This window comes from Amia ocellicauda, chromosome 8, assembly GCF_036373705.1.
Source record: "Amia ocellicauda isolate fAmiCal2 chromosome 8, fAmiCal2.hap1, whole genome shotgun sequence".
NCBI classification, from domain to species: Eukaryota; Metazoa; Chordata; class Actinopteri; order Amiiformes; family Amiidae; genus Amia; species Amia ocellicauda.
In genome coordinates, this window is record NC_089857.1 from 18,810,244 (window position 1) to 19,098,601 (window position 288,358).

The 288,358-nt window shown below is 39.7% G+C and overlaps 8 protein-coding genes across 24 annotated transcripts in view; 3 read left to right on the forward strand and 5 right to left on the reverse strand.

Moving 5' to 3' along the window:
• Window positions 1–21,456, reverse strand: part of smad7 (SMAD family member 7) — a 21,729-nt gene extending 273 nt beyond the window's left edge. Inside the window, exons 1-4 of the mRNA XM_066712262.1 lie at window positions 19,959–21,456; window positions 18,853–18,906; window positions 14,363–14,434; window positions 1–688 (exon numbers count right to left, since the gene is read on the reverse strand). The exon at window positions 1–688 is cut by the window's left edge and continues 273 nt beyond it. Coding sequence (XP_066568359.1) covers window positions 150–688; window positions 14,363–14,434; window positions 18,853–18,906; window positions 19,959–20,424 — 1,131 coding nt within the window. The 5' untranslated portion in view covers window positions 20,425–21,456 and the 3' untranslated portion in view covers window positions 1–149. The remainder of the gene's footprint in view (window positions 689–14,362; window positions 14,435–18,852; window positions 18,907–19,958) is intronic.
• Window positions 21,457–27,381: 5,925 nt separating this feature from the next.
• dym (dymeclin) lies at window positions 27,382–148,107 on the reverse strand. 2 transcript variants are annotated; one of them, XM_066710532.1, is made up of 17 exons: window positions 147,875–148,107; window positions 138,570–138,768; window positions 135,501–135,553; window positions 134,688–134,781; window positions 132,372–132,505; window positions 129,916–129,988; window positions 119,500–119,625; window positions 117,685–117,827; window positions 98,482–98,664; window positions 97,318–97,496; window positions 95,648–95,773; window positions 89,169–89,282; window positions 88,685–88,779; window positions 68,128–68,233; window positions 43,598–43,780; window positions 40,943–41,056; window positions 27,382–30,968 (listed from the first exon to the last, which is right to left on the reverse strand). In XM_066710532.1, exons 2-17 carry the CDS (start codon window positions 138,707–138,709, stop codon window positions 30,819–30,821), a joined length of 2,013 nt encoding a protein of 670 aa, XP_066566629.1. In that variant the 5' UTR covers window positions 138,710–138,768; window positions 147,875–148,107; the 3' UTR covers window positions 27,382–30,818. The 2 variants fall into 2 exon arrangements, with proteins under 2 accessions (XP_066566629.1, XP_066566628.1); XM_066710531.1 differs by having other exon boundaries at window positions 138,570–138,771.
• A 5,429-nt stretch (window positions 148,108–153,536) lies between these two features.
• Window positions 153,537–189,588, forward strand: add1 (adducin 1 (alpha)). Of its 15 annotated transcripts, XM_066710539.1 has the most exons (18): window positions 153,537–153,693; window positions 167,346–167,562; window positions 169,555–169,717; window positions 170,083–170,234; window positions 170,594–170,674; window positions 171,546–171,695; window positions 171,971–172,111; window positions 172,734–172,832; window positions 172,950–173,117; window positions 173,377–173,721; window positions 177,647–177,742; window positions 178,513–178,602; window positions 180,535–180,621; window positions 182,644–182,800; window positions 183,526–183,789; window positions 184,747–184,845; window positions 186,362–186,395; window positions 188,810–188,950. In XM_066710539.1, coding segments are annotated over exons 2-18 (2,322 nt in total). In that variant the 5' UTR covers window positions 153,537–153,693; window positions 167,346–167,367; the 3' UTR covers window positions 188,811–188,950. The 15 variants fall into 15 exon arrangements, with proteins under 15 accessions (XP_066566636.1, XP_066566630.1, XP_066566633.1 ...); XM_066710533.1 differs by lacking the exon at window positions 186,362–186,395 and having other exon boundaries at window positions 188,810–189,588; XM_066710536.1 differs by lacking the exon at window positions 186,362–186,395 and having other exon boundaries at window positions 173,377–173,628; window positions 188,810–189,588.
• A 3,068-nt stretch (window positions 189,589–192,656) lies between these two features.
• slc75a1 (solute carrier family 75 member 1) lies at window positions 192,657–203,321 on the reverse strand. The gene is made up of 13 exons (XM_066710549.1): window positions 203,170–203,321; window positions 201,942–202,146; window positions 200,879–200,975; window positions 200,481–200,584; window positions 199,971–200,129; window positions 199,581–199,769; window positions 199,098–199,203; window positions 198,760–198,871; window positions 198,294–198,402; window positions 197,494–197,584; window positions 197,290–197,337; window positions 195,303–195,392; window positions 192,657–195,009 (listed from the first exon to the last, which is right to left on the reverse strand). The coding sequence occupies exons 2-13, from the start codon at window positions 202,092–202,094 to the stop codon at window positions 194,906–194,908; spliced, it is 1,362 nt and encodes a 453-aa protein (XP_066566646.1). The 5' UTR covers window positions 202,095–202,146; window positions 203,170–203,321; the 3' UTR covers window positions 192,657–194,905.
• A 1,428-nt stretch (window positions 203,322–204,749) lies between these two features.
• Window positions 204,750–218,219, forward strand: nop14 (NOP14 nucleolar protein homolog (yeast)). The gene is made up of 19 exons (XM_066710550.1): window positions 204,750–204,904; window positions 205,386–205,577; window positions 206,169–206,303; window positions 207,110–207,251; window positions 207,463–207,608; window positions 207,718–207,849; window positions 208,149–208,271; window positions 208,601–208,732; window positions 208,875–209,202; window positions 210,258–210,388; window positions 210,506–210,591; window positions 210,746–210,881; window positions 211,025–211,126; window positions 211,363–211,516; window positions 212,705–212,864; window positions 213,462–213,609; window positions 214,573–214,691; window positions 215,002–215,157; window positions 215,753–218,219. The coding sequence occupies exons 2-19, from the start codon at window positions 205,386–205,388 to the stop codon at window positions 215,850–215,852; spliced, it is 2,622 nt and encodes an 873-aa protein (XP_066566647.1). The 5' UTR covers window positions 204,750–204,904; the 3' UTR covers window positions 215,853–218,219.
• vimr1 (vimentin-related 1) lies at window positions 217,320–220,686 on the reverse strand. Its single transcript, XM_066710551.1, has 3 exons — window positions 220,116–220,686; window positions 218,419–219,081; window positions 217,320–217,610 (listed from the first exon to the last, which is right to left on the reverse strand). The coding sequence occupies exons 1-3, from the start codon at window positions 220,579–220,581 to the stop codon at window positions 217,531–217,533; spliced, it is 1,209 nt and encodes a 402-aa protein (XP_066566648.1). The 5' UTR covers window positions 220,582–220,686; the 3' UTR covers window positions 217,320–217,530.
• Window positions 220,687–235,649: 14,963 nt separating this feature from the next.
• Window positions 235,650–255,222, reverse strand: LOC136754586 (alpha-synuclein). Of its 2 annotated transcripts, none has more exons than XM_066710553.1 (6): window positions 254,974–255,222; window positions 254,404–254,549; window positions 253,562–253,591; window positions 252,728–252,873; window positions 237,876–237,965; window positions 235,650–236,276 (listed from the first exon to the last, which is right to left on the reverse strand). In XM_066710553.1, the coding sequence occupies exons 2-6, from the start codon at window positions 254,522–254,524 to the stop codon at window positions 236,259–236,261; spliced, it is 405 nt and encodes a 134-aa protein (XP_066566650.1). In that variant the 5' UTR covers window positions 254,525–254,549; window positions 254,974–255,222; the 3' UTR covers window positions 235,650–236,258. The 2 variants fall into 2 exon arrangements, with proteins under 2 accessions (XP_066566650.1, XP_066566649.1); XM_066710552.1 differs by having other exon boundaries at window positions 254,997–255,221.
• Window positions 255,223–274,486: 19,264 nt separating this feature from the next.
• LOC136754587 (multimerin-1) lies at window positions 274,487–287,787 on the forward strand. Its single transcript, XM_066710554.1, has 8 exons — window positions 274,487–275,041; window positions 281,304–281,423; window positions 281,723–281,829; window positions 282,156–282,245; window positions 282,379–282,552; window positions 282,821–284,806; window positions 285,529–285,672; window positions 285,801–287,787. Exons 1-8 carry the CDS (start codon window positions 274,608–274,610, stop codon window positions 286,220–286,222), a joined length of 3,477 nt encoding a protein of 1,158 aa, XP_066566651.1. The 5' UTR covers window positions 274,487–274,607; the 3' UTR covers window positions 286,223–287,787.
• The last annotated feature ends 571 nt before the right edge of the window (window positions 287,788–288,358 follow it).

Here is a 288,358-nt window from a genome sequence, read left to right on the forward strand (position 1 = left end):
ACATAAAATACATTTTCGTTTGTTTTTTCTTTAATTAAATCTTAGTTCTTTATTAAACAAGTCCTTGGGTTTTGTCTGTTTTTAATTTCTTTTTTTTACCCCCCCAAACAAAACGGGGGTTAGTCCTGTTCCACAGAGAAGGGCGACTGCTATCGGTTATTGAAGATGACTTCCAGCCAGCAGGGGCAGCTACTGATGAACTGTCTTGTGTAGCACTGGCCCCAGCCCTTCACAAAGCTGATCTGAACAGTGAAGCCGGTCCATGGCTGCTGAGTGAACTCATGGTCGTTGGGCCTCTGCAAGCTGTAGGCCTTCTCATAGTCGAAAGCCTTGATGGAGAATCCAGGGAACACTTTGTGAACCAGCAACGTCCGGGAGTCTGGATTGTCCAGTGTGGCAGACTTGATGAAGATGGGATAGCAGCTGCGGTTGTACACCCACACCCCGTCCACCTCCTTCGTGAGCTGGATCCCGTAGCCGATCTTGCTACGCACTTTCTGCACCAGCTGGCTCTTATTGTCTGAGTTGAGCTGACCAAGGCAGAAGCCGTTCCCCTGAGGTAGGTCATAGAAGATATCCAGGGAAGGCTCCTGCACCGAGTAGAGGCGGCCCACGCGGGTCTTCTCCTCCCAGTACGCCACCACGCACCAGTGCGCTTGATCCCCGGGCTCCTGCAGAGCTTGAGAATCTGGGGGGGAAACAGAGAGGAGAGGGTGGGTTAATTAAAGGCCCAGAGCAACAAAGATAGGTAAACTCATACAAACGGCACAACAAAAGTGTATCTATAGTAGTGGCTGATCTACGCTGCAAAACACAGACTGTTCCATTGTGACCTTGTTGTACTTCTACACATCTAAAAAAATAGGATATAGTAGTAATTTCTTAATTTTAAAGCTGGGATTTTGCAAGGGAAGCATTGTAAATAAGACTAAAGCGCTCCAAAACATAAAAGCACATTACTGGGGCCATTCACTCCAGATTTACTATTTATTTAACACCAAAATTGTATTTCTACCCGTGTAAGGTGTATTATGGTATTCTGCACGTGTAACCCACATCATGAATGAATGAAGCCCTTTGCTTACTCAGATAGACACTGTTCGCATCCTTAATGCTGCCATCCAAGAAAACGGTACAAGAATTCCTGGAATTCTCTTAAGGAAAGCTGTCCAAGTGACTGGAAAGTGAAAAGCCGTCCACTGTTGTTTACACAAGCATTAATGCTTATCTGCTGTCTGGGCTTTGTATTTTTGTTGCAGGCCAGTTAACAATGTTCTGACGTCAACTGTGCTATAAATCTGTCCCAATCATTGTTTTATAACAGGTCTACAACAGGAAATTATTACAAGTAATAGTTTTAATATTCCGGGGGGGGATGTGTATATTGTGAAGGCAAATGTTATTAAATACTCTCTTTCCCTTGTTGTTAGAGTTCTCTCAGACTGGTAAAAGCACACAACAATACAAATAAGAACAACAACTGCTGCAAAGAATGTGGACTGCATTATGAATTCCTATAACTCTATACAGCCCCAGCCAACAGCAGTTCACTTTCTCTATCCATTAAAAAGGCCCCAATTCAACTACCACTGGCAAATGACAGGAAATAAAAAGCCACATTCTTGGGAACACTGGTGTTATAAAGGGGCAGATGGTGCCCATGCTGAACTCATAGCCTAAGAACACAAAAGAAAAAACAAATGGCTTCCTCACCACTTTACTAGCCCCAAGAAAAAACTAAATGTAAAAAAATACATATAGATCAGGAGACCACCACTAAGATTAAACTGCAAGGATATAGAATTGTACAGGGACATACACGCGCAAGAAGAAAATGCATGTTTGTAAATAAAGTGCAATTATAAATATATATGTATTTATTTAAGTCCAGCCTTGATTTAAAGCTACATTATTTTTGCATCAGGATTACAAGGATCTTGGTAGCTGAAATGTCCTCCCCTTTACTGTGCCTCAAGCTGCTCTCCACTCCTTATCCCTATCCCACTGAAATCTGGCACTGAGTACACCCAGTGAGAGAGAGAGAGGGAGAGAAGGGGGGGAACGGGACCTCTAGACTTTCTCCACTTTTCATTCCTGAACCTTTCTGCTTCGTGAGAAATAAAAACAACAACAATAATAAAACTGAAGAGGAGACTTCACTGACAAACACATACAAATAACAGTTTGTGGTGTTGTTTGAAGTTTGTCATCCAGTCCTGGTTTAGGTTTAAGCTCATACACTGTTACAAAGAGTAAAAAAAACAAAAAGATTTCTGACACAAAATCCCTCAAATTGGCATTTTAGCTTTTTTTTCTCTCTTTTTTCCCATTCTTTCTCTTTCATCTTTATGGGACGCCAAGCATACCCAGTAATTTTCGAGCAGACATCGGCAGAGGGAACTGTTCAGTTATGTTAATTGCGCAGTATCTCTGAAAGGCTCTTAAAGCAACAGCAGCATGTTATTAAGAAAGATGCAGTGTTCGGTAAAGGTGAAAACGGAGCAAGACAACAACAAAAAAACAACCAATGCCTTTTCTTTGATGTCATCCTATAAACTGGTACTATCATATACAGTCACCTCCAAGAGTATTAGCACCCTGGATAAATATAAACAAAAAAGGCTGTACAAAATAAACACACCAGATTTTTGGCTAAAATGTTGTGATACTTGGTTGAGTTCATGATGCTGTTGACCTTAACAGGGACCAGTGGAAGCAAAACAGACCCATAACAAAGACCCGCCGACATATTTAGTGGGGTTCTTTTCTGCATCTTTTTTTGCCCATCTTTATCAAGGGTGTCAATAATTTGGGAGGTGACTGAACATAGGGACGGGAATTATAAATCCTTTCATCAGACTCCATTTTAAGTGTTTTCATGAAAATTGCCGTTTTAGGAACATGAAGTTTATAAACATCACAAGGCTATTTGTACTCGTTTTTGCTCAACCATTTGCTTCAAACGTATTATTCCAAGAACCTCAATTATCAAGCTGTTTCTTGAAGGTCACTGGTGATTCTGAAAACTGCAGGGTGTTATTAGTCCAGTAATCGGTGTTGCTGAGTATGTAAGGTCATTAATTGGTTACCTGTAGAGACCTGTCAAGGCAGCCGATATGAGTTAAGAATTAGTCAGACGATTTAGGAACAGGAGTCTCTCCACTGTACCTTGTGGTTTTAATAATCGCCAACCCCTCTGTCCTAGAATTACAGTGTCGGGCCCCCTGCTAATTTCAAACCCTCATATGACAATTAGGGACGCTGGTGGGGATTGGCAGGAGACACCAATTGTAGGACACCGTCGGTGCACTCTGCTCAAAAGCATTTGCTGTTGACAGTTCCATCTCGTCTCCAAAAGCCATGAACAAGTAGTGTGGCTGGTTGATAATTTAGACGCGTTCGCCGTTGGCAATTCTGACAGCAGCGCCGGAAAACATTCCACAGTAACGGTATTAGATAAGAGTACTCTTGAACAGACAAGGGATAGACACAGAGAGAATTAAAACGAGCTGCAAGAGCGAGCTAGCCTGTGAGGTTTTAAAAGCTGCCTGGGAAAAACATTTCCATTTCTTTAGAGCTCCAACCTTCAAACTTTGTTAATGTATAATATATTTCAGTGAAAACTTGCATTCCCGAGTAAATCCTAGCTATGTGCTGACTCGACACCTCGATGAAACTAGGAGACTGTTTACAATCTGTTCACTTGACATTATTGGCAAACAACAAACCTTGAAAAAGGCACTGTGAACAGAAATAGCTGGTGGCTGCACTGACTGAACATCATTAACACGTTTAGAATGAAACAAGCTCACAAGCACATCATTATAAGACACCCACATTACACAAGATTGACGCAAGAAGTGCAAGATTGTTTTTCTTCAGATCTGTTTACAGTTCCACAGAAAAACAAACTGCCGTCTTTGTAGGGCTGTGCCAGCCTGAATACACTAAAGATCTGTCTGTCCTTCTGTCTGGAGAGCTCTGTTTGCATTGGTGTGCCTTCCCTGTGCTGTAGTGTGCATCTGTTTCTGTACATCAAAGTGTCAGCCATTGATTCACAACCCATCTGCTCCCCCCCCCCCCACCGTCTGTCTGTCCATACACCTTGTAGGTCTGCCTGTGAAATTCCTAGTCTGTGACTTTTTTTGTGTGTCTATTTTTGTCTCTCTCCCTCTGCCTCTCTCACACAGGATGTTTTTGTGTGTGTCTGGTTTGTCTGTCTGTCTCCCTTAATGTGTAACAGGGTTTCTTGTCTCTGGAGGCAGGGAGTGGGCCCTTTCTATCCTGGCCCTAGTGATTAGGCCTCATCAGGCATGCAAATTACAGTGTAGCTCTCAGACTGTGGACCTCATTGCACATTGCTCTCCCTACAATGAGGCTTCAGGCAAGGGTGGGTCGTCCGTCTGCCTGCCAACCCTATCGCACTGTTTAAACTGATTGTGTCTTCGCTGCAAATCAGTGTCTCCTTTCTTTTTAATTGTTATTACTCAAAACATGACTTTGGAAACGATTTAATCTATACGCAAAAGGAATGGAATATAAACATTCACTCTGGCCTTTAACTTACTTCAGAAACCCCCCTACTAGATACTTTGAAATACTTTAATACAAATTAACCCTTTTTTTTTTAGATGAGACAGTCTTATAAATGTATACCATCTAATATTTTCCTGTTCTGCATTTCTGCTTGTTTTGTTGGTACTCCTGGTGACTCTCTGTGGATTATCTAATGTCGTCGGGGTATAATAACGTCAAAATAGATGTAAAAGTAAACTTTCCCTTTACAATGAATGTGAAGAAGTCATTCGGGGCGGACGACTCAGTGCTACTGAGGCTTTCCTGCACAATAATTCCCATCTGAGCTAACACTAATTATCACCTCATCAAAATCGGCTCCAAGAAGTCTTTTCACACGCTATTTCTGCCGGAGCATGAAAAGAAAAGACGGAATCGCAGAGAACGCCTGGATAACAAGATAATGAGTAAGAATTTAACCAACAAATAAATTAGGGTAAACTGGTTTATCGGATATCCAAATGCACCCTTTAAGGATGTTCAGTCGTCCAACAAAAATCGGCAGTGACCGATCCCCTCTTCACCAACACCCTGCCAAACCTGTTTTTCAGGCTAAAATGGCAGGCCAAACTACAAACAATCACCTCAGGAGGCAAGGAGGTCAATTAAAGTGACACTGAAGTCTGACCTGCCTGCGGTTGTACAGTACTGTTCACAACTTTAAACAGACAAGTAAAAAAAACAAGACGTTTCTGTTCATGCGCCTGAAAAATACTGTGTGAATATTCAGAATGGAAATGTTGTCCCTGCAAACAACCGCTCTTAATCAAGGGAAATAAAATGTAAAACAGTCTAGTGCGTCTTGCAAATAAAAAGTACACAACAAATTCCAGAACAAGAGCATCAGCCCCCTCCTCTCCAAGCGTCTTGCCTTTTAATGCCTTTTCTCGTCTAATGTCCGGGGCGGCTTGAGGCTTAACTCTGGGCCTGCTGAGACGGGGGCGGTGTGTGTGTGTGTGTGTGTGTGGGTTGGGGGGGGTTAGAGAGACAGCACAGTGTGCCAGACTGGAGACAGCTAGTAGCCTGAAAAAGTTAATGATTACTACTGTCTGCCTTCATAATCTGATCGTTACTATTCCTGGACACACACACGCACAGACACGGGCACGTTCTCAGCATTGGTGCTCCGTTCTGCCTATACTATCATTCCCTTCATGGAGTCATCCTCTCACACACACAACACACACCGGTCTGGTCCATGCAAATTCCAATGAAGTATAAAAACATTAACTGGACAGGTTTGTATAGACCGATATAGACAGATAGAGCCAGACGGATTATTATACAGATAGATGATTATTGATCATTTTTACAAATCCTTTCCAACAAGGTGGTCTGAATTCTCTGGCCTCGACAAGAATCTTTCCTGTAAACCAAGTAGGCTGTAAATGGCACTCAACTGGAACCAATTTTGAAGGCATGGCTTCTGGCTGAAATTATAGGGGGCAATTGTACACAGTCTAGAGGTCACCCTAATGAAAGATTACAGCGTCGCTACGTACATTAAAGCCCACTGCATTTTACTGATTCCTCAAACACTGCATGAAAAAGCTGCTTAAATGTAGGATTATCCATGTAACTGCAATCTAGACCGTTTTTCTTAGTGCTGTTTGGTTTAGATAGATGCCCTGTCAGTGTAGACTGATGGACTGTGTTTGTCTACATTCTCTGGGACTGGGATTCCACCCGACATACAATAGGATTGGTGCCAATTGTGGAGGTTCTTTGCCTCAGTCAATGCACACTCCACACAGTTTCATATTGAGAGATTGGCATTATCACAGCTTACTCAGCAACACGGCAACATCACACCAAAATGGCAGAAAGCAATGTTCAACTGGGCACAGGTTGGCTAGCAATAAAATTAATGTGAAGTTTTTCAATGCCTGCCAACTTCCCTCCTGCCACAATTCATAACTGCACCCAACTAAGTGCCACTTGGAGCACTGTTAAAAAACGGCGCTGTTTCTCTTTGGAAGCTGTTCCTTGAAATGATTAATAGTCAGGAAAGTTATGCGAGACCCACGTTTCATAAAAGGCACTTCTGATCATGTATATATAAAAAAAGTGTGATTACCATTCTGTCATATTTTCTCTTTCCTGGAGCCCAAACTGACTTTGCCAACATAAGGTCTCGCAATTAGCCAGAGCAAACTCGTTACAATCTAAACAGCATCCCACCCCGTTCTCAGCTGTTTTATCGCACTGCGCGGTGGAGCGGTGAAACTGAAAGAGTGCGTGACTGAACGACTTTGTTTGCGCACTAGTGTAACACTGGGAAATGAAAAAAAAAAAGTCCCCATAGGATGTTGGTGTAGGGGAAGCCAGTTAATAAAGGAAATTGCTAATTAGTCAAGACGCATTACATAAGGGGAGGATTTCAACGTCCACCCCCTTCTCAGCGGACACTCCACACAAACACTAAGCAAGAGGAGCAAAAGGAAAAATATTACACCAGAAAATAAGACCAAAAAAAAAAAAGGCTCACATACTTATTTTCTGGCTTATGCAGATTATAATTGCAAGCTCTTGGATTTCTTTTATTTATGCATTACATTTAAAAATCTAGCTCTTTTTGTTTGTATTCCTCCAGATACAGGGCAGAAAAAAAAATCTATTACTTCCTGCCGCTACCTGCTTCACAAGATATGAAGAGATAAAAACCTCCTCCCTTCTCCCACCTGCTTCTGTTTGCACTGTTTGCACTGAAGCATCAGGGCTTTGGTGTCAGACCGAAGGCAGACACCCCCAGTTTGGTGTGAACTCTTCACTAGCGGCAAAAGCCCCAAACTGTGGATTTCCCAGTTGACTCCACTCTAACCTTTCCTGGAAAAGCCTGGCTAATACTGAACTACTGCCCCAAGAGCTGGGGGCAAACAGAAACGTAGCCTGCAGTCGAACTGGTCCGTTACGTCTACTAAAAAACAACTGCTGCTCTCTCGTATTAGCCCTGGAGTGATCCCCTCCTCTCAGCACTGTGGAACCGTACACAAAGTTACTTTGCAGGTCACTGGCTCTTCCTACCTCACTGTGTTATTATTCAAACACTAAATCATTTTGGCCAGACCCAGCGGCTCAGTCCCTCTTCCAGAGCGATAGAAAAAACAAATACAAGTTTCTAAAAAAGAAAAAAACAGAGCAGCCAGTGATGTCATTCACCGTGTTCACCAGTCCCCACTCCGCCTGTGCCGACCACAGCGGTACAGTACATCTCGAACTGAATAACTGCCTTCATTGTTTATGTCCCGAGAATGTCAGGGATCTCCGTGGGAACCTTTATTAGTAGTTTCAAAACAACACGTTCAGCAAGTTTGGGGCAGCTCTTTTATTTTGGGTATAAAATACTACTATGAGATCAATTAAAATAATCATTATTAATTTGAGTGGTGCCAGTGCTTTGGATTACATTTATTTTTTTATCTCGGCCGCAGAGAATACTGTAATATATAGCAGTGTTAGATTACCAATGCAAATGGAAAGCATTAATTATCAGGTACTGTAACTGACAAAGAGCGATGGGGAATTTAGCTCTGTCAAGGCTGCAGGGAACCCAGGCTCGTTTGATTAAATCTTAATTTCCAGAGGATGACAGGAAGGGCAACAACAGCATGGCTCCTGCAATCTGTTAGGCATTGATTTTTATGCTCCTATGTTGTTTAGATTTTTTTTTTTTTTTTACTTCCCCTCATTTTAATACTCTTCAGTCTAAGATTTCCCAACTGGAAACCTATGCAAATCTGCAACTATAAGGACTGAAATCAAATGAAAGCAACCCTGCACCTACACTATTGTCAGTAAGACCTCAGACCTTTGAGGTCCTCCTCTCTGTAAACTTTGGCTTCCCTTTAACTAAAGAATCTAGCTTCACCCAGGGGAATTGTGGGGGCTATTAATATTGTAAAGGTTCAAGAAACTCATCAAGGGTAGTTATTATATTTCCTGTAGGTTTGCTTCAAGACATATGATCAAAAACCTGAATATTTTCAGACACACAATCCAAAATTAAACTCGGGGCTTATATATGCTCAGCAGTATGTTTTTTTTATTTTCTTTATTTTCTCTCTTTCTTTTGCTGTTTTGCAAATTTCAAGCAACATAATGACACTGGGTGGGGAACAGTAGAAGGCCAAAACCAAAATTAACTCCCAGCCAAAAGCCTCCTTGGCTGCATATTTTGGAAAGGAAGTGGAAAGTAATGAAAGATCCCCACTCAGTCAATTGAGCAACACGGCTGCAATAAAATTAAAGAGAACTGCCTCTGACCCGGCATTTTTTTCCCTTCAAGAAAGAAAAAAGAGAAAAAGAAAGAGGCACTATAACACAGAAAATGAACTTCACTTCTCAAGCCTCGTCTTTTTAGACCGCTGCCCTCTAACTTATACAGTCCTCTTAAGACAGTTTTCCCTTTTGAGGAGGCACACAGCTAGTCTGTTTAGTCCTTTTCCTCAAAGACATGATGTAATTTCCTGTGTTGCCCTTTCCCTTCCCATTAACCTAAATAACCCAAGAGTGTAATGAGGCTGAACTGACATGTTTTTCTTAATATTTTCTTCAACTTTTAAAGGTGAATGGGTGCTGATAGAAACATGGCCCACAAAGGCCAGCTGTCTGGTCCCGTGTACTGTAGCTACCGCACACCCTCACAGACACAGAGTGCCCTTTAAGAGAAATGGGAGCAGGCCTTGTAGTACTGGTAACTTCAAAACAAATAAATAAATAAATAAAATCCAAGACGCATAGAAACCCCACCATGGCACCGCCGTCGCTTCTGAAATTACACGTCGAGAAAACTGTGAGAGAATCTCTAAAGGTTACATGACGAATCTTGTATTAACGCGAGCTCAAGTGGCTCGGAATGGCGGAGCGGCCCCGGAGCCTGGAGCTCACGGTTTAATAATACACCACGGCCTAAATTTAACCCACGGAGGAAGCTACTCTGTGACAGTAGGCAGGCAGCCAGGCCCTGTGTGGGTCATTCAATCCTGCTTGAGAAAGTGGGTACTGGCTGTCAGCGCCGGTTCACGGTATTCTTTTACACAGGCACTCTGGGGTCACTTCGAGTCGGCACCAACAGGCATTCCACCATCGTCTTTGAACCCCCCCAGCCTCCTCTACAAACCCCACCAGCACCACAACCTCACGCTCTCACGAAGAAGATATAACACCATTAAGCCCCCAAATGCCCCTTTAAAACAGACTTTGGGATCACTACCATACTGGAACATCCAGCTGCAAAACCCTAAAACCCTCCTCGATTACAACGTACAGCGAACCACACAGCCGCCTGGTGCGATCATAGTATGTCACCCCCCTCCCCCGCCTCTTTCCGCTCGGCTTTCGGAGAGGACCATTCTCCGTGCTGTAGGTATTTGAATAAATAAGAAAAGGCTTCGAAGTTAAAACATTAGTCTCCTTTACGTGCGGGGCCGTCACTTCCTGAATCATAAAAATGTAGCGATGCAGATCCCTTGGCTTGGTGCACGCGGGAATACGTGCCTAAACATTTACACGCTCCAGTAAATGGAAAAAGATGTGCAGATTTGGAGACGATAGCAGTATGAATCAATGGCAGGCTTGGTATATTGCACGTACAGAAAATAATAATAATAATAATAATATTAATAAAACAAAGCCAAATGAAAACATAAGTGGATTACTCTCCTCTATACTAGGAATGTGACTCATTAAATGTGCACCCAAAGAGCAGCAGAAATAAAAGTATTAAAAATTAAAGATAAATACGATAAAGACGTGAAAACCGGATTGCCAGTGTTTCTGCGAACTCTACACCCAACACCCCGGGTCCCGTCCAGAGCCGTCCATCCCTCGGCCTGCGCGAACCAGCCCACCCTGGCTGAAGAAGAAAGGGCCTGCCAGGAAAGGCCTAGCGCAAAAAGGAGGAACTGGAACACAGTGTCAGAGGCCAAAAGCTACAGGGAGACACTGCCAAGTCGCAGTCTCTATCCACTTCACTAGCCGGGCTGCATTCAGCTCCAGTCAGATGATGTGTGAGGGGAGCTTTAATGCTCCCAGTCTGGCAGGCGGCCTAGTTTGCATTAAAGCCTTTCACTGTCATATTGAGGTTAACTCTTAATAACCTTGCTTTCCAGGACAACGGCGGCAGCGCAGACAGACAGGAGATTCTTAAAGCAGCGCAGAGCAATCCTCTCGCATCGACCAAAAACCTGGTTTCCGTGTTTGCATTCCGGCTACAGCTGAAAAGGGCGGGGGGGAAGTTTAAAAGCTTCACATGTTTGCATTTTTAATTTACCTATTTAATTTGCAACTCTATTAAGGTATTGTTGAACTGGACTACTGTTCAATTTTAACCACCCAAAAAAAAAAAAAGATATCAGTACAATTAGAGACCATTAAGATCAAAGGGGGGAAACTATGTTTTATAAATGTTTGGTTCCAAACATCAATAGGAAGTTATTAAGACTGAAAATATTCACCAATTGAGGCCTGGTTTATTTAACTTGGTATGTGCTTTTTTTTTTTCCCTCTCCAAAGCAATAAAATAAAAAGTTTAAACTGTTGGTTAGTTTATAATTCTGTTCTCATAAATATATATTTCCAGAAATAACAAGACTGAGTATGAATAAAAGACTAATTCATGCATCGAGAAAAACAGTCGACACCAAAAAACAGGTCCAAATCCGTTGTTTTTACCTGTTCATTGAGAAAAAACTATCACTACTCAATAAAAAAACACACCTAAATAAACAAAATAACTACTGGATCAAAACTCCAAATTCTGTTCTTAAAAAGAAGTCGACCAGTTCCCTTTCCTCCTGAGAGACATGAAACAACAGAGCGCCGAGCAGCCGGCCCCTGCCCCCCACCCCTCCTCTAAATACAAAGTCTAGAGCGCAACATAAAAAGGGCAGAGTGAGTGAATTAAAAGGTCAACACGGTGCCTCCAGGAGGAGCCTGTTTCTTTTGTGAGAGCCCCTGAGGGATTAAAGTTTTCTTCCCTTGCCAGAGAAATCAAGACCCTGGCTCCAGGCTCCAGGCCTTCCTCCCTCCCCTCACTGAGCCTCATTCATTACTCAGACGCAGTGTGGCGCGGGCCCAGCCAGGAAGGAAAACAGGGGGGTGTGTGCGTGTTTGGGGGGATGGCAGGCGGGGAGGCAGGGGGGTAGATAGACTCCAGTCTACTATTTCACAGTTTGCACTGGGTCTAAAATGTGTGTTTAGTTAATACTATGGACTTCAGACACTGCCCATTACAGGCAGGGTGTAGCTGAGGAGGGCTGCTTTAGGTTAATGCCCGCAGACTTTGTTTATGCTGCGCTCCGGGCTCCAAAACCAACAGGAGTCGTCTTTTTGACCCACAGTTCTGTGCCGCGTACGACCGATTTTATAGTTTTTTTTTTATTATTTTTATTCAAGAGGTGATTAAAAACAGCATGGTAAAGAACTCAACTTGCCCTTCTCCTTTCATATGGTGAAAAACGTTTTTTTCGCTTTTCTTTTTTGATTTTAAAGAAAAAGCATACGTTTGATCTGTCTATCACCAACATGATCATTTTGAACAAACTATGTTGCACAGACACGCTTATTATGTGTTTGTTTGTTTCTAAACCTCTGCTGTGCTAACATACAAAGCTCCTAAGCATCTTAAAAAAGTTAGAAATACCAGACTGTTAACCCCCCCAGCAAGCCTACCACTACCCCCTCCGGTTAAAAAAAAAAAAAAGGGGTAGCACACACCAACTGCCATAAAAAACTTTAAAGTCCAGTAATGAGAAACATCTGTAATATGAACACAGAGCGAAAGAGTGAGCGATAGAGAGGGAATGAAAAAGAGAGAGAACGAGACAGGGCCTTGCTGGGTTGATTTGCTAGGCAAGCCACTTTTGCTTCAACAACATCTCATCATAAACACCTTCTTATCAACTCCCTCTAAAACGGCACACGGAGGATAAGACCAGACCAATGAAATGAGCGCTCAGGCGCTTTAGCCTCCAGGATACAAAACAAATACATATTATATATATATCATCCCCAATAAAACTAGTTGCCATCAGTCAGGTAATTTAGCACCTTTTTTCTGTTTATTCATCCCTTGCCATGCTTTGTGATTATGAGCCGAGCTACTCCCCGAGTCAGGGCCCTTGGGCAGTCACTCCTACGAGAAATGTGATTTCCTGTACCCCCGCCTCCCGCCTCCCGCCTCCCCCTCCTAACAGCCCAGACGGTTGAGATGTTATCAGTAACAGAAAACTTTCAGAAATCTCTCTTTTAATAGCCCCGGCTTCCTCCGCGCGTTTCTTGTGGTATCCTGAGGAACTCGGACCCCACCTCCCTGATATTTTGCAGCCTAACCTCTGAAATCTTTCCACAATATCCCCATCAATGTTACGCAACTTCTGCAGCCATGAAAACGTGCATCTGATTGCCTTTAAAAAATAAAATACAAATATCGGAATCCCATACGACTTCCAGATCTGTAGACACATGCCAGTATCCGGTGTCTTTTACATATTAGCAGGTATTTGAGGATTCTGACTACAATCCCCAAATTGCACATGCATTACAAAAAACATATATATATTATCAACTGTTTGCTAATGGGGTGTCCTGACCTCACACCCAGACATTACAGATCGGGAATGTGGCAGCGCTCTCTTTGGGTTTGACTAATTTGTTAGCTAATGATTATCACCGTGTATTTTTTTATTTCTTGTATACTGAATAGAAAAGCAACCAGCCACTACGAATAGGGACATAATAATAAGCTGAAAAAACATGAAACTCCCAAAAAACACCCAAAAAATACTTGTACATGGTGTAAATACAGCACTTGGTTTCCATTTTGTTTACAAAGCACATTCTTCTGAAGTTTTATGAATGGTTCCTCCTTGGAAAATGTCAGTCTATCTCCAATGACTACCAATGGTGCACAGTAAAGTGAAGGCAAACAAACAAAACCCAGGACCCACCCTAGCTGTCTGGGTGGGGGCTTTATTCCTTTGGTGGCGTAAAAAGCAAGACAATGGGGATCATCAGTAAGCTGTCTAAGACACTTCAGGTAAATGAACCAGAAGCTTTTTATTTGGGGCCCATTAGAGAAAACTAGCCCACATATCAGAACACAAACCAGTAAACACTGTTCTGTTTTGGGCACAACTCTGGATGTTAAAAACCTTTAAGGCTTCCATTACAGGAGGAAAAAAAAAACAGTAAGAAAAGCCAAGAAACTAAATGGTGTAATACATTTCCTTCAACAACTGAACCATATGTTCCAACTATTTTCCCTTCGCACTAGAGATGCAGGCAGCTTTGATGTTTTTAGCGAACACTTTCCTTATCGCGTTTCAAAGCTCAGTCGTACTTTCTGGGGACAACATCTAAAATATGCATCACAATTAAGCTGGTCAAACTCATAACGTGCACCAACCCACTGTTTTGCCTCCTTTAAGAGATTCATTATTCTATTTAAACTGCACTTAATGCATGGAGATCCAAACTAACCCCTGTTTGTATTCACAGTATCCCTTATGGTTTCCCTTGCAAACTTGAATTTTGCTTTCACAAGCTTTTTTCAAGACAACATTTGACTGCATTTGTTTTGCTCAACTTAATTAATCAAAATAGGCTGCATACAAAACACTCCACACACGAGAGCTCATGTTCTTAGCCCCCTGGGGTGTTTATGAAGAGTTCTACAATAAAACATTGCCTTTTTATGAAACACAGATCCTGACAACTCAAAGCAAAACGCCTTGAGAAAGACAATCCCTAAGTGCTGATTGTTTAATCCAATAGAAGCTTGGCTTACCTGAAAACCCCCCAGGGGCTAAAAAGTTAGTTCCCCCAGTTTCAGTGGAGGAAGGCACAGAATCTGGAGAATCTGTAGACAGGGAGACAGAAAAGTAACATCATTTAAGCAGCTGTGTGGCCATTAATCACTGCATGAAATCAATGCTTCATGAAGATGCTGAACTCTAAGTTAATTCAGCGTAACCTCTATCCTGAAAGGTAGAACCACACAGATAGTTTAACCCTTACTAGGCTGTTGTAGGCAGTGCTACTTCATCTTATTCTGACTATTTAAGTGTACTTTTAAAACCACAGACAGCTATTCACATTTGATTTAATTATTGTCTGATATTGAGACAATCACGTTAAAGGCGCCCATGTATGATTCATTCGAATCATTTCAACACTGAATACAACTGGGAAGCGAATTACCTGGAGGCAGGATTGATGTTTCAATTCACTTTACCAAACCATGGCTGTATCACTTATGGTGAGTTTTTTACATTAACATAGAGGTTTACTGAACTACTCCATCCATCCTCTCTTAAATACATCTAAGTGTTTGGGTATCCCATGTTCTCTTTGTTTTCTTACTGCAAGAGAAAAATCTGATTCTTAAGACTCTGGAAATATATGTTTTGAGGGTCTAACTTACTGCCTTGAGTATTCAGCCCAAGCAATTTACAATCTCCCCGACACAATGGTGGCTCTTAACTATATTATAGGTAGAGGCCATGATACCCACAAGTGTAACCCTTGCCACCTACACAACTTGTCTTCTGGATTGTATCCAAGAGCAGAGTAAATAATCTGGAGTGGCAACACAAAGCATTCAATATTTTCTCCCCTGAACCCCCTGAATTTCAGACACTCACACACAGTTTGTTTTCTTTCAAAATACAAGTGGAATCTAAACACACAAAGAACGAAAAGAAGCTGAAAAGGAATCTTGTGGAGCTTATCGGCACAGCATGTAACCCATAATAGGAATATACAGTTTAACAGGATATACTTAATCAAACCAAAAACAATGAAGGAGACGGGAAATGGCCTCAGTCCTGTAAACTGTATACAGTACATTTTCTTAATGGCATTCTAGTGAACTGGGGAAATACACTAACTCGCTAACTCTCTCTCTCTCTCTCTCTCTCTCTCTCTCTCTCTCTCTCTCACCCTGTACTCTAATAACCCGAAAATGGAAACTGGGAAAATGTATTCAAAATAAATAGTATAACCAGTCTGTGAAATTGTACTTTTTTTAACAATTTGCCCAAAAGGAAAACTAAAATTCTGCAGAAATCCCGCACACTATTCTTTTAACAAAAAAATATTTGATTGGTAGTTCAGAACTGAAAGATTAAAGATTACAGTCTTATTACAGTGCTTTCCAGGGTAGTATTTTACATTTCTGAGACTAACAGCTGGGTCAGCAGTACCTGTGCTGCCGAGTGGTTGGCTTAACTAGATGCGTGGTCATGTTAGGTTCACTTTGATTGGAGTCCAGGGTCTAGAGCTGCTTTTCTAGGCTGGATTAGTGACCACAATGTGACTCTGCAATGTGTTCCTGAGCCAGGAAGCCCAAGAAAACATGCTGGCTTTGATATGGACCTTCTTCAGCTTTACAGGCAGATAGACACATATTTCCATATTTTAGCTGCCCCCCCACACCCCAACCCCATGTCTATTGTGCGTACATCCTCAGTAAGAACTCAGTTCAGTAAGCACAGGCGAAATCTTAATTTGCACAAGTGGCTAATGTCAGTGGGCTATCAGTAATGTCTGGCATTTAACAGATGCTGCAGCAGAACAGTCTGCTAAGCTTATACATCATTTCAACCTCTTATCTCCTGGGACCAGCTCAAAAACACTGTTTGTAACATTTCTTGACACCTCAACTCAAATGGATTTAATTCCCCTGCGTTTTTTTGTACACTGCATGTGAGTATTAGACAATATACACTCCCAAGTCAAACAGTGAAGAAACTAATGCCAAAGTTAAATGCATTAAAGGAAGTCAGATAGGGAAAATTCCACAAAAAAGTAACATCTTGTTCCTTATAATCCACTCACCCAATTTTCAGTTTCAGAAATCGAATTAATGCCCATATAATTAAATTACCCATAATATATATATATATATATATATATATATATATATATATATAGGGTTATAATAGAAGTGTATCCCAAGTGTTTTTGTTGTCGTCAAGGTTAAATATAGACTATTTGCCCCTAGTTGTCTGATAAGGAACATAATCGTAGAAAAGGAACATTTATTCGGATTATTTCACCTGCACTGACCTTTCAGACTCCTTGGTTAGACTTTATTTGGATATCCATTGAATAAGTACTGGATTCTGAAAGTTGTCATGAAAGCATTGTGTCGCTTCACGGTGGAGTGCTGAATGATACATTAACGGTACAGCCGTGAACAAGCTGCAGGATGGTTGTCTTTGGACCTCATCCAACCCACTTTTCCATTTCCAGCATCAACAAAATACCTCAAGCACCAAACAACATTCTGACCGAACTGCAGAGACCTGTCCTGATAAGGACTCCAGAAAAGCTGAGGCCGCTGTTCAAACTTGGTCTTAAAAAAAGACCCCTGCAAGGAACGGTTTTACAAGCATTCCTTAATGACCTAGAACCCCCCTTACTACAGAATGCACGCTAAAATGGGGGAAATGGAGAGGGATTCTTCTTGCACGCAATGCGTTTATTTTTTAAGTGTCCAATGTTCTTTACCAACACAGATTATAATGCATATTAATGCAACTAGTTCACAGAGGTTATTACCAATGTTTAACAGGCCTGGATTTGGCAGCTTTTCAATGGCCCTTGGGGAACCTAAAAGCTCAAGTGATGTTGCTATGACATCTGTAACGCAAGGCAAAAATGAAAGACATCTTAATGAGTTCCCCTTTCCCTCCACGCTTCATTGTCCCGCTAATAACTTTTTCTGCTTTCTCTTCAGCAGCAGCTAGAGAAGCCCTTCTCTGGAGTTGCACAGATGTTGGTATTAATCACTTCCTCGCAGCTGATCTGGTAGGAAATTTTCCTTTCTAAGTGCATTTATTTCATTTGCAGGCCTTTTTTGTTTACCAATGCTCAGCCGCGCGCTGTATGGGCCGGCACGTGCTAATTAATCCACATCACTCACTGGGAGCGCCGGAGACACAGCAGAGTCAGCCGAGCTTGACGGAAGTGTAGTAAACAGTTAATGGAGCCCCATGAGCATCCTCAAAGGAAACCGTTTCCCAAAATATGTCTTCTTATGCAGGCAGAGAGGCTATGCTGTCTCCATTCACAACGTATAAAAGGACCCTATGAGAATTTAGAAACTATGGTAGAATCTGGCTTAAAGGAAGGAAAAAAGTAACACTTAGTAAAGTAGCAGCAACTCAGAGAAATACGGGCTTATAAAACTTGTACTTTATTCATCTGTTCGTGTAGCACTGAAGACGAATTAAAAAAATCTCAATCGAATTTGCCATTAGACTTTTTGGTCACAGTGCTAATGCCTGCAAGGGAAATGGCAGAACTAAAAACCATGCAACACATTTTTTTTTAAATACACAGCACAAGGTAATGTTCCAGGTAAAACATTATGAATACAGACAAGACAAGAATCGGAAATCAGAAAGCAACATTTCTCAGTTCCTCTCAGCCCTCTGAAATACATCTTACCATTTACTTATTTGGTACAAGTGTGTATTTAGACATGAAGACTAACCACCACTTTTAAATACAGCAACTTAGCGGCATCAAAGCACTGTGGAGGCAACTAACCCTACAGCGCGAACTTCCCCGTCTCTGTAATTGGAAAAGATAATTCCTCCAGATACGATGCGGCTCCAAAAATCCTGCCTTTCCCCTCTGTAATCCACATTTCCGATTTCCTCTAAAGCACCCCTCCACACGTATATCCACCCCTCCTCCCACTCTTGCCCCCAACTCGCTGGGCTCCGGTGCCAGGGCTGTTTATCTGGCCTGCCAGGTCACCCGCCAGCCAAAAGTTTGTGCAGACAACCACTACAGAGCCGGTGCCAGCCTGGAATGGTGCTCGGTCTTGGCGGCGGTCCATTCTATTACAGGGGCCTGGCATGTGAAAGAGCATTCTCATTGCCCTGCTGTAAATCAAAACATCTGATGGAGGATCTTGATTTGGGCAAGAGTCAAGATTCTCCAACCTCCCTCGAACCCTCTTATATTCATTAGACAAGCCATGGAGATACATGATTGTCACGTAAAAGGACCATTCAAGACCACAGCTGCTTGAAATAAATCACTAAATAATGAAATAGATGTGCTTTGCTGTATAATTGTCATTATTATTATAAATATATTAAAACACACACAAGCAGTACACATACAAATAACAAACAGTAATGATAATATTTTTAAAACACGGTTGGTTAAAATGAAATGTTTTTTAACACAAGAAATACACACATTATTATTATTACTAATTATCTACACAAGCAAAAAAAAAAAGCCCATGAAACTTACCAGGTGGTTTAAGAAAGTCCATTGGGTATCTGGAGTAAGGAGGAGGGGGAGACTCTGAAATGCAAAGCGCAAGAGAGAGAAAAGACAGAGCCATGAGAAAGGGGGAGATAGAAACTTATGATAACAGTGGCATTCTTGTGGAAAACTGTTTGTCTTAGCTGTGAGGGCTGGAGGCAGGGCAGCGAGGCGGCGATTGCCTTGATATTCAGCAGTCAGATAAACAAAGGGGGCCGCCTGGCGCCAGTCTCCCTGCTATCTGCGACTCGGGCTGGGCGATACGGGCCTCTCTTGGCTCCACGGGAAAGGGCTCAAGTCTCTGGCAACTACCAACTTGATCCAGACTGTCCGATAATCCCTGCGCCACCTCGCATATTTAACATGATAAAAATGCGGCTGAATTCCTTGGAGAACACACTGAAGTTCCCCAGTAGCACCTAGAGACAGTAACTTTCACCGCATTTGTGCCAAAATGCGCCTGTTTTAGCTGATAATGTGGCATCAACCTTTTCCCCAGTTTCCTATGCAAGAGCATGGGAATAATTTAGGGATTATCAGCAGGCAATAACCCCATTAGATAAACATACAGAAAAAGGCAACATTGTTACACAGCAACGTCTTATTTGTATACTGGGTCTTTTTTGCCATTTTGTAGCTGTACTACAATAAGCATGCTTAAAGACAAAATTAAACACTCATGTAAGGAGAAAAGGGCGCTGTAAAACTTGATACAAGGACCATTGTGTTTCTGTGAACAGTGCAACACAGTTGCATGCATACACAAACATATAATTATTATTCATAGGTATATAAATAATTAACATTACATCAACGGCAGTTTTGTGGAATCAAATATTTGTATGCACAGTTTAAGACTTTTAAAATGACTGAATTCAAAGAAATGCATTTGAAAGTTCAATCTTCACATTTTAACTGCTTTTTGGTAAAAAAAAAAAAAAAACTTGTGTCGCTGCACTTAACTTGAGTATCCAATTCAACTGGATATTGCTGCCTTATACTAGCCATGCATTCTCGATTGCCTTCAATTTGCCACAAACACACTTAGCACACAATAACACTTTAATGTATCTTTTTAAACGCCAACATACCTAGTTCACAAAGCCTGCTCATGTGGTGAGGATTGCAGCAGACAAGCTCCGGGTTCATTTTCCCATAAGATTCACAGCAAGAGAGCCTCTTTAATTCCGAGGAATGCCTGAGATCCGGCCACCTGAACACCTTGTAGAGCAGCAAGGGGAGCGAGTACGTGTGCTGACCCAGTTTGGAGTCCACTTTGCCGGGGAGGAGAAGACAGGGACTCCTCGCACCCCCTTTCGACTCCACCGCCTGCAAAAGCGCCTCTAATTGTTTCTCTTTGATTTTCTTCAGTATCGAATGGGTCAGTGCCTTCAATTCAGCCTCCGTCCCGGGGTGAGATTTGGAAACCTTAGCCGATGTCCCCATGCAGCAGCCCCCGGTGCCATGCGTGCGAGTATCCGCCTCCCCGTCGCCCTCCACGGGCGCACGACTCCGCCAGAGTCGCCGGACGAGCCCCGATCGTTTGGTCCTGAACATGCGGGACGACAAGAGGGTTTCCCGGCTAAAAAACGAGCATGATGTCCGCAAATCATGAAGAATCCGGGATCCGAGTCCAGGCAACGACAAGCAGCCTGAAATAATCGTACGGAGAATGTGGGAATGGGAGCAGCAGAGGCAATCTGTAGCAAACGCCAGTCTCCTGCTAATTTGACACACAATCCCGCACAAATGTCAAATGCGTTTCGACCGACGAGTGGACGTGTCGCCCCTTGCCGGGAGCGCGATGTGAGCGCTGCCCAGACACACAGCAGCACCTCGGTGTAGTTTCGCTGAGAGAAATATCCAATTCAAATAACGCGTAAAACACAATCCAACGCAGCGTCGCCAAAACACACAAGAATAGCAGCACAAACCGAGCACCTCGGACTCTGCGCTATTGGCAGTGTGGGAATAGCGCACACACGCTACATTAACACTGTTCTTCAAAATGCCAATATGAAACAGTACGTGCACGACAGCGCACGGTGCTCAATGACAGACCATTTATTACGCAAAGTAGCAGATGCAAAAAGCAACACATCCATTCAAAGTCGAGCGCGTCCTGGTTTTCTTAAAGATTTAATCCACACAATCCTTGATCCGATTGCTGAAGAGCAGAGGCGGGCTGCTGTCTCCGCATAGATTATATCCGTCTGGCTGGTTTGTTTGGGTTTGTTTTCTTCTTATTCTCCTTTTTCTTAAGAAACCAGAAGTTTTCTCTCTCTCTCTCTCTTGCCCAAGATCCCAACTCTAGCAAATCCGCGGGTGCCCTGGTGCAGTGGCAGGCGAAATGTGCGGCATGCCAGCGGAGATAGTGTTGCCAATCCCGTGCAAGACCCTCGGATTGCGCCCCTGTCTGGAGAGAGAGCCCGTCTCTGGCGTGCTGCCCTTCTCTTCGCGTCCTCTTTCGGGAGAAGCAGGAGACCCCCAAGTTGTAAGTCTCCTCCACAGTAGGGGATGCTGATCGTCGGGAGAGAGGTCTGAAAGTGACGTGAAGTGCCCAAGTGCCCTTGCCTCCCTCTCTCTCTCTCTCTCTCTCTCTCTCTCTCTCTCTCTCTCCAGTGCGCAATGGCGCGCCCCGTCACGTGGGTGTCTAGACACCCTGTCGCTTTAAAAAAAAAAGTGATTGTGTTGCGCAAACAAGAGATCAAGTAACTTAAAGCTGGAGAAATCGGTCTGGGAAGGAGGAAAAAACGTTACATAGTCCCAAACTTGTAGAAAAAAAGCGAGAGAAAAGTCGTGACAAGGAAGGGGAAGTTGCTTTTTATGTGTGACAGCCTGTGTGTTTTAGGATAACTGAGATAGCAAAGGGATTTTAGGGGCTGGGGGGGGGGGGGGGGTGTGTTGAAGGTATGATTATATAACTAAATATATTTTGGTTATTATAAAGATAATTTAATATATGATATAAATATTGTATATCCAACATAGCTTATATGTCAGTCATACGTCATTATTTATTAATGTATTAATTAACGTGTTGTCTGTTTTTCCCCTTTGAAAAATAAAAATCTATAATTGAAGGTATAAGGCATTAAAGTACCTCTGTCTCTAATGGGCCATAAACTATATTTACTCAAGTCTCCCGAGTGTTAGTCATCTCGTCACCCAGAGTCGGTCAATTGAAATAGTTTAAAAACTATTACTAATGTATGATTTTAAGTCTTAAATACATTAATTATACCAATATTAATATCAATAAATAAAACGTCCTTGTCAGGAGGAGTTGGGATTTTTGCATCCATTCTACTTTTTATAAAACATAATCATAATATCACTCTATACAACGACCCTGTTTAAAATGATATTTGCTTCGACATGTATGTACTGCCTCCTTCTGGTTATCACTCTTGCTATATACTTCCAAAGAATGTATAATGTGTATAAAATGCACATTTGCACTCTTATGCATTCCGTGCAAATCAGCTCCCAGTCTATCTAGTCCAGATTGTTTTATTTGGCTTTTGTGTTTTGCTTGCGGTTTGCTTTTATTTTCCTTACGGTGTCGGTACACGTGTATATATGTCTCCCTGGCCGCACACTGCTGTTGCATGTATTGATTGCTGCTGTCCTGTTTCCCAGCCTTGCTCCTCACGTCTGCACATCCCAGGCTGCGGCTGTGTGCCGGAGAGGAGCTGCTTGTGCTTTGTGCTGTGACAGACAGTTGGAGCCGGCGTCCATTAACCTAATTGTTTCACTAACAGCACCAGGGTGAGAGACAAAACAAAGACAGCAGAAGATAAATAGAGGCCGGCTGGGGAACAGCGCTTCCTTGGCCATTAGCGCACACGTTTACCAACCGGGCTGAACTGCGGCTAAACTTTGGCAACTGCACGTCACTGAAGTCTGTAATATGAATGCGTTCATACTGACACATCCAACAAAGGGCATTTTGTTTGCGTTTTATACTAGTCTATATACAGGAAAGGGATATTGACTCATTAGCTTCTCATATAAAGAATGCGTTACTGCCCTATAGACCGAATATCTTCGACATGGTTCAACACATTTTCTATCCATCCCCATTTTGCATCACCTTCACCAGCAATAAAACGAAAACAAATTTGGATTGTGGTGTGCATTTTTATAAACCAATTAACGAATGCATCGACTGATTCAAGATCTGTAATACCACGTTTGATATATGATTGGTATATAGTAGCAGGTAATGACCCACTAGCGTACATGTGTGTTGCAAATGTAGTTCTGTGGCGCTTGCATATACACACTGACTGCAGACTGTCTTGGAGGATACTATCATTTACTCCTCGCACACCGAGGCAGGCTCCAGATGATGATGCTCGCCATTTAAACTAGAATTATTGTCTAGACCAGCAGTTGAACAAGTAACCAATAATTGTAGTGGCGCACTATAATATTTCACAGTAATATGTAGTCTCTAGCTACAGTATTGGCTCAGCAAGGACTCGACTGTATTTCTTCACAGCCGTGTGTCCATGATGCATGCATTTATATGCATAACATCAGAATCACGTCTCAAGAAAGATATTGCAACGCTTCTTTATTTATTTTAATATCAACAACTGGAAGCAGGGCTGAGAATAAGTTAACCTCTTTAAAGTGCAGCTACAGCCTGTGTGCAACTTCATCCCCGAGTTGCGCGTATCCCTTTGTGCAGACTGACCCACAAAGCAGCGGCTGGCCCTTTAAGCGGCTCCGGCGGACAGGGCTGTGTGTGCGCTGAGCATGCCGATGTAATTGTGTCCTAGACAGGAGGGGAGGCGCAGTATGTTAATATGGGTGCCAGTCAGCGTCGCTGCAGGGCAGAGGGATGGATGATAATGATGATGGGAGATGTGTGTTTGGGAGGCGCCGCCAGTCAATGGCTCCGTCCCATTGTTCGCAGGTTCCCCACTGGCGCCGCCAACCTGCAGCTCTTAAGGTAGTCTGGAAGCGATCAGTGTGACGTCAGAGCAGCGACCACCCCGGGGAAACAAACGTGTCTGGCATGAGCCTCCTACTGGAGCAGCGACCAGCCTTGTGCTTATGATGATCAGAACCACCTTAGGATATGATTGGATGTAAATGCACATGCTCTTAGTGGCACAGTTAACATTTCCCTTCACTGTTTGTGAGATGTAAAGTAAAATCCAGCAGCAGTAAAACAACTGCATGTATATAGTTCCCAACCAAGATCACACAGGCTTGTCTATGCCAGAAGAAAACCCCAAACACATTCAGATTAAGTGTGTGTTTTTGTTTTATTATATTGCTGTATTTTCATCATTAGATTTAACATAAAATGGGATTTGGACCTGTGTGACAGTGTAAATGCGTAATAAATGATCCCGAATGCACAGTGGGGCACTGATGTGTCACCTTTACCCACTTCACAACCTTGTCATTTAAGGCAAACAATAGACAGCTCTTCCCCGGTGACACACCAGAACAGCTTGAAGTCGCTCTACAGTGGGCAGCGCTGTTGCTGTTCGCTCGCTCTATTCATGACGTTTCTGGCAGCCCACACTGGGAGTGTACCCTTGAAGTGATATAAAAAGGAGTTTAAAGCTGTCTAGCATTTCAAGAGTATTTCTTCTTGTTTCACAACACATTTGGCATGAAACCACATCCTCAATAGTAAAGTGAACACAAACTATTAGAAATAAGGAAAGTATTTTTACCCCCAGGGGTAAGATATTACCCCACACCTGAATGCGATAGGTTTCACTCTTACCACACCAATGATCAGCTTTATTTCCAGACATTTTGTAATGTAGCAAAGGTGACGCCCCACACACCTCCCTCTTTGTATTAATGTATCTATATTAATGGTCTTGTAAATTAATTCCTGGACATATATGTCACAACACCGTAGATAAGCTTTCAATACCTCACCTTGTTTTCTCAGAGTGGCCCTAGGTAATAAAAGCATAAATAAATAAATTCAGTCATTTATTACGAAACAGAACTCAGGCAATAAGTAATGACCATATTTTAAAAAAACTTACAAGCACTACACAACCATTGAAGATATGGTCTCTCTTATTCTTTGAAATTAAATCTATTTTGTTTTCGCCTACCCAAATGCCAGAAAATAATAACTTTTATGACAAAAAGAACCAAAGGAAGCAGTACTTATTTTTTCAATGATATTTTATATGTTTATTTAGTTGTTTGTGTTTGTTTACCAGTCAATTCAGAATGGAGTTGGCAATAAGTAGAGATGCTATGCTTGTCTCAATAGCACTGCGACTCTAGCACTGCGAAGGAATTGTCTGCGGAGTTGTTCTTGGATGTGAAGCAAAGGCCTCGTGGGCTGCATTCTTATTGGTCAAGAGCGATTGTCACATTTGAGCAACGCTGGCAGATGATAAGTCGTCCTGAGGGACAGGCTGGGGGCGCATATGGTGATGAGGGAACAGATTAGTACTGGGGACTAGAAAGCGTGAGAGAGACGGCACTAAAAGAGTGTTGGTGCTAAAAGGACGGCTTCGGTGCCAAGTCTGCATATATGTATTGACGTGTGCGTAATACTGTATGTGTGTAGTGTGTACACAGTATGTCCCATGTGCACGCAAGTTTAATTTTATATGAACTGCACAGTTAAGAACAAGAAATAAACATGCCATACACAATATGCTGTTTACTATAAACCAGCCAGTCTATCACCATCAGTGCAGTTGGATTTAAAAGGAGGTAATTCCACCGTTCTCAGGAGTCATTTTAAACATCCTCTTGCTCTGTCATTACATTTTATTGGCAAAGGTTTCCAGCGTGAAATAAATACATAAAACTGAGCGAAGAGGAACTGAATTTTCCTTTTCTCTCTCGTACAAAAACAACCTGAAGCAATCACCTCTGTGTTTTACGTTCGGTTTAGTTTTTTCCAACCTGGAACATACCAGAGGTGCTTCCATTATATATTCCCCGAAGGAATCAGACACAGAGGTACCAGTTCAAGTCTAGCAGACACTTAATAGGGTTATGTGGTTAATTTGGAAACTGTAATGAATCACTCAATAGGCTGCTCATTGACAGGGGTGGTCATCAGGAAAACAGGCAGCCTATCAGTGGCCTAAGCCAGTTGGAGTTCAAATGATGGCAAATATTCTTATAATTGTCCGCAAGACAGTCTGTGCCCTGAATTAAAATACACACCGGGCAGGGTACAACTGAGGACAGAGGAGATGGCGTAGTGATAAATTAATTAAAATGCGCTCAGGAATGCATAAAGTGCCTGAAGTAAAATAAACGGACAACTGTGACACGAGACTGTTGATATGTTGTATTTAGGAACCCATGAGACCTATAAGGATAAGTAACTCTGTAAATAAATAAACAAATAAATAAAAGACAGAGTTGTGGTCAGAGCAAATTTAGTGTAAAGGAAGATATACATCAAATGTGCACATGAGCCTTTTAACAGGAAAGCAACAGAATAAATATACGAAAATAGCACACTACATTATATATACAGAAGTTTATATAAATTATACAATATGCACTACAACATACAGATGCATACGCCTCAAAAACGGTGCCGTACTGACTCTCCAGCTCAGTCGTAGTGCACATAAATGGAAAACTGTCAGTACAGCTAACTATTGAGACAGAGCTGTTTGAAATCGTATGGCTCATCAGGCACAAAGTGAACTAATTTTCAGCCCTGATAATATATTGCATCTTATTTCGGTTGGTTATTATAGTGCCACACATCTCGAAACGCAACTGATTTAATAACCTAATTCAATCTCGGAATGGAATCTTTAAACTATCGGGCTTGATTGGCCATTCTGATACTTTAAAATTAATAAAAAGTAATTTGTTTTTAACTTCACATTTGTGTTGATAACGCCAACATGCTTTCAGTCAGTGTGGACACAGTTACAGCCTCGATGGTGATGCTTAGAAAGATTTACGACAATGGAAGCTGAACTCTGCACCCCTGTTTTACAACGTTAGCCTGAGAATAATAAAGTCATATAAGTCTGACATAACATGTTCGGACAGGAATCAAACCTTAAAATTGTTTTTCTTCTTGCTTAATCTTTAAACCCCACACTGAGCATTGCTGAAGGCCACATTTAGCACCGACAAGATTTTGGGATTCATGGTCACCAGCTCTCTCCGGTGTTTGGAAGGTGAAGGATTTGGTCAAAATAAAATGAACACCTGCCCAATTCTGCCTTTCCTGTGCTGGATTTGCTGCTGCTCTCTTGTGCACTTTTCATAGTTCAATCTTTCATTATTTCTAAACAATCCAAGTAGTCTCTGTGTGCATTTCCTTCCTACATGTCAGAGCACTTTTACATCCTCCTGTAACACACCCTCTTAAATTGTCTGTATGTAGTGTAATTTGCGATGAACCCAGGCCCTCTATAGTTCTCTAGGGAAGTTCCAATCGCATTTCTGGACAGATTTTCTGGGAGGACAGTAATATTTTAAGTATCTGGAACTGAACTACCACAGAGATAAATGATCAGATACCCCACAAACTTGACTATGTGTTTATTTATTTTCTGAAAAAAATCAGAATTTCAAATTCAAGGGAGAAATACATTCAATGAAGTATATAGAAAGCCACGCAAGCAGGTAAAAATCCAAATACATTTTCTCCAAAAACATATCAAGCGATTATCATACATCTTTATTATACAGGTTGTATCTCAAAACTGTAAGACCATGTTAGAGTGTATGTCACATACTCGTAATGCATAATGCCCAAACCGGGTCTAACATCTATACCTTATGCATACAGGTCTGTTAAAATAATAAAAAGGGTTTCACTGTATTTGAATAAATAAGGACAAAACAAAACAAAGAATGCATTCACTTTTTTTTTTTTTTTTCGTCAGTTAAAGACATTTTGAAAGGCAAGCATTTAAACTAACACAAAAAGCAAACCAAGTTCTGAGGTGCGTTGAAGGTGCTCAGGTGACTATCAACACAAGACATCTACACTTCAACTGTCAGCAAAGCAGTTTTAAAGCCATGGCAGCCATTGCATTTGTCTTTGAAATGCAATGAAGCTTTGGCGAGGCCAGTTTTCTTTTTATATTTTTTAATGTATGCATGTATGTATGTATTGCAGCACTGTACGCTTTGCTTTTTGAGTACTAACATACTCAACAGGACCAGCCGAGAAACCCTGGCAAACCCAACCCAACAACTAGAACACAAAGGGGCTGCAACATCATTTCATGGTTAAAGTCACCTCAGTAACTTGCAAACCAGCTCCAATGATGAAGAGACCCTGCCTGCCATCAGTGCTTGTTTTTGTCTTTTTACATGCCCTGCTAACAAATGGAGCCAGAGGTGTGTAAAGTGCAAGTGGCGGTCCTTGTGAAAACCAGCACATCTTGTCAGGGGTGGGGATGGGTTGGCAGCTCAGACTGTTGGTGCAACACGTCAACTGAGCAGGCCTTTAATGAGTCCGGCAGGTGCTGAACCCTGCCTGGCTGAGTTCAGGAGTTCAGAGTCTACACTGAGCAGCAGCGTGAACAGTGTGACTACAAGGTGAGATCAGAAGGGGCTCAATGACAGCCACTCCTCCCTGCGAACCCATACAGCGGACAGGGGGACGGAAGCCCAATCTGTCATTCCAAACAGGGCGGGGAAAACGATAGACCAAAACGCGACGCGGGAGACTGAATCAAAAAGACACGACTCAAATAAAGGACTGGGCTGCGGGGAAAAGATATCATGCATGTTGACATCAGCAAAAGACATGTTTCCATGTTTGGAGGGGTGCAATCGCTTCCTGAAAGCGGGTGAACGTCAGAAACAAAATGCGCATCTTACAACCAAAATGTCAACTGGCCCATCTTGCTCACCACAAACAATATGCAATTTGGTTATTTTTTCTATACACCATTTTTTGTTTTGGAGAACAGATTCACATGGTTTTCTGTTGAATCTGCTAAACGGAGCTGAAACATGCTTGCTGAGGAGGATCCAAACAAATTAGCTCCAAATAAACTGTGGAGGACTCCCGCTATTTGCTGCACTTTGCAAAATATGAGCTCTATAAGTTAGCGTTGTCCTTGAAACTTAAGATCAGGGAATCTTGTCCCTGTGTTACTGTTCATACAGGAATTTTTAAACTGTAGTGAATATAGAATAAAGATTCAAAGAAGATTGTGATAAATAACTCTCCCATTAGCTCAATATCTACCTTTTTTAATTATTCATTTTATTTCCTTATATATTGGAATGAGAGCCACACTACAGGGTGGAAAAGCAGAGGTTTCGGAGTCCCTTACAACAAATACACTGGTATTTTCATTTCCAATTTAGTTACCCGAGAGTGAAGTAACATTCAACATTTTTTTTTGTAGCCCAGCTGCAGGGACTGTCCATTTTAATAACGTTCATTTTTTTTAAGCAGCATTGAGCTACACAGAATAAATTAAAGATATAAAGAAATATCCCTGAACTGAAAGTCTTCCAATCAAAAATATCTGCTAACAATGCACTTCTCAATCGTCCAGGAAAGAGAAATCCTTCCCTATAGTGTAACAGTGAATGTCTTCTCATCACATTGATGCCGGTAACAAGAACAACCCCTTCACAGCACCCCCAACAAGCCACCCAGTTAGCTAAGGCAATAGCTTTCTTTTATGATACAGTGTATTATAGAAAATAAATGCAGTACAGCCATCATGTTCATTTGATGCAAAATAGTGTAAAAGAAGATCACAAAACAAAAACATCACATTGGTTTCAATAACATATCCCCCCACCCCAAACCCAGAATGTCTCCATGAAATATGTGACAATGTAACAAACAAGCTCTCCAGAATTGTCTCGACAATAATACATGCATTTTTTTTCCTCACCTGTTTTGTGATATTTTAAAGTCTAATGTACTGGTGAACATTTGTCAAAGGCTCGTTATATTTATGCCGTTATGTTTCCCATTTCTGCCTCAAATGACTTAAAAGGAACTTATATTTTCCTAACGACTATTTGCCTTCAATGTAAGTTACAAAACATACTGAAGACTACAATGACATGCTGAACGGGCAAGACATTCATTTTCAGGATCGATTTGCCTTATAAAAATGTATCAGACATATATAATGGCATTTTTCAACTACTAATAATGATCATGAGGGGATTAACTCATTGTATAAATAGTTACTAGTTATCCGTTAACACACTTTTCCCTTCTAGATGGTTTGTCTAGAGGCATCGTAAATATTTTTTTATTGCGTGTGCACAAATCTTAGAGTTAAAAATAAAAGATGAAAACTAAATGGAAGAGTCAAATAGGTCAAAAATGGAAAAGAGAACAAAGACGTCACTTGGAGCTCTGTGAAATGAGCACCACCACATTAATAGGATAGGATGAATTTCAAAAAGATTTTATTCAGGACTAATCGCTTTGCCTCATTTCCTGACTCTCCAAATTACTGTCAGCTCTTCAGAAGTCACAAACAAACAGAACAGAAATGTTATTCTCCTTGCTTTGCACATCGCAGTCATCTCCGTTTGCGTTTCGGAAGAATGAACAGTTTTCGGAAGGTGGCGGGAAAGAGCAGAACGAAAATAAACGAAACCGAAACAAATGATTCAGTTAACTTTTCAGAGGTAATTGAAACACACCCAGCGCATTGTACGCAGCTGCTTGTTTGGTAACTGATTACAGACAACAGTTGGGAAGACACACTTTCCTTTGCTTAGCGTGCTCGAATTTAAATGTTATGCATCCTTTGATTTCGACTGCACGAGCACGGGGTGGACTCTATCTGTACAAACAGAAACGAAAGCCTCATGCAATGCGCTTCTCAGAAGAGTAAGAAGGCCAGAGGACTTCCTTTCCTGCTGCTGTGGGGTCGGGGAGCGTGCGGCCATTCGCTCACATACATACACGGACACACGCAAACAACACACGCACACACACAAACACAAACACGCACCCACGCGGCTCAGCCTGAGTCCATGCTGAAAAGCTCGATGCCTTGCGGGGCCCAGTAGAGGCCCACCCCAGAGTTGAAGACCAACGACCAAACGTAGGGTATAAAGAACTCTTCCGGCTGATCCTCCTCCACGTACTTGAATTTGAGTTCCGGAAATTTCTGCACAAGACAAAGAAAGGAAACAAAACAAACAATCAGTGAGTGATGAAGCACGCATCATTGCAGAGCTTTTCAGGAACAGTAAACTGAAATTCTTACGTAAGGAGTTCGTGGTTTGTTCGATATTGTCGGACCGTTTCGCAAATATATCCTCCCATTTGTGTTCATTATTTTAATTGGGTGGGTTAGTGCTTTAGAATGGGACATTAGTTCAAGTAGAAAAAATAGACAATCACAAAAAAACTACTAAAAATAAAATCTATAATCTGAAAACCATGAATTGACAAGAAAAAGCTGCTGCTATAGTTTTTTTGTTGTTTTTTTGTGATTGTCTACTTCTCTACAATGGGATTGACGTAATCCTGCATGGGGCACATCCCGTCTCTTCACAGGGGGAGATAAAGCACAGATATGATGTTTGATCTGACTTTATCTCCACACCTTCCAACATGACTGTATGGCTCCACACTGGATATATTATATCATCCCTGGTGTCTCTCTCTGGTGTGAGTCTTGCCCCACACACATACAAAATCTGAATATCTTTAGGATCATCTTGGATGAGGAGTGTCTTGTTGTTGGTTGTGTCACTAATCTAACAAGCTAATCATCTCCATAAGAACGGCTTCACTTCTGCAGCTGTCTATTTTATATATATTACACATAATTATCCAGAGTATAAAGTAAAACAAATGTATTTCTACCTTGTTGGACAGAATTTTCAATAATACTTAAGGAATCATGTTAAGATCACAGTATATAACACATAAAACACAATACAATGGTCCTTTTACTGCATTGTCATTAGTTAAATGTTTAGTTTTCTTGTCTGATCTTAGGAAAGATGCACTTTGACTGAATTTTACAGGATTTCACTGGCATCACATCATGACCTGTCAACCACCCTAATCTGACATCTACTGTGCCACATTTGTGATGGAGGAAACAGTGCAAACACAATAAAAACAAAACAACAATCTTTTAAAATTGCTAGACAATCTAGTGGTATCTGCATCTTAATATTCTGCATTAATTAATTTTGCTCCGCTCTCACAAGAAACTGCTCTGGGACACAGGAAGGAAAGGAAAAGGCTTTTACCACGCAAAAGCAAATGCTCGAATGTTCTTTACTTAGAGAGGAACGAGACGGCTGTCTGAGAGCTGCCTCCAATATGTCACCATGCTGGCACTGTCTCGCAGGACAGACATACTTCAATGATTACTGGAGGAGATAAAACACAACCCTGTCTATTATTTATCAGAGTGGCTACAGCCAGCAATATCCTGCTACAGCCCGGCAGGATCAGAACAACAAGGCTAGAGATGTGAAGTCTTTCTCCGTCCATGAATAATGGAGCAATATCTTATCATATTTCCACAGTTCAGGGTCAGGTGTTTGCTTTTGTTGGGCCAACAGACCCACATCCACCTGATCTGGTTTCACAACTTTCATTAATCGCAGCGAACATTTCAGTCGGGTTTGAAATGGACTTCACATCACATTCCTTTTAATTAGACAGAAATGTATTTGTACATGAAACACTGAACTGCTACAAGAAGAAAATCACTGAAACACACATATGCATATACATATTATAAGTAGATAGTCTTTGGAGTGAAGAACATTCCATTGCTGGGGTCACGGAGAAGTCACAGAAACCCAAGATGAGATTTTTGTCCCCCTTGTAGCTCACCTATTTATGTCAGGTGAACAAGAAACACAATCAAAACAGGACTTGAGCTCAATCGAGTGGAATATAAATGGATTTGTAAGTTTCTGTTCTGACTTCAGCACCACAACAAATCTCTCCCCAGTCCCTACACCTGTCATCGGCCTCTTACAAAGGAAGTGACCCACTGTCAAAAGAATGGCACTTCTACAGCTTTGCCCTAAGTGACCTAAAAATAATCCAGTCCAACAGATGTTTTAGAAAGCAAACCACACCTGTAGTTTAATTGCATGAAACCAAGTCATGTTTTACTGTCCTAAACCACAGTCAACAGTGCTAGGCAACATACATAAGACAAGGCTTCTGATTTGTACCATGTATGTATGTATGTATGTATGTATGTATGTGTATATGTATGAACACACACACACACACATGCATGCATAAATGCAGTGCAGTTCAAATCTAAACCCTTTTCTCATGTATAAGCCCCGTGCTGCTGAGGATCTCTTTCACATGTGAATTCCTACCACTTCAACTTATTGGCATACACCGAGCACAGACAAAGCACTTCATTTTTATGTTTTTATTTGATCTACACCTCCTCCAGCAGCCAGGTGCAAACAAGAGCAAAACCATAGCCAACCTATACAGCCAACCTATTACTCACAGTTGCTCCCCAGAGGTCTGTGCCCGTGACTTGCCCTACAATTACACATGGTGGGCCTCAGTCCAAGGCAGCCCTACGCAGACGAGCAGACTAACTGTGCGCAGCTTCCCAGAGGAATGCTTTATGTGCAAAGAGCTTGGCCTGATAGTTACTCTCAGGACTCGTCGTTTTTACTCTGCCTTTAAAGGAAGTTTGCTCAGACAGACAGGGTGGAATGCTTGCCGAAGATAAAAACAAAAAAAACAGAAGAAATGCTGCCAGTAACAGATAGCATCTCCCTCGCAAGCCCTGTCTACATGGAAATTAAGTGTTTTTCAAACCGCTCTGAGGTCTGTCCCCTGCTTAGCAAGATACACTGATTGATACATATATACATATAATAACGACCGTCCGTTAGGCAGTACTTAACAAAACACAATCACAAGAAACACGCAAGGTCCCTGTGAACAGATACCTTGATTGGACAAATTATACATCACAATGGCTGGCAAGTCCGGTGCAGAACAGCAGAGAATGACTGTGGGTGGGGGTGTACTACACGTCAATGAACAGCAAATAAGTAAATAAACATCGACTAACTCTGCTTGACATTCGTCCGATTTTACCTTGGAAGACTTGTTTGCTGCACCAGAGCATTTTTACCCATTTTGGGACTGTTCAGGACAGGGTTACACTCTAATATAATAAGATTAACGACAGTTCAGAGAAAAAGGTTATTCAGATTTCGAAAGAGGAAACCATTGTCTGAGAGATGACCACATATTTATGAAGCGAACACAAACACTGAGTTTATCAAGCAACACAGCAAAGCAATCCCAGCTGTACTGCGTTTCTAGAAAAAGGACATGGTCTTGGGCTACGGTTAAGCCTGTGATAGGACTTCTGTTACTGACATCTTTTTCTTTTCACCCCCTCTCCTTTTTTTGTGGCAAATTAACAAAGCGGAAGGACAAAATATCCCTGCAGCAGTGTTTGTCATGAAGTTAGTCTTGCACACGTTATCTTTTCCTTTTCCCTCAACAGACATTAAAAAAAACAAACAAAAAGAAACATAACAAAAAAAAGCACTAACAATAACACTAGGCAGAGCAACAGAGACAGACATACTGTCCCCAACCATTAACTGTGAGATCAGATGATCGGCCAGCCAATGTTATCAGCTCGAAGTTTGGACACACTGACTAGAAACACTGGCTCCTTGGAAAGGATGCTGGAGCCCTGTGATCTTTGTGTATTGTGATGCGACCCCATACCCAGCCCTGCCTGCATCTCAATCTCTATTACCCAGAGCACACAAAGCACCGAGTCTTTCCTGTCTCAAGACTGACTGTGCCTAACAGTCACTTAATCTCTGCCCCGACCGTGCCCTGTATGCATTTCGTAAAAGGAGGGAAATACAAGAGTGCTGGCCTTCATTAGTCTTTGATAAGTATCTCAGATATCTAGGAGGGTCTCTTTGAGGATGTTTTCCTTTTGGTCATGATTTAAAAGACATAAAGGAAGTCCGAATATTGTCCTGTGAAGCATCAAAATAAACAAAGAATGATGCCATGTCCTCAATCACCCTCTGGTTAGTGAATTACAGCCCTCATTTCAGTCTAGACTTCATGTTTTAGATGATTGAAGAAGCTTGCAACAGACCCAATCCCGAGTCTGTATATGTATCTCACAGTTATACAGTGAATCTGTTAATTGATTAAGGAATTAATTATGTCACTTAGGTGTTGACTTCTGTGGAAGGCAGTTTTATGTTTGCTGTAGGGGAGTTCTTATCCATTTCTCAAAGGTGATATTCCCACAGCGACAATCCCCTGCTTACCTATCAGCTATAAAACGCACTGGTTTGAAAGCTCCTCTGAATGCACTGCCTAGTATGTCTCAAGAATATATGGTTTCTGTTTTAAAAGTGTACTTCGAGTGTATTATAAGACTACACAACCGCCCAAGGCAAAGTTCTGAAAGACTTTTCCTTCACCTTGGTTCTGTCCACTGTGGGATGACATTTGTTGTCCATTCCCCTGCCTCCAGGTGTGTATGTGTGTGTATGTGTGTGTGTGTGTGTGTGTGTGTGTGTGTGTGTGTACTTGGTGTTCATACAAAGAGGGGCAACGTCAACGCTAGGCAGGTACTTGTATGTAAATCCATATAGCATATATATCCTTAGCAGCAGAACAGCAATAGTAGTATAGTAGTAGTAGTAATAGTAATACAGTAGTAGAAGTTTGAAGCCCAGAGTATCCCAGTGACAGAGTTCAGACTAGTCTGACAAAAACTAAATTTGAAAATGCACAGAAATGCAGGGCTTTTCAACTTTTTGTTTTGACTCTTCAGGTCTACAGGATGAAATAAATCCTGAATGAAAAATGAAAAGCTCAGAGAGTAAGAAAATCAATCCTATCTGCTTAATTATTCTTGTAGCAGTAAATACATAACGATGTATGAATGTAAGTATATATGTAAATAAATACAAACAATAATAACAATTGAAAGTATATAAAAATGATATAAAAGTATGTAAAACACATAAAATAATTGCTGGGCAGAATCAATGTTGAATGTGTTGATTTGTTTACTGTACTTTCCTAATCAATGCATTGCAGTTTTGTTGTATCCCCCTGCTTCGACTTTCCCCTCTGTTTATGTCCAGAGGTAGATTTGAAAAGTAACTGAATTCTGCAAATAAAATAAATGAAAAATGTACCACTGGTGAAGAAACATTACAAATGATTTCAGAGAATTTGGGTTGAGAAGGGATATGTACGTGTGTGTGTGTGTGTGTGTGTGTGTGTGTGTGTGAGAGAGAGTTTGCAGGGGCAGGAGGGTGAGGTGGTTGAACTGTTCAGGCCCCAGTCTTTAGCAAAGCCCCTCATTTAAGGAGCCAGTCTGTCTATTGCTTATCACTACAGAGCAAGGCAGCACAGGGCAAACAACAAATTTGCTGAGCCTGATAGCGGGCGTAACAACACAGCCCTGTCTCTGTTGATATTCAAATTGGAAAAAAATAAAAGCCTGGAGCTGGCGGCGCAGCCGGCTGGACTGGGGTGGTGCCATTGTCTGCAGGCCTCGCTAGGGGAAAACTCACTAACAAAATAGGGGCAGTCTGGACATCACGGACAAAAACAATGCCTGCCTGAACAGAGGCCTGTCCAAGCACTGTAACCTCTTGTGTATTTATATTATATTACCAGATAAGCTTGAGACATCTATTTAAATTATAAAACATTTTTTGCTTTATTTTATTACCCCAGGGTTCATAAAAAAATACACAGATAAATAATATAAAAAAAGATCATTATTAATATGATTATTATTAACATGCAACGCTACAAATGTCAAAGTACGACACTAACTTAATTTGTATATTTATGTCTGTGGACAATGTTTTCAATGTTTGGTTTTGTGTAACCAAATGAATGGTTTATGTTATGAAATTTGATAAGGTAATACCTTTTTCTTTACATTTAAAACACTGTTTCTTATTCCACATGTAGGTCTTTAACTGCATTTAAACTTTAATAGAATAACTTGCTACCCGTATTTAACCGAATCATAGCAAAGAAAAGCACAGGAGGTGGGCCAGAGAGACTCTAAAGGGATTAACCTGAATTAGCTTTTAACCAGTCTAATACACCCATTTTCCCAGCTGTGTTTTTTTTTTCTTCTTCCATTAATCAGCAATTCAACGAAAGACAGGGAATGTAGCTCTGGTTCTTACATGTGAAATCTACCTAAGAGGCCAGATTTAATCCGTATGCCTAGTATTAGAAAATAATATGCACGTTAGTCTTTATTAAAGCAGTTTTTCAGTCCACGTTCGATTAGAACAAAACTAAGATTGACTTTATGTGGTTCATGGCCACTGGAGTCTCACAATATTCCTTATTTTCAATGGCAGGGAGGTTTTAGTACTGTCTAAGGATTATACACACGTAGGACAGTTCAGCCACAGATTTCAGATTTTTATGTGCGTCTAGGATTAAAAAAAGATTAAAAGAAACAACAACAGCAACAGACAGATACACAAAGATAGCAATCCTCATTGAAAACTGTGGACTGCTGTCTGTTCGGTCCCTTTCATGTTATACCAAATCCCAGAGCATCAAACAGTTCATCAGCCGCAACAACAAAGAGCTGCGTTACGAGTACAAAGAAACCAGTTTTCACCTAGCCTCTGATCTTGGCTCTCCCTTAATGAGTGACACCAACGCACGTCTTTAACTCTATTCTCTGTCCAAAATATACTTGGGTGTCACGTGTGTCTGCGTGGCTGTCAGGGACTCGTGCAAAACTACCTTCAGAGTGCGTGCTAACTTACGAGGTGGTTCACGCAATACCTGCTTCTTTTATTAGGCCGTCCTGGACTGCAGTAAGCAGATTACCCCAGGGTGTCTCAACACAACGCCATTTACATATCAAGGACAAACAGTGTTCAGTGCACACATTAACATGTCTACTAACGTTTTAAGATTGATTCGGCATTTAACAATGAATTACAAATAACCTTATTGCATCTGTCAGGTCATGTATTTGGATTTATAATTAGTTATCTTCTATGCCAAATATTTTGAAAGTAAGTCTGCTTGTTTCCACCCATGCTCCAGTGCACACAAATAAACAAATCACACTGTAACCTGAAGCTATTTTGTTCCAAACAAACTAATAAACATACCACAATATATTACAGTTTTATTTCTAGCCGATGCACGGAGATTCATCAGATGTCGAACATGGAAATACATTCATGTTTGTGGCTGGAACTTGGAAAAGGGCCTCCAAGCAAAACATTTACTACTTTGCATTTATTATTAATATCAGCCACATGACAGAGTGAAATCGAAGGGGGTTCATTTAATTTTATTTAAGCAGATTAAAGTGCATGTTTCGCAATTAAGAAGAAAAGTAAAAACTGCAACAGACAAATTAAGCAAACTCAAAGAATGACCCACTTTTTCACAGCCAATACATTTGTCCGCACAGCATCATTATCTGAATATGGCTCATTCACATTGGAGGCAATATGCCACAAAAACATTAAAATAAATCATTTTTGGTCAGCTTTTCTTTAATCTACATGGCACTGAGCTGAGCCTGAAACTAAATGATTTATTGTTATTATTATTATTATTATTATTATTATTATTACTACATTTCTTAGCAGATGCCCTTGCCCAGGACAACTTATGATTGTTAAAGTCTCACTTTTTACTTATTTTTTTCATACAATTACCCATTTACGCAGCAATTTACCGGAGCAATGTAGGTACAGTGCCTTGCTCAAGGGTACAACAGCAATGTCCCCCACCTGGGACTGAACCCACGACAACCTGCTCCAGGGTCCAGAGAAAACGTCGCCTTTTATGTTTATGTTGCTAGACTTTCAAAGACAAACGTAGACTGGAGACCACTTATACTGCAGGAGATGATTATAAATAATATAATGCACACATACACACACCCATACATACATAAATTACCTGTGGGAGGCCGAATGCTTAATGCACAAAACAGGGATGTGTGCCAACAGCAGAAAACCAGGTAGAAGAAAAGCATGTTTTACTGAAACATTACATCTGCTTTATGAAGAAAGAATAAAAATATATATACATCAGAAGAGCGGGTCTTAAGAGTGGTTTTGTGTATCAATGGATGTGTCAGACATTGATTTCCATTAGCTCTCTACCTCAAGGTGCAGATGCACAAGATGGGGGAGTACAACCAGTCCAGGGGGATCTATGGTAATGTAGTGCTTTTCACCCCCATTTCCTTGATCCAGGGAGTGATTTAAACCCACCCAAGAATCACCTGTTCCTCTGAAAAAGCACTGCTGCCATCTACAAATTGGAATTACACACACATTTGTAGGTTTGTAAATATGGCCATGCTTTTCATACATGAGGGAGCCATAAGTTCTAAGGAAGATGTTTTCACCTTTAGTTACCCTCCAAACCTCATTCTTAAGCATAGATTGCAGAAACAATATGTCGCAGGGCTATTTACCTAATTTCCCGATCCATAATGACTAATTTAGTTTTGTAATATGTAACCACAAGGACTATGTTTTGTGAATTTGTTTGAGGATGTTTCTAATCTGTCTACCTGCATTTAAAGCTGTAATCAATATTGCTAACCTTGCATATTCTTAATTAAAGCACAGTCATCTGTCAGCTGAGACGCAGGTGCATTTCTGCTGTGGAGGCTTCTAGCATGTTTCTGACCTTTTTGTTTTTTGCCTTCTTGGACGAGACATACACACAAACATAAATTATATATAGTCTTGGAGATGCCCCATTTGAACTAATTAAGAATAAAACAAGAACAAAGTAATAATTGTGACAGATTAATTAAGCAATTGTATGAGTGACCCAGTTTGAAACAGCCAACAGACTTGTTGTCAGCCCAGTGAGCAACTGTCTGTACATGGGTTTAGTCACAGCAATTGGCAACAAATCGAAATTATCCTCTATATACCAATAGGTTAAAAGGCAGATTTGGATTGTAAATTGTCAAAGACAGCTTAATGTGCAAGTTCAATTTCTCCTGATCAGTAACACCCCTTCTATCAGTAAACTTTGTGTTCATAAAATAGAGAACTTGAAATGAAAAAAAAAAAAAATAGATTAAATGTATTTGTTCCTAATATCTTCTATAACAGGGTGGGAAAAGATGCATTTGCAAAACAGTTTGTGAGCTCTAGTAATAGGAGATAAGTTTTTGTGCTTAGTGACAAAGCACAAACATTGGTTTTGACCATAGTTGTGCATAGGTCAATTTTAGTCCCATTACAGAAAACAGGCTATAAAAGATTGAACAAAATTATTCTCTCAATAAAATCATATTTTTTTGTTGCAGGAAACACCAATGTGTCTACAGTGAAACAGCGGAACTGAGAGCCATCATATTTGAGAGCGTGTAACAGTCAGGAAACATGGTCATATAACGGACTGTTAAAAAAATCTGTTTGCTTTAGGAAATCAATGTGTTTGGCTGCAGTAAGATGACTTTCACTCACATCAGGAAATGCTTAAATCAGATAGAAATGATAATACAAGTAAATCAATATATAGGGATTAATTGATAACAGATTGCAAATCCTGTACTGATACTAATTGACTGGAATGCAGCCCTTGGTTTTTCTTTCTCACTCACAATGAGTGAAACCAGTCCATCCTTTCTGTGGTTTAAACCCAACCAGAGGAATGTAAGTATTTTAATTTGTGGTAGCTAAAAAAATCAGATTTTTCATGAAAGAACTATACACATACCTCGGGAAAAATAAATCCCTGTAGAATACAAGACAGCAATGTAACAAAATCGGAATAGGAACTTTGCCAAGTAGTAATTTTCACAAAACATTACAAATACATATTTAAGCCAAATAAAAAATAAGCTACTTCTGGAAGCACCATCCATTAGCTGCCAGTTGCATTTATTCTATATTTAAAAATCTAATGAAGTTTGCAGTGTAAGATAACACAGCATTTTTTGCTATTTTGTCAATCAACTTCATCAATTAAACATGTCAGAAACGTGACTCAAACATTCGACACAGAAATGATTTGGAAGCAATGTGTGCATCACACACTAGCGAACATCTGTGGCCTGCAGTCCTCTCTGACATTCCTGCAATTCCTCACCTTGAGCCGGTCTTTGGGAAGCGCCACTGCCCCCTGTTTGATGACCTCCTGCACGCGCTCCACTGACAGGTCCGACCCCGCCTGCTCCAGACGGCCGCTAAAGAACCCGATCACCTGCCGGAAAAAGAGATGGAGGGTTTTGGAATCGTCTATTGGAAATAGATATTTTTTTCTTTCGTATTCAACACTTTCTGAAACACATGCTGTCAAGCCATCCATTATTTTTACACTGTCAGTACGCAGTGCAAAAAAGAGACCTATGTCATCATGGGAAATACTAATGCAGGTCTGACTGATAAAGAGTGCAGGCTCACAGGTGCCTGGTCAGTCACATTCTGGGCTTATTTTATTATTATTATTATTCAAATTCTTAGCAGACACCCTTATCCAGGGTGACTTTTCCAGGGTAACAATTGATACAAGATATCATATTATTTTGTACATTTTCCAATTTATACAATCTAGGACCTTGCTCAAGGGTACAACAACAGTACCACAGCCTGGGACAGAACCCACAATCCTGTGCTCTACAGTCCAGAGCCCTAACCACTACTCCACAGTGCATCTAGAGCATCTTCTATGAAATACATTGTGTCCGTCTCTCTTGCTTCTGTTGTCCCAAACATTTTGCTAATAAAGTGTTTGTCTGTGTGTGTGTGTGTACATACAGCTTGTTCTTGTTTCAATAATACAAATGCACTGAGACTGCTCTTGCGAAATCTGGTTATTTCGCTTTGTCAATTATCCTGAAATGGAGTGGAGTTAAGCCTACATGAGCTTTGAAATGCAAGCGGTGAAGAAAAAAAAAAAAAAAAAAAAAATACAAAGCTGTAAGGCAGAGAAACTATGAAATGCATTTTCACCTCCCTAGCGAAATAATACCAGCTGAAGACATGTAAAATTCATGACTTGTTCTCCACCATGCGGATTTAGGTCTAAACAGAAACATATGGGGAAATTTAATGACAGGATTTTATGCTGCTTCTTAAAATGCAGGGGAGAAACTGAAAATAAACTCGTATCAAAAACTCCCAGGACACAGTTTGCAGTGGTAGCCTCCCAAGGTGCTGAGAGAGAATGCAATTTCAACATATTATTATATGTAAAATACATACTGGTAGATCATACAATTTCAGTGTATATACAGAATATATATAGCCATTAATGGTTTGTTTTTTATTTATTTATAATAGAAACAAATATTTACAAGAATTCAGGCTACTAGACCAACCTTTTCACACTAAAATCAGAAAAATGACCAGGTCTGGGAAAGAAGGCAATGGGTTCATCACTCTGGTTACCGATAGTGATATTGTAAATCTTGCTTTACCGGTGACATTTAGCTCATATACAATAATATGACCTAATGCGAAAATGGAAGATTGGTGGTTGTGGTTAAATGTTGTTTGTATTAGTGTTAGTGAATCCAAGGATGGTATTTTTGATAATCAGCTAACCTTTCATTAACCATATCAATGTCTGATTTAAGGCACTGATTATTTTTCTTAGCAAGCTTCTAATGACTAGCCATTGGTTCTTTACTGTGTGTCTTTACGCTGCCGAAAAGGCTTTTAAGGTGTACACAGTTTTAGTAGAACACACACCATTTACAACACAGGGGGCTACCAAGTGGTTCACCTTGTAAAAGCCTGCGTTCGAAGGCCTGGGGACTGCGGGTTCAACTTCAAACAATGCCACTAGCAAACTGTGACTGCAAGTTCCTGGGGGAGGCAGGACTGGCTGTGTTGTGCTTGGATGGGCTGAAATTGGCTCACTGTGCGTGAGCTATCTCTGCCTCGAGTGAGGCGCCGAGAAACTTGCAGTGTTATCAGAGAGAGTGGTATCAGTCTGCTGTCCAGCACAATAGCTCTGCTGTTTCCACAGTGGCTTCAGAGTGAAAAACAACACTCATGCCCAGAAAATGCATGTTTCAGTACAAAAAGGGAGAGTTAAAAAAACAAAAACAAAAAAAAACTTTAAGCTACAGTTCACTTATGTACTAAGTTCCAAATGTCAGCATGTTTTCTAGTAAGCTTCGTATAACAGTTGTTCAAACAAACAGATCCCAGATGCAGCCAACACTCGAGGTTGATGGGAGTAATTCTGTCTCTGTCCTGTGATCCTTGTATTGGGACACCGAAGATACCAAATTGAGCAGGCATTTCGATGATTTCCACTGGGGGCTAATTTGAGCCCAGCAAACAAACTTTGTCTGAGACCACAGGAGAATTTAACCAAAGACTATCAGGATTGAAACATTTGAAAAGCTAGCTGTATCTCCCAAAAGACAAAGGCTGAACAATAGTGAAACAAACCAGTTTTTCTTCCCCTACCAGACTTCATTATGCTAGCTTTCTAAAGTTCCCTTTTCATGAATAAGGGCTTGAAGCTACGGATTAATTTTACAGAGAAATCAATTTCACACGAGTCATTCCCAAAAACAGATCTATTTTCTGAGAGTGAAGAAAAACTCAGACTGGATGCATACTGCACAGTACAATAGTTTTCAGTTTTTACCAATTCCATGACCTAAGAACAATGCCTCCCGAATAGTTTTTAAAAGAGGAAGGCAGGGTAAGGAAATCTGAATCTCTCTCTTAAGATGAGAAGTTTGGTAGGGAATTAAACATCGCTGCCCCACTCTGTGTTACCTACCATGTCAAGATTCTGCATGATGTCTTGGAAGGAGGGGTGAGTCCTGAACTGCTCAAACAGCTCCCTCTTGTACAGCAATGCATACACCAGGTTGGGATTGTGGTGCAAGGAGTTGGCCAGGCAGGAGTTGATGATTTCCAGCATCATGCGTATCACCTCCTCAATCACATTCAGGTCCTGTGCCTGAGGGGTAGACAAGAAAGAGACCATGAGACACTGCAGGGAGGTGGGTCTTTATCGCCGACTGGAATCGTGAAAAGCCCTCACACACACAGACACTCAACACAGCAAATTCAATGGTTTATTTTAAAGCTTGACTTCATGGAAATGGTCATGAGAAAAAAAAAAAGTTAGGGCAAACTGTCAAAAAGAACAGACTTTTACGACACCAAAAAAACTTTTTACTTTTTAGGCCTAAACCTAAACATGGCAAATTTCCATTTGTGTTACTAATTATTATTTGAATTCCCATTTCTTACTATATTTTTACTTTAATTGCCGATTTGTATCCATACATGGGAGTTTTTGCAAATGTTTCGAGTCTACAATATTGTGTCCCTGGAAACCTTATATCATCTTAAAAAACACACCACATAACATCCTTATAATAAAAAATGTATATGAAAAAGTGGGGAAGAGGGGGAAACATCTCAAGTAAGGTGGGTTTTAATCTGTCAGCACTTAGCTTGTAAACAATAATCGTTCTCAGTGCTGTATGGCTGAAGATTGTAGAGCACAGGAATTTCTTGCTTTCCATTTAGTGACAAAATCACACAATTATAATGCCTGTATATTCCACAGCCCGGACACCACACACACAACTATCAGAGCTGGGCATATTCACTGAGGTGTCCTGCCACTCCTAGTGTCCTAGGATGCACTGGATGGACTACGCTCAGCCATCGTCGCAAGATAGCACTATCCCAAGAAGGAAACTTCAGAATGCTGTCAGAGCAGATAAAGCTTTTTTTTTTGGTTTAACTGAAGATACTCTTCTCTCCGTATCCGTCTCAGACGACATACCCTTGAGCCAAAGGCGTCAGGAGGGATACAGTGAGAGTCATAAACACTCAGTAGTAAACATTTGTATCAGTGCAGTATTCGTCCTCTCTTTTTTTATATGTAGATAATCCTTTTGAGAAAAGCCATACACTGTGATCACCTGATTTTGTTGCTAGGATCTCTGGGACACGCTGGCATCAATACATGATGGTTGAATGTCCAGTGGAATAAATAAAAAGTGCAAAATACAGTAACAGAGGGAGATTACATGAAAGAATGATCAAACTTGTGCAGTCATGTTGACACCAATCCATTTAGCGCATCACCTTAGCAATGGTAAGATGATACGGCCCAGTGCCTTCTTGGAGAAGTATTTATCCGTTGTCTCAATCTACTGTCACAGAAAGGCTTAAGTACTGCTTCATAATGCTAATCGCTCAAAAGACACCTGAATAGACTGTCCTTCTGGTGCTGGTGGCAGTGAGTCCAGTAAAATGGTAAGCGGCCATGTGGGATCAGTAGACAGAAATGCCTTTAAAATGGCAAGATAACTCTAAGCTTCTTCTTGATCAAAAGACAAGAGTAAAACAGAAACTATATAAAGCAGGAGAAGAAAAAAAACTGTAGTGTTTGAAACAATAGACTATTCACAGAGATCCTGCTTTACTCTGAAGAAGCAGCGACAATAAAACATAATAATACAGAGAAGTTGAGAAAGCATATCAATAGAAATAAGATAAACTGGAAATTAAGGTTCTTTATCAAACTGTCTCCATCGCAACCCACCAACCTGTCCACACTGAACCAAAACTTTGACTTTTGTCAATTCCTTTATTTTTGAAAAAGTACAAAGAAACTGGCACTGACAAGACAATTGTCAGACCACACGCAATCTGTTCGCTATCTGTGTGAAAAGCAGAAGTATCTTGTGCTGATAAAAATCTGAATCCAGTTATGAATGGTCTAATAGACTATACAAATAAAAGGAGGGGGGGAGATTCCATAAACTAACTCAAAAGTTTCCTCTACTGTTAGTTCCCCGAAAAAAAACAAAAAAACAAACAAACAAAGAAAACAGGAATTTTCTAATGCTGGAGGCTTGATTTCCACTATACCACTGAATTAAGGAGACAGTTAAAAATAACACATGCTTTCTTCTTTTCTGACCTTCAGCCAGACCAGCAGAGGAAGCCGGGGGCACATGAATGTCCATCACTGAGCGTGCTTGGCATGTTTGTCATATTGGGCTAGCGGGGATAAAGGCTGTAAAATAGCAGTGGAGATCTTATCAGCTGCAATAGACTTTCTGGAGTCGTTCATGTTAGATGAGAAAACGCTTTGTAAATCGCTGCATGCAAAACAGATGCACATGACACCGCTTTCTGCGAGAGCCGAAGACAGGCTGGGAATTCCACTGCCAGGGATGAAGGAGATTGAGGCGTTCGTATGGGGTGAACCCCCAGCTGAATGCAGATTCGGAGCAGCGCAGGGGCACAGAGAGGTCAATCACTGACCTTTTCAAAGCCTTCTGCATCTCAGAACCACAGGTCTTTACTAACTGCTGCAAGGAAACAGGGGTTTCATGAAAAGCAGAAGGAAACTTTCAGGGTGCCTGCTCATGCAGTTGACGAGGCTCTATGTCCAGTCTAGACTAAAACAGACCGACCTCGCCAAAACAAAGAAAAAACAACAATAAATAAAAATGTATCAAAGAAGTGATTGTCATTTCATTTGTGTTCCAGTTGTCCTCTGTGTGACATATTTGGACCAAAAAGTTCCACATTCAGCTCAAGTCAACATGTTTCCCAGGTCTCCAATGTCTGAAAACGTAAAGCTGCAATACTGTCATTACAGTAGCCAGGAACATGGTTGCACACCCCTACGTTGCACCCTTTAGCCTATGAAGACACATCTGACCACAAAAGTCCAGACCACTTTTGATTTGAATGCTCAGGCTCAGCTTTTCTGTGATTTCAATACAGAATCGAGAATCGAGAGACACAAACATTCGAACATAACAAACCTAGCACTTGAAGCAAGGCAAAATGTGTTTCAGGGATAGGGTTAGGCTAAGAAAATTGTGATATGTCATTCTACTGAATCATGGTATTACCCTTGACAGATGCTTGATTATAATATTGAATTATAAGTTATATCACAAAAATGCAGTATACTAATTAAATCTGTACTTTTATTGCCTTTGCCCGAAGCACCTTATAAATAGCATCAAAACCGCTGTTACTAGAGGCATGAACTAACAGTTGGCAAAACAGTGAGACCCCTTGGAGTCATCCAGGTCACTGGATATTTAGGTGGGATGTTTTGGGGGTTCAGAATACTTTGCAGCAATCTAATAATGAAGAAGGGCTTTAAAAAAAATTCCAGGCAATTGGAGGTTAGATTATGGGACACAAAGCATTTAGCTGTATAAACACACTGTACTTTTCTTTTTGTGTAGGCTGGGTTTTCTACGAGAGAATAAGAGAGGTCAAGATTACTGAAGCAAAAGCCTCTTAGACTGTATGCAAGGCTGTACTAATGTTTTCTCCTTGGATGTTTATGCTTAACCTTTGGAAGCCCTCAGCTCCCTCCTCTGAGTCTATGTTGTCCATAGTAAAGGAAAAGCGCCTTCCCTTCTGAGATGGACAAAGACATTGGATAGTCAAAACACATTAATGCAGAATTTTAAATTGCTATAAATGGCAAAGGAGAGACCGTGGCCACTTTGAACTAGCAAGCGGAGTCTCCTGGCGCTAATCTACTCACAAAGTCAAGGAGACAAACTGGACATCGACTGTAGCAAAAGCAGAGCACAAACAGGAAGGCAAGGGGAGACGGATGCTGTGGGACAAAGCTGATGGAGCGACAAAAGACCTCAATGAACTGTCGTGAACTAGGAAAAGGAACAGCTGGCGTCAGCATCCCATCTAAAATGATGCTTCTTATCTCCTTATTCTTCTACTTAAAGAATTGAAGTGCAGCGTTCTCACAGTGGCTTTGATAAAGTGGTAGTGTTACGTGGGTTTTGTTTTTTCGGTTTTGTTTTTAAGTTATTTAAAGGCTATGTTTACCACAACATCCTCATTTTTTTATCTCATTATTGAAAAGAACAACAGCTGCAATATCATCATGTCTTCAGAATTAGTTTAGCCCCTTCATAGAGAACTAAAACCATTTGGGATGTAAAACGAAGCCTTTAAGCAGCATGTAAATAAAAATAAATCAGGTTTTCAGCTGAGACAAACACCACATACAATGCGAGAGAGTAAATATAAATTAAATGGTTTCATATATAATATAGACATATATATATATATATATATATATATATATATATATACACACTTCTGTTTATGAAAATCTGATCAAATAAGCCAGCACATTTATTCAACATTAGGACGTATTCCTATGGATACAAAGACACTCACACTCACTCAGAGCAAACCTCTGGGTCCCAGACAGCAGGGGGAACGTGTGAAGGTTATTGCTCGACAGAGTAAATGAAATGCATGGGGAACGGGGGGGAAGGGATCTCAGGTACAGAAAGATGAATGGGGTTTAGGTTAGCTGGAGCTCTCCTGACATGGTAAGCTTCAAGGCAGAGGAGGAATAAGGATGAGGCGATGGAAGATTAATGGGTCTCGGGCAGCTGTGCAGAGGGTGGTGTTTAAAGAGCAGCCCTGGGTGGGGGAGGGGAGGGGGTAAGTGAGATAAATGGGGTGCAGTTGTCTAGGGGCATTGTACTGTGAAGCTGAACTGGATAGGGGATCCACTGCAGATTGTGCAGAACCAGCTACATAAATAAAGTTGGTAAAGATGCCTTATTGTACTCACTTGCGTCTCAATTCAAACCTAAACTGTCGCGGCCTACTCTGTTTCCCCTGCTACCCAGAATCCACTTCACACTTGTCAGTCAATCGAAACAGGGAAGTAGGGGGCGAAGAACAAAGGATGTGGACGACGTATCGGGGTGTCTAACTGATTTAACCTCGTTATTCACAGCCTTGAAGAAGCCCACTCACAACAATACGAGCTGACCAAGAAACAAACAAGAACTGAAAATGCCCTCCGAGCACGAAACAAACAAAAGAACACGCCGTCGTACACAGAGGACTCTCGGCAGCTTGGCAAATTATTAAAGTGTGGCGCGTGTGTGGCTGGTTATTAAAAGGGACAACCACAACGAGCAGTACAAAAATACAGTGTTACCAACCTACTGCACTTCACATGAAAATGGAGTACGTGAACTGCTTACAAATTATATATATATGGAAAAAAGTAAACAGAAGTTGGTTGTTTAGCTACAAACAAATCCCAGCAACTAAGGGGATTTCATTGTTTTAAAAAAAGGAACTATGCAAGACAACAATAGAAGTCAGAGAAAGGCCAACATGGCTGAAACAAAGGATTTGTCTGCTGCTCTTAGGAAGTCAGCGCTAAATATTTATAGTACAAAGAAGAGCTGCTTAAATTTTAAAGCCAGAGAATTCTGCTTATATCACTTTATAGAAAAGAGGATTCAAACCTTTGTTGCAGTGGGGGGGAAAGGAAATAAAACACTTTGCTTTATGAAAGGCAATTCTGTCACAGAGTAATAGTGCAATGGCAGGTGTTGGCAAATCATACCTCACTGGGGCATGTACCCAGAAATGTTAGTGCAGACCAGGCTCCCATGAAGTAGAGAGAAATGTATCCCATGTTTAAATGTAAAGAGGTAACCAAGTTCAATTGTAAAGTTATCAAAGCAATGGAAGACCTCTTTGAAATGTTTCTTTCAACCCACAAAATGTTTTTTTTCTTCCTATAGCTCTTCGTATAGTTAACAAAATTACTGCAGACAGGACAATTTTCTTTTATATGTAGACTTGTGTTTTTTCCCCCCTTTCTCCATAATTGGTAATTGTCAGCAGCTATTTTGATAATGATTATCATAATCTTCCCATACTGGAATCTGTCATCGTCCTTGGTTGAGTGATGAACCCACTTGACTTTGACTTGAAAGCAACATTCTCACAATTTATATGTGGTTGTTAGTAACACGCAGGAAGTAAGACCTGAGGGGGAATATTGCGGCACAAATGAATATATATAAAAATACCATTGTTCTGTACGTTTAATAACAGACATTATTCTGCCCAGTATGATTAAATCATTATATAGATTACCTTGCAGTAAAACGCATCTGTTTCGGTGAAGAATATTTTCATGCTACCATAAACACTTAAGGCATTTATTTATTATTCAGCTTCACTCTGGACAACTACCTTAGTCTTTTCTTCACTGCATTTTCCCTATAAACAGTATCGCCACAGTCCAACATATATAAATTATGCTATGCTACATTATGCTAACTACTATTTTCACTTCCTTATTGTGTGGTGGTGTGTCTGACCTCTACCTTAAATGTTTAAAGTCTGCTTAACTGCAAACATAATCCATCTACCTACTGTTAAAGACTCCACTCTGGCAAATATGCCGCCACTGTCTGAGTCTTAATAAATGCACCTCCATTCTTCTGCTGGTTAATCAGTAATTCTAAGCTCGAGGGGTTGAGTATTTAAAAGTGTTATCATACACCCAAGTTGCTGTGGTATGTCTAGGGAGGACCACAACTGCAAACCCAAACATCTGAAACACACTCATTTCTTTCAGGTATAAATCTAGCAAAAAAGCAGTGCAGCTGTCAGTGTCAGCTGGAATACAGACACCATCAATATCTCTCAGTCTTGCAGAGACCTGGCACTCATTAAGTCTTGCTTTTCGTTGGTGAATCAAGGAGTGCCTGGTTTACTTTGCCCCCGCCACGTACCCCCTGCAGTATTCAGCATCAATACTTTGCCACTTCAGATTCCAGATGCCACTGACCTCCATGTTTCAGGGTTCATCCAACTTAGAGAGGACGTTTTTAATGAATTAGCAACTTGGCTATTACATTGTGTAAAATAATGGTTTCAGGAAACTCATGCCTCATGTCTCAATATTTGATCTCTACCAACAATTTGTGGTACCACATAAAAAATAAGTAGGTTAAAATTATGACGGACATGAGAGCATTGGAAGAGGTCATTGGAAGTGTTAAATAAACAAACTAGAAATAGAAATAAATAAGAGCATACACCACTTCAAGTCTGCTTCACTTTCCAGTTGAATTGTAATAATGAACCTTATTCTGTTTAATTACGGTTTTTGCATTTTAAAAACTCTTCAGTTGCTTTTAGTTCTGCACTCCTGCTTTTTACGCAGTTGGACAGAGGAGCAAATGAAGTGTGACAATGGCAGTGACACAGAATGAGGGCTTCAGACATGACCGCTGATTGCCAGTAAAAGCTGAATAACTTTCTAAATACAGGAAAAAAAAGAAACATGGAAAAATAGGGCAATTGGAATTCTGCATGAGCGCACTGACAAGTAAATTTGTCATAGCCAGCTTTTTATGTAAGCTTTCGTTTGCAAAGGAAAGCCGACCGTTCCACTGGAGATTGCTGCAGTGACTTTGGGACCGCACACTTCTTAAGAGATACACAGCATAACAAAATAAAATAAAAGTGTTCACAGAAAAGCAAACTCAAGTATAACCCACAAGGCTGAAGAATAATGCTTCCTGAATGGAATTAAAGCTGGACTAAGTTAAGTTTTCCATAGCTCTGTGGGCAAAATAAAAATAAAATATAGGGAGATAACTTTAAACCAAAATCTGCACCAGCGCACAATTACGATGAACACTGCATCTGCACATGGTGGCCTCAGTGAATGTGTCACTACTAGAAAACCACTGCAGAGAGATCAAAGAGATTGCAGGAGCAGTTGCCTAGAAGCTACATATAATTTCAGGCAGGATTTAAACATTGCTTTCATTGTACGCATTTATCTATTTATTTTTTGGCTATGAGGAATGCACTTCTGCAGTTCATCTAGCAAGGGCAAAAAAACACACACAAAAGCATGCAACAATAAAACAAAATTATTTCAGTTTAACTCCTGGGTGTTGAAGGAAAGCTTTATGAAAAAGCTAAATTCTGGTTCCAGTTGAGTATGGAGGTGAAGGCTTTCAGAGTACGGTCCTATGTCTTGTGGCTTCGCACACATTTTATTACTTGCACTGCAAAGGTCGCCGGCAGAAGGATACAATTCAGACAGCCACGGTTGTTTGTCTAAGCATCTCTGCGTGCCTGTGTCTCACATAGCTCTCGGCTAAGTCTGGCCTCTTCGACACACACTGGCTACTGATCTACTGGAGCAGAAATACATCTGCCCTTCCCTCTCAAGTCTCTGTGTCAGCCGTCCCAAATCATCAATGACACGGATGCACTGCTTCCTCACAGTGTTACCGTTTTGTGGCCTTCAGGGGAGCTTCATCATGAAGATCACCAGCTAAATCAAACAGTAATGAAATTTCTGTGCACATTATGAACACTAGCACGATAACACGGGTTCGCAATGAACAGGTATCTCACGCAGAATGAGCAGCAGATAAATGGACAGGTTTATATCAAAACACAGAGACCGCATTCAGTTTTGGAGGTAGGTTTTGTCTGTGTTTGGCATGTAAATGAAAACTTCAATGTGTCAGTAAGTAGACTGAACAGTTTAGATGCTAGTCATGGCCTTCTGATCAATGCTATGAGAGGATGACCCAAATAAATCTATTCAATTTTTTTTTTTAATTGAACAATCTTTGTCTCATCTAATTTGCATTTCCTCATGGCTTTGGACATCAAACGGGTACTGAAAAGATGTGTAACTCACCTGTGGAAGATCAACTTTAATAGCAGAAAACTGCCTTTTGTAATATACCTATCAGAAAATATACCTTTTTCTGCTATTCAAACAAAGCACAGAGATTGAAATGAAATCCCAGCAATTATTGTATCAGTTCCAGTCACACAATGCTACAGTGGTGCAAGTGCAATATAATACTGGTATACATCAAGTAGCATATGGTAATATGTAGTTGCAATGGCAATCTGCATTAAAACAACAGGAATTCTCTTGAATTTTTATTTTATTTTTAATTTGTGAGGCACTGCAATGTGCCCAAGCAGCCACCCTGAGGGGCAGGAGCGCGTCTGTCTCTTCTGAAGACAGACGGACTGGCACATTTGTGCTGGCTGTTTGCTAACAGGCTGGCATTTAAAGAAGCCAAAATTGCCCACAAGAACACAAGAAAGGTCCAGAATCTGATTTCTGCCTACACTTGGTAGAGGGTAAAAGGGCTAATTAATAAGAGACTGGAGATGGTGAAAATAAAACAATCATATTTTTTTATTCATACAGGTTAATACACAGACATGCAACTCCTTGCTTGCAGTTACACCCTAGTCATACTAGTAAAACAGCAACTCTGCCTATATCGTCAATGATTATAGCTTCGATAGGAAATTCTTGGTCAGGTGCTCCACTGCTGCTTTAATTGGCAGATCAAAGTGTGCAACGACAATGGAAACTCTTTTTATTGTATTTATTTATTTATTTTGCACTGGCCCATACCAGTCATTAAACATTTGCACGTCTGAAATCTCCCTCTAATCAAGTGCCAGAAGAGAGTACTGAGAACGAGCAGACAATCATATATGTAAAATACTGTAATTCTGCTGGAACCCATAATGATTTTCAAGTATATGTAAAAGGAGCAAAAAAACAAACAAACAAACAAAAACAACTGGTGGAGGACTAGACTAGTTACCTAACTTCTGAAGTTATGGGCTCAGAAGCAGCTTAGACTACAAATTAAATAAGCTTAGATTTGTCTAACATCTAGCAGGGAATATACTGCATCTCTGTTGTGTTCGAACGAATGTCAAAGCATTAAAAAGCAACAAACGCATTAAAAACGACAAGGACTTAGCATTACTGGTTTCCTTGTGATTTGTTAACAAGGTAACATTAACCGTTTTATAGACAAGAAACTACTTTGCTGTGGTCTCGAGGGGGAAACCTCATGAATAGTAAAGGAGCATTTCAGAGGAACATCACAGCACTTTGTAAGTGAAATGAGCATGTCCCACAGGTCCAGAAGAAACAGACTTAAGGCTTAAGACAGGTTTAAGAACATAAGTAAGGTTAACAACGAGAGGAGTTTTCTAGTTTCGTTGTTCGTTTTGGTTGCTCGAGACATATTAACTTATCCAAGGCCCTTGTCAAACTGTTCCCTCAGCTTGTACAATGTGGTGAAGGAGTTGTTCCAAACACACACAACTCTACAGTTTCCAATAACCATGCATGGAGCTTCAAAGGCCAACAAACCAAAAATAAGAACTTGTCAGGAATCTTTCTGAAGTTGTCAGAATAACTTGATCATCAGTCGTTTTCATCTGACTTTGTGGTTGTATCTGTCATAAAAGAAGATAAAAAAAAAGTAGCCTACAGTTATGATGTCACAGACTACATGAAAATGATAGAAATACCAGACATTTTCAGCAAGGGTTGGGAGGAGGGCCCAGGGGGCACTGAGGGGTTGGAGGACCTGTACCAAGTATTCTAGTTTGACACTGAAGACTTCAGAAGCAGGGAAGGGGCTCCTGCTTTCAGAAGTGGAGCAAGCATAAAAGATAAAAATATGAATGCCAAAGGAGTAGACAGAGAGTAATTACCACCAGTTATCTGCCAATTGTAAGAGGACTAATAACCATTGATCTGCTGTCAGGGTGAAACGGTGGTGGAGAATTTGGGTGAGACGTGATAATTAGTCAGGCTGTTTGAGAAAGCAGCCCAGGTCCCCCCCATATTACTGCGCATAAAAAGATTAGCCTAAAAAAACTGCTGCACACCAGGGAATTAAGGTCAAATGCAAATTTCCAAGCTAGACGTCTGTGTGTGGGAGACACAGTAGCCTGATTAAGTGAGCTGAGCTCCCATTTCCCTGGTGTGAAAGGCAAAATTTCCTCTTGCGTGTTCAATCATCTGCACTGTCTAGCCTTTATACGTATGTGTATATATATTCTGCACTATCTGTCTCTTACCAATTTGAACCTGGCAGAGGGATAAGGCCACACGGCTGTGTGCTCCACATATCAGCCACCTTAACTAGTTAGTGTTCCTTCATTAACATAGGAGCTGGGGGGTTGTTATTTTTTATTTTTATAACATAATGGCTGGCTGCTGCAAATAATTAATTAACAAGCCTATCAAAATCCTCACCTGCCAGTCGCTGAGATTAAATGCAGTAAATAAAAATATTAATTCATAATTGAAAGTTGCATTTTTAACAGAATGGGTCTAATAATTTTGTGGAAAACCTTCCTACTTCACTAATGCAAATTGAGACACAGTGATGCAGTTTTAAACAAGAACCATAATCTTCAACATTTAGGTTTCACATAATTCTGTATATAGGATTGCTGTTTTTCTGAAATAGTCCTTCACTTTCCAGAGACTGAATATGCCTGGGATACAATATTTAATTATAACTATAAAACAACAATTAACACAAAAAAAAAATAAACACTACCACTGACCTTTGAAAAATAATCAAAGTTGTGAGGACAATAGAATCAGAACTCAGCAGGAATAATGGGAAGCAAGAGAACATTACAAAATTAATCAATAAATGCAGAAAGCAATTAATTTTGTCCGTAAAAGCACAGTATCTGGGAGAAGCTTGGAACAGAGATAAGTGGTGACAAAGAGACAAGCAGTCAGCAAAGACCTACTGGAATGACTCATTAGTGCATTTACATCAGAGTCGGAGCCATTCTTGGTGGCTCCCTGGGGGTCTCGGCCATGGGCTGCGCTGTGCCCAGTGAACAGGCGTGATTTGCCTAACACCGCTCTCACAATCTGGAGTGGCCAGGGCTCCTTTGTTATGGGAGGTTAAAATTACTCCCTGGAACCTAAACACAAGAGCCTGGCGGAGCTGCGCTGCTGATAGACATTGGCAAAGTGTATCGAAGCGGAAATCAGCTGCCTACCACTTGACATTTGATAATTGAAAGTGATAGATGCTTATAAGCGTCTGGGAGCATACGTGAGCTCTGCACTCGCTGCCCAGTCTGTCTGCCATTACCTTATCATTTACAGATTAGTCGGCCAGGGATGACGCCAGTGATTAGTTAATGACATTGATTTCAATACACATCTGGCAACGAGGCAGTGTGTTTGTCACAGAGAGTGAACCGGCACATTATCTACAGGGGTTTGTAAGAGGCCTGGGAGATCTACAAAGCTGGGGCAAAACCAGATTCATTATTAACGGCAACTAGCTTGTGAAGAGCAGGTTGAACTTAACAACATTAAGTACATTAGGGGTATTTTCTGGTCCATATGCAAGAAACTGACCTCTACTCTTAATAGAGAGCCAGATAGTTTATAGTGAGTGTTGGCTGTGTGTGGAGGGCGGAGGGTGTACTGACATACATTTGCACTAGACGTAGTTAGTTTGAGAACTAGTCTCCACAGAGACCCACATAAATCACGTATGCTGTAGCCAATGTGCTCGCAAGCCTAGTCTGCACTCAATCACTGCAGCTCCGAAGCACTGAAGCCTTGTAAAGAACGAGGAAAAGATTCTGGAGGGAAACGAGAAAATCAATCTCGCTCTGCTGCAGAGCGCTCCTGGGTGAAGCAGTAAAGTTGCCTCTTTTAATTGAAAACTCGAATCTTGTTCAGCTTTCAACAAGATCCCTAATTTGCACTTGTTGACAGTGCTGAAGCGAGGGCGCGTGCTGTAGATTGTAAGGCCTGCACCATAGAAAGTGAGCAGACAAACACGAATTACAAAGGACAGGGGCAATTATGCAAACTGCCCCCTATTTTGTTTAAGCCCTGTGACCCCCCACCAAAAAAGTACTAACTATCTCCACTTCTGTCACCTCATTATTTCAGCAGCTATCAGACCAAATAGCAGGTTCTATACTATTTCATATACAGCTATCATTTACTTTTCAAAATCAAAATAAGCACCTGCTACTCTTCAAAACTTTCTTAATTAAAAAAAGTCTCTCTCTCTAGAACAATTCTGCTAAATATGTTAAATGTTCCTGTCATGGGCTTTCTTTGGATTTTATTCCAAGATTTTCCACAATGAAAAAGAAAGTAAGGCTTAATTGTTGCAAATTATGCAAACAGAAAACACATGTTGCACTACTTTAGATGGTACACAAGCTCTTGGGAGGGAGAGGGAGAAAATGGAAGACCGACAGTAATCCATGAGAGAGAATATTACAGAGCGAGACAGAAACCGAGTTAGAAAATGAGACGTTGAGACAAAGAGGCAAAATCCTCACAGCAGACTGGTTACCACAATGAAACAGGAGACACACAGACAGAGATGTGATGGAAAAAAGTCTGTAGGAGACTGCAGAAAAGCACTGATGCTCTTAGAGTTTTCTATAATCTCACAAGCAGACAAGTGCGTGAATTATGTTAAGGTTAAAACAGAGTGTCGATATCAAATCTTATTGCAGCAGCATTTCAAGGTATTAAAAAAATAAAAAACCTATTAAAATAATTGTATACCGCCTGCTCCATGAAACAGTATAAAAAAGGCTGTCTCTAAGACGAGTAATCCAGACCTGGCTGGGAAACAACAGCTTGTGTAAAGTATAAAATGGGTCACTCTCTGACCTGCATTGAGGCACACACATTACATAACCTTGTCGCTTCATAAACCAATATATGCGGCTGTTTGTTTGTGTGATTTTGTGCCCTCTCTCACAATAAATCTGACTTCTGGATTTTATAGAACACAACCCACAGGATCGAACTGTACTCGGATTGACACAAACCTTTGGAGGCCTGGATACTACTACTATTTAACAGCCCTGTAAAAATGTATAGGTGAATTCAAGTGAGTGACTAACCTCAATTTGTTAATCATGCCACTCAAAAGAAGAAATCAGCATGAGGTGGAGCACCAATCCCCGCCACCACACACATAAGAGTACAACAGTATTTAAATGTATCATGAATATATATTTAAACTCATTGGGAATGGTAAGTTTAATCTGAGAGAACAGTGTAATTTGCATTCAATAACATTTCACACTCCACAGTGAATCAAACTACATATTAGTATGGTTGTAATTAGTTTCATGGTACACTCCAATCCCATCAAAGCAGTTTACAATCCAAATTAGACCCAATCAGACAAATTTATACTAGCACAATTTTATTGCCAAAGCAGGACTAGAATATGAGCTATCTGCCGTTACCATTTTGCCTTTTTATTTATGAATTAAAAATAATTAAAAAGTGGCTTTTGATAAGAATTAAATCATGATTGGGTACAAGTTTGTAATCTGTAATTTGTGTTTTGACACCTTCTGCTACGTTTTATAGATATTTACAAAATTATGATTTTTAACCAGACCATTTTTTTCCAGTCTTTTTGCATTTTGAAATATTAACAAATGTTTATTAGTAGTAGAGCATTAGCAGGAGATTGTACAGGTAGAAACAAAATGTTCCTGCACTGTCTACCAGGACAGGGAAGTTTGGCATTTAAACTCAAAGCTTGATTGATGCAGGTTGACTTACCTCACCACACATAATCACAGATTTACCACAGAGTAGATATTTCAAAATGCTTCTAGCCATTCTCCTAATGATTAAAGCAATATTTTTAGTTTTTCTTGTTTTTGATGTTGCCATTGTTCTGTTTTCTGAATAACATACTTATCTAAGATGAATACTGCTGCCCCCCAACCCCACCCTTGCAACACAGTGAAAAGCATTATTTAAAAAATAAAAAATAAAAATGTTGCAATCCATACACAAGTCCAACTTCAAATAGAACTCTTAGCCGATAATTACAAGACCTTTCATATTCTCACTGGCATTATTGTGGAGGAGAGTTGCTTTGATTTCATTAAAAGGAACTGGGAAAGACGTGGGCTAAAATAGGATGGGCTTCATCAAATAACCACTTAGGGTAAACAAACTCGAGGATGCCAAGCCTGTCTTTTGCTTGATTTGAGAAAACAACCGCCAAAATAGAACTGTTCATCCATCACAAACATTTCAGTCAAAATGGCATTAATCCTCCCCAAAATTCTGATTAACGTCATTTCTAGGGGATTCATTGATTTGATGTTAGTGATGCCACATTTATGGATTGATTTATTTATGATCTTGATGGGCTTATCAAGGTTTGTGGCCTCTTTGTGCAACACAAACTTCAAAGATTTGGGGCTTTTACTGTGGGCGCCCTGCTGAGTTTTAATAAAGAATATATAAGATAAATATGAAATCTATACTATATTTGAAGTGTTATTGCTGTCAAAGGACTATTTCTCCTTCAACATCTTGACAAAGCTTCACAGCTTCAGGGAAATGGCACTGTGGTTGAAAGATCTTCATTAATCAAAGCGACGGGCCTAATCTTAGGGGCTGCTTCCCCCTGCTGACTTGGGACAGAAGCCACAATCCCAACGCTGACCTGGTCTGGCTCGAGAGGAGGGGGTGGGGGAGGGCTGCTGTGTCCATATGTAATGTAGGACAGGCTGGCCACCTGTTAGAGACACAAATCCCACTGGGCTAGAAAAATACAGTCACCACGGAGACCAGACTGAGAGGCTGAGTGGGAGACAGACTAACTGATTTGCAGTCTGCTGCTGACAAGACAGACAGTGCCGAAAACCCCTAGAGACAGACTGATAGAGAGACAGACAGAATAAAAATGAGGAGAGCGGCAGACAGGTAGAAGGAGGGAAGGAAAGAGGCAGACAATCAAGACGACAGAAAAATGAAGAAGGGGGGAGAAAGGGAAGATGAAAGGGAGATGGAAGCAGAGAGATCACATTGTCATGCTTGGTAGCCAGAGGTGCAGACTGAACGAAACACAAGAGAGAAATGAAGAGACACAAGCAAGCAGACAGGAAAAGGTGAAGAGTTGGAACAACCAGGAGACAGAGGACCTGGGAGGAAAAAATACATTACCCAAGTGAGATAGTATTTCACCTGCATGCTAGTAGATACTACTATGCTAAATCAGTCAATTTAACTCTCACAAAAAAACAAGCCATTGTTTAGCAATTAGCGGCCCCACTTGCTTTCTTGCATTTGCCTTTTTGCTCACATAAACACGGCTAGACGGTCCTCACAGGGAGAGTGCTGATTTCATTGGCACCATGTTTCCAAATGAGAAATGAAGGACCAGAATCCCAGCACAAACAGCCGTGATGAGAATTAAATCTAAAGGGGAAGCAGACACGGAGCTGGCCCAGACACAGACTGGCTAATTCACAAGGCCCTACGCATGAACTCTTGAGGGCACACTGATGCAGGGACGACTGTTCACACAGAATGGCATCTCAGCATCTCCCCTCGCTGTCCTTCCTGTTCAAGGCCAATGTGCAAAGGGAAATTTTTTTAGGCACTTGCCTTGAGAACAGCTTTTGAATAATGTATTGTGGGAACAATCAACCAATTTAAAACAAGAGTCTTTTAAAGGCATATTGAAGTCCTTCTTGAAAGTAGGTGTGTTTTGTTTTGTATTGCATTGTATTGTATAGTATTGTATTGTATTGTATTGTACAACCACAGATGGTCCTGGTTTGTGGTAAGAAAGGGTTAATCCTATTGTACGCAATTCTCTGCCTTTAAACTAGTTCAAGACCAAGGGAAATATAAATATAAACCCTTTTTAAAAATAAAGAAAAGACAAAAGGAAGATATTGACAATTAAGTGCTATGAAAATACAGTGTTTTAAAGAGAGAATTCAAAAGGCCAGTCCACAGCAGGGCTATGCTAATTGCTGCCTGGCATTATCAAAATGAAGCACTCTGTTAGGCAGATCCAGTCTCCTGCTGAGAATCCCTACTGCTCTCCCTGAAGATGCACTTCAGCCGCGCTGTACCCACCCTGACTCATCGCAGTGGCCTGTATTTAAACTGGTTTCCAGTGTGCTGCCGAGATGACAGCTTAATGAACGCAAATGACAGTGCACAAAGAGGCAATGGCAGCCTGCTGAGGGCAAAATAAGGTCTTTTGAAAAACATATATCTAATTAGAGAAGCTTAATTGAATTCCATTACAAGCTTTAAAAAAATAAAACCACTACCACAGTCAGCGATGCAGGAGAAATAACTCTGTACCCACTGACAACCGATTTTCTTTTTTAAAAGAGATTCTCAGTTTTATTTTAATCTTTCCGTCCTTTCTTGTGTATGAAATTCAAAACGGCCATGTTTTGTGCATCAGAAAAATGGACAAAGGGAATTGAAGGGACATACACGTCTGTAGCTCACTTTAACCACAGCGTGTTTCAATGGGATCCGAGATGGAGACACGCTATGACTCCTGGGCATTGACTTGGACAGGGATCTCTCCCATCTGATTCAGAAAGATAGGGTCAAGTAGCTGCAAGCATTTGGATAGAGCATTAGGGTAGAAAAGAGTTGTACCCTTATTTCCATAATGAAACATTTTTTCTTCTCCTTTTTGACCACTTTGACTGCATCAGGATTGAAAAGAAATACAGGAGTACAACATCAAGTTAAGAGAGTGGTTGTGTTGCCATTAACTTTAATTTTCCATTACACTCATTCACATTGACAAATGCTGTGTCCTTCAATGAGGGCTGCTGAATGGGAGCCATTTGTAATCTACACATCAGACCAACCCTTAAGATTTCCAACATGGCAGGTAGACCTTCATGGCCTCTGTAGTTATTGAATGAGAACAGCATTCTTCTCCTTCCAGAGAAGCTCATGTGAGAACACCCTGTCATTTTCCTGCTTCGTCAGTCACCCCACGGGCCTCTTTTCTAAGCCCCAATACTAACCAGCTGCAATCAAACACATACAGAACCAGAGAAGGGGGAGGGTGGTTCTCCAGCACACCACATTTGTAACGCTTCTTTTTAATATCCCATTCCTAAAAGGCCAATTACAGGACCTGAACAAGAAATCGGGCATCCCACATTAAACAAACATTGCCTTTTCTGCCCGGCTCTGCTTCACCAATTGCATTACTTCCAGATGCCACTCAGGCCACCTGGGGCATCGCAAAATAAGATGCTCAGAGTGACAGCTGTTTTCCATTTAACTGAAAACAACTTGAAGAGGGGAGAGGGAAAGTAAGATGGCTGGGATCCAGCGAACACCCCTCGTGCAGTAGACACGTCTTCATTAGGAATGTGGGAGTCGCTGTGCACCATCACCGCACGCCGGACCGTGAGACAAGGTAGACGAGAGTGTTGGAAGGCACTTGACTTGTTAATGGGATAAAGTTAAGTACAATGTACAGTGAGCATGATATAAACAGGTCTGCTCACTTCGCTAATGGGCTGTGACATTGGTTTCTTAATCTGGAGACCTTCTCTGGTGCCTATCTTTTCAGTGATGCTAATGAGGCTTCCAAAGCTTTCCTACAGACAGACACAAATAAACCCTGACAAAGCTAGGAAAATAACCTGCATGAACAGTGACAGGAGGGTTCACATCAGAAAACAAACACTCCCTCCCACACAGAGCACAGAAATAGACACCTGCCTCCGTCAACTTCTCTGTTGCAGTACCGACGAACTAGGGAAAGCAAAGCTACAGCTCTGCTTAAGGGTTTTTTAAAGTCTGGAGCTGACCTTGAATCTCTGACACAATTTCAACAAAATGACCCAAACTCTTTTGGAAACGGACTCACTGGTTTATTTCATGAAAAGGATTTATGAATCCAGGTACAACAGGCTACTCAGTAAACAATCAGTAAATCAAGCCATTTTGCCCAAATCGTCTTGTGTTCTTCTGCACAGTGGAGAGTGTCGTAAGTGCTAAATAAAGCATTGGTAGAGAAACAGGACACAAGAACCTACAACAAACAAGTGAAGAACAAGCCCAGCGCAAAGCTATTACTCAATTCCTCAAGCTGGTCTTTCAATGAGGGGCAGAATGAGGTAACGCAGGGCTAATCAAGCTCCTTCAATTTGAGTTTAAAATGTTCTCAGCAGGCACTTTCTTTTTCAAATAATGATCTAAGAGCACCATTAAATGTTCTAGTTAAAAGCACTAAATCAATCCTGCATCTGATGAACTAAAAACTCCACTGACTGATGTCCTCTTCTGAGACAGAGGAAAAAAAAGTAGATATGTTTGTGTGGAGAAAATAATAAACCCTAGATGAGTACGTTGGGAACACAGATGTATTTTGAGATGCATTACTAAAATTGTGATTGAGATTTGAGAAAAGCCAGAGAGTCATTAGTGTTTCAGTAGACGCGTCTCCCGTATTTGAACACGTCATATGTTCCCATAATGGTGGGAGGACATTGCTTTGAAGTCTTCTCCTTATTCCTGTGCTGTTGTCTGCTGATGGAGCTGCTCATCAGCGATTAAGAGACTTTTAGTCACAATCTGTTTTTAAGTACCCAGACTGTCTATAGCCATCTTTGTCAGATCGCAGAAGCTAACCAGGGCTGAGGTTTGAGATTTCTTCCAGTAAAACCAGATTACTCCTGTAAGTGGTGTCTGCGAACCAGTAGGTGTCACCAGAAAATTCAGATCAATGACCTAGGCTGGGATTAAATTAAATTAAATTAAAGATTTGTATTTAAAATAAAATACAAATCTGTACTTAGTTTTGCCTTCATTTTGAGTAAGATGCTACTTGAATCATAATTGTAACTGCTATGATTAACCATTTTTGTAGTTTGCTATTAGTGGGTTGGTGAAAGTTTTGATTTCCTTGGGCCCGTAGAACAGTAAAGGGGTCATTGAAGAAGGCATCACATTTTGTATTGGCTGCTCAACCAAGATCTGGGTAATCTTTTGGACATTAAACATTGCTTGGCTCCTTTTATGTAAAAGGGCTCTTAACCCAGATACTCTGGCCAAATGCAGACATGTTGCCTTGATGAATTTCAGCTAGGTCACTATAGTGACCTAAAATGCCATAAAAATATTCTGACGTTCAGGCATGTGACTGGTGGTGTTACTATAGATATCTAAACATTTCTTGCTGTAATATATTACCTAGGAAATAAATTATTTCCTTTTATTGCTATGCAGCACACACTCGTTGTATTCTTTCCAGCATTGTGTATTACTGTACAGATATATTTTGCAAGAGATATTTATTCTTCTTGTGGTCTGGCATTAAAAACCAGTATGTCTCCTGCATTAGAAACTGTGACAAAAGACACAGAAACCCATAGAAATATTAAGTATGGGATGTGATGTAGTGAGTATCACATGCAGGAAAATGCAGATATAAATCAACTAAAAGAACTCTTAACATATGCAGTAATACAGCTTAGGAAATAACTGAAATAACTCAAAATGACAGACAATTATTTTCAATACCAATTACAACCATTAGTGGTAATTGTGAATGAAGTTCATTATTGGTACAGGCTTACTAGTATGAGGCATTTTTAATTGAAAGTGTCTGATCAAATCAAAATCATGTTTCTTCACCTTCTTTAAGATTACTCTAGATGCTGTCTCTTAAACAGCCAGCTCTTAGAAGTAGACATTTCGGTTTTATTTTGAAAAATCTATTATAAATGGCTTCATTGTTCTGGTGGATCCATTATGGTCACTGAGTGGAAGACTCACGGCTCTGTATTGATCCGTTTTATGCCTATTTAGAAAGAATGCTTTTTATTAACCATTACAAACCAAACCTTTTATTTTAAAAAGTAATTTAGGAAGAAACCACAGAATACACAATACACAATTACAAACAAAAAAGGAATTTTAAATATTTGGGGTCTCCATTGCTATCAGAATGCTCCACTTGAAGGAAAATAAAGAAGAGTTGATTGGGAAGGGAAAGATTTGTGGCCACGCCGTTCTTGAATTTCTCAACAAACTTTAGGATAACAGACCCTGTGCTTGTTTTGATGTTTTTATTATTGATTGTTTCAGAATATGAAGCCCCTGTAGACCCTCCGAATGCTTTAGGCAGCAGCCTAACCCACCTTACGACATCTCGACTGCTGGGACTAACAAGCTCCCTATCAATATCACGATGGAAAGGCACCTCCAGACACCTCTTGTCTTGAAAACTGCAGAGACCATCACGATTCAAAAAGCCACTCTCACAAGCTTAAAGCTGCTTTGTAAATCAAACAATTAATGCAGATGTCGCTACCTTTCAGAAGGTGCAACATTTAGATTAAATAACCGATTCCCCTATTGCCAGGTGTTCAAAAGACAAACTGTTCTCTTAGTGCACACTAATCAGGAAATAACAGCATATATTCAGCTGTGTCAAATGTTCATTATTTATAGAAAACAAAAACTCTTGAGTAGGAAAAAAGACCAGTTAAACAGGGATGTCTCTAAATGGCTCTGTTTGTTTTATTTTTTGTTTATTCAATGTTTTTTCAAAGCTTCATTTTGGAGAGGCTGAAGCTGTCAAAGAGTACAGACTGTATTCTAACTAGAGGCTTGGTTGTAAACAAAGGTTCCTCCGCTCTAGAACCAAGGCTTTCACTCAAGATGTTGGGGGAGGAGCCTAGGAAATTTTTCTCAACTGTAAATGAAAAAGATCTGCTGTCAAAACGCGTCAAATTTGTCACTCAACAGAGGGCTCCACTGAGAAATCCCCAGGTGGTGAACATGATATTTGAGGATGTGAGGTTGGGTTAACAAGTAAAGTAGGGACATGGATTCCCCAAGTTTTCACCATAACCTTTTTGGCACCCACAATACTTTCTTCAGTGTGTAGAGCCAGTCACAGCAAAACCACCTCTTCAGGCCTGACAGCTTAAGCCATTTATATAACCTCTCTGCAGTTTATAAATCCCTAATTAAAACTGTTTGGGGACTTTAAGATGATTTTTCACTGTCACCTGTTGTCCGTTTTCAATCATTCAGCGTCTGCAGAGCCACTGGACTGTTGCGCTGGCCTGGAGGAATTAACGGCCAGCTGGCGGTGTGTATTTTGTGAATTATAATGGGGAGCAGGACATGAACAAGCTCTTCACATGCAAGTCATGGTCCTGCCACAAGGAGTAACTGACCATAACCCCATCCACACCCAAACTGGTCCCATCTACGGTGGTTGAAGCCCAAAACACATATGATTGGATTTCTGATATACTCTAGGACAAACATGCATGTATTAATAATGTCTGAAAATTAACCATTACAAAAAATATATATACTTATTTACTTATTCTAATATTGATCTTGATGTTTTCATCTTTAAGCATAAAATATTATATTGTTGAATTTGTGTGTAACAAAATTACAGAAAAACAAAAAGTAAAAAAGAACGGAATATAAATAAATCTGCAGTCAGATTCAATTATGATTGAATGATCGACTATTTTGTCTCCTTCTAAGTTGGTGTTGATGGGTTTCCTAAGCAACAGATCTACCCAAGACCTTCAGATCCCAGTCTTTTGAACATCTACAGGTAATATATATTGGGGAGTGGCAAAGTATGACCACCTATCAAAAGCGACAGAAGGTGCATAAAAATGACATTCCCAAGGACAGGCATGACATTAAATCTTCTGAGCCCCCTTTAAGCTGCGAAAAAAAACATGAGGAATAATTGAAGTCTGAAGCCGAGGAAGCCTCATTCAGAGTAATGTTTATCGACAGGCATCCTGCCCTCAGTTGCAGCTGCCCTGTCATTCTGTGCAGTAAAGTCATGCTTAATTATCTGCATGTGGTGTCATGTGGGTTGTTTTGGTGCACCACACAACACCCCCAGCCCCCTTCCTCCAACCTGCTCCTCTGTGCTCAAATCAGCAGTGCGCACACACAAAGACAATGCATCATTCATGTATCCTGAGAGCAACGTGTTGTCTGTCAGATTCCCTTTGTTGTGCAGCGCGTCTCGTCACACTGGGGCCTGTGCCCTCTCGCTCTCCGCCATGCGCCGATGTACGTTCTCATCTCATTGAATCGCACCCACAGGCACTCGACAGGTTTCCCGTGGAGTACAAACGGAGACTCAGAGGGAGTCTGTGTCACGGAGAGAGGTGAAGAGCTGCCATTGGAGACTAACTCTCCAACTGAGCGAGAAAAAACCAACAGCTTCTCTGGTTATAGTCCAATAAAAGATGACCTTATTCCAATTATAATGATCTGTACCACTCCCATTTTCAATTGATAGCCCCACCACCTCCAAAAGCAGGAAAATATGCAATAAAACCAGAGCTGGAATACTGGGTGGAATAAAAAGAGCATTTGCTTTCTGTACACTCACAAAAGCTGACATTTCCAATTATCCCCTGTCAACACGGCTCCCCTTTGATTGCCTCCAATATCAGCACGTATGAAAGAAAGAAGTCTTTAGACCGGTTTGTTATTGTGCTTATTATAAACATTATTGCAGCGCGTATTACCCTCATTCAATTTTCATTTGCGTCTTATTTTGGCAAAAGTGTAAGATATCAAAACATTTCAAGGTTAATTATATTATTGTCCCACAGCTGCAAGAAAAAGCATCTTTCCCCCGCCAAGACAAGTAAAGAAAAATTGCTGAAGACGGAGCTAAGACTGGATTTTAACCACTTGAAATAACTTGGGAATCTTTCTCTTTTTTTCCACAATGATATACATACAATTTCCCCTGCATGTATTACATCACAGTTTATTCAAACAAGGACAGATTGACGTATGCAAATGTGACTGAAATTCCATCATCTAACGGACCTAAAACATATCTACTTTAGCAAGCATGGCCGAGCATTTCAGGAGACTGGGCTGAAATTATTATGGTGTTCAGGGCTGCAGATATTATCCATTGTATTAATAAAATAGGTGATTACCCAGTCGTTAAGAAGAAGAAAAAAGAAAAATGGAAGTACTCGGTGCTATGACTGCAGAGCTAGACATGAAAAACAAACCCTGAATAATTTTGTAGTCAAAACTGTTGCTTTGTTGTTACTCTTCCAGTCTCCATTTCACATCAATTTGATGATATTAATACACAAATACACTGGAAAGTCTATAAAAGATACATTATATAGTACTCTTTTATCTTTATATTTCCACTTTAAAGCGAAGAATGCATCACCATTGCCATTTTAGTGGAACTGTATGTTTTCCAGACACTCAGGGCTTTTAGATGCAGCTTCATAATTCTCCATTTCAAAAGTTGATATTTTTCAGAGAGCATTGCCATACATTTTCTAACATATGGTTCCGAGAACTGCAAATTCTTGATTTCATAGATTGAGCAAATATTTGAAAGGGGTCAGTTTATATATATCTTATATAAAATCTATTTTTCCACCTATTGTAAATCATTTTGCAGGTTATGGTGAAATTATACGCTGCACAAATGATGCGAATGCTGTGGTGAAATGGCTCCACATGAGAAATAAATTCATCCTGTTGCATGCGCTACATTCTTCCAGACCATAAAATACAAGCAATGACTTGAGAAGAATTGATAAAGACAAAAAAACGAGTTAGTTAATGAAGAGAAACAAAGGCAAGGCTTCCTACGTGAAGTGAAGTATTAAGCTGTTTGAAGAGGCTTTAGAAATAATTTGGCTTCAGCGGTCTCTTTAAGGAGAGGACATTGAATGCATACAGACAGGAGGCTCCCGCAGAAGACTGGCCATGTCCAGTGAGTCACCCCTAGTTCACAACAGCACCACAGAACATCCCTGGGCAGAATTACTCACATAGTCAGGCAGCGACGAGTTGTCTTCAGTCCCGAACGGCCCCCTCAGAGACTGCGTGGCCTGCTCCAGGACTTTGTTGTGCTTCTTTGACAGCAGGGCAAAGAGACTGAGGAACAAGGGTAGAAAGGAATGCAATGAACATGAAACAGTATTAGATTTATGATCAAATCAATTTTACATAGTATCCAACACCACATCACACAGTGTTCTCCAGCCACGTTGTGATTGGGCACCTGGGTGACACATAATCGAAGGGGCGGGGCTTCTAACTAAGTATTTGAGGAGCATCATTTTAGCTGCGTTTTAGATTCTTTTGGTTTACTTATGAAATCTGGAGGTTCCAGTGTAAATTAACTGATGGGAAATCATTGTAAGATTTTGTATATAAATATCAGCAGTTGGAGAACGCTGTAACATTTACCATGCTATGCTTTACATGATAAACTAAAGACAGAGCGGTATTCAATGGTGGTGTAAATCTGCTGACAATAAATGTCTCCTAAAGATTTTATGGCCACCTACAGAGAAAGAAATATCATTGCCTACACCCTACACCTATTTCCTTGTTTGTTCTCATATCCCATGCTGCTTGTGTGTGTTCTCTCACATTTGTGTTAATTACAATATACAAATGAATCCAGCTGTAGTATATTTCAAGAAGCATCAGACAACATTCGGTACTACTAGAGTCACAAAAGGCCCTTACAATTCATTACAATGTCTCCCAGCTGAGATCACCCTTTAAAAAAACAACACTATCACCGATTCAAAAGACTAATTCATTGAAGCCACAGAAGCCACATGGGATTTGAAAACAAGCACAGAAACCATCAGTATAAATACTGGTTTTGTCTTTATTCATTTGTTTTTATTTTTTGAGGTGGACATAAAACTTTAACATCTATGTTTTCATCACAGAAGACAAATCCAGTGCAACACAGATTTAGACAACTAAAAAGCAGCACATCCCCCAATTATAAACAGAGGTTTCTGAATCGGTACACTGGCATAATCACATTTTGACATTATTCATGCAGGGTGGAAAACAGGAAAACAACATCTGCCTTATTTTCCAGCGCTCGACCTCTCTCTCCGTTGTCATTATAATGCAGTACTTTCAGGTTTATTTTACAATCCCAGTAAGAAAAACACTTCAGTTTTCTTGTCTTCACTGCATTAAAATTCCCAGACAAACAGCCTTCACTAGTAGTATCTTATGACTCTACAAATGTGCATCATCACAGGAAATGAATAACACTGTAAGGAAGACAAGAATAATATTGCATAATGCTAATTGGCTTCATATCAAAGATGTCATTCTCTAACTCAATACGACTTGCTTTTTTGTTATTGTATATAAAACTACGAAATTCTCACTCAATAGACTATGCATTGGCATATATACTCTGCATGTTTTTTCATGTATGCCTTTTCTAATTGAATGGACTCCATATACATTTAAAGGCCTTAGGTTAATATATATATATATATATATATATATATATATATATATATATATATATACCTGCTTTTCTATGAGGCAGTTGCTGAGTTTTCTGTAATTGAGTCGCGCTGAAAAAAGAATGCATTTGCATCTAGCTATCAATCAATGGTATGGAGGAAACATCTACAGGATGAGGGTGGATGCTTTCAATGTATACTGTAAGTGTAAGATTTCATTTCAGAAGCTATTTAAATCCACATTTTACAATTTTATTAAAAAAGCAATAAGAGTATATTTAATATATTAAATCAAGTCATGGTACTCAAATGCTATTGATGTATGTTCAAAACAAACAAGCACCCTACTTTCAATTTTCCTTGCCTTTGCCTTTTAAGGTGCTGCCAGAAGCATTCTTCACTAACACTTTTATTATGCTTTTCTCTTTTCCTGCCTTTGGCGATTTCCAAACACAATTCTGTCTCGGAATTATGGTTCACGGGGAGAAATGTCTGTTTCAGATTCCAAAGAAATATTCTCACTTGAGTGACCTCCAGTTTCTCATTTGAGTCACACTGGCCTAGTTGAGTGTCCGGGAAGGATATTTTTCAAAAGACCACAGGCTCACCAATAGCCTGGTTCTACTGTACATGGTTTATATATATATATATATATATATATATATATATATATATATAAACAGCCATAGTGTACAAACTGTTAAAACAAAGTACAAGGTGGGTGTAGGGGAGGTCATTAAAAAGTCCCACAGAACATAGCAAGCTGCCCCTGCTAGCAGTTACAATGCCCCCTGCCGAATAATTAGGTATACTTTAGGGTACTTAGAAGTTAAATTCACTAAACTGTGGCTAATACAAATCCAGTTTATTATCAGAAAGAAAAGAGGAAAAAATATAATAACAAAAACATCTAAGTGCATTAACTATCCCCTGGTTTTCTAGATTGGTCCTTGACTCAGTCATAACCTGACATAAATTACTGTCAAACAATGCACACTTCCATTTGCTGGCAGAACACACTGCTTGGAAAATTTCTAGTTGTCTGGATTAAGCCTAGCCAATTAACTCTTGTGCTGCTCACCTACCATAGCATGTTGTACAGCACACCAACCCCCTTCTCCCACCCACCCATTTATAAACTTTAAACCAAAAACCTAACTTTCAGTACAAACCTGAGGATGTCCCTATTAACAGAGTTGTAATATTTTTTTCATCATGTGCATCTTTTGCAAATACCTTGCGGGACACCAAAAACACTATAGGTACTACCTAAATTAGGTAGGTAACACACAGATGTACTACAACAGGTAATAGTGAAAACTAAGCTAACTATACTTTCTTTCACGTATTTACGTGGCACTGCAATGCAGCATCTAAGTTCACAATAAAGACTGATTATGACTTAAGTGTTAGAGTGAGAGCATTCTTATTTATTTAATTCTTAAAAATGTTGTTAATTTACTAAAAAGGGCCTTGCATTAATGCAACACTGTTTCCTTCTTTCACAAGCAAATTATATAGAGAACGGAATAATATTCATTCAATAGGAAGCTTCATTTTTTTTAACTCAAGACTGTGTAGGGAAGTGAAATATTTGTTTTTTAATCTTCCCAGGATTCCATTGGGAGATTTTCTGGGATCACGATAAGAGGGTTTAATAAGCCAACAAACATGTACATGTATATACATGTGCCATTCTGCTCACATTGGGGTTCTCCCAGACATACATTATGTGAAACTAAGAGGCAAAGAGAGAAAGATACCTATCGATATTTCCTTGGGAAATAAGCACAGGTCGACGAGGTCCAGAGCAGCGATCACTAAGGGTCACAAAACAATGTGATTGCCACGTCAGAATGTGGAAGTAAAAGCAGAGGAATAAATCCCTCCTGCAGAGACCTTATCAGTCAATATCCTCCAGACAATATCAGGAAGCCAGACTTTTATTTTCCAAATGATGAAGATTTGTTTTCATGCAAATTTTCAAATGATTTTGTAAGTCTGCATTTCACAGAAAAAACATTGAATGGTTTAGACTTAAATAATTTACAAGTAAATGCAATAAATGAAGTCATTCAAGCAAAACATTTCTGATCACATTTTTGTGATGGGTTTTCAAACCCAATCTTATTCTCACGGGTAATTCTTGTGCAAATAATTAACCACAGAAGATCTACAACATCTATGGTTATTATTTAAGCCATTTAATTTTGAGTAGACTTATAGGCTACCACTACATGAAGAACTATATCAAATGGAAAAAAAGGAAAAAAAAAATCCTTTTTCCTCTGGGAAGAAAATTTTAGTCAATGCTAAGAAAACCCTATACAGTGCCTGGAGAATCAAAATGTAGTCTTCCCCTGGCTTAATCACATAGGAAAATACAGAATATAGTGACAAGTATGGCTTCTGTTCTTAAGCAGCAAATGGCACAGTTCCCAAAAGTACACCATGTCACCATGTTACTTCAGCTTAGACTATTTTATGGTAAAGGTTAATATGAAATGGTTGAGTGTCTCCACTAAATACACACACCCAACACAAAAATAACTTTGGATACATCACTATCCAAGGCTATGAAGCCCTGCTGGAAACATGCAACGTTAAGTGCTACTATCCATGTAGTATCCATACATGTAAAATCCATGTTTCCATGTAAAATTTGTCTCTGAATTAAATAAAATTGGATTTAAAGAGTTCTATTTCATGGCATCAGAAAACACATTTAAAAAGACATTAGAGAGACATGGCTGGTGCATCCTGTCAGAGTCCTCTTTCCTGTAAGAACATGGGAAGTCAAAACCATAATTTCCCTGGCTCCAGGCCATCGGGAGTCTCATTTCTGCCCAAGTCTATGCGGTCCTCTCAGCCCCAGACACAGGATTCTCCAATAGCGGCTGCACTGAGGAAATAAATATTTAATTTCTGTGTGAGGAACGTGAGGTGAAGGAGCGAAGGTAAATACAGTTCTCTTTTGCGAGAAGAACATTTTTTGATTCAACATTTGGAATTGATTTTAATATAAAAAAAAAACAGAGAATCAATGGTCTGGTGCTCTATTGATATATAGCACTCTTAATTTAATTTAAAGACACATCCCCATCAAAGAAATAATCATATAGTGAAGCACAAGTGAAATGCGAGGTGAAAAGACTTATGCAGTATTTTGTACAGGAGATGTAAATGATAATGGGAATAACAGGCTATGAAAATCTTAATAAGCTGTCAGATCCTTGGTTTATTTCCCCCACAAAAAGAAGCCATGCTATGCCTGCTTCCAAACACATTGGGCAAGTCAATGGGCTTTTATGCTCCTGAAATTTCTCTGTTACAAATGTTCAACAGAACCTTGAAGATAATGCTTCAAGGCAATGGAAGTAAAGTCCATTGGTTTTAAGTATTTTCTTTGACAAAAAAGTATAGATATTCAATAAACATGTTCAGGCCAAACACCAATATCAGCCATTGACTACAGTGACTTGGCACTGATGGACAATGACACCTGTGAAGTCATCAACAGTCATTGAAGTTACTGGTGTGTCTTTGGCTATAAGATATAAGATCAAAAACTCAGTTCCATGTTTTAATTAACAAAATAAATACATGAGTTTCAACTTTCAAAATTCATTCGGTGCATTTTCCTATCTCAGAGGAGAAATTAAAACACAACCTTCTACTTTGCAAACTCAAATAGAAAGTGGCTTTATGGGATTGTACTCTGTGCTTACAAGATCAGATTCGATGGTGAAGATGCCTGAAAGAGTGATAGCTTCTATATAAGAAATTACTGGATCACTCGTGTGAAAGGATTCAGAGGTCATGGAGTTTGAACTTTGAATAGTTGAAGGGATTACCTGCATATTCAGCAGATTCCTATCAGGAGCTACACTACTGGCAGATACTGATCAAAACAGAAAACAGATTCTGTAACAATACTTATGAATTATTTCCTTGCATTCTCTAACCCTTTCATCAAACCTAACCTTATCATTTGTGTAGTGTTGGGCTTGGGTTTGGTTAAAATGGACTTGAACAAAGGAAGGACTCGGGTGAAGTGGTGAGGTTTATATTTCGGTTGTTCTAGAGTAATAATTTGACTGATTTTGCTACATTTCTCACTAGATATTTGGTAATCAAATTGGGGTTAATGAATGGTGTATGAGTGGCTGGTGGCTGCTTTCCTCATAAAGTGAAAGAAAAGCTTTAGGCCACTTTAGGAAAAAGAGAGACCATTTTTATTATAGAAGTGGAAATCAAAATGGAAATGCTACCTAGAGGAAATAAAATATTATCTTCATTTGGACAACATACACAAATGTGTCTTTAAATCCAAGAAAGGCACTCCTCACTATAAGCTAAACAGAAGCTGGAAAGGAAATACAAACATGCCTATTGGGACCACATTAAGTAAATGAACCCGGAATATTTCATAATGGATTTCATAAGAAAACATAACCTTAGCCTAGATTATAATCCTTACTTTTCCTTCCCATGGATTAGCTACTAATGTTAGAGAAATTCTTATGGAAAAGACTTGTATTTGTTCCTGGTTAGGTCTCAGTGTTCGCAGATGCTGGCAACTGTAACACGCCAGGGATGGAAAGCGGGGTATTTCCCACCGCTATGGCATTGTTAACACCACCCAGACTGCAGTGTAGAGAGCACTGCTGCCACTTTCACAATACTGAACACTGCTATTTTCCAGGTGAGACACGGAGGACGAGCTCCTGGGTGGGAAATGCTACTGTGTCAGGATCACACAGCCTGGCAAACAAGATATCACCCTCAGCATCTGAAGGTCTAGTTAATAATGGAGCAGTTTAGTTTACTTGCCATACATGTACTTTATAGATTGAAAATATATGGAGAAGCTATTTTTGAATTAACATATTAAATAAATATGGGTTACAGAATAAACCACATTTAAAATCCAATTTATTTTTTAATATACAAAAAGGGGCCAATTGTTGCGTATGAAAAATTGAAGGAACACACATTTATAACACGTAAAAAATATATATATGTTCTGTGTGAGATATTGCAGTAGTTGGAATCAATGAGGCACCAATTGGCAAATCAGAGTCAAAACTATAATCACTCCGTAAAACATCACCTATGACACTAAAACACAGTAGCAGTACATCATTATTTTTATACAGTTATAGTCACATTCTCAGCACATAATGTTTATAATGTGGTGACCAGAGATTTGCAACACAGACAAAATTACCTATATTCATTGAAACCACCGTTTTAAAAGTAATTAATTCTACAAAAGTGTTATGGGGTTTTCCCATTTAATTTTAGGATAACGTTTCAAACCACCCTTGTATGGTGGAAAACCCATCAGAGTTGAGATTTTCCCTGCTGAGACAATAGGCACTGTTTTTCTCACTGCAATTCTTTATTTTATTCATATTGTGTCTAGACATCGCTGTTTAGTGTCACAAAGTGCCCAAGAGCCATGTCATACTGACCCACTGGGTACCCAGACGTAAATTTACAGTCTGGACCAACGGGATGAGATGAGTGAACAAGACATGCTTCCTACTCCTGGAAATAACCAAATCCTCCATTTCTGCCTCCTTCAAAACAGAAAAGGTTAACTGGATTGGCATAAGCAGAATTCACAGTGAAGATTTGCACTTTCAAAAACAAACTTGAAGCAAAGGGTATGCTGTTAATCTAAATTAATGATCTTCATACATAAAATTATTTCTCCTTTTTGGCAACAGGTCAGCAGCTCAGTTGTAGTTAATGCTATTTCATTTGAAAGCAAGCTGCTGTTTATAATAAAAAAATAATTAATGTATGCAAATTAGGCATGATTTGAATAAAAACAGGCAGATCTAGCAAATCCATTATGCCACTCACTGTACCTACATTTGCAAAACAGTTTGTTGAGATCTTTGATCAAAGCATGCAAGCAGAACTGGAAAAAAGTATCATGGGGAATAAAGACAACCAAAAAAAGCATATCATAAAAGCCTTCACATGCGAAATTCATGCACAGGCAGTCCACACAGCTGATTTTCTGGAGGAAAATTTCAAGCACACATAGCCTACACATTGACTGTCAGATTCACAAACAAGGAGTTCACTACCTGCTGAAGTCGAAAAAATAACAGTTTAAAGGACGTAAGATGACAGGATTGCAGATAGGTAGTATCTATAATTTGAATATCCACTTTGTTGTAGTACTGAACGTGGGCTTCGATCATTATGCATGTTATTTTGAGTCACTGTGATGTGAAAAATGTGGATAAAAGATCGACTTTGACCTGAACAAAATCAGTTCTCTTTACCCCCTTTTTAATTGCTGAATAAAAACACTGAATTTAATGGGGAATTTGCCTCAGGTAGAAGATTCCTTTGTCAGACAAAAAGCTGTCATCAGGTAATGATTTGTAGATTTGGATTTGATTAGCTCTGGGCACCAATCAAGGGTATGAACACATTTGGAGGTTCTTATGCATGGGTGCCTATATGTGCTTCAATGTCAAGGTTTCTTTGATAAAACGACTCTTAAAGAGTCTCCTTTTGCCAATGAAACCTCTCCACACAAGAACAGAGTTGTTGTGTAAACCTGCTCCAATATAATTTGCTTCCTAATGAAGCCTCCAAACCACAGCGAGCAATAGCAATGACTTTTAAAAGGCAACTTGGCAGCACTGAGATACATTTCCAAAAAACACATTTAGTTACATTTAAATATATGTCTTAATACTATGTTGAAGATTAGGTGTAACCATGACTTCCTGGAATTTGATGAAATAATAAAAACTGTATATTTCCCCTTGATATAAAATAAGGAAACCATTCTTCTAAAACAGGGTTAGGCGGTTAGTCATGAATGTGGATTTTCCATAAAATTCCCTGAGTACAGGGTTTGTAATCCTGTGATCAAATATACAGGTCTTCAAATTACGTGTCTGCATTCACAGAGAACTGTCAAAACACAGACTTCATTCTGTCACCCAAACGCACTTTTGTAGACCTCAGTTTGTTTGTGATACACATCAATGAAAGGATCCTTGTATATAAAAGGCCATGCTTCAGCAGAATTTCCTTTTTTAATTTGTCGGAAACTGACATTTTCCTCTAGGATAGTTTCTCTAATAGTATGAATATGAACAAGTGTACCAACTTGTCAAACAATTTGGAGGATCAAGCAGGTAGAGGCCTGTGTGTTCCCAAAGACAGCACTATGTATTCAGTGGATATTGACTGGCTTCTGGACAACAAAAGCTAAGTAAAAATGTGCCTGATGTTTGGCAAATTTAGTTTGTGTGTATAGGATATAAAATGATTTGTCAAATGACCTGTTCTTATCCCTGGTATAATGCTTTCCTTTTATTGAGAATCTGGAAGGTTCAATCACTAAAAAAAACAATACAAAATATCACATTTTATAAAGATTTACATTTTAAATTTCAAAAGTAAAAGCATATTAACAAAAGGCTTCCTGTAATTCTGATTCAATACCTCAGAGACTAAGACTTAGAACAAAAACAAGCTTGTGAATAACATATTAAAAGCTTGTATCCTATTAGTTATTTTATTGTCAGAGGTCACTTTCAACCAATTATAACTAAAAACATGATAGGTACAAATCGTGTAATTGCAATTTGATTTGGTCTAGACCTAAGTATATATATATACACACACACATATATATACATATATATACATATACATATATATATATACACACACATATATATACACTCACCTAAAGGATTATTAGGAACACCATACTAATACTGTGTTTGACCCCCTTTCGCCTTCAGAACTGCCTTAATTCTACGTGGCATTGATTCAACAAGGTGCTGAAAGCATTCTTTACAAATGTTGGCCCATATTGATAGGATAGCATCTTGCAGTTGATGGAGATTTGTGGGATGCACATCCAGGGCACGAAGCTCCTGTTCCACCACATCCCAAAGATGCTCTATTGGGTTGAGATCTGGTGACTGTGGGGGCCAGTTTAGTACAGTGAACTCATTGTCATGTTCAAGAAACCAATTTGAAATGATTCAACCTTTGTGACATGGTGCATTATCCTGCTGGAAGTAGTCATCAGAGGATGGGTACATGGTCGTCATAAAGGGATGGACATGGTCAGAAACAATGCTCAGGTAGGCCGTGGCATTTAAACGATGCCCAATTGGCACTAAGGGGCCTAAAGTGTGCCAAGAAAACATCCCCCACACCATTACACCACCACCACCAGCCTGCACAGTGGTAACAAGGCATGATGGATCCATGTTCTCATTCTGTTTACGCCAAATTCTGACTCTACCATCTGAATGTCTCAACAGAAATCGAGACTCATCAGACCAGGCAACATTTTTCCTGTCCAGTTTTGGTGAGCTTGTGCAAATTGTAGCCTCTTTATCCTACTTGTAGTGGACATGAGTGGTACCCGGTGGGGTCTTCTGCTGTTGTAGCCCATCCGCCTCTAGGTTGTACGTGTTGTGGCTTCACAAATGCTTTGCTGCATACCTCGGTTGTAACGAGTGGTTATTTCAGTCAAAGTTGCTCTTCTATCAGCTTGAATCAGTCGGCCCATTCTCCTCTGACCTCTAGCATCAACAAGGCATTTTCGCCCACAGGACTGCCGCATACTGGGTGTTTTTCCCTTTTCACACCATTCTTTGTAAACCCTAGAAATGGTTGTGCGTGAAAATCCCAGTAACTGAGCAGATTGTGAAATACTCAGACCGGCCCGTCTGGCACCAACAACCATGCCACGCTCAAAATTGCTTAAATCACGTTTCTTTCCCATTCAGACATTCAGTTTGGAGTTCAGGAGATTGTCTTGACCAGGACCACACCCCTAAATGCATTGAAGCAACTGCCATGTGATTGGTTGGTTAGATAATTGCATTAATGAGAAATTGAACAGGTGTTCCTAATAATCCTTTAGGTGAGTGTATATATATATATATATATATATACACATATACACACACACACATATATATATATATGGCATGGTTGTTTGTGAAATACTCAGACCGGCCCGTCTGGCACCATCTGCTCAGTTACTGGGATTTTCACGCACAACCATTTCTAGGGTTTACAAAGAATGGTGTGAAAAGGGAAAAACATCCAGTATGCGGCAGTCCTGTGGACGAAAATGCCTTGTTGATGCTAGAGGTCAGAGGAGAATGGGCCGACTGATTCAAGCTGATAGAAGAGCAACTTTGACTGAAATAACCACTCGTTACAACCGAGGTATGCAGCAAAGCATTTGTGAAGCCACAACACGTACAACCTTGAGGCGGATGGGCTACAACAGCAGAAGACCCCACCGGGTACCACTCATCTCCACTACAAATAGGAAAAAGAGGCTACAATTTGCACAAGCTCACCAAAATTGGACAGTTGAAGACTGGAAAAATGTTGCCTGGTCTGATGAGTCTCGATTTCTGTTGAGACATTCAGATGGTAGAGTCAGAATTTGGCGTAAACAGAATGAGAACATGGATCCATCATGCCTTGTTACCACTGTGCAGGCTGGTGGTGGTGGTGTAATGGTGTGGGGGATGTTTTCTTGGCACACTTTAGGCCCCTTAGTGCCAACTGGGCAACGTTTAAATGCCACGGCCTACCTGAGCATTGTTTCTGACCATGTCCATCCCTTTATGACCACCATGTACCCATCCTCTGATGGCTACTTCCAGCAGGATAATGCACCATGTCACAAAGGTCGAATCATTTCAAATTGGTTTCTTGAACATGACAATGAGTTCACTGTACTAAACTGGCCCCCACAGTCACCAGAACTCAACCCAATAGAGCATCTTTGGGATGTGGTGGAACGGGAGCTTCGTGCCCTGGATGTGCATCCCACAAATCTCCATCAACTGCAAGATGCTATCCTATCAATATGGGCCAACATTTCTAAAAAATGCTTTCAGCACCTTGTTGAATCAATGCCACGTAGAATTAAGGCAGTTCTGAAGGCGAAAGGGGGTCAAACACAGTATTAGTATGGTGTTCCTAATAATCCTTTAGGTGAGTGTATGTGTATATATATATATATATATATATATATATATATATATATATATATATATATATACACATCTATCAGTCTTATTCAAAATCTGATATCTAACATTTCCTAAAATATTTAAACAAATTTGGATTAGATAGTCAGTGTTATGGTGTTTTTGCATAAATAGAATAAAAAAAACTGAATGCCACAGTAGAATCAAAGAAAGCACATCTTCACATCCTCTCCAGGAAAAATAAAGTGAACACATGCCAACTGTGGAAATGAGAAACATTATTTACAGTACTTACAAAACTAATAAGCCATGAAGACTAACCTTACTATGTATTGGTTTTCGTAAGTAAGTGTTTTAGCTTCAAGACACTGATTCCTGACATCATTCCAAAAGAAAGGCTGAGGACTCCAAAACTCCATCCAAAACGATGGGCTAAGCCCCGTAATTAATATCTCAGACCCTGCAAATCTCAGACATATTTCAACAACCCACAATAGCATTACTGTACGTCTTCATCAGAACTACAGACACTTACATTTCTGTGAGACGAATGGGCTTCTGTTGAAAGTAATCTTTCAATTTCTGAACTAATGAAAACTAGAGCACTTCATGGAAAAAAAATACAAAGTATTACCATATCTATTGCAATACAGGGCTATTTATTTATCATAAAAATTCATATCCAAAGTTTCCCGTCAAACTTGTGCTTCCAAATCATTCCACTGCGGGATATAAACACAGCTGTCTCTATCCTTATTTCATGCTAATCAGTTTGTAAACAATTAAGGAAATACTAAACAACATTTTCACAAATATTAATCTGAATTAATTCAGAAAGGTTGCATTGATGGATAACATTGAGAAAGAAACACAGAGTTTCTGGTATCTCTAGATGAGGAGACATCGTATTTCTGACAGGATTGTTTCACACATCAAAATCAATTTTAGCAGAAAGAAAACAGATATAAAGAAATGATCACAGGTATCAATACAAAGGCTGCTTTCCAGTACTCCTTAGCCACCCCCGCAAAAAGGATTGGAGGCATGAATCCTTGTTAGCAATGGCAGGATTAAAACAGAAACAGAAATCAACGTTGCATCACAGCATGCCAGAAGCAGTAACGGCGAACATGCAGACATGCAGTCAAAACATGGAAGGCAGAGGTTATTAACCTGGGAGCATAGGACCTGAGAATGTAAGAGCAAGTAAAGTGCAAGAGTTCCTCGCCCGTGTCACCCAGGGACGTGAAGCAGTGCCCCAGCGTGGTGCAATTGGAGCGAGGGAAATACATATTGTCCAAGACATACAAGTATCTCCGCATGTGGCGGCAGGTATAACTGAAAAACAAGAGGAAGGAAGAGACAGAAGAAAGAAAAAAATAGAAAAACAAGATTGTTCTCATTTTCTTTTCCCTTTCTCCCTTTTCTTTTTCTTCATGTCCTGCTTGTTTGTTTTGTTTAATTATTATTTCCCACCGAGAGCCTTTTTAGATGTTTTTTGTCCTGTGCACACTTATGGAAGGAGGAACAGATAGGGGATGGGAACACAGGCCGAGGAATGGAGGTAGGAGACAGGTGACAGCACGATCCTCTCAGGTCATATGCCAGTCAAAGCCAAAATAATAAGATGCCCCCCCACCCTGCTGGCAGCTGCACACATACACTTTAACACAAAACCTTTAAAAGGGCTAGTTCACAGGATGTCCAGTTTTAGAGAAATGGGCTAATGTCACCCCACCACCAACAAACAAACATGAGGCTACAACTGTTAGTCACTGACAGTCACACAAGGCTGGGTAAAGCCAGAGATTTTTAACAAATGTACAAACAAACACTTTAACGATTACAATGCAACATAATCACAGTCAAACAGTTTCATGAAGACACACTCAATCTTAAGAGGAGGCAAGTGACCCACTAGACAGTTCTCTGTCATCCCAGGTTTGAAAGAGCACAACAAGACAACATAAGCAATAGGTGATGGCACCAGCATTTCCCCTGAATCCACCCTTCCCCCCAAAAACAGAATGCCAGTTGAAATCAATGTATTTTGGTTTTAATCATACATTGATGAAATAATGTACTGAATAAGCTTTTCCATGTGGGGTTCTTTTTATGTGGGCAAATTAATTGGAAAGTCATAAATAAAGGGGAACATCTGTGTGTTTTGAGGAAGTTCCCACATTGCTTTCAGTTGAAGATTATGTTAATACAGGGCCAATCAATCTTCTAGTGGAATGCAGTTCAGATTAAGTGTTTCTCTGGATTAAACAAGAATCAACAAATTCATCATCAAATCTTTATCGGGGCCTTTATAAGAGTGTCAAAGAGTGGAAAAAACATTACCTGACAAACATGCATATACTGATGTAAAGTCACTCTCAAACTATCAAACACTATTGCTCAGTCTGTTTGTGATCGTTTTCTTGATCTCCAGTCATGCATGTTATTTGTAGGTTTCCCATTGTGATGTTGGAAGGAAGAAGAAAGCCTGTCATCATTAGTAAACCCTGCCTTGCTTTCTGGCAGACGGTCTCTGTATTTAAACATGGAAAGCGTCAGGCAGCCAGAGTATGGGCAAGGCAGGAGCGTGCGGTCTGGACCGAGCTCATTAGAAACAACCGTCTCAGCCCATGCACAAAGTTGGCCGGGCGGTGTTTTAGGGCAGATGCTAGCAAAACAGCTTGTACTCATTAAACAATGTCTTCCTTCTCACATTCTCTCAGAGGAACGCCTCGCATTTCCAGCTCTGTTCCGCATTGGTCTCGGGGATCTGGCTAATGGATGACTCCAGAAATGCGAGTCTGGATGACGTAAGACCTTGGTATTGAATAGCATTCTTGACTGGTACTTCAAAGTAGACGACTGATTCATTATTATTATTCATAATGATGATAATAGTTATTGAAGTTGAAAAGTTAGTGAATAGTGTTAGCTCAGTGGTCAGTGGTGCAACAGGCCTTTTCAAGAGATTCAACCATTCCACATAGTGACCAAAAGTTGCCCTCTTAAGCAGGAACCACATGATCCGAACACTTCTTCATATGATGCAAGTGCAGGACAGCTATTATCACCTCCTCTGCTTAAGGCTGAAGACATTTCTGACAGCATGTTAACAGAGCTCTCTGCACAGGAATCTCGCCAATGATTTAGTGTCCATTACCCATGAGTAACACTTAGCCTCCCTTCACCTTCCTGTGAAAACCACATGTACATGAAAAAACAACAACATACCTCTCCCTGCGATCTGGCTCTCCTCCATAACTGGCAGCTTTGGCCTAGCGTAATCTAATTTAAGCTTTGCTCCATCGGTGGACTTGATTTTAATTACCAATACACAGATATAAATATGGTTAGCATAACTAAAGGGGAAAGTAGTGACAAGGAGAGGGAGCAGTATGACAAAGCAGGGGCAGAACGGACTGACTGGTCTAAGAGTGGAGGGAGGCAAAGGGCAAGAAATAGAGCTACCATGCCAACACAGTGATGCAACCCAGTGTAGGCCTCTAAAACCAAACTTCAGGCTCTGTCAGGTTAATTTCACCTTGCCTATGCATTTAGCGGACTGATTTTAATACAGAAGATGGGAATCATTCTTATAGCTCCGCCCTGGGAATATCCAAAGAAGCTCGGGCTGCTAAAATTAACGAAATCTCATCCCCTTTGATGTGCAATTACAGTAAACACAATTTAGAGCAGTGACAATAATTACAATTGGAATGCAAATTGTGTTTCAGAGAAGGTGACCTTGTTTTGTTGTTTTAAGTCATTTCACAAACACTGCACTTTCAAATTCCTTCCCTATCAACATTATCAGGAAATAATAATCAGTATAATAAATTACACAAAACATTGCTGGCTATTTTATAACGTTACGGCATAACTGCCATTCCCCTCTTTGTTTGTACTACAGTATCAGAAAACTCAATTCTAGATTATGTTATTGGTATTAAAAAGAAATACCAAGGGGGAGCTTATAAATTAACTTTGGAGGCTCAACTGTGAAAATGAGTGCTGTACCTCGTTTAATTAAAAACAAAACTAATGTATCTGTGTTGCCTTGGGGTACTTTTTATTTTTTTTATTTTATTTTTTTTAATTCTGAACCAAAAATCAGGTACCACGGAGCCAAAAAAAATTAAGAAAGATGAAAACTATTTTTAAAACAGGGATTTTCCCACAGTATAATAAAATATTCAGCATTTACTTAATACAGAAAGGAGTCTTGTCCGTTACTTAACACGGATGGCTAATCCCATTGTGATACAGGCTACTTCCCTTCCTGTACAGGATCCCACTATACTAGAGCGTACAGGATCCAAAGTCATTAGTAGCCACTTAAGCTAGTAAAGGTATTGATAAATCTCTTCATCAGTCAGAGCAAATACAGTCCTGGGGGTTTAGAGGGACTCAAGGTCATTCCCAAGGAACACAAACAAGCAGACAGGATGCTGGAGTAAAATAGCAAGAAACACTTTATTAAGATGTTAACAAGTAATAAACTATAAAGGTTTTTGAGGATTTTAAGTGAGACAAGACCACATTTGGGCGTCTCTCAGGCCTCAGAGTCGATTACAACGGTGTGCTCAACTGCAGAGGGAGAGACTGAGGAAGGACTGGGAAGCTAGCTAAAAAAAAGTGGTGAAACAGAGAAAACTATGGGACCTTGGATAATAAATCCAGCATCCACAGTTAGGTATTAAGGAAAAAGCATGTAGATGCCAAATTTAAATATTAGCTTGATTCTTAAAAGTAAAGAACCCTGTTTAACAAACTGGACCTAAAACATCTTCAAAACATATAAACATACAGTATGTCTTTTTAGAACACGAATGAAAGTGGAAATTTTCTAATTTACCTCAGTTTTGACTGTGGCATCCCCTTTCCATTGTACATATAACAGTATAAGACCACGATTATGGTATATTACACAGGCTCTTTGTCAAGAGCAAAGGAAATCCCTACTGTGCCCATTAGCTGAAATGTGTGTTCTCCCTCGGCTGCCATTGTGGTTGAATGTCTAAATGTTAACATGAATACAATGGAAAAAGTCTCCTACATAACCAAGGAAGTCTGAAACACTTGTAACCCAGTTGGACAATGTTCACGTTCCATTTCAGCCATGAAATAAGATAAATTAGTTATTTACCGTTGCTTTGAAAGAATACATTACAAAACAAATACCCTTTGAAATAGAGCAATAGAGCTGGATGGCCCATCTTGCCTTTCCATGTTGTTTACCAGAAGTGAATTGGTATCACCCACTAAATACAGCATTGTGTACTCAACCTTGTGAGCTTCTCTTCAAATTGTTTACATTTGCACTGTTAGCAACTCACCAAAATAGTTTTTAAATGTGTATGTAATTACTATTCATTTAAACATACTGTATGGTGACTGAATTCCACGGCACCTATAAATATGGCAATGCACTATGAGGATATAAAACAGAGCAATATTCGATTCAATTAATATATTTAGATAGTAAGGCAAGGACAATGCAGAAAATTACATGTAGTTAACCTGTAGGCTGACTGGGACATACTCAGTCCTTTCTAGACCATACAGAGGTAAAGCTACAAACCAAAGATGTTTCAGTTTGACTTTTCGTTCTGTAAAATTGTGATGCTTGTAACTAGTATCTCTACATCTGAGGCCTTAATTCAATCACAGTCGCCCTTAGTGTAGCAATTACTCAGGAACGCGACTCTGGCACCGTCCCACTCAAAATGCCTCTCTTCCCGCTATGCAATAGATGGCACAATGAGGGACTGTGGCTCTACGCTGTGACCCAGGGCTCCTTCCATAAATTGTGGAGGGTCCCAAAGGTAATAATTTGCCTAGAAGCAAAAGAAAAGTAGTATGCGAAGCAAGTCTCAAGGACATCATTGTGAGCACAATACCAGAAATGGTTGCACAAAGAGGATGACACGAGGGACCAAGAAAAAGCGGTTTATATTCTATACATTTTCCTGATACAAACAAAAAGCATATCTCCTCAGTCTCCAAACTGAACAACCAGCTATTTTTTCACTTGCATCAGCTTTTGTATGAGTTTTATCTCTCTCTATATATTAACCCGTGTAACAGAAATTATGTCATGATTTGCAAAGATTTAATGAGGGTTACATTTTAGCTGCGAGTGGCATTGGAAACAATGAGCCGACAGAAAGACTGGTAGACTGGAATATAAAACGGTTAATGTGCATTCTATATTTAATAATGAATACACAATTACATATATTTTGGGGTCCAGAGAAATTCGAAACAGGGCACAAAAAATGGTGTGGTTGTTCCCTTCGGCTCATACTTCAACAGAGAGAGCATTTAAAATAAATATCAGTACTTCCACCAGAAAAAAAAAAAAGTCTGCAGAACAGAACCTTCTTAATTATCGTCAGATAACGAAATACTGGAAGACATGACATATATGGGGGGTGCTTCAAACACAAACTTTTTCCATAATCTTCCATGATGGTAAGTTCTTCTGCATTCATATGGAGTGTAAACCTAATCTGTGATTTCCAACTGAAAATAACATCGCTGATTCTCAGGGAGTGGGGCAAATTGCTTTTGCTGCGTGAACATAATGGCTTACGCTGACAGAGTATTAATACAGACTGGAGCGGCTCGGCAGGAATATTCTGGAGAAGTCTGCCTTTGCTGCGGAAGAACAGAGGGCTCATTACCGAAATAAAGAAACTGTTATTTAATTTATATGATATACATTTACATTAAACTGAAACACATGTCTCGCGTCCCAAAAGCTGCTGCAGAATCGCCTTCTGTACAGCAGGCAATCAAAGGCTTTTTAAAGGTAATCATCTCTGAGGTAGGTTACAGCACAGTCCAAGCCAAATCGGTGCCAAACGCAACCTCAAGATGATTTATTCAAATCCCGCTAGGCTGCACTGATTAACTGGAGTGAGTGAGTGAGTGTTCCTCACATATCATCTGCGGAGGGGAAGTGGTTTGATTTTTGTATTTTATTTTCCTTTAATTTTTCTCTAACTGATTTTGTATTTAGGCATTTGTTTTTGCTCCTTTCAAGAACATGATGAAAGACCATAGGTGTCCTTTATTATGTAGAATTCAGAGGAAATCAATCTATTAAAAAAAGGAAATGGTTTTCTCAGTATCCGAATTTCCCTGCCTGGTGTAAATATATGTACGTACTAGGCCAAATGAGGTCCTAAAATACAAATGCAACCCTGTGACTGTCAGATTAATAACAGCAATGTCACCTTACCCAGTCCTTAAAATCACTTCTCACTTGAATAGTCTAATCCTTCAACTGACTTTTCTTGAATAATATAAATAAAGTTAACATACAAGATCTGCTGCCAGCAGCAAAATGGGACACACCTTTTACTCATGACAATCCCAAATATTAAATCTCTACAAATTCTACATTTCTGTGTGTGTGATTAGTAAAGTGCAGGTGCACTTTCGTCAACCTTCTAACGAGTAAATGCTAAACTATCAATCACATATCCTTTTGATGAGGTAAACTATACTGGTATGATATGATCTCTTGCTGTTGCTGTCGTGTGATTTTGCTTTATCATTTTCTCCTAACCTCACCATCTGTCCTATAACTCCCCGAAATGTCCCTGCCTGGTGTCAGTGCTGCCTCTTCAGTTCTTCACAACTTCTTTACACAGTTTGTCATTGGTAAACTCTGGGGATTATTTTATTTGTAAATGTATTTTACCAGTGAGATCAACCCACAGACATTTCAAGATTTGTCACTGTATATTTTGTTCTAATATCTAATGTATAGTGTGCTTATTGTATTTTGTACTGATTGTATCTAATATTTTGAAAATCTTTCTTATGAAAATTGTAAATCTCCTTGGGTAAGGACACCAGCTAATAGAGAAATATTATTATTATTATTAATATAACCTGCTGTATCTTAACTCTTTCTTTGAACTTTCACACAACTTTTTTTTCCCCCTACAAATGCTTCCTTCTTTTACCTTGCCCAGTCTCGGACCTATGATTGATCCCCATAGTAGTCTGTCAAGAAAGTCAACAAAAACTCACATCATCGGTAAAAGGTGTCACACGTAAGCTGTAATCGAGTAGAAACGAAAACAACTGTATCAAATACATGCTCTATATTATCCACAAGGATGCATCCTGAATGTGTTTGAGAATATGTTGCACACAAGAATTTGGTCTTATTGAAAAGGACACAGAGAAGACATGAACAAACACACTTTCATGCAATTAAAACAGGATCCAACACAAATCACACACACAAGCTTAGAGACATGACCCTAACAAGACGAATGTCCCCTGACCAGTGTGGGAATGTTTTGAATAGACCCAAGTTCCCCATCAACGTACAACTCATCATTTCTCTATTTGATCTTGATTTTTGGGCCCTTTTGCTGTTTTTCATGTATCGATTCACCACAACAAGAACAACCCTACTAGTCTAAAAGGTATTGTGTAAAAGTTGATCATGTTTAGAAAGGATCTATATTTCGGACACACTACAACCAAACACTTTAGTTGGTTTAAGGTTTTCAAAAGCCTATGAGGTCTATATGGTAAGGGCTTATTCCAGTTCCTGTAACACTAAGCAGACCCTACAGATGGGTTTTTAGTGCAAAGCAAGTTACCCTTTAGCCATGCTGATACCCATTGATACCTGTGGGTTAACGGGGAGGAACATTGCTCAAGGACCCAACAGCAGTGTCTGGACCTGGGCCTAAAACGCATGACTTTTGGCCTTGAGCTGTGCAATGTGTGGAGAATAGGAGCACAGAACGAATCCATAGTTGCAGACAACCAAGGAGAATGAGTTGGAGTTATATCAGCCTGGTCTCACAAAGATGCTCACAAACCCCCCCTGAAAAGGGCAATTTTGCATGGTGGCCACATCACAGATAAGCTCCACTTTTCCAACCACTCACCCTCGTTTCTTGACAAACTCTCGGACACTACTTCACCTTGCAAATCTTACTCAAACGTGGGTTACTCAGTCCAGTAACTGAGCTCCTACCACCGGCTCTGTGTTTTAATGGCAGCGGACAACTACAAACTTCTTTTATGTGGGACCTTACCTGATAATCCTCTGAGCTGCATACTGATGGAGAGAGCGGAACTGGGCAGACATGTTTGCCAAGGCAGCCAGGCAGTTTGTATGAAGATATTTATCCTACAAAAAAAGAAATAATAATAACAATAATAGTAATTGATCAAAAGGCATGGTTTAGTAGGTGGACACTGTGGATGTAGTAGGTGGACAGGCTTCAAACTTTGAAACAGATTTGTAGGGACATTTTTACATGTATTGTCTTTTAAAGTTTAGGAAGACATTCACAAGGACAAACAATACCCCCCCACAACACTTGGAAATCAAGTCTGCATTTGAATGAAAAAGGGGTTTTATAATGTGTTTTCGCTTCTTAAAGGCTTAGTATAGACTTTCTCAACAGGCTCTTCATAGGTTTACACTCGATAATGACCCCAAAATTATGTGAACAACATGTATAGATACAAAGAAAAAGGATTTATACCTCTATATATAAGGCATCACAGACTTACCCTTGTCCTTGTCATGTTGAACTGAATGGTCCGAATCACCACTAGTATTAGCAGACTCCCCAGGGAAATTTCAGTCAGGGCACGCTCACTGTACCAGGTAATGTTTTTCAATACCTGTGGGGATTGAAAGCACAAAATAGATCAAGATAAATGGAGAACATTCAGGCTTCTGCCATTTTCCCCAGCAGCTACAGGTAAGGATCAGTCCCTGAGGGAACGTTCCTCAAATGGCGGATTGAACATCTGGAAAGAAACAAGAATGAGATGCTCTCAGGAGATGGACTTTGTGAAGATGGCCTCTTTCAGGGAGATATTGAGCAGTTTACCACAACACACATAACAAACTAGTTGTTAAAAATGTGGTAACCGAACATGAGTATAAATCAACTAGATTCAATTTTGCTTTATGTGGTAGTTTGCACGACATTCAGAACTATATTTAACTTATAATCTATCTACAACAATACTTTTTTGTACGCTTGCTTGTTTGCTTGTGTGTTTTGTCCTTATTTGCTTGTTTTGGGGGAAAACTGTTTTCCAAAGAACATCCTTTCATTAAATTTACATTAGCAAGCATTTTCCTGTTATTTCATTTCTGTCTCATTAAACATCCTATTTTCAGTCTTTCGCAAGATTTGTGGTTTGCCATTTCTTTTGGGGCTGTACTTTGCCCATTGCTTCTTTAGTGGCCTGTTCAAGATGGTAACAAGCATGTGAGTACTTGGTGAAAGTATGTTGATTAAGTGTTTTTTTTAACCAAAACAAAAAAAAGTTATATTGGTAAGCAGGGTAAAGCATTCAAACAGACTAGCAAGGGTCAGTAGGCAGCAAACCATGGCTGCTTAAATGACAGAATATGGCTTCAATGAAAATTATGGTGAACTCTGTAATGTGACTAATAAAATGTCTTAATAGTTAGATGTGCATATAGAGGAGAAAGCTCCCACAAAAATGTGTAGTAGGTGGTCCACTGGTTAAAGAAAATGGTTTGTTACCAGGATGTTTCCAGTAAAATTCCTGGTCGTGCCACTGACTCACTGTGCGTCACTCTAGGCAATTTACTTCAATTTCAATTGCTCCTTCCTTCGGATGAGATGTAAAACTTTGATCTAATTATACGTGACTCTGCAGCCGCTTCGTTCTGCCCCCCCAACCGTCTGCATAAAGGGATTTGAGCGAAAGCGTCTACTAAATGCATATTCATCATCGTTTTTTATTCTCACTTCTTCATTCATAATCTATGTTTGCTAATGCCAGAAAAACTAGCCTAGTTACCATAGCAAAAAGCGAAAAACAAAGAAGAAAAGGGCAGCTTCACACACAAGGACCCAATCTCCACCAAAACACTACACAGAGACCACAACAGGTGAACCTTGACAGTGCTCACGACAAGTTCTTTACTGTGCTCTCTGCGATTTGGCACTCCCCCATATTTAAATAGGCAAGGAATGGTTTGACAGGAATGTTAAGTGTGGGGGGGGGGGGTGGGTGTTGCCGTGTGTAATTAATACAACCTACGTTTTTTATCAATGGATCTGCTACACATAAGACCCTGTTTTAATTATGCCCCATCAGACTTCCTATTTAGGGCTTCTGGAACGGATGTTTTAATTGCAGATACCTCTACTTTATTTTCATGTAACTGATGCAACACAGGGGTTATTACTTTAAAAAGTAAACCTGCAAACCTTTCACCCTTGCCCTAACGAATTGCATTTAAAGAGATTTCTTTAAATGCCGAAATGTCCATCTGGCTAAGGCCTTCTGCAACGGCTCATGGAAGCCCCAAATTGTATTACAGCTCAAATCTAATAATTAAAACAATACATCCTCACAGCGAGGAGAGGAAAAAAAAAACTGCTGGTTTTGACTGGCTAAACACCGATTTGACAGCGGCATAATTCCCCTTACTAGATGCATTGTGTTTTTTCACAATTGAATATTCAGAAATTAATTCAGCGCTCGCACGCAGTATTAGGAGGGAGACTGTGAGGTGGTGTGTGAAGAAATTATGATATTAATAAGAACGCTCTGACTGTTATGCCACTAGATTATAGCTTGTACATGTGGCATCTATTTCAGAAGACAAGAATGCAGTCTGCAGCTTTTCCAATTTAATCAGAAATCAGAAACCTCAACCCTGCCAAAGGTGCTACTGGCCTCAGAACAAAACTCACTTTACCAATTTTCTACAAACAATAACCCACCTTCCAAGTGTGTTTGTGTAGCATGAGAGGACACCTCCCCCATCCCCACCTGCAGTGTGGTGCTACTACTGCAACACATAAAGTGGTCATGGTTCCCTTTACTGCAGGAGCAACACCTGACCATGAAAACCCTAATAACGGTCTGACAGTGATTTCACAATTTACTGGATAAGATGAGAGCACAGCCATGAACTACTGACTTCATTTTATGATGATAAAATATGATGGGATCAAGGCTGCACATAAAGATCAGATCAAGGTTGCACATCTCATTTTCCACGCAATCTTCATACCACGCAGTGGATTATATGCATTTTTTGCACTGCCTGAGATATGTTCTAGCAGATGTGTCATGCCTCTTGCTGTTCTTACCTCCAACATGATAAGTATAGTGTTTTGTATGGACACGGTCGATACAAGTATATTTTTAATTGATGAACCATTCCCTTGCCACGTGCTGGGATCGATGGGAAGACACAGCATGAACCACTTCAAGTTGCTATTTCCTTGACACTGGTCCAAGACATCTATATCCTTCTTGTGTCGTGAAAAGCAAAACTGTATATATTATTCCACTTGCGAATCTGTCAGGTGCACCTTGTTTAGATGAAAGCTCTTTGAGGTTCGTTGCCCCAGCATGTTGTGTAGACCCCTGAGGTGAAATATGAGGCACAGAACATGCTATCAGGCACTCACAAGCTTAAAATAAAAGTGAATTAACATACAACCTTGCACCTTAAAGCCTTGTTTTGGCTAAATTTTATGCAAACTGACCTGCAGCCTCATTTTTAGACAATACAACATTGCACGAAAACTAGCATAACAGAAAAAGCAACAGGACAAAATGTTACCAGCTGGCCAGATGCAAGATCTCAATTACATTTCCATTGTTCTCTGTTCAGATTTTTTTTTCTCACAGCCTTTTGTTCTGTTGTTTTATTTAAATCAGCATCTTGCTCAGATATATCACTTAAAAAACTGCTAACATTGTCCTACAGAAGTAATTTCCAACTGGGTCTCGGGTCATCAAAACTAATTTTCTGAAATATCAACATTTATATTGATGTCAAAGCTCAATGTGCAGCTTTGCATAGGTTTAGCTGATAATGGAGATCAGATTGGTTTCTTGCTCACTGGCTGTGCAGGTTTTCAAAAGGGCACGCTATGCAGAATGGCACAGTGGCGAGACAAAGTTTAAAAGTTTTGGCCCAAAAACAGGTCATTACAGGTTTGCTACTAAGCCAGGATTGAATGCACCATATTGTAACACACAGACCACACAAAATAATACAAATGTGGCATGAATAATGGCTTGGCTACTGGCTACTGTAGCTCCTTCAAGACTAAATACAGTTTATACAGTTTTTAATTGAATGCCACAATAATGCAAAACAGAACAATGAGATGGAATAAACAAATAAATATGGGCCACTCTCATCCAAGTATTAAGTCTCCCCACTCCACCATGCCACAAAAGTTCTTGTCTCTGTGATGTTACTATAACTATACTACGACACGCTTGCACCTGTAACACGGCTCATTGTTGAGTTTTTTTATCCTGACATCACTCCTCATGTGGCATAGTGGCTTCATCACTCAGTGGGGGCTGTGTGGACAAGTCTCTCAGAGCTGTATCTATGGACACGAAACATCTTCAAAAACAAAAACTAAAAACTAAAAACCTTTTGCGATATAAACAAATCTAAAAAATTATGTGCGGTGGAACGGTTTGTTTATTCTGAGTGAATCACTGTGTGCAAGACAGTCAATGGCAGTAGCCCTCAAAACTGTAACAAATCAGTCTCTGACAGAGTCTTTTTAAAACGATGTGATGGTCAGATGCCAGGTCTGTTTAACTTAACTACAGACACAGCTGTTATTTTTCAGCAGACACAGTTTTGCCCGTAGTACAGAAAAACAAAAGCTCAAATGAAGTGAAAACAGAATTGAGATATCCCCAGAGCTCTTATCACTGAAAAAATGTATTGTGTTTTTTCTGTCTGAGAGCTGCATTGCTACGAGACAGTGCTTTATTTGTACAAAGTCTTGTATCACTCAAGTTTACGCCCTCACCCAGTAACACGTTTCACAGATGCAAGAGCCAAGTTTTTAGTTCCGCGGCTAAATAATTGTTCTAAATTGATTTGATTTGCTGCCTAATACCATTAAGTCAATGCTGTGTTGTGATGGTGCCTAGCAACAATTCTTAGTGTACATCGCATTCAAGAAGAAGTCAGCTCACAATGAGCTCACCAGATATTTTCAAACTCTACACAAAAACAAAAAGTTGAAATTCTAAAATGTTTGATTTGCTCGAGAGAAATGCATTAGGAAAAACAGACTGAGTTAGATGGTTTCACCAGTCAATTAATCACTCAAGGCGTCTGTCTGCTATTTGTGTAATTATCAGAGCACAAACTCTGTTCAACCACTTATACCCTGAGATATACAAGGACCTCTGTGTGACATCTCTTCTGTGCAGAGTGACATCAGCAGACGGAAGTGTAGACCCATCCAACTGTTCCTGTCCCTGTCCCCAACCAGACTGCTCCGGAGACGGGCTATTGATCCAAGCGGAGACCTGGCTGGTGGAAACCTGGCTCATATCGTATGAACCTGTATTGCAAAGCTCAGCTGCATCTGCTATTTCTACCTTAACCATATAGATGTAGTGCTACCATCAACAGATATCAATTATTGCAGCTCTCTTGACATACATGCTTTCTTGACATGTATGTCGGAGAGAACACACTTTGAATCCATTAAAGACTGTTTCATTTCTTCTTTTGATCACAGTCCATTTTTGTTCCTTATTAACAGCAAATTGTAAAAGAGGAGTGACTGGCTTGGGCATTGTTATTGTTATAGGTTAGTGATAGAGATCTTTGAATGTTGACTCTACATAACCTCATATTTCCACTTCAACACTGGTGAGTATTGGAACCAGGAGTAATATTAAAATGTGGCTTTTCAGGGTAAACTCGAATGAGCAAAGTCACAGTGAACTTCCTCAGAGGACGTCTACATAACCTACATAAAGCATTCAAGGAAGCCAGAGATTTATCAAGGTCTTCTGCTGGCACACACACTTTGTTAGAGTCAAAATGCCGCAAGGCAAAGAATTCAACGACCTTCAATAGAAAAAGGAAGGCAGGTACCTTCTAGAGTGAAAGGGGGTGTCTTTATATTCCACTAGACACTCAAATTCAATGGCCACTGCCAGTCACAAGGTTTGATTGTTGCATTAAAATAATCAATAATTACTACTATAGAAGCACTGCCAAGTAGAAGATGAAAAGACTCAAGAGTCCTAAGGCTGTACACACCTTGAACAGCCCCCCAACCTTCAATGATACACATGCCAGCTAGACCCAGCAAGCGTTCTCCACTGAAGTCCACTGACCCAGAAGGTCACCGTGACACATCGGCTGAGCGCTCTATGACACAGTGCAACAGCCCATAGACAAAATATGTGCAATGTACCACCTCATACAGAAAAACAACACCCTCTGATAGAATATAATATCTCGTTCTGAGGAGGATACAAACGGCACAACTGTTGATCACACAACGTTTTTAAGGATAACTAATGGTTCAGAAAAGATACTTCACACAGCCTACCATGTTACAGGAGATGAAATGTGGAAGTATATTTTTCATTACCATGTGATTAAAGTCTCTGAAAGGAAATACAGGGAGGACGAAAAACTGCAAACCCATCCATCATACCGGCATCTGGCCATTTATAGCATGTTTATGGAGTTAAACTGTCAACATCTGACTTCAAAATCCAAGCACACAAGGAAAACTGACAGGGATGGTACTAATAAAATATGAAACAGATATTTGTTTCTATGTGTTAAAAGACAACTGATAATTACATATTAAGTGAATATTCCTCTTTTACAAAATGCAGTGTGAGTTAAAAGCTATTTAAATATAATATTAAGGGCATTCAATCTGTATTTTGCTATATAAACACCCAATTATTGCCAACAACCAACCCCACCCCCCCTCCCCAATTGTTAAAGTCCAGTTTAACAGAGTAGTGATCTGATATTGCAGGGGTCAGACAGCTTCATTGGCCTTAGCTGACAGATTTGTTTCTCGTCTTCAAACTTATTATATGCAAAACTACACCTCCTGATTTGGTGGGCCATGCTTCCAAGTGAAATGGAGCCATACGCACACTGTGTCCTCAGTATGCAAAAACCGGCATCAACAAGGTTGTACATTTTCAGAGTATTAGCCACCCTGAAGGTGCCCACTCACCACTTCATGGATGGATCGGTTGAAGGAGTCATCCTCTGTCAGGATGAGCAGAATGATGAGAGCCATGTACACATGGTGTGAATTCCTGTCTTCCACATGGTACAGGATCTCCAGAATAGGCATGACCTGTAAGAAAGAAAGACAGAGAGATAGTGAGTGTCAGATCAATAAGACACAAAATCGAGGGCACCGAATCCAAACCCAAGTTCCTTAACAAACAAGAGTCTTGAATTAGTATTAATCTGTGTTGTAGTGAAAAGAACTAACATAATATGTTTGAAATGCAAGGTGAAAAGGATTTGTTAGGCAACTCTACCTACGCTATTCAATAAGTTGACAGCCCCAGTGCACAGTTTTGGGCGACCCCTACTGCCTATGAATTGCAGGTTTGAGCCTAAAGTGTGCCTCTAAGGAACTGTGGCACAGATTCCTCAATTAGCCTGAGTGCCCCAAGGACCGAGAGGCACACAGAAAAATATATATATATATTATGGATATTCACAGTAGTACTAATGTTAAACTACATCATTGTCATTTAAAAATGGGGTCAAATAATGGAGCACAGGGATGTGAAACCTCCCCCGGTCTTCTGCTGCACATTGTTATGAAATAAAGGATTTGAAAATCTACAGACACCTTTGTTGGTTACTATATAACTGAAATTTGTGCACTGATCCATTAAACAAGACAAATCCACCTCAAGTACTTGGAACATGGAGAAAGCGCTCTGGTATTACCAAGCTAATATAGTTAAGCCTTTACATAAATTCTTTGTTGTGTCCGTAAGCGGGACACTGACTAAAGTGGATGACAAAGCACAGAGAAATTTTTTACAGGGGTTTCTGGTTTTATTTAATAGGGTTTAGCTTGTCTCTCGTTTATCCCGTACTAATGCCGAGCTGAACTTCCATGAGCCAACAGAACTAAGCTCAGTTACAGGTGGGCCTTATAAGATATCACTCTGGAAGCTACAGAGGGGGCTCGTAATACACTTAAAACCTGATAAGATCACATCAGCCAACGTAAGATTCCAGATAAAGTGCCAACTGTCTGAAATTTCCCATTATGTCAGGGATAAACAATGAATGCCAAAGACAAAGTGGATGACTAAGATTACCCTGAATAAATTTGCACCTTCGTAGAACTTCCAGCAGTGCATCAAATGGGCTGTGAAACACAAGCGAGTGCAACTGCATGTGAACAGAAGTGCACAACCGCTTCATTAATTGAACTGCGTTTGCTGCTGTGCGAAAATTGGACATCAACCGCGTTTTATCACTTTTTTTCCCTGCAACATCTATCAAAAACAAAGTAAAAAGCCCTTCAAATGATGTACACCTATATCTCGTTTCACATTCCTTTTAAGGTACGTTTAAAATGCTCATTAGAATCAGTTGCCCTTTGTTTTCTTTGAGGACTTTAGTGCATATCCATGTCCAACGTTTAACACGTTTGGAAATTAGATAATGTATTCCCTCTTAAATCTGTAAATCTTCAATGAAATGTCTTCTTTCCTACGGTTTACAAAGGCTGAAAAAAATAAACGAAGACAGTTCTAGCCTTCCTCAGAACTCCTGCTTTTTAATCTATGGGGTGAGTCTGGTCTCTCGGGATCCCACGTCCGTTTTATTACACGGTCATAGGGAGAGATATGGCGGCACTTTACTCACGAGGTTCTCCATGTCCGTGCGTGAGAGCATGTAAGTGCGGATGTTGGTGTTCTGATGCAGGAGGGTGTAGAGGAGGAGTGTCGCCTGGTCCGACTTCTGCTGGTCACAGAGCGCCGTGTACAGACTGTTAAAATTGATCTGGAAAGTGTGGGGGTGTGACGTAGGGATGGAAGACGTGTCTGAAACACAAAATTATTAGTTTTACTTTTTCTTCCAGTTAGTTATTACAATGACATACAATTCAAATTACGGCATGTAGCAGGTTCAAAGAGTTTTTTTATAGCATGCATGACCTATATTTTGCAGACACAATCATCACAAATAGACACCAAAATGTATCAGTAAAGTAACAAAGAAAAAAACATATACATATCTTTTGACTTGTATAACTTAATTCTTTAGGTAGCAGGAGGGACTTGTAACTGAGGAGAAAAATGGCTTGTTTACAGCAAGGGCATTCAAAAGGTGCCCCGAGGGAGTATATGCACTCAACCCTTTTGAATTGTCAGGAAGTCCTTAGACACGTATCTTTGTGTGTTTTGATATGATGGAGTTTCATTTTGTGTGCTGTTATGGGAAACTTATTACAAAACAGACGTGGTTCAAGGTTTACATCCAGTGACTGCAGACTATTTTTGAAGCCCTTTCTTATTTGACAGAGGAGCGGAGGTGGAACTGGTGCGAATATCACGTACACACTAGAGGTTTTTTTTGCTGTGTGATTGTTTTAAGACATTAAGATTAGTGTAAACATGTTGTTGAAGACTTTTTTTTAAGTCCGGTCACATGTTTTGAAGTTAATTGTGAATGAAAAGCCAAAAAAAGTTTTGTCATTAATTCTACAATGTTAACTATTGTTGTTACTGAAGGCAAAAACAATAAACTTTTTTTTAAATAATGATTGATTTTTTTTTTAATGTTCTTATCTAGAATGAACAGTGGCTCAGGGGATTTGCAAACCCTCTCAAATAATGATGTCTCAAACTGTAATGTCTCTCGAAATTCAAGTAATTGCCGTTTTAAGTGAAAGGGTGACGTGCATATACCTGGAAAGAAACAGATTCTGATAACTAGTTGCTGAGGCTGGCTTGACAAACGAACACACAAAATACATATAAAATAAGCAGCAAAAGGGACGACGCAGTGGTGGTGAAAGATGCCTACCTTGTGTGTTCTTGAAGGACATGATGGCCTGTCTGAAAGGGTTGGGGCTGTCCAGCATGTCTGTGAGATTGGCCAAAACCAGCAGCAGCAGCAGGCTCTGATTGGACAGGGGCAGGTGAGGCTCCTGATCGGGGGTGGGCTTGCTGCCGGCTCCTCCTAAAGTGAACACCGTCCATAATCCACCTGGGAACACACAGCATCGAAACACATAAAGAAGAGGAAGACGTCACAGATGTCCTGACACATGCCCAAGAAGACGAGGGAGCAGAGATCAAGGTGAAACTCAACGGTGACATAAAATATATAAATATAAATGAATGAAAGGGAGTTTAATTGTTGAATACACGTGTATCATTATCATTATCATCATCATCATCATCATCATCATGAGCCTTTGTAGATCGACTGCTGGATGAAGGCCTCTCAAAAATGTTTCCACATTTTTCAGCTTACGGCAGCACAGTTTCTATTCTTAACTTCCCATCTTCGAGGGTCATTTATGCATATCGCTGATGATTTGAGTTAATAAAGCAAGAAAGGGTGTACCACTGCAAGGCACTTAATTAAAAACAATGAATGGCTCAATAAGAAACAGCAATCTCTCTGCAATCAGGGCTTCCCCTGGCCCATATTTGTTCTTCAGAGCTGGCTTTTTGATCAGGGGTTGTTTATTTGCTTATGTTCTGTAGCCTATATGTGATAGATAGAGAATAGAGAATATATTGTCCCTTTAAAGGCATCACAAGACAGTGTTGTACACAAGATATAGATATGTAGCTCTGACATTTGGGAATGCTAATTATGTGGCCCATTTGGAGTACAAATAAATATCTGCCTTTTGCTTTGTGCTGAAAGCATGCAGGAAGTTTTTATTTTCTGTCTCCCCATTGCTATTTAAGAGCCCGGAGTGGGCAGTGGAACAGAGACACAGAAAAATTACCATCTGCGTACTTAATGAATTGGTACAAGTCAATGCAGCCCCCGGCAGCAACAACACCACCAGAAGAAAAACAAAACTGAAAAAAAGAAAAAAAAAGAAAAAAGCATTAAATAAAAAAAAAACAAAAAAAAAAACTTCCGGGCTGGTTGACTCCGATTAATTTTTTAGGCTATTAACGCAGACTAGGCGTTTTCAGATGTGATAATCTCAGTGCAACACCAGCAAAAAATTCTAATTCCCACTGTCGCGTCTAGCAGTGGCGAAGTGAATGCCTGACAGGCCGAGTTAAGATAACCATGTCTTGTGACTGACCCCTGCACATCGCTGGCACCAGGCAGGCTAGACCAAGGCTCCAGGCCGCTTTGCCTTGGCATGAATGCTTCCTGAGTGACTTGGCCTTTTCCCTAAAGCCCCCAGCTTACCTCACAGCTATTTGTCTAGCTCTGGGGATTTTTTTTTTTTTGTATTCAGTTGTGGAATTATCACCCGTCTCCTTTTTTCTTTCTCTCTTCCTTTCAGAGGTGAAGAGCTGTAAATAGCTTGAGCTACACCTTACACATAAGCATAAACAATCCCTGGAGTCAAATTGTTCGTGACTACAGACTCTTTGCATAAAAAATTAGTTGCACTTGCCAGATAACTACATTCTCAAAGGATCCAGAACCATTATACTTTTTAAAGTTTTTTTCCAAGAATGGACTACAGTATTTAAGTGTCCATTGACATTAAATTTATAATGCATCAATAAAAAATAGAAAAAAAATAGAAAAGGCTCAAAACATTTTCTGTGATACATCAGCGAAGTTCTTGAAATGTATTAGAACACAGTTTCTGTCTATAAGGGAAGAATAAAAGGGTAGAATCAAGATTTTGATTAAGTAAGTAACAAGGAAGGTTGCATTGTTGAATGTCCTGTTAGTTACGCTAAACTGCTCTGCATTTTACAGGAAGAAAATATATTTATATGTAATCCTTAATGCATGTATTGAATACACACATCTTAAAATGTACAAACACACATATATATTCCTATTTACATTATAAATTGACTTGCTATTTAACTGCAAATATAGAAATGTGATAACGTAAAGGATTGTTCAGTACAGTCCTTTAACATAAGCCTTCAGAGGAATGTGCAAACTCTGTTCCCTGCACCTCTGAAAGTAATCCAACTAAGTTATCAGACATCACATATGTAATTGACATCACTGCTGCTTTACACTATGAATCAAACTGTCAAGTTATTTTTTTTTTTTTTGGTTCTTTTTCAGCAACCTTGGAAGGGCCAATTATTTCTCCCCTATCTCCACCCAGTTTGGAATCACCAATAAGTCCTTTTAGCCCACAGCTATGACTCCATACTTCTTCAGAAGGGATGAGACAAAAGCCTGCGTCTTACAATAAATGCACATTATCAAAGCCATCTGCTGTCTGCTGGATGCCCACAGCTTAGCTTTGACATCAAGCAGAGAATTTTATGCAGCTCAAACTGCACTGTCAAATCAGCCGGTGCCCGAGAAGCCACAGGAGGTGCTGGGGGGGCGGACAATTGAAGATTGCCCTGCCCTGCCACTCAGCCTCCCCCAAGGGCTTTGGGCTTATATATCTTACATAAATATATCGTAAAGAAAAAAACAACAACAGAAGTGTGTCATGTATCAAAGCTGCCCTTCAACGATTCTTCTTCTTTGTCCAACGTCCCCGCATAGAAGTCAACAGAGTGAGGGTTTTGAAGAATGAAATTGAAACACACAAAGTCATTGGAACCACACATTTGAACAGGAATCTTTCCAAGACAACTGTGAGGCAGCTGGATTTATTTAGTTGATTTGTTTTATCAGGAAAGACAGTATATGAAGATATGGCACTCTGTTTAACAGACCTTCTCACACTGAAAAGAGGATGCCGCGCTAGCAAATATGTATGTGACATTCCATGATCCAAAAATCAATAAACATTTATTTTAAAGGCATCAGAAATAACGTATTCCTGATGGTTTTGCATTCTTTATGTTTCTTTGATATGCAGCACCTGGGCTTTGACAAACTGATTGCTGCTTTATCTCGAACATTATTAATAGTCATGACTTGAAACACATTCAAGCATCGTGGCAGGGCTGTGTACAGATATTTCAACAATGTTAAGCAGCATAACTCAGACTACATTGAAGTCCTGCGGTTTAGATACAACGCCAAAAGAACTGACATCCAAAAAAATATCATGTTAAATTATTAACTTCCAGATACTGCATTGAACTCCAGAAATTTTATATTCTGAGCACTTGACTAAAAACTTTTCAGGGGATTTTACATTTTCAGGGTCAGAAACAGAGGGTCTTCTATCTAGCCTGATTCTACTACCCATTTACTCAGGCTAGACAAACCCACTTGTAACTACAAAAATATAAATGCACTAAATTGTACTAAAGTAATTACAATTCCTTTGCATAATTGTGCAGCAATTTTCCTAAAAGATGTACCTACAAAATGAGACCATTTCAATATTTAGCTCCTACACTAAATGGTCCACTACACAAACTCACTTCTAAGAAACTGTGCCACATTGTATCGAGGAAAAAATTAGGAAGTCAATTTTTAGCATATAAATTAAAAATGATTAAACAGGCAAGAAATGTTGTGAAGACGACTCAGACACATGGTCGCAGCTCTGCAGTACCGTTTTGAGAGAAACTGCCAGTTTAAACTATAAAAAAAGTGTTCGCAAAATCAAACAAAACAGATTGCTTTTTCAACAGTGTGTGGAATACCGTGCTGTTCACCTCTTCATTACTCATATCTTAGTGAACTTGTGTGGGCTGCTTTAAAAAACAGAAAACAAACAGAAAACACTGCAGTACTGCCACACACAAAAAAATAATCAACATTGAAGTTGTGAAGACATGAGTTGCCTCTATGAGCAATGATCTCTCTGTTGAGACGTGGGCAAGTTTTTGTCACTGTGTGATAAGCAAAGAAGAAAAACACTTACGGGAAGAAATCAAAAGTGTAAGGGTCAGTGAAAGTCATTTAGACTGATTATAGAGATTCAGATGGTAGAGATTTTGCCATTGCTTTGTGACAGTGATTAAAAACCAGATTAACCTATAGCTGACAGTTAAGCTTGTAAACTTGCCAAGTCATTCTTGTATTGCATTGTGCAGGTCATTCACAGTGAAACCAGGAGTTTATAAATGTCAGCGTAAATACACTGGACACATTACACCCCTGTAGGAAGTGCACTGTCCTTTTGTACAGGTTGTTGCCCATTTCACCAATACCTAATCCAAGCATTACATTAATATTACTAATCAATATTCTAATTAGAAGTTTCTCCCGTCAGACTGTTAATAATACATGAAAACTGAGTCTGTTCAGAGCAACACATCTTAATCTTCTCTCACAGCGGAGGCCCTATTTTTGCATAATTAATAAGGAGGGAAGTTGTTGTTCAGGAAGTATGGCAGGTGGCCGCGTGCTTTTGCAGTCTGTACTCCAGATTGCGTGTTATGCATTAAGTGAAAAAATCAAGTAACAGGTCAGGGACTCCTGAGTGGGTCAACCAGGAAAAATCTATGCTTGGAGCACAATTTGGGTCCTATAGTGCAGGCACCACCGATTCAGATCCGGGCTCTGTTGGGTTTTTCCTCTCTAGCTTCAGAGGACAAACACATGTTTTGTTCATGCTCCCTGAACTGGTGTCCGGTATGTTGCAGCAAGCAGGGTAGAACAATATTGGGTGAATCCAAAGTGGTGACAAAATAACTGCCAATGTTGAATTGAAGAAAACAACAATAAGCGCACACACAAAATATCACTCCCCTTAAATACCAAGTGGGTCCATGCAGTGTTCAAGAAATATTAACTGGAACCCACGATAGGGCATTCAGCTTCTTCAATGGATGCCCGAGACTCAATGAATTCCTATAGAACCCATATACACTCACCTAAAGGATTATTAGGAACACCTGTTCAATTTCTCATTAATGCAATTATCTAACCAACCAATCACATGGCAGTTGCTTCAATGCATTTAGGGGTGTGGTCCTGGTCAAGACAATCTCCTGAACTCCAAACTGAATGTCTGAATGGGAAAGAAAGGTGATTTAAGCAATTTTGAGCGTGGCATGGTTGTTGTTGCCAGACGGGCCGGTCTGAGTATTTCACAATCTGCTCAGTTACTGGGATTTTCACGCACAACCATTTCTAGGGTTTACAAAGAATGGTGTGAAAAGGGAAAAACACCCAGTATGCGGCAGTCCTGTGGGCGAAAATGCCTTGTTGATGCTAGAGGTCAGAGGAGAATGGGCCGACTGATTCAAGCTGATAGAAGAGCAACTTTGACTGACCGAGGTATGCAGCAAAGCATTTGTGAAGCCACAACACGTACAACCTTGAGGCGGATGGGCTACAACAGCAGAAGACCCCACCGGGTACCACTCATCTCAACTACAAATAGGAAAAAGAGGCTACAATTTGCACAAGCTCACCAAAATTGGACAGCTGAAGACTAGAAAAATGTTGCCTGGTCTGATAAGTCTCGATTTCTGTTGAGACATTCAGATGGTAGAGTCAGAATTTGGCGTAAACAGAATAAGAACATGGATCCATCATGCCTTGTTACCACTGTGCAGGCTGGTGGTGGTGGTGTAATGGTGTGGGGGATGTTTTCTTGGCACACTTTAGGCCCCTTAGTGCCAATTGGGCATCGTTTAAATGCCACGGCCTACCTGAGCATTGTTTCTGACCATGTCCATCCCTTTATGACCACCATGTACCCATCCTCTGATGGCTACTTCCAGCAGGATAATGCACCATGTCACAAAGGTCGAATCATTTCAAATTGGTTTCTTGAACATGACAATGAGTTCACTGTACTAAACTGGCCCCCACAGTCACCAGATCTCAACCCAATAGAGCATCTTTGGGATGTGGTGGAACGGGAGCTTCTTGCCCTGGATGTGCATCCCACAAATCTCCATCAACTGCAAGATGCTATCCTATCAATATGGGCCAACATTTCTAAAGAATGCTTTCAGCACCTTGTTGAATCAATGCCACGTAGAATTAAGGCAGTTCTGAAGGCGAAAGGGGGTCAAACACAGTATTAGTATGGTGTTCCTAATAATCCTTTAGGTGAGTGTATGGTTGATTAACAACCCCACATGCCTCTATTGAAACCACCCTGAAGCAATGTTTTGTACGGTGGAAGTCAAAACTAAAATGGGCCGGAATTCAAAGCCTTCTTGAATCGGGTTCTGATTGGGTTAGTGCACTGCATGTTGGAATTGAAATTGAATTGAATATGGAATTGAAACGCACTAACGTATCGTTCTCTTATTTTTTTTTACTTCAGATTTCAATGTGAACACATTATAACACTGGTTAAGGTGAGGTTTGTTCTATGCTGGCAGGGTGCTGTTTATGTACACTATAAGGAAAAAATGTGAACGCAAAAAACAATGTACAGAGAGTGAGGATGATATTACTCAGCCCTACTTATTATAATCTTGGCATCTGTGAAGAGCTTGGAAAAAATGTTTCCAAGTCAACTGATGAAGACGGCACTCTCATAAATTTCCATAAATTTCAATGCACTTCGAAACATCCTCCTACTCCTAGGAAAATGGGAAGGGTGAGCCTGCTGTCTGAAACATTAGTTCAGGATTCTGGCACATTGCATATGCCGCTTTCTGTGCAAGCTTTTTACTTTGAAAAGCTGGTGGTCTGGCACTTAAAAATGGTAGTAATACTATCTTGAAAATAACTGCCAGGCAGAAAAAAAAAATAGCCAGAAAAAAAAAATAAGTTGCTTGCATTCCAACATTCCGCCACCTCGTGGAAGTATATCTCAGGCAGGTGTGAAATGGAGAAAACGAAGGTGTTCAGTTTAGCTGTACTTCCACGATAGTAAAAAGGCGTATAAATCGCACATACAATTTATTTCAAATAAAAAGATACACAGGAAATTAGCATGGTGAGGAATGATTAGGCCTATATCATTCATATGCTTCTATATGTTTGGTATGTATAGAGTACATGGTTGTAAAACAGGAATACCCATCTGAGTACTGTTAACTTACTGGGCTACTAGTTGTGAGGTGGAAGCTTCTTCAGAAAGACAAGCACAGACCTGTTAGTGTAAATGTCACTGAGTTTGTGTCTCGTTTGACCAATAGGCACTGAGCAGGCCGCAACAGCAAAGGAAACAAGTTAGCCGTCTGGCGTTCACAGCTAAGGTCAGGTCAATAAATGTTTAGATGACCTCAGTGCTCACAGAGGTATAAAAGTCATTGTCCTTGGTAAAGGAGGTCAGAAGGTGAGGTGATCAGTCAGCTTGTCAGAAGAAGATTGGAGATGCTGCAAGGAAACATCCCATTTAGGTGGACACATTAGTAATTTACTTGGCTGACTCTTATATTAAAAGTGACTTACATTGTTACCAGTTTATACGGCTCTTTTTGTGACTGGAATATTCTGGGGACAGTTCAAGGGTACAGCAGGAGTCGACCCACCGGGAATTTAAACCCTCTGGTTACAAGTCCAGAGCCTCGAATACTACTCACTACCTGGGCTGGTACTTTAAATCTATAAAAATAGGTATGACTATTTCTTGTAGATTCCAGAGAGCGTTTTCTTTCCTTGTAATGGATGCAAGAAATATACACATTACAGGTGTTGCTAGTCATGGAATGATTTACTATAAGTATCTATTCATACTAGGAACAGTTTAGGTAATATAATACATAGCTCTCATTTGTCTGCCCTCAACTAATTAGGTATTATTTTAACTAGAAATCTTTAAAACTGTGATGCACTTTAACCTTTTGACATTTTGACTCTTTTCTCAATTAAAATAAGGTGAAAAGCATCTCTTAAATACAGCCAGAGATCATGCACATTATCTAACACGTTAAGGCATCCATTGTATCAAGGTGTCTATCAAGCAGATCTTACTGGCCGAGACTGCTGTTCCGTCTCTGATGATGTAACTCTTGTGAGCTTCACCCATGGTCAGCCCGGACTCCCAGCTCTAAACCTGATAATCCGACCCCATTTTCCAGCTCCCTCTGGCTGCGGATCCCAGAGGCTAGACAGGGTGCTAATCCTCACAGCAGACGGCTGTCAGCCAACACCAGTTTATCTTGAGACATTAAAATTGCAACAGAATTCATGAGGTTGACTCAATGTCAAGAGAGTACACTGCATCTCCTAATGAGGGTCTTACAAGATCCAGTTCTGTATAAATGAGTTCAGGTACTAATTGGAGTGGCTTGTGCAGCTGGGGGTGGGTTAGGGGAGTACATACGGTACAAGAAGTTACCTATTAATTGTAGTGTGAAGGGCTTTGGGTTGTTGGATAAATAGAGAACAACAGAAGGCTCATATTTTCTACAGCTCATTTCTTTTGTCCTATAAATTACTCCTTTTTCAAATCTCTTCATTAAGTCTTGTTGGGAGACTTTGCATTTCCATTGTTACCATTTGATGTTTGTCTACATTTCCAAATGGACAAATTGACTGGATTCTACGAAGAAACCTCCATATGATACAGTCGTGGAACTGCAGTGAAGCAGTTATTTCCATATCACCAATGCTACTGTCAAGTATGGACTGTAACCTTTAGTAACATTTCGAGTAACTGCCTTGCCACCACTCCACGATCTTTGAAGAGGACAAGAGGGGTCGACTCCATGGGAAACTGCTGTGGAAACATTTGATTATTTGTCTTTGTCGTGGTCACATATTGTATTTGTTGAACAACGGCTTCATAAGAAACAGACCACTGAGAAAAGGGGGCGGTGAATCATCTTCAGGCCAAACCTTCGACAGCAGGGAGAAGAGGGTGTTTTTTTATTGTAAATCATCACAAAGTGGAGGTCTTATCTGAACATGGCTTCAATGACAAATTAAGAAAAAGAAAGCAAGCCACTCTTCTTTTGTTTTCTTTGTTTAGTACATTCCTTGCAACCAAGCTATGGGGGTAGGTTATCATTCAACATTATTTTACAATAGCTAATATTTGATGGCTAGGTGAGCAGGTTGGGAAAGGTCATTAGCTGCTTTGGTCAGAAGCTCAGTGGGTCTGCATCCTTTTGCATACTTCTGTAGCTTATGCTGACATTGTGGTTGAAAACACAAGGAGGTGACAGAATTTTGTTTGCTCACAGTATGCAACTGTGTTTGTTAAAGCTAAGGTATGTCATTAGAGCTCATAATTAACTTTTCACATCTATTTGAATTCAAGGGCAATTCACTGGGATGACTGGTCTCCGATCAATGCAAAGTTCTTTCTTGTTCACTAAATACAAATAAGACTTGATGCACTGTAGCTGCTTCTAATAAGAGGCGAACAAGGCTTCTGTAATTGTCCTTCAGCCATATTATCCTGAAATACAGTGGATCTCATATAGATGTTAAGTTTTCTAATGCTGAAAATTATAAACATGACAAAAAGTTAGAAACTCTACCCCGGAGCGGCCATTGTCGCACATCTCATCCAATGCAGACTCATAATTCTTTCTGCAAAGGAAACTGACATATATGGTTCTGAGAGAAGGAACACCATCGAGTAAAAATAAAAAAAGTTTTTAATTGTTGACGCCTAAACGATTATTTCCACCCTAATCATTCCATATCGGGCTTTGCTTGCAAGCTGGGTACATTCCAGCTGAAGCCACACATTTCTTCTGAGAATTGCACCATTGGCAGGCAGCGGCCCAGCCAGTAACTGATACTGCTGATATGCCCGAGCAAGTGCGGGCAGGGCCCAGCACCAGCAGAGATGAAAGATGCCTAATATAACCTGAGTCATGGGCTGTCCCGAGTCCACCGGCTCCACAAGCAGGGCCAGCTGCCCGTCTGAAAAGCCATCACTAATCTGCTTGAGTCATTGAAAAGAAGAAAAGAAATTCATCAATTGAAAGGGTGTGGGATGGGGGGGTAAAAAGGAAAAAGTTACGCAGAAAGGCAGACAAGAGAAGAGACACGCTAACTTGCCAGGATGTAGAATTTACTGAAAGATGATGCTATTTTCTCCAATCCCAATTTAACCCAAGGAGTCTATCCAGTTAGGTCACCAAGGCACATGGTGCGTCAGATGCATTAACCGTCAATGGTATCGACTGTTTTAGTCTTGGTTGTGCCAAGTGTGGACTCAGGATGCCGTTAACCCCCTGCCAACCAGGGGGCAGGCAATGCCACAGTGTAATTGCTTAGGCTTAGATGGGCTCTCCACAGGTTAGGATTGTCACAGTTTATGCTTAACACAACCCAGATGAGGCTCTCCCAGAGGTCAAGGGAGTGAGGTGTAGTGGTTAGCAATTCTCATAGAAAAACTTGGTATGCAAACGTGGAGGTAACTGACAGTGAAATCCAGACACCCTATGGCCCTTTCCTAGTGACAGATTCTCATAAATGCCCAGGGGAAGGTCTACTGTCAACCACAGCAGCAACACCCAGCATGTTGTCCAGAAACTTTGGGAGTAGCTTACAGCTCATAATGGCCAACTAAATCATAAAGGTTTCAACGAATCAATCTGTAAGTCAATCAGATGCAGTCGGTTGCATGAACAGTTGCATGCATCTTGGAAGATAACCTAAATGACTGTCTCATGGTGCCATCTGCAAAGCGACTGAAGCCTGCAATTATATTTCATTAAAAAAAGAATGAATAATCCACTATAAATGTCAAGACCACAACAACACAAAAGCTACTGGATTAGTACAATCATATCCTTATAACAAGATTTTTCTTTTCAGTCAAACACTCCAAAAATGCAGTTTTTCCTTTTCTTTCTCAAAAAGAATGATGACTAATTTACAAGGAACAAGTGTATGTGGTTCTTCAGCTTATGCAGTAAGCGGCAACAAAGTTTCTGTGGAGTCTTGCATACCAATCCATTGTACGTGTCGCATAATCTTGCTGTGACAAAACTAAATAATTGACAGTCTGTTCTTTACCAGTATGTGACTTAATGGTGAATGTGATCAACTTCAGGCAGAAAGGGGGGGGAACTTAAATCACATTTACCACACCATACTAACATTTCGAAACCCAGCCTTCATAAACACAAACCACAAATATTCCATGTACTCATACACACCTTAATCTTAATCCTGCACCATCCTAGTGCTCACTCCAAGTGTTTTTCATAAGGTGTTGGGTAGTCGCACATCCTTTTACTTAACATTCTACTAAGTAGTGTGTACTGAAATCAGTTGCTTTGTTTTAATTCATACACTCTGCAAAACAATGAACTAGCCCTGGGATCAAAGAACACTGTGGAAGCTGGTAGCTTGGAACTTGAAAAAGGCATTTCACTAATGAAGCTGCATTAATAAAACCAAGAAGAAACTTCTGCATATGCAAAGCAATTAGAAGAGAGGCAGAACAAAGCACTATCCGGAAACCCAAGATTCTGAAACACCTCTAGCATGTCTGCTAATAAAAATAATACTAGGCCTAATTATAAAAGGTTAGATATGTCTTAGGTTTGACTGGGGAACACATTGGGTCCTTCAGCATACTTACACTGAAAAACAATGTTTATTTTTCCCAGGTGTTGGAAAAGGCAGGTTTTCTCTTTAGACCTGAAGACACAGTATTGATATTGCTAAGTATCCCGGGGGGTTCAACAAAGGAAGTGCAAAAAGTGGTCAAGATATTAATCCACAATAGGTAGACTGGGTAGTAAAGTGGGAGGAAGCCATGCCGACACAGAAGCCTGGAGTTGTAGGGAGTTTGGAAAAACTAAGCACGTACAACAAGTCCTTTGTACTTAAGGGATACGTGCGAGACCACTCAAATCACTTCCTGCAGGAACTGACATTTGACAGATAAAATGTATCTAATCCACCATGGAGTTAGGAAGACAAGCCCTGCAGTTAACCATTCAGAAAGCCCTGCAGTTAACCATTCATGAACACGGTTAGATATTTCCCTCATTATTCGAGAAAAAGGAGCTTCAACTAAATCTGAGGCCAGGCCCTGTACTCCGCAGAGAAAGCTGTGGTTGTTGATGGTTTTGTTTTGTTTTGCTTTACTCCGGCTTTCAACTACAAGTTTGTGGATTTTGATCAAGTTTTTAAAAACTTGCTTGTTACGAATCACTCTCAACTCCTTTCCAGTAAAGGGTCTATCAAAACAAACCTCCCAAGGCAACGCTTCACTCCCTCAGATGTACAGCTTTCATCAGTGTTTGTTTGACAGGGTAAGACATCAAGATGCTGAACTATACAATGTGAAAGATGAGGGGAATACAAGAGTAAGAAATTCCAACATATATACAATTCCATACTTTTCAATAAAGAATATCAGTTAAAAAACAGGAGTGCTCTCTTAATAGTCCAAAAGTATATCCACTTAATAAGACAGTTACCAATATTATTTTGTCAGAGGTGACTAAAGGCTTTTCATGTGGATAACAGTTCCAGGACCACAAACTCTCCTCTGAAATGATTCAGCCTGAGAATACTGTATCCCAGACTGAGGGTCAACCAATGGAAATTTCAGTAGGGCACCTCCGAGATATTATTCCTTTAATAGTGTAAATTATTTTTCAAAGGACACATCCAACATGAAAGCTCTTCAGGATATAAAAACAAAACAAAAAAAACAACACACAGAAATAAATCAGGAGCTACAATCACAACGAGACCACAGACTAACTGTCTGCTGATCCTGAGCTGATAGGCGTCTGCTTTGAACAAAGAACACTTATCCCAAGGCCACGCACTGCTGGGAAAATAAAGCTCTGTTCAAATGAATTTATAATGGATGATTATTTTAATTTTAACAGGGCTTTTCTCTCTCCGCGTCATGGTGTCCGTGGAGTCTAGCCCTTCTGATGTGCGGTCAAGTTTTCTGGGCCTGTCCCATGGGCCGTCTTCCCTTTGAAGCCGTCCATGTCACTGTCGGTACAGTACAAACAGAGACGGGAGACCGGCTAGTCTCATTTCCACAGAGGGACACTACAGGCGCTCCCGGTGTCATTAGAGAGAGGCTGGAACAATCGGACTTAAAACTAAACATGCTGCCTAGTGGTGCACACGAGAAAATTACTGACTAAATTAAGCCATTTTGTGGGCATCCTTAGATCCCAGGTCAAAGGGTAAATAAACCCTGGGATGCCAGAGAACTTACACCATAGCATGTAATGCGAAGCACACAGAAGTAAGCCAGCTCAATCCATTACAAAGCAAGATCTGATATTTTGGGGGGATAAAAACGTTCAGGAATTAATCCTTTTCAAGAAAATTATCTGTGTTACAGCTTAGCCAGATCTCCACAGATGTAATGACCAATGATGTGTGACCATAAGCAATACCCACACAAAAACAGTCAGATTATTTCTTTCAGATTTGTTATTCTTCCAGGATGTCCTGTAAATAGGCTGGGCTGGGCGTAATCAGAGCTCGGCGAGGCTAAAACCTCTCTGAGAAGCGAACTGACGCCGAATGTGACGTTTAGAGCACAAGGAGAAGGCAGATGTTTACCTGAACAGATAACAGATCAAAGTGATCAATGAGAAAGGAAAAAATACAAAAACACAGGGAAACAGGAGGTCAGCTTTGCTCTTCCTCTATGAAAAGCTTCTGCCTCTCTTTCTGCATCAAAACCAGGTTTCTAATATGGTAAAATAATGTCTTAATCTTCAACTTCATCTAATTTGAGATGCTGGATGTCAGCTGCTTACAAATTAAAACAGAAGACTGGCCATAGAGCTATCAATCGTGCTTGATGATGTGAAGAATGCTGTTCTAATTAAGTTATTAATAGGTCATTAATGGATCATAAACCCCTCCTTATGTAAGTATTTTGTAGACTAGTGTACAATGCACTGTACAGTATGAATGCAACAGGTGAATTCCCCCCTGAATTCAAACTGAACCACTAGCCATAGAAGTCGGAAAAGGAAATCAAACCTAACAAAGAAAGGCAATGATGTGTCTGATGAGAAGTCTTCAAGGCCTCTCTTGAAGTAGTGTATGTGATTTTCAACACCTAATTACGATCAACAAACTGGGTAGAAGACATCTCTAACGCGTTTAGTTTTTTTCTTCTTCACAGTCTCTGTAAATTAGAATCAACGATAAGATCCAAGAAGGGATTTGTCTTGCAATGCTATGCCTTTCATTTGTGGAAAACTGCTCTGTGAAGGTCTCATCATACTGGAAAAGTTTAGCACGGTACGTATCATAAACACCAGTAGAAATTAATAATGCAAGTATTTAGTTCATATTGAAGTACACAAGCATTTGATAAAGAACTGATATTAATTGAAGATTGAACTTCAACATTTTGTCTTAGGTTTGCTTCCCCCCATAATGTAGAAATACGATTATTACTGTGATTTCAGAATTGTATGGAATGGTACAGGGAATGGTATAAATAACCCAATAATTGCTGGTATATTAAATGTAACCTTAAAGCGGCCTTGAGCAGCAAAGACATCAAAATCACATCTGCTGTTTTGCATAATTATAGCAGAGCTAAATAAAAACTACACATTTTAGTACATATCAGTGTATTAGTCTCACAATATAATTGAGTCCACAAAACTGTGTGCCTGACAACTTCATAACAAAGTATCTGTAAATACTAAAGACTTCATTATCATACTCAGAGAGACACTGCAGAGAGATATTCTGAGCAAGTTTTTTTTTTATACTGAATTAAATCAATAAGGATAACTTATTTAAACTAGCAGAGTGAAGCAACATAAATGAACACTCGGTAGGGATATGATCTTCTGGATCTTGTACATCAGAGGACACAAGTGAAGACTGATGGCCGTAAGGACCTAAATTTGGTTATTTCTGTTACATTCATTCCCTCTGCAGTCTTCAGCCATAAGGTGACAGTGTGTCTTCGATTATATGAAAAGAGACCAAAGAATCTGTTCTTAACAAAAAGTGTATTAGAGATTCAGCTTGTCTTTAGTTTTCATTTTCTTTGACAACTGTTCTTTAGCAGGCCTCGCTGTTAACACTAATTAACTGTAGCAGGAGCGAACAGGTGTGCGGGGAGAATGCGTGAACAGGAATGTAATGGAGTCATCGATAACTGGTTCACGTAGGCGCCAGTGCTCTCTCCATAATGAAAAACAAAGATGAGGAGTCTCGAAAGACAAATGAAAAACGTGTTGGGGAGGCTTTCACCATCTTGAACGTCTAAAAAGAGTATCGGAAGCACCCGTTATAGCTCAAAATAACTCAGATGAGTTTAGGGTACATAGAAAGCTGAAATGTCCATTACTGTGATCAAGGCTTATTTGGAGAACCAGCAGGATCCATTATGCCTTGGGAGTGGAAAAAGATAAATAACTAAGTGAAGAGCCCTTGAATGAGGCTGCACAGTTGTTCATTTCAGATGTTATATGGCAATATTGCTTGCTACACCTGGGAGTATAGAGCTTTTGTGATTTTCCTCATTATGCATCGTGCCTATGGGGTTATGTTCAATCACAATCAGACATCTTCAATGACCTATGTTGATGGATTTGGTTGTCATCTTAAGACATATAATAATAATAATATTATTATTATTAATAATAATAATAATAATAATAATAATAATAATAATAATAATAATAAAACAGAAGAAAATCCAACACTTCAATTAATTACTGATTTTATTAATTCATTATAATTTGTTCTCAAGCATTACATTTTCTTATCAGGATATGCACTATATATATTTTAAATTAAACATTTACAGGAACAAAATGTGTGGAGAGGCCGGGGATCGAACCAGTGACCTCGCACTACTGTAGCGTGCACCCAACACCATAAAAGCTTTTTTTTTTTTAAAGGTGAATTTAAAAACAATTCTTTGAACTATCAAGTGTAGTGCTTCTCAAAGCCTCTGGATGTGCATAAAGTCACATTATTGTTGTTTATCTGTGCTTCACCACTTCCTAGAATTCTAGCTACATCAGACAGTAGGTACCATTCATGCCCAGCTCCACCACGATAGCTTGCCATGTATTATTGCCATATATTGTTGGCCTATATTTATTTGTTCTGTTGTCTAGTTCTTCGTGGTTAGACACAACAATGATAAGCTTTTCCACCAATCCACATCTTCCTTTCTTGGTCGGTATCATTTTTAACGCATGTAAAATCAGATTTAACTCATTTCACAGTCAGTGTGCAAGGTGGGAAAGGTAAGATGCAAAAACCCATTTTATTCTCTTTTCATACACGTAAAGATCGGATGCATCATCAGATCCAGTGTGCATGTAAATGTAAATATTGTGCTACAATGCATACTCATATTGGCACTATCGATCTCCATTCACATTCCCCCAGCAGGGGGAGAGTCTGCAAAAATACTTATGGGAATGGGAAAATGAATTTTTCTGACTTTGAATGAAAATGCATTAATGAAAAGGCAACTGCCATGGTTCTTTAATAAACATTGTAGTTATCAAATAAGTGGCATTAAACAAGTGAATTGTCGAGGAAAGGTGAGGATTTTTATGTTTCTGCAGGAAACAATTACCAATTTATGCCATTTTGTTTAACAAAAGTATATATATTTTTGCTTTCTGGTTGTAATATGTATGGGAAATATCAGCTGCTAAAAAAACATTTCTGAGGAAACAAATTAACTATATATCAGGCAGCCTTCAAACTAGAAGATAACTGAAAAACAATTGCAGAATAATCGCAAAAAAGGCAAATATCTATTAGACAATCTGTTGTTGTGTAAAAATAGCGAATAAAAAGAAGCCTGTGAAGTGAATATGGGCTTATTTTGTTGTCAAAACCCCTTAGGGAATTACCATTAAGATTTCCTTGACTGCCCCGTGAAATCAAATTAGTCTGGTAATTAAAACTGTCGCCACTCAAGACTTGGTCACATCATGTGCAAATAACTTTAAACGATCTGATGCTATAGCGGAAAAGAAAAGGTCAAAGTCCCAACAATGACAAATACAACATGCTTCATCACTGTCAACATAGTAGTTACAGTAAGATCATGGAGCAGGAGGACTGCAGCTTTCCCAGGATGCATTGCACATTTATGCCCATACTTGTTACCTTCAGAACAGAAGACTTTAGCTTGAGTTTGCTTGTCTCTTATTGTACCAAGACCACACTACTGGAGCACGGTGTGTCCGATAGAAAGAAATATGTATCTCATGTTCAAATTGGCGTTTATTAATCAACACGGCTCAGGGATTCGACATTCGCACTAAGAAGAGAGAAATTTAGACGGCATAAAAACCACACATTTCTAATGCATTCTGACGGGCTAATTTATTAACCAATGTAATCCAATTTCATTCTGACTCTTTATTGTATTCTGTTGTATTGAACTCAATTAAATTATGGTAAAACTCACAGTTTACATTTGATTTCCTTTCACAGTACCTTGGGATGTGCTTATGAAGTCAGCTTTGGAAATAAAGTGTTATTGTCATTATGGTTCCATCAGTTTAACTGGAAAGTAACAGAGGCATCCCATTCATTTAGCTGAGAAACACAAATGGCAAATAAGACCATGTTTGAGGGGAAATAAAAATAACACTTGTAATCTGCATATAGGAAAAATACAAAATATTGAACAAACAGGAAGAAAATATACAGACCTATACTGAAAACCTAATTTACAGACTTGCTTTCTAGAAATGGCTGCAGAATTGCTTGGATGACAGAGCATTTGAAATTCCAAATGAACAGTCTTTGTGCTCCTCTCTGAAACCTTCAGACATACCAAGACCTGGCATTTGCCCTGAGCTCTCTCTGCCCACTAATAATTATTCTCCACCAAATATTCTTGGAGCGGCGGGGAGATGCAAATCAGACCTCCGGCTGACCTTTCCCGCTGCCTTCAGAAATGTCTGGAGCGCGTTCCACGGCACACAAAGGAGATGCGAGCTGTTGCAAAACGCACAATGTGCAAGGGCTCCCTTGTGAACCAGCAATAACCTGTGAATATCATGAGCTGGAATGTGTGCTTTTTCTCTCTCTTTCTTTTTAAAGACACTTGTAACTTTGGACACTGCATCCCCGTGAAGAGAGACTGTAAAAAGGGTCGAGTTTCTCAAGCAGCTGAAAGATGTCATGAACCTGAGAGTATTGTCTCCTGGAGGAGGAATAAATAAGACAGCAATTTCTACATCTGTCACACTAATGAGGCATACGGACATACAGGCCGCCTAGCCTGTATAATTTAGAGACACCGCCTGTCTGACCGAATGGGTGTAGACGTATTATTTTTGTGTGAGTATGTGTGTGTGAGCCGGTTTGTTTGTTTCCCAAGCCACAAGAATGTAGAACGGCAATAAAGTTTTAGTGCTGTTTTATAGCTAAATTTCACAGAGCTCAAACCTCTCCTTCCTTTACAGGCAAATGGTGACAATCACACTTGGTAAAGAATTAAAAAAAACAAAAATAAATCACGTCACTGAAAAATTATCCCTGGCTTGGGGAGAGACTAGCTGCTGTGAGGGCATCTACCACACACTGCGAAGATCTGGGCCTGAGCTGCTGAAATGAGACTGCAATTGGACTACCTTAACTACCCTGATAACCCATGGATTTCAAGTAGTAAGTACCAGTAACAGAAAAGCAAGAGAAAATGTTTTTGATTTTACAAACTCTACACACACGAACAAAAACTCCATGAACAGTTTATTTGTGAACCTAAACCACAGCCATGGGATGCAGGGACAAGCTTTATCAAAATGAAGACTTTTGTATCATATTGACAAAGAAGCCACACAGGACAGGAAGGAACAAATATCACATCACAGTGGGCATCAGTTTCCCTAGCAACACACCGCTCTGCTCACACTCTGAAAATCACAGGATGTAGCCCTCAATGAGCCCGAGAGCTGATCATATCTGTGCATCACTGCAGTGCCATCATTAAAGCCATTTTTTGTTCAGCTGGGCTTTATAACGGCGTGGATAAATTGGAATTATTAGCAGGAGAGACTCATTTATAAAAAGGAAAGACAGTTCTTATACTGAATCGGCACCCACCGAAAAATACATTAAAAATAAATAATTATGAACCATCAGGATATGCACCACTCAGTCCTAATCACCTAGACTTTAAGAACTGAGAAAGTTGTTAAATGGGTCCCGTTAAGCCAATAACGAGTTGAACTGGGTCGTTAAGAGCTCGGGTGGAATTAAAAGCAGAACATACAGCAGCCATGCAGCACCAGAGTTGTGTCACCCTGCTTAAGATGACAACTCTCCACTGATGTAGCTTTGCAAGGATTTTATTCATTGTTGAGTACTTACTTGCAACCCCTGAAGCCAGACCATAAAAGAGTCCTCCCCCGTCTGTCTGGGGCTCAAAGATGTGAGTGGGTGGTGGGGGGCATTTCTCTTGACGGATAAAGTTGTAGAGCAAGGTCTTCACCAGTCTACTTGTTAGGGGCAAACTGTGGACAGGGAAACATCAGCATGACCACAAAATAAAAGGCATTCATGTTTTTGAAATCCCTACTTCTTCTTCCACAAATCATGTCTGTAATTATGTAATCATGGCGTTGGAATTTGTTGTTTATTTGAAGCAGCATTTAAATCTAAGGCATGAGGCATTGGTGAACGCTTTGATGTACAGAAAATTGCCAGTTGACAGTGAATCAGAAACACAGTGAAACAAATAGACATACCGTATCAAACTGAAATAGAAAAGACTGCATCTAAATTAAAGATGGAAGTGTGGTGCTTCTCTGAAATACAGAAACACTTTTCTTCTCTTTGGTTAATAATCATGTACAAGTCATTTTTGACTGGATCATGGGAAACATGGTGTTGGTAGTTTAACAAACCACAAATTTACAGCTAGTCCCTGAAGTGCAGTGAAGTCAATTCTAGAAGGCAATATTTCATCATTTTATTAAAGTCACCAATGACAATACAAGGGCCTGGACCAAAACTATATCCTGTTTGTTTGAATGTATGCTTAATTCATATATTTACTCAAAACGTCTACTGCAGAGATGTCCAACTATGGACTTAGAGAGCAATCTGGCTGATTATATAGGTGCCCTGAATCGCCACATTTATAAAGACTGAATTACAAGTAAATGCTCATTCACACTGGCCTTTTTAGCTAGGTTAAGCTAAATGTGTTTTTCTAATGTTTTATTTGATAAATGGATGTGAAACACTGAATTGGAGTCCAAGTACAGTGATCTTGGCACCATCACTACAAAGAACTGCAAATGGAAATAGGCTTTTCTCGGGGGAACAACTTGTGAATCCAAAGATACCTAATAGCCATTAATAAATGTGTATTAACATGTCACACAGATGTTGCATATCACTTTTGGATACTCGGGCCTATTGTTTACGAAGACCTTCTCCCCTCACCATCCGTGAAAAACCCTAAGGTTCCCATCACAGCAAGATATGGTTTGTGTTATGCGGAGACGGGGCTCCAAATTTCCGATGAGCTTTTCAAATAAAGGGCAAGCAATCCAAATTTCAGTAATTGTGAAATTCCCCCGAGCAGGCACTTACGCCTTTAAAGAAAATATTAAAAAGAAAACCAGTCCACCATTAAGTGACAGGCAAGAAATGACACATTAATTGAGACAAACTGCCTGGAGAATGTCTTTCAAATGGAAACAAACTGCTCTGCCTTGGCAGCTGTCACGTTTTCAAAGAAATTCTCCTCGTTTCTCAAATCGAACTTGTCATTCTACTTCAGTGTCTGTAAATACAGATAATAGCTCTTACGCTGGGTCCTATTCCGATTTCCTAGAAAAAAAGGTGACACTTGATCTTCTCTTCCATACTGCATGATGTCAAGATTTGACTGCTTGTACAAGAGTTAAATATACCAGCATGCCGTAGAAGAGGATATAAAGAGGAAACATTATTATTGAAAAATAACGTAGTGTTTTTCTTAATTGCAAGCACAGGCGTTGTTCGAGTTGTGCATTATCACACCATGCCTTTCTTTTCAGGTTGGGAGTCCGCAGTGCAAACAGTCTGAGGGACAGAATGCGATTCCCTCGGTGAGCTGTGGTCAGTCCAAGAACCGTGTTACGTCGAAGCTGTGGTGATTTTTTCCAGTAGAAACCCCATTATCCACCCACTCACCAGCGTCCTTGTATCAGGAACTTGTAAATGACGCTGTCCCGCAGGATCTCTTTGTGGAAGAGCTGGTAGGAGAGCAGGATGAGCAGAGTGGTGACCGCCTCAAACAAGATGCTGTACGTGATGTCCCTGCAAGAAACAGAAAGGCCAATTCAGACATTTCCCCTGTGGTTTACACTGGACTCGATGGTGGACTCACAGACACCTCAGATACACTGTTCAGGTTTGCATTTTTATTTAAAGATGATAAGTAAATAAATAAATCAGTGTTTCGGTTTATACTCTTCATAAAATGTACTTTATACCGACCCACCGTGGTGCTGGCAAGTCTCCTCTGACCTTGATTTATCAGAAATCACTGAGTGTCTGACAAGTTATTGAAATGTATCCCAGTTAGTTACTATCAGCATGAGAAAGGCCCAGGGAAAAAACAAACCGTTAACGGATTCTGTTACTAGTAGAGAAACATATTTTATTTATATATATATATATATATATATATTATATATACATTATATATATATACACATACACAGTGAGGGGAAAAAAGTATTTGATCCCCTGCTGATTTTGTACGTTTGCCCACTGACAAAGAAATGATCAGTCTATAATTTTAATGGTAGGTGTATTTTAACAGTGAGAGACAGAATAACAACAACAAAATCCAGAAAAACGCATTTCAAAAAAGTTATAAATTGATTTGCATGTTAATGAGGGAAATAAGTATTTGATCCCCTATCAATCAGCAAGATTTCTGGCTCCCAGGTGTCTTTTATACAGGTAACGAGGTGAGATTAGGAACACTCTCTTAAAGGGAGTGCTCCTAATCTCAGCTCGTTACCTGTATAAAAGACACCTGTCCACAGAAGCAATCAATCAATCAGATTCCAAACTCTCCACCATGGCCAAGACCAAAGAGCTGTCCAAGGATGTCAGGGACAAGATTGTAGACCTACACAAGGCTGGAATGGGCTACAAGACCATCGCCAAGCAGCTTGGTGAGAAGGTGACAACAGTTGGTGAGATTATTCACAAATGGAAGAAACACAAAATAACTGTCAGTCTCCCTCGGTCTGGGGCTCCATGCAAGATCTCACCTCGTGGAGTTTCAATGATCATGAGAACGGTGAGGAATCAGCCCAGAACTACAAGGGAGGATCTTGTTAATGATCTCAAGGCAGCTGGGACCATAGTCACCAACAAAACAATTGGTAACACACTACGCCGTGAAGGACTGAAATCCTGCAGCGCCCGCAAGGTCCCCCTGCTCAAGAAAGCACATGTACAGGCCCGTCTGAAGTTTGCCAACATCTGAATGATTCAGAGGAGAACTAGGTGAAAGTGTTGTGGTCAGATGAGACCAAAATCGAGCTCTTTGGCATCAACTCAACTTGCCGTGTTTGGAGGAGGAGGAATGACCCCAAGAACACCATCCCCACCGTCAAACATGGAGGTGGAAACATTATGCTTTGGGGGTGTTTTTCTGCTAAGGGGACAGGACAACTGCACCACATCAAAGGGATGATGGACGGGGCCATGTACCGTCAAATCTTGGGTGAGAACCTCCTTCCCTCAGCCAGGGCATTGAAAATGGGTCGTGGATGGGTATTCCAGCATGACAATGACCCATAACACACAGCCAAGGCAACAAAGGAGTGGCTCAAGAAGAAGCACATTAAGGTCCTGGAGTGGCCTAGCCAGTCTCCAGACCTTAATACCATAGAAAATCTGTGGAGGGAGCTGAAGGTTCGAGATGCCAAACATCAGCCTCGAAACCTTAATGACTTGGAGAGGATCTGCAAAGAGGAGTGGGACAAAATCCCTCCTGAGATGTGTGCAAACCTGGTGGCCAACTACAAGAAACGTCTGACCTCTGTGATTGCCAACAAGGGTTTTGCCACCAAGTACTAAGTCGAAGGGGTCAAATACTTATTTCCCTCATTAATATGCAAATCAATGTATAACATTTTTGAAATGCGTTTTTCTGGATTTTTTTGTTGTTATTCTGTCTCTCACTGTTAAAATACACCTACCATTAAAATTATAGACTGATCATTTCTTTGTCAGTGGGCAAACGTACAAAATCAGCAGGGGATCAAATACTTTTTTCCCTCACTGTAGATCTGTAGATTTTATAATATTCCTGGTCTAAACCTCTGGAGTTTTTCCCTTTCATTAGTCTCACAAATAACTCAGGCAGACATACTTAAAAACAACCAAGGAAAAGCATTTAAAGAATGAGCTACAGAAATGATTATCTACAACTATTGAAAATCTTACAAAAGGAGCCCACCGTTAAACTGAATACTGAAGTGAGAAAAACAATTTTATCTGAACATACAACATGTTACTTTAGTATTCAGCTCCAGAACTATGGAGTTCTGCACTGGTCTCGCTTATACACTTGTAGGCAATAGAGCCCCAGACAGATATTCCTGACCCACCTTCACCAAGGCCAGTGTGCCACTGCTTGTGGGGCACTACCTCAAACTGGCAACATGACACCAACACAACATCCTCTCAGTTCCATTGCTCACCTCCCAAAGTACTGTCTGCTCTTCAAGGGATAGGGGCTATGGAAGGGGAGGTGGTGACAAATATTTTAGCTCAAGGGCATCCCAAACAGACAGGTCTCTCCAGACTAGACAAATCACATACCCATCGATCTAGACCGGTTATCTATCCTGTTCAACTGTGTGGCACTGCTTGATGACGAAGAGGGTATGAGAAACAAATAAAATAAAAGACTGGCAGGGAAGTCTCCCTTCAGGACTTTCACATCAGACGGCAAGACCTGCAGGCTGATGGATTCAGAATCAATATGCGGGGTACAGAGGAGGCTGAGAGCTTTGGTTGGGCTTGAAGGGTGTAATTAATTACTCTGCAGCAGGGGCCTGACATGGGGCTGGCGTCAGCCCGCAGCTCTGCATTGTTTCTGGGTTCCAGGCACTCTCCGCCGTGCCAGATCGTTTTCTGACCTGCGACCTGGCGTCCTATTATCAACATTTACATTGGCTGGTGTTCCCCCGGAGCAGGCAGTGAGTCAGACGACACGCAGTAACCTCAGAGTGTCAGAGAGAGAGAGGAGCCCGAGGAAGCTGAATGCTAAACTATGTCGTTGTGCCCCCTCCCCTCTGTCTCTCATTCCCTTTGGTTCATACCACCTTGATAAACAAAAAACTTTTCCACTTAATGTAAAAGGGTTTATTAGTGCCTTAGGCTAATATTGCCAGAAGAGCAGGCACACTCACAGAAAATGAGGCAGTTCACCTTTTGAGGAATGTTTCCAGATTCCTGCGCAGGTCACGGACAATTTACGCTGGGCCAGTAATGCTGTTGCGTGATGAGCAGCATATCAAAGCACTTTAATGCAATGTTGTGAAAAACACAAGGCCTGAAGCCTTCTCAGCCTAACAGTGTGTGAAAGAAAATAAGGATGCAGCCTAGATTTAGGTAGAAGGAGATCTTGAAAGTCTAGTAGTTCTAAGTAGCAAATCACTGATGTGGTTCCAGAAATACATTTTACTCCACAAATGTACTGCATCTGGAAGCTGAATCCCGCGCAAACCCGATATGTATATTGTGCCCAACCTTTAATATACATTGAGAATTCAAGAGTCTTAAGTCAGTAATTTTATTTTTTAGATTTTTATTTTTTTAACTCAAATTCCACTTGTATATTCGTGCTGAAAAGCAACATAGCCTAACTTTCCCTGCATAGCGACTGCCAACAACGACATCACATTGAAATACTGTTCCTGTCTCAACATTCCCTATTGTTCTTTCCTTCCTTTTCATTTCATCAGCTATCGCGTCCACTTTCCTGCCCCATGTTGTCACTTGGCACTGCCTTTCGCTTTCTAACAGTGTCTATTTTTACCAGGTTTTTCTTGCCCACCTGCTTTACCCACTTCTGTTGTGACACTCCAGTGTCAGAGAGTTGGGTGATCAAGCCTTCCTCTTGGCACTGAGACACTCCCCTCAGCACTGACAGCAAAAGACAGTCCCTACCAGCAAACAGAATGCTCTCTTTGCAATGCACATAAAGATTTATATTTCTTTCCAACACAATGAATTTGGTTCTTACATTATTTTCCACACATAACAAAAAAATCATTTTGAAGAATCACACTAATATAACCCCCAACCCACCACTGCAGCCCAGCCTGTGACCGATCCAAACAATGCTCACAAATCCTCAGAGACATCGATCATTTAGCAACCTTTCAAACTGCAATTCATCAACACAAACAGCGGGGGCTTTTGTGTCAGCAGAAGGACAGATACAGCCTTTACTGACATCACAGCACAGTGGAGGACCCCCTCACACTTGATTATCTACTTAAAGTGAATAATGTGATGCATTACTGGTGATCATGGTGTACATACATGTTTAAGTTATTCATTTTGCACATAATGACACAATTTAAACCACAAAGAAATGTTTGTTTTCTAAACTATGCGAATGTGGTATTATTTTAACCCATGAATGTGTGTAATGGTGGAAAAAACACTAACAACGATCCTCAGATTTTTGTTTGAACTTGAACATGGACTTGTAGCATTTCTTTCAGGGTTTTCTTTTTCTGTTTGTTTTCCAAGGGTTGTAATCATTCAAATTGTCAAAACTAACCGTAAAATGCATGATTCATAAAGTAACATCCATATAAATGTACACAAATGTGTTAATTTCCTTTTTTGTGTGTGTGGAAGAATACCAGCACCGCTCAAAGCAGAAAGGCAAAATGTATTCAAACTCTAGTCTCCCCTCTGAACAATATTTCCACTTCTAAGGGGGGCAATTATTGTTCACTGTATCTGGAGTTTCATCCGCTGGTACTGCTGATGTCACTCCCAGCCATGCCAGAAAGGGGACTGCTAATCACTACAGTCCAAATCGCACAGGAAGCAGGTTTAAATATTGTCCTTCCTAAGCAACGATCAGGATGGCGAAAGGTTAGCCAGGAGGCTGGGAACGAGGGCAGGGGGTGCGAGTTTGCTTGTCCAGTCTTGACAGTGTGCCACGGCCGGGGGTTTGACGAGATGAAGATACAGAGAAGGATGCTTCAGACACACTGAGCCCACCTCTGTCACCTTGGTTGGCTCTACACCCACCGCAGACGCATGCCGCCCACTCTCTCTCAGCAAGACAACAACACAGAAAATGAAACTTAATTACGGGCACAACAACTTTAACACCCCTTTCTTTTGAGGTTAAATTAAATGTCAGATTACTTGTGACCAACAATACACCAAGCTGACAGGGTGGGGTATTAAACTGAAAGGCCGCTGTGCACTTTTGCAGGGCTTACGTCTAGTCGGAGGCTGTTAAGAATTCATAAAAACGTCAGAATAAGATCAGAGATAAAAAAAAGGCGATTTAGTATATGCCCTGGATTACATCGGTGATTGAATTTTGGTCTCCCCTTCTAGAAGAAGGACATCAGGTCAGATACAATTAAAGCAGTTTGAGCCCATCACAATGATTTCGTTTTCTGTTAACCGATACCAGAACTCCGTCCAGCGGGTTCTTGAAGAGATCCAGAGTTTTCTTCACCAATACCCTCAACACTTTGTCCACAAGAGGCGATTTCAGTCTGAACTTATCTTAACTTGCACTTGTGACCAGTTATCCTTGAACCATTTCGAAGCTTGAAGTCATTTTAAGATTGATTTTGAACATACTGACCTGCTGATAAAGTGAGTCTGATAAGAAGCCCAAAACAATGCACATAGTTTTTTTTCACTTATTTTTCAACCATGTAAAAATAAAACAAAGAATATGAACCAAAGCAAGCTGGTCAATGCTTAAATGACACTGCTAAGGGAAGGAAATAACACAACTGGGAGAACTCAGGCTCCTGAAGTGACTTCTCAATAGGAAACGTTTTATAAAAAAATTAAACAAATAAAGAGAACTTCCTCACTAAACTAAGGAAATGTTTCGCTTTAAACTTTCACAACAAACAGGATCCGCCATTGCGATTATTATTTTTTTTCCTTCAGGATGAAGAAAAAAAAAAAAAAAAAAAAAAACTTAAACAATTTCATGGTCATATAGTTTGACTGTAAAAAACAGACTTGGAATAATGAAGGCTTCAAATTTGGAATTACCAATGGGTAAATATCCTGGTTGTGACATATTTCGTACTAGCAAGGGAGACATGCATACATACACATGATATTGTATGGCCTCACTGCAGGTCCTCAGCCAGTCAAAGGAGGTGCTGTCTGGGCTTCCTTTTAATCAGGGCAAAGCAGGTATGAAATGAAATCAACATACAAATTACTCCTTCTGTGCCAACACCAATATCTCCTTGTTATTGCATCCAGTGAATACATTTCCTTCATTTCTCCATGGTGCAGATCAATCAATACAAACAACCCGGGTGAGGGACATACTATTCCCCTGCCTGAAAACCCAAATAACTCTAAGCCATAAACCTCTAAATAGTGGTGCAGCACTACACATAGCCCATGCAAATTTATAAAAATCAGAAGAGTCCTGCCGGCAGCATACATACCTATCAGCATATGCTGACTTGATACATAAAATAATCTGGGGGAGGAAGTATATCAGAACCGAAGGAAGACAGACTTCACTCGTCTGAAATATCAGAGATGGCTCCAAAGAGAAACAAAGCTTGCCCACATTTTGAACGGATAGGGTAGAAACTCTTACAGAACCTAAGACCTTCAAAAAGTCTAATTTTAAACACGAGAAAGGGGGGAACTATCAATAGGAAGTGCCACACAATGCCAAGTTTGAGGTGCAGTTCATCTTTTGAAAATTAAAAGTGAAGGCCGAAGCTTGCCTTGTGTCTAATTATGTGCTCAGGATAATCTCCTCTGTCAGAATGAATTACAGTAGCTCTGTCTGATAAGGATGTCATGCGAGTACCACTGAGGGACTCTTCCCTTTGGAAAACAATACACCGTCTCGTTTGGGTCCGTTTTCTGTTATTTTGGCTCTGGGTCAAAAATCACAAGCCCGACAAGTCTTCCGCAACTACTCCTGGTTTCTAAGATAGGCTCAATAAATAGATGCGTCACCACAGTGGGAAATATTACCTTCAAAGGACCCTGAGCGACCAATAGCTCCCAAAATATCTGCCTTATCATTTCGCCATGCTCATGTCATTACTCCAGAGCGGCAGCAATGGTGTCACCCTAGTGCTACTGTTAACAACTGCGGGTGATGTACAGGGGCTCATGTTAGGTTTTCTGTGCCAGCGGTATGGCTGACCAACTTTGTGTTCCTATTTTCATTACATGAGCCAGAGCTTATTTTAAAAAGCCCTTTTTTACAAAAAATGTTGAACTATTTCCTCCTTGAACAAGACAAAAAAATAATAATAGGGTGGGTCTCCTAACATTACCAAGAAAAACAGAATTCAACTCAGTTTTGTTATGTGCTTAGGTCTGGGTTTGACATATACAACTCATAAGAAACAAGAAAACTCTACAGCCAACTCCGTAAAGCCAGTGAGTCACCCGTGCTGAAAGACGCCTGGCATGAAAACAGTGACCCCTGCAGGGTGGTTACCAGGGTGACAGGAACATAAAAGCACCAACACTAATCTGACCTTTGAACAATTGCGGTAAAAGGCTCTCTTGTGGTACTGAGGACCCAAGTTCAAGTTCACATTGACAGTATTACAGAATTACTTCTGAGAAAGGAATAATCCACATGGAGTATTGATTCATGTGATACTTTATTAACCTTCTCAAAAGACATGATTTCTGGCATTTTACTACTACTTCCATCTCATTCCCCTGTCCACCTCATCCTACAATATTTCAATGGAATAAAAGGTCAGGCGACAGGCGAGACGAGTGCATCGGTTTCAAAGCTGTTCTTCTCTCCAAGTTAAAGTAATTTCACTTTAAGCCAGCCTTAGGGTTGGGGTTTCTTTACCAGCCACCACACTCCTCAGTAATGACACTGAAATGTTACGGAAATGCCCTGACAAGAGATGAGGGCATGATCGAGATCGCAGTGACCAAAATAAAAAATAAATAAAAAAAGCTCAAAAACATTGTCAATGTGTAGTTGGGATTACTAAACAGAGGGGACAAATTATCTCTTCTTCTAAATGACTAAAACAAATAATATATTTTCTGGAATATTTGGTTGATGCAGACTCATTTGATCAATATTTGGTTGATGCAGATTGATATGATCAATATGGGGTTGTCCCTCTCTTAGGGATTACTTAAAAGAATTTTCCAACAGAAATCTCTCAAACTGTTATTCAATGAGATCTGGAAGACTTACTTCCTTCCTTTTTATAGGCTTGGGGGAAAATAAAATATATACACATTGAAACCACATTATACAGATTTCCTCACACAACACTAGTGTGACCACAGACAAATGTAGAACCCCCTGAACAATAAATACATAGAAATAAATGAGAGCGCTTCATATTTTTCCAGAAAGACCGCAGTGATAACAACTGAAAAATGAATCTAGCATTCTGCATCCACTTTCCCAAGACACACCTGGATGGTGCAAGCAGACGCCTTTGTGTGGCGCATGAATGAGGAAAGCAGATGACAAAAGCAAGCGAGCAGCAGGGACAGGTTCAGACAGTCTCTTTGAAATGTATATCCACGGTGGGCACGATCGCAGCTCAGGGAGGGGAAAACGGCGCCACTGCATCTGACAGGCAAGGGGGTTAGAGGGACCAGGCCAGCAAGACGCGCCCATTGAACACCAGAGAGAATGACAGTACACGCTTTTCTTCTCTTCTTTGATCCGTCTCCTGAGCAGGCTCTTCCACGGGAGCCGCTCACCTTACAGTTCGGCTGCTTGCGTGTTTACCGACTTTCGGGACCATATGGCAGATGCGTTTCAGTGCAATCAGAACCCGGAGTCTTTTCATCAGCTTTTCAGCACAGCTGCCAAATATATCTATCTAATGCCCAGCGATGAGAGCAAAGCATAAAAAAAGTCATAGAGGGAAATCTGACATGCAAAGCACTTCTGGGAAATCGCAGACACCAAAGGTAGACCGACGCCTTGGGAAATGGAGATAACCTCTCTTTGTACTGCTCAGTAAGACACGAGTGTGGTGACAAATACTTTATAATTGATGGGTGAATAAAAACAAGGATCGGTTCATTTTGCTTGGAGGAAACACAGCGAGACACATCAGGAAAACACTCCCAAATTAACTTTACCAAAAAACAAAACAAAAAAGGCAAGTCCACCTCCTCCCAGGAAGGAGAAAATGAATCTCATCACATGACACCTTGCCATTTAGTCACCATTTGACTGCCCAGTTTTCAGGCCCCAACTTCAAAACCCATGCACTGCTTATCCTCTGTGATATAGCTTTCCTACTTAAGAAGGCTACGAACTCCACTGAAAACAACACAAAAGGTACCTTCTCCTGGTTTCACCCATCAGATCTCCACAGGGGACTGACACCCAGAAACCGTCATCTTATTTATCAGTTTAATATTGTCTTCTGAGAAAAACAATCTAACCAACTGTACTATACTGCCTCATCTCAATCTTGTACAGTCTTGTTAAAATTACATGTAATTATAAGTAACGCAAAACATAATATAGAGGAACACTCGACACATAAGCCTAAACAGGGAGTGTTCAGTAACCCACTGTCTTTAAACAGTGAAGGCAAGTGATATACAGGTTACAGGGAGAGCAGAGCACCCAGGACACTGTCCTCTGCATGGTAAGCTTGCTTGAAGAGAAGTCAGCTCAGGTAGAGATAACACAAAGGGGAACTTTTTTTTTAATGTTCTGTATCTTGGTATCGGTTGACAGATTAGTTCTCCAAATATAAAACAGTGAGGCTCAGTCAGATTTCAGGTGGTCACAGGCCCAACGTCCGCCATGACAGCTGTTGAACTGAAGCCATTTCATAGACATCTATATGGCAGCAGGAAAAATACACAAAGAAAAACAATAACTTTGTGATAAAACCTCGCAGTGATGAGGCAATAGTGCCTTCCTAGTATAACATCAAATAAGCTAGCTGGGCCTTATCTGTAGGTCACTACACCAGGACAACGTACCAGAAGAGACTTTCTGCAGCATGTCCACAGTTCCTTATATGTACGGTTCCTAAACAAAATCACTTTCACCTGCCTTTGCCTAACGGGCCAACCCTTGCTAACAACGGTGCCTCCAAGCAGCAATCCTGGTCACAGTAGGCCTCCAATATTATTGTGCCCAACACACAGGCCACTACGGGGGTCTCACTAGCCACTGGATTGAAAAGCCTTTCATCTCACCCCTTCTTCCATTAGCAGAAAAGCAGTTTCCAGAAGAGTTTTAGTAGCAGCTCAATTGCACTTGCAAGTCACAGCTCCAGAGGCCCACGTCTGCCTGTGTGAGTCTGTGCAGATCAAAGACAGGCAGGTGTGCTTGGCATGAGGGATACTCACAGCAGGGGGACATCGATGATGAGATGGACCAGGTTACACATCATCTCCTCCAGCAGGTCTTCCGTATCCGACGCTACGGAACAAAGAAGATGACTCGTCTCATTAGGCCATCCACAGATCTTCAGAAATAAAGAGCTCACAATAGGACTGTAATACCACGAATACACCATGTATATTGTTTCGGTTTGGACTTAATTGGGGCTGTAAGGGGGCCCCAAGACACAGAATATACAAAGGATCTCAGTGCCAGTCAAGACACAAGGGAGATGTGGAACATGGGATGGGTTTGTAAAATAAAAGTGTTTCCCTGCCAAAACAGCTGGAGCTCTTTCAATAAGTCATTTTTTCTCAACTTTTTTGGTTTATGATATAGTTGTTGTTGTTGTATTTAATGGTTTCAACCCTTAGAAACTTGTAGAGACCAGATAATAAGGGTTGACTGAAATTTACAACACAATTCAGGTATATTTTAAAACTAAATGTGCAAGTAATTTTCTGCTGTACGCCAAAATAGTCAATCTACATACGTACACACATACATCCTACACTGAACACATGACAGAATAGATCATGCAGTTGCTTGCCTAAATGCCAGATGTTTTTGTTTTTCTTTATCGTTACTTTAAGGAATTTAGAAATTATGGAGCATATTAGTCAACGGATACAGAGCAATACAGAGCCAAATTTTTACAAGAAAAAAAATGATTTTCCACTGCTGAAGATACAAACTGTAACAGAAATCCAAGAAAGACGGCAATTTCTCCTGTCATTTCTACCACTGCTATAATTTTAACATGCATTTGTTTATTGCTCTAAGAGGACTCAGTTTAACTGCAATTCAAAAGCTTGAATGCAAAATGCTTAAATATTTTTTCTGTATTTTCTTTTGCTTTTTGTTTTTAATAATTCAAATACTACGAGGACAGCAAAATTCCCTCGCTCTCCCAGAAAATAACATGAACAATGGAAAGACTGACAGACCAAAAAAAACTAAAACAAATTTTACTTTTCCATGTCTGCTCAAATATCAAGTCCTTCCCAAAGCTCATATGCTGTGCATTGAATTGCCATCATTTCTCATCAAAGACTGTGGCTCCAGGGAAAGAGCTGTGGTACACAATCTTCATGCTACTGCTGTGTTCCACAGCAAAGTGAGTTCCCACATAAAAAATAAATGACAAAATTATTTATTGTCAATTTCTATATCCTTAAAATCCCCTGCAATGTTTTGTTGTTTTGTGTCTGTTTGTGTTTTTGCTTTGATGGAGCTTGCTTCAATCTGAACCTTTGACTTTTCTCCCGACACATGACAACCAAAAAAAGAAAGGAAAAAAGGAAAAAAAAAAGAAAAAGAAAAGAAAAGCAGGCAAACACACTCATTCACCACACAATAGGCCTCTGCCGGAGCCAAAAGTTGACTCATTCACCAAGCCTGCTCCTCACCACCGTCGCCACAATACGGAGAGGGAGATGCGGCTGGAATAAATAGGAATTTACTTTCCATTAATTTCCCTGCCTTTCATTCGAAGGGCAATTCTCTGTGCAGGATGTTTAATACTGCGGGGGAAACATAAATACTACTCACTGTATCCCTTCTTGTGTTTCACCTGGGCTTATATAGGTTTATTGATCAGAAATATTATAATTAAGTGTGAGGCACTCACAATGTTCCTAATTCAAAACGTAAATGAATAACAATAACATGAAGTTGAAGAAAAAGGGGCAGTCATTTTAAAAAGTTCACAGATATAGTGTTTTTGAAACAAATCCATTACTTAACTGATTAAAAGCTACAGACCACTGCTGTGCATTACTCAGGAAAATTGAGATTATTCAGTCAGCTTTGGCTGTGACAGAAAAAAAATAAAAATCCCTGCCGTTGCTAAAATAAACGGCTTCAGTTGCTCCTTCATACATCTTATTCAAGCATACCTAACATGACCTTCCTAAGCAGAGCACCAGGTATGCAGGTCTATTCGAACAGTGTCAAAGACAACAACTAAAACACACTCGCTCCCAGAGGAATCACACATCAGTTATATTGTGTCTCAAGACCTGGAAGACTGTGCACAGTTTTGCATCTATTACTTCACCATTACCTCAAGCTCATTAGGACGACCTTCATTTTGAGAGAAGTGTATACTTTGAATAAATTAACATAGAGAGAGAGAGAGAGAGAGAGAGACAGAAAATAAGGGCCAGAAATGGAAGAACGTGGCTGCCCTGCAAAAGAGACGTGACCCTCATCTCCTGCAGTCAAATCGCTTAAACATTGCGCTGAAGCTTTTATAAGGAAATCTGTTGCAATTATACCTCTCCGTCATTCCCAAAATGTATCCATTAACCTCCCTAACCAATTCTATCAATGCTTGCTCTGGCGCTCAGTTTATCCTGCTTGCTATGTGAAGCACTCCAGGCATGCGTTTGGGGAAAACGAGCTGGTCTTGAGGACTTACTGCAAGTGCCGGGCTCCCTCTGCTGGTAGGAGAACTGCAAGTGCAGGTCTTCCTCGGTCATCTGGCTGATGAAGACCTTCAGCAGGCAGCGGATCATGAACAGGGCATTGTGGGCCTGCCAGATGAAGAGTTGACTGGATAGGAAACAAACAAAAACACAAACAATAGAACAAGACTTATTATCTAGCTCAACCCTGTAATACCTTCTTGAACAAATGAGTTAAGATTATTAAGAAAAACAGGCGATACCCCATGTCCAACTATTAGGCCCAGTAGATTTATTATGCAGATACATATTTTGGCAGTTCTTTACAAGTATTTAAAAAATGTCCATTGGCATGTTTGATGTCCGTTTTTCATGGTATTGGTATAACAAAATATACTGTGTCTTGTTCCCAGTACCAGGAAAACTTCAATCAGACATCCGGTTTGAGAGTAAAAACCTTGACTTGGTAGCGAAGGGGTGTCATGCTTTTATTTTGTGTGCAAATTCAGGAAGGAAGGATGAAACCTTCACACACACAATTTAGCACTGCACAGTCACCTTCCTGACACCACACATACAGTACGGCTGCTAAGAAAACCATAAAATACAGTATAAAATATTCACACAGCTCAATTATTCCCAGCATTCCCCCTGCCTATGATGTCTATAGTTCTGGTGGCACTCTATGGCTGACAAGCAACCCAATTACAAAAGTACACAAATACAAAACGTTTGGTAAATAATAGCAAATAAACTTATTCACTAAAGAACATCAGCAGAGGATAGAAAGTCAAATAACATGGAAAAGAAGAAGTTAAATGCAAAGTCATCCAATTTCGGCTTTTTTGATTAGGACAGAATTTGCATGCTTCCTTATCTTCCAAGGGTGTGCCATTTCAGTCTAGGTCTTCACCACATTAAAAGTACACGTGTAACGGCCTGTTTTTGTTCCATTTTATAAAGGTTTCTTTTTCCAAGCCTGGAACGCAGTCCAATCCAGTTTGGCGTCAACAAAGACAGGGTTAAAAGTAACACAAGCAGCTCTTGTCTAAGAGTGCCGTATCTGGTGTTCACACCTGTGATCTTCTCCTATTCACCAACTGCTGAGGAATTACTTAGCGCTGTGCCTGAGCGGCTGTCTCTTTCACCTGATTCGCACCCTGAGAAAGGGCTAGGTTTCACAGCCATGTATTATTAAAGTTTTTAATCACACTCTGGCCCCAGGGTTTCAAGGCCGGAGCCACGGCGTCTGGTGCTGATGCACCCTCACTTAAGACACATCATAATTCATTTCCCTTGCCGCCTAGGTTACGATGATGCACAACGAAGGCATCTTGATCGGAGCGGCCACGAGTCTACCTCCTCACCACATGGGCTCCAGACAGAAAGGCCGCACCTTTTTGCGGGATTACCAGCAAATGCTGAATGATGCAGCGGGATAATTTCCTGTGCTCTAAAGTAAAGAAGGAAACTTGCCACCGCATTTTGGCACTGCAGTTGCTCCAAGACTGAGTTTCCTGTCTTCGATTAACCCGTTGTCTGGGATACAACAGATGCATCCCGAGATGTATACAAACCCAAAACAGTAACTGTAAGTGAAGTCGGTGCCTCTTATTGTGGTTGCCTTAAACCTCTGTTTTCAATTACCCCACTGCACGGCAGACAAGCAGGCAGAAAAATTAAGAGCTTGTCTTTCTTGGCAGGTGTTTCATAGAGGCAGCAGGGTTTAGGATTATGATATTTTGGGGCTACAAACTGTTGATATCATGTCAAGGCAAACATTTGTGGCGTGACAATGCAAGGCAGTCTACACAAAGGCCATCGGAGTCAAAATACTTTGCTTTTCTTGGGAAACTATGGAGATATACAACTATACACAAGGCTAGACATTTTTCTCGGGAAATGGGAATTAAAGGAGTGCCTGTGCATTTAGGTAAAACCAAACTTGCTGGACACGCATGACAAGAATGGTAGCATGTTAACATTCAAGACAAGAGCATTCAACACTGAACAAAAACAGGACTTACTTGTTTTACATTACAACTGTACAGTTTCATTTAATTCATACCATGTTTTATAATACAAACTGTATGCTTGCATGCAGTAAATAAATAAATATATATTATTTGTCAGGTCATGGTGCTGCATGAATATTGATTTTGAAAAATAAATAAGCACTCTTCTTTTTCAGTTCTAACAAGTGCAGTTGCTAAAGCAGCTCTAAGCTAATTGGCTCCCTCTTGTCTGGAATTTTAAAAAAATGGATGTAAAATGTTTCACGTTGCAGTCTGCCATTTCGATTTAGTTTGTTTTGTTTTGCACATACTTACTCTTGGCATTCTGTTGATATTTTTAGTTCTTTGGTTCGGCTGAGGAAAATTCTCACAAGGGCTCCAAAGTTTCCTGTTCTTGGGTTGTTCTCAACTAAGGCAAGAAAGCAAAAGACAAAAATTAGACTAGTTCTGCTACTACATTATGAAAAACCTCAAAGCAAAGAAGGGAATCTACAGAAACAGCTGAAGTCAGGCCAATCTCAGGGAATATGAATGAAACCCTAACCTAGTCACCTGTATGTAACAAGGACTGAGTATGAAGGAGATATTTCTTGGTGGACAGACATTCCAGTCAATGTTTTTTTGGACATCCTCAAACCTCATTCGGTTACTTGGGCCTTTAAAGTTCCCATTAAAAAAAATAAAAATAAAAACATTGTCTGCGCCAGCATTTTAGTGTGCTAAACCAGCAGGTTAGATGACATGCCAAGACTACAGCCTATTTGGGACAGAGCACAGTTTGACGTCTCGGCTGGACAGATGTGAGAAGCACTGAATTAGTATCACAGGGTGAGGGTGGCAAACAAAAGTGCCCGAGGGCAGATTAGGCTCATTGTACCGCATCCACTGCTGCTGGGCAATTGACTGGCTAGACCAGCTGGAAATGTCTTAAACTGATCCCAGTGGCCAAAGGCTCAAAACAGTGCAAACATCTGCTGATCTGGTTGACTGGGAGAAAAAAAAAAGGCTCTGGATTGGTAGCCGATTTGTGCGTTTGTATTCACTTATTTTCTTATGTGGCCTGCAGCTGGAAAGTGAAGTTTAAACCGTGATTGTGATTTTAGAATACAAAAAAATAAAAGGGCATACTCAGGATCTTGGCGAGTGGGATGATGGCTTCTTCCAAAAGCTTTGCGTCCGCACTGAAAGAGAAAAGAAATCGAGTGAGATTTAAGCCACCAAAAGGCTCCTCGAGTTATCAGAACAGACCTGACATGAGACTAAACAGGCCTAACAAGCAGAAGGCCTACGCCCTCATGGGTGGGTATTGGTAGTGCACTTCTCTGCTATACATTCCAGCTTATGAAGAAGTGGCCACTCTGCAGTTCTGTTTTCAAAGGCCTTCGCAAAAATACCCATTAGCTAGAATTGGCAAGAGTTTAAGAGTTCACAACTGTAGGATACATATATATTTTATGTAGCTTTGACTTCTGCAGCTCCGACAAATCCACATCTGTAGCCGTGAAATAATTAGAGACCAACGGATATATCGGAGCAACGGTGTTATCGGCCGATATTTGCCTTTTATAGAAATATCTATCAGCAAATTACTGGCTAAATCTTTTTCAAATTACCATAAAAACCTTCCTCAGATTTCAGACAATAAATAAATACCAATTTATTTGGTTTAACAGTCATTATTATAATTATTTACCAAATAGTTATGGTGCTATAGTTTTCTCTGAAAGCTTCAGACTCTACAGTGATTCTCATGCGCAGTGGCGCCGCGCACAATACTGAGCGCCGGTGAAACACACAGACTGAGAAACAGAGAGCTCATAAACCAATAAACATGAGTTTTACTAAAACCACCATAACCAATAGAAAGTGTTTTTGAAAGCTGTGCTGCATTTGAGTATCCATGGTTTTGATTATTGTTTATTTTCATCATGACTGAAGATTACCATATACTATGGCATAGAGGCTCTTTTTACTGAAAAGTTAATTCAATCGCTTTTCAAAATTCACAATAGAAATTCAAATAAAGAAAAACAGTAAATGTTCGCTGAAGATGTTGACTTGGATATAAGCAAACAAATGACAAGCAAGCTCAGATCACAGCGAACAATCTAAAGAAAATGAGAGAGAAAAGACGCAGCTCTCAGACAATTATGCAAATCAATGTATAACTTTTTTGAAATGCGTTTTTCTGGATTTTGTTGTTGTTATTCTGTCTCTCACTGTTAAAATACACCTACCATTAAAATTATAGACTGATCATTTCTTTGTCAGTGGGCAAACGTACAAAATCAGCAGGGGATCAAATAATTTTTTCCCTCACTGTACATCACTGAAGCGACCAAATGTTGGGCCTTGGGGGTGGGAAGTTAAAAAATGAATATGCAAATTGTATTTCATAACAAAAGTAACTGAGAAACCAAAGAAACCTGTGACAGGCAGATAATGGCACAGAACACCTAATATGGAGCAATTAGTGCAGAGGAGTTAAACACAGACCTATACATATACAAATACACTTAAGACACACGCATCAAAAATACATGTTTCAACCCTCGAAGCCATGACATGTTGCTAGGAAACATGATTAAAATATATTTTAATGTCAGATTAAATAATGTATAGGCAACTTTCATTTTTATAGGCCAAATGTTTTGCAAGAGACGTATCTCTGAAATGCCAGCAGCTGTCAAAGCCATGCACATCCGAGTCCTGATATAGAATACCTGTTCTTCTGTTTACTGTTGACTTCCCACTGACTTTCCCAACTGCTCTGTGCAAAGCATGAGACATTACAACTCTGTCAAAGATCACCAGTATCTCAAGCTCTGCAGTTATAATTGCAATTTCTGTTATGCTGCTGCAGCTGTAGCTCCAGACTAATAAGAATTTATAGCCTATTCAAACTAAATGAAACTGAAATGACCTATTCCCGATTTTAAGTGAAGTCATAAATCTAAATGCAGTTTGGTGAAGTATTCAAAGGCCTCCGTTAAGGGCCTATGCATTTACTACAACACGCGCCATCTACCACCTTCGAAACCGCTTACGGACTTGAATGGCACTTGTGATTTCTTGCGCATCCACAAATGCAAAAACTGACCTTTACATTGAGAACTCCGACACGTCTCTATTAACTCCGCAAAGAAGGGAAACACAAAATAATGTTGGTAAAGGTTACAGAGGATTCAGCTCATATTAACGATTGCCTTGAAGGTTTAGAAATCTAAGAGCGTCAAGTTTGTCCTGGCAAATTGCATATGAATTAGTCTAATAAATATTGATTTTAGGAGAAGGCTTTGGAAGTTGCAGGTGTTACAGATGGGTTCACAAGGCTTTCTCAGTTTCGAAATATCAAGTACAAAAAAAAAGGGAAAAACACAACAACCATTTCCTTGTTGCTTTATCACGGATGCAAAAGACATTTGACGAAAGGGCTGGGGCTGAAGCTGTAGCTGTACTTTAAGTTGCAGGAGTGATTAAATATCGACAAACACCTCGGTTTATTTTAGGTTGACTGTGATATCCACCACCTATTTAATCAAAGTCAGATCCAACCCTGTCCAGAGGCGAGGCCTGAGAATAAAAGAGAAACCCAACGGAGAAAACCACAAGAATGTTTTATATTTGAAAAGGAACACACACACAAATTGCATCACTCTAGGAATGTTGCTGAAACAGAAGTGTATTTTTCCTGAAGTGTACTACACACAGCTTTCCAAAATAAATATTACACAAATCGACAATAACGTGGGGAGATTTTGGAGCGTTTAATCATTAACCTCATAGAAGAGCTCAAACCAAACCTGTTGTGACGGCCTTTTGAAGACACTCATTAAAATGTAGAGCAACCACAAAATGGAAAAAAAAAAAAAAAAAAAACAAGACATGACAGTTAACCTGAATTAAAGGTTATGAAATAAAGACTGGTCTCATTTCTATGTCATCGTAATTACTCGTAACTCGTTTCGTTTAATTGATTTTTTTAAATTTAATTTGATTCACAAAAATCACTCAAGTGTTCAATACAGGAGCCAGACAACAGTACTGCGCTTGATATTACGGCAAAAAGAAGATATAGATCACGCAAGTCTCGTTTGTGATGCCAAGACACCGAAAAATACCTCGTCTTCAGTGCTGGGAGGAGAGGAAGAGTTCCTACTAAAATCTGACCTAGTAACTAAATAAAACCCTTCTCACCTGTTGGTAGGACTGGTGAAGGTGAACGAGATGAGCTGATTCCAGAAGGGGTCATTCTCCGAGATGGACTCCGTACCAATCAAATTCTGGAGATTCTTGTTTTCCGACAGGTCACTGATGTGACTGGTGTTGGCTCCCATATCCTAATTGTGAGGTCGGCTGACGTCTTTCACAACTTCATCTCCCTCGAGGCTTGGCCCTGCTGAGACACGGCAGGTAAAACATGGTCAGGAAAATCCAATCTAGTAATTGTGATCAGAACTTGGAAGAAAATAATGGCTGAGTGTGGGGGGGGGAGTACTCATTATCCAGTTTAGTTAAATACTGACTATAATATTCAATACAGTGACTTTTCCATGTTTGTAGATATTGGTTATTCCAAATTCATGAGAATAAAAGGGGAAGCATAATGGACAATTTTAAGCTGTAGTTGTATCATTTCAAAATAACAAGATATCAATATTTTATTTCATAATTTCATTGCAGGATTTGTGCATCCTTGATTAAATAATTTTTCTTTCCATTATAAAACAATTGTATTATAATAGAGAGGAATATCTCAGTTATCATGCACCAAATGGAGAAAAACAAAAACTCAGTCTGACTTTATGAAAAGACACTGGCCACCTCTCAGCCGCGTGAGTGAACTGCAGACCTTGTTAAATTAAATACACGTGACTTTTAAGACGGGGACACATTTAGACTGGCAGCTGGTGTGCCATCATATCATCTGTCATATCAGCTATCGAGTTAATTAGCAAGATGCTGTACTATGGTAGCATGAGAGTAATACCAAAAAAAAGAAAAAAAGAAAAAGTTTGCTAATGGGTCAATCGTTTAATTATCAACTAGCCAGCAGTGCTCATCTGAGACACTGCAGAGAGAAATTAAATAGGTCAGACAAGACATGGTTCATCTCTCCCTGATGACAAGTAGGTTACAGTTCCAGTTAAAGCATGTTGGAGGTGTAAGCCTGTTTAACAAGATATGCCACTGAAGTCAAGTTTCTCTGAGCTACAGATTTGATCCCATCCTTGCCTCTGCTTAGAGTAAAACCGTGCACCTTGAGGGTGCACATGAAATGGCAGAAGAAATCCCAAAGAGAACTGCATGATAGATTAACAATTCTAGGTACTATAAAAATACCACTCTCTTAGTTCAATTTCCTAGTTTTATACCCGTGTAAAATCCTACAGATTGCACTCATCAGTATGCATGGATAATGGGACAATAGTTTAAGCCAGCTCATTTTATTAAAGTAAAGAACTAATTCAAGTCATAATGGCTGTTTAAAGACTGCATTTTAAAATAAAATCTCCTAAATGGTAGGAAATTGAAAACGCACATGTTCTTGATCCCATACTAATCAGACGTTTCTGCTGGAATAAAGGACAAATCAAAAATCATCCGCCATTGGCACAGAGGAAGGCTGAGGTGTTGCCTAATTTCATTATTTGTCTGAGAGATTGATCTCATAATTGTACTGAAGCTTAATTTAAACATCTGATCCTTGCAGGGGAGACGAATGGAAAGCTTTGAATGGGACTGGAGTCATGAAATCAGAAATGTTTTTTATTATTTTCTTTGAGAAGTATTATGATTACTATAATTATTAGATTTTGTCTGACTATGTTTCTGCTATTGAGGGTTAGAAATAAAGATCAGTCGTCAGCTCTTTTAAGAATGGATGACACTGAAAAGAACCAGCTGTTTTATCATCCGGATTCACACTCGCACAAGTGTCGGATCTTTGCGAATCTAAAACAATGAGCTAGGGCTATACGTTCCTGTGTATTGGCTCTTCATTTTGGGGGAGGGGCTGTAATCATTAAAACACAGAGCATGGTGGGATACTCTTGTATAAATCCCAGCATCCATTGCAATGATCACGATGGTAACCAAACTATTTGATAGGCTATACACACCAGACTGAACAGATCTGGAGTCATAGTAGTAGGTTATGTAATATGGAAGAGAGACTATTTTTTTTAAAGCATCAATTTACACAAGGCAGGCGAGAGGTAGATGTGATGAAGGCCAGATATTCATCAACAGCCAGACAGGCCTTTAAGATACTAAGAGGTTTCCAACCGACAAGCTGGTCAGATGAGAGAGGACCTTAAAGGAGTCATAGAGGTTGAACCATTTATGGCTGGGAAACAAGACAGTCTGGCCTGAAACAGGATGAGCTGCTGTCCTGTCTGTGAACAAATGGCCTGACAGCAGGGCTGCTTAAAAACAACTAGCCTAATCCCATCCAGCAGACAGCAAATGCAGAGGTGGCCAGACTGCTATTAGACCACAGAGACACAGCACCGGGGGGGGGTAGTATTAAAGCATGTGGGTTAAATTCTGCTAACATGACATGTTTTGTTGTGGTTGTGTTCATACAGCAAAATAACGTTTTGTTTTTCTACAGAGAGGCCTAGGATCGGGTCGCCGAGTGTGCCTACTTCACCTTATCTCAAACCAAACATCTCTCAACTTTGTGTTCAGTATCTGAGCATTGTTAAGAAATTGGGATTCATTTTTTATTTGCGAGGTCTTTCATTGGTAGAATAACATCAGACTAGACTAGAAAGAGAAAAACATTTCTGGAGGCAATTCCTTAGTCAATACCCTCACTGGAGCAGGTTTGGGTTGGTCAATTCCAGTTTTGCATTTCAATTCTGTTTGTAATTCCGTTTTCAATTCAATTCCAGTTCCAGTAAAACTTATTATGTCAATGTAGAAAAGAATTGGTACTGGAATTGGAACTTAGAAAGGTTCTGGAAAAGGGAATTGGAAGCGAAACAGTGGAACTGACCCCAACCCCAGAGTCCAGAACACACTGAGCCACGTTAGGTGGTTAATGTTGGATGAGATACGCTCAGTAAAATTAAATAATAGGATATAACAAGAGAATGAATGCCAAACTTAGGCAGGCAGGGAGGCTCACTGGCTTTTTTTCCTTTGTCACAAGTGAGATGAATTTGCTGGTTTTCTACTTAGCTTTCTGTGGACAGCTTTTGGGCCTCTGCCACCAAGTTCATTTGGGAAGTGCACAGAACAACTTATCGCTTTCTTATTACTTTTTCCCAACGTGATGAAAATAACAAATGCAGTGGTGTACAATGTGCTGATGGCAAGGTGCTGAGTGCAGGGTATTGTGGCCTCAACATGTATCTGAGTGAAATCCAAAAGCCAGAGACCCATAGGGGACCAGAGGAAAGAGAACGTGAGAGCATTGGTACAGAGAAAAAACTAAAATGCATGAACAGCTCTTTAAAGCCTCTTCTTAAATAATGTTGTTTTAGTTTTTCCATACAAGAATCATCCTTCTGATGCCAAACTGTTTCCATTTTATTTCCTTAAAATGATACTACAGTCTGAACTACATATGATATTATTTCAATGTGACACTTTACCCAGAGACAGATCACCAACAAAAGAGCACAGCATTGTTATAGTCCAAGGTTATGTTTTATAATAAGTTAAAAGGTATGAAAGTTAATGATTATTATTTCTACAGAAAGCACAATCCTATAATCTTTAAAAAAATAATTTAAAACTGAAATCAGTAACTAAATATTTCAAATATGTCAGTAAAAAGTACATAAGTAACTACCCTGTAACACTGGTTTTAATGCAGAGTACCCGGGCCCTGCTGGGGCAGCATCGTGCCAGACTGGTATTTACACTATAGAGAGGTGAGCCAAGCGTTTGACGTCACGAATAATGAACGTGCCGAGTAGCAAGTCGATGATACACTGTGTGTGTGACAGTGAAAGACTGTGAAAATGGCGATTCTTATGGCGGACCACGATGTTCTGGTTGTGCTTTTTTTTGCATCTTTATGTTTTACCTACAGAATAACACGGTTCAAAATCATTTAAGACATACGGCAAAAAAGGAATGATCAGTCTTTCCAAACTGTTTATATAGGAACCACTGAAGTAAAATAATAATAATACTATAGTAAGAAATAAATACTTTTTAAAACTTGAGAGTCCTTAGCCTCAGTAAACATTAATTTTAACTAGTATTTGTGTAGCCCCCGTAACCCCACCCACGGCCCCCAACAGCCCGGAGACAGAGTCCGGTATGTCACAAGGCCAGAGTTTTGCCGATGGCTTCCGGCTCAGCTCGGGTGTTTGTTAGTGGAAACACACCCATACGGGCACGCTAGTGTAAACGAGACATAAGTTATTCATAATTATGTTCCCTATTATGTATATAGATCTTAAGTGTATTCAATTTCACAGATATGTTCTCCTATTCTCCTTTTCATTTCAGTCTCAAATTAAACACTCAAGAGTGTAAGGGCCAGGCCACAGAATTTACACATTTTCCAAAAGAAAAGAAAACAAATTAAACCAATTAAATCAAACATGTATAGAAAGTAGACCTACACCATCTTCGATCATGCATCTGCACACCTGGTATATAATATCAAATTGAAGTCCCTGCAATGTGTACTTTTCACCCATCGTCTGACAACAGGCAACTTTCATAGAGCCATTAAGCAGTTGCCATCTTGTCTTCTGCACAGACAGTGTTTTAACTGCAAGGCATCTTTCAGTCACCGCCCGTTATAGCAAAACCCAATTAAGGCAGCTAGGGTTCTTCATCTATTAAAAAGGCATCAACTCACTGCTGCAGAAGTTAAATGTGGCAGAATTAGGGCAATGCAGAGGAATATGACTTATGAATAATAAAAAAAGATCCTTCAGAACAAATAACATTTCCAACATATAGCCGGCCTCTAGACTTCAGAGCTGTTATATAAAAAGGCCCTGAACTATGAGCAGTACATGAGGCGTGCAAACTTGTCCTTTTCACAAACACGGGACTTCACACATAATGCGAATTTGCTTAATATGTATAAACTCTTATGTTGCTCTCATTTATTAATAGAATCTCTTTGCTGATATCAAGCAGATATTGTATTTAATTTGGCCCCAATTTACACAAAGATATGAAAACTTACACGTACATACAAGCTTACCTTAACCAGTCTGCCCTGTACTGTACAGATACTGTATGTATAGGCTACCATCTGGGCAAAGGCTTTCCAAATAAGCTAATAGTGTAAGGTGACGTTAATATCCATTTTGCTGGATATTCCAGCCTAAAAGAGATCTCGTAAGGGCTTATTTGCCAGTGTATTCTACCTATGCCCTTCTCAGAGCCGAGTTTCACCCTGGGCCAGTGACTAATTTATGAAATTATTCATAACAATACAGACTTACAGTATTCCTATATTTTTTATTAAACTTGTACTGATGTATAAGGATAAAACCTTCCATCTGCTCCATCACCTGAACCATGCCTCTTATCTCTAGATACCTGACTAGACAGAAGGTTTTGTTCAGGACAAATGTAACAAGCATCATTATTTTATTCTTGCCATTATAGGACAACAACGAAACAAAGTGGTATTTGTCCTCAAATAATCCCAAATCTTTAAATCTGGCAAAAATAAAATAAAATCAAGATACTATATTACTGTTTTGGATTTTGTTGTCACTGTTATCGTTGCTTTTAAAATTCTTTTTTAAATTTTAAAAAAGGTGATCTTTTTTATATTGACTGGAATAAACTTTGGACTCTTTTCCTTTTGTTTGTTTGCCAGGAAATTGGCCTAGGGTGAATATATTGATTACCTGCTCCATTTTAAACTGATCAAAAAGTTACTAGAAAACAAAAATCTTTCTATTACTTTGGAAGCCTTAGGTTTTAACACGCAATAGAACTGCACTATTCTTTTTTTCACTTTTTCATGCATTTCCCCCAACCAACTGATCGTATAAAGTCATATAGGTCTTAAGTAACCTAAAACTATTTACACAGACACGTAGCATCATATTGGTTAAGCATTTCCCACCATGCTCCACAAGCCACACCTTTCTGAAAAAGTAAAAACTAACTCTTTGTGTTGAATTTACAGAGCCAAGTTAGCACTCTTCTCGGGCTGACCAATGTTATTTTGGGCAGGTCAGTTCAATATTAGTGCTAATTCAGGGCTGTGAAAGTAGCTGATAAATGTTAAAAATGTTTGAACTAAAAAAAAAAAAAAAAAAAGAGAGAGACACTTGAGTGTCAAAGTCTGATGAGTAAGTTCATTCATTTCACTAGATATACAGTGGGGGAAAAAAGTATTTGATCCCCTGCTGATTTTGTACGTTTGCCCACTGACAAAGAAATGATCGGTCTATAATTTTAATGGTAGGTGTATTTTAACAGTGAGAGACAGAATAACAACAAAAAAATCCAGAAAAACGCATTTCAAAAAAGTTATAAATTGATTTGCATGTTAATGAGGGAAATAAGTATTTGACCCCTTCGACTTAGTACTTGGTGGCAAAACCCTTGTTGGCAATCACAGAGGTCAGACGTTTCTTGTAGTTGGCCACCAGGTTTGCACACATCTCAGGAGGGATTTTGTCCCACTCCTCTTTGCAGATCCTCTCCAAGTCATTAAGGTTTCGAGGCTGACGTTTGGCAACTCGAACCTTCAGCTCCCTCCACAGATTTTCTATGGGATTAAGGTCTGGAGACTGGCTAGGCCACTCCAGGACCTTAATGTGCTTCTTCTTGAGCCACTCCTTTGTTGCCCTGGCTGTGTGTTTTGGGTCATTGTCATGCTGGAATACCCATCCACGACCCATTTTCAATGCCCTGGCTGAGGGAAGGAGGTTCTCACCCAAGATTTGACGGTACATGGCCCCGTAGGTTTCTTGAGCAGGGGGACCTTGCGGGCGCTGCAGGATTTCAGTCCTTCACGGCGTAGTGTGTTACTAATTGTTTTCTTGGTGACTATGGTCCCAGCTGCCTTGAGATCATTAACAAGATCCTCCCGTGTAGTTCTGGGCTGATTCCTCACCGTTCTCATGATCATTGAAACTCCATGGAGCCCCAGAGCGAGGGAGACTGACAGTTATTTTGTGTTTCTTCCATTTGCGAATAATCGCACCAACTGTTGTCACCTTCTCACCAAGCTGCTTGGCGATGGTCTTGTAGCCCATTCCAGCCTTGTGTAGGTCTACAATCTTGTCCCTGACATCCTTGGACAGCTCTTTGGTCTTGGCCATGGTGGAGAGTTTGGAATCTGATTGATTGATTGCTTCTGTGGACAGGTGTCTTTTATACAGGTAACGAGCTGAGATTAGGAGCACTCCCTTTAAGAGACCTGTACCTGTATAAAAGACACCTGGGAGCCAGAAATCTTGCTGATTGATAGGGGATCAAATACTTATTTCCCTCATTAACATGCAAATCAATTTATAACTTTCTTGAAATGCGTTTCTCTGGATTTTTTTGTTGTAATTCTGTCTCTCACTGTTAAAATACACCTACCATTAAAATTATAGACTGATCTATAAACGTACAAAATCAGCAGGGGATCAAATACTTTTTTCCCTCACTGTAGGCCTAATTGAAAAGAAATGCACTCCAGTATACCAAAACTAACAATATGTACAGGAATATTCACAAAAAAGACAACAGCAGCCTCAGAGTTTAACATCTGCATAGAAATCCTTTGAGTTTTCAGCAGAATGCTCTCCTGCATTATGCATTATTGAATGACTGCATTAGCTTGGTGAAACAAGTCTGTACATCAGAACGAGACCTGGACTGTGGACTCCTCAGTTGGGCTTGGATAAAGGAACTATAAATATCTTCTCAGCAGACTTGCAGATGAATAGCAGAATGAGATTCACAGCACAGTCATGTCCAAAAAGTAATGCCTTGGCTGACTGTGGACTGCCTCTGTGTGGACTCTCACTGTCTCTGCAGGTATTACTCTATCCCTCTGGCTTCTCCAGTCCCACACTGGACACCAGTGACTCCAGATCAATCTTCTTGTCTCCTGTAATAAACACCTAGGCTTCCTCAATACTTTATAGCTGTTGCATTTGCTTATCCAGCAGCAAGGCTTTTAAAAAATAAATAATAATACTATTTCTTCCTCAAGCATTAGAAGCCACTTAAGCAATAATCCCAGAGAAGGCTGATTTTCTCAGCAGGCTTTGCAAGGAAGTCAATGGTGCAACCAAGGCCTTGAGTTAATTTACCAACAAAAGCTCCATGCCACTGCCATTTAGTGTCATTTATTTTTATAATACGACCCTCAACACATAAAGAGCACTGGAGAGTTTAATTGGATGTATTCCAGCAGACTATACATTTCTGATTTGAATCAGGGCTATGCAATTGCAAATACTGGTCAGAGATGCATAGAGGCCCACAATTTACTTTGCTCCCCAGCCGGGTTGCGTAGGTAGAAGTTGGCTGGGGGATCAAATGTCCCTTTTGTACAATTGGTTTAAGGTTTCCCCCCCGACCTGCAGTGTGAAAAGAAAGCGGATCATTTCAAAGCTGGCATTTGACCTCTGCCAGGCTGACGCGTTGCTCGTAATGGTGAGCTTGGCAAACCAATGCAATAATACGGTTATATTTTTGAACTCACAGAATTACTCATTAAATAAATAACTGGTTCAGCTCCAATACTGGGATCCTCCTAGTGTCAGCTGGACGTGACGTTCAAAGAGGAGATGATAGCTTTCAAGCAAGCTTTCTTTCTATGCTGTATATTATGTAGTATGGTCATTGTGCAAAACTGCATCTATGTGTGGATCTACATTTAAATGGTTAAATTGTCAACTATATCAAACACATTTTAAATATAATACATAAACCAAAATGTCCTTCCTTACAGCATCTCAAGTCATAAAACATCAGTCCTGCAAATGACACTTGCACTTCCTCGGTGCACTGAGGTTTGCACTGCTGCTGACCAGTCCAGAGGCGTGGACTTTCAGTTTCAATGCGGACCAGTACTCGGTTTTTAAACATGAAATTGTAAAAAGTGCTATTTTGTTAACTAGACGTATAATCAGTGCTGCTACTACTTGGAGGCTACACATCAAAACATATATAATGCTTTGTATGTGCATGACTTGATCGTGTTAGATCTCATCTCAGATCGTAAATCTATCCTTGGCTTCAAATTATTGTCATAATGCCATACAATACAATGTCTATATGTGATCGATATAAAGAGCTTAGGCTAATTTGCAGGAAAGTGACGAGGAACATTACTACTGCTGGTCTAATGTATATAATGTATATAATGTCAACTGTATAGTAAATCGTATTCGTTTGTGATTCTAGTTGCATGTATGGATTCATTGACCTGCCACTCACAGTAGCACCATCCAGGAATAATGCATTGAAATATCTGTATAGTGAAAACATAAAGGTAACACATCCCCATGCATCTGCACACACAAGCCTCTGAAACACTCAAACACTGCCCGTACCTAAAGATCCCTCTCCCCGCTCGGTGTGACAGCTGCCCGGGCGCGTCCGTCCGTCCGTCCGTCCGTCCGTGTCGCCGATGCAGGCTGACTACGCGAGCACTTCAAATGCTAGTATTGTCTCGGTTTATTATTAACTCAGTTGAAATATTGCCGATATCTCCCACTTTCTCTTTTTCATTCCTCCATATTTCCACGTCGCCACAGATCCCTACGTCGCCACGAGGTTAAGAGGTTAACAGGATGTATCCCGGAACACAGAACGGCCTTCTGGGAGTTGGAGTTTGTACGTGTTGAGCACGTTGCGTTTATACGCTGTGATGCATGCATTTCCAAATATGTAGTGCATTCACTCACAGCCACGGATATTATATGGGATTTTGATCCGTATCATGGTGCACTTGCTCAATGTCACTGAAATGTGTTGTTTTGATTATTAGATTGATTAGTCTAACCAATAGTATGTCCTTTAAGAGTAAATATATTCCACATATAATGCAAAAACGTATTATACTGATGTGACTGCTACTGAACTCTAAAGGCAATACAATAAAGGCCTCTATAATATTAAGATCATTTCAGTTAATGTCATATTTTATGATTGTGTGCTAAAATAGTGTTCAGAGAGTGAGAAGTTAGTTTTTTGACTTTTACAGTGTAAGAGTATAATTTAGAGATATCTCAATATGATCATTTGTCTTGTGATGCTTATGTATATTTCCACTGTGAACTCCCTTTTGAGCAAATATGGGTTAAACCAACATGGGTGAGCAGCCTATATCACACATCGGTGACAATGCCAAAATTAAAGTCAATTTCAATTTAGGAAATCCAATGTATGTACATTTATTTAATTCTTTTTTAATTTCTCTTTTAGGGTATTGCTTTTTTATTTAAAAATCCCTTGTCCAAGGAAAGTACATGGCACAGTTTTAAAAACAGTTTTAACCACTTTTTGGAGTTTACTGACATCTTAAATAAAGTAAAATTGTATGTTTGTTCTCATTATATTTTGTGATAAATGTATTAAACAATTATATAAATGATATACAATTACATATGTATAGATTGTATACATTCAATTTACCAACAATCATGGACGTACACTTCATTCATATTTGTTTCTCTCCAGTTTGCCCACTAGAGGGCACTATCTTAATACATTTGAGGTAGACATTGTAAACCCACACAGTTGTTTTCTGCAGGGCTCTGTGTAGCTGTGTGGTTACATAATCATTTCACTTTTCATTTCCCTGGAGAGCTTATGTGAACAACTAAAGATTTTAAATAACACGTACACCTGGAAAATTTCTCATGCACCCAGTTTGACTATCACAGCTGTAGACTATTATAATGTACCGTACTGTACAAAACCATAGATTCACAACTTGAACGCCAACATATTAATACACACAGACCTGTCAGTTAAAAATCAATCATTTTGGATCATATCAGGTAAAAAAACATTGTCTGTCTAGCGCAACAGCTGTGGAAGGTGTTAGTGATTGTTGGAATATAATAAAAGTAACAAAATACTTACATATATACATAGTTATTAAATTATTTAAGATGCCTTTTGTGATGTCCTATCTGAGCAAAGAAAAATAAAGTGGCTATATCACTTGTCTACCTCAGTTCCTAACATCCCCAACAACTTAAATCCTTATCTTAACCTGATATTGAATATATCCTTAAACCTAACCCAAGCTACAGATATTATCCCCACCTCTCCCCAAAACCTTTTAAATAATCACTAATGTGTCAGCTAAGATGCTAGGTTCTGGTGTAGTTTTTTCATGTTGTAAAAAATAAATAAAAGCAAAAGAATATTGTAGCAATCAGCCTTTACTTTCCAACAATCTTACATTCAATTTGGCTGCAGAACACCCCCAAAACATGCAGCACGTCACGTTCTGACAAATTAAGTTAAAAGAACACCTATTGTATAATTTCCATTTTATTTTTTACAGATAATGAGACAAATTATTTCAAGGATGTAAGGAAAAAAGACTTATTGGAAAAGGAGTATGTTTTAGTTCAACGTATTAAGCAGGCTCTATAATTAAGATCCTGGGAATGATCTGTCATGAAAAGATACGCGATTTAAAAAAACTACAGAGTGAATCAAAGCTGGGTAGCAGGAAACCCAAGACGAAAGCCTGCAAACAGTTTCTATACAAACTCCCATTACTATTTATTTACAAATCATAAATAACCTAAACAAATAATACAGGCTCTAATGCTCCGTGTGTTATGGGGCAATTTCATATATAAAAATAGCAAAAGGCTATTAAGTTAAATAAAGCATTTTCAATTAAATTATCCAAGCAAACACAGAAAATAATATCTATTCATTTTTTCCATGTCCATCGATGCAGCATCAGTCTGTCTTCTTATCAGAGACAGTCAGTTGTTCATTGGCAGTGGAAGTGTTCAAATCCCCATTACACTCAGATTCCACCTGTAAGCAGATTTAACGAGTAAAGGTCAGTAGGCAGAGACACTTAAAACAGAGGAATTTACCTCAGATTAGGAGGGACTTGGCCATAATGAGACCTACTGATGAATATATAAAATAATTTTACTGAAATTACTGACAGGAAGCAGAACAACTTGGGCTTGTATGTTAAAGGTGGAATTGAAATAATCTGGATAATATGCAGATGATAGGCTAATTAATTGCTATCCTTGTATTCATTCAAGATTACATATTTACAATATCAATATCATAATATGTGGGATTCATTTATGTTTTTATACTATTGTTTTGACTAATTTAGCTAACCTTTGTAAAAACACTACATTTAGTGTTGAAATTGGGGTTACATTTTATTCCAGGCTGGGGCTAGGCTTATAACCTCCCAAGAACGAAATACTTTTTTAAGGTTAGAATTGCTTTTCTCCTGACTTAACTCAAACAGGTGTAGATTCGTATAGATCTAGCTTTAAATTTTCCACAGATAAAATAAGAGTTTTGAAATGGATACACACACCCAGCCATCACATTTTGTGGTTTGCAATTGCTATAACAATGACAAAACTCTTTGCCATTAGATTTCTCAAAGCCCATATCCTGAGCGTTACCTTGCATGTCCCATTGCTTTTGTCACTGGCTTTTGTAGGACCTGTCCCACTCTCATGTACAGCCTTCTTGGGCCAGAAACGGCTCAGTATTGGAGAAATGAAGGGATAAATGAAAGGCTCAAGGAACTTCTTGTAAACCCACAACAGCACTGGAATGACGATGCAGGGAATGCACACCATGGTTGGAGCTAAAATCTGAGGTTGTGTTAACAAGATCTGGAAAACAACACAAACAAAGGCATCGGGACGTTAAAGCAGATACAAAGACACACTTTGTGTCTTGTAGGTTTATATTTATAGACGTCACACTTATGCGTCGCAGTCATAAGCATGAATGTGTTCTTTAGTCAAGTCAATCATTTGCAGAACTTCTGGAAGATTGCTTCAGTGCAGAGGAAATAACATTACAAATATATCCTCTATTTACAGTGCTCCTAATCAATTAATACATTTCTCAAAACCGCGAAAAAAACCTTTACGTGATCTTTTCACCAGGAGTGTGTTTTTCTCAGAATGAAGAGCTCCGAATTCTAGAATGCTGGGTTACGTAACTTTCGGCAAATCCTCACTTCCGCTTATCTTTTGGACCCGAGAAACAACCTCCGTGTGCCATTAGTTTACAACAAGCCCTTAATCTAGCGGATAACTGAGAGAAGCGTTTAAAAAACACGATACTCACTGTTTGGATTGGAATGAGCGATAAAACTACACTTATTGCGAAAAACTGTTCCCGACACAAACACACCGTTCGATTCTCGGGTTTTGATTGGCTGATATATTCGGTGACGTCTTCCACAAAAAATAATATTGGTGCAGCCGTTGGCCACAAAGTATGGCGCCACCTATATGTGGAGGACTAAACTAAAAAACGGTAATCAATTGCATGTAAGGAACTGGAATGTGTCCCCCCTTTCATGTTATAAACAAAAACTGAACTACAAAATACACAACAATAATAATAATTAATGAAAATAAAATGGCTTAATGGACCAGCCAGTTGGCATGGAATAATCCAGAGCACAGAATGGATTGTCACACAAAACATAACCTGTGTTAAGGTACAAAACTTCAGTTGAAGCAACCCTTCAGATCCCAGTGAATCAGGCACCCCAGTGAGCGCTTCCAGTAAGAGGAGACTTTCAGCAGAAGGCGAGCGCCTGGGAAGGAAAAGTCACAGACACCGAAGTCTGTTTGCTTATCTTCAGTTTATTGAAAGTTTCACACAGCCTTTTATACATTTACAAGCAGTATTTCAAAGGAGTTTTGGGGCCGTCCTGAAACTGGATGATATTTTCTTGGCACATGTCTGGGGGCAGTTCCGAGACACGGGAAGCAATAATTGATAATAAAGTATTCTTTGTAATTAGTCCAGAAAGGGAGGCATTGATATCAAGGACACAGTACCCACTGTGCTGAGAAAAACATGTTATAGATAATTTCGGTTTGTTACCTAAAGAATTTGCCACAGCAGCAGAAATTGTTTTCATCTGCCACACAGATAAGTCTGAGCACAGGAATCCTAACAAGAACAAGTTTTAAGTTTTTGGAAAGTTTATTATATTTTCTAACAGTTATACAGTGGGTATATACAATACATAGGAGGCAATTTTACCCCAACACTCTGCAATTCTGGAAATGTGGGATTATAAATAGTCATGCACATAAGGTGGCTATCAGTGGATCAAATAATAATTAAATAACCTATTTATTCTCAGAAAAGGGTAATAATTTAAGCCCACAGGTTGGCAGGGACCCATTCGTTTGAGATCAATTTGAGCTTCCACCTCAACTGTGTAATAATATATATGAATATGAGAAATTATATCCTTAGTAAATATAAGCATATACATTTGTTGTTGTCTGGGGTATTTTTCTCCTGTTTTCCAAGTGCTCCACAGGAATACTTCAATGGTTCCAGAATGTAATGTCTGTTTTAAAGAGAGAATATCAAAAGCAACCTTTCTGTGGTTAAACAACTCCTGTTGCTCAAAGTGTAGTAATGGACAATTTGGTTACCTAGCTAAGTAAGTGTTTATAACCAATTTACATGTGTATTTACTTTAAATACTTCAATACATTGCAAACAAAATTTGACCATGTATTTATTTAAATATGTATAATTTAAAGTTACTGATTGTTCATTTACATGTACTCAGGCAGACCATTTGACTCCTCCACCAATATCAAAACAAACAAACAATAAAAAAGTATATAAACATGTATATATGTATATGTATATGTGCGTGTGTTTGTGAAGTGTACCTTCAGCGAAATGAATACCTCATCCATCACAAACACATTTCTACGCGTCTCGGCCTACCCCGCAGAGCACCCAACCAGAGTCTTCGTTGCTGTTATGTGACCCTATGCAGTGACGACCGACCAATAGAGCGACCCGTTCTTGAACTGCAGCCGCCCGTTTAACCGCACCATAGATATAGTACGGTGGCGATCGCGTAGCGCAGATTTTCGCAGTTCTGCGCGGATCTGCGCCGCTCCACCAATGGAATCGGCGGGATTCCGCATATCTGCGCAGAACTGCAGAAATGTGTCGTTCTCTATCTGTGAGCCGCACCCAGCGAGGGCGGAGGAGAGGCGGGGCGTCAGGCAGACGAGTGGAGGAAAAAGGATAAAAACGCGTTGAAAACAGTCGGCTGCTGGAAAAGAAACAAAACACTCCGACTGACTGCTGCACGATAGGGGCGATCCGGCCATTTTTTGTTTCGATCCTACTAAAGGTAGGAGCGCGTAGGTGCGGGCTGTGCGGGGGTTTCTGTTGAATTGCGTTTGTTTGTCGAGGTTGAATCTGCGCTCCTGTAGTGACGGCACAGAGTAATGAAGTGAACCCTGCAGAGAGGGGCGTGTGTGCGGCAAATTGCTTTTGTTTTTCTTGCACCAACACGTTTAGAAATGTATTTTAATTTAGTTTTAAATCCTGTATGGTACAGCGTTTTATATTCTCGGTATAGCACAAGCGGAGGCCACGATGTATGTAACATTACACTAACGAAGGGTGTTTTGTTTGCTGCAGCTTCACAGCGATGCATGATCCTGTGATTACATATACCCTCACTAAACGATTCAGAAATAAGGAAATAACCGGCAATAATAACCGTGGCATGTGAAGATGAATAGTAGATTTTATGTTAATCTGGGGATCGTGCAGGCAAATCTGCACTCTGTCCGCATTAACTTGGCTTTAGATGCTCTGTGTTGGTTATTGAGGTTATATCGACCACATGTTTAAAGAGATCAGAACCAATTATGGAATTGTAGATACACGAAATATTGCAGTCTGTTTTAAAGAGAAATCTTCCTAAGGGGAATCATTTAAAACAACCACTTTCAATCTGGTTGTCGGTTGGCTCTTGTACAATAATGCTGATTGTTAGTTCCATGAGAGTTCAAACGCTTTAGTTTTATGAAATTGGTCATATTTTGTGCCATGCATTTGTACAGAGATGAGGAGCAGTGTCTTTATTTATCTTGTGGCCACAATAATGTTTGCCATTATAGTCAGGCCAGTGATGGTGAACTTGCTGTAATTGCTTTGTAAATCTTTCATGCAGTGTTGATGGATGGGTGGATGTCTCTGCTTTGAAAGCCTCCTTGTGTGAAATCTGTTAGTGCTAGTGATATGGACAAGACCTGATGTAAATATAAAACTATAAATAGAGGAGCTTTTTGTGGACCTGTGTCAAGGCTTAGGCCTGGGAGCCACTTATTCATGCACCTGACCTGACCTCTGTGGTCTTTAGGCTTTTTAAAAAAGCAAAAGCTGAGTAGTTATGGGTGGCATCAGTATTTGTATCTGGTTCAGTAAGCAGCCTAATTCAGTACCCCAGTAGTTTGTTCTTTTTTCTCTTTTCAAAGTCCAGAGCTTTTATGCTTTAAGGTTAATTGACAGTTTGCTGTTGCAAAGCTGTTACAAGTGTGAAACTAGCTTGTAGTGATCCTATTAATATGAGTGAAAACCAATCATTTGATCAGGCTTTATGCCCCGTTTCTTGGTGCCATTTCTTTTTCTATTTTATAGTGTTATTGACTCGACAATTAAGGGAGAGGTACCTAAATATTTTAAGGTGGTGATTTTAATAATGCACATTTTACAAGCTGCTATGAAGCTCAATAATGAAGATTGGCTGCATATTATTATATTGGCGTATGTGGCAGGGCTTAAAGTGAATCTATGCAGACCTGTTCAAAATTTCCTCTGATGTCCGCTATGCCTAATGCATTTTCTTACAAAAGGATGATCGTACATATTACAGCAGGTCAGCAATATGTCTAAGTTGTATGCAGGGATGGTGACTGTCTATAGGGATGAGCTGAAACCATAGAGAATCACTTGCATACACACAATATAATTATGTAACTGTTTACTAGTTGCAAAAAAAGAAAATGCAGCATTATGATATTAAAGAATTGATTTTATAATCTAACCTTTTGGTAGATTGAAAACATGGAACTGATGACGATTGGAGCACCTTCCTTCTCTGGTTGATTTTGAAATTGTGGCTTGTTGAGTATAATACCTGATTTGTGTTGGGGAAATAAACTATATTCAGCACATAATCAAGATGTAGGCTAGTTGGATGCCAGCAGTATGTAGGCCTTATGTATTTTCCTATATTTGTTAGCTAAAGGAAATTTGAACTAAACAGGGTGTTCTTTTGTGTCGCACTGTGGCTTAGGGGATATCCTGGAAATGTCTAAAGAACAAGAAATGTGAAAGCTAATGAGAAATGGAAATGCTTTTGTTTTAGTCCTTAGAACAGGGTTTCCAACAACAATCACAAGTACACTGTTTTACATGGTATACAAACTTGCATAGCCTGAATGGTAGTGTAAACAAGTTTATGATGTACATGGTGTGAAGCCATGTAGCTTAGATTTTAACATGCGTTGTTGTAGCCTAAATTGTCCTCTGGTTCATCAGAATGTTCTAAATCGTAGGGTGTCCGTTTCTGAGAATACATTTACTCTAAACTTTGCTTTAATTAAAATAAATGTATGAAATCTCAGGGAAAAGGTCAGTGTTAAAGGTAACTTACTTTTCAATCAATGGGGATTGTGAATTGAATAACATAATTGGCTGGGGGGGAGTGGAGATAAAACTATAGCCTTTGTGATGTCTGAGTCTGCAAAAATGAACCTAAACTGAGTTATATCAACTTAGAAATGTCGAGTTTGTTGACTAGAACACTACTTGCAGCACATTTCAGTTAAATCAATGAGCGTTTAATCTGAGTGCGTTCTCCCTCTGTAGCATTCATGGATCAGTGTTTTTATGGGCGATCAATTATGCAGTTTAGAACAGCACTGGTAGCATTTAAAAATGTTCTATTTATAGAGCAATTGCCAACCCTTCAAAGCCACCCACTTGCTGGGTTTTGGTACAAACTGGCTCTTTTTTTTTTTTTTTTTTTAATTTAATAAAGCTCAGTTCAGTTGTGTTGAACAAGAAACAAAACTCATCTTCTCTACAATTGAGAGTTTGGGCAGCTAGAGAATTCCTGGGCTTCAGACTTTGCTTAAATTTGAGCTTGGTCTCCCCTTTTTTGGGGGTTTCCTATTGACATTCTAAGTGTTGATGGTTTTGTCCGTCCCGAATATCCACTGCCGTCTTCAACTCCATTAATTCCATGTTTAATCGTTTATTTGACTTGTGGTCTATTAAGAAATCCTTTGGGGTCCTTTATTGTGATGAATGATGCTGCTTTCAGGCATGTTTATTCTTCATCCCCAATGGTTTAAGACGCGGTGTATCCCGAACAGGAGTGAACTGGTAATAGTTTAACATCGCAGAGACTGTTATGTGAACAAATGTCTGTATCGTAGGGGTTGTCTCATTCTGTGTGTATTGCATCATGTTGATCTTAGTCTTATAAAATGGAAACTTATTAGTAGCCTCAAATTATGAGTTGACTGGATGAAACTTAGGCATGGATCATTTTGTTGCATTTATGTAGTTTGGTTGGCTGCTTGTAGTTGTGCAGAGAAAAGATGGGTGTCCTCTTGAACAACTCCCTACTGCTCTAGCACTGTCTTGCGACAGCACAGCTGTGGCATGTTCAGATAAAAACAGATGGGGAATTGTGATTATTAAAAGCCAATGGGGGGGGAAGTGGAAAAAGCTGGACAAATGACCAAATTAACTGGCACTGATAGTGACTGGCCCAAGAAGAAAGAATGGATGGTCAGATAAAAAAACAAAAAACGCATCACTGCCTGATATTGAGAGCCTAGGCATGCATGTATACACTATCTGTGTTGTGTATAAAAAGGCATGTAAATCGATCAGCCATAACATTATGACCACCTGCCTAATATTGTGTAGGTCCCCCTTTTTGCTGCCAAAACAGCCCTGACCCATCGAGCCATGGACTCCACTAGACCTCTGAAGGTGTGCTGTGGTATCTGGCACCAAGACGTTCGCAGCAGATCCTTTAAGTCCTGTAAGTTGCGAGGTGGGGCCTCCATGGATCGGACTTGTTTGTCCAGCACATCCCACAGATGCTCGATTGGATTGAGATCTGGGGAATTTGGAGGCCAAGTCAACACCTTGAACTCGTGATTCATCAGACCAGGCCACCTTCTTCCATTGCTCCGTAGTCCAGTTCTGATGCTCACGTGCCCATTGTAGGTGCTTTCTGGCAGTGGACAGGGGTCAGCATGGGCACCCTGACTGGTCTGCGGCTGCGCAGCCCCATACGCAACAAACTGCGATGCACTGTGTGTTCTGACAACTTTCTATCAGAACCAGCATTCACTTTCTGCAATTTGAGCTACAGTAGCTCATCTGTTGGATCAGACACCACGGGCCAGCCTTTGCTCCCCACGTGCATCAATGAGCGTTGGCCGCCCATGGGCCCGTCGCCGGTTCACCGCTTTTTTTTTTTTTTTTTTTTTTTTTTTTTTTGTTTCCCCCCCCCCTTCCTTGGACCATTTTTGATGGGTCCTGACCACTGCAGACCGGGAACACCCCACAAGAGCTGCAGTTTTGGAGATGCTCTGACCCAGTCGTCTAGCCATCACAATGTGGCCCTTGTCAAAGTCGCTCAGATCCTTACGCTTGCCCATTTTTCCTGCTTCTAACACATCAACATTGAGGACATAATGTTCAATTGCTGCCTAATATATCCCACCCACTGACAGGTGCCATGATAACAAGATTATCAGTGTTATTCACTTCAGCTGTCAGTGGTCATAATGTTATGGCTGATCGGTGTATAATACTGCAGATTAACTTTTGTTTTTGCTGGTATGGTGTTTTAAATCCCCTCCCCCTTCACCAGAATCTAAGGCTAGAATGCACTGTGTGCAGCATAAGGTTTACTCCCTCTTTCGTTACTCCTTAGGAATGAAACTAATGCCCAGAGGATTTGTTCCACAAGCCAATTTTGTAAAAAAAAAAAAAAAAGTAATTTTTGCTCTACTGTTATTTTTCTTGTCTGACGCCCACATCTCTGACCTCAGCAGAAACCAGATTTTTTCATTCCCAAGACACAAGTTCATTATCATTCCTTATCCTTCTCTCCCAGTGAATGTGTACATGCAATAGATTGTTTGAAAGATTCAAAAGCTGTTATTTAAAATGGTTATACCCTTCCCTCTCCATGTATGATTTTACAGAACTTGTATGTTCCTTATTGCCCCTTGCACATTTCTGAATGTAAAATAAGTCAAAGCAAATCTCATTTTTATATTAGTACATATGTGACACTTTTTTGCTGGTAGTATTTATGCCTGCTGTTTATTTTTGCAAGAGAAGAAGAAAAAATCTTCAGAAATGTGTGTGAAGTAATATTAAGCTGGAGAAATAAATCAGTGGTGCACAAATCTTCACCAGTGTGCTGCAGAGCCCAGGATATGGTTAGTTTGGGTACAGGTTCCCATGTCTTCAATTTGTGAGATCTGAAAAGTCTATGCATAAGTTATTTTCATTAGACAGGGTTACTTATCACAATCAATACATGTGGTGGTAGAATTCCCAGCAAGTAACGAATGAGATGACTGAATACAACAGACGTGACATCCCATTGAGATGTTTAATTATAAACTGTCAGAAACGCCTACAGGTGCTAATCTTAGACTACATATTTTGATCTCTGTTGTAGGATCCTCGGTGAGAGTGTTTTGGTCTACAGTGATATTTACAGCACAGCTGTGGATCTCTGGCTGTTATTTGTGTCACACCCTGAGATCGGTTTCAGAGTTTAGCTTGTAGCTCCTCCTCGCTCTCCAAAAACGCATCAAGGAAGCTGTGGTTCAGATGAGCACTCTCCCAGTGACTTAAATATATATTGACTTAATGTACATCTTGCTTTGCATAATTCAACTTTTTAATATTTAAATGGGTTGTCTTTGCTGGGATTAACAGGTACACCTTTTATTGTACAGTAAGTTTCTATGATATTGTCACAGTAGGAATTGAAACCTTTTTTTACATGAGCAGTGGCCTGTAGCAGAAGGGTTTTGACTACAGGTGTCCCAGTTTAACATGCCTTCTATACCTGCAGGACCTGTTGCTCATCCCTGCACTACAATTTCCTGCCATCTGTTCAGCACATATTCTCAACCAAATTTGAAAACTACCTCATTTGGTAGTTTAATAAGATGGCTGGTTTAGACTTCATTTCCAAATGGAGTTCCAAGTTGTCTGCTTGTTAGTGTCACTTTGGTAGTGGAGCTTTGTCACTTGAGATTCTGAGTTCTGGGGTGTCCGTTTGAGTCCGGAGTCTCCTCTTGTGTTGGAATGTGCGCTGCGTTCTTTGCATTGCTCCTGATATTAGTTCATCAGAGTTTCATTCATACTCCACAAGTACCCTGCAGCCTTCGTTTCTCTGACAAAGCTGTGACATTTACTTTTGTTTCGCACATCGAGGGGGTATGAGGGTACAATGTTATAGTATTCCATTTTGAATCCCAGAACATTCAGTTGCCTTTTTACAGGAAAATCAAAAATAATTTAATCGGAAACTGGCCCTTGATAGTTTTCAGTAATTGGTGGTTATTTTCTCCCCCCCTTTTTTGCATCCATTCCATATATTGCTTGGGGAAATTTGCCAGTTGGTTTAAAGCCGTTATTGGCTCATACCTGTAACAGGACCATATACGAGTGTTAAATTTGGTATTTTATTTAAGAACAAATTTTATTTGAAATGCACATGTCATGTACTGGTATGGTTCATGTCCATTAGATTTTAGATGTAATTTATTCTGAAATGCAAAGCTAATTTCAGCTTTTCTTTCGACCTTACAAGTGACATTTTCCTCTCTTTTGTTACTTCAGTACATTAAAGTGAAGAAGCAGGCCTACAATCTTACTCATAGTGTTCAGTAAGCTCTTGCATCTTATTCCAGACCTCAACTGTTTAAGAGCCTAAAATGATTAAGATTCAGTTACATACGATCAGTAAGCCCAGACAATGAAGGGCTCGTCAGAAGATGAACCAGAAGAGGCATGGGTCCCCAAACGGCAAGGCTAAAGCGCTCTGATTTAACAAGGTTCACCGGATTGAAGTTTACATCTTTATTCATTTGGATGAACAATCTTTTCTGTTCCTATGTGACTCTGCTTGTCTGAATATACTGTCTAGCAACAATACATTAATTTACAGGAATCCATGATTTAAAGAGGAGTTGGACTTCACACCAGCTATAAAGACAAAGGACAGTAGAGACGAGACCAAATACTGAAAATGGGCAATACTCTCCTAGGTATGTGTGAAGCATACTGCAATTTTAATATGTGCAATGCATAGTTTCTGCAGCAGTGTTGCTTCAGCTGATGGGTGTGTAATATCCCCATACACAGGGGTTAGGAAGAGGTCAGTATCTTTCAGCGGCTGTGAAAACAGTACGGACTCCCTGTTTACTTCCAGGGGAGCCTGTTCCCGTGTCCCTTATTAAAGTACACACCGAGAAATGCAAACCAGTGCCCTCCTTCTGGGCTTGAAATAAAGTATTTTGAGAAATCAATGCATCTGTAAGCTACCTGCACTGTTCATGGGAGGGAGGGGAGTCTTCTAGTAAAGCGAACCCGCGTGTATGGTGAATCAAACGGATATTGGTTACTTTGTCAGTGTAACAGGCTGGGGCTTTCAGCTTGACATTTTGAGCAAGGCAAGTGTTGTGAATTAAAATTGGTTAATGCATGATGTAATATACCAAATTCAGGAAAGGAAAGGGAGACCTGCCATCTCTCTGCTCATACGTTTCCTTCTATTTGGATGCTACAGTGAAAGGCTGGCACAGTACTTAGTTCTTGGCTTTATCTGATCAGGCTCATTTTCTGTCGGATCTTGTGGCTCCAGTCCAGCCCTTCTGCGATCCCCAGACATGCATGTGAAATCTTACTTCCTCAGTACCACTCAGCCCAGGAAATTTCTCTGTGCCAGTCTTGAGCACAGTGGGTATGGCTTTGACAAACTATTCCAAGGCCCCTTGATTTTAATGTTTTGGACTCTGATGGCACCCATCTGGCACTGTTGTTTTTAACTTTAAACTGGCTTGACCAGCTTGAGAGAATAGATTGCCAAAAATATTTACCATTCGTTCACCTGTAATCTGAAGAAGTCCGTGTGGGAGCATTTTTGATACTTAAAGAATGATCATTATTATTTTTTATTTCTTGGCAGACGCCCTTATCCAGGGCGACTTACAACATAAGTGCAAAACAAGTGCAAAAATACAGTGAAGTACAAGGCATCAATCATTACAAATTCAATTTAACTAAAACATAATTCAAAATACATTTTACAAATTCCAATTACACAAGTACAGTAAGTGAGGTCCTACATCCTGGAAGGTGAAAGCTAAGGGCTGTCGAGATGTAGGGTCACCGTCAAGGGCTATGGGAAACGGACCAAGGAGGAAAGCAATCAAAAACGCAAGAAGCATAATAAAACTATAACGTGCTATCTAGCAGGGATAAAAGGACTGATATTACAAGTACAAGATCATGGGGTTGTTCAAGATGACGGATATCCTATATGCAAAACTTGCAGAAAAAGCCACACCTAAAGGATCCAACACCTCAAATCTGATGCATCTTCAAGCTCACCATCAATCTTTACATGCCCAAGTAAAGTTAATACAAGTAATAACTGATTTAAAAAAAAAAAAAAAAAAAAAAAAACTTTAGTGGCAAGTTACTTAATGAAACATTGAGTTGGTAGGGAATTAGATGGTGTCACTTAAAATTAACAACATAGCAGTGAGTTAAGAGTTTGGCTTTCAGTGCAACGTAAACCAACGGCAGCAAAGCAGGAAAAGGAGCATTAAACAGTTTATAATTTAACTCTTGCCAAAACTGCATGTAATCCCCTCAAGGGCTTCAGTGTGACCAGTTACATCTTGTTGCTTCCTCCCATCTGTGTTGAGTAAACTCTAGGTATTGTAGGTTAGGGTTAGAATTTAGAAATCAACTAAAGTAATTATAAATAAACTACTGGGGTCCAAAAGAAATGTAGAAAAAAAATGCATAGAAAATACTAAACAATTTTGTAATATAGGCTAGTTGATCAAAAGAGCCCTGCAGCCTTTGACTCAATTAGTCTTGTTTTGAAATAATTAAATGGATGTTTACAGAGGGAGCTTGTATTTAATTCCAAAGTTTTTAATTTATTTACTGCATTTGGATAACTTTTTTTTTTTTTGAAAGGCAGCAACTGTTAAACAAAAGCCATCAAATAAATGTTGTACAATAAAACCCAATTAAAGAATGCTCATGTGATGTTATACATCCCTAGTGTTGTAAAATAAATGCATAATTATTGTGAAACTGTGATTATTCCTTGGACTATAATCGTACCATCAAAATCTACAATCGTTGCATCCCTAGGTCAGGGTGGGAGTAGGGGAAACCACATTTTACCAACAACAAACTAGTGCATTCCAATGATTAAAGAATATCCCTTGTTGCATTTATAGTGGCTTCTTCTGCAGGTCTTTTTTTATTTTAATTTTAAACGGTCTTCTACCTATGCAAGATATTTTAGTTTTGCTAAACTGGGAATATCTGCACCCTAAGTTGCTTTTGAGATGTCTAAATAAACTAGAGGATGATGGTCGCTGAGGTGTGTAAAATAGTTGTTACACACTATTTGATTCCTTCAATTGAATGTGACTCTCCTGAAAGTTAAGTAGCTCATACCGAAGCACAAGGCCTGTTGAAAAAGCCATCTTTCTCCAGTTTCCTTTACTTCTCCAGTAGATCAGACTCTTCAGACAGCTGTGACCAATTAATTTGTAACTCCAAAATCTGAAAAGCAAATAGGATATTTTTTTCGATATTCATTAATAATGATTCAGCAGGGGGAAAAACTTAATATAGATATCTGAGGAGGATGTGTAATTAAGAACATGATGGTTCGGTTTCCTTTTAAATGTTTTTTTTCTCTCTAGCAATTGGCCATAATGGGATATAGCCCCTGTGTGTTTTGTGATACTGGAATGTAATCTATTTATTTCTTGGCAATCGCCCTTATCCAGGGCGACTTGCAACATAAGTGCAATCTAGATTAAGTTAATTTTGTAAAAATTACAATCCTGAATTAAGTGCTAAGATCATCTCATATTTGAAACATTACATAAATGTGCAGTCATATTCCAAGATGTATGGAAAGCGTTGAAGCACTTTGTAAAGAATAAATGGTTGTTTGATGCCTTCTGTTTTTTTTTTTTTTTTTTCCCCACTCTCCTCTTCAAATGAGGACATTAACTGCTGGATGGCTAAGAGCACAGCAGTAGTCATTTATTGAACAATGCAGAGTTGTCTACAGTTTGGCTCTGGAGTGCTGGCAGGAAACGTTTGCTATTGGAAATGAAGCACGACTGATGTGGTAGGCTGGAGGCCTATGTGGGGTTGGCTCCAGTGCTGCAGTTTATATCAAAATCTTTTAATTTGGTGTGGAAATTCCTAAGTGGAATTATTGGACTGCATTTGAATACCTTGTTCAGTTTGGGGAAACTTTGACAATATCAAAACTGAACCATACTTTTAATGTTTATACTGTCTTCTCTGTGTTTGTGTATTGTAATCTTGGGTTCCCCAGTTTCTGATTTGTCAACTGAAAACACCTTTTTAAATGGTTGAAATCAGGGATATGTAGCAACAAAACATTTAACCACCCCAGGCAGGCTACTCTAACTCCAGCTCAAGTTTAACTATAATCCGTGAAATCCCCCTTTCAAATAATGATTTGCAAAAATGTATGCTCGGAAGAATGCTGTACTGCAGGCCTAGTCTTCAGGAGCTGTAATTTTGTTTTAACATCAGATTAATGGTACACTGCAGATAAAACCACTGTATAAACGTGTAAATTAAAGTGCAGTTTATTTGCTGGTACACAGCATTAGGATTGAATTGGACATCCAGCTTCAGACTCTAATTTGATTTTAAAATCACTAGCACAAAAGACTAGTACCTCTTTGCAGCAGAGCTGCAGCACAGAGCAGTAGAGCAGTGGAGCAGCAAGTTTTTGCCTGGAGCTCGAGCAAGGTCAATGTTGCCAGCTCTGCGCTATAGCTTTGCAAAACTGAACACTTTTAAGCTGTTTCCATATTGGAATTCTGAGTTTCTAAAGTTGAATTATCCTTGCCTATCTTTTTCACATTCCACCCTTTCATAGTTTTAATCTGCCTTTAGCTTAAATATCCTTTTCACTTTTCTCCCAAGGTTGCTGCTCTGACTTAAGCAGCGTTTCCTTCCACGTTCGATAGATTGATGCATAGATGGCATAGCGGTTTAAAAAATGTGCAGGTATGTCATGTAAGATGAAAATAATAAAATTAATATCCACAAAGCAAGTAAATCAAACCAAGCACATTCCTTAGCTACAGTCTGACTGCCCATGATTTAAAGCGTTGACTGCGGTAGATCAATCTATATTCACTTTTAATTCTATACAGTTTAAAAAGGGAATATTAGACTGTTTCAGAACAAAGATTAAAAGTAAGGTAAGAAAGATAATGCTAATGTTGTAGTACAAGCAGTGCTTCCCCTTATTGGAAAATTCACTAAACTGTGGGAACCTGTGCAAGAATTTGTTAGACTTGTGTATGCTGTTGTGTTCGATTGTGTGGTTGTTTCAGAGCAGGTGTCTGCCTATGTGTTTAATGTATCTAAGCTGTCTGACTTCTGAGTAGGTACCCATTCTGCGAGAGCCTTCTGCTGATTGACAGTGCACATTGGGAATGTGTTCACTCTTTGATACTAGTTTCTGAATTAGGAATTGCATGAGCTTGCACTGCAGTAAATTTGATGTCAAATGCTACAGGGAGCATTTGATATTGGCGTGTTTATTAGTGTTTGTATGTTTACATGTGTAAAATTCAATGAATGCAACAGGTTACAGTTGGAGGTGGACATTAATAGATTTTAATCTTTATTTTTCTGGAAATTGGCAACAAGCAAAACCCAAGTAATGCTTAAATGTTTCCAGTGCAGGACATTTGTTTGGCCTCTAGAAAGTGGATCTTCACTTTTTCAGGGGATAAAATTCTTAATAGTTTGTTGAAACCCAACCATATTGGATTGTTTAGGTTAATTATTCTGAAGGTACTATAGTTTAACACCAAGCTTCTAGATTTGGACAGTGATTTTGTAGAATGAGAATTGAATAGTACCACACAGCTTCTAATGCAGCATCTAATGCAATTAAATACTCTTTCAGAATGTCTTTCCCCTTTTCCAAACTGTTCTCTAAATGCTTATACTTTCTCTTCTGATGCGATTCCATAAAACGTATGTTAACCAAAAAGTCAGGAGAATAAAAGGATGGAACTGAATACAGATGAGATGCTTCAGTTTAGGAAAATTTATGGTTGCTGCTTGACAGTCCAGTCACGGATGTTCTTTGGTACAAACTCTGCTTTCTCACTAGGATTTCAACATTGCCTAAAACTAATTTAACATCTAGTTCTGTTTGATCTGCCAAACAGTAAGCGTTATAGAACTTGAGCTGATTTTAGAAACTGTAGCATCTAAAGTTTTTGATAGCTTATTTATATTTTTTTAAAGAGAACCTGCTGCACTACTACCATGTGTAAACTGTATTTGAGAGAGCAGCTACAACATTGCACTGGGTGTTTATTTAGGATATATTCCATTACATAATCATCAAATTATTTCCTGCCCTTTGCTTTTCTCTGGATGAGGGTGGTGGTTGGAGCTATACATGCTTTAAGAAAACAAAACTCTTGTGAAACGGTTTTTGGTAGATCGCCATTGTTTTATTGTTGCAGGCTATATTGAAGAAGTACCTATACATAAGTGTACCATTACAGACGTTTCTGTGACTTTGTTTTTTCTCCTGACTATTGCTGGTTTCATGGAATCAATTTCCCCGTAAGCAAACCCAAACTAGCCTATAGGCAATTCATATGCATCAGTGACATTATCTGAAAGTCTGTACAATATTTTGTGCTGTTGGCAACCAATAAATTGATTTTACTAAGTGTACTGTATCGTGAGTAGAAAAACAAAGCAGTGCAGCATTAGATTGAAATGCGTACTGATCTAAAAAGAAAAGTGCATTAATTCCAGCAAAGAGTTTGATTTAATCATTAAGCTGGTCTCTAATTGGAGGGCAACCTGATTTATTATTCCTACATCATAGACCTTATGTCCTCATAAGACCTGAATATTACTCTGCTGAAAATGTTTTTGTGTAGCCCTGAAGGTTTGTTTACAAGAGTTTAATATTCCACATATCAAAGAAAAATACTTCTAAAGGGTTTTATGTTGTGACCCTAGTAGTGTCTTTAGCAGTTGTAGGCCAATCCTAATGAAAAGCCATGTTCTGCTCTTTGAGGGATTTGATGGGATGGTTCAGTGCCTTCTGATGAGTCTAAAAGCTGAATGTCTCCCTCTGTGTGCCAACACTAATGTCGTCTTTGTCTTCTAAAGCGCTGTTGTGGCCGGAGCATTAATGGACTGTGCAAAAGGGTGTTACAGCTGTTGATGTACTTAACTCCTTTAGTCCTCTAGCTTGAAAACCAGATATATTTCAAGTTTCAACTCCTTCAAAGTTGTTGGGTCAAGCAGAATATTTAAATATTGCACTTGCTTCCTACTTTTTTTAAACTGAAACCTTACTGCCTACACAATCGCAAACATCCGTTAGCTGCAACTCCTTTGAGAGAAGATTGTTGTAAAGAATTTATACTTATGCATTTGTGTGCATGTACAAAATTTTCACTTTATGGAAATATTGATATCCAAAGGCAAATCAAGATCTGACTTGGTTACCATTCAGAAAGTGAATTGCGGAACTGGTCTGTGCTTGACTAACTGTCCTGGTGGATTAGTTCGGTGTTTCTTACTGGGAGTAGATATTTGTAATGCTGTCGGTTTCACCAGTGCCCTTGTTTGTCATCTTAGCAGGCCGATTGCAGTTCCTGACATGAATGGTGACTCAGGCGCAGGGGTGGTCACCTCCCCGCCCCCGACCACCACCCCTCACAAGGAGCGCTACTTTGACCGTGTGGATGAGAGCAGCGCAGAGTACCAGCGCGAGAGGAACATGGCACCCGACCTGCGGCAGGACTTCAACATGATGGAGCAGAGGAAGAGGGTGTCCATGATCCTGCAGAGCCCAGTGAGTAGGCCAGCTGAGCCTCCATTAACTTCCACCACTGCTGACATGCTGTACAGATCCTGAAGATATCCAACTTTGTGTGCATTATACATATTCCTTTATCAATAGTGCACAGAGCTTACTGCAATGTTTAAACCTGCAGCAGAGACTCGACGCTTGCAAAAGTACAATGCAAGAACAATAAAATGCTTTTATTAAACTTATGTATCCAGTTATATAGGCTGCATTTTAGTACGCAGTGATTGAATAAATAGGCTCTGTTTAATTGTGTGGAGAGAAGTAGGCATGGAAGGCTATGAGATAAGGCTGATAAAGACCACAGTCTTTATCTACAGTTAAGTCTACAGTTAAGTATTTTCACAATAGAAGAAAGCCGTCTTTATGTTGTAGTGCAATGTAGATCTTAAGAGCACGAGGACGGACCCGGCAGAGGTCCAAGTAGCCGAGACAGTCTTCACTCTACACCGACAGGGTAGGTTGCTGAGAGATGGGCAGCTGAGTCTGCAGCTGGGCTCGCACAACCGTTTTATACTCGCATAAATACACGCATACGGTCTACACAGAGTGGCTTATCTGGTAGAAGTCTCTTGTTACAGGACATGCCTGTAACACTGGGCTTCTGCAGTGTTTGTGCAATTTACTTTAGTAAGAGTTAGCTCTGGGATCCTTGGCTCCTATATGCTCTTGTACTGAAAGGCCATGTACCTGCAGGTCTGCATATTATCAGGGTGTGACCAGTATGCATTCTAGTTGATGCCTAAACTCCATAGCCTCCCCAAACTACTGCCTAACATTTGTCTTTGAGGGTTTGAGTGTCCTTGACACTCCAAGGTCAGTGTTGCAGGTCTGGTTGCAAAATGTATTCCTTTTAAAAAGTACTTTACACCACCTAGTGACTTAATTTATTTTAATCGGTTTTATAGTATTATAAAAAAAAAAAAAAATCGGGAGAACATTAAATCCTATAATTTTGTGCCCAAGCATTTTCTTGCAGCCATATGTTAATTTTGGTCATCACAAAACCAAAACCAAAATTGCTTCTGGATTTTGTAGGGTGTTCAGACCCCATGTGTCAAGGAACGCGTCTTTGGGCACAGTGGCTGTCGCTCTTCAGATAAGTCCACTAGGCTATTTGTTGTGGATTTTAAAGGCAGGAAATGTTGGTGTTCTATTGGAGTTCTGTTCATCAGTTTTCAGAATTGAGTAGGAGTCCTATTGATGTTCAATCTTGCCTTTTTAAAGTGTTTAGTTGTTGCCCATCTCTTGGTTACCAACTTTTATTTCAACCTAAAGTCTGTTACAGCAAAACTGACTTGTAGAAAACACTATTAGTGAGGTTAAAAAAAAAAAAAAAAAATTCAAAGCAGAACACATCCTTTGTCAAATGAATGCAGGGAAGGTATGGAATTTATTGTGACTGTAGTCCTGTCAGTTTTCCTGTTTCCTGCCTTTGTTAGGGTCACTTGTACTATGCTTATGTCATCAGTTTTTCTCCTAGGAATTGCCTCAACAATTGAATACCGTTTAATGCACTTTTTCCACCAAAACAGTTCTCGCCACACACTTGCTTTGCATTATTTTATTTTTTTACCTTATTCCGAATAACGCTTCAGATTGCAGGCTCACAGCTTCTGCTCTAAGACTAAGTTCTTGAAGTCTGTGTTAATGTCTTCACAATTTTTTCAGCTTCTATTTAAAAGACAAGGATTTTATTTGTTTCAACTCTAAAGCAGCTTTCTTTGAAGAACAATTTGGACTGTTCAGCTCTTTATGCTTTATCTTGGCATAGTCTTTTGAAAACCATTGCAGCATACTGACCTAGCATTTTAAAAAACTGATTTCTTCCTAATGTAAACTGTGCTCTGCAAGTGAACAGGGACGTAGGAGTACGTTGTGGTTTGAAGGCATTATCGTTCCAGTGATCGTCCTCCTACTCTCAGAATGGTAATGAAGCTTAATCTTTATTCTGAGCTGTGCCTTTCTGCTGTGTAGGCATTCTGTGATGAGCTGGAGACAATGATCCAGGACCAGCTCAAGAAGGGCAAGAATCCCACCAGCCTCCTGGCATTACAGCAGATTGCGGACTTCATGACCACAAGCATGCCCAGCATCTACCCAGCCACACCACAGGGGGGGATGGCAGCCCTTAACATGAGTGAGTAAACTGTGCAGTCTGAGATCAGGGTGCTGTTCTCTGTAGCGGTGAGATCCAACCATCCAGCTACAGCAAAGCCAACTGGCTTTTTATCATGCGAGACTGTAGTAATGTTTGAGTAGGAAACTGGTAGAATTTGAGTCATTTAGATGACCCTGCAACTTGTTCTTTGAATCATTTTTTGCATTCTTTTCATTCAGTCTCCTTTTATTCTTGCCTTCCTTTGTTCATTGATTTACTGCTTCTCGTCTGTTTTCTATATTTCGGTATATTGTTAATCATTGCTTTGTATGGCTGTGAAAATTAGGAAATGTATCGTTGAGTCCTGTTAGTGGATTGATGGGTGGGATTACTGGCTATTGCAGGTCTGGGGATGGTGACTCCAGTGAATGACCTGCGAGGCTCCGACTCCATTGCCTATGAGAAGGGGGAGAAGCTGCTTCGCTGTAAATTGGCTGCCTTTTACCGGCTAACCGACCTCTTCAGCTGGTCCCAGCTCATTTACAACCACCTAACCGTAAGCTCTTTAAGCCCATGGGATATTTGGGGAAACCTTCTGACTTGGGATCCCTTGGGAAGAGGTTTTATTTCTTGCAACATAAGTGCAATACAAAGTGCAAGAATACAGTTCCGTACGAGGCATCAAACATTACAAATTCAGATTTACATAATGCAAAGCAATTCAAAGTATAATACATTTTACAACTTCCAATTTACACGGGTAAGTACAATAAATGAGGTCTTTTGTGTTTTTAAATAAATCTTAATGAAGCATTCAATGGTGTTTATAGAGAACCACTGCTGTAATGTGGTATTGGCCTGGTCTTACCTTGGTGGAGTATTGCACACTGTAAAGATGTACTGTATTTGTTGCAGGTCCGGCTGAATTCAGAGCAGGAGCGTTTCCTGATTGTGCCATTCGGACTCCTGTACAGCGAGGTCTCTGCTTCCAGCTTGGTAAGCTGTTCCTTCACTTCATTCTACAATTAAACAATCTATGAATGCAGAATCTTAGATTTGTTAATGTGCACATCTTGTTTCAAATTCAGATTTACATTTTTTTTTTTTTTTTAGTGTCCTCCTTGTGTCCAACTTCGGCTTTTTTTTTTATTCTTCTCTCCATATACTATGTGTATTTTTACAGAATTAAATCTCTAACAGACCTGCAGATATTTCCCTGGTTATGATGAATGGTATTTTGATATGCCTTTAAAAGTTAACCTCTTCAAGAACTATTGTATGATTCCTGGGATTATTCCATCTGTTTTGCTGCATCACATCCTGACTGGCTCAGGTTTCTTGGAAGACAGAGTGAAGTCACTCTATTGGCAGTGCACCATAATGCTTTAGTAATTTCTTCAAACCAAGCTAATGGAAATAACATAGCTCTTTGGTTTGAAGCTGGAAAATTAATTTAAGACACCTGTAGCTCTTCTGTAGTATTACTTACCAGGTCCCTCTTCTGTGGCCTTAATGTCATATGTAGTATGGGCATGCCATTGTAAAATCCAAATCCAGCAGGGACATTTCTCTGAATATGAAAGCTTTACTATTTAAGTTCTTAGGCACACATTTTAAACCTATTATGGCCCAAATGCAAATCTACTGCATATTTCACCTGGTCTATAATCTACATAATCAATTTGTTTGCATGTGTATAAATTATGATTTATATGCATAAGGCAGCAGGCTTGATCCATGTATTGCGAAGGGCTGTGCTATATACATCTCAAAAGCTGTATACCTTATGTTGCATTTAAGATTTACATTAGTGCTTTTAAAAGCATAATAACAATGCGCTTTGTTTTTAATGTTTATTTAATCCTAGATTAAGATCAACCTTCAAGGAGAGATTGTTGACCGAGGGAGCACCAATCTGGGTGTGAATCAAGCCGGATTCACCCTGCACTCCGCCATCTACGCCGCGCGCCCTGACATCAAGTGTATTGTCCACATCCACACTGCTGCCGGGGCCGCGGTACGTTTGTGACATCCTGTTTCAGCGCCACAATGATGCCGGTTTTGTGTCCCAATGCAGTGGCTGTGCTCTCTTGCTGCCATCTTTCTCCCTGTTTGAATTATCTGTGGAACTAGAGGCGTGAAATCCCACATGTATTGTCAGAATAATAACGGTTTTTATTTGTGTATGACGTAATGGAGATTAACCTATGGATATTCCTTTAACAAGAGGACTATTTAATTAACTTGAGCCATCAAGTCTTGCAGCTCTTCACATCCCCGTGTCTTATTCAGGTGTCGGCCATGAAGTGCGGCCTGTTGCCCATCTCTCCGGAGGCCCTGTCCCTGGGGGAGGTGACGTACCATGACTACCATGGCATCCTTGTTGATGAAGAGAAGGTGTGGGTTCAGAAAGATCTGGGGCCTACAAGTAAGGTATGTCAGGCGAGAGGATAATGCAGGGTGCTGCCGCAGACATCCTGACACTCATTCCAAAAAGGCGCTCTCTTGCCACTGTATCTGTCCACCTGCATCATTAAATCACTCTGATGGCAGTCATAAACACTTACCTACAGAAATTGCAATACAATTCGAAATTGAGCTAAGTTCTCATTCTATTCTACATCCACCTTGGTTTATGAAATATCTGATTTCCCCCCCCCCCCCAGTGCAGCACCTAGTGTGCTTTTATTGGAGGGAATACTTTTTTTCCTAGTCATCCTCTAATACACTGGTTCCAGTACTCACTCAAATCTGATACAAACCTGAATTAATTTATAGTGAAGAAACATTCACCAAGTAAACCCCAACCACCAGTGGTAAATTTAGACTACATAGACCATAATTTACTTAAAATCTGTCCACAAAAGACTGCATGTTACACAACATCCTCCCCCTAAAAAGCTATTCCATGTCATCAATATTTTAAAGACTTCTTTCTACCTCGTCATTTATTTTTAGTCTTCTGGTATTCCGAATTAATTAGCCTTATTTTTGTACTTATGTACTGGAAACTCATAAAGGCATCTGTCCATTTTTCTTCCCGTGTTCCTTTCAGGTTCTTATCCTGAGAAATCACGGCCTTGTGGCTATTGGTGAGACGGTAGAAGAAGCTTTTTACTACATTCACAACCTTGTCCGAGCATGTGAGATTCAGGTAGGAAAAACACTGATCCACTGTGTATACAATGTTAGGAACACTGTCCTAATATTGAGTTTGACGTTTAAACCACTGAGGCTGGTGTTGTTGAAATGTTGGTTTGTGTGTTGTCAGGTGCGCACTCTGTCCAGCGCAGGAGGGCCAGAAAACCTGGTAATGCTTGATCCTCTGAAATACAAAGCCAGGAACCACACACCTGAGCCCAGCACTGACGCCTCTCATCCCAAGTGGCAGATTGGAGAGCAAGAGTTTGAGGCTCTCATGAGAATGCTGGATAACCTGGTAAGACTTTCTGTTTTTGCTTGTTTGGAGCAGCTTATATTAATGTACAACCGACGAGCGGAAGAAACTAAAATCTGTAGAGTCTTGAGTGGTCACTTATTTTTCTAACGCAATGTGTAAAAGGTAAAGGACAAGTGTATGTCAATGACAGTCATCCAATTAAGTATTTGAGCAGATGGAACAGATGTTTTACATCCTTAAAATTATTTTCTTTATGTACAACTCTGTATTGATTCTCTGCTCCCTCTCGCCCCTGCAGGGCTACAGAACTGGTTACCCTTACCGCTGCCCTGCACTGCGCGACAAAGCTAAGAAATACAGTGACGTAGAGATCCCTCCCTCTGCCACGGGTTACTCCTATGCAGAGGACAGTGACTCGGGCGCTCGCTCCCCTCTCAAGCACAGCTTTCAGAGGCAGCAGCGAGAGAAGACACGGTGGCTGAACTCGGGCCGGGCGGACGATGCCTCTGAAGAAGGCCCCAATGACGGCAGCCCCAAGTCGAAGACTAAGGTGTGGACGAACATTACACACGATCACGTGAAACCCTTGCTGCAGTCTCTCTCGTCCGGTGTCTGCGTGCCAAGCTGTATTACCAACTGCTTGGTCTGTGCCTACCTTATTGTTCATAGTTAGACGTACAGCTACTGTCGGGCAGCTGGCTGGCACCTGGAGGCTCTGGGGAAGTTAATCGGCAAGCTCCTGAAAAACTAATCCTTTTCAAGCATTCGAATAGAAACCTCTTCGCCCCGTTTCCCTCTCCCACTTTCTACTTTTCCATATCTTTAGCTGGACCTTTGTCAAACCTGCTTATTTAAAAAAAAAAAAAAAAAAGCACTTCAAACTGCTTAAGAAAGCTCTGCTTGCTACATCAACCTGTAAAACTCAATTCTAACATTTTCCTGACTCCATCTTCATTTTGGTGACTTTAATCTTGCAATATCTTGCTACCAGTTTGTTTTCAGTAGAGTTTGAAAATTCTCAATGCCGTTCATCTGTTTACTAACCTATTTCTTAAGCAGTTTTATTGTTTTCCCTTTTCAATGCGAAATCTTCTCTTCAGATCCCCGAAGCCTTTAAGTGCCACCCCCAACTGTCCTATGCATGAACTGTTGCATGTGTGCAGATGGCCATTGTGGAAGCTTTTCTGGAGAATCCGCAGGGTGTGGCATGACTGAAGTATACCCTGAGCCTGTATCAGGCACTAAGTGATCAATACTGCAAAACACTATTGCATTATTTCCTATTAGTCATTAACTTCTATATCTGCTGTTCTTGATTATAGTACCAAGGGACCTTGAGGAGTTTGTCCATGAATAGTGATTATACAGAATGACCAAAACTGAAAGCAGTTCAATAGTCATTCTAAACAACCAAGCATTTGGCATTCTGCTGTTAGAATGGGGCTCGTTGAGAGGTTTGTGACCTTCAGCGTGAAAACCCAGTTAGACCTGCCTCTACAATGCATGATCAATCAATAGTATAGAATAAGTATAACCTTTCAATTCACACCAAAAACTATCCCCAGGTTTTTTTTTTTTTTTCAACCTGGAATTGAATGAGCCTCTTACAATTAAAAGGTTGAGCTTTTTGCTTGTAGAAAGTATTACCTTCCTTAAAACCAAACCAATCTTAATAGTGCAACTTTAGAAGTGGCTGTAGCTGGTTTTTGTGCTGAATGTTGCACTGTGCACTTAAATAGTTAAATATTAATCTGCAAGACTAATAGAATCCCAGTTATTTTCACTGGGTGGGTCATTTCTGAACTGCCTGATCAGGATTGCAAATGGATCAGTTTTCTGCTATGTAGTAGTCTCTTAGACCTCCTATAGTTTTTCAGGTGTTTGGCCCCAGGATGTCTGTTCCTTATCTTGAAGCCTTTCTTTCACTCATTCACTTTGCCTTTTTGACCAGCACCTTTTATGGTCCGCAAGCGTGAATTTTGATGACGGAATAATCAAAATTGAGCCCTTTGCAGTGTTTGATTAATTCCCAGAATCTTGGCCTGCTTTTTTATGATGCCTACCCCTTCCTTTTTATTTTGTTTTGGCCCCAGTTGCTTAAGTTTCCTTTTTAAAACCTAAAAATCCCTTGAAACTGTACCCAGGCATGAGCAAGTCTTTAAAAACAAAAACTTACATTTTCTGACTTTTCAAAAATTCTCTAGTGGAAAAGTGGGAGTGTTATGTGTTCAGAGAAGAGGTAATCAGTGAGTATTTCATGTCTCCATGTTCATTTCATGTTCTCTTTATTGCCACATTTTTAAACTTTTCATTCAGTTTTGATTTTGCAATTAATTGATGTTCCAGCATTCAAAGAGAAGAATGAGCTCAAAGCAATACGCAATTTTTTTTTTTGAGGTCTTGTTTTAACAGTATTTGCGGCTTTGAAAATTTAAGGTTTTACATTTGAGAAGGAAGAAAATCAGAATTGCATGAGGAAAAAATGGCAAATGTAAAACTACACGCGTACTGTTATAGACATACCTTCGTAAGACATTTCACGTTTTTAAGAAGTTTGTTTTCCTGAGCTGAGCATTACCAGTGTTAATTGAAATGCATTAGTTTTGCCATAGGTCATTTGAATATACCCTGAGGTTTTTAAGCGTTACTTTATGGTGTTTTTTCCTTGGTGTCTGTTTTGTAACGTAACATTTACATAAGTGTTTTGTATTGATAGTTTAACGTATGCTGTCTAATAGTACCACAAAGTCTTGTCTTAAGTGTATTGAGTTTAGTGATTGTCCATTTTGCGTGTAAAAACAAAACCAAGCAGTGTCTCTATGAAGGTTATTTTTAGATTTAAGTAAGGTTTTGGTATCCTTCCCTTTTACTATAAGCAGTCTTAAGATACAACTTTGGTGATGCCCACTCATGCCTTGCTTATATATCTGCTCACGTAGCTTCAAAGCCAGTGACATCACCTCACCTCCCATGGACACATCTTATGCTTTCAGTTGGCTTTTGTGTTTGTTTTCCAGAGTGGCTATCAATGATGATAAGACTGTAGTCAAGGGTAACAAATGAAGTCTTTCCTCAAAGCATAGTTTTCTGCAATCATCCTTATTCGTACCTCATGAAACTAACTAATCCTACACATGTATGGTCTTTTGTCAAGCATATGGGTAATAGTCTGTGTGTAGTGAAGGCATGGAGTTCAGGGTTTATTTTCGTAAGGGATATGTCAAGTTAGGGATGTCTTTACAACTCCAGGGCCCCGTTCCTCGTAGCTGGCTAACAGTTAGCCAGATAACTTTGAGGATAACTTGACAGAAGTCTGGCTTTTTCCGTTCCTCGAAGCAAGCTTAAAGTCCACCTGAGGCAGTTATCACAGCAACACATCCTTAACCTTCAACCTGCTTCAGAACAGGTGGCTGACTCTTGAGTTAGTTGTGCTGCAATTACATTTATATGGTGAAATTGGTTACATTTTGGTATAGGGTCAGGGTCTATTTTCCACTCAACTTCAACACCTAGGGGTAGCTATTGTGTTTTATGCAGTAGTGTCAACTGATCTTTACATGTTAGCCCTTAGATGCAGTATGCAGTATTATAGTTCATAATCACATTTCTGCAGAGAATTTAGGCAATTGGTCTTTTAATTTTTGTATTAAATGGATTTGTCTGATCTGAAAATGCCAAATACACTGCAATATTTTAAAAATCTTAAAAGATATGATACTGACCCTAGTAGTACAACAGGGTTGTGATCAGTTAGTAAAGTTTTTTCCAGGCATTAAATGTTTGGATATGGTGAGCAATTGCCAGATTTGATCAGATGCTTACGTATAAAATGTAGTGTTTAAATGTGTATGTGTATATTTTGACATGTCTAGTAAATAGCCCAGTCATACAAGTGCGTCATTAGTGATGCGAGTCCTGCTTTAAAAAGTCTCGGAGCATCAGATTTCAATAAAGTAAGCTTTTTGTGCTGGTAAGTATTTCCTAGTGACTTGCAGATTGGGAATTGTGGCTTATCCAATAGAGATAATGGCCTAAATGTTAATACCCACTAACCTTGTCCTTTTTGTTATATTTATGATTCCATAATGTACATTTAAAAAAAAAAAAAAAAAAAATCTGCTGGAAAATGTTGAATGTGAACAATTCTACTTGCAAATTCTATCTAATGGATATTTGCTACATCCACCTTCAAGTTAAATGAGTGAATGGATGGGTGTTCTAGGTGCAATTGTATTCAATGACAGTTGATTTTTAGAAATTCACTTTCTTCAAATGCATATTGAGCATATTTAGAATTTCTAAACATTTAGAATTTACTGTTAGGATTTTGTTTTAGAAATTATTATAAATACAGCAAAACAAAGCAACCATGAACATGTGGGGGGGAAACATTCAAGGATCTACAATTTGAACTTACATCATTGGTTCACTGCTCTCCTTGTTCACTATTTTCTTTTCAAGATGCATGGTTTTATTGTGGTGTATTGCTTGTGTACCCCCTTTTTTTATTTTCCCCTCTTTCTGTATGTGATTTGCAATGCATTTTAATCTGTGCCATGATATTACAGTGGACTAAAGAAGAAGGACTCAGACAGATGGCCGCTGCCAATCAGTTTGTCCCACTGAACACTAACCCCAAGGAGGTCCAGGAGATGAGGAACAAGGTCTGGTATCGTCGCCAAGAATAGCTGCACTCTCTCTTTCTTTCGGAAACCTGGGAAATCGGGTGCTTCTACTGGTGATACTTTTGAAGCACTTAGTCATGCGTATCGCAGGGTGTGGCAGAGCAGATTGCTGAGGGCACTAGAATACATTCCGGAGGAAAATGGTAGCAGTGGCTAATGAAAGTAACCTTGTTGTGCAGTCTAAACGTCTGAAGGCTGATAGATCAGTGGATATACTTATGGGAAGCTGCATATTGATAGTAATCTTTATTCCCTTCAATGGAGTATTTAATCTTTGTGTAAGGCCTATATCTTAAGTTATCATGCTGTTCAGCCGTTTTAGCTAAAATGGTTTACATAGCAAATGGTATTATAAACACTGCACGTCCTACATGCAGTGAATAACTATATATTAAAAAAAAAAGAAGAAAAAAAATGGAATACAAATAGACCATATGATGCTTGTGATCTGACTTAGTTTGATCACAAGCCCTGAATAACACGACTGACTATTGAATCTTCAGTCACGATTACCATAGTTACATCAGTGTGCAAAGACTGCAATTTTTAATTATTGGTCAAGGCTGTAATAGTATTAAAGTGTGCAGTTTTTTTTTTTTTTTTTTTTTTTAAGCCCTTTTAAGTAGATTTCATTTTTTCAGGTGAAATCATGTGAATATAGAAAGTCAATCTACAACACTATGCAACAGGGCTGGTTTGTCAACGGTCAGAAGTCTGTTTTGAGTTTTTTGTATTTGTCTTTTTTCAAGATCCGTGAACAGAACCTACAAGACATCAAGACCGCAGGGCCTCAGTCACAGGTTCTGACTGGATCTGTGTTGGATCGCAGTTTTGTGCAGGTGAGCCCTAGTTAAAGCCTAAATATGCACATTTGTGCCACACTTGTTAACATTTGATCTTCCTTAAACACAGCAGACTAGTAATTGTACAATTATTCTTTGACTGCAGAGAGTTACAGTCTGGCAGGTAAGTGTTCGAGGTAACCACATGCTGTGTCACTACCTCGGCAACAAGAGGCAGATTATTTTTTTGGTTGGTTTAATCAGCTTTTTTTCCATAAAAGAAACTGAGCTGCAACTTCGCCGCTTCAGCATGTCTACAGAACACATTGCTCTTGTTCAGTTCAAGCTTGGAAACTGCATGCATGATATTTGTACCCCTTAGTTTTCTTTCGTTCAATTTCATGGATTACTAGTCAGACTTAAATATTCCATCTTCTGTCTTCAAGCGATTTGGTGCATTGCCAGCAATTGTCAATTATTTTTAGAATGAGTAAATCATTGGAACTTGAACAAATGTTTTAGACTGTTTTTAAACCATTTTATCAAGCACTCTTAAGCAGAATTAGTTACTTTTCTAGGGTGATTGGTTTCCATATGCCCAGTATACTTTCAAGGCTTGGTCACACTAACAAAACATTAGATTCTTACTAGATTCACTGAAGAGGTAACAGTTGAGGGCTGCAGCAGTAAAAAGCCCATGCCACAGTACATATTTTGTTTTACTCTCAGAGAGCAGGGAGGAGGATTTGTTCAGCCTTAGTTTCAATTCTTCCGGTGCTAAAAACACAAAGTATTTGAAACACTGCTGCTACATAGGATATCCATTAATTACTTCCTAAATTCACAGAAAATTGGCCAAGGGGTGGATTATATCTATAATTTCTATCAATTGTTTTAATACCAGATGTGATTTCTTAACTCGTGTAATTTGTTATCCAACTGAAAAAGGAATTTCTAAAGTACTCCCCAATACTGGCAAAGATTATTTAAGCTGTATTTGTGAACTGGCCTCTTTAGCTTTATCGAGGGCATGTGCTGCTGTGTGGTGAATAAGATTGCCCTACTGAAAGACAATTCCCTGTTTTTTAGACTTAATCAAAGTGTTTGTTAACTGTTTGACAGTGTTCGGCATCGAAGGAGTGCCCACCTTTCCATAGCCGCACAGGATTTGTAATTGAAAATGAAAAGGTTTTTAGCTATTAAGGATTTTGTTTCATACCAAACCTGTTCCCTCCAGGGACACCAGTGTTTTCCACCAGTTTACACACTGCATGTTTGTAACATTTACTTTTTATTGCATTTGTGCACTAAACTAAAGCTGCTTTAGGTTCATAGTGTGTGCAAATTTAATCTGGCCCAATTAATACTGGGTTCAGTAGCCCCATGAGTTAATGTAATTCCTGCATTCACTGCTAGATTGACTAAGCATGCGGGTCTCGGGTCTTACGAGTTGGTTGGCCCTCAGTTTTTATGAAGCACCACTATTGTTGGCTGGTTACATCTCTGCACAGTCACTGAGGAAAGCATAGGAAGGCACTATTTATTGTATTTGGTACGGTGCTAGGCACTTAAATCCAGGACCACATCCAGTACTGTACAACTTCAAATTGCACTCAAAGCCCCGAAATATCAGGTTGAGGTGGTCTGTCACAAAACAAACCAGCTTTATACATCATGGATGGTGTATAGATCAAAAGTTAACCTCCAGAAATCAACAGTGAATGTTGAACCACGTCTATATCTGAATTGTGAAAAAGCATCTCAAGCGGAGTTGTTGTGGTGCCCTCTAAAGTTTGACTAGTAGCGCTTTGTCAGCGTGTATGTTGTCTAGTGCATGACTCCAGAACATCCTCCCACCCTTATTGTCCTGTGCATTGCTCCATTGGGAATGCTCTCTGCATGTTGTGGGTGGGGGTGTCCCATTTTTGGGTGGATGGGTGTCAAAGTCCGCGCTTGGTTGTGCACTTTTCACTCGATTTACTGTTGCAGGATGCGCCCCTCTCCGACTGTACGGAAACTATTGATGGGCTCGATCTCACAGAGCAGGCCAATAGTCCTGCTAAGTCTATTAGAAAGGTACTTACTGCCCTGTCGCTTTAACTCTGCACTGTTTTCCTCTTTCTGACCCATGCCTCTGTGTTAGTGCTTCCCCTCAGTTAGTCACAGTCTGAGCTACAGCATAACCTTGACAGGACTGTGAGAATAGTGAAGGCCAATCAGTCTCTAGTGCAGTGGTTCTCAGTCTTGGTCCTGGTAATTAAAGGTTCAATTAATTGAATTCTGTAGAAACAAAAACCAACAGGGTAGGTGGAACTCCAGGACCAGGATTGAGAACCACTGCTCTAAAACAGTACATGTTTACGATGCTTTAATCTGATCCACATTGTCAATGTGAATGGTAGCATTAACACTGTTCACTGGTCACTCTAATTTTAACTGGAATGCTAGTCTTATTTTCCTCTCAGATGCATATAGAAAACCATCCATTGGATCAACCCCATTTAATATTCCCTGTCAGACTTCTGTTACCAGTTTCATGCGTTTACTTCACGAAGCTCTCCTCCCCTCCCCTCAGTACTATACATAGATGCCGGATTGTGGGCATTGGTTCTTCATTTGTAAAAACTCTAAATGTTCGGCAAGTGTCAAGATGCATCTCCAGATCCATCAAATAAGGGCAGACCATGTTATGTTTGTTTTTATACATGAGATGGCATTACTAACCGCTTAATTTTAGACTGCTGCATGATTCTCTAGTAAGTCTGTGGAAGTGTTAATCTGCTCTAAGCCTGTTTTGTGTGAAGTCCCTCTTGGCTTTCTCCAGTGCATGCAGACACTGTGCTTTGTGATGAGCTTCCCCTTCGGACTGCTCGGTGCCTCCCCCTTAGTTGAATTTTTTTTTTTTTTTTTTTTTTTTATATATCTGTATAAAAGGCAATGTTTTAACTTTACCAACTCCTTGTGGACTCACTGTAGAGACCTCCTGTGTGCTCTTGTGTGAGCGAGGCAATTGGCATCTGAGATTTTGGACAGGCGTTCATGCAGATGTATTTCATGTTGGTAGCCACTAATTTTAGTTTTCCTGCAACACCATCAAAGCTAATAGAATCCAATCACAACTGGTAACCTACTTTTTTACATCTTCTATTCCTACTGCTATTCCTTCACATCCCTATTAAACTAAAGCAGGCCTACTGAGCTTTTTATATAGGGTTGATTTTTATTAATGAGTGTAAAACCATATGAAATGGGGCGGGAGGCATTAAAACCCTGTGAAAGCAGTGCATCCGTGTCCTGTTCAGATAAAATATGAAACCAGGCTTCGGAGGAAAAAACTAAATTTGTCAAATGTAAAATACCATGAAACTGATGCATCAATTTCTTGACTCATTCCGATTTTAGTAATAGTGGCTTCTATACAATTATTCTAGTCCTCTCTGTCCAAGAATGTTTTTATTTTTTTTAAATCTGGAAAAGCAATTATTTGCGGTCCGATAAACATGTATTTTAGAAACTGCTTATAACCACGTAAACTACCTTTTTTACTAATGAAGGTATTTAAAATCGATGTGGTCTAAATGCTGGCAGTCCTCATAGCCTGTAGAGGTGCTGTATGTTAAGCCTTTCAGAGGGAGGAGTAGATACTGAAGACTGTTCAGCTCAATGGTAATATAGATTTTGTGATTGTGTGAATATGTAGAAAGTTAGTAATTTTAGTTTACTCCTGTTGGCAATGCATTATTCAGTTGTAAGGAATATGTATTATTTAGGAAACTAATCTGCAAACAAAGTATTTCTATGATTGTCTCGGGGATATTAAAGGGTTAATCTTCATGAGAATATGCCATGAAATGCTGTGAAAGCAGTAACGGACTAATCTACTAACATTTGAAGTTGCACTTTGGTGTGTATGTGTAGGCACATGCAGTCATGGGACATTTCTCCTCATATACATTTCCCGACCTCCTGCCATGTGTAGTGGAAGGAGCTCCAGTCTAAGTTCCTCTCAGCCACAGACACCGAGGGAAATGCAATCAAGTTTCAGAGGAGAGCGGGTTGCAGAATCCTCTATTCACCAGTGCTGCTCTTTTGCTGCAGGGGGAGCTGGTGACGGCCTCCAAAGCCATCATTGAGAAGGAGTACCAGCCGCGGGTGATCATGAGCACCACGGGACCAAACCCCTTCAACAAGTTCACTGACCAGGAGCTGGAGGAGTACCGCAAGGAGGTGGAGCGCAAGCAGAAGGGTCCTGAAGGTAAGGCGTCCCTGCAGAGCCCACACTGGCCTCGGTGGCCCCCTGGCCTGCCAGCCTCACTGCATCATGGCCACAGGAGCACCAAGGGAAGGAGGTTATAATTCGTTGGCTATTATTGTTCTGAATGAATGACTTGTTCCTGAGAGTAGTGGATGGGTGTACATTTTCATTTGGGTGGCTTTAACCCGAGTTGGGGGGGGGGGGGGGGGGGGGGATCTAAACTCATTCAAGAATGTTAGAGGTATTGAACAATAAATATCCACCAAAGTCATCCTAATTTAATTCCATGTTTTAATGATACTTTAACGTAACATCTTATCCAGTACATGTAACTGGAAATGAGGGATTGAGGACATCAGTTTAATTTTAGAACCAGTAGCCATTTATTTCTTCCTTGCCTGTGCAACAAACATTTAGCCTAACATTCACTCAGAGGAAAAACATTTGGTGTCAGACAGAACAGTTCTATCAGCCTTCATAAATGTCTTTAAAAACCTGCACCTTCCCTTAACTGGAAATGTTGTAACAAACATTGACCTACAAGTCCATGTGGATTTATTGTAACAAGCTTATAGAAGGCTCCTGTTGCACCTTACGCTCACTGCAGAGGTATGAGATGGATGACTGGCCCAACACCAGTAGTAATTACAGGATTGCAGGCACTTGCACCAGCTGAACTGCCACCCCCATCTGGGAACGGATAGAAACTGTTGCATTGCATTCAGTACAGGGGGAAGAGGCCCAATTCACACCGGGTACTTGCCCTCAAGAGCCGCTCACCTCAAGGCTCCCCGTGGGGTCTGAGTTCCCCGTCTTTGACCAGACAAAACTGAGCCCGGATCCTGGGCTGGAGGCCCCGCAGCGCCCTGGGGCTGCCAAGATGGCCGAGCTAGAGGAATCGGACTCTGCGGAATCGCCACACAGGGAATTTCACTTCGCTGTCCTCAGAGCGCTCAGCTCAAACACTGACCTTTTGAATGAGGGTTCAGGTACTGCAAAGCCCTCTGTCCTACACTCGGGATTTCCCTGGGTCAAACCCCCTTCCCCCTCCGTCTGCTAAAAACAAAATATTCCTCCTTGGCTGACATGGCTGACTTTTCCCTTGGGCATCCTCTCGGTGATCAAGTTTATTGAATCACTTATTTTTAATGCCATTTGTGGAATCTTTGGTGATTTGTCTTCTCAGTAGAGTATTTGTTGACCACACAAAAATAACAAATCCTGTTGGCGGGAATCCCTTCTTCCTTCTAATAATGCAGATCATAGTCTTATGGGCTTATGAAGCTGTACTAATGTCTTTTGTGTGTTTTTAAAAATCGTATTCTGTCAAACAATAGTTCTGGTGGTTGGTGGGTGTAGGGTGTGGTAGCATGTGCATTTTAGCTTAATTCACTATCTGAATCCTCTAATCAACCTTTCTATGTCTCTATAACTCCCTGAAGTGTGTGCGTGTGATTTGAGAGTTTGGGGTTTTCGCATGTCCTGGAAACGTATACATTATAAATGTGTCAAAAAAGGAAAACCTATTACCAAGCAGGCTATATTAAGTGTCTGAGGTGTGCAATATTTAATCATGCATCTACTAACATGATTAGTAAGGATTTTTTTAAACTTATTTATTCAAATCTGCAGCATTTAATTATGATAGAAGCTAGATAAAGCTAAATGCTAGAAAGTCCTGAAATTATTCCTGAGGGATTGTGGGAACCCTGAGTTATTACACAAGTGGTGCACAGCTCCAGTTTGAGGTCTACACGGTGTTTCTACCAGAACGCTTTGCATTAAGCTATTTTCCGTTTCTCATTTATAAATCTATTTAATGATGTAAACATGACTGACCATCATGAAGAAGCACTGCACCATTTCCGTGCACCTTGAAGAAACTTGACCCATTTGCTTGAAAATGCCTCGGTCGTGTGATTGAGCTTGTCGGTTGTGTATTGTAGACCAGTCGCAGCTGGAGGCAGAAGAGGTGAAAGGTCAGAGCCCTGCGGTGTGCACCCCCACTCGCACCCCTCCGAGCACCCCCATCAGAGCAGAAGAAGGTACGCCCTGACTGTGAGCAACCCACTGAAAGCATGGGTTGTTCAGATGTACTGTGGGGTTTAACTAATAGTATTTTTAAGAGGAATGCTGTTTTTTGAAGTTTGTTCTAATGATGGTAATTTTGTTTTTATACAATAAAAGGTAAAGAGGTGTGTCCTTAATTTGTATATGTATATTATAATGGATACATTTTATAGATCTAACCAATAAGCTAATTTCTTTAGGTACACAGTAGTAGCATACTGTATAGCAGCAAATGCATCACATTTATATAGTGGTAATGGCATTTATTGACTTCATTTTAGTTATTTTGGAGACTGGTTTAATGGAATTATCCTGATTTATGATATCCATCAAAATGATAAGGTGAATTTAGAAATGCAAATATGCAATGCCAAGACCCCAGTAAATCTAAAATTATTGGCCAAGATTAAGATTTTAATCTGAGGATGACTTTTATAATCTGCTTTTACAAGTTGTTCCTTCCATAGTTCACACCTCTTGGTTTTTATTGCATTTGGATTACACCTGTATTGTGGGAAAGGGGACCCTCTGTGACCGCATAACTGTAAGGATAAGGGAAAAGTATATAAACTGACACAATTGAAATGTGGAATACAAAGAGAATAGAATCATCATGGCTGGTGTGTACGAACAACAGGGCAAGACTGTCTATGGGAAAGCAATGACTGAGTTAATTTACAAACTTCTCACCTGTGCTGTGGAAACCAGGGCCCAGGACCTGTTTGGTGATGTCTTGATCTGCAAGACAAATCAGTCCACATTCCACTCAGTGTACAGGAGTGTTTTGTTCTGCATTTTACAGTTTCCAAAGACATTGCGCACATCCCAGTTTTCAGTCCAATACAAGTTAATTTGTGCCATTACCACTGATTTTAGGAATACTGTACATAATATAGATGTGTATTTTAGCATTCACAGCACAAAAGGATAGGAAATGGCAAATGATACAGGCTACTCTTTGAAAAAGGTCAAGGATTAGTAGGCTGGAAGAGGGAACTTCCTCAGCCTCGGATGTGGGATTTCCCTTCCGGGCAAAGCTACAGCACATTGGCAGTGCATTACAGGGGAGGTAGCTTTAGTTCTGTGGATTGATGACCGATTTGCAAGGTTATCTGCCCAATCCCCTTGAGAAACAATTCACTTGATGTGGTTTCCCGTAAGCAGCCTTGCTCTGTTGTAATTCCATCAGCCGGTGCAATCACAGGCTCTTGAATCTTGCCAGCATAATCGAAGGGGAGGCTAGAAGTTTATCTGAAAGGTGAAACATGGTGTAATCTAATCCTTCAGTGTGTTTATAAAGTGTATCACTTGTCTTGTTATACTTCCCCATTCACTTCTCCATTTCATTTCTGAGATCTTGTAAGAATGGTATATTTCCATTCCTTTTTTTTTTTTAAGTATATAATTTTAATTTTAACACAATGGCTGTGATGATTGCATAGACATTTTTCTACTTGTGCTTTTTTCTTCCTGTGCCTGCATTACAAACAGGAGATGGATATGCAAAAGAGTACCTGTTGCCATAGTAAGTACTGTACATCTCATGCCTCCGTTCTGTTCTAACCTCTCCTTGCATGGCTTGACTCTCCTGCATCTGTGCCCTAATTCATTTGCTGGTTTATCTTGGACTGTTTGACTTCTCAATTTTGTTTTCCTTTTGGTGACAGGTACTATTTCAGAAGTTCTAATTCTTAAACCGCAGCAGCAAGACTACATAGTATTTTCTACCGGGTTTGGTGGATTGAATCTCACTCTCCTAAAACTAAGTGGATGACCTAGAGCAATGGAAACTTGACTTTTACAAAAAATAGGTTTCAGGAATTTTAACCTAGAACCACTTAGTACCGTTTGCTCAAAAATGCTTCTACATGCAAATTTTATTTTTTAATCCTAATAACATTGAACAAGTAAACTGCTTATAACTTTCCCTCCCTCCATCCATTTTTTTTTTTTTTTTTTTTTCCTGAATAAGTAGGACATTCATAAAATGTAATTTCTACTGGCTGTGCTGTTTTACCCCACCCATTGACTTGGGTGTTTTAATGCACTAGAGTGAAATGGGGAAAAGTACTACACCTCACAGGGGTCACAGTTTTTCAGATGATAAAACAAATCCCCCTTAATGCATTGTATGCATATTGGTTAGGCGTATCCTTTTTTTCTTGCACCTTCACATGAGCTCCTTTTTAGTGATGGGGAGGACGGGACTTGGAAAGATGTAATTTGGTTGTGAATGACCTCTGAGATGGACCTAGCAGCAAAAAGCATTATGGGTAGTCTTTTCCTTTCTATAGTTAAGTCAGTTACAGAGTAATTGACAACATTGCAGGTATGGTTTGAAATGTGTGACTGGTGGTTTGTTGTGTGCGTGCTTTCTCTTATTTTAATGAGCTCAGGGTTGTTTTACAGTTTGCAGATTGAAGCTAGGTGCTGGCTTAGCATAATGTTTATATTTGGTTATAACTGTAAAGTTATTTCCCATTTACTTCCAGTATGTATTAAAGTAAAAACAAGGTTTTTAAAACTACTTCAAAATCTTGCAGTACAGATGGGTAATGTGCCATGATTCAACATATAACTGGGTTTCATTATAAGGGAGTTTACTTCAGATGTAGCCCACTTGGTTACTGTCCATCATTTGACAGTTAAGTTTCGAGTGCACGGTTACATTTTAAACAGCGTTGCTCTTATTTTCTCAGATTAAGCAGGAATCATCAACAGCTCCTCAGAGGGTCTTGTAACCCTTTTGAAGTGCAGAATGAGTGTTTTCTGCTGTGAATCCTGTCTTATGTATTTGAATGTTTGTTATTCAAGAATATCGACTTCACAATAAGTGTTTTAACAACCTAATAAGGAAGAGGATCAGAACAAATATTGCCATTCTGTAATTGCATCTGGAGCCAATAAACATGGGTATTTAACATAAATCTGCAGCTAGTAGAACTGTTGTAAAATGTAGAAGCAGCTTGATCTTCAGGAACAGCTTGCTTATCAGCTGGAAAATGATCAATGGTTTATAAATAGCCATAATAAGTGAAATTATACAAGTTTGTTCATAAGTATTACACTGCCTGAGTGCTGAATAAACCAATTTTAGCATAATGTAGTTATGCAATTATTATAGGTATGGCTTTGGCTGATTTGCCATGCCAGATCTTGGATGCCTTTAAACTAATATCCATAGGGGTTGTGCTGCTGCTCCTTCTGCTTTTAAGTAGAGTTCGAGAGAGAACTCTGCTGCTCTCCTTCATGAGACTGGTGGAGGAGGGGCTACTGAAAACTGGTCCAAGGTGGTCTTTTCTCAAGCGGTGGATTCTTCGGGGGCGCCGTCTTGTTTTTTTTTTTTTTTTGGTTTTACTAACCTGGGCTTCGGTCAAAGAAAATGTTATTTTTAATTTGGTGTTGTGGAGTTAAAACTGAGTGTGTATAACATGTGTGTTTAGTCATTAGGCTCCATACAGCAGACGAGGAAAAGGCTGTTTAAATTGAGACTGTCAAATATGTGTACTGTGCTCCATAGTTCCTTTTGTGTCTTGGCAAAATACTTCATGCTTTTGTGTGATTTAGTCATTGTTACTGATGACTGTATTTGAGACCGGCGTGACAGTCAAAACTTTTGTTTTGTTTGTCAATCTTATTTGTGTGTGTGTATGGCCCCAACATATCTGGTCAAAATCACTGAGAAGAGACCTGTGTTTTGACCCACAACACTTATTGACCAGCTGTAACTCAGGACAGATACTCCTCAGATTCATTATGAATACATACATAATATGCATAGTCCTAGGTTTGGTTTTCACAACGTGAAGTCAGCCAAGAATAGCTTTGCTGCTGCTGCTGCTGCTGCTTGCTTGATTTTTGACCTCATAGTGTCTTGCAGAACAACTTCTCCTGGCTAACTCGCCTCCCTGCCCCCCCCCCCCCCCACCCCCTTTCCAGAGTCCCAGCAGGATCAGACGTACAAGGACGAGAGTGACCCGGCCACTTTGAGACAGACCCTCCCAGACCTGACCCCAGATGAGCCCTCGGAGTCCCCCGCCTTCCCACCCCCCGGGGCGGATGAGACTCCCGCCCCCACCGACGACCTGCCCCCGAGCCAGACTGAGCAGCCCCCCCAGCCCGAGGCTGAGGAGCCACAGCCCCCTGCGGCAGAGCTTGAGGCCTCCCCACCCCCCGACTACACTGCTGCCGCCGACCAGGGCAGCGACGAGTCTCCTAGCAAGTCTCCCTCCAAGAAGAAGAAGAAATTCCGCACTCCCTCCTTCCTCAAGAAGAACAAGAAGAAAACCGACTCTTAGGAGCTGTGTCCTGTGCAGCTGATTTATACCCTGTGTTTTTACGTATTGCATTCAAAATTGTGTGCATTTGTTTATACTAGTGTTCACTTCCAATTTGCACCAAAACTATTAAAAAGTGGGTCAAATGACGTCTGGTTTAATACGGTGGAAAGTCGCATTCGTTGTTGAATCACTGTGGGAAGTACAGTGACGTGAAGTGCGTGGCTTGTGACTCGTCTTTTGGTGCGTATTTGAAGTGAGCATTAGCTTTTTTTTTTTTTTAATATATATTACTAAACTCTATTAACCACTAGAATGTATTGGGACTGTATCAAGTGTCTTTTAAAACATGGAATGCAAAAAAATTAAGCTTTGAAGAGGTTTAATTGGTGTATACATAAATTGAAAAACAAATAAATGAAACGAACACGGTGCTAATAATTGCTGTCTGACTGCATTTCTGCACTGGCTTTACATTGCGGCGCTGTACAGAATATTTGGGGTCCAGCTATTGCGCTACTGAAGAATGTTTTCTTGTTCCATATTAAAATATAGGGTCGCATGGCTAAACTGCCTTTGATAAAACATCAATAAAGCATTTATACTCATGTATTCAATACCGGTCTTTCTAGGCTGATTTATAAATGTACTCTTGTTTAGTTTTACATTTTTAATCCTTTAAAACGCACTGGAAGTGTATATGCAAAATTACTCTTCCTACAAATGCACCAATACAAATCTCGCCTGGAAAGATTTTAGTAAATGCAATTGCAAGCCATATACAATCTGTAGTTTTTTCCTATTAAAAAATATGACAATGCTTATGAAAATCCAGAACTGATGTATTTCTAGTTTGTTTTTAATATGAATTTTAAAGGTCATTGGTCTTGTTTTGCATTAGGTGTTGTCCTGAGCCATTTCCTTTTCACACAAAAACACGTTTGTAAGGGGAACCTGATCATGCGCGTCTTTTAAAGAAACTTCAGGGGGGTTTCTTTGAAAGCAGGTGCATAAGTTTTACTTTTTTAATTTGGCAGTTATTTAGGCCCTGCTGCTGACTGGGAATCACTGTGCCATTCTGAAATCAGAAGACCAGAATTAAGAAGTCAGTCTGCCCAAGCAGGCGACCAACTGGAAGGTCTTTCTGGAAAGGATGAAGTACAACTTCTCTTGTGACAATTATGTTGATTGGACACAACCAGTTCCTATCCAGATGCTTTTCCTACCATCACCGGTGTGTGTATTGGCCAGTCTCAAAAATTGTCAAAACTGTGAAAGCCCGATACAGACTACACCGTTAAATGTTCTACTTGCACAGAGAAGTCTTTAAAAGACCAGCCAGACTGTCAAACCCCTTTTTCCAACCTTAAAATTATAATCATTTTTTTGATGCTTATTTAAATCCAGCATTTCAAGCGTCATAGTGTGTTCCCCATATAGCTCTCCAAATATCCTACAATATCCCACATCTCCTTTTGTTAAAACTTGCAGAATGACAAACATTTAGGCTAAATATGGACAGTCAGTTCTTGCCACATGTAATCAAAATTGTTTGAAAAAAACTGTAGCAACAAAATGTAGTGATATTTGCTTTAAGTCCAACCCATGCAAAGTTAAACCTGTCTTAGCAAGAATGTGTATCCCAATTTTTGACCCAGAGATTTTTTGAAATATTTCAACTTTGCTCAAATGAAATTGTCAAAGATTCAGACACACAATTGGTGTTTATTTAGAGACTATATCGTGCCTTCCACTTTCTATATGTACAGCTGACACCTCAGACAGGCTCCAAGAATATAGTCCTGCATTTATATTCTGTCTTGAAGAGGCCATGGATAGGGTAGTTTGCTGAAATTGCTTGGGAGTATATTAGGCCAGATTTTATTCACCTTACGTGGCCGTAATGTTAGTTTGAATTGAAGACTAAGAATATTTAGAGGTGTGCCAATGGGTAGAAAGGACCCGTACATGACACATTTTGTTTTAATCCTGTATAGTTAATGCTAGATATTTTTCTGCCTGAATAAGCATGACTTTACTGAGGCTACTATATGTATACCCTATGTATACATGTATTGTGGTGCGCAGAAACCAAATGCTTTGGTGGTGTGTTTGGAAACCTGCAGCAGTCATTATATATTTGGCCCAAAAGGTGTGTTTAAGTTTGCCTACAGCCAAAGTAGATTTATGCACTTGTCATTCATTTTTTAATTGCATTATCCTGGACTTTCCTGGGATGAGCATTCATGATTAAATGGTTATATCAGTCTGCTTTACTATTAACAAATCGTATCGGAAAGTAAAAGCTTCTTAATTTCTTCAGCTCTGCAGCGATCCTTTTCTTTGGAAGGACAGTATATATTTGTTCCTTCTTTAGCTCCTCATCCATTGCCTTTCGCAAAGACGTTGGATGACGCGAGGGGGAACAAGGAAATATGAGAGTCTAGGAAGAAACGGGTCGCAACACCAAAATGTCCAGTCGAATGAGTTAATGGATTCATTGAGGTCTTCCAAGCTTCTGCTCTATATAGCGTTAGTGCTGTTGTCGCTTCTTATGGAGTGGGCATCTTTGAGAGCATTGTGAATTCCTTTTCATCCAGCACCTAAAATACTACATCCCGATATATTTTCTTTGTATACTCATCTGATTACACAACAAATGTACCATTTAATCAGGCAAGACAGAGCGAGACAGTTGGGTCTTCTTGTCTCGTACAGTGACTGAAAATACTTAGTCTGGACTGCCTTTTTCACCCAAAACAAGCGTCTTGAAATAAAAGTATAGAAAGAAATGCCAGAGACATTTAAAATCTTGTCCGACATTATTTGGGACATCAGATACTGGACGCATGTTGATCACACTTGACCAGACAACTTGTGAACTTCTTACAAGCCACTATAAAAGTGGTAAATATTTTTTTGTTTTGGGGGGGGGGGAGCGTTCTTGAAGGACTGCATGGCATTAATGGCTTTGAGCTTGTATAGTTTGTCCTTTGTACATGAAGACTCTGTAATATTTTGCAATATTGTGTTTTATTGACAGTTTTCTGTAATAACAGTACTAAACTATCTGCCACACTTCAGTTCACATCTAGGTGTCAAGTTCTGTTACATATGCAGCATTTTTTAACCTTTGGTGGGTCCTTCTGCACATTTCTAGAAGGCATTTAATTTTTTTTTCATGGTACAATTCTGTTTACATCCATGAATAAAATTCTTCCTTTAAAATAATGTATGGAGTATTATGGATTTTTCTTTGAGTTCAGTTGGTCTTGTCCAATGTAGAGAGAAACATAAATGCAGTTGAGATTTTTTTTATATTAGCCAATAAGATGGTTTTGTCTCAGGTATGAATGAATAGTTCCAGAAGCTTGATACCAAAATGTACTTTTATATCTCACTTGTAGGATTTTGTACTCCACTCTAAAACCATTATGCAATACATTTTACTAGTACTTTAGAACCATCAATCTGACAAGATTAATCACTAGCAAGAAAAGACACCAACCTGTGCAAAACATGATTTATTTGCATGAATCATGAAAAATAGAAAATCAAAGGCACCATCTGTGTGACACTGTACTATTAAAATTCTGTAGACCTTATATATATCTTCTAGAGAACAACAATAGTTACAGCTTTCTCCAAAACCATCAACACTGGAAGAAATACAAATGTAGGACCTTCTCAAAGGATCTGAAACATGGCTACACTTGGTGCAAACAGTTGGAGAGTCTCAAACACATTCTGCGTAGAGAAAAGAAAGATTACAGTAGATCCAGGTTAACCAAAAAAAACTACTTTTAGTGTACCGTGTAGTCATCTCCCATTTTTCCAGTAAGCAATTGTAATTAGTTGATTATTCTCCTACAGAAATTAAGCAGCATGCAAACCAGCAGTGAACTGAAATAGTCTGAGCTCTATTTGTGCATGATTTTCCAAAGAAAATACATAAAATTAAGAAAAGTAACCCATTGATCCCCAAATTACTTTTCCTCCTCTAGTTACTAGGATACATAGTAAATGTCCCCATGCAAAAGCACTCGCATTTATCTGTGGTAGGCTAGAGTTAATGGTGCCAAACCTATTTCTGTCTTTACTGTTGTTACAATACACAAAATGAGAAGTCAAAATTTACCGCTGCAACAAGCTTTTTTGCATTACTGTATGTTTGCCATTTTAGTGTGATGTATAGGTAAGCTACGTACAATTAAGGAAGATCTGGAATTTCCTCACAAACAGCCTTTGCTAAATTATTTCATTAAAATTTTGCATATTTTATAACATTCATGAATCAATACAAATGACATTCTTTTGGGTGTATGTGCGACTCCTACTCTAGGATTCACCTCAGCACTGCTGCACTGACATCAGATGCACACAGACTGTTAAAAAACAGAAAATAGGTCCCATATGTGTGCAACCCTACAGAAACCCTGTACAAATTGTAAGTTATGATGTAGTACATGCAGCAATAAGAATACAAATACCGGTATCAGGTATAACCAGTTGCCCCTTCAGCTCTGAAATAATGCATTTGCTGCCAACATGAGAACCTGATCATATATATATATATATATATATATATATATATATATATATATCATACCATATATTACAAAGAGGAAAGAATACAGTGTGTGTCAATTAATGCGTACCTATGGAAATGCATCTCTGGGCTGCTATGCGTAAAGGAGGCATAAAAAAAAAAAGAGCTTAGCATCTCCTCTCAAAACTTACAATCTGCTGGAATGCTACTTTTAACTACTATAGCAGAGGTTTTGTAATTATACTAAGACTTAGTCTATGCTTATACAAAGGGCCCCAGGTGTGAATTTGTCCCTTGGCGCACATTGAAAGTGGAAGCAAAAAGTGTTGGTACACAAGAAGGGTTAGCAAATGTACATCCTTCCTACAGGAGAGGAATATTTTTTCTGCACAAAGTTTAAAAGCCTGACTTGAATAACTCACTAATTTTTAAAGGCTTTACTGGTGAGACTCAGAAACGGTCATTCATGCGTTACCATAAATACAAGGCTGTATGACAAACTGATTCTCTACAGTCATGTCACATAGGTTATGTCACCCAGCGGAAACAGTTGCTTCTTTGATGTATCAAAAAACTTTTTTGATGAAGGAGATTGCATGTGAAGTTGAGAATCTGACTCTGATCTGGTTTCTGTACGAAGCAGCATTAGAATTTCGTGATGGAATGTTGAAGAAAAAAGGGTGTCTTTAAAATCATTACCAAACCTGATGTCTCCATTACAGACTGCTAAAACACATTTTAAAACCAAGTGATCTTTTTCTTTCCAGCATTTAACATAGATGGGCTTACACAGTTTTGTTCTCATTCATATCATCATCATCAGCCTTTATCGATCCACTGAATGTAGGCCCAAGATATTTCCGCTTGTTTTAATGTACATATATATGTGTTTTTCAGTTTCAAAAATATTACCAAAAATAAAGACTTATCTATGTAAATACAATTATTGCATATTTGAAATAAGATCTGGAGTGAAGAAAAAAGTGGCGTTAGATCACTACACACAAACCTGAGCCCTTCTTCCCATGACCTTAATAATTCCTCCAAATGCTACAAAGACAAACACAACATGACACACAAATGAAATTATGTAAACGAAAACCATTATGGAAAATAATATTAAAAAATAAAACCATTGTCTCCAATGACTGCCTTTGCAGTGAACACTAGCAGCTGTCAGGAGTGTTGCCCCTCTCTGTTACCCGGCCCTCAGTCCTTTTTCACGTCTTTAAGGTGCCTCAGGAGGGTCAGAGGGATGAGGAAGAAAGCCGAACTGACGATGAAACAGATTTCGGCCCCAGCCAGCCAGTACACTGCAAATTCAACACAGTGCTCAGTGTCTCACACAGGCTTTCAAGGGTGCAGCATATGGTCACACATGCAAATCCAGAGCAACTTCAAAATTCACAGGGAATGTTTAGCCAAGCACCATGACAGTTAAAAGAAAAAGTTACATTTACCACCTGTATATCTGGACTTTCCTCTTCTTTTATAAAGTGTAAACAATAGTAGACAATAGTTCAGGGTGAGCTATCCTGTATTATTGTCTGTTCTCTCTGCTTTTGTAAAAGTCTGCTCAGGCCCTCTTGGCTGTTTAATGACTCACCTGAGGATGCTACAATAGGGCCCAGAGTTCTGGCCAGGGCCCCCAGACTGCGCAGAATGCCCATCACTGTGCCTTTCTGATTTGCCGAGCCTAGGGAGAGAAAAGCAGTCTGTAAACAGCCTGTCAGCAAACCAGATTAATCAATTAATACCTGCCTTTCAGTTTCTCATTTGGGATTTTCACTGTGAGGTTGTAGGTTTGTGAAATTACAGTTTATGTACTGTATACAGTACTGTGCAAAAGTTTTAGGCAGGTGTGGAAAATGCTGTAAAGTAAGAATGCTTTCAAAAATAGACATGTTAATAGATTATATTTATCAATTAACTGAATGCAAAGTGAGTGAACAGAAGAAAAATTTACATTGAATCCATATTTGGTGTGACCACACTCTAGGTACACTTGCACACAGTCAGGGATTTTGTAGGCATATAGTCAGGTGTATAATTAAACAATTATACCAAACAGGTGCTAATGATCATCAATTCAATATGTAGGTTGAAACACAATCATTAACTGAAACAGAAACAGCTGTGTAGGAGGAATAAAACTGGGTGAGGAGCAGCCAAACTCAGCTAACAAGGTGAGGTTGCTGAAGTTTACTGTCAAAACTTACACACCATGGCAAGACTGAGCACAGAAACAAGACACAAGGTAGTTATACTGCATCAGCAAGGTCTCTCCCAGGCAGACATTTCAAGGCAGACAGGGGTTTCCAGATGTGCTGTCCAAGCTCTTTTGAAGAAGCACAAAGAAACGGGCAACGTTGAGGACCGTAGGCACAGTGGTCGGCCAAGGAAACTTACTGCAGCAGATGAAAGACACATTATGCTTACTTCCCTTCGCAATCGGAAGATGTCCAGCAGTGCCATCAGCTCAGAATTGGCAGAAAACAGTGGGACCCTGGTACACCCATCTACTGTCCGGAGAAATCTGGTCAGAAGTGGCCTTCATGGAAGACTTGTGGCCAAAAAGCCGTACCTCCGACGTGGCAACAAGACCAAGCAACTCAACTATGCACAAAAACACAGGAACTGGGGTGCAGAAAAATGGCAGCAGGTGCTCTGGACTGATGAGTCAACATTTGAAATATCTGGCTGTAGCAGAAGGCAGTTTGTTTTTTCTGAAGGGCTGGAGAGCGGTACATGAATGAGTGTCTGCAGGCAACAGTGAAGCATGGTGGAGGTTCCTTGCAAGTTTGGGGCTGCATTTCTGCAAATGGAGTTGGGGATTTGGTCAAAATGAATGGTCTCCTCAATGCTGAGAAGTACAGGCAGATACTTATCGATCACGCAATAACATCAGGGAGGCATCTGATTGGCCCCAAATGTATTCTGCAGCACGTAAACAACCCCTAACATACAGTGAAAGTCATTAAGAACTATCTTCAGCGTGAAGTAGAACAAGGAGTCATGGAAGTGATGGTTTGGCCCCCACAGAGCCCTGATCTCCACATCATCGAGTCTGTCTGGGATTACATGAAGAGAGAGAAGCAACTGAGGCTGCCTAAATCCACAGAAGAACTGTGGTTAGTTCTCCAAGATGTTTGGGCCAACCTACCTGCTGAGTTCCTTCAAAAACTGTGTGCAAGTGTACCTAGAGGAATTGATACTGTTTTGAAGGCAAAGGGTGGTCACACCAAATATGGATTTGATTTAGATTTTTCTTCTGTTCACTCACTTTACATTTAGTTAATTGATCAATATAATCTATTAACATGTCTATTTCTGAAAGCATTCTTACTTTACAGCATTTTTTCACACCTGCCTAAAACTTTTGCACAGTATTATATGTACATCCATGACCTATACAGTTAATCCACTACCAGGAAAAGAAAACTGACTCTTTGTATGTATAGATGAACAGTGAAGGTGAATGGGTTTACTAGTCATGCTCTTAAAATGATTGTGTGTAATCGTGATTTTGTTTGACTTTTGTGTCTCCTATTTAAACACATTTTTCTCATCATTTGAAAGAATGATTCACTCACCGTATGCAGAAACCAGAGTCGACAAGCAGGGGACAACCACCGCAGCAGCTGCAATGAAACACCAGCAGATTATTGGAGCCGCCGCAGTGAGGATTTACATTATATAGGATGGAAAACCATGCAACCCTTAGCATCACTGAATTTATATTTATATATATATGTGTGTGTATAATATATGCATAATTCTAAAACTGTGCAACTTACCAAAGGAATATAGCAGTAGTCCTATGTACAGCATAGTCACGTTCCAAGCCAAACCAATGACAATGAAAGCTGGGATCAGCATTAAAATTGCCTGAAAAGAAAATGTAAGTTTAATTTTATTTAATTTGAATTAACAGATTTGTCTATTTTCTAGTCTTTACCTTTGCCAGTCCTGAGCTGAGCACTGATGTCAAATAACGAAGAATGTTAAATGTTTCTTAACAATTAAACATCTCTTTGAAAGTATTTAATGTCAAATACATGCATATATCTTCCAGTATTTTCATTTGTGTATTATTATGAACTTAAATAAATCTGAAAGACTCAATATGTGTTTTGGGCTATTTCATAAGTCTTGTCTCACTATAGGCCTTAGTCACTATTATTACTTCAACCTGAATATGAAGTGTCATAGGTTCCTACATTTCAGGTTATGACAATTAAAATATGAAAAAGGAAAATGAGATGGTAGTAATTCACCATACAAAGTGTTTATCAGCCTCACATTACAACTTGGCTTCCCAGAAGGAAGTGTTGTTTTGCCATCTGTAGAGACACTTTTCCAGTCACTAAGCCACTGACTAAGCCAATGTTAACAAATATTAAAATATATTTAGATTAATTATGAGCTGTCAATGGCTTATAATGATTGAAACGGTGTTGCCTTGTAATGCAAACCTTTATAAAAGTGCTGTTTAAAAAATTATAATTCTAAAGTATTTCTGATTGAGTTGAAAATACCACCTGAATTAGTACTCTTGATTTCCCAATACTCCAAAAGCATTTGAAAAAGGATTTACCATTCTGATTGTCACGATTTGTCTTCCAGGCTTAATCCTGCGAGCATACCCTCCCTGAATCAGTGCCATGGTGATTCCAATGAAGAAAAACATTTTCCCCTGCTGCATGCTGTAAGACACGGAAATGTAATGGCCCAATTAATATGAAAGAATCTTCTATTTCTCCTGGCACGATGCCTAGACTTGCAACAATGTGAATGTATTTCATAGCTGGCCTTTTAACAAAAATAGACATTCTGTAGCAATTGTCTTTTAATTTACCATTTGAGAAGCATTAATTTTCCACTTGGTTTAGAGAGGACTATTGATGGTATTAATCAGTAAACCATTAAACAACTTGAAATAAACCACAGAGGTATCTGGTTTCAGGGTTCTTATGTGTTCCATAAACTGGATGTTGAAGATGTTCAGCAGTGAATGACTTTCTCTAAGGACTCTATCTCTCAGAACTCCCAGGAACACTTACCTGGTGAACTGAAAGCGCTGGTGAGTCAGAAAGCTCAGGGTGTACTCGAGCCCGGAGAACAGGAACAGATAGAAGAAGTAGACCAAGCCCAGCACCTTCAGGTTCTGGATACCTAAAATAGACCAAGAAAACCGAATCTGAAATCTGAAAGACATGCAAGTCCATCTCTTGGGGTTTAACATTATTATTAGTTCCAGGCAGTGGGAAAAACTTGATCATGGGAGGCAGAAGAGTTCATGCATATGGCACGAGACTTTTTTGTGTGTTTCTTTTAAAAGACTACACCTTATCGAAAGCAAAGTCTCACATAGAGATCACACACGGTAATGGGTACTGACTGTCTTTGGGAGAGTCTTCTTTTCTGGTTACAGCGGAGAATCGGAACAAGGCAAGGGGACTCAACAGGTCCATCGACTCCTGTATCCCCGAGGCCACTGAGGACACCTGCGGAAGAACAAGATCATTGTCAGCAGATTCTCCCTTTTGACATGAGAAACAGCTTCTGCTAATGGTGACTCCATTTAGCTGCACCTCCCTGCCTCTGTAGCTTTACTTGCCAGATGTAATCTTGTTTAAGTGGAACCACATGTGTCTGAGAACAGGGAAGTCATGCTTGAGTCATGCTTTGAGATATGAGGCCTGTGTGTCAGATATAGGGATGAAGTTGAACTTCAGCCCAAGATATCAAAAAGATGTATTGTTTCTTTAAGTAAGGAACACTGAAAAATATTAGGACAATATCAACCCTGTAACATGAGATTTGTTGATTATAATTAGATTGCTCACATAGGTTAACGTTAATGAAGGCCCAGTTGCCTTACCCTGTTGTTTTTGGGCAGCGTCTCTGGAAGCATGACAAATATGAAGAGTAAATCAGCAGCAGAGAAGACCAGAGCCAGGACAGCCGGGCCCAGATAAAAGATCTCATCCTTGCCAGGGTTCAGGGCAAAGTAGGCCCCAATCATTGGACCAACAGTGAAGCCCAGGGAAAAGGCAACACCAATCATAGCCTGAAAAAAAAAAAAAAGATGTGGACACATTTGCTTACCATTCTACAATGTGGACAATGTCTACATTATGAGTTAAGCTTCCTAAGGGAATAAAACTATCAAACATATATACAGTTTAAGAGATACAGCCTGATATCGGAGGGGATCAATTACAGGATGCGTCTTGAGCAACCTTCATGGAGAGTGGAGAGTTATACCTACCATCCCTCGACTGCGTGCTTTGGGGCAGCCCAGGTCAGCAACGATCGCTGTGCAGAGACTGACGTTGCCCTTGCATACCCCTCCCACCACTCGGGACAGGAGGAACAGGCTGAAGCTCCTGGATACAGCCCAGAGAGCGTAGGACGACATGAGGCCCACCTGCATACCAAGGGCACAGTTCAGTCCCAACAGTCCACTCTAGAGGAATCTCTTTCAAAAGATGTCTACACAATGGAGCCCTATTCTGTCTCTTGTAGTTCTCAAGAAAGTACAGCTGCTATGCACAATTAAGCCAAGAAGAGGAATCCAGGAATTCTCTGTTCAAATGCTGACTTGCAATTCTTAGCTGTAGTCCTGCTTGAACTAGGTGAACTTTGTGATCTCTTCAAGATCCTTGTATAGGAGAGCTTGCCACATCTTTTTTCCTTTTTGCCACTCATACATTAGTTCTCTTCATGACTTGTTACACTAATGGTGATTTGATTCGATATTAGACCTCAGGAGACCCACCGTTAAGATCATCATCAGCGGTCTCCTGCCATAGTAATCGGAGGCGGCACCAGTGAGAGGGGAGGACAGGAACTGCAGCAGCGAGAACAGGGAGCCAATCAGACCTGACAGGAAGAGAGACGGATCTCATTGTGGCTCCATCACGCATTTGAATCTCCTAGCTTTAATATGATATTATCGATCTTATTTATTCAAGTTTAGATACACATACATGTAGTGGCCTAATGCTTCTTCGAAAAATATATTATCCTGGCACAATGACTTCTATTAGTCCCACAAAACGTATAATTCTTTACCATTTCACATCTGCCAGGACTGTATAAACCAGACACACTATCAGCAACAAAGGAATGACGTTTCCTCATGGCTGGTGCTCACCTACCTCCATCATATCTTACCTCCAAAGAGAACATTGTTGTATTTTCTTTCTACTGGAACCCCTATGGTTAATTCAAACCACTCCACAAGGCTCTGTAGTGACTGATACACTGGGTCCTGTCGAGCAAATAAATAACTCAGAGGCAGCCAAAAACATATGCATATATATATATTAAATCTGAAATATCTCATCTAGTTCTCTTAAAGCTTACTTTTTATATATTCTGAACTTTTCTCTTGAGATAAATGCTTTTTGTGTAAGAGTTATCATTGCTGTATTAATACAAAATGCCTCCTTTTTCTTTTTTTTGGCAAGATAAACCTTATTTTATTAATACACAACACAAGTATGTTTTTTCCCTCTCCTTGTCCTCAAACTTAATTGGATTTTCTGTTGTGGCCATGTCATTAGTAATTAACCAGGGCACAACAGTAATGAACAATAAAAACACCCTCTTCCTTCTGGCAGTCCACAATAAGATTGCTTGATAGGAATTTGTATAGAATGTTAGATCATCTGAAGTATTAATCTATTACTGACACTGACATCGGCAATAAGCAAAGCAGCCCAAGTAATCCTGATCAGGGGAGGTGGATAGAATAACTCTGATTGTCTGCTAAAACTTCAAGGCATGCACAGACTATAAAAGCCTTCCCCTGTTCGTCTAAATCTGATCGGCAAAGGATTAAATGTATCTGACATCCAGCTGGCCTATCGGACATTTCAACACAACAAAACTGATTGTGCATTAGTCTGTGTCTTTCATCTCTCTATCTCATGATGAGCCACGACGCTGGAGCACACGGCTAGCAAACCAGAGTCCAAACACAGGCAGAGGTAAAGTTATTAAAAGTTTTTTGCCCATTAGCAATACAAAGAAGAGAGAGAACTTCTAATGTTGATTTTGTGCCTATACAACTCAAAAACATATACCCTCAGTTACTGCTATAAGGGCTTGAAGATCTTCCTGGAATTTCTCCTGGAGTGTATCCTTGTGCCGAGGTTGACAGAAAAAGCAAGAGAGAATGTCTATCGATTTCTTCGGTCTTAGTGGGCAGAAGTAGGTGAGGAACTGGACCTACCTGTGTCTGACCATAGTGATCCAAAATGGAGGGGAGCAGTGGCAGAATCAGGGTGAAGCCCAGCAAGTCCAACAGGAGAGCGAGGAAGACCACAGTAATAACTCGAGAAGAGTTACTGGCTGATTTAGTGCTGCTTTCTTCAGGGTTCGCCATGTTGTTGCCCCTCACCACCTCCGTTTCACTCGTGCTTGTCAAGAGGAAATTCCTAGAATAACCAGGAACTCATAAGAGCAGAAAAATTGCATTTCTTCTGGCAGAAACCCAACATGCTGAGTCATTCCTCATGTCTGGGTTATAGTTGGACTCTTAGATGTGTACAAACTGCTTTGAAACTCTACTGCAATAAATAGTCATATATAAAATATTAAAATAATTCAACTACAATAATTTCATAATTATAATACATAATAACGTTGCATAAATCTATCACTTTCATAACTTATTTTCTTCTTGTGCAACAATCTTCCTCGTTTAAATGAGAAGTCTGGGTTTAACATTAGAAGACCTGCACTTATTTATTCGACTCTTTACAGAACTTTATAGTTTATTTTAGAAAAATAAATGTTATTTAATTCATAAATAGGAGGGAAAATATAAATATATATGTGTAACCTTACTGGCAATGATGAGTCAACTTGACTCAACTATTTTTCTTAGTCTGACTTCCTTTTCAACAAAGCCATAAAGAAAATACATCAAAAGATTTACTTATTCTCATATCTAAGATAAAAGTGTACAAACTGCATACAAAATACAACACTTATTAAATATTAAACAAACTGTATATTGATATTCACATACCCGAAGCAGTCCTTCTTACTTAAAAAGGACTTATTTCTAAGTTTGATATAATTGTTATATAGACAACACAGATTTAAGCATTAGGAAAATTAGCTATACCAACCTCGTGGAGTATCCCAGCTTTAATACATGATTTCCTCCAGCTATACAGAAGTAAATATTTAAATAATTCGTTTAACAGGAACTAAGACAGGCATTACTGCGAAATCACCCAAACAAGATTGAAGGTGGACATGAACACAGATCGGATCCCTGTCCCATCATGACCTGAGATGCAGCTTGTGTTGGTAGTTTGCTTTGCGTCCTTTAATTTAGTGACACTGATGCTGTGCAAAACTGAAGGAAAACACACACAGCCCCCCAGAGCAGCATCCCAAACACACAAACGCAGGGCAAAGTTTTATTCCTCCCAGTTCATCCTCCTTACCTTTCGCCTCGGCTGACAGAAGGTGTGTGACATGGGTTTGCAAACGACCGATCAATAGCATTACTGTGTGTTGTGCAGTTAATGCAGTTTATCCAGCATCACACACTTGAAGCTGCTCATTTCCAGGGACCAGGAAGCGGTTTCCGATTTCACTCGCAATGGCAAGAGTGCGACGCATGCGTTGAGCACCTTTGAAAACAAAATGCTTCAGGGAGAGAAGAAGGAGGAAAAAGACAAAGTTGGTTTTAAACTAACGTGTGCATTGAAAAAGACACTGGTCGATGTCAAGGCTTGGCTCGGGCAATGTAGGCGCCCAGTGAACCAGGGGACTGGTTTGCAATGCGTTTTGCTGCAGGGCGGATTGGCTGGGTATTTTATTGAAAGCATTTGTGAATGTAGAGCTGAGATGATGAGAAGTGCATGCATGTGTAGCATATAGCTTTGTAAAAGTGGGCTACATTTTAAAAAGGTAGAAAATGCACTGCGATTATTGATTGGAGTAAAACACTTTCACATTTGCTTTATGTAGATTTGACCAAACAACATAGTATTACCTATCCTAGTCACTATATTACAAAAAAAAAGCTTTATATTCACATATTATGTGTGAAGCAGATAGATTTCCCATGACTGTGAAAGATGAACTGCTTGCAAAACAGGCAGCACACACAATTTACATATTAGTTGTTTTGTACACATTGTGTTCATACATTTGAAAATGTTTTGTTTGCCTTTGTGGTTAACAAGGGTCTGCATCCAGCCATGAACAAGAATACTAAAAGGGTTCATTATGGTTTATTTTGGTTTTTTAATGGGGAGATATTTTCAATTAGCTGAATAAAAGTGGGCTTTTTCTTTTGTTACTACATGCTTGGCTTCTTCCAGGAGATGGTGCATGAAGGAGATGGTGTATTGTATACTAACTGGCCTCTGTCTCCAAATCTAGCAAAACAATCTTCCAATATAAGGCCAATATAGTTTCTTAACCCCCCACAAACAACCCCACAGGAGATGTGTGATGATCTTTCTTCAGGAATGCTTTTTTAAACTCAGAAACATTTAGAAATGCAGCAGATGATCTGACATAGATTGTTGTGTGGGTTATTACATTTACACATTTATTTTATTTCAATATGCTTATATATTATTCTGGCAATACAAGCGTACAGTGTGACTGAATAATGAAGCCACAATTATTATTATATTTCTCAGCAGATGCCCTTATCCTGGGTGACATACAACACCTGCAAAGTTTATGATTTCATCTTCCATGTGGTCCCCTTCTAAGGTCTTCTTTTTTCATCTCTTGAAAAATTATATACACTTTGGGGGAGGGGAGGGGGGGGGAGAGAAAGTAATCCTGCTGAGAAGGAAAAAAAATGTAAGACTGCTTTCTTTACGTGGAGAAGAAATAACTCCCTAACTTTTGAGTTTTCCATTTCAATGGAAGATGTGCATTTGTGATTCATTTGTCAATATTGTGCATCTTCTGCCTCTGGCCCCTGTCCCAGGAGGACTACCTGCAGGGGGCGCTACGCACAGCCCGGCCGGATGAGCCGGTTCACAGCGGAAGTGGTTGTTCTGACCTCCGACCTTTCTCACTGTAACCTGCGTGTGTTGGACCAACGTGGGTCCTGTTTAGGTTTTGAAATACTTGTAAGTGGTCCTTAGTTTGACATTAGCTGGCAATAAAAGAAGGCAGAGATTTGATTTGCACAATCTTCGCCCCTTGCATGTAAGTACTTCCTTTTATAATGTACGTCTGAAAACAGGCATTGGCATCGTGGTGTGGTAAGCTAGATGTTTGCAGAATTATTTACAAGGTTTTTCATTTCTGTGACTGATTAGAATATAGACGATTTCAGGTGTTGCAGCCGATATTGTGTTTATTATTAATGAGAAGCTGGTTTTTACAGTAGAACAGAACCCGCATTTTCTAATGAAATCCAACATCCCTCAAAACAAACGTTATTCTTGTTTAGTTTGTGTTTATCGATATGATGATAATGATCTTATAACTATAAGTATAATGTGTGTGTTGCCTGCTTGTCAATCAAAGTGAAGAGTGTAATGTAGCTGATTTAAAATGAAATAAAAACATTCAAGCTGCTTTTTGAATCTAGCTTTCTCTGACTGAGAACAGGAATACAGCCAGGGAGGAATCTGCTTGCTGTGTTAATTGTATTTATTTATTTTCCTTTTAACGCATACAATAGATGGTGAAGATGGGCAAACCACAAAAGAAAAAGCAGCTTTCCGACAAAGTGCGGAAAGCAAAGACTGCCACCGACATCAAGAACAACCCCTTCGAGGTGAAGATCAACAGGAAGAAGTTTGACGTCCTGGGGCGGAAAACTAGGCATGATGTGGGTCTGCCAGGTGTTTCCAGGGCTAAAGCCATCCAGAAGGTAAGACCTCCATCTCTGTTGACAATAGTAGTGGGAGAGGTCTGTGCTCAGTAGTTATCTATACAAAGAACATGGGCTTCATACCTGTATATACAAAAGGGCTGGATGCTGATTTTAATCTAAAAAATACCAGGTCTGCTATTAAACAGCTGTTTATCTTTGTAACAATTATGCGGACATAGACCTTTCAGAGAGAAGCACCCCCAACCGTGGTGGGATTGTCTGTCCATCCTTGCGTGATGCACAATGCTAAAATACTGTATTATATGCTCAATGTACTTTGCATGTGTCACAACCTAATTGTCAAGGCTGTGCACCTACATATGTCAAAACTCTTTAATTACAGTTGCTTCTTGGAATGGTCAAGATATAATTCACTAATAATAAACTTTATTATACAAATAATATAGACTTATGCTGTTCAACATGTCTGTTTTAGTGCTGAATCTTAAGATTGGATTGTGCAGTGCTCAAAGTCTGTGAGAATGTGATTTGTAGTGTCTTCAACAGAAGGCTATAACTTGTCCTTGTAAGTCATTAGCAGTTAATATGATTATTAATCTGTGTTCAATGTTTTCTGGTCTGTTTCAGCGAAAAGATACGCTGCTGAAGGAATACCAGCTGAAAGGCAAGTCCAATAAGTTCATCGATAGACGTTTTGGGGAATATGACACCAAAATGGCTCCAGAAGAGAAGATCTTGAAGAGGTTCGCCCTGGAAAGACAGGTATTTTCTCGTCTAATTACAGACATTAACTGGAATAATGTATAGTTAGAATGACCAACTGTCCATCAGGGTTAATTAATTGTAGTTCAGTTCCCAATATTAGATGAACTTTCCTGTGTTGACTTCCTCTCATTTCAAAGGGTTTGATCATTTCTTTGCCTCTGTTCTGCTGCAGTTCCAGTTCTGCACTGCTAGGTGGGGATAAAGCTTGACTAGATTTTCTCAATTTGTGGAAAAAGCAGAAATTAAAAGAAAAATAGAAAGGTTTAATTAGGGATACACATGAAGATGCATATGGTCTTATGGCTACATTTGGATTGTTTTAACAGCATTGACTAAAATTGATTTGGACTAGAATATTGTTCCCATTAAGGTCTGCACTGGGTAGAGGGTTACATTACTTGGTTAACTTCTGTTATGGTTAGGATTGAGTTTCTACTGTGCTAACTTAGACATGTAGATTCAGATTGGGCGTAGCTTCCATTTTCGGCTTTGTTCAGAGATCTGGCTATTGTTAGGTCTAATAACTGTGTGGTAGCCCTTTGGCCCTACAATATAGAATCACAATTCAGAAGAAAGATTCAGAACTTTTTAAATTATTATTGTTATAATTATTTTTTCAAATTACCTGTTATCCTTGTGCTAACTGCAGTTTCTTCAGGTAATGTAGAAAACTAAAAAACTAAAAATCAGAATCTCGGAAGAAAAAATAAAAAAATCTGTACATTTCTGGTTTTCTACATAATGCTTTATTTAGTAATGACTTGTCGGCTCACTTTGTCTTTCCTGTGGATGTTTGTCTAAAGCGGAACCACGATAAGAAGGACAAGTATAACCTGAATGAAGAAGAGGAGCTGACCCATTACGGACAGTCCCTGGCCGACATCGAGAAGCTCAATGACGCCGTCGACAGTGATAGTGACACCGAGGAGAGGGGCCTCCTGTCAGGTACGGCACAGGATGTGTGATAGTCCGAGTGGCACGTCTCCTTTTGCCCTCAGAGTATTGAAAGGTATTATATTGTAAATATGTGTTCAGCTGTTTTTAAAATGCATTGATCGGCTTAACCATTGGAAACTGGACGAACAAAGTGAACAAATGGTCAGATGTGGTTTTTCTCCTTGTCTTCTCCATTGTTATGCCCTCTTCCATTTGACAGCTGAGCTCACGGCGTCACACTTCGGAGGTGGGGGCCTGTTGCGGAAGAAGGCTTTTGGAGAGAAGACGGACGATGGCGGCAGTCATCAACCCAAGTCTCGTCAGGAGCTGATTGAGGAGATGATTCTGAAGTCAAAGCAGGAGAAGGTGAGGGGAGCGGTTACCTACCTCTGCATCTGTGCCAGTGTAAAAATGCTTGTTTTCTGCCGGCCACCGTAGTGCCATTCAATAAAGAAAAATGAATCTTGTTTTACAGCGAGAGCGACAGACACAGAAAGAAGAAGCACAGGAGCTGACGGAAAAACTCGACAACGACTGGAAATCTATCCAGAGTCTTCTGGCTCACAAGACCCCCAAGTCTGAACGCAAAGAGGAGGAGAAACCAAAGGTAGCTGTGCAGCACACCTCTGAAATCCCGCAGTGTTCACAGATTGTCAAAAAGTTAATGTATATAATTAAAACAAATGAGTGGACAAGCATTACATAAACGTGTGTATGTGATGATTATAAATGTAGGGGTTTAAAAGGCCATGGATTTCAACAAGGACAGGATAGTGGCAGGTCTGTGAGGCCTAATGAGAATGGCAATGGATTGTGGTCAGGGACACATCCTGGAAAAATGTCCATCACAAAGATATTGGAGCACTGCAATATTAAAGCCATGCGTCTCTCTCCATTGTGTTTCAGGTGGATGAGTATGACATATTTGTGCGGGAGCTGGGGTTCGAGATGAAAGCTCAGCCCTCTGAGAGGATGAAGTCGGAGGAAGAGCTGGCCATGGAGGAGCGAGAGCGTCTTCAGAAACTGGAGGTGTGTGGACGGTGGCTTACTGGGGGCATTTTGAATTGTGCAGCAGAAAGCTTTGACAGTAATGTTTAAAATGCAAACGGCTCAAATGTATTTTGTAATTGTCCCTTGCAAAGCGTTTTAATCAATCTTATACATAAACATGCTTACTGTAAGCTTTTCCTCTATTCTAATCCATACATATGAGAAATATATTGTTTACTATTTAACTTTCTCATCCTCCATTCCCCTAACATGTTAATTCCATTGCCATCATAGAACATATAATGTCCTTGATAGAACTTTGTCTTGATTTCTATGGAGTTTTTAATACACTTGTCTGTTGTATCCAGGCAGAGCGCCAGCGCAGAATGCAGGGAGATGTTGAGGAGGTCACGACCAAGAAGGTCTCCCATCTGTCTGCAGACGACCTGAACGACGGTTTCATCCTGGATAAAGAAGACCGCCGCGCTCTTTCATACCAAGTACGTGGCGGGCATCTTTGCTAACGCAGTGTGGTGCTCACTGAAAACACTGCGGTTTCAAATAGTAATTAGTTTAAGTAAGACTTTTTTTTTTAAGAATTAGAACCAATCGCTGACTGTTTGCTCTGTTCTGTTTGCTTAGGATGGGAAGTGGAACATAGAGGAGGAGATGGAATCTGGGAAAGAAGAAGAGGAGGAGGTGGAAGGAGAGGAGGAGGTGGAGGAGGAAGGAGAGGAGAGTGATGAGGAAGAGGAGGGGGAGTCAGATGAGGATGAGGAGGAAGATGATGAGGGTTCGGATGACAGCCACTCGGACTTGGAATCGGAGAATGGCAGTGAACAAGAAGGAGATGACAAAGTAGTGTCTGGGAAGGAGACGGCCCAGAGCGCAGCTCCGAATCCCCTGAGTGAGGAGGAGAGAGCAGCCCAGCAAGAGGCTGCAAAAGCTGAGCTCCCGTACACCTTTGCAGGTCAGTGGATGGGCTCTTCCTCTTTCTTCCAGGAATATCCCAAGATATGTGATCTGTTCTTCTCATTGTAAAGGAACACCAATGAAAACTCCTTCCTAGATCGCCAGAATCTCGGTTTAATTCTTCAAACTAGCCTAATGGGAACTCTGTCTGTGTCTGCGGGATCCCCAGAGGAGATTAATAATTCAAATAAATAGTTTGCACCTGTAAATTAAAGCACGCTTTCATCTCATCAGTCATGGCAATTGGTTTAATTAGCTGCAATTTGAAAATAATTGAATAAAATCACCCAAGTCTATCTGATCATACTTCATGGTGCAGTAAGCCTTAAATTAAAAAATCAATTTGCCAAAGCATACCTCCCTAGTGTTGACTGTATATTTCTGTTTAAAGGTTATTTCAAAACAAGGGTACATTGTCACCTTCAAAGCAGTTGCACACCTTTAGGCATGGAAGTTGAGCCTTTGTGTATATATTATATCATATAATCCTTAGGTATAAAAATATATTCTATATATGCCCTATAAAGTACTTTACACAGAATTGTAATGTTTTTATAACTTCAGTTACATTACAAATGGTTATGTGCTCATCATTGATTGCAAGAGTGTTAAGTAGGGTTGCAATGCATAAGCACCATCTTGTGGCCAACTGGCAAATAAAATAAATAAATCACAGCTGGGCCGAAAGTCATTGTGCCATTAAAGCGGCCATGACAAGAACACAACCCAGATGCAGATATTTCAGTTGTAGGTCTCGACTGACTGCATAGTTGTGATAAATTACGACAAATATTGCCTTTTACATCATGTGCTTATTTAAATAAAGCTTTATTACTTAATTAAGCCATATTGTTTAGATCTGTTTGGGCTGTGTGTGTGGTGGAAATGTGTAAAAATGTTGGACTGTTTGAATGCCTCACTGATCTTCAAGGATGATTAATTAATTTTGAATTATTGATCGATCAGGAAACATTTGAAATCCCAAAAGTACTGATGCATAGACCCACACTAAAGATGGTTTCTGACATATTTTTTTCCTCCCCCATTTCGTAGCTCCAGAGTGTTACAGTGATTTGCACTCTTTAATCCAGGGCCATCCTCCTGAGAAACAGTGCATTATTATTGAGAGAATTCAGAAGTGCAATCACCCCAGCCTTGCAGCAGGAAATAAACTCAAACTTCAGGCAAGTTAAATAGCTTTACCTTTCTACCAGGCCTGTTATTAATCCACTTTATAAAATGTTTTCGTCTCACGCTTTGTGTAATTAACATCCCTTTTTTGCTATTTGCTTATTTTACAGAAATTATTTGGCTTTCTTTTGGAATATGTCGGAGAACTGGCAACCAGAAACCCACCTGAGCTGTTGACTGTAAACAAACTCATCCCGTGAGTGCCAGTAAACTTTACGATTCTTTACAGAAGTTTAGAATAGGAGTTGTACATGCATCTTTACAGTGTATTTGCAGGATAAATAATTAAAAAAAAAAAAAAAAAGATTTACTTGCTACATTTTGTTTCTAAATGCGTTTTCCCCCCTCAGGCACTTGTACGGCCTGTGCCAGATGTTCCCTAGTGCTGCCTGCAAGTCCCTGCAGTCGATGCTAAGTGACAGTGCCCATGACATGGAGGAAGCGATAGAAGTCAAAGGGCGCACGGCTTTTCCTGACCTCGATATGGTATGCAGTTCTCTTATCAAAAGATTGTTCACTAGCCTGCTCTGCTGAATGTCACAGAGACTACCTTGTCTAACCAAACGGGTTAGGAAATAGGAATAATACAAGTTTTCTTTGACATCTAAACTCTTTGTTTTTTTTCTCAGCTAATCTACCTGAAAATCGCAGCATTGTTATTCCCTACGTCAGATTTCCGGCATCCCGTCATAACACCAGCGTTGGTGTACATCAGCCAGGCACTCACAAAGGTTGGTATCTGTGTGAAGCGTTTATATGGGGCTGTACAACACAACAGTTGTTCACGTTGCTGAAGTGGACATTAGCTGCAAATTAGCTGTATGGTGGTATTACAATTCCTAAATGAATACGTTTAAAAAATAAGCCATGAGATTTGTTTTTGATGTGCAACCTGTCCATAAATCCCTTGATTAAGAGGTTGTTATCCAGCTGATGTGAACTGATCTGGTTGTGTCTCTCTTTCCAGTGCCCTGTCACCACACCAGAGGATGTGACCACAGGGCTCGTGCTCTGTTGCCTCACTGTAGAGTACATCTCTTTCTCCCAGCGGTTTGTCCCCGAACTCGTCAACTTCCTCCTCGGGGTCCTTCACCTGGCTGTCCCCAACAAAACCGCATTAGGTACTTCTTCTGTGACTCCTGTGTTTTTTGAACTGTTAGATTTCGCTTGGTGTTTGCTGTACCTAGGAAGTCACGCTCACACAACAAAGTCTGAGTTCTGAGCCGCCCTCGTAGTTCAGTGAATTAAAAAAAGAAAAAAGACCAGTCCATAAAGTGGATGAAACGCATAATTATCTAGATTCAGCATTACTACTTTTTGTGCACTTAAGATGCATCTAACACTTGACAACTTTACAAATTCATTTTTGTTCTCATTACCTTCCTTAAAAATAAGTAGTTTTATAAAATTATCTGCTTGTTGATTAAGTTGAAGCCTTGATTTTGTCATGTTGGCACAAGTAAATTGAAAGGAAATTCAATTAATTTGCTTTGGCTTAAGCTTTCTTTTCTGGTGTGCGACAGCATTACTGGGTCATACTTATCGGGGGGGGGGAACATTGATATTTTTGGTGTAGCGGAACTTTAGGTTGTTTTTGTTCCCACCATCTGTGCTTTTGTACAGAAACAAGCTGTTTTGTAGCCTTGTATGTTTTTTCTCGCTGCTTGTTAAACGGAACTTTCTGTGCAATTTTCACACTCTTTAAAAATACTGTAGCAGTTCTGTCATTGAAGGCCACAGAGAATAGCTTAGATATGAAAGAGAACCTATAAATACCTAATAACGCAAACTGATAATTGGTTCCAACACGGCCAAGATTTAGTCCTTGCAACAGCAGATTTAATACATTAGCAGTGGGTCGTGAAATACCTTCAGCGTGCTGTCACTTCATTATCCTCTGCAGTGAGCTCTACTCAGTTATAGGTCTATAAGGAAACCCAGTTGTTATAAGAGTTGTGTTTTGGCCTTTCTATAAGTAAATGCTGTTCAATACATAAGTAGACACTCAAAAATATTATAAACACAAGAGCAGATGCTATTGTTTTTTCCAATAGTGAAAGTTTCTGCCTGTATTGATCTTTCATTCCATTGCTCCTCTGCCAAAGTCCGATCTCCAGCTTGTTTGGGTTTTTCCCTGTAAAAATGCCACATTATCCACCTCTCCTATGAGTACCTTCCTTTCTCCTGCTGTCACCACATCTCTAAAAGATGACCTGAAAAAATAAACATGAAACAAGTGAAAATAGTTGTTGCATATATTTAAAGCTTTCAGGTGCATAATACCAAGTTCTGTTCATTGAATCTTTCAGCTTACACTCTGGTACCACCCTTCAAGGCCACGGGGAAGAGCGGTGACCTGCTGGTTGTGAAAAATGCAAAAGCAGCAGAGTCGTGGACAATGAAAAAACAGCCCCTGTCTGCTGTCTATGGGCTGCACTTCACTGATGAATTGGATAGAGACCATTTCAAGTAAGGAGACAAACCCTATAAATGTTCACACACAATTTGTCATTTACTTTATATTAATATTGTTGTTTTTCCTCTGAGGGAAACACCGCTAATTAAAATACTTATTGTGTGCGTGTTGTGGAAACACTGTAGTTATCAAGATAGTGTGAGTCCTAACTGAAGACAATGTCTGTGTAGATCCCAGTGCAGTGTTACTCCAGGAAGTGTGAACAGTGTCATAAGCAAGTGTGTGTCTATTAATTCTTACATCACCTGAAGTTTGGGATGAGTCAGCCATTTCGTTGCAGCCAGTTATTGTTAATATTACAAAAGCTCGGTGTGCTTGTGGTAGGAGGGATTGTCTTTAACAAACAATGAGCTTCCTGCTGGTCACTGAAAGATTTGTTGGAATTCAGTATATTGTTGTGTGTGTTCCCCCCAATAATGTATGGATGTAAAACCTGTGTGAATTTACCTTCAGTGGCAAGTTCCCTTTTTTAGTAATTGCTTAACAATGCTGACTTAAAAAAAATACAAATAAAAAATAGTAAGGGTTCCACAATAAATATGTAATGTTTTTTTTTTTTTAGTTAATTAAGGCCATCTTCTTTTTCTCAGGTTGTCTTCTTTGGCTACATGTTTGGACCTTGTGAAACGCTGTACAACGTTGTACCGATCCTTGCCTGCCTTCTGCAAGATTTTTCAGCCCATAGGAACTCTGCTTTCCAAACACCTTCCTGTAGAAATGTATCCCAGACACCTGCAGGTCAGTGCTGCTCGCCGCAATGATACCAATGAAGCAGATGGAGAATACAAAGTTTTCCCACAGGAAGTTTTAGTTACAGAAACTTTAAACCTTAAATGAATCAATGATACCCATCACTATCGATGGATGATTAAATAAACTGTTCCACTCGGTTCGGTCATTCTCCTTTTTACTTTATTGTATTTTCTTGTCCTTTTTGTCTGTGATGCCCTGTCCATGAAGCCAAGTGGTTAATTGCTTCACAGCTCTATGATTTGCTTTGCTCAGATCAGAACGATTATATTGATTTGCCCTCTGAGGGGGAAGATGGCTTAGTCTTAAATTGTAATGACCAAAGCTCAGCCAACAGCATTGTTTATAACATAGAGCACAGCACCAGCAGGAGGAAAGCCCGATTCAAGGAGAGGCCGCCCTCCTTTTGACTTCAGAGGCTGGTAATACTGGAGTGTAGTGCGATTTCACTGGGGGATCCAAGCCAGCTCAATTCATGGCCATGAGGAAGTGCCTGAGAAATTCCTCGGCAGGGAAAATTATTGCCTCTGTGAAACATCGATGGAGGGAATTAATTAGACTGTGTGAGTTCACAGTGGGAGGCAAGATGTTCAGCCTCAGAACTGGCATGCCCTGGGTGGCCAGCAGCTAGCGTTTTTGAGACGAATTTGAAAATCCCAAACGTGAAGAGTTTTGTCTTTTGTTCTCCCTGTGAAGACACAAACAAAGGACAGGAAAATTAGCTGCACGTGTCATAAATCTATACATTTAGGTTGTTTCAAAATTCAGCAATTAAGGAGAAAACTAATGTCTTGTGAATACACATGCATTAATAAGTACACGTGAAGAAAACGTTACTGCTGGAAATCTTTGTCACTTAGCAAACCCTTTGGGGTGGCAGAAGAACTTTACAGTTCTGCTTTTGTTTGTCATTGTTGTTAATTGCATTTCATTTGTTGTATCTCTTTTTAGGATCTTCACCATGAGATTGTGGAAGCCATAAAGAGCAGTCCAACATCGTTCGCACCTCTAGTGTTTGAAAGAAGGAAGCCTATTCCTTTGAAATTATTTACACCCAAAATTGTGGAAGTGTAAGTATGTTAAAAAGCTCTTAACATTGTGTGTGTGTGTATATATATAATATAATATTTTATATATAATTACAGTTTTATGAGGTAAGATAATTTAAATGTAAGCTGAAATTGGCAAAATTTTGTACTACCGAATCACTACTAATATAATGTGAGGCCTAAAAGTTTTCATCAATAAAGCAAAAATGCTGTCCTGTGATGGAGTGGTTCTCAGGAGGACGATGTTGGGTCCGTGTCAAGAGTTGGGGGCTTGTTTTCTCTCTCAAACCTTACTCTCTCTACCATTTTTGTCACTTATTCTTGGTTCCAGTCTGGACTACGGGAAGAAACGGGGCTGCAACAAGCAGGAAAGGGAACGGGAGAGGCTGCAGCACAAGTATAAGAAGGAATTCAAGGGAGCTCTGCGGGAGATTCGCAAGGACACCAAGTTCCTGGCCAGGCAGCAGCTGTCTGAAGTCATGACCAGGTACTTCAACCCTGTCATCCTTACATGTGGAGTTTGTATTAGTGGACTCAGGACCACAGGAATTAGAGCTGCTTTTGTTTTGCATTCTTTCATGTATTTATAAAGCTGAAATGGAAAAACATACATGCATTGCTTTGGAAACCTACCAGACTGTTGTTGTCCTTTTTGTGCATTCGTTTCAGTGCACTGCTGGACCATAATCAGATTGCTATCTAAATAATAGTCTTCATAAATACTCTTGCGTTTGTGCTCAGAGAATTAGCTTTGGTGTGCATAGTGTTTTTCCATTGTTGTTTTTCTAAACATAGTGTGTGTGTCTCTGCATGCTGAAGACCTTAATGTTCATTGTGGGTGGCAGCCTACAGGCAGATTGTTGTAGTTAGACAAATTGAAACACAAGTCACATAATCTGTCTTGGGAAATGTTTTCTCTTTCCATTTTGAGTTTTGTTTCCCTACATTTTTTTTTGTGTGTGCATGAAGTAGAGAACTTGCCTTTGTTTACTTAAAAGATAGGTCTTTCTAGTTCGTACAGAGTGCTGTTACTCAGTGTGCGCTCGGTGGCATTGTGTGTGACGTGTGGTTTTGTGCCACAGGGATGTGGAGAGGAAGAGGAAGGTGAAGGAGCTCTTTGGCAGCCTGGCGACGCAGGAGGGGGAGTGGAAGGCCCTGAAGAGGAGAAAGAACAAGAGCTGAAGCTGCTCACATTGATGTTCTCTACCCTGGAGTGTTTCTGGGCCTGATGTCATCTAGTACATTATCTAAAGAATTTGGGATCAAGTTCGTTCTTATCCAGTGTAAAAGGCAGATTTTGCTGCACCAGCAGTTTCCGTGGTAGAATCATAACTGTTTTTTATGAAAATTGCTGCCGTCTTCACTTTTAAACTTAAGCAGTGTCTTTTAAACACACAGCCATCCAAATTATGTAAATCAGCTGTATGGTGAGTGCTGCTGTAAAGAAACGCCGATGTCGGCATCATTACTGTTTTTTAAAATAAATTAACATTGAAAAGTTGAAAGGTTTCATACAGATCTAAGAAATGGAGCTTCATTTTTATTTCATTTATTTGTATTTTTTCATAATGAACAAAGGATTCACCTGAAATAGTCTCTCTCACTGATGTGAAACCTCTCTTCATTGGCCCGTATATTGAAAAAACACTCATCCCCCGAGGTTATGTGGTAATTGCCTCCCAGGCCGTTGATATTGAGACAGATGTTGAAGCAGAAGTGTCCCTATTTGAAGCCATCGTGAAAATTCAGTAGTAAACCGTAAACCGTTACATTAACCGTAAAAAAAAGTTATCGGAGAGCAGAGATGATTTCGATTCGAGCGCTGACTGCAGAATGAAACTCTGGGGCCCCTCCCGAGCACCTGTGCAGTGCAGTGCTGCTGACGTAAGTGAGGAGCAATGGAAGATGAGACCACATCGGTCGTGGGATGACTATATATTTAAATTCAGAAGGGTTTGTAATTACTTCTCAATCGTTCACAGAAATATTTTCATGAAGCCAACTTGCTGTCAGACATTTCAATTTGGTATAGTGGCCAAACCAAGTGACCAATCCACTTTATGCAATCTAGAATATTACTTCCCATGGTCCTCTACTATAAAAATTCATGACTGCAAGTCTTGACTTTTGTGCCTCACCTGTCAAGAACATCACCAGCCAGAAGTATATGTAATGGAATATCAGTTCAAGAGGGTGTACATGTTTAACGAGATCATTAGTTTAAATGAAGCTCTGGTGGCCTCAGTACTTACACTGCTTAACTTGTAGTTGCAAAGCCCTAAACAGAGTTGTGTATGAAGTCTTCCCATCTCACTATGCTGGTGCAATGTCATCACAATGTTGCAAAGATGCTTATTTTCTAGTGTTGTTTGATCCCCAGTCCAAATGCATGCCACAGTAACCTGTCACTTTTGAGGTGACCAAATAGTATGAACCATTCTGAGAGTGAAACTTCTTAATCATTTGCAAATTCCCTACATTTTTGCTAGTGGTGCTGCAGCTTTTTGAATATTCCAGATGCATTTTGATCATTGTTTTATGTACAGTACTTGCATACTGCACATCTATTAATATTTTGTTATTGTTCTCTGGAATGTGTGTGGAATGGTGAGGGGGTGTGTGGGTGGAAATCCAACACACAACCAACGCTGCATTGAAGTCAAGCTTTATTAAGAGGTTACACTCTAGTACTTGGTATATATGTATGTGAACGATCTGTCTGTTTGTTATAAATGGGGAGGGTTGGGGGAACAAGTGGGGGAATATGTTTTCATTCACAGGAGGCCAAGTAAACCATGCCTTAGTGAGGGGCGGGTCTGGTCTTCAGAGGGCTTTTGCAGGCATGCTGGTCAGTGGGTTCTCAGTCTGTCACTTTGGTGGTCGTGTGGGTTTCCACGCTGCGGGTCACAGAGGTGGTTCTTTCCTCTGTGACTCCACGGACTGAGGAGAGAGAGAGAGAGAGAGAGAACAGTCACTTCCATTATTTGCAGATCTTCTCTTTAAGCCAGAAAAACAATACACTCGAGTTTTGTAAACTGGCAAATGTTTCTGTGGGAGTTATATAGGAACCTACACTGACATATATGTCACATATCAAGGCCTGGTTCATTGCGATAATATTTTATCCAAACGTTAAATGTTTGTGACGTGTATTTTACACTGGGTTACTAAGGGTTAAGACACCAAGTTAAGATTCTGCCTATATTAGGAACAGTATTCCCTACAGGTTTAAAACTAGGCACAGATACCCACAATATATTAAGTAAAGATTTACTATTGGGTTAGGGTTGTTGCACTTGTGATATGGTTGTTTAGTCTACACAAATTGGTACAGAATTTGAGTGTAATGATGAGGAATATTCATTTCTTGGGTATCATTTATAGACATTTTAAAGAATGGATTTTCTGAGAAAGGCATTTGCAATTGTATTCAAAAATATTGATGTCTCGTATATAATGATCCAAGATCTCTTATACAATACGAGATCTCTTTTCAAAAATGTTTTCACAAATGTAATTTTAAATAAAAAATCATAATTTGTGCCCTTCTCAATTAATCTGATGACTTCCAGTCTCTGCACATGTTGGAGCAGAATTGTCATTTACAAAGAGCATAGTAAGAGTTGTACTATATGATTACAGGAAAAATTACCACCCATTGGGTAGTAAAGCTTTTTGAATGGTGGGAAACATGAATCCCTGCATTATACTCCTAACTGGTACTTGTATTACTTTTGGAGCCACCCACCTGAGATGTTTTCGATGCCCAGCCTTTTCTCTTCGCCTTCCAGCAGCTTCCTGTAGGTGGCGATCTCTGCGTCCAGTTTCAGCTTGATGTTGAGCAGCTCCTGGTAGTCCTGGAGATACTTGCTCATCTCTAGCTTGGTCTCGCAGAGCTGGCACTCGAGCCGGTCAATGAGGTCCTGCAGGTCCGACACCTTGTCCTGATGGCTGAGCTCCATCTCGTCCAGCTGCTGCTGCAGGGCGCTGTTGCGGCTCCTCAGCACGTCGATCTGGTTCTGCAGGTCGATGGCCTGGTTCTGGAAGATGCTGATCTCCTCCCTCATGCTCTTCATCTGGTCGTCGTGCTGGCTGGCGTGCACCTTGAGCTTGTCGAACTTGCTCTTGTACCACTTTTCGGCCTCCTGGACATTGCGGGCGGCCAGCTGCTCGATCTCGGCCCTGATGTTGCGCAGGTAGGCGGCCAGGTCGGGACGGTCGGAATCCAGCTCGGCGGTCACCTTGGAGGACTCTATCTGCTTCACGAGGTCCGCCACCTCTTCGTCGTGCAGCTTCTTCATGAACTCGATCTCGGCCACCAGCTGCTCCACCCGTTTCTCCAGCTCGGCCTTCTGCAGGGTGGCGCTGTCCACGTCCTGCCGGAAATCGCGCAGGATCATCTCTGCCTCCTCTGTGTGGGTGAGGAAACCAAAATGCGGTTAATGGTCGACGGTCATCTCTTTGGGCGAAGAGAGGGTGAGTTTGTGTCGTTTGTTGCACTGTGGTATGTTTAAAACAACATTGATATTAATACGTTTGCTCATTGTGTAGCCTACTGTTTTCCAGTTTCCTTCAAGGATACTGTATTACTATTGTACTGTAATTTCTTAATTTGTGCAGCTGAAGACAGTTTTGGTTTATTTATTAGTATGCAAGGGAAACAAACTATATAGGAAGTGCAATTTTTTTTTTTCTTGGTAATCTTTTCATTGCACAGAAACAGCTACATATTTAGATTTAATATTCAGGCAACTTGTTATTGGAAAAACTAAAACAAAATTCTCTAAGCATAGATTTTATGCCAGATGTGCTCAAACTATTTTTCACAGGAGGGACTTGATGAAAATTGTGCAAAGTGCCAGCAGAAATTAAAAGAACAAGTTGAAAGCTTGCATTTCCAGACAAATGCTTTATCTTTCCAACGACAAAAATACACATTTCAAATGCTTTTCAGAATGTTATTAAAAACGAACTGATCTTTACTGGAGGATTTGCAGATTATGGAAATATCACCAGTGTGGAACAGGTTTGCTTTTCAAAAAACTTGAGCTCCTGACTTCTTATCATAATCTGAGATTCCTCATGAACACATTCAAGGAAATTAATCACATTTTCTTATTTTAGTTGAGTTGTTTGCCATCTCCAGATTTCATTATTATTCTTCATTAACATGCACAATGTTGCTTATCTGGCAATACGAGAAAACATCCTGCAATTCATAAGACAAAATGTAATAACTAGTCTCATCCAATGTAATTACATGTAAAACGCACATTGTTTTTACACTGATGGAGCCCTTGTAATAAACTGAGTCAGATGTTTCTCAACATGTAAAACTGCAGTATATTTTATTACATTGATAAATGGATGGAAAGTGTCAGACCTATTTAAGCTCTTGACACCTAATGACTTTGATGGCACTAGTTCGCAATATGAGAACCACACCTTTAAGTGCCAGCTCCTCTTCGACCTTCAGTCTCCACATCTCCACATCCTCCTCGATGTAGCCTCTCTCGATGTCGGCGGCTCCCTTCTCATTCGTCAGGCTCTCGATCAGCTCCCTCATTTCCTTAAACTTCTGCTCGTACTCCTCGGCGATGCCGGTGGGGCCCCCTTTGTTGCGGGCCTGCAGGGTGGCCAACTGTGCCCGCAGCGTGGCGTTCCTCTGCTCCAGAGACTGCACCTTCCCGATGTAGCCAGCGAACTTGACGTTCAGCTCCTGCATCTCCTCCTTCTCATTAGCACGGTGCTGGTGGATCTCCGTGCCCAGCACCACGGCGGTGCCTTGGTATCCCGAGCGGCCGCGGTTGTAAGAGGACGACCTGCAGCGGGAGGGCGAAGGGCTCTGAACTCGCATCCTGCTGGAGCCGCTTACGCTGAGCGTTTTCTGGCAAAAGGACGTACTTCTCATGGCTACTGATGTTTTATAATTCTTGCTCAGTTTCTTTTCGCTGTTCTAGTCCTGTGGAAAACCAAAACGACTGCTTGATATTTCCCGGCACGCCAAACGTGGAATTGTCTCTCTCCGGCCTTGTCTGGGCCTTTTATGCAGCCATTAGGAATGTTGCATCTACTCTTGAAACTCACGCAGGTTATAGACATATTTTAAATCAGGCTGATGACCTCCTTCCAAGACCTATGCTGCACGCTTCATTAACTGCTGTGGCATTGCATTGTCATGAGGAGCGTGGAGTGGAGCTGCATGGGCCCGGCTTCGCGCCTCACTGCCACATGCCTCCGGGAGCGTGTATGGCGCTATTTTCCGTTTATGTCTCAGGTTGGACAGTGGGCAGGAGGGAAGGGCATTTTGCGCTTGTGGCAACACTTCCCAAGGTGTCTTAGCAACGGGTTTTCCTATACACTCCCTATTTAATATATATAAATATATATATATATATATTTGTGTGATAAGGACACATGGAAACATTCTTTACAAAATAATCGGTTTCCCAGAGTCTACAATGAGACAACTTCCTCTGGGTAAATCTTGTTCAAAGGAAAATCCAACAAAACTCTTGAGTTTCATGAGAACCTTCCTGCTTACTCTTTGTGTTGATAGCTTCTTGTCAGATCTCTATCACACATGACTAATTTCCACCAAGATGATTTCTGATGTTGGTCCAAAAGCACAAGTGGTTTTATATTTATTTGCCATTATGATGTTGTCAGTACATTGCAGGGATGATGTTGCTCTTGTAAATTATGTAACAATTCCTTTTTTAAGGTGTATCGTTTAAAGAATTAATAGGGTAAAAACACATCTTTCAGTCATTTTGGAAAGAAGATCTAAAAACGCTAATAACTGCTAGTCATGCTCTTCATTTCGTTAGAGTAGTTAACCAGGTCTGGAAATAAATCGGATCAATCAGTAAACTAGTAAAACGTCAGTCTGGCCGTCTGCGCTGCACAGTATGAAGCAGCCACAATTCTGACTGGTGTTCACAGCGGATGGTGTGACTCCCGTGATAAGATATGGGATTTAGGATGCTGTCTGCTTGCCAATTTCAAGCCGTATTGCCCTTGCATGACAGCGCCAGGAAAGCATTTCCACAATTTCCACACCTCTTACTAAAATGTAAAAATCACTTGGGGTTTTGGACCCTCCAGCCCACACACTACCAAAAACACATTCACACAGTCACACACAACAAGGGAGCACATTAAATACAATTTCCAGTTTTGTAGACAGAGTGCAGAATGACATTTCAGGGTGACAGAAGATATGTTCCATGACAGAACGGCAAGGAGGTGAGCAAGATAAACTACTGAAATGATTTTTGACCCCTGTACGGTTGTGTACATGCACAATGCTTTAATTCGTTCTAATATGACTGGATATGTATGCCCATATTTTAACATGATATATTAACATGATTAACATGTTGCATGATGTATACACATTATAAATACATTTCTAACTGTCACACAAAATAATACTCTAATGTCTGTCAACATCTATCGTACCCCTAATGTATGCAGGATACTGTAATGACAAATCATAACAGTTATGTGTCACAGATGAGTACAGGTTTGCCAGTCTCAGATATGTGTAGTTGTGTTATTAAAAGTGGAGACCTATAAAGAGGCAGCACTTTCGCAGCTCGGTGCAACCTGCTCCTGTTACAGTAACCACCTTCCTCTGTCTTCGTGCCAACAGAGAACTAATTTAAGGCTATTTATAAAACTGTAGTCCTGTCAGTGAAGCATGTTGAATTTGTTCCCCACCTAAACACAATAAATCAAAACTCGAAGGGCATGCAAATCGTTTTATCTGAGAAAAGCTAAAAATTGAGGGAATGTGTGCTTAATGAGGTGCTATGGTTAATATCTAGTGGGTGCCCAGGGAAATATGCTAATTGTTTTGTGAAACTGGAATGTCCTGCATAAAAATGTACTCCAGTGCCAAAGCCATAAGCACATATGCATTGGCTAAACACTGGGAAAATATTTGTTTTTATGATTTAGATACAAGAAGCAAACCTACACACATTTGTAATTTTCTTTTGGCGGCAAACAATATATGTTTATTTCTTACCAGGAACATTCACAATCCCATTTTCGTAATGGCCAAATGTAATTTCGGACACTTTACAACATTACATTTTCTATCTTTCTGACCTGGGTCTGACTTAGGTCATGATTTTCATCAATAAAGAGACAATTTATTATTAAATCACATTTTTAAAAGCTGTTCATTTGTACCAGTTTAAAAATGTAGTTTTATTTGGGGTCTTGTTTCATAGAAAATTTGCACTACAGAGTTTTTTGTGTAAATGCAATCCCAAAGTATACCTCAACTTTGAAAAACATACTAACTGCAGAGAAGGTCGCCACCCTGTGGACACATGGACATAATATTTTGTTTAAGGTTCCAGTGGTTTTGATCTGGTCCTCTAGCTTCTTTAAGATGGTTTCACAGAACCAGATTATCACTAGTCATGCACTTCCCAATGCTATTTTAGATAGACCGCAATTAGCACTAGTTTTGGATGTCCCTATCCAGCTGTTTGTGTCATGTTGTCGCCACGTGTAAAGTTCCTTACTGGTCATGCAGTAACTGTTTAATTACTGCTTTTGCACCAGAGCTTTCACAGGTTGTCAAGGGAACAACCTTATTTCCATGAGCTGTTGCTTTTGTCTCTTGGAATTTGCAAAGAAATTGCATTAGTAGCTTAAAAAATTATCTCTTCACAATTAACACCTATAGTATAATTCACATTTATATAACCCTTATGCTTTTAACTGGGCTCTTCAGTGAGCTATTACACTGTGGGCTGGATGTACTCTTAGAGAGACGAATGCTGAACTCTAACCCGAGGGTAAATCCAAAACTTGTCTGTCAGAAATGCAACATCTTTTGCAGGTTTATAAATAATTGCTTCCTGGCATAACCATCAATTTAACTGAGGCTGCCTTTCAGAAGGCTATGTTGGCAAATTATTTGGACAAAGGAGATCTCCCCGACATTATTTGTCAGACGTTATACAAGAGTCTAATCTATTAATTATAATGCCTTAATAATGAGGATATTAATAATCATTATATTTTTGTTTTTGTGGCTTTTGTGCTATTAATTTCGATGAGGGATTTTATTATAATATATATAATTTATAATTTAAGTAACTTGTGTCCAGTCCAGAAGATTAAACATGCCAATGCATGTGCTACAAATCGCACTGCCTCCCTTTTGCCACCCACCAAGACACATGCACAATAATGCAGTATTGATTTGTTTTTATTTTCTCTGTGTTTCAGCAGCGAATACAATCATTGGATGCATCTGTGTTGTTAACAGAGCACTGCTGTTCTCGTATAATATTAAAGCAAGCTCTTTACATAACATTCTGTGAGAAATAGGACCTAATGTCTGGGATGATCAGCGATCCTTTCTGACTCATTTCTACCTTTAACCTTTTCCAGCTTCCAGAGTGACGTTAGATTCCTGTTCCAATAGGGGCTCTGCAGTCGACCCCAGTGAGAACCGCTGCTGCCAGGGAGGTAATGTTGAAGGAAGATTTTCACATGGCCTACAGGCTTGCTGGTGAAACACATAACCTTTAGCTGTGCTTGATTTAACTGTGTTATAAAATACAAATCATGCTGCCAAAACAAAAACCTGATTGTTCTTTTAACTGAATAGGCCATGGGGGAAAAAAAAATATTGATTTCTACAATGTTAGTGAAGACTGTTGTGAATTTCTGCAAGCCATTGTTTCTCCCTTCATTGCCTTTGATTTGACAGCAGGAGCAGCCCTGCATGATATGTATGTAAAGAGCAGCCATTGTAGGTTGGAGAGTCAGCAGGTTCTGAGTTTCCCAGCCTGAGTCAAATACACTGTTCATGGATTTGGCAATATAATTACAAGATATCTGTGACTGAATTTCCCCCATTCAGCAGCAGAGTGCCAAAGTGAACTGGCTATTAAAAGGCAATTTATGTTTATGGTTCACCTTCCATTCTTAACTTTTGCAGTTTTGCATTACAAAAGTGCAGTAGTGCAATCAAGACAAAATACCATAAGCATACATCCTAGTTTAAGGAGGTAACAAATGCTGACATAATACAGTTAAGTCCTAAAGGGAGGGGAGGGAGAGGAGACGTCGCAGTAAAACTGTAGGAGTTGCAACAATAGATAAGTAAGCAGGAGCAGAAGGACACGTAGTTACATAATGTGCATAATTACAAGAGTGCAGAACAGCTACAGGAGAATCGTCTGCTATATCGCAGGTACAGTCTGTACAGATGCGTCTTGAGTTAATGCCAGAAGGTGGACTGTGGGACTGTGATTGAAAGATCACACTCACACACACACACACACACACACATACACACACACACACACACACACACACACACACAGAGTAAATTAACCCACAGCCAGTTTAAGGACATGATGCATATTTATCATATTAGTTCCTGAATGCCCTTCTTTTGGTAGAGGACTGAATGAATATAATGTAATTTCCAATGATGTTTAGATAGCTACCTAAATACATAAATTGCACATGTACCTGCTTTTTCACAATCATAATTACAATTAAATACAAAGGTGAGATAGAAGAAAGTGAGAAGGTGTCAAGATGTCACTCAAACCCTTCAACACACAAAGTGCTGGATGATAATAATATATCCCCATATACAGAGGGACTGGTGCAAGCATTACCTTTCTACAGCTAAAGCTGACCTCCTCTAGACAGATAGTAACGCGGAGGAAAGGCTAAATGGCTGAGGGGGTGAGGTGTCATCACCCTTTAATGAACAAACAAACAAATACAAAAATAAAATAAAGCAGAGGAAAGATTTTATCACAAAACAACAACAAAAAAAAGCACTCAAGTTTGTATATAATGGTCTGTAAAGCACTGCTCCAGGCAGCAGGCAGTGTGTTGGATTTATTTATTCAGACAAGGCTTTAAGAGTGTGTAACAAAATCGTCTGCTTGAGATTGATAAGCTGCTAATGAGAGTAATCAGGCGTAGGACTTGGTCTCGCAGGACTGGGAATTACCAGCACCTCAGAAGTCTCCACACTGAGGACAAACTTTACTCTGTAAAATGTAGCTTTTAAAAGAAAAAGTTTACTATTTTTTTTTTCAGCTTTTTTAAACATGTGTGTGCTTTTACATTTGGGAAAAAAAAGATCCTGAAGATTTTCAAAGTTTTTAACTCCCTTGAAATTCCAGACATAAATAACTGGTCAGACATAATTTAGAAGTTCATGCATTGAAGTGAAAATATTTAGGTTTTCCTGTGTTTGCTTAAACTGCAAGCACTTAAAAAGCTGTGCAAATGTTCAAGGTTTTGCTGTAAAGGATTGGGAGTCGGCTCGGGTGTACAGTGCCTGCATAATCAACAAGGAGAATTGTTGCCAAATAAGCCCTGCATTTGAATTCAGCCATGTGTCTTATATTCTTCTTAGACTGCCTTCAAATTTCAATTCTCAAGTTATTTTTGTTGATTTGTGTTATACTTGTATTGCTTTTCAAGCAATCATCCATAGACCCAACTACAGGAAAACCTGCTTAAAATGTAGAATGTGTATATTTTGTATTCAGGAAAAAGTGGATCCATGGTTTTGTTATCAGGACAGGAACTGAGGAAGACTGATTAGTAAAGTCATAACTATGAGAGTATATTTTGTTTTTCATATATTGTTAAGTTGACATTTTAGGTTTAGGAAGGATAGGGGGTGATACCCAACGTACGGCCAGGAAAGACTTGAAATAAAAAATCAACCTCAAAAGGTTAATTAAAATCAAAACATAATGTTCTTGCAGTTTCTGTTTTTACAAAGGTGTGGCGCTGTGCACACAGGCTCTAACTTATTTTATTTTTCACCTGCACTCTTCACTGAGCTACAATATCTATTTTCTCTAGGTCTTAATTCCATAGAATATCTCCATTCTATAGATACCAAAAACTGACTGACTGTTATTGGCAATATGAACAACCAGCTGAACCAAACTGCTCAGAAAGGGTCTTTGTTTAGTTATGTAATTTTCCATTCGTTAGATCATTTGTTTTCTATTTAGGAATGCTATTAAAAATGAATATTACATGAGCCTATTCAGTACAAAATATACTATAATACTATTTCTACCACACATAAATCAGAAAAAGTGTGTTAGTGCCATTCAACCATGCCATTCATTAAAAGAGGATAATTAAATCTGAATTTGATCTTATGTGCATTTAAAAACAAAACCTTAATTGTCCAGTTTAGCTATCTGAAAAAGTAATATTCAATATCTGTAATGTAATTATTTTCCTACTGATACAGATCCGATTTCCTGTTGGCAAGGAAGAAAATAAACACCAGCTATATATTCTGTGCTTATGAATGTTAAGCACAAAAGAGTTCAATTTAATCTTATTTTGGCTAAATCCTACTTTGCTGGAAAATTAATGGTGGCTATTACAATACACCTCAGAAGGGATCAATACTAATGACTAATGTCTTCATTCAGTTTAGCCTATCTATTGTTCTGGTCACTTTTATTTATCTTCATGGCACTCGCAGGTCCTTTCTCAATTCGTCATTAAACACTATATATTAACTGTATTTTTTATGTTTTATTCATACATAAGTTATTAGCAGCCTATTTAGACTGCTGCAGCTTTCTATTCTTGGTTAAAGGAATATATATATATATATATATATATTGTTTTGTCAAGAGAATTTGCCAAACTTTAGTCATTGCTCTCCCCCTGGCAAATGTTCTCTGTTTGATCTACTCAGCTTTAACTGAAGATGAAGATTTTCAACAGAGAGGGTTTTGCACTGTATCTTGTGTTGAATGTCTGATTGTTGTGATTTTCACATTTTCATCCGAGCAAAATTATTCTTAACAAATCACAACAAAGTCGTTCATGTATACATTCCTGTTAACTACTGTTTCTCATGAATAAGTTCAGAAATGTACTTTTGTCATATGTAATAACAGAGTAACTTGTTCTGTGTACATTCAGCTGTGCACCTCTTATTATACATGCATTTCCAGTTAGAGGAACACCATAAGATCCGTGCTGTGCAAATTCCTCCAAATAGAAACCCACTGCTTCACTTTGGAGGTCAATCAGGCTGCAAATCTGGGATACAGGAAGACCAGGAACAGCTGTCACATGCTAACCGGCTGCAGTTTCCATGGAAACTGGCCTGAATGTTTGATGAAGAAGAGCAGAGAAACATGCCTCTAAATCCAGGCTTTATCGTTAGTCTTCCCAATGTGATTCAGGCAGCATGTGAACACTGTAGTGGTTAACTGCACCTCAAATAAGGTGGTGGTAATATAACTAACCTATACCGATCAGCCATAACATTATGACCACCTGCCTAATATTGTGTAGGTCCCCCTTTTGCCGCCAAAACAGCCCTGACCCGTCGAGGCATGGACTCCACTAGACCTCTGAAGGTGTGCTGTGGTATCTGGCACCAAGACGTTAGCAGCAGATCCTTTAAGTCCTGTAAGTTGCGAGGTGGGGCCTCCATGGATCGGACTTGTTTGTCCAGCACATCCCATAGATGCTCGATTGGATTGAGACCTGGGGAATTTGGAGGCCAAGTCAACACCTTGAACTCGTGATTCATCAGACCAGGCCACCTTCTTCCATTGCTCTGTGGTCCAGTTCTGATGTTCACGTGCCCATTGTAGGTGCTTTCGGCAGTGCACAGGGGTCAGCATGGGCACCCTGACTGGTCTGCGGCTACGCAGCCCCATACGCAACAAACTGCGATGCACTGTGTGTTCTGACACCTTTCTATCAGAACCAGCATTCACTTTTTCAGCAATTTGAGCTACAGTAGCTCGTCTGTTGGATTGGACCACACGGGCCAGCCTTCGCTCCCCACGTGCATCAGTGAGCCTTGGCCGCCCATGACCCTGTCGCCGGTTCACCGCTTTTCCTTCCTTGGACCACTTTTGATTGGTACTGACAACATAAACATGATTATAATATTTTTAAACCATTTACAATCGTATCTGTTGTTGTTGGAAGGTCCTATTGAATCAAGAATATTAAGGCAGTCCTTGCAATGCTGCACAAGTTCAAAGTGTTTCTTTATCAAATTGCACGACTGAGAAACTAAATTCAGGCTGTTCTTTTGCCCTGGAAAAAAAGATTATAAAAAATATCAGACACCGTGTTTGGAAACGGTCTGTATCAATTGATAACGAAGAACATGATGGAAAATACACTTTAGACAACATAAATATCAGATGAGCTTCCAATAATACTCTACCTATAATTGCTTCATGATGGTTAATGATAACAAAATTACCCTTAATGTGAATAAGAGTTTTCCCATTTAATGTAAATTAATCTTAATTAGCTCTAAAAATTGGAGAATTGCCCACTCAGCTGAGGCTTAAGGAAGGATTAGCTTGAGAATAAATGATTAAAGTTAAGATGGTATTTTAAAACGTAATAGGAAATAATCAATAACTTCTCAAGCTCTCTCTGACATGAAGTGATGACCTTCACGGGGGACTGATTGTTGACTGTAGGGGACAATTTCAAAGTCCTCTAAATAGAATGGAAAAGAATTTGAAAAAAACATGAGAGAAAATTTCAATTACAATTTCTTAATAGGTTTTTTTTGGCTTTCAGGTCATGTTTAATGCACGATTTCTCCATAATGGATCAGAGGCCCTGTATCTGACCCCATCAAAAACAAGACACTAGAAGGCAACAATTTGTTTTCATCGCATATTCAGGAGACTATTAATCATTTATGCTGACAATATGTCAACACTTTTGTGCACTGTTATTAGTGTTTGTGAGTGATGTGGTAATAAGCATGAGTCCCCTTTTCCTTAGGCCTAACACATCTTCATCATCTGTGATTCTAGGTGCATTCTGGTATACATTATCTCAAAAACAGATTTCAGTTATAAAACTATTACATGCTCAAGAGATTTTTAAATCCTGTAATAATTATTTTTTTCAGGAATAAGAATGATAGTGATTAGTGATAATACATCATTCTAGTGAAAGTAAATCGATACATCATTTAAAATGTTAATGTGACAAAATAAATGTATAAAATAAAAGTTCCTTCATTTTAATGGAGTACCAGACATCATGTGGGTGTGTATTAAACATATATATATACATACAGTGAGGGAAAAAAGTATTTGATCCCCTGTTGATTTTGTACGTTTGCCCACTGACAAAGAAATGATCTGTCTATAATTTTAATGGTAGGTGTATTTTAACAGTGAGAGACAGAATAACAACAAAAAAATCCAGAAAAACGCATTTCAAAAAAGTTATAAATTGATTTGCATGTTAATGAGGGAAATAAGTATTTGACCCCTTCCACTTAGTACTTGGTGGCAAAACCCTTGTTGGCAATCACAGAGGTCAGACGTTTCTTGTAGTTGGCCACCAGGTTTGCACACATCTCAGGAGGGATTTTGTCCCACTCCTCTTTGCAGATCCTCTCAAAGTCATTAAGGTTTCGAGGCTGACGTCTGGCAACTCGAACCTTCAGCTCCCTCCACAGATTTTCTATGGGATTAAGGTCTGGAGACTGGCTAGGCCACTCCAGGAACTTAATGTGTTTCTTCTTGAGCCACTCCTTTGTGGCCTTGGCTGTGTGTTTTGGGTCATTGTCATGCTGGAATACCCATCCCTGACCCATTTTCAATGCCCTGGCTGAGGGAAGGAGGTTCTCACCCAAGATTTGACGGTACATGGCCCCGTCCATCGTCCCTTTGATGCGGTGCAGTTGTCCTGTCCCCTTAGCAGAAAAACACCCCCAAAGCATAATGTTTCCACCTCCATGTTTGACGGTGGGGATGGTGTTCTTGGGGTCATTCCTCCTCCTCCAAACACGGCGAGTTGAGTTGATGCCAAAGAGCTCGATTTTGGTCTCATCTGACCACAACACTTTCACCCAGTTCTCCTCTGAATCATTCAGATGTTCATTGGCAAACTTCAGACGGGCCTGTACATGTGCTTTCTTGAGCAGGGGGACCTTGCGGGCGCAGCAGGATTTCAGTCCTTCACGGTGTAGTGTGTTACCAATTGTTTTCTTGGTGACTATGGTCCCAGCTGCCTTGAGATCATTAACAAGATCCTTCCGTGTAGTTCTGGGCTGATTCCTCACCGTTCTCATGATCATTGAAACTCCATGAGGTGAGATCTTGCATGGAGCCCCAGACCGAGGGAGACTGACAGTTATTTTGTGTTTCTTCCATTTGCGAATAATCTCACCAACTGTTGTCACCTTCTCACCAAGCTGCTTGGCGATGGTCTTGTAGCCCATTCCAGCCTTGTGTAGGTCTACAATCTTGTCCCTGACATCCTTGGACAGCTCTTTGGTCTTGGCCATGGTGGAGAGTTTGGAATCTGATTGATTGATTGCTTCTGTGGACAGGTGTCTTTTATACAGGTAACGAGCTGAGATTAGGAGCACTCCCTTTAAGAGACCTGTACCTGTATAAAAGACACCTGGGAGCCAGAAATCTTGCTGATTGATAGGGGATCAAATACTTATTTCCCTCATTAACATGCAAATCAATTTATAACTTTTTTGAAATGCGTTTTTCTTGATTTTTTTTTTGCTGTTATTCTGTCTCTCACTGTTAAAATACACCTACCATTAAAATTATAGACTGATCATTTCTTTGTCAGTGGGCAAACGTACAAAATCAGCAGGGGATCAAATACTTTTTTCCCTCACTGTTTATATATATATATATATATATATATATATATATATATATATATATATATATATATATATATATATATATATATATATAGTTTAATACACAAAGGTAACTGTCCTTACCTTTGTAATTTAATCAAAAGCAGGTTTAATATTCCTGTGTTGTTTTTTTTTTTTTTTTTTTTTTTTTATAGCCACACTATCCTTTATGACAGACTTTGCTACGGACACATACAGCGGACATTTTCCTGTTTTTAGCATCAGTGCAGTGCACACATTTTTGATGCTCACACCAGGGACCTAAAGGAAAGTGGTTTGTACTTTATCTTTCCCCTCGCTTACGCTGAAGCTGAAACACAAGTTCCTGCATGATTAAATTAAGAATATCCTTCAGCTGTTTGTGTCTTTTAAATGATGCTGAAAAAATGCTCTCTATCAATGCAGCCTGTTTTTGTTTGTATGTCTATGTTGATGACAGTGTTGTAGTGAGAAGGAATTGAATGTTAGTGGAGTACAGGGGTAAATGGGAATATTGGTTGTTTCTGTGAAGGAGAATGTAAAGGTTGCATCAGCATTGTCTCATTCCCTGAAAGCGCAGTATCTGTGTCTCTCTCCCACTGGCAGTTGTGTTATTCCTAGATGTAATCCACAGTCACAGTTTTAATGTTCTCAAATGTGTGAGAGGAAAATCAATGCAAATGAGTGACACTTATTTATTAGCTAATAAAACTAAATTAAAAACTCTGTCAAGCTTTAGTGATGAGCGGATCTGTAATAACCCTTTTGCTGCAATCAATGCCAAGGAGTGCGTTATAAGTGTGCCTTTGCTTTCCTTTATAAGCAGAGACAATAGGAAATTAAAGGAGCTGATGGGATATAAACTGATATGATATAAATGTAGCTTCATCCCTCCCTCAGCCTTAACCTTTATAAATCTGTGGAGAAACTTTCTTTCTTTGTTCTAGTTTGTACAGTTGCTCCATTCTCTTGCCATTGCTTTTGCAGTGTACGTGCTTCAAACTACAGAATCATTATTTTGGTTTTGCCTCCTCTGCATCCTCTCATGGTGACACTGTGCCATCTTTGGCCTTGTGGTCTTGTTTACCCACTTTTTCCAATCTGCTTTCCTCTGGGCTTCCCTTGCGTATCCTGCATATTTGGCTGAATTGTTTGATCTTATGCCTTTCATGTTGTCCTCACCTTTGCACTCTAGCTTGGATAATCAGTAGCCAGCTTTCAACATTTACTGGTCTTTTATGTATTTGTCTTATAAGTGGCAGACATTTAAATGCTATAAGGAAACTAAGTAACTGGAAATTGAAACAAACACATGAGCTCAAGAGCCCTGAACATCCTGCAACTTCTTTAGACTGGAAGATGAAACGTGACATACACAGGAATGCACTGGATTGCAAGATAAGCTTAAAATATCAAAGATAAAATGGCACAAAAGCTTTACAATTTGGATTCAGACAGAATTCACAAATATACCATTATCATTTTGATGGTTATTTAGATTGATTCATAAAGTTGAAGTATTTCAGTCTCCTCATCTTTGACCAGGCACAGGACTTGACAAATGATCAAGACTTGTGTGATTCATTGCTCTTACTGTTATTCATTTTCATGTTACGCTCTGGAGTGGGTTAACTTGAAAATGCGTGTGGATGCTTGTAAAGCACAGAGTAGATGAGTCATGTCTTTGACCAACACCTTTGAAACCCCCAGATGAAACAATCACAATGCTCTATTAACCTCTCCAAACACAGGGATTAATGTGCGTCTTAAATAACAGCCAAAAAGAGCTTCCTGTATTTAATAGCTCGGACTCAGCTGCTGCACTGATTCGCCACTCCTGTTTCTTCTTGTTTGATTACTCCTACGGTTTCCCTGGATGGAAGAAAAGCTAGTTTGTATTTCTTGTGCAACTTAGTGAGACTGTAACCCTTAATGTGCATTTCAGCAAGTCTTGCATATTTGGATGATTAAAATGAAAAACCATATTTGTATAGTCTGAGTAGTTTTGACATTTCATCTTATTTTTTACATTTTCATTCCATCAAGCAAATATTGTTGAAATTCAATTATAGAATGTCAAAACTATTCAGAGCCTCATATTAAATATTTATCTATAAGCATGTATTATTTTCCAACCTAGAAATGTGTTTAAATGAAAGATAGCCAGACACATATTTTACATTGTATTAATGCAATGTAATATTTGTGCTATTTATGTTCCAGTTCATCGCAGATTATAGAGGGAATTACCAGTACCATCCTTTACAATCCACTGTATGATTCCTGGCCCTCACCTTCACCTTTTCAGAAGCAATTTTTATCGCAACTATCATGGCAAATAATACTCAAGGTGAATAAAACTCAACAACAAAACATGATTTATAATAGAGTTTGCAATTAGGAACTGAAACAGGAACATGCAAGTGTTAAATGCTGCATCTTTAATAAGTGGATGCATCTAAATATGCAAACACTTCCTTATACAAATGCCCATTTATTTTTATGCAGTAAGTTTGCAATGAAATGTTGATATGCAGGTCATAGATCATAAATACATCTCTTGTTTATAAATTTCTATAGCCAGTGATAATATTTTGGTTTTCTAAATGTTTATGCAATTACTAGAAATAAATAGATGGTCTTCGACAACTTGAGATGTGCTCTTTATCTATGACCGAAACATAGTTATTCAAAATAATTTACATGTATTTTTGTAGGAAATATAGTAGTACATTTGATTTCTGCTGAAATACAATAGAGCCCACCTTGTGTGCACTTTTCTAAAACACATCTTGCTGCTGCTTTGCTGCAAACCTTATCGACTTCAAGCGACCTTTTTTGGCGTTTTTGAAAACACATTAATTTAATCGTAAAAAGATCATTAGTTATTTTCTTCTCTTTTTTGTTTGATAATCCAGATTTATTCTGTTTTATAATGTTTATTATGTCCTTGTGTGTAAGTACATGCTGTGTGTTTGCTTGCAGAGACCAAAGGGAAAAAATATAATCCCAAATGTGAAAATTTCTCCTAAGAGGCCGTCTCCAGTTTTGGGAGAAGATGGCATTGCACAGAAGGTGTTCCAGATAAGTGTGGCTAAATAATCCTAGTATGTGTACACTGAATATTATTTAGAGGACCACAGAGGAGGTTCATTAAAATTCCATGCCGTTCCACACAGCTGCCACTCTATGCTGTTACTATGGTTACAGATGAATGTCTGGTCAATGTCCTGGTGGATTCAATGGTAGCAGTTTTTAAAGACTCCAACAACAGGACTTGGAGGTATAAGCAAAGCATATATTGTGTTTTCAGGTTGTATAATAAAAGTGAAAGTTAGCCACAAGGCACGGTTTTGAAACGATTGCTAGATAATAACTCCCCATTCCCATCATACGAGCAAATAACTGTCAGTTAGATGATACTACATGAAAGATGACTGCTTATTATTGAATTTAACTTACACATGGAAATGCAGTTTCACCAAGCACAGAGCAGGACAGCAAACAGGAAAATGTGAAGTAAAACAATTGGTCCGGTCTTCACTTTGATGGACAAATCTGGGAATCCTGTCAAGGGATGAAATGGCATTACATATAAATTATATTGTAATTATTCACTTAAACTCAGAACCATATACAAGGAAATAGATATATACCAGCACATTTCTCATGTAAGCGTTTTTAATCAAAGTTATTGCATTTTTCTCTTTTAAATATTGTCATGTGTCATTTGACTGACATCTGGTGAGAATTGTGTGTTGTGTTTAAGTTATACAGTTGGGAAGAGGACTGATTAGAATGATTAGGTTTTCAAGATCAAAGGCATACAGCCAGAGAAATACATAGAAATGCATAGAAAAAGGAAACTGTTGTTTCCTGCCTGTCAAAAACAAATATAAAAGTTGGTGAGAAGGTAGACTGGGAGCAGAGAGAAGCAAATTAGGTAGATGGTAGACAAGATGCCTCCACCTCTCCACTAAGAATTAGATCAATCCAGTGTCTTGCTGATGTCTGGTTAACCATTCTCTGTGAGTCTAAATTCCCAACAGGTAAGGTACCTAACACTTGAAATAGACCTTACTTCTTCCATACCATATATGTTTGCTCAACCTGAAACAAAGCCCATTCTAGCTCAAATAAAAAACAGAATAAAGATACATATGGAGGAACCCTGTCAAATAGTCAGATGACTGAACATCCAATGCTATAAGCTGGCCGTTGATGGTCCCTTTACTGACTTCAGAAAATCAGTTTAAGTGTATTCAATTTAATCAAAGAGAAAACAGTAATGATTATATATTTTTATATATATATATATCATATTTGGTCCTTTATTAAAACAAATACATAAAACATACAAACATAAAGTTGCTTTGACCTTTTGATTGAAACACTCGTTATTTACAAACACCGCTAGATTAAACAGCCTCACTGACATATTAACATTTGACAGTCAATTAATGTGCATAGCTCCATGCTTTTAACCTTGTACACGTATAAACAGTGGTCAATATGTCAACCCCATACATAGAAAACATAGAAAATAGAACACTTTAGCACTGTATACCACCAGCTTTACAGTGACAACCCACAGAAAAAAATATATAATTAATTTCTAAAAGTGAGACACTTAGGTGTTTTCTATTTTTTTAGTTTATTTTAAGCCACAATGCCCACAGAACATTAAAATAGTCCTCCTGACCAAGTGATCATTCCAGTGGGAGGGAATCACTAAAATGTCAGCCAGTCAAAAGCACAAGTACTCCAGTTACAGCTGATGGAAGACTTCAACATACACTGTACAGACTTGGACCACAGCCGAGCACACCGGGACTTGGCACACCACATGGAATGTTTTGTTCATTTTTTCTTGGGTTTTTAGAAGGTTTACAAGCTTAACTCTGATAACCCTCCTGTGAAAGAAAGAAAGAGAAAGAAAGAAAGAAAGAAAGAAAGAAAGAAAGAAAGAAAGAAAGGGGAAAAACATGTTATTCCCAGTCCCTCCCTCCCAACATTGTAACTGGAGGGAGAAAATGTCATTACTATTGAACAAAAGACTAAAAGCTCCTGTTGCTGTTCCATGTATCGTCCCATCTCTCTCCTCAAAGCTGATGTGAAAATATTAGCTTAAGCCTTAGCTTGTTTAGAATCTGTCCTTTAGTTATGTCTCAATAGTACATAGATTTAATTCAATTTGGCCATTTGTTTTCAGACTGACGAGTCTACACTGCTTGTAAATTCTTGATTTTCTTAGTACACATAAAAATCCATCCATCTTCGAAACCGCTTATCCTGGTGAGGGTCACGGGGAAGCCGGAGCCGATCTGGGCAGACATAGGGCGCAATGCAGGAATACACCCGGGACAGGACGCCAGTCCATCGCTGGGCAACACACACATACACACATACACAGGGCAATTTTGTGAGACCAATCAACCTAAACCACATGTCTCTGAACAGTGGGAGGAAACTGGAGTGCCCGGAGAAAACCAACACGGACACGGGGAGAACATGCAAACTCCACACAGACAGGCCCCCCGAGCCGGGACTTGACCCTAGAGCTGTGAGGCAGCAGCACTAACCACCACGCCACCATGCTGCCCTAAAAAGTATATACCTTTATACAAATTATATACCTTTCAACAAATGGCAATATGACAGAACATTATGCAGTACCTTACCATAAATTGCATTGGAAGTTCTTGAAATTCATTTGGTTCAACTTTAAATGTTAAATGTAAGATAACCATGCCCAGAGGTTAATGCCATGCTTATTTATGCAAGACATCCCCCCCAAGAGATATGCCTTGGGCTGTGTGGCAGACAGAGAGACATAAGCCTTCACATTAAAAGACGAAACCTTGGTATCTGTCCTTTATTAATCTCACTGATTGATCTGTCTCACACTTTGAGGAATGTGGTTTCAAACTGACCGGTTAATTGATCAGTGGACTGCCTGCAATAGAGGGATGGGAGGTTCATTTGCAGACTCCTGAGAGGAAAAATGTGTGACATTTCTTTTTAGTTAACAAGCCTTTGCTTAAAGGTAACATATTTAACTTCCATAACCAAAGTAAATGAAGCAGCTACCTCCTCTTTAGACTTAGCCCTGGCAGTCAGGTATTGTACTAATTACCCTCTCTGAATTGAAAAGTATTTTGAGTATTTTATATTCAATTATATATGATATTATATCCTGATAGCTTAGCTGAACCACCCCCATCTTCAGCTCTGTGTGAAAGGAACCGTACACTATAATAATTGATCCTCAGCATTACAATGGAGACACAGTAGCAAGTATTTGTTTGCTATCGGGCTTTTCCAAAGAGAAAGCGAGATCAGCAGCAGTGCTTCAACACAGCCACTGGCAAGCTACTGGAGCTCAGAAACTTTAAAAACAGCTGTTTTATCTGGGGACTGTTTCTTTGATTCTGATTGCTAACTGGAGTTCAAGAGCTGCACCAGAAAATTGCCATGTGGCCTTTCTTTACACAGGCTAAGCCAAACAATACCTCAGGTGGTATCTCGAAACTGTTGTCAGACTCCATCTGCATGTCCCCTGTGTTTTCCATCAGTACTTCTTGGGAAAGCATATCATCTGCCTGTTGAGAAAATAAGACATATTTCACTTCAACATCATTCAATGCATTTTTTTTGGAATTGCCTTAGGGCCCCCTCAGTTGAAATAAAAGCATTTACCATCAGACAGTACACTTACACATAATTTAGATTCATGGCTGTGTGCACCATTATCAAACAATGAACACTTAATTGTTATCCCAGTATTAACTGACAATTTTAATACATATTTTTCATTAATCTACAAATGCATGAATACCAGATTTTACATGCACCTATAAGAGTCTCAGATAGCTAGGAGGTCAGTAATTAAAGCCATTATTTCCTATGATATAACACTATTGTATTTATGGTTTACAAGGGAGAATGTTCCTTGAAAAAGGTAATTAATTAAAACTCTCAAGGCTAGGAAATCTATCAAAAGTCAATTTTGGCATCTGCAGCCTTAGGAGCATTCAGTCGCTATGAATGCATTGAAAGTACAGAATTTGGCATTAATCACTAAAAAAGGTGAATATTTGTAATGAAAGGTTTAGATACAATCCAATGATACTGGGCCCACACTGAGCAATCTTCCTAGTCTATTTCTGTCGGACAATTGCACTCCAGCAAATGCAGGTCTATTTCTTTTGCTTCAAAATGGGTCTCACCCATGTTTATAACTATACATTTGAAAGGAAATGAATGACCGGTATTACATTAGTGAGAAATCATCCAATGTATTTAGTTAGAGGTTTTCTTTATTTCACAGACTGAAACGTACCATAGCAAATTCTTATAGCATTCTATAATTCCCCATCTGAATCGATGATTTAATATAAATCCCAGGCCACAAAACTGAAGGTAGCTTCGTATGGCAGTAACAGAAAAAAAATATGGTAAAACAGCTTGGCGTGTCTCTATTTTGCATATTACATGCTGTTAGCAGGATAATGCTAGCAGCTGGATGGTTAATAATGAGACAATGATCTCTCCATTTGGTTTCAGCAGGCTGTCACTTATACCCAATGTCTGCTGCCAAGTTTAACCTTGAACCATCCGTGATATAAGATCTTGTCTTTTCCATTTTGCTTGGAAGATTGACTGCAAAAGTCCCTTTTAAACAATGACAAGGAAACAGCAAAAACAATCAGGCTTTTAGAGCAGCACTGTTGTCCCTATGCTTTCACCTGTTGACTCTCAGAAGATAGCATCTTTAATTAATGGAATCTACTGTGTATCTCACTATTATAGGAGTACTTATTACATAAGTAGCTGTCCACAAGTGTCAGACTGGAAAAGGAAGGAAATTTAGATATGCAAAAAGCCCACTTGCAACCACTTTTATTCACATTAATTTCACAATCAAATGTCTTGCTGCCCTTCATAATACATAATATAAATCGTTGTATATTTTTGGAGAACCTACAGTACATTATACGGTGGCTAGTTATTTACTTGATGCAATTCAGAGTCAGTTTCAGCATTGTAAATTATATATTGAACTTTAAGTCCTACCAGGGATGAAGTTCCATTATTTTCTGTCCATCATTACACCCTCCTGCATTATCATGATTTAGATTGACAAACCATTTCTTCGGTAAACACAAACAGATGTATATTGTTGCTCACTGCCTAAGGAGCACGGATATAGAACAATCAATACTTGCTTAAACTTAATTTGGTCATCAATCAAAGTGATGACAAATCCAGAGATTATTTACTGCAGAACTGTGAGTGTGAGTGATTTAACTAGTCTGCTATACTCCACTACTTTGCACCCTTCACATAAAAATACTCTTTACTGTTTCCACAAGACACGTCTCATCTGGAAACATGAAAAAAGTAATTGTAAATGTTTTCTCATTTTACCCTGTGAAAACATTGTCATGCCATATGTAGTAACCTTGAGGTCCAGCTCCTGCAATGGAAATTGTGCTTGTGTTTGAGAAGAATGGGGGAGGGGAAAGGTCAGAGAGTGCTTCTCTGGCAATTGTGAAAACTCAGGAAACCTCAAATGAGAAAGTGAAGTCATACTTGCCAGCTTTCTTTCTTTGCCACCTTTAGACAGATTTCCTCAGGAAACCTTATTAGCTGATGAATCAACTGTGAAATTCCTACGCTCCTGCTCGGCGCTCAGATAACTAAACACTGCACACTTTCACTCTCTGTGCAATATTACTGATTTGAAACGATGAACAAAAGAACAACAGCAAAAAGCTCCTTCATGTCATATCTGTTTTGTGAACATGCACCAACAGGTCCTCAGATTTCTGTGTTGATGGTCCTGAAGGAAAATGGCGGTTGCTTCAGAATCTAAATAGACAAGTCTATATGAAAGGAGTCCTTGTGTGATGACTTAAAAATTTGCCTGCGCCTCTGTCTCCGTTCGAGGGGCAACCCAACTCAGACAATGCAGCCTCCTCCTCTAGCTTCAGTCCACCAGGACCTTCCTCCCCTGTCTAGTTAAATACTACTTATCCTGCATGCCTTGTCTTGATTTTCATTTGGGCGGAGGGGATTAAGTAGGTTGTCCCCCTTGTCGCTGGAAATAGCGAGAGATGCACAGCTGTGTAAAGTGAAGAAGTCTGATTCCAGCATTTTAATATACAAGTCGTATGGATTAATTATGTTTTACCACGAGGCGATATGGAATCTGAAGTCTGATGAGATTTATGCGTATTCGCTGTGCATTTTAATCGTTGCTTCCCTTTAAAACTCCGCGTGCCCGAGGCAGTGACAGCAGTGGAAACAGCAGGTGCACAGCGATGCCCACTGTTGGGTACTGTAACCACAGCGACATTAACCTCAGAAGAGCAGGTCTCATGGATCTCGAGCGGAGCCAGCGCAGAGGTCAAAACAAGGATCATGATGACTATCAAAAGCAAACTTCATCTCTCCCGGTAGTGCCATTGCATACTGGAGATCTTTTATTATTTAAAAATTACAACTCAATATCCTTATTATTTGATATTTAAAAAGCTTTTAGTTGCATTTCCATACCTGTACTGTCTCTTGTGTTAATCATGAAGCATAGAAAAATTATGTTTACAACTGCAGTTCTGCATGATATTCACTTGAGTGCCATTTGGTGGACAGTCTGAAGTGATGAGTGTTACATTTTATACATCAGTTATAATCACTATAATCATCCAGTGTGTCGTCATGCTAAACCTATTTGGTATGAGATCTGAAATAATTGCTGAGCTGCTGATCTCAGCTAGTGCTCACAGGCTGTAGGGTCAGAGGAATATGTCTTGGGTTGAAACAAAGCCCTCTAGGACTCATTAACCTGCATATGCTTCCCTGGCTGAAAAGGGCATTCTGGCATAGAAGAGTGAAAACATTAAGTTCACACAACCCCTGTTCTTATACAAGAATGTAGCGGAGGGAAAAAAGGGATTCATCTTACACACACACTGACACGCGCAAAACGTTCCTTCGTAGAGAAAGCAAGAGTTCCCCATTGACATATTTTGTCATCCACAGTACTTCAGAAGCACATATAAAGCTTAGAGCCATCTATCATAGCACACAAACATTACACATTAGTATAGAATAAAATAAGAAAAAATAAAGCTAATGGTCTTTATAATTTAATCCGCCCCTGTACCCTGTGCACCTTATATAACAATTATGACGCGATTGAATACATCAGCTAAGTACAGTGTAGTGTATGAACTGTAAAACCATCTGAATTAAAGTAAAAAAAAAAATACATTAAAGAAATTAGTTGTGAAATAGATTTTCTCACATATTATTCACTGCTAACAACATGCTCTCCCACCAATGATGTATGAAAAAATGTGGGCATCAACATGAAAAGAAAATATGAATCAATTAGATATGACATGCTTACACTTCACAGATTGAATCAGCATCACTTTTCTTTACAGAGTTAATGTCAAACACCCAGGAACTGCTGATGTCTTGGTGAGAATCTCTAGAGTAAATATTGTTTGAAGCAGGGAAATTACATATCTGGGGTAATTTCTTCAAGAAAACAAAAACATGAATTATATAACTTGTAACTCCCATTGCCTTCATGTGTATTGTGAACAAAGTAGCTATTGCTGAGGAAGACAAAGTCTGCCCTTGGGAACAGAAGGACAAATTGGGTCATTATTTTGGGCTTGGCCAACATCACAGTGGAATAGTAAGATAACTAAATAACACTGAATATTAATGACTGGAGGGAAAGGTTAATGGCAGTAATTGGAAGGGGTAAATGTCAGTCTGAGATTAACCTTACGTTTGTATTGAGCGTGTATTCCAACTTTATCTTGAATAAAAGGATAAAATGTGCATTATTTAACAAACAAAAAAACAAACATGCATTCACATTCAAGGACCGCTCCATCCAGCACAGGACTGCAATGAGCCGGAGCCTAACCCAGCAGACACGGGGACGAATAGTAAAATTGGGATTGTATTCCTCATATGCATTTATATATCATATTAGTACCAGGATAAAGATAAAGATACTTTGAATTGTCTTGCATGCAGTACATATATTATATATATTACTTGGAGCTTTTGTGTTGTGTTGTTGACCCATGACCCCTGTGTGCAATGATTTCAATCCCGTTGATTGCATTTTGGTGCAACAGTGAGTAAAAACTACAGAAACTGATTGTCTGTGTCTGTCTGTAAGGGGACTGGGCAGAAATGTTGGGTTTAGCAGGTGCAGCCTCACAGATTCTTTATTCTGTTGCAAATTGGCAAATTATTGACAATTACCCTTAAATGAATAAAACTTCAATCTGCCCAATAAACACCAACATGTTTATCTTTCTAGCCTAACTGGCAGATTAAACAGTTCCACAAAGCAAAACTCATATTGTCAAAGCAGATTGTCTGCCCAGGGCCAAAATGGCAGGGACTGATAAGGGTGAGACTAAAGCTGAACTCGCAGAGCTCGAAGAGAAAGCTCTCATGTTGTGACAGCAGTCACTGATGCATTCACTTGCCTTCCAAGCCATCTAACTTTCCAGCTGTGTCCAAAGCACTAATAAGACATCTTCCTAAACCTACTGTCATTTTATTTCAAAACAAAAAATGATAGATAACAGTAAATTTGCCGTTTTAAACAAAAATATATATAAATTGATAGAGCTATGAAATAAAAAGTAATCACAATGATTAAAATTAAGACAATTGTGTTTGGAAAAATCTGTTCTTGAAATTTGGATGCAGGTTTCAGGAAGGGAAAAGATGAATCCAGATCATCTTTGGCTTCTTTGTGCCTTTGCCTTGCAGACATTACAATGTTAACACAGGGGAGCTACAAAGGTGTCGATAGAGAAGGCAGAGATATGTGAAATAGAAAGTTCAGAGGAATGAATAGGCAATGAAATCAATGCCTGGGAGGGCATTTAATATAGTCTGAAATATCTTGAGCACCAGTCTGTGCCAAAAAAGGAGAAATTTGAGCATGGGCAATTAAAAAAAAGTTATACACCCAAAATGTGAAAATAACAAATCTTGCTCCAGTTTCTCACTTGACTGCATTGTTTTGTCACCTGATTGGCTGCTCCTCTCCCTTCCGAGAACAAAGTGCTAATAGAGTGAGGGGGTAAATCGCTTGCTCTTTATGGATGTGTGAGTCTGAAGTAATTACTGATGATTAGTCAGAGGCCATATTAGTAAACTGAGGTGATGAAAATGCTCTGAATGAGATATGAACCCTACTTCAGTGGACTTTTACCTAAAATACAATATGGCACACTTTGATGTTCTATTAAATGACTCCCAGGGGCGAAATCACTAATTATGAAGCTTGTTACAAAGGCCAGATCCCTCTTGGTGACTCCTTTGGTGCCTTGACAAATTTGCAGATTTCAAACCCACAATCACAAGCTCACAGATGAAGGATTTCCCCACAGCATAATGACCTTTAACATATATGGGACCAATGATTCCTCAGCCACATCTTTTTACTCTTAAAGAAAAGCATTTCTAAAGGAAGAGTTCTTGTTGGCAGCCTACTGAGGGTGGCTATAGGTAGCACATTTTTAAATAATATACCTTTGCAATTAGTATATCAAGTGATTATAAACAATGATTAAGTAGACCTGGACAGGACATAACACCTGCTGTTTTGTACAGAACTCCCGCTTTAAGCCATTGTTAAACATATGTCTTTCTTTGTGTTTATTTTCTTCCCATCAATTTGAATTGACCTGGATTTTGTTGTCTCAACTAGCTGTCTCTTACAGATATTACAGGTGCACTGAAGAAAATAATAGGGTTACACTTATTTTTAAATGAAGGAACTCCTGAATCTTGATGGCACCTTAAATTATTGTGCCCAAATCCAAAACCAGAATAAAAGCACAATATGTTGTAGCACTGGAGGAAACTGGCAGCCAGAAGGTGGATTTGAATCCTGACTAGGTGCAACACAGACAAACGTGTTACCACATTGCCATATTCATTGGGCCGTCTGGCAAAATAATGGGCTGCTACATGTAGTCACTGCCTAAGTATTGCTATTTTTCAATAGATTCACAATATGTGAAAGCGTGTGAGTGTTTAGTTTTGCTTTCAAGGTCCTGGCAAGTGTTTTGCTCATTCTTGTGTCTTAGTAGTCTGTCACACAAACATTGATGCAGTCAAGCCATGGAGAAAAAAAAAAAAGTAAAAACCTAAAAACTTTGATTTCTAATCTGTACCAGCATGATGAAAAGACCCCAAGTGGTTTACAGCAACTGCCTCTTCAACTGAGCACACTGCCCATCTGTCATTTTTCACACTTCTGTATGGCAGTACGGCTTGGCGCGTCTACCTTCTCCTCAGCGCCCGAGACTTCACAGGATCTGCCTGTCAGGAGCTCTGGGGATCTGTGATGCCGGCGGTCCCTTGCCCTCAGTCACAAATGATAAAGCAAGTCCAATAAAATGGACCTCGAGGTGAGTCCACCTGAGGATTATGTGGTCTTTCTTTCGTCGTGAGGTTTTACTGTTCTCTCCCCTCGTTTGATTTATTTTAATTGAGTTGTTGGCAAAACAATGCTATTTGTGTCAGTAGAAACGGGATAGAAGATTTAGAAGGCAGTTAAAAGTCACTAACACTATCACAGGAGATGGGCTTTGAATGGTAATCCACTCCCTGTAGATTAGAGAACACAGAATGCATGATTTCTTCACAAAATGGAATTTGTTGGTAAAAGCACTGGTAAAATGAGCTTCAGATCTGCTTTGAAACCATGACCTTTGTGGAGCATATTATTATTGTATCCGTCATGTGCAAATTGTTTTCCTATACTCTTTCAGCCCTCACTTTGGGAGTGAAACAAACAGGTAAAACAATTAATCTGTCTTCAAAGCAAAGTGACTCTGGATTTGAGTTTCAGAAAGCCACACTTTCTCTTTTCTTTTGAAAACGTATTTTTCTCTTCATATCATCTAACTCATCGCTACACTCATACAATCTTTCTGCCGTGGGAAAGATGATGGGTAACAGACCCACATCCTCCAAAGCCTGCACTGTCAGGTCAGGTGCTTCTTTTCACCCTGCCCACAGCAAAATTAAATTAATATAACAGACTGAAGGCTACCATCACACGTCTAAAAATGTTTCATCATCAATGTGACTGCTTTGTGTATTTTGAGATGAGTGTTATCTGCTCATGTATGTAAATAGGGATGAGTAATATACATGTGTGTGTGTGTGTGTGTGTACGCTGCATCCCAACACAGCATGTTCTGGACAGAAGAGTTTTGGCAAGGCTGTGGAGGACTGATATTATATTACATACGTGGGAAAAAAAAGATTTGATATTTCCTAACACTACTCAAGAAATACGAATTCAATGTTGCTGCTTAATTGGTTCCTCAGGGTGAGTTTAAATTAAGTGCCACTGTACTATGAATTACTGCCACTGGCATTCAAAATGGATGACTTTTCCCTATCATTGTCACAAATCAGATAATACATAACATTCAAATTAGAGCAAATTAAAAATTAGAAATCACTGGGTGACCTGGAGGATATTGCATCTATACTGAACATAACAAACACTATAACTGCTCAAGCTGGATTGAGAAGAAAAAACTTTATAGTGGCTATAGTAACTTGTCTGCTATGAGTAACTAATCAGCTTGCATATATAACACTCGTTTCTCCACTCCCTCGCCAAAAGCTGGCAAAGAAATAATACAATTTAAATCAGACCAAATAAATTACAATTCTTTTCACTAATAGCCCCTACCAGCTATTTCATTACTTAAATTTTTTAATTAGTTTGACAACCTGATATTTTAATGTTTTTGCCAGTATTTGAGATTGTTTTACACTTTTATCAGTGATTATATGACCACAAAATTATATTGTTCCTCAAGTAATTAAGAAGCAGCAATAATACAATTATTATTTCCATTAAATACAAACATACAGTGTAAACCATTATTCGTATGAGTAATTTAGTATATGTAGCAGAAGGTGGATGTTGAGCACAAGTTTTGTAATACTGGATATCACAATTCACCCCACAGTCATCGTTGTTAATGATACATGAGCTCAGATGATCTTGATATAATAAGTTATTCTTGTTTAATGTCTTCACAGGATGCTGGGATGGCTGCCTTAGGCTGATTTACGTCAGATACCAGGATCAGAGATTCAAATATAAAATTATGAACTGTTATTATGCTATGACAGGAGGACCTGCAGGTAGAAATGATTAACTGTGACTGCAGCATGGTGCCTGTCTACATAAGGTGACCTTCAGTCTCAACACCTTTATTGGGAACCACATGTCTTAACTGGTTTTGCCACTGCTGCCACTGGTGTTACTAGACCTTCACACAAGCATTTGGGTTAAGTGAAAATATCCACACAATGCTTTAGAGTTATTATCCCTTTGAATACTGCCTACTGCATTTCCATCTGTTCATTCACTGCACAAGAAGCTTCTATTCTCTCATTCAATATAACATACCTTACATAATCCTTCCCAGTGTAGGGTCTTACACCACTGAAAAACACTGCTTTCACACTGACTTCACATTAACCTTAGAGTACAAATTAGAACCTCCGTGCCAGTTTTACTAAATTATACGAGGGTATACGCAGAATCTCCCCAAATTAGGCGGCCATACAGCATATACCTGCATATGCCCTCAACTACACCACTGGTTAAAACTACAAAGATCCTATTTATATTTCAAATTGCGTAAAGGAAGAGCTCAGGTGAAATGAAACTCAGAAGTGCTTTGGCCCTCAAGGACCTGATCTGAGAAATGCACTACAGTAAGATCTGTAACCCCTTTAATGAAGACCAAAAAACAGTTATGAGTTTAACAGTATTATGAGTGATGAAGTGAATATTTGTATTAAAGGGATCTGGATATCTGTGATAGATTAATGAAAAGGTATTACATTTCAATTCCTCATATTAGATGCAAAACTAAAGGTAAAGCAGATAAAGGTGTTATTTTAGTCTTAATTCACTTATATTACATTGCAGAATGTGTTGCGAAAACAGCAGCCTGTTTGTGGGGGATTTTCTCCAGATATACTAACAAGCTTGGAAATTAAGGTGCAATTCTCTTCAGGCATGGAGTGTTTTGTTAACATAATGAAAGCACTCTGCTGATATAAAGGCCAACAATTAAGTTCCTTTGTGACCTGCCCATTTCTCTCTTGTTGGCAGCAGTGCTTAGCTGATAAAGTAATAAATGTTTGGATAAGCCGATTTTGTCTTCAGGCACGGTTGTTATTACTGGAAGAAAAACAACAACCATGGTTTAATGGAAGATACACAGTGCATTTTTCTGCATTATTACGTTAAAAAGGTTTACACTGTGATTAAGGTAACATTGTGTGATGGAACATGAAATAACAAGCCAGGCAAACTGTTACCAGACTGCTGTTACTACTGCAATTGTAGTGGACACGGCTTGACTTGGTATTTATTCCAATGTATTTTGACATCACAGTCTTCATACGACAGCATGATGAGAACTGAAACATTTAAATATTAAACAAATAAGAATAAGAATCACTATATTGGCAGGGAAGGACTTGAGACACAAAAAGGAAGAAGGGAGGCTTCCTTACAACTTGAGTGTCTGCCGATTTAATGAGGAAGAGAGTCAGATGGAGGTTTAATGTGAACCCTGTGTGCTCAGCTTTGTGGTCGAGTGAAGCTGACAAACAGCTTGGGCTTTTCATTTGGCTCCCTTACGCTTTCTGTTCTGCAAAAAGACACTCAATCTTCTTGTAAGTATGCACGTGAGACATGACAGCAAGAGGGGTCTGGCTCAGATTTCTGTGTACATCCCATCAATATCTTTCAGATTCAACAATAATAAAATTTGAAGGAAGGCTTTTACTCACCAGTGCTAGGTAAGTTGATGTTGCACACTAACGCCCATCAGTTTTAATGCAATGGTGTTTGAGAGCTACACATGGGAGTTTGCATGCTCAGGCATTTATTCTATCTGAACCTTCTGAGAGGCACACACACATACAGGAATTAAAAAATGCATCCATAGCATAAATGATAAAAGATGAATATTGACTTTGCTAAAGATACAAAGTCACAGACTTGCTGGGCTTTATTCGATTAATCTATAGCAGCGTTATAAATGTCACTCCAGTCCTCCTGCTAGACCTCTTGAAATTCACACCAACGGTATGTAAATGTTCTTATACCCTGACACTGCTCTGGAATTTAACTGCCTGGCAGACTGTCTGTGGCGATAAGCAACTGTTTGTGGTTGCAATTCCCTATTTTACAGGATTCGATTCGAACCGGACTGAAAGATATTAAGCTAATGAAATACCCTCCTGTAAGGCGCAGGCTTGTAAAATGCTTGCCTTCATACACAAGAGAATCAGGTAAGATTAGTTTTTGATGTGTAATTAAGAACTACTTAATAGATAATTAGTTAACTAATTAACTGACATTGTATATGCAACCTGAAGACTGAGAGGCACAGCAAAGTTGCAGGGAAGTATTTTATCTGTGTTGCTTATGCATTTCATTTTGATGGTGAGGGTGGTTTCAAAACAGTTCAGAACCATTACCATCTCTGTAATGAGTGACTGATATATTCAAGGATTCAAGATGGCTTTGATCTCTGGTTATGTTATTTTGTTTCACAGCCAGACAACAATGGGTGTTGAAAACATCAAATATAATAAAATGAAAAAGTAGCAGCAGACTATGGTGTGTGTAAAAATAGTTGTAAGTGTTTCTGTATTTGGGTCACATTACATCCACACCTAATGTAACTTTTCCCTTTTTCCATTGAAGATATAGAGGGTTAGTACAACTATATATTTAGTTGTAATACATCTGAGCAGTTTTTTACACTTTCTTATGTACATGTATTGTACGGTACAACTAAAAACCTCTAATACTGTTATCTACTATGTTAGTAACCCGCGGAATCGCAAACTGAGTAAGATTCATGTTGTAAAAAGCTTTTTCTTTTCTTTCTTGCAAGTAGCTACAGTGGATCTGACAGCCCATTCATCTCATAATGTTTTATTGATGGGCAGTGCAGGCTGAAAAGACAAGAATCGATCTGACGGACTGGCAATGTTAACTGTGTTTGTACGTTGGGTGTACAGAAATTAAAACCGGGGAATTGAAGGAAGTGCTTTAACAGTTTTTAACGCATTTGATTTAGTTTTAAATGTTAACGCGAATGGTGAAATCAGATCCCAAAACACAAGCGTGTGGCGGTGAAGCTGAAACTGAAATTCCTTTTAATAAATTAGCCATTTCTGTCTGTGCCAGGTAGGCCTGCCTTAACACAATTCTTTTGTCCTGTCATTTATGAGTCACAGGCCACATTTTAAAAAGCGATTGCAAACAGTTGCGTACAGTAATCCCTCACTCGAGCAACACAGTTCAGAAACAGGTCAAAATGGAAAGCAGGTTGATGTGTCGTTTTGAAGAGAACTTTTTAAACAAAACCTTTCGAAAGATCATCTCTGCTATTCTCTTTCTGGTAGATCTTGTGAAGTGTATTTCATAAGACATAATTGGTCTCAAAAGTAATTAATGTTGGTGTATGTTCACTGCCTAGATATTGGCCTATAATTCATTAAAGTGATTCATTACAAAAATTATTCATTTTGGGTATCGTAATTACAAATTTTAACCCCCGTGTTAAAGGCAGAGAGTGAGCATTCATATTCAAGGACCACTTTCAAATTTTCTCCAGTTAAAACATTTTACTCCTTACTTCATAATAATTACATAATATCACTCTTAATATGGTAAAACTTGCTCAACATTGCTAGTGTATACGTGTGAAAATGTGCAATTTTAAGACTCTTTCAAAATTACAACATTAGATTAAAACAAACTGAACTTTTAACCCAGGAACAAAATATGTTATGGGCAGCTTTCAGATGGAGGACTTACATCACTGTACTGCAGATCGATTTATGCATTTCCTTATGGACTTACTGTAAAATGGAAACTTCTCTGAACATGAAGTCACTCCTCCACAAGCTGTGTATAATTCATGACCATATGCCACCACTGAGTACTTGGTTTTGGTAGGCTGTGTTGCGTTCTTGATAATTTTCCATTTCCATCATCCAAATATTCTCCCTTCACACCTTACAGAGTCTTTCTTTTTATAGAACCTCAAGGTTTAATGTTCAAACGACTTCACAGTTTGATTCGGATCTTATTAACCACACCCCCATCCCTCTGACTGAGGATTTGTCATTTACAATGCACAATATTCATGCCACACATCGATGCAGACACAACTAGGAGCAAATTACTCATCTTTGTGTTCAACATTAACTTTATTGGCTGCTTCTCGGCTTGAGTAAGGCATGTGTCAAGTCAGTTGGTGGCTTTTCGCACATCTCACAGGATCAAGTTTTTTATGAGAGGAGCAAAAATAGAGAGACGGGTTGGGATATCTGGTAGCACCACACATATGCCCAGCTTGGTAGTAAAATGTTGATGAAGATGAATGCAAGGGTTAAGTTAATGCTACTCATTTAGTGGAATCTGAACTTGAAATGACAAAGAAGATCAATATAAATGCTAAGGACAAAGAGGTAAAATAAACACAGTGAGGTTGTGAGGTGGTTCAGTTGTGTACAGAATGGTCTTATGAATCAGTGTCAAGTGCACTCTACTCCCCTTTGGTATTTACAGTGAGTCATTATGTCTGTGAATTCACTGGGACTACAGTATGTGCTGAAATACCAGAGCAGTAATATCCTTACATTTACAAGTTAATAGCTGGAAAAAGAGGGCAGCTTTGATTCCTGCACCCACACTGTGACCAAGACCTCTGTACTTGATTCAATTACACAATAACACAGTCCGTAATTATACTGCAAGTCCACTCGCCCGATCCCCCCGGACTCAAACAGCCAAAGCCCAGCGCACACAGAATGCATTCTCCTGTGCTGATGGACAGGTTTCCCATTTGCCATTATGCAGAAAATAACAATATCCTCTCAGAGCGCTAGGATATGAGCTGTGTGTACTCGAGGGCTGGGATTTCTGATTGAACGCTGCTGTTTGAATGATGTTAAGAAAAGATGCAGGGGCTCGGTTTCATTTAAGAGTAGCTTTTACGACTTACTTAATGCAAGTCATTTCTAAAGCTACCCCCAACTAGTCCTACTCTGTAGTTTATAGCTCCTTTTGTATGCTTCCTCTCCTTTTCCCTTTTATTATTTGCTTACTTCATACAGGTATGCTTTGAGAAACCAGTGTGGAACAATCATTATGGACAGCTAACAGCTTTGTGGCTAAAGGGGTCCAAATACATTAGTAGGACACACTGATGATGATGATAACTCAGGCACAGCTACTCCCAATGCTTGTGTAGACAGGTGGATAAAAGACTGTCTTTTCACCAGAAGCCACTGATACATTAACAGGGTTAATGTCTCCTAATGTTAATTGTCTGAGTAGTTCTAGTAAAAAAAAAGTTATTTTTTTTTACTGGAAAAGTAGCAGATGATAAAACTACTGATTTGTTTCAGTCCTCTGCTGTGTTGGCTGTAACAATGCACTGGTTCATGTTCAGCCAACAGGCAAAACAGTCTAAGATCTTTGAGACCATTAATATAGAGAAGACAAGTGTTGAATGCAAAAGGGAGAGACAGAAGAAAATAAACAGAAAAGCTGAAAAAGGCATTGATTACAGATATTACACTGTCAGAAGCCTTCTGCAAAATGGTTAGGACTTAGGCACAGCATGCACAGTTGCCAAAGTAACAAATTAATCTGAACTTAAACAACAAAGTGACATTAATTTGTCATTCGCTGACCGTGTCAATGTCTCTCTACAGCAATAATTTCATTTGTTCAATATTTCAAGCTTGTTTATGCAGGAAAGGTACATATTTTTTGTATGGAAGGAAAGAGCTGAATATTTGCCATTTAAAAAAGCTTGCCTATCAATGGAGTTAGCTTAATTATACAAGAATCAAGTAAAGTTTCTCTTAAAACACTGACAAAACTGGTGATGTCTTAAGTACACTTGTTTTGATTATGGGACTTTGTACTTTTTCCCACACAATTGTAGGAATTCACAGAATTGCCTTAGCCTCTCTTGGCTGGATTATTTCAATGAAGGCAGCACGAAGAGGGGAAATAATTACTATTAAGTCACAACAATATGCTAACCATATTTTTCAATATTCAAGCAGCTACTAAGACAGAACAAAGCTAGAGTGATGAAGGAATGAGGCCAAGACAGATTCAGTCTAGGCTTGGCTAAACAGCATTCCCAGTAGATATTAGGCAACGATGTTTGAGGATGGTAGAGTAACTGCTGTCAGAGACATCCAATCACATTCCTACCTGCTTCGCCAGGGGATCCCTCTTCACCAGCCCTGTAGCCGCAGCGATGTTCCCGGCTCCTTCCACTGTCTTGTGGGCGACAGCTGTCACCCCAGTCACCATCGCTCCTCCGACATGAGAGACCTGCTCTTTGGTCTTCTCTGCAACTGCAAGAGCACAAGAACACGTCAGATCAACCATGGAAAAACTATTTTATGGAGATGTACTGCAAGAACAGTGAGCAGTGTTTCTAAAACTGATTTACCCCCCCAGCCCCCTCTCACAGTAGGTACATCTTCTCAGGAATTACCCTTTTCCCTCCCTGGGTTAGTCTTTATCAACTAAAAATCTAAAACCAATTGGAATCTGAAGTTAGAGTTTGATGTATACATGGTCAGTGCTTTTCAACTAAATGATGGTTCAAGTATGATGCTTAAGTTTTATACTGTATGTGAAATAGTAGTGTTGGGAAATCAGAGCCAACAGCTTCCTAATTCTAACATACCTCAACTATAGTCAAAATACCAGGATGAAGAAGCCTTTATTCCTCTATTGGAATACAGCCAGGGAGGGTAAGAGAGCAAGCAACACCTGTGAATGTGTTTTTCTGTAGCACTTTCAAATGCCCTGACAAGTATAAAAAATATGTTAATATTTCTTTAATTATAAAATGGCAACTGTGAATTTAGAATAACGATTGAAAAGGGACATGTTTAAGACACTCTGCCATAGGGCTACATTGATGATACAAATGATTAATCCACTAGCAAACTATGTTTTTTGATCAGCAGCATTGTGTATCATTACTAGCCTTAAGAAATGCAGCAATTGGCAATTCAATAAACATTAATTTACCTGATGAAACTCCATCCTTGGTTTTCGAGCCTGTCAAAGATTAAATAAGGAGCATGTTAATAAATTGAGTTCCATTAATAAGAAACAAAGCCTTTACAAATCAGTTATGCCATAAATATTTAACACGAATTTAAAGAAGCAAAAATAAAAAAAACACAGCTTGAGGGAATAAAAAGGGAATATAACAATTCATAAAATTGACCTTATTTTAGCTCATTCACTTTACTCTCATGAAAGTACAGCTTCTTGTAATGAAGTATACATTAAGATGAAATCATTGGCAGAAAAAGGAGAACGGATGAAAACAAGCTAATGCCACAATAATAGCATTACATCCTTATATTCCAAGAAAACAATTTCAATATAATCTTTAGAGGTTTGCATAATGGAGAAGTTACTGATTCTTAATCTTAAGGAAACCCTAAAAACAAATGATACAAAACTATTTACATTTTAATACAAATCAGAACTTTATGCTGACACTTCCTGTCTTGTTCGCAGGTGTCAGTCCAGATGCATACATCGGACTATCATCAATGTAATGAATATGGAGTAAATCACAGCACATTGCATTCAACTACCATGTATGATCTAGTTCAGTCGATTTTCATGTATTGAGGATTCAAGAGGTGCAACCACTATTTTTCACACCATGTGTAGGTTTGGGTTTTTGCAAATGACTCATTCATAATCCTGGAGTCCAAGAGACAAAGGAGATGCACGTTTCAATTGTAATACTGGCACACTACACTTGCTTAGTTGTCATTTTGCCCGACTTAAACCACTGATTAAATACTTTCAATCCCCCCAGGTTGCAATGTCAGTAGACCCCGTTCACCTACCCACGTACAGCACTCCCTCTTTTGTCTTCCCTGCCGCCTCAGTCACCCCCTGCTTGGTCTTTTCCGCGGCGGCCACAACCCCGTCCTTGGCTTTCGACAAACCTTTCATGAACACGTCCATCTTCGCCCAAATGATCCTTTACTTTCTGCCAAGATGCCCACATACCCGAACATTAGCATGAAGTTCACACAAGAGCTCGCAGCGGATGGCACCGGCGCACCCAGCAGCAGCCACCCATCTTCAGACTGAATTAAGCACCGTTCAAACAGCCACACTGCATTGCAAACGCGCTTACGGTTTCTCTCAAGAAATAAAACATGCATAAAGCAAAGACACACTGATAAGCCTTTTCATATTCGTCTACAAACGCATTGAAGCACGATTATGGTAACAAAGCACAACTTCAAAATGTAGCATACAACTACAATTCGACTTCAACATTCACAGACATACGCTCGACTACATATACATACACACCCCTTTCAGGAAGTTATTTCAATAAAACGGAATGCATGCGTATACACACACACATTTAGACTCAGAAGTCTATCATGCAAGGTATGTCAAACCTGTGGATCCGTGTGGTACGCACCTGCTTCCTGCTTTTCCCGTCTTTTTTCCTTTTTCTTTACCAAATATATATGTCTGTTGTAACAATAAAAGTTCCCGGTGGCTCTTCAGTACATCACCACTGCCTCTGCTCTGCTCTGCTCTGCTCTGAGTGCTGGAGAAGGAGACGCCTTCCCTGAGTCAGCGGCCGGTGGTGGTGCTGATGCTGAGGCGGATGAAGCGGCTCTGGCTCCGGATCCCACCGCCTTCCCGCCGCCCTACCGCCTGATGCGCACCAATGTACACCGAGTCCTGGCATATTAAAATGAGCACACCCAAACAGGGTAGAACTGCCCACTTTTTCCACATCCCTGGAACAAAGGCCAGCATGCCCCCACATCAGTGCCAGCTGCAGGTCTCACATGATGCCCACTGCTGTTTGTGTGTTTCCATTGTGCTTGGGCTGTTACACTATAGCTCTGTGTCAAGGCTGCTCATTTTATTATGGACTGGCTTTAAATACATAGGAACACCTGGAAAAAGGAAAACTATTTGTAACATAGCATTGGCTACCATGGGGGTGTGTGCGCCTCTAGCCTTATAGGATACTGCAATCTTCACTACACATGTACACATATTGACTGTTTGGACAGAGGACCATCTGTGGGGACAGTCAGAATTCCCTCTCAGTCTCCAATATTCAGTTATCAATTAAGCATTGATTTCTTTCACTTTGTTTTCACATTAAGGAATCGTGGTTATTATTGCAGTCTAATGTTATCCTCATGATAAACCTTGAAGTGAAACAATTAATACCAAAAACCTAAATGTCAAGTAGCAAGAACTGTCAAGAGAAGGAATGTGGGCGTATTTGTTTTAACACCGTTTTAATTACACGTGGGAAGACTTTTTAATATTTTGTAACAGCATCTTGTGAACATCAAAGCATGAAATGGGTTATGAGATTTACTGTAGGTTTTACTGGGACCTGTTGTGGTCTTTGTCTGTTAGTATTTACTATTACAGGACATATTGGACAAATAATACTCTATTTAGCTTTGACTAAAGATGAACAGAATCTTTGTATTATTACTATTAAGGTGTTGTTATAGGTCCTGTCCTGTCTTTGGAGTCAGATGCTTGCTCCTCATTTGATCTAGATTACACTGACATATCTTTATTCCATAACATACTGCTCTTATTGATCTTGTTTTAACACTACAAATACTTTATTATAAATCTAATATTTTGAGCTCTCTTGACTCCATCCTCAAGGGCTGCCATCTGCCTTCATCTCTAAGACACCTTAAGACAGGACAGGGGGCAATATTGTAAAGCAATAATCTTTTATGAATAAAATAAAATACAAAAATATTTTTATCTATAATTTTATGTTGTTTTATTTTCCATTTTACTATTTTCATTTTAGTTTTCATACTTCTCATTAAACATTCACAGACTCCTGATTAAATGAAAAATAGAGGTCAACTTTTCACACAGTTTGGTTTGAGGTGATAAATTAACCAATAACCCTCCACTTTTAGCTTGATTTGGAGGCAACCAGTGGAAAGTGGTGTGATAAATGTGCTTTGGTGACACCTTCCATCGTATGTGTTGATTCCATGTTCTTCAATGTATGCTTGCTCTGTGCAGTGCTAGTGTCTGAATCTTTTAGTCTCAGTCTTGAAATATTTAACACATTTCTGTTTGTACATGTTGCTTAGATTTGATTTTCATACCAGTTAATTAAACAGCTTCAGCTTTATTGGGCAAACATTAATAATTTATACTATGTGTAATGTGCCATTCAAAGTCAAATTTACCTTCTCATTTTAATTGTTTTGCTACATTAGACCTTAAAATGATGTTAATCAATTTACTTGAAAAAGCATGTAAGCAGGTGTTAACTTAATTGAATGACAGGACCATAGCTAAATACAGGGAAGATGTCAACTCCACTTAAATGTGGTGTGCAAAACCAGAGCCCCCAGATTCTTGGTTTCACACCTTAAAGAGTACATTGAAGCTGCCTTTAATCCCCCTGTTGTCACTTTGTGTCCTGAGCACAACATATCAGATTGAACACTATTCGATTCCTCTATATTTAGCTGTAAGCCACAGTGTTTTTAATCCTCTAATTCGATTAAATATCTTCAATTTCTCTGACCTCTCATATATCCAGTACATAATCAAGCTGAGAAGTGCATATGAACCACATTGATACTTTACACTAGATATTCATCAGTTCGCTTCTTCTAACCAGTTTGAGAATTGCCCTGCATTTGTTTTCATTGCTCTTTTTATGTAATAGACACCCTAACTAACACAGGCTAGGTGTTGGTTTCTGTACCACATCTCTCGACTTTTCCAACTCACAATTATCCAGGTTTTGCAGGATCACATTTCCCTGCTGGCACCAGCAAATTACTGAGATGGAACGGGGCGTCCCCATTGGTTCACAGCTGTGCATCAAGGCACCACTATCTTACTTCACTTTTTTAGTTTAATCAGCAGTAAGAATCAATCTCTTCTTTTCACAAGGAGGGAATGAGTGTAACAAGCAATATGTGTTGCTGTCAGACCTCAAATAGGCTGGAGATGTTCAGGATTCACTTGATAAAGTAAACTGCTTTTGAGGGAGTGAGTTGTTGTGAGCAATTTTAATGAAAGATCTTGTTAGTGTCATCACCCTACTCTCTTTTACAGGTGTAATGTTGAATTTATTTTCCCATTTAAACAGCTTATTTGTGTCATGGAAGGTGCCAATGCTCCTTATTATTTATAAGCATGGTTTATTATTTCTATTTCTGTACATGGATGATTTATTATTCACTGTGTAATGGAATTATTGATTTTTCTTTGTCTCTTGTGTGCCCAGTTTATTTTAATTGTTTTGCATGAACTTGTGTTAATCCCTATTGAGCAAATCAACGAAGATCAGGGAGTCGCCAAATTTTTTACACCTGTGCTCCTGACTCGGAGAGGTGGGGCTTTCTGCTTAAAAGCAAGCCGGTGGCAGACAGAGAAGGCAGTTGAGCAGAGAGAATGGAGAGAAGCATAGGAGAGGGCCAGAGGGCCAGAGGGCCAGAGGGCCAGAGGGCCAGAGGGCCAGAGGGCCAGAGGGCCAGAGGGCCAGAGGGCCAGAGGGCCAGAGGGCCAGAGGGCCAGAGGGCCAGAGGGCCAGAGGGCCAGAGGAGGAACGACTGTCGCATGTACAAAGCCTTTGAATGATTTATCTTTTTGTGTGTGCTACATCTGAAGAGAAGGCTGGAGTGTGGGACCGAGGCAGCTGGAGAGGACAGATGGGGGTTGCAGTGACAAGTACTTATTCAACCTCAATGGGAGCCTGTTGCATTGACGCTAAGTATAACTTAAAGTTAACTGATAGCAGAAGAAGGAAACAGAAGACACCATAAACTTGAAGCTGTAAAACAAGATCTTTATAACTGCTGTGTATGCTGTGCTGCATGGTGGCTGTACCTATCTGCAGCTTGAGTCGATCTGCGATGGCACCAGGGCGCGGTTCGAGTAGAGGCCGGGGTAGGGCCACGGATGGGACCCTGAAAGAGAGAACAATGCCTAAAGTTAAAAGAGAAGCCTGATTTGGTAAAAGAAGTGACTTATCTCCGTTGAGGCCGTAGCATTATGGACAGCGAGTCCTAGAAGGGATTAACATAAGAGACTGATAAGCATTGGGCTTTCTTCCATTTTTATAGTTAGGTTATATTAGTAGTTAATTTATTTTCTTGATTAGGATAGGGTTTTATGTAGATTTCTATCATCCAACATTTTAATAGGCTGTTTAAAAAATATTTATTAGGATTTGTTTTAGTACATTTACCCCTTTAGAAGCACTGAGTTGCACAGAACTTAGTGTCCCATGTGATGATAATGGTATAAGTAATAAATGTACAATTGTTCTGAAGTTTACCTGTGTCTGTGCTGGGTTTCTTGACATCCTGGTCTGAGCCATTTAAATATTGGGGTGGCATAGTCTGGGGCTTAGCTGTCACACCATCTATGAAATATGAACTGTCTTTCAACTTTTGCGAAGGATCTGAACAACTTAAAGGGGGGAGGTCACTAGATATGTCCTTAGTCACAGAAGAACATGACAAATTCAAGGAGAACACACGCAAAAAGCATTTATTTATAGAGAAAAAGACACATCCCACAATCACCTCTTTAAGTCATCATATAAAGATTTAAGCTGAAACTGTACAGGCCTCCCAATTAGACACCATAGCATGACCATTTGAAATGTATCTATGTAATAATTGTCTTTCCTCATCTAATCACCTGTGCTTGAAGTTCTACTGTCCTGACCAACACAATCACAATAGTGTTTCCCAGAGAAGAGCTATTCAATGAAACCCCTGTCAAATCACAGTACAGAGAGAAGTAGAGGCACAGGAGATAAAGCATTAGCAGCATGTAATACAGCTGGGCTTGGAGTTTGCTGCTAAATCAGCTCAGACACAGGCCTGGTCATGTAAAGTTGTGAAAATCCAGAAGAAAGAAACAGAAGGATCTTCCAGTCAATGTTGTGAGTTAGTAACGGCTTATAAATGCTGGGCCAGTATATTTAATGTGTTCTATTTAAAATAACAACAATAATAATCATCATTTTAAAAGAAAAATAGTTGCTACATTTCAAAATGCAATGATTTCTTTATTTATATGTGTGGATTTTATCTCCTATAAAGAAGATCCTCAGAATACGCCAGTCCACCCCCCAATCCCTACCCCAACACAGAACCCACTTCAATTTGTAATGTGCTTTTAACTTTGTGTCCCCTTTTAGGAGCTGCCAGAAGAGTAATATCCATTTCCACAAGAGGCCGTGAGATTTATTGAAGATCTTGTGCCAGGGAAACAACACAGCACCCCAGTCAACTTATCCTGTGGACCAGCTGTCAATGTGACTAAAGGAAGAGAAATCTAGAAAGGACGTCTGCTTCAGCAGAGACAATGGTTTGGATCTTGCCAAGAGCTCGGGAGCAGAGAACACAACTGACACTAGATTATCCGTATTTCCCAGTTTCATTTCACATTGCACAACATGCTGAAATATAATTGGCAAATAACAGGAAAGCCTAACTAGAAACACTGAAAATGACACCTGAAAGGCTGTATATAGAAAAGGCACTTTCGTGTGGAGAGGGACTGAAATGCACTTTGGAAAAAACTAACATGGTGTTTCTAGAAAGACCTCAAAGACTACTAAAAAACATTGTATCAGAAGATTTTTTTAAATTAAGATATTGGGCAAAATACCATATAATCGAACTCCAAAGAGGTGGCAATTCATTCTTCTTTGTATTTGCCCTATATTTAAGTAGAGTGTGAATGTACATTACATTCTTGTTAAAATTTGCTTCTGCTATCCCGCTGGCACTTCTGCCCCATGGAGATCTCGGTAGCCTTGCCCAATCACATCTCTTCCATGTAATTTGCCAATTGCTGCCCATATTGTTACCAAGAATCATATCAACCAATCCTATACCATAGCGTTACCTAGAAGTTACCAAGAATCAGCCAAACACACCCTGTATTGAAACCAAAAAATATCGCTACCAAGCATCAAAAGGTGCCAGGTTTTGAAAGCCCGAGGCTCTGGCCGTGTGAGACGACTCATCACTAGGCGCGTTTACACTGCCATTTCTGACCCGGATCCATCGGTAGCATTTGATCCTGGCAGTGTGGATGCTCGACCTGCTCAAGTTCTAGCATGCACTGACAGTTACTATTTTAATAAACTAAAAAAATATATATATACACTCACCTAAAGGATTATTAGGAACACCATACTAATACTGTGTTTGACCCCCTTTCGCCTTCAGAACTGCCATAATTCTACGTGGCATTGATTCAACAAGGTGATTCAAAGCATTCTTTAGAAATGTTGGCCCATATTGATAGGATAGCATCTTGCAGTTGATGGAGATTTGTGGGATGCACATCCAGGGCACGAAGCTCCCGTTCCACCACATCCCAAAGATGCTCTATTGGGTTGAGATCTGGTGACTGTGGGGGCCAGTTTAGTACAGTGAACTCATTGTCATGTTCAAGAAACCAATTTGAAATGATTCGACCTTTGTGACATGGTGCATTATCCTGCTGGAAGTAGCCATCAGAGGATGGGTACATGGTGGTCATAAAGGGATGGACATGGTCAGAAACAATGCTCAGGTAGGCCGTGGCATTTAAACGATGCCCAATTGGCACTAAGGGGCCTAAAGTGTGCCAAGAAAACATCACCCACACCATTACACCACCACCACCAGCCTGCACAGTGGTAACAAGGCATAATGGATCCATGTTCTCATTCTGTTTACGCCAAATTCTGACTCTACCATCTGAATGTCTCAACAGAAATCGAGACTCATCAGACCAGGCATTTTTCCAGTCTTCAACTGTCCAATTTTGGTGAGCTTGTGCAAATTGTAGCCTCTTTTTCCTATTTGTAGTGGAGATGAGTGGTACCCGGTGGGGTCTTCTGCTGTTGTAGCCCATCCGCCTCAAAGTTGTACATGTTGTGGCTTCACAAATGCTTTGCTGCATACCTCGGTTGTAACGAGTGGTTATTTCAGTCAAAGTTGCTCTTCTATCAGCTTGAATCAGTCGGCCCATTCTCCTCTGACCTCTAGCATCAACAAGGCATTTTCGCCCCCACAGGACTGCCGCATACTGGATGTTTTTCCCTTTTCACACCATTCTTTGTAAACCCTAGAAATGGTTGTGCGTGAAAATCCCAGTAACTGAGCAGATTGTGAAATACTCTGACCGGCCCATCTTGCACCAACAACCATGCCACGCTCAAAATTGCTTAAATCTCCTTTCTTTCCCATTCATACATTCAGTTTGGAGTTCAGGAGATTGTCTTGACCAGGACCACACCCCTAAATGCATTGAAGCAACTGCCATGTGATTGGTTGGTTAGATAATTGCATTAATGAGAAATTGAACAGGTGTTCCTAATAATCCTTTAGGTGAGTGTATATATATATATATATATATATACACTCACCTAAAGGATTATTAGGAACACCATACTAATACTGTGTTTGACCCCCTTTCGCCTTCAGAACTGCCTTAATTCTACGTGGCATTGATTCAACAAGGTGCTGAAAGCATTCTTTAGAAATGTTGGCCCATATTGATAGGATAGCATCTTGCAGTTGATGGAGATTTGTGGGATGCACATCCAGGGCACGAAGCTCCCGTTCCACCACATCCCAAAGATGCTCTATTGGGTTGAGATCTGGTGACTGTGGGGGCCAGTTTAGTACAGTGAACTCATTGTCATGTTCAAGAAACCAATTTGAAATGATTCAACTTTTTTGACATGGTGCATTATCCTGCTGGAAGTAGCCATCAGAGGATGGGTACATGGTGGTCATAAAGGGATGGACATGGTCAGAAACAATGCTCAGGTAGGCCGTGGCATTTAAACGATGCCCAATTGGCACTAAGGGGCCTAAAGTGTGCCAAGAAAACATCCCCCACACCATTACACCACCACCACCAGCCTGCACAGTGGTAACAAGGCATGATGGATCCATGTTCTCATTCTGTTTACGCCAAATTCTGACTCTACCATCTGAATGTCTCAATAGAAATCGAGACTCATCAGACCAGGCAACATTTTTCCAGTCTTCAACTGTCCAATTTTGGTGAGCTTGTGCAAATTGTAGCCTCTTTTTCCTATTTGTAGTGGAGATGAGTGGTACCCGGTGGGGTCTTCTGCTGTTGTAGCCCATCCGCCTCAAGGTTGTACGTGTTGTGGCTTCACAAATGCTTTGCTGCATACCTCGGTTGTAACGAGTGGTTATTTCAGTCAAAGTTGCTCTTCTATCAGCTTGAATCAGTCGGCCCATTCTCCTCTGACCTCTAGCATCAACAAGGCATTTTCGCCCACAGGACTGCCGCATACTGGATGTTTTTCCCTTTTCACACCATTCTTTGTAAACCCTAGAAATGGTTGTGCGTGAAAATCCCAGTAACTGAGCAGATTGTGAAATACTCAGACCGGCCCGTCTGGCACCAACAACCATGCCACACTCAAAATTGCTTAAATCACGTTTCTTTGCCATTCAGACATTCAGTTTGGAGATCAGGAGATTGTCTTGACCAGGACCACACCCCTAAATGCATTGAAGCAACTGCCATGTGATTGGTTGGTTAGATAATTGCATTAATGAGAAATTGAACAGGTGTTCCTAATAATCCTTTAGGTGAGTGTATATATATATATATATATATATATATATATATATATATATATATATATATATATATATATTGTAGCAGGACAATGGGGCAGGTCATTGACCATTGTTACGTGCCTGCTCAGCTTCTCTCTTTTATGACCCACAGGACCATGTCTACACCCATGTCAGGACCCTGGACAGTGTAATGGAATTTTCCAGAGAGCAGCAGAGCAGACACACCTGGGGATCCCACACTCATTTAAGACCACAGCACAGGTGTAGCCCGTTACACCTGAGCTATAATTACCCACAAGCTTTTGTTGCTTTTGTCTCAGTAGTTGGTGAATGAAAGGACAAGGAGGGTGTGCTGGAGAGCGGAAAAGGAAGACAGGAGCGACCAGAAACAAAAGAAAGGATTTCCCCAAACACAGACCTTAGACCGGACGACGACCCCGAGTATTGAACGACCTTTTTTTGGATGACAACCCCCTCTGGTCATAACTTTTTTTGAAATGCGTTTTTCTGGATTTTGTTGTTGTTATTCTGTCTCTCACTGTTAAAATACACCTACCATTAAAATTATAGACTGATCATGTCTTTGTCAGTGGGCAAACGTACAAAATCAGCAGGGGATCAAATACTTTTTTCCCTCACTGTATATATGTATGTATATATATATATATATATATATATATATATAAACTACAACCATGAATAATAATCTCAATGAATTTCCTTATCGAAAAAAATATAACTATATCTTTCAGTACAGTACAAAACAGTATAGCAGGAAAGCTACAGTACATTACACATACACAAACACGCACATGCACATACACAAACTCACTCAAGCACACGCAGACATACACATACAGATATACATCTACAAACACCCACATACATACATATCTCTCTTTCACACACATAGTGTTGTGTGCTTTCCAAAAGTACTTTATCTCAGCCAAGCTCCCACGTGTCAATATTCCTCTGTGAAACAGGAAAGGCTTTAGAGGAGGTGTTATGGATAAACACATATATGCTCAAGTGTCTCCTTAATCCTTATGGAGGTGGTGCCTCTAGGAAAGAGAGTTTAAGAACAATCAAGTCTGTTTCAAACTTTGATATCTGCACAGAAAACAATAAAAAAGAAAGGAAAACAAATGAGGACATTGAAGGCCAAAACATGTCCAGAAATATGCAGCTCTGCAATTATTAGCTTGGTAATTTAGTATGGGATATTGTTCTGGGAGCATCCATTGTTCTGCAGAAATGTAATTTTTTGACCATTTTAAAAGTGATTTGGTTTTCATTTCATAGACTGAACATTAAATACAGTTATACAAATACAATACAGCTCCTCATATGCCCCTTTCTTGATAGGAGACCCAAAGCTTTCCTTTCAGTATTCTGCTCACAGAAAGCACTTACTCATTTTACACATGGATACATTTGAAAATGACATTACAAGCTACATGTCTTCAATTAACTATTGCTGGATTGCAGATAGTGTGCCAGAGCCCATGGGGACAAGTAATAGGCACATTCTCAGGCTAAACAGACATGCATTTAAATAGAAAAGTGATGAGCAACATGCATCTAAAAAGCAACTCCACCAATCTATCATCTATCATCACTAATTCCACACTAATTCCACAGTCTTACAAAGTCTCTGCTTCCATCTTGAAACTGGTGTCGTTTAGAGGATGCTGACACCTTATCTGACCTCCTAATCCCTGTATTTATTTATGTTTTAGTAAGTGGCTTTTTAGTGGATTTTCCTCTGTCCATCTTCAGAGGCTGCACTATTAAGTCAAAGGGACAAAAAATAATGCTGTTTTGAGTGTCCCTCAAAAACTAAAGCTGCCCCAAAGTACAAATTCCCTGACATTATTAGCAATCACTGCTCTATGTAGCCTTAACATTTCCTTTGCATTATGATAACATTAACATTAACATTTAATCATCTCCCAGAGCATACCTGTGCTGTTTACAACCTTTTTCATTTTCAGTGACTTGCAATAGAGAAGTGAATTGGAATTTGTTTTGTTGGTTTCCAAGCAAATGCAAATTTGGTACTATATCTGAAAATCTGGGCATGTCGTTGTGTTAGCCACACAATCATTGTGGCATTCAGAAGAGTACGTGGGTCACTCTGAATCGCTATCGACTAGCAAGGGGTAGGTCATTTTGACATCTCTTGCAGGCATGTATCCAGAATTTAAAAATAAGTGCATGCTCTAGCCTGGGCAATCAAATAACACCTTGCATAGCACATGATTTCTTCTCGTAGGGAGCCTATAGGAGTTAAATGTGTACTTATCAAGCCAAGACCAGGGAGTACAGGGAAGTTGGCAAGTAAATGGCAGCTCCTATGCAAATTGTAGATCTCTGTGCTGCAGGTAAATGTCATGCTGCAGAAGGCTATGTTTCATCGAAAAAGTGCCTGGAAAAAATGTTGCAGACAGATGTGCTCTACACTCAACATCACCAATGGCATAACACGATCGATCATGACATCGCTTTCAAAGTAATGGGTTTAAACCGTACACTGATGTAGAAACCTCAATTTATTGCTTTACTATAGAAGTTTAAATCCCACTATAATGTTATACTTCAGACACATGAAGATGGAGCCTTTAAGTGAGAAACAGAAAGCAAAATAATAAATAAAATAAAAATAAAAAGGAACGGGCTCCTAAATGTATACTCCTGACTATCAACCTCCTCATCTGAGTTCTCCTGGATACTCCTCCTTTTACAGTGCACCTATAAAGTCCTAGGCAGGTACGCACAAACCTGATTCTTGATGGCAACACTTCACGAGTATGGATTACACCGATCAGCCATAACATTATGACCACCTGCCTAATATTGTGTAGGTCCCCCTTTTGCCGCCAAAACAGCCCTGACCCGTTGAGGCATGGACTCCACTAGACCTCTGAAGGTGCTATAGTATCTGGCACCAAGACGTTAGCAGCCCATTGTAGGTGCATTCGGCAGTGGACAGGGGTCAGCATGGGCACCCTGACTGGTCTGCGGCTACGCAGCCCCATATGCAACAAACTGCAACGCACTGTGTGTTCTGACACCGTTCTATTAGAATCAGCATTAACTTTTTCAGCAATTTGAGCTACAGTAGTAGTACAAATCTGTTGGATCAGACCACACGGGCCAGCCTTCGCTCCCCAAGTACATCAATGAGCCTTGGCCACCCATGACCCTGTCGCCGGTTCACCGCTTTTCCTTCCTTGGACCACTTTTGATAGGTACTGACCACTGCAGACCGGGAACACCCCACAAGAGCTGCAGTTTTGGAGATGCTCTGACCCAGTCGTCTAGCCATCACAATTTGGCCCTTGTCAAAGTCGCTCAGATCCTTACGCTTTTCCTGCTTCTAACACATCAACTTTGAGGACAAAATGTTCACTTGCTGCCTAATATATCCCACCCACTGACAGGTGCCATGATTACGAGATTATCAGTGTTATTCACTTCACCTGTCAGTGGCCATAATGTTATGGCTGATCGGGGTATATATATATATATATATATATATATATATATATATATATATATATATATACGTACACAGACACATATACTAGGGCTGGGAATCGATTTAAAAAAATAAAATAATTAATCACAATTAATTTGAGCATTAAAGACAATTAATTAACTTAGCTCAGTGAGAACAAAACAACCAAAAATGCATGATACTTCTGCTATGTATGGCTTATGTGAGAGAACACAATCATGCTTAAATTAATAATTTACTATGTTCATTAATAATGAATGGCAGTCTTATTTCTACCAAGGCAAGGCTATTGTTTAAGTGGTATTATGGCAGCTTTGCAGGGAATGTCTTCACAATTTCACTCTTTATTCTTCTAGGAAGTCTCTTGAGTATAAAGGTATGAATTAATCAGAAAGGGGTCAGATTACAAGAACACACTTTCAAAAATATCAACCTGTGAATACACAGTGTTCTCTAGCAAAGGTTATATATGTAACTCTTTGTTCAATGTAATCTTTCTCCTCCTGTTGTGAGAGACATCCATAGCCTAGTGGAATATGTTATAGGTTCAAACTCTCCAAGAATGAATAATACAGACTACACTGTTAGATACAATGGTTCTACCAAGCCCTAACAAAAGCTTATATGATGATTTTGAAATAATATCCAGTATTTTCTCTGCTTCTGTACAAAGGGAGTTTAATGCAGACATCTGTGTTTTTACACCTGCATGACCTTATGTTTATAAATCAGTAAGGCTGACAATGCCACTGTGGCAGATTACATTTTAAACCATTTTAATCAGAAAATTTGTAATATTTATATTACAGAAAATATAATAAATAATAATATTAATATTATATATTATATATATATATATATATATATATATATATATACACTCACCTAAAGGATTATTAGGAACACCTGTTCAATTTATCATTAATGCAATTATCTAACCAACCAATCACATGGCAGTTGCTTCAATGCATTTAGGGGTGTGGTCCTGGTCAAGACAATCTCCTGAACTCCAAACTGAATGTCTGAATGGCAAAGAAAAGTGATTTAAGCAATTTTGAGCGTGGCATGGTTGTTGGTGCCAGACGGGCCGGTCTGAGTATTTCACAATCTGCTCAGTTACTGGGATTTTCACGCACAACCATTTCTAGGGTTTACAAAGAATGGTGTGAAAAGGGAAAAACATCCAGTATGCGGCAGTCCTGTGGGCGAAAATGCCTTGTTGATGCTAGAGGTCAGAGGAGAATGGGCCGACTGATTCAAGCTGATAGAAGAGCAACTTTGACTGAAATAACCACTCGTTACAACCGAGGTATGCAGCAAAGCATTTGTGAAGCCACAACACGTACAACCTTGAGGCGGATGGGCTACAACAGCAGAAGACCCCACCGGGTACCACTCATCTCCACTACAAATAGGAAAAAGAGGCTACAATTTGCACAAGCTCACCAAAATTGGACAGTTGAAGACTGGAAAAATGTTGCCTGGTCTGATGAGTCTCGATTTTTGTTGAGACATTCAGATGGTAGAGTCAGAATTTGGCGTAAACAGAATGAGAACATGGATCCATCATGCCTTGTTACCACTGTGCAGGCTGCTGGTGGTGGTGTAATGGTGTGGGGGATGTTTTCTTGGCACACTTTAGGCCCCTTAGTGCCAATTGGGCATCGTTTAAATGCCACGGCCTACCTGAGCATTGTTTCTGACCATGTCCATCCCTTTATGACCACCATGTACCCATCCTCTGATGGCTACTTCCAGCAGGATAATGCACCATGTCACAAAGGTTGAATCATTTCAAATTGGTTTCTTGAACATGACAATGAGTTCACTGTACTAAACTGGCCCCCACAGTCACCAGATCTCAACCCAATAGAGCATCTTTGGGATGTGGTGGAACGGGAGCTTCGTGCCCTGGATGTGCATCCCACAAATCTCCATCAACTGCAAGATGCTATCCTATCAATATGGGCCAACATTTCTAAAGAATGCTTTCAGCACCTTGTTGAATCAATGCCACGTAGAATTAAGGCAGTTCTGAAGGCGAAAGGGGGTCAAACACAGTATTAGTATGGTGTTCCTAATAATCCTTTAGGTGAGTGTATATATATATATATATATATTTATTTTTTTCACAGTACTACATTGGGGGCATTTTTTGTTGTGCACAAACTGAGGGCAAATTGCACCTATAACACATCATACAGTGTTTAAAAATACAGACCATTACATTTGTCCTTATTTTCTAGTTACAACATTATATATTCTCCCTACCAGCCAGACTATTTCTCTAGGCATCTGTATCGGCTGTCTCATATAATTAACAAGCCCACTAGCTAACAGCAGATAAACCACATTGCAAAAATATCGTCCTTGACTTTTTCCACATGAGACACAGGTAAAATTAAAAGTAAAGTTTAAATATGTAGAAATACAGAAATCATGTAAAATAGGTACTAGTCACACTATCAAGTTTATGTTTATTATTTATTATTTATGTTTCTTCATTTATCACTATCAGTTTTTAATTGTATTTTATATTTGACATAACATTGCTATAAACCATTTTCTCCTAACTGATAACTCTATATCCACAATTCCGCTTGGGTCCTTAATTGGCCGTCAGAAAGGAAAGAGCTGTGTAATTAGTCTTTTTAATAATTGCTATGTCTGAGGCCTGTGGTTAAAATGTATTAAAGGTAGGTATGCACATTCGATTAGGATGCAGTAACCACTTGCAAGCCGGAAAAAATAGGCTCTCAAACCAATATAAACGTGAAACAAAAACTGTACCAGTAAGGATGTCTGTAAATATGATAATTATTCAAAATATTTAATACACACTTCACAGATGATAATATTAGTGTGTTTTATTTGAACAGGATGATTGGGACCAACATGCTCAGAGCAGAGGATTTACCCAAGGATTTGAGCTTTTTGCAACCTCTACTGTTCTTAATTTAGTACCACATAATAATGATGCACCAGTGAGCAATATAAATAAATAAAATAAAAACAAACAAACAAAATTATTGAATATTGAAAATTGTAGGATATGTTTTTTCCAATACAAGCACTCTTTGAAAGCATCAAGGGATTATTGGGACAATTAGCTATCCTAGATTTATGCTACATACCTGCTTTTATGTTACTGCCAGCATTAGCAAATTACATGATGAGAATGATAAATGGCATGAGTTGCTATGCATGAAATTCAAGTGTTTTATTATTAATCTTTTTTTTTTTTTTAGATTGACGTTTGGCAGCGATGCTCCCACTGTCATGAAGTGAAGGGTTGATGCCCTTGTGTACGACCGTGTTACTGGAGGGGCCTGGATAAATTGCAGGATATTAAAAATGAGTCACTCCGAAGAGTACAGAACATCAGGGTGTTGCTGTGCAAGTTGGGCTTCATCATTAAGTACGTCAATAGCGACTTGACCGTACCTGTCCCTCATTGTTTTCCATTTTGCTAGAAGGTTTTGTAGTTTAAATGTAGTTCTCAAATTCACCCATTTAGTTTTTCTTTATGGTGCTAAACTATAGCTAAAATCTATTAGCACTCATAATCTACCAATGAAATGCCACAGTGTACATTTTGTGTAGCAAGCAGACGCAGGGAAGACGTAGCATATGCATTTGATGTATCACTGGGTATTCCTCGCCATTCCTCAATCAATCACTCATTGTACTTTGTAGCATATATTGGAATTCAATTTGATATTGTGAGCATGAGGAAGCCAAGCATTGCAGGAGATAAAACTAGAACAAGAAAATTAATAATAATTCACATCCAGTTTTGAAGCTACTCCCACTGACTTTGAAATATTCATAAGAAATATTATTGGGTTGAGTGTGATTCAAGAAAATACTATCTTTTCTTTATCATTCATGATTGACTCTGCAATATAATGTTTCATGTTATAGCCATATTCAGTTCAGTCATACTCCGGGCTTTAAAAGACATTCCACAAGGAGATGGAGTTAATAAAAATGTAATTGGCTTGATCTAAGAATTCCATATATGTTTTAGCTGTAAAATTGTTTTGTTAAGATACTGACTGACAATCAAACATTTGCCCCTGAGAAAAAGGCTGGGAGTAACAACTGAATATCTGCCTTGGAAGTCTCCCTACAGAAGAGTCACACTTATCTGCTTTAGAGGCATAAACTGCACAAATGTGTGTAAGATGTGCATACCCTTTAAATTTCAATCTATGTATTATAAAACAAACAATTAACGTTCATTTTTTTTTATGCTGATAAGGATGCATCTTTCATTTGTGATCCTAGCTCGTCTCAGGCCTGTGTCTGGTCTCACTGCTGACATCATGTGAACTCCTATAAAGTAATATGGATTGTAGGCAGACTGTTTAGCAAGTGGATTCACATAATTTATTTAGATAAAATGCATAAAAAGAAATATCCCCTTATTCTCAGTGGACACATCAACTCCCACACACTAGTCTTAGTAGAAGTAGGCTGAAGATTTCAGTGTATGCGCCTTTCCAAGTGACATCAGCCTCCTGCCTTAATTTGAGCACAAGAACAACACATTTATCAAAAGCAGTGCTACCTGCCCTGCGTTATATAGCAACATTTGTCTCTCATTAGGATGACAAGCCTCACATGAAAGAAACAGACCACATTAGAAATGCACTACAAATACACTATGCCAGAAAAAATAAAAATGTTTTGATCCTAACAAGATATCCCCCTCCATACACACACAGACATAAACAATTAGATCCCATAATTACATTGGACTGTTTTAAGGATGTTAACATTGAACATGTAAATAACATCATGGATTGATTTTAAAATTAGTGACAAGCATCTGAATCCCAGAGCCTCCGTTCGTATGAAAGCAATTCCCACAACTGCTGGGAATGCCTTTAATCCGATGCCTAAAGATGTCTGACTGACTCTTCAATCTCTGGCTTTCAAACGCCACCAAGAGAATTACAATGCCGACGAACACAGGCCTCCATCGCTTTTTTGGCAGGACAGTCAAACCTCTATAGGGTTCGTGTTCAAAGTCGTACATGACAATCCTAGCAACATGACAACAGCCAACGTCCTTCATCATAAACCTGCTCTTAATAAATCTATGTTTTGGAGTATACAAAAGGGTGTCTTCAGCATACAGTCAAACTAATGGCCCATTAAGATCAGTGTAGCCTCCATTGCAGTTCCCTCCTGACTCCATCAATAATTTTCCTCTAAATCGGTCACATTTAACAATCCTGCCAAGAGAAAAAGGTTATTGTTTTCATTCTGAATTCAAACTCATTGATTGCCAGTGGGTATTTAAAACTTTTCTACTTCAATAAATGTGTCCTTGGTGTCAGGGTGTGAGTGGCCAGCTGAGTGGCCCAACTCTAACCAAATATTATTAAATTAAACAGTGTAAATTTTTAAACCTGTTCAGTTTCATCTGAACTTTAATTCTCTTTTCAGGCGATGTCATTACTACAGCCAGCGAAAGTGTCAATTCCCATCCTTATTAAAAGGATACAAATATATTATTGATTCCTTTTTGTATGACTCTGGGATGATTTGTATTGTTATTTTCAGTTGTAAATGCCTTCCCTGATTTTGATGATGAATTCCACCCAGAAAAGTAATACAAATTTGAAAATAGCCCTTTAATCCCTGCTGATTCCCTAGGGTCTTACAATAGTGGGATCTAGTCAGGCTCTGATGGCATGAGTCTAGTTAGATATCTATTCGGTAGAGCTGGAGGTTACAGGTGTCAAAATTCATGGGATTTTTATGAGTAGGTACTGTAAATCTGAGGTGCAGCTATAGACTAAATTCTGTCCATATTGTTTCTCCAATGTAGGCAGTGAAATTAATATTGATGAGGTGCCATTCATTTCTTTGTGTCTGATACTTTTTTGGCAAGTTTATCACAAGATGTAACACATATAATACAGAATGATGATATATATACAACGATCAGCCTTAACATTATGACCACTGGTGAAGTGAATAACACTGATAATCTCGTTATCATGGCACCTGTCAGTGGGTGGGATATATTAGGCAGCAAGTGAACATTTTGTCCTCAAAGTTGATGTGTTAGAAGCAGGAAAAATGGGCAAGCGTAAGGATCTGAGCGACTTTGACAAGGGCCAAATTGTGATGGCTAGACTACTGGGTCAGAGCATCTCCAAAACTGCAGCTCTTGTGGGGTGTTCCTGGTCAGCAGTGGTCAAAAGTGGTCCAAGGAAGGAAAAGCGGTAAACTGGCGACAGGGTCATGGGCGGCCAAGGCTCATTGATGCACGTGGGGAGCGAAGGCTGGCCCGTGTGGTCCGATCCAACAGACGAGCTACTGTAGCTCAAATTGCAGAAAAAGTGAATGCTGGTTCTGATAGAAAGGTGTCAGAACACACAGTGCATCGCAGTTTGTTGCTTATGGGGCTGCCAAGCCGCCGACCAGTCAGGGTACCCATGCTGACCCCTGTCCACTGCCGAAAGCGCCTACAATGGGCACGTGAGCATCAGAACTGGACCACGGAGCAATGGAAGAAGGTGGCCTGGTCTGATGAATCACGAGTTCAAGGTGTTGACTTGGCCTCCAAATTCCCCAGATCTCAATCCAATCGAGCATGTGTGGGATGTGCTGGACAAACAAGTCCGATCCATGGAGGTCCCACCTCGTAACTTACAGGACTTAAAGGATCTGCTGCTAACGTCTTGGTGCCAGATACCACAGCACACCTTCAGAGGTCTAGTGGAGTCCATGCCTCGACGGGTCAGGGCTGTTTTGGCGGCAAAAGGGGGACCTACACAATATTAGGCAGGTGGTCATAATGTTATGGCTGATCGGTGTATAATCATCAGCCAATGTCAATCTACTGCTTGATGAAGGCCTCTACAAGATGTTTCCACTATAGCTATATAGCTTCCCTTTTCCATGTCACCCCTGCAAAGTGTATTATTTCAGGTGGTCTCTGTCTAGGTCTTTTTCATCTATTGGGATCCATTCGATAGCTTCCTTTGTCCATCTTTGATCTGTTCTTCTTGCAGTGTGTCCATCACATTACCATTTTTACAGTTTCAATAATGACACATTTTTGTTTGTTCTCGGATTCATTTCCTTTTCTATCTGTTCTTGTTAGTCCAGCATTTACAATAAAAGTATGTATAGGCTACATCCCTTTTCATGGAAAATTAAACAGGACACTTCCATTTCCCTAATTTATGTAATGCTCCGTTGCAGATGGCTTTAGCTTTCCAGGTTACCTTCCTATATAGTGTAACATATATTACTATATTATGACAGAACACTAGGGAATTATGATACTTATACAAAAACAGTCAAAACATGTATGTATTTCCACTTCGGAACATCCCAGTTTCCAGATTTCTCCGTCACATGTATGAGATGCTGGTTTATTTAGGTAATCCTCTGAGATAAATAATATTGGTTGTTTTTTTAGGAATGAGGCAGGAATGTCTAAGAACCAAATGCTTTCATAATCGTTTTCGAAAATGAAAACCTGTTGGAATGGAGGGGGTGAGGTAGGTTGTTTGTTGGTTTTCATTTTCTGGAAGGAAAGTTATGGCCCAGAGGAAGCACCTCTGAACTATATGTTCTCCTTTTTGCTTACGTTTTCCAAAACATTATAGCCCCCACCCCCCCTCACAGCACCACCACCCCTTCATGTGAAGGTCAGGAGATGAAGGAAGCCTCTTGGAACAGGAAACACCCCGCAAGTGCTTCCTCAGTCCATTGCGAAATGACAGATGTAATTTCCTTTGATACAAATAAAAGATGTTGAAACCTGTGTGGGTAGATCTATCACTCAGGTGAAAGCCTCCCAACTCTTAGCAGTTTCAACTCAACAAGGACCCTGGTCTGACCCAACCTCTGTCTGTAATAACGCAGGACTTCAAACATGCAGTGGACACTTTCAGCATTATTTTATATACTATATAACCAATATGGAGGGCTTTGCACTGAATTTTACAATGGAACGGCACAGCAGCATACAAATAATAACAGCTCTACTAATATTGCAGGTCATAGCCACAGTCTGCAAGGCATTGTCCCGAAAAGGAATATAACAGCATCCCTGAGGCCTGGGAAGCTAATTGGAGACACAGTGACTGGAATATTGCCTGATACCAACAGTACAGTCGATTATAAAGCAACTACTCCGGTGACACAGACAAACAATGGCTCCTCAGAAACCAGCAGCTCCAGAACAGTGTTAGATGAGAAGAGGACTCAGAATGAACTGAGAAGAATGACTGTTGGAAACAAACTTCCAGGACAGACATACATCCGAAGAAGCGCCAACAAACCCACCTTTGAAACAGCCAGGGGAAAGTAAGAAAAAAAAAAAGAATTGTCTATGTATCTTTATGTTGCTTAATAATGTCCTGAGCTATTTTTCAGCACCTACATGCAATTTAGCAGGGACAGTGGTATGCTGTGAAGTGGGTGAATTAGCATATGTATGAAATTAAAATGAGTTCTGAAACATTGGTTCAATTAGATGTAACATAATATGCTTTTACCTGCCATGCAGTATCCTTGCATCTTACTGTGGGGCAAGAAACAAGCCCTCAATAGATCATAAGCAAATTGCACTGTAAGGTGTTGTGATGTGAATTTCAACATATAGATAGATTGTATTTGAATATGAGTTGACAATAAGCTCGCTATTCATCTAAACTGTACATTTTCATTTGTACAAGAGGAAGATGTTGAGAAAGATGTTTCTCTAGCAGCCGGCAGTGATAGACAGCAGCTTTGGGAATGTAGCCACTGCACCAATGAAAACCAGTCTTGAAAGTGATTGTATTGGAATTATATCTGACAAGTTTTAAAACAGGAGACTTTAAAGGCACCTTATCTTAAACCGCTGAGGCAGCAAGTGGAGATATAACTGTCTTAGAAATCTGTCAACATTTTATTGAAGACTTTAATACATCATACACGCACACATATCTATATCCATATCCATATCTATCTATCAATCTATATCTCTCTCTGTCTATATATATATATAGGATAGATACTTTAAAAATGATTAAAGAAACAAATTGCAAAAAATATAATTTGCATGTATATGGCTGCACTGTGGTCATGTTCACAAAAGTGAAATTACAGATCAGCTTAAATATATATATATATATATATATATATATATATATATATATATATATATATAATATAGTCCATCATTCATTTCCACCTGGGAAGAAGCTTTTCTGATACAACATAATATTCCAATAATTAATGACTTTACACTTTAGTGAAATGTTGAACAGTGCTTTTGTTGAACTTACAAAAAATAACCTTCTCTAGTAGTGAAATACATTTGTAGTGTCAATAGCTGGAAACAAAATACAACTTTAAAAACATGAAGGGATGATATATGTTATTCATCTTATATTGACAGGATTTACTTGGACACACATTAAATTGCTACCTTGATTCATTAATACACCCACATACATAACAAGACTCTGTTAGTAGCACGTTAGATGCATTTACTTGAGCTTAAAACACATTCTGTGCAATTGTTTTCAAAGGTTGTTTTTAACAATACATCAGGGTCTCTGAGACTGACTAAATTGTCCATAATTCCACCCCCTCTATTTCCTCAACACTCATTTCCCATTAACCATTTCAGGCACAAGTGCAAGTTTAAACTTGGCTCCAACTTTGTTGAAATATCTGCAGTTTCCCAAATTTTAAGGAAGGTTTGCTCTAGGAATTGTACTAATAGCGAGAACTGAAATTGCTACGTCAAGCTTCTGGATTTATACCTGAGGCAAGTGTGAATATGATTAGATTATAAATAAATAAGTAAATAAATAAATAAAACTAAATATAATTAAATAAATAAATACATGCAGGCAGCAATTCCACATGTTTAAGTTACAGTAATTGGTTTCTTACATTTCAAAACTTAGACAGAGCAGGGTCATGCTGGAAATAATTTGCAGGGAAAGAGACAGGTCTTCCTCATTAAAATAACCTGTTACTAAATAATGAAGGAAAGAATTATAAAACTGCTGAATATGAACATGTTTGGCAAGATAGACGCCTACGATCTCTGTTTTTGTTGTAGTGTGCTGCCTTTACGCACAAAAGTAGATGTCATAGGTTTGTATTTCGAGCAACTGCATTCCAAATGAGATTATTATAAATTAATTGTTCACACAGAACCACAGAAAACCATAAAATGCACCAATATTATGAACATTATATTACATTACATTATATGAATAGGATCATCCTCATTACCATCTTTTAAAAAGCTTACACATTATGGCAGACAGTAAATTAAGCAGTTTGTAAATTGATATTGTCACTGTGGGTTTCAATTAATGGTTAACAGTTGCACAGGCCGTGATAAAACATCTTCATACAGCATGGAAAAATCTGAACTCCCCTGCTGTGGAACAATTATATTTAGGGGTCAAGGATAATGGGCTTAATATCATGTTCAGCACAGAAATCACACAAACAAACTCCCCACAAATAGCACTTTCAGAATCAATAATGCCTCTGAAATCCTGCAGAAATCTCATGGGCATTTTCATAATGGATGTTAACTTACTACAAACTACTTATGTGCATGTGCATGTGTGTGTGTGTGTATATATATATATATATATATATATATATATATACACCGATCAGCAATACAATTATGACCACCTGCCTAATATTGTGTAGGTCCCCCTTTTGCTGCCAAAACAGCCCTGACCGTCGTGGCATCGACTCCACTAGACTCCTGAAGGTGTGCTGTGGTATCTGGCACCAAGACGTTAGCAGCAGATCCTTTAAGTCCTTGGTGGGGCCTCCATGGATCGGACTTGTTTGTCTAGCACATCCCACACATGCTCGATTGGATTGAGATCTGGGGAATTTGGAGGCCAAGTCAACACCTTGAACTCGTGATTCATCAGACCAGGCCACCTTCTTCCATTGCTCCGTGGTCCAGTTCTGATGCTCATGTGCCCAATGTAGGCGCTTTCGGCAGTGGACAGGGGTCAGCATGGGCATCCTGACTGGTCGGCGGCTTGGCAGCCCCATAAGCAACAAACTGCGATGCACTGTGTGTTCTGACACTTTTCTATCAGAACCAGCATTCACTTTTTCTGCAATTTGAGCTACAGTAGCTCGTCTGTTGGATCGGACCACACAGGCCAGCCTTCGCTCCCCACGTGCATCAATGAGCCTTGGCCGCCCATGACCCTGTCGCCGGTTCACCGCTTTTCCTTCCTTGGACACCTTTTGATGTGTCCTGACCACTGCAGACCGGGAACACCCCACAAGAGCTGCAGTTTTGGAGATGCTCTAACCCAGTCATCTAGCCATCACAATTTGGCCATTGTCAAAGTCGCTCAGATCCTTACGCTTGCCCATTTTTCCTGCTTCTAACACATCAACTTTGAGGACAAAATGTTCACTTGCTGCCTAATATATCCCACCCACTGGTCATAATGTTATGGCTGATCGGGGTATATATATACACACACACACACACACACTCACACATATACTAGGGCTGGGAATCGATTTAAAAATGTGCTGTGATTAATCACAATTAATCGCATTTGTTCCCCAAGCTTGTAATCATCAATATTTAAACGTAGAATCACCTAATTAAATCAATCAACACAAAGGAAGTATATTTTAAATAATATTTGTAATGACTTCTTGTGAACTGTAAACTCTCTCCTCGGAACTACAGAGTAGTCATTCCCATCAAATATATTATATGCAGCAACATTATAAACAAAGTGTTTAAGTGCAAATTGAATATTAAAATATATTAAAAGTTAATCAAAAAGACTGGATCAGCTTAGAACTTAAGTCAACAGACCAAAATAAATAATTTAATATGCACCAACAATATCAAAAACAAAATGTTAAAGTGCCAGTTGAATTTCAAAAAGGACCTTTGCAACATGAATAACAAAAGCAGAATGTTTGAATTGAATTGTTTTCACCCAGAGATTCTGCCTATTCCTTTACACTAAGCCAGCAACTGAGATAGACCGTTCTGTTTACATTATCAGGGGACAATGCAGCTCTCTTTTTCTGGATGATGTGAGAACAACCTCTCACAAGGCACTGTGGTTGCAGGTGTTGACAGGTACTTGCGTGCAATGCGTGCCAGCAGGACATGTGCTCCTTGTCTTGTTGACATTTGTCTACGAACTCCTCATCATCTGAATCTGAATCAGATGAACCAAGCAAGAAGACCGACATCCTGCTCTTCTTTGGTGGCTGTTTTCCTGTTATCTGCAGATGGGTGTTGCGCCAGCCTCTCCTCCTTTACCAGGTTGCTTACTGAGGTCCTTACCTCATTCCTTTTGTCTTTGGGAAGACACATCAGGTCCTTAAACCTGGGGTCCAGGGCAGTAGTGATCTTCAGACATGTGAGGTTGGTGCTTTCCTTACGTTTAGCTAGGTCTGTGGTAAACATTTTCTTGAACCTCACCACATAGATTGGATCATCATCTGAACACCACTGAACAGGAGATGTACTGCTCTCCCCCCAGGAGTTCAGTCACATTTCTGCAATGGAAAGCAAATGTTTGAAACATGTCAGTAAATTGTCATTAATTACACAGTGACACACACACACACACAGGTAGAGAGATCACAAACACTAGAGAGAGACAAATTATCTATCCTGCAAGGTTCAAGTAGTTTCTCCAGCTTTTGCAGTTTAGCGAGCTCCTGTGCGGTCAACATGGCAATTTTGCCGTTTTGCTGATCTAGGGTGGTGGACAGTGGCGATTGGTTTCGCTGGATCTTTTTGACCATCTCTAGGGAAGAATTCCATCTGGTCGCAACGTCCTGTACAAGTGGTTCTTGCTTCTGTTCAAGTGCAACTTGCTGTTCTCCTAGTTCCTGAGCATTTGATGGACTGTGCTTAACGTGCCCAACAATTTTGCGACATTTGGCCAGAACACTGTCGAATCCACAGTTGTGAAGAGAAACCGTGACTGCACATTTTTAAATGTAAACTTTCCTCATAAAACTCCACCCTTGTCCTTCTCCATTATGCCTGGATGACTTAGCTCGGCACACTCAGGAAGTAACAACAGACAGCAGGAAGTAATTAAATGGAAGCTATAGTGTTTGTGACTGAGGCAAAAAAAAGTGCTGTGTCAATTGCATACATTTTTTACAATGCATTAAACATTTGAAATTAATCTCAAGGATTAACACGTTAATTCCCTCAGCCCTAATATATACACATTCACAATTTGCTGTGTCACAACCTGAAATTATGAAATGCATTTCAATGAGATTTTTTGTCCCCCAGTTGATTTACCCAACCTGCTCCACACTTTTAATGTGGGGAAAATCACCTGCTTTGCTATGACACTGCTAAATAAGATCAGGTGCAACGTGAAGACTTAAAGATTGCTGTCTACCAATGTTCATCACCATCACCATCAGCCTATATTGATCCACTGCTGGATGAGAGCCTCCCCAAAACATCTCATGCCTGCAAAGTTAATTATTTACTCTTCCCATCCTTTATGTGGTCATCTCTTGGTTTCTGTACAATAGATTTCTTTGTCCATCTTTCATCTGTTCTTCTTGCAACATTTTAGCATTTTTACTTTCAATGATGTGACCAAATTTTTTAGTGCTCTAATCTATTATTTATTTATTATTCTTGTTATTCCAAGCATACATCCTTCCATGCTTCTTTGTGTTGGCAGTTTCTGTATCATGTTTGGATTAAATGACCAGGATTCACAATATGCTGTATATATGAATGGAAGGACTGAGTCTGCTCTGAATACTATATAAAAATATGTCCTTTGTTTTTATAATAATTCCCTGTTGACATTAGCGAAGCTGTTTGCACACCTCACTCTTTTCAATTACCCTGCTGGCCATTCACACAGACCTTTGTCTAGACATTCACACCTTTGTCTAGGTCAGTAGCTTAATACACTGCATAAGTGAACAATGGGATTCACACATCAGGTTCGTGTTATAGCCATGATATACAGTTTTAGTTATTTTGTGTTTTGCAAGTCTTGTGAAACACTGCCACCAGCTGGTGTTACTATTGAAGTAGAAGCATCCGAGCCCTGCATCAGTAGCTATCGCACACCCCTTGCATATAAGGCAGGACTTGGTTTTGTATTCATCTATGTTTTTATCATTTATGACTAAAAACATTTGTATCATTTGCTGCACTTAAAAGTCTTTCTATTGCCATGCTCCATATTTTATATTAAATAAAAATATGTATTTTCTTATACTGCCTGTTCACTTTGTTATGGAAGGAGGTGGATATTGACAACCTTTGCATATGCACCTTTAGGGATTTGTGTTTTAGGCAGTCAAATACTGTAGAACGAGTATTGAGAAAAGTATATTCGAAAGTCTTTTAAATCTTGGTGCAGATCAGTGGGATTTCTGCTTTTTGAGGTTTGTTTCTTTTCAGAGTACTGTTTGTTATAAGCAGAGAGTCATAGAGAAGGAATAAAAAAATGCACTTACAGTAGGACATTAGTGAAGTTTAAATCTAGCACTTTAAGACTCTGTGGTAATTATATACGTGACAAATATCTGTATCCCCTTTATTTTACAGAAATTGGTGTGCTTATGTACACACCAGGCTCTCACCCACAATTGTGATCGACCCTGTGGCATCCTACATGCCTGTTGCTACTGAGCCGTGCTACTGGAGTAGTGGGGGCTGCCCTGAAAGGTCAGTATCATACATTCAGTATAATAAGTGATAATTGAAATCACAATTTTATTTCAGAACACATGAAGACACATATCTATCTATTATTTGTAACAGCCCAAACAAGTCAGACAATTAGATTGAATCATAATTGTTTGTAGTAGCCATCAGCTTGCCTTTAATATATGCAGTGCATTAGAATACATGATTTTTTTTTATCAATAATTTGATTAAGTACCAGTTAATTCAACACATAAGTGAAATTATGACATTCACTGCAACTTGGTATAACCTTTCATTGTACTGTATCCCTCTCATAGGTATCAGGTGATGACTCGTCCTGCCTACAAGATGAGACATACAATAGTCACCTCACTGGAATGGAAATGCTGCCCAGGGTATATTGGCTCACTGTGCCAACCCAATGGTGTGTATCATAACAGGAAGGGCAACTAAACTGCAGATACTATGGTTACGTGAGATTTATATTAAAAAAATGTTCACAGGCTCTATGGAAATGCAATCTGATAAATCCCAGTGTGAAGTTGTGTGAAACAGATGTTGCTAAGCTGTGATTCTTGAGCTTTGAAATTATTATTATTATTACTGGTTTATGTGGTTGCAGCTTATAAGATTTAAAGTGAGTATGAGCGCAAAGAGCTTACCTTAACCTTAGTCGAGGGCCTTGCCATCATCTATCTTGAATACTTTCTACGGGGACCTAATTATTCAATTTTTATGATCTTTTATTAGGTGCACAACTTCTGACACAGCTCAGACGAGTTGAAAGCAACTCAGCCATGAGAACAGCATCGGATGAAAAACAGCAAAGCACCAGCTCTGGTCAGTACTACTGTTAGACCTGTTATTTGATCTCTATGAGAGAGTCAGATAATTTTCTTATGTTGACTTTTGAAAATGTCTTTTGCTTTTTACACACCGATTGACATTTGGTTGCTGTTTTTCTCTGTTGAAGAATTAGATGAGAAAATGGCCGATCAGATGTCCAGCCAAGAGAAGAAGATCAACATGTTGCAGAAGAAGATGGACAATGTGACCAACAATATGAACAACATGAAGACTGTGCTTTACTCACTAGAGGGGAAAATTAATGAAGGGAAAGGGAAAGACCTGCAATCCACCCTGAAAGGTGATGGTAAAATTCTCTGCACATAAAATGTATTTTTATGGCAGATATAGAAACAGAACTCTAGTAAACAGTTGGGAACAATGCTGTTTTTATTACACAATGTGTAATACAGATCATTACATAATGAACGGCTTTGTTGGTATACATCTTGTAGCCTGTGTTCTCTGTGTACCCTGTGTATCTGTCTCTATCTATTGGACAAAAAAAGATAGCAAATGTATTCTATAAATGCCCTAAACAAAAGTATTTATTATGATTCCAATTATAGCTCTCAAGACTAAAGGAATTCAGGATCGCATAAGAGAAATTGTCCAAGAACAAATCAAGTCTTCCCAAAATCTAATACAAGAAACCATTGCTCAGCTATTCAAGACAATGTCAAGGTTGACAGAAGAACTGGAGAACACCAAGGAAACGGTAAAGCAATTAAATGGAACTATGGCTATAATGTTGGGGTCCCAAAAATCCATTGAAGAGAACAACAACAGAATGGTGACTGACATCCAGGGGCTTAAAGATCAAGCCATTGCTTTAAAAGGTGATATCACCACTTCGAGTTCCAATATAACCAGAGAACTAACTGGTAAATATTACTCCCTAGAGGAAAAATTTGCCCTTGAAAAACAAGAGAAAGTAGTTTTCTATGACACCATAAATCACACCCTATCTCAAATAAAAGACATGCAGGGACAGTTAATTTCCGGAGAGGCAATACATGAATCTGTAGTGCTTGAAAGCCAAGGTTCGGAGTCAGAGAACCTCACTAAACATGTTGCTTTTCTTGGTGACATGGTTAAAAAACAAACACTGCTGATACTGCAGCTCCAGCAGGAAATATATACCCAAGATATTAAGATAAGCAATCTCACCAGTGTCATGGGGAGGCAGAGGAAGGTTGCACAGATGACTTGTGAAACGATGGCTATCCAGTGCAAACAAGATCTACAGCCCCAGCTGGAGGAAATTAAAGGTCATATTAATGTTCTGAATAAGACGCTGTGCGACACAGTCCTGCCGTTGGATGACATGATAAACGTCATGGAAGAAAAGATAAGTCATGTATCTTATGAAGTGGAAGAGCTCAAACCCATCATTGAGAAAGATACATCCATGAGCAGTGATGGAAGGAGCGACCACACCGCAGAGCTCTCAGCCATCAAGAGCAGGATTGAAGGTCTGTCCTCTACCTTAGATGGTCTGAGTTCCAGCATCAAAGATGTGGTGCGAAACCAGGAGGAACTCAACAATCAAACCAAGGATAAAGAAGACCAGTATCTGATTGGATGCCGTGCTGAACTAGAGGATGCTCTTAATGACACCATGACAGTAATTAATAATGCCATAGATTCTGTCAAAGACAATTACTATGGCCTTGAGGGCAACCTGGAAAGCACAAACAGACAGCTCAGTGAAATTTCAAATGACTTTGAGGAAAAACTAAAGAACTCAACAGCTTTGAACCCGCAGCTAGACTACCTGAATTCATCTGTCCTCGCATTGCAAAATAAAATGGAGATGCTTGATAACATTCTAGGTGCAATTGGTGTGCTTTCAGAGGATGCTATCAGAGATCCAGAAAAGAAAAGGCCACCTAACCTTGTCCAGCTGTCCCAGATATTGAAAGAAGCGGTCTCCACACTCGAAGAGCACAAGACAACAATCACCCACATAAAAGAATCCCACTCAAATTCTTCTGTAGATTTTGGAACATACGATATACGACTCCAGAATGTTGAATCCAAGGTAAACTTGCTGTTCCCCAATGCCAGCTCTATAGTTAAGCTAAAAAAAAAGCCACCACCTGAGGGACTGGCATGGAAATACAAAGAATTGAACAAGCTGGTACAGGAGCTAAGTGTAAAGTCATTCAACTTGACAAATGACATTTTGTGGGCAAAGGAAAATGCATCGAAAGCTTGGGATGTATGCCAAAATCTGTCCAGGTCAGTGGATATGATGCAGGAAAATGCTATTCAGGGTTGCAAGGAAGAAAAAATAAACCTCACTCTTCTCCAAGAAGAACTCAAGGGAATCCTTCAGCAAGACCAAGGAGATATCAGCAAACTAGATGTGGCAAACCCTACACTCTACTTAAGTGCTGCTATGTCCAGCATCTTCAAGGATGTCACAAAGCTTCAAAGTGATGTCAAGCAGCTCAACACAAAGCCAGAAGCGATGCTCGAGCTCATACTGAACGCTAGTTCTGTACTAGCTGGGAGGAGCCAGAGAAACACAGACAATGTCATAGAACCAGGTAAGAAAGAATATATCTCATTGCTGTAGATTCACAATAAATTATGAGTCATGTTAAGAATCATGTCATGTTCGGTCTCATTATGAAACAAATGTCTGCCTTTTTGGAGCTGCTTTACACCAGTATCAGCAAACTCTTTCAAAATGTGTCAGAACAGGACACTAATGTTGTATTCCTGAAATGGAGAATTGTGTGTAATCAGCCAGTCTCTACCCAGAATCCTTTATTACATACTGTGTCTGGTCCTCCACTTCCCCACGTGAGAAATTAACTCACCATGGCAGTGACTGATTCTCCAATTATTAAAAAATTAACACATTCTTCTATGATTTTTCAACAGAGCCTGTGTTAAAAAGTCCACACTTTTCCTGGAGTACAATGGAGTAAATAGACTTCAAATGTTGAAAATGATGCATGTTTGGAAGTATCCCACCTTGTATGGTGAATACTTAAATCTATTTTACCTTTTGAGATTTTAAAATCTCAATTATGTCTAAAAAGTAAATGGGGAACCATGTTACCTTGGCCTAGGGCAACAACGTCCATTCATAGGGAACTTTGTGTAGCATGATTGTACTTCCACATCTCGTGCATATGTATGTTTTCATATCTAATTTGATGATGCTTAATAAGGTTCTTCATAAATGTATACAGGGAACTGGATGACGACAATTGAATCCAGTGAGAAACAGCAGGACTGACCTCTTCCTTGTCTTGCCTAGAGCTGGCCAGCTGCAGCAGCTCCCCCTGTCAGAACGGCGGTACCTGCATCAATGAGAAGAGGGGCTACGTCTGCGCTTGTCGGCCCCCGTTTGGAGGCGTCAACTGTTCTGTCAAGCTGGTCAATGAAAGCGTCCTTTTAAATGGTAAGAGATGAGGATTTTCACAAAGCTGCCTGCCACTAGTGCAACAATGAATGCTGTCAACTATAGATCCAAACACTAAACACAACATACTGCATGCTCATTTTTATCTCCTCACCTCTGTGCTGCAGATTTCTCCAAAGGCTCTTACCGCTACGCCCCGATGGTCACGTTCTTTGTGGCACACACCTACACCATGAGTGCTCCAGGGGCAATCCGCTTCAATCACCTCTATGTCAACTACGGGGCTTCTTACTCTCCAGGTAGCGGCAAGTTTAGCATCCCTTACTTGGGGGTGTATGTGTTCAAATACACCATCGAGTCAAGCAGCCCACAGGTCTCTGGGTATCTGGTTGTAGATGACGAGGACAAGCTGGCCTTCCAGTCTGAAGATGCCACCGCCACCACCAGTAGTGGCAGAGTTATCACTGGGGATGCGGTACTGGAGCTCAATTATGGTCAGAGGGTTTGGTTACGTTTGGAAACGGGCTCGATCCCTGCAAAGTACCCCCCAGTCACAACCTTCGGTGGCTACCTGTTATACCGCACCTAGGAATGGTATCATGCTGACTAAGGCCTAAATAAAATCAAACCTTTGACCTGTCGCAAATGACAAATTGTACCTTATCGCATTTTCATTTACACATCTTAGAAAGTGGCTTCTGGTTTCAGGTTTCTACCCTGCCCTGCCTTTAAAAATTTTAAACTTATTATCTTTTCCCTGGATAAATACTATTATGGTTTAAACTAAAGCATCTATACCCTTTAAGGGTAAAATAAATAAATGAAATGTAATCTTGTAATTATGTACCCTATGTGCATAGGCTACATGTTTGTGTATGTCTTTTTAGCAGTGCCAATATATTGTACAGAAATAGATGAACAAATTATGAGAGTTAGGCTACATTAAGTCTTTACTGGTATCCCTCAATGTGATGACTGTATTGGAAAACACAGAAACACAAACTGGTAAATTTCAATGTAAAAATATTGCCACTAGAGGGTACTAGAGGCTTTGACCCAAAACCAAACCTCTGACATTTGTCATTTCTGTTTTTTTTACACATTGTTGAAGATTTATTATTACTATTCCAAGATGACACATACAATATCAATTACCTTTTCCTGCACCTGAAGTTAATAAGACGGAGACGATTAGAAACAGGCAGACCGATCTTCTCCACAGAAACACGGGGTGAGCGGGGAAGGGGCCTGGTTGTGTTTAGCACCATCTTGTATTGCAGAGTTCCAACACCTGTCTTTTGAAGAAATAAAATGCAACACTGAATGTCTTCAATTTAAAATGGACAGCTGGAAAATGTAAGTTAAAATCTATGGAATCTGAATCTTCCCAGTGTGCATGTGTGATCCTAAAGAGAAATTACACAAAATCAGCAGGCAGTATCAAGTACATGCAGGTGTACATTTTGATTGCTACATGAGCTTTTTAAAATGATCTAATTCTAAACTATGACACTTTTTATTTTCCTTTTAGAATGTAAAATAACATTGATTTTTACCTTTATGACACCGAGTGCTCTTTATTTTCGTTATTCTTATTATCTGGAGGAAGGCAATTGTATGAAAATTGGAAAATACAGAACTCATGTCATTGTTTACACATGCTTTAGGGCCCAGTATCTGAAATGCCCCTTCACTGTGTGTTTGCCATCAATGCAATCAGAATGGGATTTCAAATTGGCAACAGTATGAAGATATCAAAATGTATTAAAGCTTTTGTTTCCATCACCGCCTGCTTTCTCAGCAGTTCAGTTCCAAACCCCATTTACATAGAGCTACAGTAACATCAGCAGTCAATTAGGCTCCATGGTAACCTATTGCCACTCATTTATCTTCTGCATCCCGTAACAGCTGTGAAGCAGACGTGACAAGCCAAATACAATTCAAACAGAAGGACATGTTCCAGATGTAGCGCTGAGCTGCCAGGTGTTTACTTACAGCTAATTGTTGTTTTACACTTGGGAATTGATCTGTAATGCTGGTGATTTCTGAAATGATACACTCGTTCCGGGTTTGTTTAATTTCTTTGTTATACCCAATAGCGTTATGTACCAGTGCCAAACCAAAACAGAAAATAAAGGATAAATGTCTCTATTACTACTTTGTATACACCAACTTAGTGAGTTTTTACGATGGCCAGTATTTAACATTTTCCAACAATTATTAAGGTAATTGATGTTTACCTTTCAAGCTGACTGTAATCTACTGCTTCAACTCTTGTGCCAGCATAGTTCAACTGAACTCCATAACAATACAAACTGCTAATATACAACCAAAATAAAAATACCTGACATGAATAGAAGCATAATCATACACGTATAACAGTGAATGATGCAGAATGTGTCTGATACATTACAAAAGGATATAAGGGATACAGATTTTAGTGCCCACAGAAAATAAATGAATAAAATAGATGATATCATTCCAGTTCTTCAAAGTTCAAGACAAAGGCTACATTATTCCACTTTATCTCTGTAATGGAATAATACATCCTTTACAAATTGCAGCTGTTGTTTGAGTCAGTCAATAAAGAGATCAAACATAAATAATGCCCTAATGTTGAATAATATATGAAGAATATTTATGGCCCAGTAGGGGGAATTAAATATTCAGGTCATATACAAACTCTTTAAATAAAATGTACGTATTATATTGATGGCAAAACAGA

Coding starts and splice junctions, on each gene's coding strand:
- add1 (XM_066710533.1), top strand. CDS start 167,368: ATGAATGGTGACTCAGGCGCAGGGGTGGTCACCTCCCCGCCCCCGACC. Junction 173,118..173,376: donor TGAGAATGCTGGATAACCTG/GTAAGACTTTCT, acceptor TCGCCCCTGCAG/GGCTACAGAACTGGTTACCC. Junction 184,846..188,809: donor CCCCATCAGAGCAGAAGAAG/GTACGCCCTGAC, acceptor CCCCCTTTCCAG/AGTCCCAGCAGGATCAGACG.
- slc75a1 (XM_066710549.1), bottom strand. CDS start 202,094: ATGGCGAACCCTGAAGAAAGCAGCACTAAATCAGCCAGTAACTCTTCT. Junction 195,393..197,289: donor GACTCTGGTTTCTGCATACG/GTGAGTGAATCA, acceptor TTCTCTCCCTAG/GCTCGGCAAATCAGAAAGGC. Junction 195,010..195,302: donor CCCTATTGTAGCATCCTCAG/GTGAGTCATTAA, acceptor TTGAATTTGCAG/TGTACTGGCTGGCTGGGGCC.
- vimr1 (XM_066710551.1), bottom strand. CDS start 220,581: ATGAGAAGTACGTCCTTTTGCCAGAAAACGCTCAGCGTAAGCGGCTCC. Junction 219,082..220,115: donor AGAGGAGCTGGCACTTAAAG/GTGTGGTTCTCA, acceptor TCACCCACACAG/AGGAGGCAGAGATGATCCTG. Junction 217,611..218,418: donor GGGCATCGAAAACATCTCAG/GTGGGTGGCTCC, acceptor CTCTCTCCTCAG/TCCGTGGAGTCACAGAGGAA.
- dym (XM_066710532.1), bottom strand. CDS start 138,709: ATGGGAGCCAACACCAGTCACATCAGTGACCTGTCGGAAAACAAGAAT. Junction 129,989..132,371: donor GAGGGAGCCCGGCACTTGCA/GTAAGTCCTCAA, acceptor TTTGTTCCGTAG/CGTCGGATACGGAAGACCTG. Junction 89,283..95,647: donor ACCGATCCATCCATGAAGTG/GTGAGTGGGCAC, acceptor CAATCCCCACAG/GTATTGAAAAACATTACCTG.
- LOC136754586 (XM_066710553.1), bottom strand. CDS start 254,524: ATGGACGTGTTCATGAAAGGTTTGTCGAAAGCCAAGGACGGGGTTGTG. Junction 253,592..254,403: donor AGAGGGAGTGCTGTACGTGG/GTAGGTGAACGG, acceptor AATCTTTGACAG/GCTCGAAAACCAAGGATGGA. Junction 252,874..253,561: donor CAAGGATGGAGTTTCATCAG/GTAAATTAATGT, acceptor GTGCTCTTGCAG/TTGCAGAGAAGACCAAAGAG.
- LOC136754587 (XM_066710554.1), top strand. CDS start 274,608: ATGCAGTGGACACTTTCAGCATTATTTTATATACTATATAACCAATAT. Junction 281,424..281,722: donor AGTGGGGGCTGCCCTGAAAG/GTCAGTATCATA, acceptor TCCCTCTCATAG/GTATCAGGTGATGACTCGTC. Junction 282,246..282,378: donor ACAGCAAAGCACCAGCTCTG/GTCAGTACTACT, acceptor TCTCTGTTGAAG/AATTAGATGAGAAAATGGCC.
- nop14 (XM_066710550.1), top strand. CDS start 205,386: ATGGTGAAGATGGGCAAACCACAAAAGAAAAAGCAGCTTTCCGACAAA. Junction 211,517..212,704: donor CCCCAACAAAACCGCATTAG/GTACTTCTTCTG, acceptor TGAATCTTTCAG/CTTACACTCTGGTACCACCC. Junction 214,692..215,001: donor ACACCCAAAATTGTGGAAGT/GTAAGTATGTTA, acceptor TCTTGGTTCCAG/TCTGGACTACGGGAAGAAAC.